At 40.8% G+C, this 288,358-nt stretch overlaps 7 protein-coding genes and 1 long non-coding RNA gene across 12 annotated transcripts in view; 4 read left to right on the top strand and 4 right to left on the bottom strand.

The window, feature by feature from the left end:
• LOC119156034 (kinetochore-associated protein NSL1 homolog) overlaps positions 1–2,784 on the top strand; it is a 17,376-nt gene extending 14,592 nt beyond the window's left edge. The window contains exon 7 of the mRNA XM_037405306.1: positions 2,142–2,784. Within this exon, the coding sequence (XP_037261203.1) occupies positions 2,142–2,327 (186 nt within the window). The 3' untranslated portion in view covers positions 2,328–2,784. The remainder of the gene's footprint in view (positions 1–2,141) is intronic.
• Positions 2,785–32,011: 29,227 nt separating this feature from the next.
• Positions 32,012–40,000, bottom strand: ATF3 (activating transcription factor 3). Its single transcript, XM_037405938.1, has 4 exons — positions 39,827–40,000; positions 35,017–35,260; positions 34,004–34,111; positions 32,012–33,097 (listed from the first exon to the last, which is right to left on the bottom strand). The coding sequence occupies exons 2-4, from the start codon at positions 35,254–35,256 to the stop codon at positions 32,900–32,902; spliced, it is 546 nt and encodes a 181-aa protein (XP_037261835.1). The 5' UTR covers positions 35,257–35,260; positions 39,827–40,000; the 3' UTR covers positions 32,012–32,899.
• Positions 40,001–57,645: 17,645 nt separating this feature from the next.
• LOC119156237 lies at positions 57,646–122,946 on the top strand. The gene is made up of 4 exons (XR_005107028.1): positions 57,646–61,630; positions 102,547–102,664; positions 115,921–116,042; positions 122,892–122,946. It is a non-coding gene; the product is annotated as an uncharacterized LOC119156237 (long non-coding RNA).
• NENF (neudesin neurotrophic factor) lies at positions 120,847–124,491 on the bottom strand. Its single transcript, XM_037405801.1, has 4 exons — positions 124,167–124,491; positions 122,979–123,039; positions 121,713–121,816; positions 120,847–121,083 (listed from the first exon to the last, which is right to left on the bottom strand). Exons 1-4 carry the CDS (start codon positions 124,314–124,316, stop codon positions 120,907–120,909), a joined length of 492 nt encoding a protein of 163 aa, XP_037261698.1. The 5' UTR covers positions 124,317–124,491; the 3' UTR covers positions 120,847–120,906.
• A 2,205-nt stretch (positions 124,492–126,696) lies between these two features.
• On the top strand, positions 126,697–172,061 carry PACC1 (proton activated chloride channel 1). Of its 5 annotated transcripts, none has more exons than XM_037405795.1 (10): positions 126,715–126,990; positions 130,809–130,905; positions 132,469–132,678; positions 134,729–134,883; positions 136,380–136,522; positions 142,714–142,858; positions 146,023–146,124; positions 147,892–147,934; positions 148,638–148,733; positions 172,003–172,061. In XM_037405795.1, exons 1-10 carry the CDS (start codon positions 126,955–126,957, stop codon positions 172,044–172,046), a joined length of 1,071 nt encoding a protein of 356 aa, XP_037261692.1. In that variant the 5' UTR covers positions 126,715–126,954; the 3' UTR covers positions 172,047–172,061. The 5 variants fall into 5 exon arrangements, with proteins under 5 accessions (XP_037261696.1, XP_037261692.1, XP_037261695.1 ...); XM_037405798.1 differs by having other exon boundaries at positions 126,719–126,990; positions 130,746–130,905; XM_037405799.1 differs by lacking the exon at positions 146,023–146,124 and having other exon boundaries at positions 126,697–126,990.
• PPP2R5A (protein phosphatase 2 regulatory subunit B'alpha) lies at positions 151,181–195,705 on the bottom strand. Its single transcript, XM_037405794.1, has 13 exons — positions 195,351–195,705; positions 177,040–177,236; positions 171,738–171,839; positions 166,325–166,417; positions 164,243–164,373; positions 163,973–164,032; positions 162,739–162,847; positions 160,559–160,612; positions 156,543–156,593; positions 155,492–155,611; positions 155,278–155,405; positions 153,213–153,314; positions 151,181–152,413 (listed from the first exon to the last, which is right to left on the bottom strand). The coding sequence occupies exons 1-13, from the start codon at positions 195,499–195,501 to the stop codon at positions 152,281–152,283; spliced, it is 1,431 nt and encodes a 476-aa protein (XP_037261691.1). The 5' UTR covers positions 195,502–195,705; the 3' UTR covers positions 151,181–152,280.
• A 43,056-nt stretch (positions 195,706–238,761) lies between these two features.
• DTL (denticleless E3 ubiquitin protein ligase homolog) lies at positions 238,762–260,925 on the bottom strand. Its single transcript, XM_037405249.1, has 15 exons — positions 260,834–260,925; positions 260,477–260,602; positions 259,505–259,603; positions 259,118–259,179; positions 258,912–259,032; positions 258,372–258,437; positions 257,083–257,198; positions 256,334–256,407; positions 255,303–255,406; positions 254,249–254,353; positions 252,072–252,184; positions 248,302–248,391; positions 246,383–246,521; positions 241,748–242,589; positions 238,762–240,264 (listed from the first exon to the last, which is right to left on the bottom strand). Exons 1-15 carry the CDS (start codon positions 260,877–260,879, stop codon positions 240,196–240,198), a joined length of 2,172 nt encoding a protein of 723 aa, XP_037261146.1. The 5' UTR covers positions 260,880–260,925; the 3' UTR covers positions 238,762–240,195.
• A 247-nt stretch (positions 260,926–261,172) lies between these two features.
• On the top strand, positions 261,173–286,622 carry INTS7 (integrator complex subunit 7). The gene is made up of 20 exons (XM_037405247.1): positions 261,173–261,311; positions 261,525–261,654; positions 262,523–262,669; positions 264,738–264,875; positions 265,379–265,425; positions 265,940–266,139; positions 267,649–267,771; positions 270,213–270,330; positions 271,304–271,438; positions 272,018–272,115; positions 272,762–273,001; positions 273,714–273,851; positions 274,564–274,770; positions 278,354–278,548; positions 279,310–279,413; positions 279,807–279,875; positions 281,028–281,160; positions 282,319–282,417; positions 283,267–283,452; positions 284,389–286,622. The coding sequence occupies exons 1-20, from the start codon at positions 261,221–261,223 to the stop codon at positions 284,674–284,676; spliced, it is 2,886 nt and encodes a 961-aa protein (XP_037261144.1). The 5' UTR covers positions 261,173–261,220; the 3' UTR covers positions 284,677–286,622.
• The last annotated feature ends 1,736 nt before the right edge of the window (positions 286,623–288,358 follow it).

The following is a 288,358-nucleotide window of genomic DNA, read 5'->3' as shown; positions in this document are numbered from 1 at the left end:
CTCACCCTCCCTCTCTGGCTACTCCTTTGACCACCCGGTGAACCAGATCGCAGGGCTCCTCTGCCCTAAACCAAACGCATTTTCTTCTGGATTAGCATTAAGCTTGTCACGTTGGCTGTGGCAGAGACTGAATGCTTGCTGCCTTGTGAGGGGGAAGGCGATGGAGGAGGAGGGTTCGGTGCTGCTTAGTGGCAGTGCTGGCTTAAGTCAGTTCTAAAACTACAGTGTGAGACAGAAATACCCAGTTGAAGGCTTCTTAGGAACTTCAAAACCTCCAAGCGTGAGAGCTCAGTTCGGTTAGCTGTTATACTTGTATGCTCTGATAAATAACAGTGGGTGTTTCAAAAAAAAACGTGAAAGTAACTGATTCTTCCAGAAACTCTAAATACTTCTCAGTATCACAATGTGGTGTAGTTTTCTCGTGTCCCCAGTGCAAACACTGGAGGACAGGAATCCCCTTTCTCTAGTTTTGGATGTTACCTCACACAACAGTGCTTTTGTTGTAGCCAGGGCTCTTGGGGTGTTAGTTGTGCTGCTGCAATTGTGACTGGGTCAGTTGTCCAGCTCTGGAGGTTCGGCACAGGCTCTTCTCTTTCTCAGCATGGAAGGATCTGCCAGCTGTCAGCAGAGGACGAGAGGGACAGTGTGGGGAGTTTTGGGTTTGGTTTTTCCCAGATATCCTCTGAGTCAGCGACTGAGAAAGCCAGGTGCAGGGTACTTCTGGAAAGGAGTAACCCCTGGCTTTTGTGAAATCTTTTCTGGGCCCTGTGCCGTCCTGCAGCCTCTCTGATGTTCCTTCTGAACTTGAGGATCTTTCTCGTGCTGGGAATCTTCATTGCCGGGCATGCAGGTTTTCCCAGATACAGGCAGATCTGGTTGAGTAGGCATTCATTCATAGCAAGAATAATTTGCTAGTCTTGTCCCTGAAAATGGGACAGAGCAATACTCACCCCAAAACCCAACCACATGGGGTTTGGGGCAACAAGAGGCGAGCAGAGCAGAACCAGAGTCAGGGATGGACAGCGTGGCTGGAGTTCGGCTACAATAACAAGTTGGGAGGACTGTACCTGTTTTACTCCATGGGTGTGAGGTGGTGGGAGGCTGCCCAGAGGAGCATTGCCTGAGAGGCTCTCTCTGCTGCCTGCAAAGCCTACACAGGCCTTTTAAGGTATGTGTAGGCTTTGAAGTTTGCTCTGAAGCTTTCCCAGGGAGGTGACATTGAGTGGGTGACTCCTGAGCCCTAGGCCAGCAGTGAGGTGCAGACACCTGCAGGTTTTCCATGGGCTGGCTCTGAACCTCTAGCTCTCTTCTCTTTGGGATGAGAAGTCTTGACAGCAGGGACGCTTGAGACACGCATTATCAAAAAATGTGATGTGTGAGTCTGGCATCCGTCAAAGATGTATGCTGCAGAGCATCTCAAAATTCCCCTGCAGTTAACAGCAGCTTATTCACTGCCAGAGAAGGCTTAGCTCAAAAGCAGCCCAAGCGAGGGATAACCAAGGCAGTGATCAGGCTTTCTGGTAACAAAGTGGAGCTAAGAACAAGCTGGTGTGATGCTCCCTTCCTCCTCGTGAGCTCCTGGGCATCTGAGCAAGTGGCTACAAGCCCTGGCCAGCCTGGAGGAGAGTGGCTGGCACTGGTCACACTGTGCTAGGTGTGCATCTCAGCTGGCACCTGGCCTTTCCCCGCACTGGCTCAGCACAGGGGCTGCCCTTTCCTCACTGGCAAAGCCAGGCGCCAGGTTTTCCCAGCACCTACCTGCAGTCAGTCCTTTCATTTTCTATGCTCTGAGAGTGCAGAGCTGCCCTGCTGTGCTCAGCAGAGGCAGCCCAGGGCTGGAAGAGGCCACCACAGGGATGCAGCCACCCACAGCTACAGCCCTGGGCTGTTGGGGACCCCAAGGACCAGGAGCATCTCCTGGTCTTCAGGGCCACGAAAGCAACCGCAGTGTGGTCAGGGCACAGGCTGTAAAGCACTTGCCCTGTTCCAGCACCCAGGCTGTGTCTGCCTTTCTGTAGCATTTTTCACATTGTAATGAGAAACCACACTGTTTTCTACAGTTATGTGAATACACTCGAGGTAGAAGCACTGAAAGGAATGTTTTGACTATGAGTAGGATTATTTTTTTTTTCTCCTTCCAGGAATATGAGACTCTTGAGCAAGAAAATACCTCCCTGAAAAGAGAAATTGGAAAGCTAACAGATGAAATGAAACACTTGAGTGAAGTGTTGAAGGATCACGAAAAGATCTGTCCACTGTTGCACTGCACCATGAACTTTGTGACCGTCCCAAGGCCCGATGCACTCACCAGCTGCCTGCCAAGATGAGAGCTGTCCTTAGTCGCCTTTAAATGTGATGCATGAAAGTGCCATTAATGGGAGATTTGAAGAACTGTCTACTGATGGTGAAAGTCTTCCATCAGAGGGCTGGGCTTGACCATGCAGCTCTTCTCCCTGTTGAAGTGTTATAGTCTTCTGAATCTCAAGAAAACACCACTATGGAAAAAAAGGCAATTTGAACTGTGACTTCTTATTTGGTAGGATCTTCAAGCCACAGTTTTGTATTCAGAAATGTCAAAGTGCGGTGCAGCCCACCATCGGGCATTGGAATGTAGACAGGGAAAAGTACCGACCTTGAGCTGGGATGCCTTTCTCCCACACGTCCACTGCCAGTAACCCTTTGTCACTTGTCATCCATGTGTATCACATCCTGGCTGCTGTTTTTGTTTGTTTTGTTTTTTTTCTCTAAACAGGTTTGGTTAATAAAAGTGATGTCCCGTCTTTACGATGTTCTCCACCTTCTTCAGTAATTAGTCTTTATAACATCTTTGCTTTTTTCTTTACTGGTCAAATCCAAAGTCTAGTGCTAATCTTCCTGTCAGTTATTTTATTATTTGCTTATCACCTCTTCATTAGTTCCTCCTTTGAAGTGTGTGTAACAAATGAGTTTTCCCAGTCTTTAGTTCTTTAACATCCCCAGTCATCAGCCCTGCTGACATTAGTTCTTGGAGTGCTTTATATCCTAAAATATGGCTTGGCCAGTTTCTAATGCTGATTGTCAACTCTGTGTGGAAGAAAAGCAAGACAAGAGTTTGCTGGTTCTACACATTGCTTTAAAAAGCAGATTTTAAAATTTACGGTTTTAATGCACCTACTGGAAATTAACAATATCGTTCATCTTGCATATTGCTTCTGGTAAATTATGTCTGTGGATAGAACAAATTGCATTTAGCTAGGCAATTTTTTTCTATGTCCACACTGAAGATGTTTGATAACTGCTTGCAAGACAAACATTTTCTTAAACTTTTTTTTTTTCACAATATAATACTAAAATAATAAGGAAGAATTATGACAATGTTAGTGACAAATAAGTAGAAAAATGTGTTTACCTTCTCTGAAGATTCTTGGTAGTGTCAAGCTCTAGAAATGTCAATGCTGTAGCTTGGGATCCAGCAGAGTGTTTTTCTTGCAGTATTTCCCAGTCAAAGAGCATCTTTGGATAATAAAAATCTCCACCCCTTTGCCAAGCACTCACTTCAGCATTCGGATTTTTTTTCAGTTCAACTCATGGGATTAATTTCTCCCCTCATCAGGACTGTAATATTTATCAGCAGAATATGATCTGAAATGTCTGAAATATTATTTTTCTTTTTTAGCTTCTTTAGTAGAATGAGGCATTGCAGATTACAGCTGAGATAGAATTAGGGAAACTGTGTAGTCAACTCTGCCTTCTAAAGAGCCCTTTCATGCCATTGTCTTAAGCTGGAAACTCAAGGTAACAGGCGTGGGCTGTTGGCTTCTTTAAAAGTTTTCATGAGGTTGTCCCCAAGAGAATTTTCTGCATTTGCAGAAGCTATCTACAGCCTAAATGCAGTCTTCACAGTTTATTATGGTCCAGTAAGAACTGAGTCCTCCTACAAAGAAAATCTGGTGCAGTGCCTGCCAAGGAAAATGAAAATTTAGGGACACTTTGGAATACGCATTCTGAATTATGTCCTTGATATGTTTCTGTGTGTCACCCTTAAGAAAGGAAGCTATCTTAAGCATCTTCATTCACCCACCCACATTCCTGCGGGCTCTGGATGCCGCTGTGTAATTTGGGCAGAGTAGAGGTGTAATGGAGAAGGAGGAGCACAGTGGAAATGAACATTCACTCTAGGAAAATTCATTACAGCTCAGGATGGAGGGAGGATGAGAGAGGATGTCTCATATCTCTTAACTAGGTATGTGCAACTGAGCTGAGGTAGCTGAGGTCAGGGCTGGTGCAAAAGAATTGCCTCTTCTATGGAGCCCTGCAGGTCCTCGAAAATGGCAGGAAAGATCAACCACCTTGGCCAAGACAGTCCACTCCAGCAGAATCATTCTAAAGATTTTTGTCCTAAGATACTTGCTTCAAGAAGCAGAGATCTAGTTCCCCATGTAAAATCCTCCTTTTTACACATTTCTTCTTCTAAACATCTCTCTAGAAAGTGGCTTTAGAAACCAGCTTATCATTTCGTAGTCCAAGTTCTATTGTAAGCACTATTCTTGTTCTGTGATGCAAGCTTTAGCCCACTGCTCCTGCATTGGAGCGTATTGGTTTATTAACTGTATAATGTCTATGCAGAGTGTACAGGGGAAGACAGCTGAGTTCACAGCAACATTGTGTGCCAGCAACAGCAACTTAATGTTCAACATTATCCCGCTGTTCCTCAGAAAGGCTGGGAGCTTTGCAGGTGCCCTCACTTATACCAGTTCCTTCCCACAACTGTGGGCTGTAGCTCTAGCCTGTGCATCATTAGTAACAGCGGCCTTTGAACCCTTGAAGGCCTGGGCTGCTCCTTCCTCCTTCATCTATTGCATCACTTCTTCCCAGCACTATTTCCAAAGGGCCTTGGGCATCATTCTTCTGCTTAATAGATTAACTAAGGCATCTCTCACAAACAGTATATTGTGTGACTAATGTCCAAAGGCAGCTGGGAACACTAAGTAAAAGAAGTGAGCAAAATAAGCATCCTATTCCAAATAAACCCGACATTCCGATATATTTATAGAATTAATATCATAGCTGAATCATGGGTTGAAAGGGACAGTGAACTGTTAAAGCACAGACATGTATTTCTAAGCAAATAATATGCATACAGGTTGATTACACTCTTTGCAGGAGCAGTTCATAAGGACACTGATTTACAGAGAATTTCAAAACCAAAAGTATGTTCTGGAGCCTGGGATAATTGTTACATGAATAGGGAACCAGAAAGGAGAACAGAAAGGAAAAGGCCTATTTCTTAAGGAAGCAACAGAAAGTTCTTTTCAAATCCAAACCTCTCCTTTTGCAGCAGGGTATTACAACACCACAAAAAAAGTTTCATCCCTATATATGGCTAAAATACTGCTTGATGTATTCTAGCTTCAGAAAGCTTCCAGTTAGTTTGACTTGTTCGCTAAGATTGTGGTCTGTATTTCACAGATTCACATGATTTTCAGACGCAGGTATATAGGGAAGATTTCTGTGTTCAGATGGTGGTTCATCTGAGGAGTACTGTGAATTGCAGTCTTGTTTGTGGATGCGTAATGTAGATAAGCATTGCCAAGAAAGCTGGATTTTGCCCTTCTTAGGTTCACAATGAAGGTTATAGTTTTTCTAGATTTGGTTAGTGTGGATTTCCTTTTTGTATTTTCTGTGACTCTAATGAAGAAGCAAAATGCGCAGTGCAAACTTACCCAGATAAAAGTATTCATTCTGGGAGCAGACTAGGTCCAAACCAGCTATTTGTCTATTAATTTCTTTCGGTGGTTGTTAGGTCAAATTTAAATTGATCATATTTTGAAAAGATAATTTTAGCCTCCAAAGGTAAAAAAATCAACAGAAAGACAGTCAAGCTTCCCAAAACTGCTAGTGAGAGTATAACAGAGATCAACTATGATACCTCAAGAGAGCTGATCAGAAAGTCTTGCTCTTTCCCACTGATGTTTTACATTCGTGTCTGTGAACATTTATAAGCATCTTCTTATGCTCATCCAGAGTCTTGCTAAAAATATATCTTTTAAAAAATATATTTAAACCAGCCTATTTATAGGCTTTCTGTTCTTTTCCCTGGTACCTTTGACCATCGTCTACTGCTCCTTCTGTAATACCTGGCAATCTCATCTGCATTTGGTATTTGACGTAGCCTTTGTATTCTCTCACTGTTTTACTTCAAATGCCAGTTTTCTTCCTTCTTCCTGTTTCCTTCTGTTCCTATGTAGCCTGGTGATGACAACACTCAGTGTTATCGGTAGTAGAGGTACAAGGCTAATCTGTAGGAGCATATAGAAATTAAACTTCACTGGTTCATCCTGTATATGATTAAAGGCTTTTATGTGAGGCTAATTTTCTCAGTTGAATATTAAGGAAGGTGTCTGTGTAGTCTTTTAGAATGTACTTAAAAGTGACATAACCTTTACTCTAGCCTATAAAACCCATACTGTTTCCTGTCCATAGATGAACGCTTTGTTGCATGGCATTTGGGGTTTCCATCTGTGAATCAGTCTAGAATTTCTGCCTCAGTGAAAGTGATAGATAAAACAACTATTTAAAAAAAAAAATCCCTTTTCTCTTCTTCCCATCAGTGCAGTGATATAATTCCTGTTACAGGAAGGAAGCGTGTCTGATAAGCAGGAGAAGTGGTGGGTTTATTTACTGTTACCAAAACTACTGTTACTCTCTTCGTAAAAGGTTAGGAGTTTTCTGTTTGTAAACCCTGGGTTACTGTCAAGTGGTCACTGCAGAAACATTTTACATGTACGTACAGCATGTGGTGTGGGCACACATCCATAAGGGAGTGAAAGAATTTGGATTAATTCTTTGCAGAAACATGGGGTTTACATTGATTTCATTGGAAGTAGAAACAGTCCTACAGCTGCCTCAGAGGACATGTGGCACCATGCTTACTCACTTGGCTTATCCCAGAACAGCTACAAGGTACCTTGAAATGGGTAATTCTTAATAAAGAAGCCACACTAACAATCATCCTTGGGATTGCATGCTCCTTTTCTGGTACTCATTCAGGTTTATTCCTAGATAGCTCCTATGGAAAAAATCCATAATAAAAGAGCAGGATTTTTTTCTCCCACTGTAGAATTTTTAAACCATGACATCCAATGTAAGGGCTTGACTCTTCTGGAAATAGCTGGCAGAGCTTTTGCAAATAATGTGTTCTCTACTAGTTGTGTGTTTGGTCTGCTGTAAGGGAATCATTATAGTTTCCTTTAGAAGTGGATAAGCTAAACCACAAAGGGCTGTCTTGGTATAGAATGAAAACATTCATTTGAGGAGTAAGGACGGAATGACTATTGTGCTTCAATTTCACAGCTTATCTCTCATCCTGAAACAGCTTCTTCATGTAGCCAGAAAGAAAATGATACCTCTAATAGGTGTGTTTGTTTTAAATCTGCATTAGAAGAGGTTTTATTATATGTGTTTCGCAAGTTCTATAGACTGCCAGTATAGCTTGCTGCACTTAACCAAGTACTGTACAACTAAGTCTACCACAGACCGCTCCCCTCACAAGTCAGTTCTGAATAGATGTCTCCAATCATGTGGAGGAACTTTCTTCTTTAACTGTCTCGTAATAAACTTGTCATGTTTTCATTATTCTAAATTATTACAATATCAAAACTCTTGTGATTCTAAGCAAGGGTAATCTCTCTTGGGGTAAGAAACTAGTAAGATTTGTCTTCCTATTGTAAAGTAAATTTTGAAAATACTACTTTCTTATCTGTCAGGTAAAATAACTGAGGATAAGGAATAAGCAACAAGACTGCTTAAATATTTGATGCAGTGCTATACAAGATACTTCCTCTGGAGACAATGTAAAATAGTGCAAGAATAGTACAAGAGAATGATCTGAAGGAAAATGGCAATAGTTTGTTTTGAAAAGGGAGCTATCAGGCTGAAGAATGCTTTATAAATGGAGGTTCTCAAGGACTGATTGCAGATGACTCTAGTATCTTTGGCAAGTACTTTGGATACAAAAGAACCATTAGTACAGAAGATGACTGAAATACCATGCAAAAGAAACTGCCTGACCTTGCAGAAGAGAATAGAAATGCCATGATAATTAACCACATAATCATCACAGAACAGCCCAGGTTGGAAGGGACCTCGAAAGATCACCCAGTCCAACCTTCTGGGGAAAAGGGAGCCTAGATGAGATTATGTAGCACCCTGTTATGATGCAAAGTATACAGTCACAAACTTGAAGAACTATTAACAAGAATTTTTGTCACAAGGTGGAGACTCATCAATTGGAAATGACAATGGAATGAACAAGCAAAGACATATTAGTCAGTAACATGCTGAGGCACCAGTGCAGTGGAGCAAAAAGGAAGTTAAATAGGAACTCAGATGCATAGCAATGAAGTTATTTCTTTGTATATTTATGTTCTTAAAGAGAGAAACATCAATGTAATTATGCAAGGGCCTGGCAAAACCTCATCTGGAATTCTGCATAAATTTCTGCACAACCATGATGAACACAGATGAACCCAAACTAGTACAGGTGTACATAGAAGGACTACTAGGAAAATTAAGGGAACACGAAATCTGATTTTTGATACTTCATTTTAGACAAATAAAGTCTGAGAAGTGGTAGGATCACTGCCTTATGTAATTACAGCAGAGTAAAGACCATGTAAGGGAAAAACTATCGTATGTAAGAAGTAATGTTAGTACAATAATAAATAGGTTTAATTTGTACATATTTTTGATCTATACAAGTGAATAAGTTTCCACCTGTCAGAAGAAAGATGTTCAGGAATAGCCTTCCAACAGAAGTGGTTTATGTGAGCAGTTTTGTAGGTAGGCATGTATGCATGCAACCTGCTTCATTTTAGGGTGAAGCTTGATTATTTGATGTAAGACCTATTGAGTACACTGGTGATCCAAAATATTTCCTCCTGTCCCATCTCCTTATTCTCTTTGGAGAGGGCTTGCAATCCCTGAATCTCATATCATGATCCAGCTCATTTTGATGGGAGAGCTAACACAGGAGTAAGGTTTTCTCAAAGGCTGAGTCTCTTATGAAACTGAAATCTTTGATAACATCCAGGTAAGGAAAGAGCAGAAAAGAAAGGGATTATTTTTCTTCTAAATGCCTACCATTGAACCATGAATTCCCAGAAAAATCAGAAACTGTTCACAGAGAAACAGAAACAAAATTGAACAGGAATTTAGGGAATTTCCCAGACTGTTTAGTTGTTTACTTTAAAAGCTGAGTTTCTCCAATTTTGCAAACATGCATTTTAGAGAGGATTGCAGGCCATTTTTGTTTCTCTTACACCCTGTCCATTGATTAAATATATAAACAGGATGTCTTTAAGAGCAGAAGGTTTTAAAACAGGATTTGATACTAAGCAAGAGATCTGCTAGTTCCCTTTTAGCTATTTGAGTTTCATCTTTGCTTATCAGAGCTGTTTTAGGGTACAGTAATTTCCAAGTGCACTATTGGGTTGCAAGGTAAATATATCTTTAGAGATGAATATTTTTTCTTTCTTTTTTACTGTAAATGACAATAGTACATAGGCTAGAAATTTCCCTTGTAAATTCTGGTCATCCCATTTGTTTGTTAAGTTCCAGTATGGACTAAGGACCTATTCTGTCAGTGCACTAAGGTTGTGCAGCCTTGCTCGGGCCTTTCTAGGGGTCGGTGGTCCACCAGCTCTGTTTAAAGACTTGATTAATGGCCAAGAGACATCAAATTTGAAAGAGGTTTTTTGATCATACAGGTGAGGAAATTAGCGACAACAATTTATATGTTGGTTATATAAGAACAGAAGTCTCTTTTTCCAAGTGAATAAAATGTTGAGAGAGCTTGCCTCAGCTGGAACCTTTGTCCTGCTCGTACTTCCACAGGGAGCCTTGAACAGTCGGCAAGGTCAGCCCACGCAGAGCAGCTTGCAGCAGGGACAAGATCTAATTGTGGATACAATTCAAGTAGAAGGGTATAAATGGGGATATGGGTGATTGAGAGCTGAAGTTACATGACTACTCAGGGGTTTTATGAGCAATTCTAAGTGACACTCACGTATGAGCATATATGTATTTTTAACATCATGTTAAGAAACTGTGATCAAAACATTTTCCCCACAAATTAGATTATCAGCTTTTTATATCAATTTGATTGATATTTTGCAAAATTCAAAATATTCTGTGTAATCTGTATGAAACCCAATTCCTACAGTTTTCACTAACTGTTTTCCCATAATTTATTTTCTTTACTTTTCCAACAAATGGAGGAAATGGCATACAATTGTAGATAATTAGTTTGAATTCAAGTTGTACCTTTTATAATCATCAGGGAAAATGAAATTATTTTACTTGTTAAATACCAGCTATATACATTCAAAAGAAAAAATGGATGATGTGTTTTCAGTTTCACTTTTACCGTAATATGTGACATCAGATGTATACAGAGACTCTTAGCTGTTATTTTATTGCTCTTACAAACTTGAAGAATACACTATTACAAATGATTACACAAGGATATTGAACTGTTGCATGATTTCTTAATAAAAATCATATTAGTCTATTTGTTTTATACCTAAACAGTAGTGTCTCAAGAGCAGTAATTAATTTAGTGAATGCGTATTAAAAATAAGTGTGAGAAAGCAATAATCTATCACAAGTCTATATGCAGTCTCTACATTTTTTTGCCTACAAACATTCCAATTTCCCTAGTAACAATAATGATGACTTTTTTCTTTTCTTTTTTTTTTTTTCCATTATGCTATGCATTTTCAAATCCTATTTAATGAACAAATGCTCTCCATTTAGGTCTATTGTGCTTTGCAAGGTGTATTGCTGTTGGCCATTTATCAGGTTAAATGTCTCTCTTCCAGCACCATCTGCCCATTTTACCTACTAAGCATATAAGTTCTTCAAAGGCAGAGCATTTGTTGCACTGAGCAGCCAATTCAGAGAAATGATCCAGTACTTTCCTTGTCTTTCCATGCACTGTTACACTTGAACAAAACTCCTCTGCTATTACTCATGCTTTGTCATGCAATAATGACAGCTGTGGGAACATCAGGCTGTATCATGTGGTATGTGGTCTGAAGTTATCGGTTCTGTGTTTCACGGGTTGAGGCTTCCTAATAATTCAGTAATGTTTCCAAAGCCACTTATCTTTTCATCAGCCATATGCCTTGCCCTGACAGCTGATCCCCTGTACACTTCCCTTTTGGTTTTTCTTACCTTCCCTTAAGAATACATTGTATCTGCTCATGCTTGGCTCAGGTTGGGATATTTCAACTGGGATATTATTCAGTTTTCACTTTACTGAATAATCGTTTTCACTTTACTGAAATATTTTCTGAACTACAACATAAGTATGTCAGCGTCATGCACATCTATAGCGCATATTTCCTCAGTTCAGCTCAGCTTCTACTCAGAGCCCCTTCACCCATGAGTTCAGCAAGACTGTCAACAGCCACATGGCACCTGAAAGGCAGATGATGAAACATGGCATCTCACGTACAGTGATGACTATGTGTTAAAAAGATGCATCCAGTCCTTCAGCACATTCAAGAAACTTGGGGCATCCTCACGGTGGTCTGTGTTGGCAGAATCCACTGCTCCGTTAAATGAGTGTAGCCTGAAAGGTTATGCCTTAATGTGAGAAATGAAAAAAGTAATTATCTGCTTCAGGGTTCTTTTTTATTGTTTAGCAGCTAGATTCCTGCATTATATCAGTTCTCTCTAAAACGGTTTTATAGCATGCTATGTTTGCCAGCACAACATTAAATGGTCCCCAGACGCTGTTTTAACTCACTTGTCATGTTTTCTACACTATACCTCACTTTGTAATTACTGCCTCCCATTGCCAATAATTCATGCCCTCCAGAAGGCTCTGTTTAAGACTGAGTAATAAAATACTGAGAGATTAATACTCAGTTGATGACAGATCATTTAATGCAACCCTTACCAAAACTCTCCAGTGTCTAGGAAATTGGCAGGCTATGGTTAATAGTTGCTTTCTGATGTCATTCAATTAGCAACCAAGGGTTAGTTCTCTGAAGTTACTCTCCAGAGTTTAATGGAGCAGATTTCTTTTTAATCTTCAGTCCTCTCAGGGAATTGTATGAGGTGAGTTTAAGTCATGTGTATTTGGCATGAAAGTGGATCTTTTCAGATTTCAAACCAAGACCTGCATTACTGTTTCAGTACTGTAGTTAGTAAATTTAAATATTTCATTTAATCGTGTGCTGATACTCCCAGTGAGGGCACAAGAGCTTTGCATGCATGGATCCATATTCAGGTTCTGAAGTCGCATGTTGCAGGCTAGATTTCCTCAAAATCTTATGGGAAATTGTAAACAGCTGCATATATTGCCAAGCACTTGGATGATTTGCCTTATGATTTCAAAATCGTAGTCCCAACAACTTAACTAATACCATAAAACATCACACCTGTTTCTTTCACTATACCCCACCTTTATGCCATCTTGGCAATACAAAGGAATTTTTAGATTGGTGTGGATGACATCTAATTTACAAGGTGTTTTCAGTAGGGGTGTTCATGTGAGTACATTCCAGCTGAGTCAGAGCACTGATAAACTGGCTCTGGTAAATTCAGCAGCCATAGTTTTTACTGTATGATGTCAATCTGTTCCTCTGCTATTGATTACCAGAAGAGGATATACCCCTGCTTAACGTACGTCAGCTCTCATTCAAGTGCCTTGGTTCCTCTGAAAGGCTGTTGATGCGTTAAGGTAAGACATTGCAACGTGGTCATTTGTGTTTTATTACTGATGGAGTCAAAGACTTTAGGTTTTAAACTTGTGAGAAGTGCTGAAGTGAAACCTGCTCTTCCCCATCCTCCAAGTCAGTGGGATTTGTCATCAGGGACTACCTTTCTGCCAGGGTTTCAAGCTCCTACTCCTGCCAAGGGGTTCAGCTTCTGCTCAGAGTGGGGAGAGAGGAAGGGAAAGGGCAGAGACCTCAGACATCTGGAGGGAAAAATTTGCTTTGTCTCTGAAATCCACCTAGGCTAGAATTTCATGCCGTATTAGTACTGTTTGAGTGTATTTTCAGGATGGCAATGCTGTCTAAAGCAGGTTTTACCTGCTCACCCCCTCTGCCTCTCCCATATTGCTGTCCTCCCTGTGGTGCCAGCACAGTGCTTATGGGCTGTGTAATAAACCGGGTCAGTGAACCATAGCTGGCTGAAAAGTAATCTAGTGTGAAAAAAAAAGAGTCTTTTGAGTGTCAGATGTCTGATCCTGTGCACAGAGTGGCTTGACGAACAGCAGGAATGACACAGCTGAAAGAGGGGAGCTTGCCATGACAGAGAGACAGAAGTAAAGGCAGAGGAATGCCTTGAATTTGTGGGTCGTGCTTGCCCATGAACACTTCATGTCATGAACCCCTTCACCCTCATTTGGCATCCAACATTTGTATACATCAACAGGACAGATTATCTGTCACTTGATAGCTGCATACGTATCTCAGCTGGCTTGTTAACATGCTTTAGTAATAGCTGAACTCTTGGACATTTATAAGCAGTTGTGATGCTATCACTTGTTTCCTGAATTGACCACTTTCATGCAGATGAAGAAGACAAGCTGGTTACTCAGAACTATGTTCTTAATGGTCATCATTTCTCTGGAACTTTATTGATTCAGATGTAATAACCTGAGAAGATTTCTCTCCTTCCCCACTTGCCTTTGGAAATAAACAAGGTAGAGAAATCATTGGAAGAATGTATGACTGATTTCCAAGCTTTTTTGTGATTAGAATGATGACTTCTTTTTGTTTTGTATACGGAGATATTCTTTCTGGTAGTATCTTCATAGGTATTTTGTGAACCCTTGGATGTCTCACCTGTCTTTATTTTTAAAGAAATTCATGCCTTCAAAAGAAGGTATTAAGTTATAAATACTTTTCACCTCTGTTGTGATACTTGCTAAAGCAGTACTAGTTTGGTACTCAGTTAGAGGTTACTCTTCATAATTGTTTTTAGCATTTCAAAACCCTAAACTAGCCTTCGCAGTAGTGCGAGCACAATAGGCACAACACTTCTGAATTCCATGAATCAGGCAGGATAGGCAGCCCATTCATACATCAGTTCACTCTGTAGAAAGGTTTGCCATCACCAATGAAATGGAATAAGGTCATTTGGAACTGAGTGTTTCTTGTAGTTTCCTCATACAGTTTTTACTACAGAAGGAGTTGCATAATATACAGTAGTGGAAAAATAATGTCTTAACACAGCATCTGATGTATGGAAGAGTGGTTCCCAAGCAATAAGGCAGGACTCCCAGGCAAGACATGAGTTTATGACGTGCAGGAATATGCTCCACATGACTCCCGTGGGAGCTGCAAAACACTAACAGCTTTCTCAGGTGAGGTTTAGCTCCCAAAAAGGCCACTCAGAGTACTAAGTATTCTTACTGAACCATGTGTATTTTTCCCCTACATACCCCATATTTTAGTTCTTTCTGATTTTTCCAGTGATAATGTAAAAAAAAAAATAATTAAACCATTTGGCTAGTATCCATTGCTTTAAGACTTGCCCTTCGTACTAGTGGTTAAGATTTTGGAACAATCGCATGAAAAGTGATGCCAGGGAATCCTTCCTAAGTTTACAGCAAACCTGTTAGCTGCTGAACACGTGTTAATCTTGCTGAGTAGGTGTGATCAGTACAATCCACGATTTATGTACCTCTCTAAGAGGACTCCAAGCATTGACTGAAGGAGCCATGAATTAAGTGTTGGCTACAGATTGGACAAGTAACTGTAAAAGTAATATACTAAAAGCCTTAAGATAAATCTGTTTAAAAGAGAAATTGCACGTGATGTAAAATGTTCTGCTTCCAGTTGAGAGAGAATGATTTGGGGTGATGTTTTTCCAAAAGTGCTTAACCATTGTGGTAGTGAGTTTATGTGCTTGCTTTTAAAAAGCAGTTACACATTCCTTTGCTCAGCATTTCAAAGACCATGTGGCTTAAGTTGTAGGGGCCATTCCTGTCGAGATGATCTTGGAGACCTTTGTTACCACCTTCTTGCCAGAAGTTACCAGTTCTGTAGCAGAATCAGCAGATTATTCTTGTCTACTAACGACCAAACTATTCCCTGAGCTGCCTCCCAATCTTTGTACTGGAGTGGCTACAGAGAACTTACATGATTTGCTATACATAGTCTTTTCTGAGTTGCTTACTTTTTAAATCACCGTACATGCTTGCTCTCTGAGTACATGTATAAACCCAAGAGCATACACATGTGGATCAACGTGGTATGCAATAAATGAAATAGCTCTGTATGGGAAGCAATTCAGGTGAATTGATGGGATGGGATGGGAAAGTTAGCCTTGCTACGCGATAGAGCTAATTCTTCAGGTTCTTGTTGTTCAGGGCTACACGGGGACAGTGCTGACAGGGAAACTGTGTGGCTGTGCAGCGTTTTCAGTTACGTGACTCCAGCAGGATCAATGTGCCGCAGTCCTCTTGTGCTATAAGTCAGTGTTTGCTGGAACGGTTGTCCTGTTTGGGAGGTCTGAGCTAGTGCTTCTGCGGGTGCTCTGAGGACACCCATTAAAGGTGTTGGCTCAGGGTTCTTCAGTAGTTGCCTGTAACTGTGGTCCATGGCTCTCATTTGGTGTTTGCATACAGCAGTAGCTGTGGGGCTACAGTTGGAAGTGCTTGGTACTGCACAAATAGCTTTGGTGCCTTATCCACACAGCAGAACAGGCTCAGCGGACACAGACTTTTTCTCTGCTTGTTGCCGCTGTCATCTTCACACTCTGCTCGCATAAAGGCCAGGCTATACCTGAAAGCCATCAGAAAATCCCAGTGACCGTATTTCGTTAGTCATGAAATACAGTCTATAAATTGCCTGCAGGGACTCTCCATCCAGACAACTAGCAGGGTCAGAATTTTCATTTACAGGATCTGGGCTTGCTGAAAGGAGGGGAAGTCCCTGCGCACCGCCGCCTGGGTTCGGCATGCCTGGAAGTGACACGTAGCGCCGCGCCACCGGGGCGCGCCCTCCGCTGCCAGCCCGCTCGCCCGAGAGGTGTCCGGGCGTGGTTTGCCTACGAGCCTCAAGCCCGGCCCCGGGAAGGCACATCCGAACGCTGCCCGAGCCGCCGGGCTGGCGTACCCCGGGGCAGCGGGCGAGCAGCCAAGGCAGCCCCGCGGCCCAAACCCGCCCTCCCCTGAGGCGCTTCTGAGGCGGCCGCGGCCGGCGGCTGCTCCCGCCCGGGGGGTGCCCCGTCCCCTCAGCGGCTCCGAGGGGCCGGGCGGGTGGCGGGAAACGCGCGCGTCTCCACGGGGGCGGGGTGCGCGCTCCCTGAGGGGTGGTGAGGGGAACGCCGCCTCACAGCTGCACGGAGGGGTGCGTGGCGCATGTAAAGCCACATAAAAACCCGATCTATCTGCGTGGAGGGCGGCAGCGTGCCCGCTCCCACAGAGCGTACTCCTGCCCTGCTGCCGCCGCCGCGGTGACGCCGCGCCGTTCCGCCGCCTGAGGGGGCCCTCGGGAGGAGCCTCCCGGCCGCGGTAGCCGGGGCCGCAGTGTCCCCTAGCGGCGAGCCCCCGGCCAGGGCCCGGTGGGCCGCGGAAAGTGAAAGCCTTTCGATGAGAGAACCGAGTTTCGGGATCGGGGTGAAGAACCCGACGCTGACCCAGGTGCGCCGTTCTGGGAGGGAGGCACCCACGAGGCCGCGGCCTCGCCCGCCGGGGGCTGTCAGCCGATGGTGTCCCCGGGCGCCAGGGCGCTCGGCGCTCCTGAGCTGCTGCAAGGCGATCAGTTGCAGGATTTGGGCCAAAGTAACCAAGTTTTTATTGTTAGATTAAAAATAGAACATGTATAAACTGCTCTCCAGCCTACCCGATTCAGTTTATGACTTTTGGGAACACGTTGAGCTTTAATGATCTGATTCTGACAATGCTGCCCGGCCTGTCGAAAGCGGCCGAATCCAGCACTCTTACAAGAGAATAATCATCGTTCTAACAGAAATTCCAGCAGCCTTGGCGTAACTAGACTAAGTATCTGCTTTATGTTGGCTTGCTGTTAAAAAGCCAAACTCCACACAGCTTACTACATGTTTCAAATTAACTAAAATACAAGAATCGCATCAAGATGATGCAAGATAGACTCATAGTTTAACACAAGAAATATGTAAAGACCTTGCACAAGCCATGCATAGTAACTGCATCCTTTTGACACCAGTACTTGTCATTTGCTGACACAGTGCTGGGTTAATCTAAGAAGCAAAACACGTAACATTTCAAAGAATTATGCTGCTTGTTTGGGGGATGGAAGAGGAAACAGAAAGGCTACTTACACTTGCATATTAAGTGTTATTGCACAGTCTTATCTTCAGTCAGTGGGGGAGAAGGAATGGAGCTGCTGTGAATAAAGTGCATTTGAAAGCTTGTTTCACTTCTGCTTGGTGTTGCCTACCAGCCAGCCAGCAAGTATCTGGTTACTGCCTTTGAGCTGTTCAGAGGAGCTGATCCGGGGGATGGTTTGATTGAGAAACACGTACCGGAAATACCACATTTCATAGAAGGAGACAGTGAATAGAAACCTTACATTTGGGCTCTATCTTATTTCTCACTATTTGTACTAGAAATTAAATACCCCACAGCTTTGTGATCCATTGTTGTGCTACTCATAGCATGCTCACAGTTCACGTTGCAGCCCTGGAAGCACTGTGCATATACACAAGTTAAAAGGTCTCTGTAGGAGCTAGGCATTTCTGGGTTTGCGTGATCAAATTACATACAAGAACCAAGCTCCTCATGAGAAGAGTAGTAAAAGACTGGACTGCAAGCACTGGGTTTTGCCTTTTGTTGTATCTGTTGGAATTGGCCATTGATTTCATTCGTGCTGAAGTCTGTATTACTAGGGGCAGAAATCTTCATTGTTCACGTTGCCTATGAAAAGAAATGACTCCAGATTACATTCTTCCCCTCTAATTGTCCATGGCCCCTAATATTTCTGTTTTCACCATCTTCATTCATGTGGGTGGTGACTGGTTTCCTTAGAGAAGTCAAGAAAGATTCAAGGATCTGTCTTTTTCCACAAACTGCATATACTGATCTATGATTTATCAGAAGTGAGGGTATTTCAGGGAAATCCTCTCTTGGAATCATCTTCTGGGAATGTTAACTTCTGAAGTGGCCCTGAAATAATTTTTCTCTCTTATTATATTTTTCTCTTAGATTTTTGTCTGCAGATTATGTTGCTGTTGATCACTGTTCTTATTTGAAAAGCAGATGAATTAATTTTCCTCTGCCTTAAATAGTCTTACAGCTTTTTGGCACAATTTCCCATCTTTACCAGCTCAGGATTGTTGTATCATTCCATTCAATAAGAGCTGCTGGCACATCCCTGTAGGGGATGTTTGCGATCATTTGTTTTATTTTTACTCTGGTAAAATAATCTGTGTTTTACTCTTGAGTAAATGGAGATTCATGAAAGTAGAGCCAAAGAGAATCATCTTATCTTTCTTCATGAAGAAATGTCTACTCTTGAGCTTTTTATGGAAAATAAATCCAGATTTTCAGGGACTGGGAGAATGAAGAACCACCCACTGTAGGAGAAGATCAGGCTCAAGACCATCTAAGGAACGTGAAGGTGTACAAGTCCATGGGACCTGATGAGATGCATCCAAGGGCCCTGAGGGAACTGGCAGACTAAGTTGCTAAGCCACTACTCATCATATATGGGTAGTCATGGCAGCCTGGTGAAGTTCCCACTGACTGGAAGAGGGGAAACAACCCCCATTTTTAAAAAGGGGGGAAAGGAAGAGCCAGGGAACTACAGGCCAGTCAGGCTCACCTTTGTGCCCAGCAAGATCATGGAGCAGATCCTCCTGGAAACTATGCTAAGGCACATGGAAAATAACAGAGCTGATTGGTGACAGCCAACATGGGCTTCACTAAGGGCAAATCATGCCTGACAAATGTGGTGGCCTTCTGCCTTACAGCATTGGTGGCTAAGAGAAGAGCACCTGATGTCATCTACCTGGACTTGTGCAAAGCATTTGACACTGCCCCATGTGACATCCTTGTCTCTAAATCGGAGAGACATGGATTTGGTGGATGGACAACTTGGTGGATAAGGAACAGGCTGGATAGTTGTGCTCCAAGAGTTGTGGTCAACAGCTTGATGTCCAAGTGGAGATTAGTGGTGTTCCTCAGGGCTCGGTTTTGGGACCAGCACTGTTCAACATTGGCGACATGGACAGTGGGATTGAATGCACCCTGAGCAAGTTTGCCAACACCAAACTGTGTAGTGTGGTTGACATGCTGGAAGGAAGGGATGCCACCCAGAGGGACCTTGACAGGCTTGAGAGATGGACCCATGCAAACTTCATGAAGTTCAACAAGGCCAAGTGCAAGGTCCTGCACCTGGGTCAGGGGAATCCTAAGCACAACTCTGGGTTGAGCAGAGAATGGATTGACATCAGCCCTGAGGAGAAGGACTTGGGGTTGTTGTTTGATGAGAAGCTCAACATGACCTGGCGATGTGGGTTTGCAGCCCAGGAAACCAACTGTATCTGGGGCCACATCAAAAGAAGCATGGTCAGCAGGCTGAGGAAGGTGATTCTCCCCATCTGTTCCATTCTGGTGAGTCCCCACCTGGAGTACTGCATTCAGCTGTGGGGCCCCCAGCATAAGAAGGACATGGACCTGTTGGAATGAGCCCAGAGGAGGGCCACAAAGATGATCAGAGGGCTGGAGCACCTCTCATGTGAAGACTGGCTGAGAGAGTTGGGATTGTTTGGCCTGGAGAAGAGGCAGCTCGGGTTAGATCTTCTAGCAGCCTTCCAGTACCTAAAGGGGGCTATGGGAAAGCTGGGGAGGGACTTTTTACAGGGCATGTCATGATAGGACAAGGGGGAATGGTGTTAAACTGGAAGAGGATAGATTTAGATTAGATATAAGGAGGAAATTCTTCACTATGATGCTGGTGAGGCACTGGAAGAGGTTGCCCAGAGAAGCTGTGGAAATGTTCAAGACCAGGTTGGATGGGGCTTTGAGCAACTTGATCTAGTAGAAGGTGTCCTTACCCATGGCACGGGGGTTGGAACTAGATGATCTTTAAGGTTCCCTCTGACCTAAACCATTTTATGACTCTGTGAACCAGCTGGCTCTCTAGCTGTCTGTGTAACAACCTAAAACTTAAAGGCAGGAGAAAGTTTCTGATATGTATTAGTGAGAAAATTACACCTTCCTCTGGGAGATGAACTAAACCATGGACTCTCCAGATTAAAGTCCAGATTGGTCAGAATTTGTTTGAAGGCTGAAGGACATAATTTTGCCTTGATCTGTTTTGTAGCAGACTGATGAAAGATGAGGTAATAGGAAGCTTTCTATATGTTCCAAGGCTTAAGAAGCTGACCTTGAGCACAGCGTGCTGCTTGCTCTTTGTGAAGCCTTACATTACAGCAGCTTATTTGCCCATGTCCGGTGGGAGCAGTTATGTAGTGGTCAGATTTTACTGAAAATTAAAACTGGTATTGTAAAACAATAGCAACAGATTTTTTTAGTGCCAAAAGTTTGAAACTCTTTTGCTCATGAGTTTGGTTTTTTTTGTTTTTTTTTTTTTTTATTAAGGGATTTATTTCTTTTCCTATTTAAAAACAAAACACTTTTTGCTCTTAGTAATAAAATGTTCCAATGAATGAGAACGTGTGGAATACTGTAGATCTCCCAGCAAGTTTCATGGGCTGGGTTTCGCATCCATTTAAAATAACAAAACCACTTTGTGATCAAACCTCCCTAGTCTCCACTCATAATCGGGAATTGTAACAACTCTTTGTACTCTGCCTGTCTCTTTCTAGGCAGAATTTTAGCACTTCAAAGAATGGTCCATTGCTTTGTATTTATCTGCTGTTTGGCAGCATAAGAAAGCAACAAATTCATATGTGGTTTCTAAGCAGTGTTTATTATGATGCATACTAAGACAAGTTTAACAATGACTTAAATCATGGTGTAAGTTTCTCATTGTATGTAAATTATTCCTAAAAGAGGAGTACGTGATAAAATGCAGTAACTTGAGCTAATTCAGCACTCGGCAAGCATGCAAAACAAGTGTAATGGAGATGCTTAAGAGGAAGAAGTGTGCAAAGGTAAGCTATGTATTTGGGGAGAACTGTTTAAACTCTCCTGTTCAGTCATTCATGTCACCACAGGCTAGACATTAGGTGCTTTTGGAATAATTGCCATTAATGATGCACTCAGCCTCTCTGCAGAAGCTACGAAGTGCATACTGAGTGCAGCAGCACTGGAAAGTGTGGCTGAGTTTGAAGGAACTGGTTATGTACTGGGCTGATCTGGAAGTCTGAGGAACTGCAGGAAAGAGAATCAGAAGTGCTGATGGTTTGTGTTTGAGTAGGGAGGTGGGGGCCCTGAGTAGGAAGGGAGACTAGGATGAGGCTAGGACTGAAAAAGAGCTAGAGAGGGACAACTGTAGTTTTCTAACTTCTGTTACTCTCTACTGTAACACTTCCAAGTTCTGCTCATCCAGAAAGACAGAATGAAAAAGAAATGCTTTATTTCCCTCTTGCTTGGCCTTCAGCGTTCTCTGCCAGAAGAAGTTTTGTGACACTCTTGGGATGAGAGAGTATTTGGTTTTCAGTTTAAAACTGTAGCTTGCCTTCTGAGGAGATTAGATACATATAATTGAAAGCTTGGAGGGAAAAACTTACTGTCACAATGCTTGTTACTGCGGCTGCCACTGCCATCTGTATTTTTGCTTTCTCCCGTAAGGTGGATAATACTGTATTCATTTTACACGCCAGTACATGTTACATTTGTGCAGGTTGCTCTCCCCACCACCTATCTCTGAATGGTTTATATTACCTGTAAGCTGATTCTCATCTTACATACTCTGAAGAATAACCGCTAAAGTCAATGATTTGCTTTTCTTAGGCACCAGGATTATAGTTTGTACCACTGTTTAGTCATGTTAAATCTGACCCATAAAGTTTTGGAGATGCACATGCCTACCCTGCTTCTGAATTTAGCTCACTGCACTCTTACTAAGTAAAAGTCTGGAAGGGACAAGAAGAGACCTCCCTCTGAAATTTAATCCAGATCACACGTGTGGTACAATACAGAACAAGAACCACAGAGTCTGCTGCCAGTCCTAGATCTTATAAAAACTAAATGCACCAATAATCACTGATGTTATTTTTAAATGTTTAACATGACTCTCGAAGGCACATACACATTTAACATCTGTATCTTTTAAAAGTGTTATTTATTCTAATATATCACAGCTCTGGCAGTAATATTGTGCTAATTGCTCAGAACAGGCTGAACTTTTGGGGATTATAAATCTAAGTATGACATTTACTGTGCTTTTCTTTTTCTTTTCTTTCTTTTTTTTTTTTTTTTTTAATTTGTACATACTGAATAGTCAACTAACCTGACATCATTGGGAGCTCAGGCTGGTTGATGACTGTCCACTGCACTCCACAAGTGTGGATTTATTACCATGAGTCAGAGAAGTAGAATTACCTTTTCATGAGGCTGGAGTGATCTGTCTTTCCATATAGGATGCTACTATGGTAATGTTGCTTGTGTTACTAGGGTGACCTAAAAACATTAACTGAGTGTTTTACACAGAATTAATTTTAAAGGAAACTGGGCATTACCTTCTGTTTTCTTACTAATGCATATGCTTATCCATACTTAGAAATACTCTTTAGTGCTTGAATTTTAGTTCAAGAACTAAAGCACCTTAATGGTGCTTAAATCCCCGAAAGGATTTAAGCATCATTAAGGCCACCATGACTTCAGCTCTCTGCTGCCTAACCCTAAATTTCTGTTCAGCTGGGCATGCGCAAACATCAGGATTCATCATCTGCATCTTCATTCTGTGTGGTTGCACAGACCCATAGTTCTAGCAATGTGCTCTGAGTGGGAATTTGCCTGCCTGTCTGACCATCAGGATCTAACATGGTGTTCATTCTTTTTGATTGCACACACATTTCACAGATTCATAGAATGGTTTGGATTGGAAGGGACCTTAATGACCATCTAGTTCCAACCCCCCTGCCATGGGCAAGGACACCTTCCACTAGATGAGGTTGCTCAAAGCCCCGTCCAACCTGGCCTTGAACACTTCCATGGAGGGTCACGGAGCTGTGCCATGGGAGCTATGTGTGTATTTAGAAGGCTTACTTAAGGAATTCACACTCAAATGGTTGTTCCATGATGACTATGTACATGGCACATGGCAGAGGCTGGGCTGTGGACGTTGAAATCTCTCTTTAAAACCACAAGGTTCTTTATCAATGCCAGCAGGTTTTTTGGTAGCATGTCTTGTCCAGTCCTTGTGACATTCACATCCTTCTTTTGTTTGCATGCACAGGAGTAGTACACTAATGCTTTACTACTTAAGGAGCAGTCTGGAATGCCAGACATAACTGGATAGCCTCTCAGCAGCTAGGACACCGATTATGTGTCTGTGAGCAGCAGAACTGGAGGCTTGGCAAAGAGAATAGGATCTTATATTACATTCAGTGTCCATGAATGTTCAGAGTGAAGGGATATGTTATGAAATAATTTAATTTTTTTCTACTTCTGCTTGTGACAGGTCAGCTTTTGAAGGGAATCCAGTTTCCAGGATATAATAATTGCATTGCTGTTTTTGAGCTAGTAGTGTCCAGAATGAGCTTCTCTGTGCTTTAGGAAATTGCCACTAAACAACTCTTCCAACAATCATGAATGGTGGTAGGGCACTGTGTAAGCAATTTGGATCATGAGACGATTAAATGCATCTTGAAATGCCTGAAACAAATAAAATGCTCCAAATGTCTTTCAATAATGGCACTGTATTTTTAGGAAGAGATAGAAAATGGTGCTTTGACCATGTTCTATGTCCTTCTTCTCTGATGCACTTATTCCTGTAAGTGGAAAGTATCATTGTTAGTCTGGAATTTAAATATGTGCCATAGTCATTAGACTGGAGTTTCTAGGGGAGAGAAAGATGAGTAACCAAAAAAAGAGGTTAATTCAACCTGCCGTCCTACCTAGCCTCTTACCATTTCCTTTACAATCACGCAAATTTCTTATATGCTCTTTTTGTTGCACAAGTGCCACTCAGACATGGCCTTGGGTATATTGATGCCTTAGGCAAATGTAGGATTTTACCTGCTCTCTCCCATGTCCCTCTGTCTCAGAAAACACTTGTCCTTTAAGTTAGTTCTTTCTCCCAGTGAGCTTTTTGAGGATTGATACTCATCTGTCTGAAATAAATGCCTTTGGTTCCCAGATGCACCCTGGGAATGGGTGCCTGCAGCTCACAGAGCCCTAGGTTCAGCGACACAGTAAAAGGAATCTACTGTTCTTACCTCAGGGTAGAAAGGTGATGGCCTGATTGACTGCACGTGGAGGTCTCCTGTATGGAGGTGCTTGAAGTTAAGAGCTGACACTGCTCAGTAGTAATTTTCTGTCTTGTTTTAGAGATGGTGCTAGAAGTAGTTGTCATCTTGTGCTAGCTGCTTCTGCTGCTGTGGTCACAGTGTCCAGGAGGACCTGAGAAGCTAGAACTGCTTTGGAGAAAAGATAACATTCTTTTGTTCAGTATATTGTTACCTTTCTCTTATCTGTGGTTTCTGCCAAAGTGACCGATTCTGGCCTGAGCAAGATTATTATATTCCCTCTCAAATGTTTTTACAGAATTTTTGCATGTGCTGAAGAGGATTTGGACATGTCTTGCAAAAAAAGACATCAGCTCTCACACTGACTGAAATCATTACCAATCAAAGCATTTATTTTCTCAGTTACGCCCATGACACCTTTTGTAATTTAGATATTTATTTACAATATAATTATTAATTATGAGATGCCTTTGTGCTGCACAGACTTCTAGGTTTATTGCAGACCCTTACAAATCTTTTGGAATCCTAGATGTGTGGATGCCTGTTCATTTGAGTTTGTAACTGTGGTTTTCTTCAGTAAATAGCTCATAAATGAGACTATCTGTGAACTTATGTGCATGAGAGTAAGAATCCTGTGTGCATTATGTGTAGATATTTTGTTAAAATATTCTGTGTGTGTTACATACAGAACTGTGCAAGTTACTGCATATGCAGAGAAGGACAATTGTGATATCTTATTTAAAAATACTTGGTCACACAATTAGAAGATATTTCATCATTCATTTGTAAGATAGCAGAGTTGAACTTCTGCTTGCACTCTCAACAATGGCATTTCCTGCTTTTGAATACATATTTGTGCAGTTTAATATTTGCTTTAACTTCCTGTAGAATAGTTTCCCTTCTTTTTAAGGGAACCATTGTGCTGTGTGCTATAAACCAGCTTCATAACATTCTGTTCATTTGAGTAAGAACTTCTAGAAAGATGGGAAGGCTCAGTGCACAGAGGGTAGGAGGGTCAAAAATGCTTTGAAGAAACTGATAACAGTAACAACAGATAAATGTAAACCAGAGTGCTTCTTGCTGCTTTTTGCTAGATGCAGAGGGGCATGGTATTACTTGAAAAGCAGATAATTTTCTCTTTGGTAGTTAATCTCTCTTCTATTAATTTTAAGTAATTTTTTTCCTTTGAACCTAATATTGGTAACCCTTCAGAATTGTCACTGTAACTGGTTTCTCTAGTCATCTTTTCCTCTGTCCGTGGATGGTTTTACTGTCAGTAGGGGAATGTCATATGGCTAAACCCAGACATCCAAAAATCCTGTTTAAAAAAGACCCCACATGCATAAACAAACAAACCAGAATGTTTATTTCTAAACACGAAATGTTGTCTAATGCATTAAACTTGATCTATTTTCTCTTGGTTTCTGAACTTAGTAAACACAAGTAATATTTCTAAGGCTTTCCCTACAGTCGTGAGGAATGAGGATTCCACCCTATCACATGTTTTTCAGACCTGGGGCTTTAAGAATGTGTGATAAAACCCCAGGGATTAGCTACAAGTGTGGGAGTTACAAGCCTGGTGTGATTCAGTTTCAATGGTTGTAGTAGATCAAGAGGGGAAGTTCTCTCCATGCCAGCATCAGAGGGCTATGACTATCCAAGCCAGGAGAGAAAGGATCCCTGTTTTAGCTGATGAAAAGTAGCTGCACTCTGTTCAGCAGAGGGATTTTGTATACTCAGTTTTCCCCAACTATTTTATCTTGTTCTGGTCTCAACTCTTAACCAAGCAATTGTCAATAGATTGAGAATTTTGACTGCAGTACCTGTTTGGATGAAGTCATCCAAGGCACACATGTTCTTCCGTCACAGAAACACGTGCCTTCTGGGTGTCCAGGAAAACTCTGAGCTATTCTAGTTCTACGTGTGGTAATTCTGCATATAAAATAAATCCTTTGGAGTCAAGTAAATAGCCAAATGCTATCTTTTCCACTTACATTCCAAAATAGCCTTTAACTCTACTGTAACTTAAATTGTATTTGTTTTCCTCAGAGGATTTTTAAATCTTTTTCGGTATATTTGACCCACAGATCATTTACACCCATGGTGTCACTATTGCTGTTAAAGGCAAGAAGTGTAAAACAAATGAACAAAAAAAAATCCCAAAACACCCAAAAAACCAAACTCAAACAAAAAATCCCCCCAAAACCAACTTAAACTCCTAAATGTATTTCTGGGTTTGAGTGGAGTGCCATTTATTACAGGTGTTTTAAACAATTTTCCTTGAATGTTAGTGGTAATCACATGGCAATAAAACTTACCTTTCTGTTCAGTAGCTTTCTAGTAACTCAGCACAGTTTCGAACAAGTTTTGCAAAGACCCACAAAGACTCAGCCTTCAAAAGTAAGGGATTCTGTTTTTCTTAGGATGAAAGAATGGCACCGCTAGCTTTTTAATTGGGAAACTCTGAAAAGAAAATATTTTGTAAATTATATTACAGTTCGGAAATTAAAATGGCAGATAAAATTCAATGCAAGTAAACACAAGGTAATGCATATAGGGAAAATCAGTCCTGGCATCATATATGAAATGTTGAACATGAGTTTACCATTACTACTCAGGAGGGAGATCTGGGTGTTTATGATAGATAGTTGTACTGCAATAGACTTAATGCTTGGCAGTCATCAAAAATGCGAACCTGATTTCTGGAGTTATTGGTAAGGGGACAGTGAACGTCAAGATGCCGCTGTATTACCCCATGGCTTGACCACACTTTAAAACTGTGTGTAGTTATGGTCCCTTTATCTTAAACTACTGGAAAAGTCAGAAAGACTGGGTAACAGAAATGATCAAGGGTGTAAAATGGCTACCAAAACAAACAAACAAACAAATGATGTGACTGGGTATGCTGGAACTCTTTATCCTGCAAAAGAAACAACACAGCAAAGTATAAAATCATGTGACATGCAGAGGATGGATAGGTGTTCACTCTTCCAATTCAAGAATGAGGGGCTGTCAAGTAGGGTTATGGGGAACAGGGTCAAATGAAAACGAGCAATTTTCTTCTAAGTGCTGATAGCCCTGTGGAACTTGCTGCCAGACGTTACTGCAGATGCTGGTACTGTGAATGAGAAACTGGTCAAATACTTGAGACAAAGATCTATGGAAGGCTACTACCTAAAGAAATCATGTCAAGCTTGTGTGACTCATGAACCAAAAATAGTTGGAGTGTGGGAAAGCACCCAGAGGAAGCATACTTGCCCTGTTCTTATTCTTCCTTGCACAGCTGCTTTTGATCACTGCTGTAGAAAGAGAACTGGGCTGGGAGGACCTTTGGTCTGAACTGGTGGAGCTGTTTAGTTGGGGAATGCAGGCAGCTACTCAACAGACGTGCTGACCTGAGGAGCTGAACGATACCCGAGCTGGCTTTAAATGAGCTACCTCAGATGCCAGTAGCAGCCTGTCCTCTGGCTACACAGAGAGCTCATCCACTCAGTGGCATCAATTAGCCATTGCTGAGTTTCTTGCTGTCATCGCTGGGATGTTCCCAGTACTAAGCTTATATAAAAATATTGCTATGCTACCCTGCTATTTGCTGTGTGGGCATACCCATTGTCTAAGTGGGCATGGTGGTGCACCACTTATGTTGGCAGAATCTACAAATATGAAGTGGCTAAATTCTCAAATGCAGAAAAAAAGGATTCCAGCTTTAACTCTGTTTGTTTCTATTTTCTATTTATTCATTTCACAGGTCTGATAATTCTTCTGAGTGTCAGCTCTAGTACACTTAGCTTGGGGTCTGAAAATGATTAGAGTTGGTTGGTTTTGGGGTTTTCTTTTTTGGTTCATGCATCGCTGCCACCAACAGTAAAGATATGCAGCCAGAACTGATGCTGAATCAATAATACTCCAGTGTATTCTCTTAATTGTGATGGCTTTGAAGATCTAATAGCACTGAAAATTAGTAAATAACTATTTTTATCACTGAAGTCAGCAGTTCTGACTCAGGGTTTCCACTAGGGAAATGAACCTTAAATAACAGTATTTTTTAAAAATATAGTCACTCTTTATCTTAACTTTAAAAAGGAATGATGTCTATTATAAAAATGAAAATATTATATTGGTGTCATTACAAACTAATGAAGAATGTTACTAAGTACTTACGTCAATTAATATTCTTGCTCATTTTCATCATGTGATTCTCAGGGTCTCCAGCTGGGGGCACTGGGCAAACACAGAAACATGGCACTGGCCCGCACGAATGAGACTTGCACCTAGTCCAGTACTCTGCTGAAGGTGGGGCAGGGAATCCAACAAAAAAAGGATGTGAGATACAGTTGTCGTTCTGGATTTAGGAATTTTTAAAGATGATGCAGATTCCGTTTCCAAAACTCTTTTGCTACTAAGAAACAATTCTACCGTTGTCTTTTCATTACCCATAAATCATCCTGTTTCTTTTGCAAAACTAAGAATCAGTCATTTTAAAACCATCCCCTCACGCAATAACTTCATTTCTAATAGGCCCAGATAGAAAAGTTGTAAATTTAAATTCATTTTCATTAGACATTTCCAGCCTAGCATAAATCATTGCCTCTACCTACCTTCAATATTGCTATTTATTCATTTACATCAAGGGAAGAGCTAACAAAAAGTAGATACTCCTTTATTAATGTACAGTGTAAAGCCCAGCATGATTTAATGTCTGCATGGGCCTGTACACACACAGATTTAGCAAGACTGAAGGAGAAGATCCAATGTATTATTTTGGTCAAGGAATATCAATTATGCTATTAGAAATGTCATAGATACCAATGGTGGTTTCATGGTTTCAACTCATACCATTTAAAGAAAATATAATAAATTATTGGTTCAGGAACTCATAGCCCTAGTGTTAAGGTTCTCTAAACAGGCCAGGAAGATGATTTATAAATTTACCAAATTAAAGTGAATTAGGTATTCAAAAGTAAAATTTGATAGCAGTTATAGGCGAATGCATGAAAGAGTGAAAATATGGATTGGGACTGCACATCTGTAAATGAATGTACTGATAAGGAAAGTAACCGTTCTACACTGCCAAGCTCATAGTAACCTAGATCTTCCTTCCAGCTGATATTTTTAACTAGGTTTTGCAATAGTCGAATGGATTTCCTGGTCCCTGGAGCTCCTGGCCTTCTATCTGACCCCTGTATTGCAAGTTATGACTGCTGCAAAGGACTGAAGCCAAAAGTTTTTGTCCACATCACCGGCTGTCAAAACACAGCAACTTCTGTCTGGGTGTATATACTTAGTTTTGGAAAGGCAGGATAGAACATTTTGTTCATCTTTCCTCATGCTCCTCCATGCACACACCCGCACACACACAGAGGAAAAAAACCCAAAGCTCTAATCATGCTATACTTTAGTATCTTCCATGTAACCATAGAAAGCAATCTATAAATATTAAAGCTTCACAGCAGCAAAAGCATTAAACCCATTAAGCAATCAGAAAGCTGAAATAACTATCAGCTTGTTGGTTGCAAGGTTAGGAAAGGTTCAGGAGTTCTAATGGCCAGTTCTTTAATCTAAGCCCTAGGCCACCAATAAGGAATTAGCCTCAAATTCACAATCAACCTTGTAATAACAAAACTGTTATTACTTTGACAAGCAGTGTACAGTAGCAATTTCACTTTATGTTTATTGTTGTAAACCTATAAAATGTGTTTGCTTTTTAATTTCTCAGTGTTGTTTTAAGAAAATGCAGTTGTTCTTGGACCTTGAAACTTAGAATGAATTAAATGACACATGAATAATATATATTAATTCTTTTTTATTAAAGTATCAAAACAAACTTGAGAATAGAAAACAAACTGCTTTTAATGCATTTTAAGGGTTCTCCTGAATAAAGTATACTTTTAGAAAACTCATGCAACATACTGTCCCTGTCTAGCTGTTTAAACACTTTTCTTGGGCACAGTCAAATGAACTCGAGTACCATCATTTCGAGAGTAGCGTGCAAGAGCACGCATGCACACACACACATACAAAAGCAGTAGAAAGCAGCTATGACTGCACATATAAAGAAATAAAAATAGATTATCTTCTGACAATAGTAGTGGTACCATATTAACATTTGGCATGCTAAGTAAATAACATCAAGCAACAAAAGCATGACGCCTGCGTCACCAGTGATATGGTTAAAAGCAACCATACAAATTCCCTAAGGGAGACACATGAATTCTGTCATTGTATTCTAGTCTCTGTGGTAACACTTTATAACAGTATAGGGGGCAAACAGTTTTGTCTGCTGGCATTTGATGCGCAAGAGGCAAAGCCAAGGTGTACAATACCAAGATGATGCCTTGGTTTTGTATTTCCACATTACAGAAGTCAAATACCAATGAACACCATTTGACAAGTTTATTGTAACGCACTTCATGTATACCTGTTGTCTGATAAACAGCTGGCCCAATTCCCTGTGGAACTTGCCCTCTAAGCCAGAGAAGTTGCAGCAGAGGCTCCATACTTTGCCTACAGAACATGAACAGAACTCTCACTGAAGTCAATGGAAGCTCTTTCTAACACAGAGAAGCATAATGGCTTCTCAGGACAGAATGAGACCAAGTATGTAACCTTTGTAATACATTCACTTTTCAGATACATGAAGTACATATCTTTTAAAACATGATACAGGACATTACAATATATCCAGACCTTAGGAAAATGTACTAAGTAGTTCTGTTGCAGAATATAACAGTCTTATAAGGATCAGGTATGATATCGGATAGACTCATCTGAGACTTGCAGGGTAAGAAGCTTATGGCTGAGGTATCTTTAAGTTGAACCTTTAGAACAAAAACACAACTTCAACACTGCGTAACTGGTGTAAAATACTGTGTACTCTAAGCTCCGTTCTTATTGTTTGCTTTGGTTAAATTGTGACATTGAATAGCTAAGACACCACTGATGGAGGTACAGAATTTTGGAAGGTATAGTGCCTGCACCCAGTCATTCAAGATGCTCAGTGCCTCATCTGTGGAAAAGATGAAGGATAAGTGTTTTCAGCAGTGGTGTCTCAAATACAACTGGTGAAGTTTAGGAATATATAATATTAAACACCAAGAGATAAAAGTAAAAAGACAGCACAACACTTGTGTTTTCAGTTTTATCTTGCTCACAGTATTTATTAACTCTACTCATTAAGATATTAATGATAAATAAGGTTACTATTTTCTTTTACAAAAAATTGTAAGGATATATTTTATAGGATTAAACAATCTGAGAATTTCACAGAAACATCAGAATTTAAACACTCATAGCTCCAACTGTTTTGTCCAGCAGCTCTTTTACCAGTTCAAAAATACCTAAGGTTAGTATTTAATAAAAAATAAAACCAATTATTCACTACATCAAAACTCTTGCTTTCTTTAGAATCTAAGTAACACTTTTGATTGACTGTAGTTGCCACTCAAATGTAAAATAAAGTAGCTGCAGCCATAACTTTTCCCTCTGAATCACCTGGCAAAAGGAATTCTGACCAGGATGGAACAAGTTTTGCCAGGCTCTTACGCCTGTAAGAGCTATATGCATAAGCAGACACACTGAAGTCCATGGAACATCTTCTGTGAGTGAGGGTTAATAGCATGAATTAAGGCTTGTAGGATTAGATCCTAGATTTTTTTTTTTTTTTTAAGTTTTCATGATCCATGAACTTGGGATTCAGTCCTGCAACTCAGGCAAAACCTGTATTGATATCCCTCCATAGTTAATTTCCTGTTTCCAGCGGGTCCAATTCACCAAGTCACCAAGTGGTGGTACAAGCTGCTCTTCAACAATTCAAGGGAAAATTGTAGTCCCCAAAGGATAGTAGGTGGGGTTCCAGCTCATAAAATACAAGCTTAGCTACATGGATATTTTGCAAGAAATATTTCTTTGTCACACCTACTAGACTCTCCAAATTCAGTCTCTGAGATGAGTCATAGAAAAAACCCACACAAGTGTTGTGGAAAAAAAAAAAAAAAAGACAAAGCTTAGTTGGAACTAAAGGCTTTTTGTGTAGTTTGTGTGTTAGGTTAGAATGCAACATTACATATCAATATATTCTGCCAGAAACCATCCTTCTGGAAACTTCAAAACTTTAAAAATACTCTCAGTCTGATTTCCCAACCAGCAACAAGGAAAAGTAGCGTCCATCCAGCACAGCTGTCTGTACCATGGTGCATCATCAGAAGTCATAGTGTTCTAGCACAAACATTGTGAGTGCAGATACTGTATACTAGCAGAGAGCTAAAACTTCTGAAGCTGTTGTCTGTAACTCCTAGGAACAGCAAGTAGACAGGTGCAAAACCTATATTTGAGGCAGAAGGCTCTTCAGTTTGGTTGAGACCACATCTTCCAAGGGAAAGAATCAATGATAACCCAAAATGACTCTTTCCATTTAAGAAAGCAATCTGCCCTTCCTAACGGCTCTTGACTAATAGAATCCTACACATTCTGTCAGATCCTCCATGGATTCTGGTAGTTGTTAAAAACACTATAAATATTCCCATGTTTGCTGTATCACTTAACCTTGTAATGTGCCTTCTTTGATCTGTTGAATAAAAAGATTCCTTTCATCTTCAGGTGTCCTTCCATTTTGTGCCCGAACTATACAAGTGGGCCTGTGAAGGTTTAGCATGTATATCAAATGCTGCTTCTCATTCTTTAGCTCTTCAATCTGGGCTTTTAATTCTGCATTGATAGTTTCCAGCTTTTCTGATTCCTAGTCAAAGGATAGACACAACTATTAGACTGAGTGCTTCAAATAGTTAATCGCAATGTTTATCTAATAGTTGCAGTCTTTTATTAGTGGGAAAGCATATGACTAGCAGAGAAAGAAATCACATGTCCTTAGTGTCCCATAAAGATGAAACTATACATTCACCAGTCAATAAGAGCCTAAACCCCAGACTGACAGTTACCTTTGCTTTTTAGAGAAGTATAATGAGAGTTGAAAAGCCCAATTCAGACTTTTATTCACTTACAATGACAAGTATCCAAAGCATTATTATTATCTTCTGCAAAATTACTCTGAACTTTTGGGGTCAAAAGTTGACCCAAAATTATCTACGTTTCTTATTAACTCCCTGAAACATCATGTCACATATCTGTAAACCCATGTTAAGCTAACAATGTAAGGACACAGCTTTTTTTTCCTGCCCCTAGATACAGGAATAAAAGACAGGCCTGCTGCTGCTGTAATATAGTTGTACATCATGGCAGAGCGGGTGCAGACCTGACTAGGGCTTTAGGACAGAGAATTCAGGGGTAAGGTACTATGCCACTCATTTCATGAAGTCGTCAGAAATCACTTGTCGGTGTTTGTAGGCTCTTGGCCTCCACAATGCCTATTATATGAAATGAGGCTTTACTTCTTTTTGTGTTCAGTACATATTCAAATTAATATTATCCCCATAGACAAGATCAGTCACTGAAACAGTAATCTTTCGCTCCTACCATGCTTTCACTTTATGCCAGTTTTAACATATAGCGTGTTCATTTTTTTTATATATAACTAATGTTTTGAAGGGTTTACAGAGTTCTGGGTGACATCTTTCTCTATTTCCTACTATGCTGTTTCGATCCTGGCAGGATGACAGATTAAGAACAATTCAAGCCAGCCACTTACTTTCTGCAAACATTCTGTTTTTTCCTTCTTTTTGTTTCGGCACTTTGCAGCAGCAATTTTGTTCCTTTCCCTTCTTCGCTTTTTTCTCTCATCCTCTTCAGGAGAAAACTATCTCATAAAAACAGATACATACAATGCATAAGACATTGTAAATATGCGACCTGATTTTGATAACTTCTGCATTTTTAAAAGCAGCATGGGTAGTGTTGTCAGTGCTCACATCACAAGTTACATAATGTTATTCTGACCTTGCTTACCATACAGTAAAATGGTAGTAACTCCATTAGAATTGTCAATAAAAACCTGACTGGAGTTTGGATGGATGTAATCCATGTGATGGCTCATTTTAGATCAATGGTACTCAAAAACTTGCCAAGTGTCTCCCCAGACTGACTCCACACCTCCATTTCCCAAGGAAAAGAAGGAGCAAGGGACACGGGGGGCAGAGTGGAGGATGCTTCATGAGGCAGTGAGAGCGCAGAGGAGTAAGGGCAGCACCAAAAAGGGGATATTAACCACTCGTTCAGGCTTTGCTTTGTTTCCTGTGGAGGCTCAGACCAAGGTGCAGCTATTTCCCTAACTTAAGCTGTTTCTCCACTTCATAAGGGAAATGTTTTTGATGGAGGCTATAATCTTAAAGTAAAAGCCTAGTGTGGACACAGTAGCCCACACGGGTCCTACTGGACTGTCCTCAGTGAAATAAAATTTCAGAAGTGACTTATTCCAAGTTCAGCCACAAGCAGGCAGGGAAACCAGATTAGCGCTTGCTCTGATCACTGGAAAACATTGTCCACAGACCATAATAAAAAATAAAATATCTAACTATAAGCCTCAATGGAAATGAGAAATACCAGAGGATTTCCCAGAAGCACTTAACAGAAAGCCAAGCAGCAGGCCTAAAGGATCAGTACAGTGGAGAGAGTTGTCTGTAGCTGACATAATTACTGGTCTTGTGATGAAACTTTATTAGAGAATTAATCATTCACACTGAAATGCTATATAAAAAGCCATACCTCTGTTTTCATGATTGATGTTTCAATTGGTCTTTCAGAAACTGTAACTGTGTCCAATGTAGAAGACATCCTGTGGGACTGACGCTTATTCTGAATGGCAAACCTCAGTTCCTCTTTCACCAGTGGGGTTAAATTTGTGAAATCATCAAACCCCAGTGACCCTGCAGGGGACAAAGTGGGAACAATTGCCGAGGCGCTGACTTCTAATGCAGATACCTGGCCTGAGTGTTGGACCATCATTTTGCTGAAAGGTAAAAAGAGATAATAATAATAATCTTTCAACAGCTTTAGAAAGGCAAATAATATCTCCTAGAGGTATATTTCATACTGTGAATACTACTGTATTTCTTGCACTGCTTCAGTTCCCATTCCCCATCTACCCCAATCTCTCACTAGAGACAAGCAGTTAAGAAATTGGTCTCTAGTAAAAACTTCTACTTCATGTTAACTTAAAGTTAGTATTTAAAAATAATAATAGTATTAGCACATCACATTTTCAATATTAAGATTCAGAAAGGCCTAGAAAAAAGTTGTGTGTATGTATGTATACTGACATTTTAAACAGACAATGTGTGGCAAATGAGAATTGAGTGAGTAGGAAGAGAAAGATAATAAGGAACAAAAATCAGAAAGCAAAGAAATATTTTATTATTTAAAGCACAAAAGGTGCTTAAGAGCATCTCCATCCTCAGAGCTATACCACCACAGATTCCATCTTCAAATGGATAGAGCATACCTTTATCTCAGCTATATTTAGGTAAAGCTCAACAAGTTCTACTAGAAGCTGAAGTCTGCTAACCAAAACAGGATCTGTCACAAAATTATCATGGTCAGTTTTACGAGGAGTTGCAGATCTGGTTACAAACTGCTGAAAACCGGTGAACAATAAGAGCTGGCAGAAAGAACGAAGTCTGTACATGCTCTGGGGCTTCAAAGCACAGGCTGAGTTGGAGGGATTGAGTCATGAAAAACGTGAAGCCATTTGTTTCATTACTTTTCTCTTGTAAAACCTGAAACTCTCTTCATGTGCCCTAAACGCAAGGTTTGAAATTCTTAAATATTTATGGTCAGATCTTCTGCTGACACAAAACAGTGTGCCTGAAGAGACTTCAGGCGAATTATGCAAATGGACACCCCATGGAGGAATCTAATTTCTAGTAGCTTTCCTAAGAAAATGAACCTGCCCAACAGTGCTCTCTACTTTCCTCTTTTTATTAATTCTTGTGAATTTTTTAGCCAATTTTTGAGGGAGAGAGGCCCCCTATGTGCTTTGTGAAAATTTCTGACCCCACTGAGGGAGAGAGAGGCAAACTCAGCAACCATCCATCCAAACATCCTGGGCAACCTAGCTAGCTGATGCACACAGCTCCACACAACACAAACCACCTCTCACTGACAAGTGAGATAAGAGATCTGGAAGAAAGCAGAGCACTTTTTGTGCATGGCTCAAGGGACAAAAGGTGCAAATCCATTAGAAAACAGATTGTATTTCTTCCGTTATTCATAAAGTGACTTGAGTTAAATTGGATTTTACCACATTGGTTTTCCAGCTTGCTTTGGTGTATAGGTTTTGGTGGTTTTTGGTAGCTGTATGGATAATTACAGTGTTATCTACTCTTGATTAGAACTGTAATAATTATAGCAAAGTCAATTATAATTAACTTAGTGCAGGTAAGCAAATAGTTGCCTCAGGGTAGCAGTGTGGGTAAGTTAAATTTCCACATGGTCAACCCAGAAGTGCACAGTTCCTTGTACACTACTTCTGTAACCCAGCAAGAAATGTTTGGGGTCATATGACTTCACAAGATGATAGATTTTGCTCAGAGATATCTAAAAATACACTGTAAATCCACATTGGTGCAAATGAGCAAGGTAAATATAAAAATTAGAGGGCAGTGAATTGCCAGTTGGTAGAAAATACCATGTCCAGCTGCAGAGTCTTCCTCAATTCTTCCTCACTCAGTCACCACCAAAGAGACGAACATTTCCCACAGTCTGGGGGTGAAATCCTGAACCCACTGAAATCAAGAGGACTTCTTCTGTTGACCTCAATGGGGCCAGGATTTCACCCATAGTTATTAAAGATGAGGAAATTATTTGGAACAATTTGTTATTCAGAAAGACCTTGGGAAATTTATGTAATTCTCTTCAGAAAGCCCCTGCTCATGAGTCACATTTAAAGTACTGATACGGTTTAATCCTATAATCTCAGAAAGCTAGCAGTTACTCTTTTCCAACAAGTCAGAAACAGCCCTATAATTTCCAGCTGAAGTCCTCCCAGCATTATTTACCATTTAGCGACATTCAACCATTCAACTCATTTAAATAGGCTAATTCCAGATGACACCAAGCCCCTCACTGCTAGCAGAAATTTCAGCTATTTTCACTGAATCAGTCTCCCTGGCTGCCAGCGATAGCTTGATTCAACAAATTCTGTATAATTCAATCAAACAAGAGTCTTAAATTAACAGCAAAACTGTTTTTCCAGCCTACAAAATAATTAATTGAGTTAATGATTTTCAAGCTCTGGTGGTTTATTCAATTATTTTTCAGTTTAGGTGAACTTTTAATTGAGGTCAGCAGCAGCACCAGAGAAAACCAAGAATGTTTGTGCCTGAGAAATTGTGTTAATTGTGGATTTCTACTAGTCTAATAAGTGTACCAACAAAACCCTACTATAATGTCTTCAGGTACTCTCACCCATCTGTCACTAATGTACAAAAGAAAAAAAAAAAAAAGAAAAAGAAAAGAAAAAAGTGGTAGAGTGCCCACAGGGAGGGGGAAGCACAGAGGGGGAAGTGTCCTTGACCGTAGAAACTTGCTTGCTTCCCTGCCTGAACAGCTCACTGACCTTCCAGACATCCTGAAAGGCATCTCTATTTACTCAGACTTTAGGGAAGGAAGGGCCTACCAGGGGGCTGGGGCTCGTCTAAGGATTTCTGCCATGAGCAGAGTCCCATTTTGCACAGCTGTTTGCCACTGGTTTGCTTTCCTGGGGTCAGGCTTCTGGACAGTGTCTAGTAGGGTAGGCTTCCAGTCTGCCACTGGGATCGTCAGGAGTCATCATGATACAAATAACAGAAATAACCAGCCTTATGTCAATGTTACTCAGTAACCTGAATAGAATCCCTTTTCATAACAACAAGGTAGATGTTTTCCAATTTCCGGGGAACCAATCTGCTTTTGGAAACATTTTACAAGAAGGAAACCCAGATTTTGCTATTTAAAAAAAATGCAACAAATTGCCTTCCCTTTTTCCTAATTTTTGTACAAATTATACCTCTGTCTATAAACCATCAATAACACTATCTCATCTTCTCTGGGTTTGTCAAAGCTGTAGGAATAAGAATATCAGGGCTTAAAGCGTGGTTACCTCTGAGCCTTTCAGATACAATCTCTGTTTACTTTGTTAGACCATGCACATGGACCTGGGCTCCAGGCTGCTTTGAGTACTTCTGAAGTTACTGACATTGAAGGTGCTGAACATTTCCCAGACGTGCACCATAGAGGCACAGCTTGTCCCCAGTGTGAGTTAATGCTTCATTACTTTAGCCTTAGTTTTGGAGTTCTCCAAAGAGAACAGCTTTTCTATTAATGGTACCCTCCTAATTCAAGTAAATTCAAACAACTTTATTCATTTGTTCTCCCCCTACTTTTTGTTTGTTCTTTTGCTGGTGGTTCTTTCCATCTACAGTGAACTTTTACATCTCAACTGCTCATATTTTAATTTCAGGACACACTTCCCAGCTGTGCATTTTTTATTATTTAAGGGTATTCTTGTTTAATATTAAAATTGAAAGTGACTACTTTCAGTCTTTTCTTTTTTGCTTAACTGTAGATGGCTGACTGTGCCTCTTGGTTTTATTTCTTCACATGAATTCCTTTTCCTCTGGTGCTGATGCAATAAACCCCGATAACCATTGAGGTTAATCTTAAACAGCATTAAGAGCAATTACAGTTCACAACCTCTGTGCACGCTGGTTGACCTTAAGCTTTCTGCCATCCCACATCATTCCTGAACCATTTTCTGCTGCCCTCCAGCTTCTCAAACGGTGCTACTAGGAGGAAAATCGATTTCCAACAGGAAACCCGTTCTCTGAAACAAGTTTGCTGTTGTGTCACGCCTGACTCGATTAGGCAACAGTTTAGCAACCGATCTTCTTCATGTCAGGACACGGCGACAGAAAGGAAAGTGAATGTCGCTGGCTCACACCGAGAGCTCGCACTCGCGCTGTGTGGGTGTATGTATCTATAGACCTGAGATAACACCGCTGGCGGCAGCGCGGGTCACCCACCGCCTGGGCAGTCCCGCCCCAGCTGCTCAGCCCCCGCCGACCCGCCGGGGTCGCGGTGCCGCCGCGGCTCCTGCACCGCCCGGCGGGGACGCGCCGCGCTCCGGCATCCCCGCGGCCCCGGGGCCGGGCCGTCCCTCCGCCGAGGCCGCCACCGCGCGGTGCCGAGCGGCGCTGCCGGCCCGGGGAGAGCCGGGGCTCGGCGGGCTCCCTCCCGCCGCTCACATCTGGCGGCAGCCCGGGCAGGGGGTTCCCCCGGTGCGAGCGCCGGCAGGGAGCCGCCACCGGCGGGCGAGAGCTCCGGCGGAGGCTCGGCGGGGCCGAGGGCTCTCCCGGGGCTCGGGGGAGACGGCGCACCGCCGCACCCGACTTCGCTCCGGCGGCGGAACTTTTCCCGGCCGCGGCCCGCGGCACCCCCGGCGGGCATCTCCCCTCGGCGGGACAGCCTCCCGCGGGGCTCAGCCCCTCGCCCCGCCGGCACCCAGGGTCTCGGCGTCTCCCCTCCCGCTGCCACCTACCTTCCTCCCGCTGCTGCTGCTGTTGTCCCGGCCGGAGGGAAGGGGCTCCGCGCCCGTCCCGCAGCGCTGCCGTCCCGGTGGCCGTCCCCTCTCCTCCGCTGCCTCCTCCGGGAGAGCAGCTCCCGCCGCTCCCCGCTCCTCTGCCTCTCGCCTCGGTTGCATCACCCCCCTTATATAGCCGAGCAGGCAGCGCTGGTATTTACTCTGGCGGCGAGTCCCGGGCTGATGTCATGCTATTAATAGCCTCCCCGAAAGAGAGGGAGGAGGGAAGCGGAGCCCGCGGCGGTGATGCAAGGCTTCCCCGCCGGCACGGCACGGCACGGCGCGGCGCGGCGCGGCACTGCTCGCTCGGCTCGGCTCGGCACGGCACGGCATGGCACGGCACGGAGCGGAGCGGACCCAGCCGTGCCGGGCGGCATCGCGGGTCCCCCCACCGAGGAGCATCCATCAGCACTCGGACAGACCCCGTCCTCGTTCCCTCTTTCCTTTCCCCCTCCTTTTTTTTTTTTTTAAATTAAGGCTCCGGAGGTTTCTTTCTCTCAGCCTTTTTGCTACTGAGAATAAATCAAAGTCCCTCTCACGACACAAAAAAAAAAGGGGGGGGGTGAAAAAAGAAAAAGAAAAGTAGAGATTGCATAGTTTTCTAAAGAACTTAAAAGTGTGATCTTACTCTACAGGAAAAAATTGTTTAACGTCCCCCTCCACTCCCGTCCGTCCCCCTCCTCCTCCCCCCGCCCTGCGCTGCTTTAGATGACAGCTAAAAGTTCTTTTTAAATGAAGAGAAAGGCTTCAGTTTTTACTCTGAGGAGGAAAGACCCGTTTAATGAAATGATAGAAAGCTAAAAATAATGCGGATTTTTTTTTTAAACTTTTCTTCAAACACAACAGCGCACAATTTCCTTACGATTTCAGGGAAAACCAGAGAGTTCCTACAGGAGAGAGGGAAATATGGTGGTGGCTGTAGTGAAGGGGGTTTTGTTTAGTTCTTTTTTTGTTTCTGTATCTTCCTGGTTTGTTAAGCGACAGAAATTGCCTTCTAACAGCCCCCAAAGTGTTAGAAAATAAAATGTGTCAAAAAAGCATTTACCCAGGAGAGACACAGAAGGCTTACAAAGAGAGATGTACAGTGTTATCCAGTATGATAATATTCCATATGCAATACATACAAACTTGTCACTAAGACAGTCTTCAGGTCTCTGTACTAGGCAAGGAAAGATCAGGACATTTCATGCCTGAGGGTATTCTAACCAAACCAATATAAAATGTACACCCTGGTCAAGTGCTCCAACTGGTTAATTGATTTCATAATGTCCAATGTGGCTGAATTTTGATGGTAGGTGATATCTCTCAGGTGGTATGTTCTGGGATATATTAATTGCTTGGAGCATTTTGTCAAGGATCTCAATTTCTAAGACTTGTTTGAAAGTCCCTCTGTGTCTCTCCTCTCTGTGCATGTGGTTGCCTGGGTATATGTGTATATGCATAAATGTACACATTGGCCACACAGACAGGAGTAGTAATCTTAGCGTTTTAAATGTCCCAGTGCTAGCATCCACTTTGCATACCTAACACTCCTTTTTTTTTACATTTAATTAACAATCTGGTGGGGAAAAGGAAGAATCTGGAGTAGGGACGTGGGCTTTCCTCCTGTGGAAGGTGCGGTGGCTCCCTGTTCTCGAACAATGCAGTGCACTTTGCAGAGGGCAGGAGTGAGCTCCTCTGACCTACCTGGCAGCTCTCTGTTTACAGCTCATGCAAGCTGCAAGCTTTTCTTGTTCACTCACCTATAGATAAATCATTCTCAGCTCTTTCAAAACATGTTTATTGCCTTATCTTTATTAATCTAGGTAAATCAATGTCAAGTATAATGCCAAGCAAAAACTTTGCTCTTCAGAAAGGTCTAGAGCAAGCTTTACATTTCAGCTCAGTGCAGCCTGTGAAGTTCTTTTTACTTCAGAGGCATAATTTTATAATTCATGCTGTGTTCAAGAACAGCTGGCATCGTTTTCCTCAAGCCTAGAAGGAAAAAAATCCCTCTCAAGCAGAGGCCAAATGTGGAAAATTTCTTTCCAAAAGATAATTGGTTGGGAAGTCCTGAGCATGAAGTTATTGTGGAAACATGTTAGCAACATCAGTTTTAGTGGCTATGAACAGGTGCCTGCTGTAATTCTGACAGAGATTTAGCAACTGTGCATCCTTATTTAGCTAGCTGTACCAGAAGTGGGAATTTATTTAACATATTTTCAGCTAAGCAGAGCAATGTCACAGAATAATGAAGGGCGATAAAAAGCAGCTCCCTCCCTTAATGTGGGCAGAAGCACCTTGGAAATCCAAGTGTTATTATCCTGTTGTTAAGAGTCACTGGCATCTACTCAACAGTCACAACACTTTACCAAGTAGGCAGATGATTATTTTGTTTTGAAATCATACTATATTATACAAAACTAAAGCCAAGAGATTTGTTTGCTATACAGTGCTGCTTCACCACTGCTGGTACTATTATTGCCCATAAGCAACAGCCAGTACTAAAAACTGACAGCAAGCCAGTTGCGTTCATTCTTGAACTACTCCTGAAGTGAGCCAGCTCCTCCCTGCAAAGCAAACAGAGAGACTGTTCCTGTGCACATTTAAGATTAGGCCACTGAAACATGTTCTGGCTTGAAATTCTTCAGTGAAAAAAGAAAATGAAACCACAGTGAAAAAGAAACCCAGTTCCACTGTGCAGCATAGGTTTCATCCTATTGCCCTTTAAAACCAAAGCTAACTTGAGCTCAGTAAAGACACAGGATCACCCTCCAGTTTAAAAAAAAAATTAAATTAATAGTTAAGACTATCAGGAAGTTAAAATAAAACCCAGTACAGCCACTAGATGCTCTGATGTTCATTGCCAGTTTCATTTTCTATTTCATAAAATATCTTTCATTTGTCTTCCTCTGAACATTTATTTACCAGTCATTTTCCATTTCATTTCTCTTTCATCACAAACTTCGGGGACAGTCCCCCTGAAACAGCACTCATTTCACAGAGGTGACAGTCACGCCATTATTTCTACTTTTCCTTAAGCCATGTACAGCAGCTTATAACCCAAAGACAAAACATGTTGGGTCCTTCTCCCTCTGCAGAGGTGTTAGACTGAGTACCATCCCATGGCGTGGTCCTTGCAGCCCTTCAGGAGTCTCCAGTGTAAAGAATTCTTTCCTTTACCTTTTCCTGACCAAATCCTGCTTCCACATCCCTTGACACTGCTTCATATGCTGTGGGTATTTGCTTAAAACAAAAATCGGGCTGTCTCCTTGCTAAACAGAGCTATAGACATCATTGTAAAGAGGGACAGACTCCCATACTTACAGCAAAACTTTCTGCTGTCTCCTGTCCTAACATTTATGCAACTGTAGGACATCAGTCAGAGTAACAAAATTAAAATCCCCATTTTCCATCCAGATCCTATGCTGGTTTATGGTCATGCAGTTTTGTTAAACCTATTTGGTTTGGTGGAGATATAATGAGATGTAAATATATAAAATGTGTAGTCATATCTTGAGTAAAACCTGTCTCTCTGTGTGCTTTGCAGTTTTAAGTGTATTAAGTTTTTAAATTCCTGTAACCCTGACAGGTCCAATTTTTCCCTGCAAGGCACAGAGAACATATACAAGAACATACATGAGAAAGAGGTTTCCAGTGGTAAGACTGTGGTAAGACTCCCCTGTTCCCCAAAACATACACTAGTTTTGAGACAATTTTCCCATCTGACTGGACTAACACCAGAGCTGAAACTTGGGACTATTTTTCCAAGATTTATACTGCTACTGCTTGAGCTATGGGAGTAATCTGCAGTATAACTAGCATCAGCCATCTCCAGCCATCCCAGGGCTTTTCAGCTGCCGTCTGGGGACCCTTTAGGCATCTGTGGGCTACTTCCAAGAGTTTCTCTAAAAAGTGATTAAAAAAAGCCCCAAGCCTACAGTAGTGAGGATCACATTCACTCTGGAAAGTTTGGATCTCTACAGGGCTATGATGTCCAAAAATTGAAGGGAGTTAAAAAACTTAAAGAGTCAGAGGACAGACTCTCACAGAGGCTGTATGGCAAACCCTGCTACCATCTTGCATTTAATACCACCCAAGAGCATGAGTATATGTCTTGTGGAAGGAAATAAGTGCAGTATTTTCTTTATTTTATTCTTTTTTTATTCTTACTTCTTTTATTCTTTAACACTGAAGATGAAATTAATTTGTTCCTTGCTTTTCTTTCCTTGGCTTACCTTTCTTTCCTTACTGCCTGTTTCCATTACTACCCCTCTAAATCCATTTATTCTCCATGTATTATCTCCTTTGAATATCCCATTTCCTAGTATCTTTTGTTTTGTTTCAGTAATAACCACCTTTCCCATTTCCTTAAACCAGCAGCTTCTACTTTTGCCATTTCCCTGTTTCTTCTGTTCTCACTTCTCTCTTTTCCCTCCCCGTATCCCTGGATTCCGTCTTCCCCCTTTCTGTTCCCTTTTTCCAGCAATTTTTCTCCCATTGGTCCTTCTGCTCCTGCACAGAAGCTTCCTAAGCTTAAATGAGTCATTTTGATTTTATCTTTCACTTTCTGTCATTTTACTTTTTGTTTCTCTGCTAATAAGATGGAGGCACTGGTAACAAAATTACTGGTGGGTGCAACAAGTCATGTATTTCAGTACCATATTCCAGAGCCCAAAAGTACTACGAACTGCAGTGGAACTTTACTAAATTAAATGTTCCACGATATTATATGGAGTGCTTTGGGAGTGCGGGGTGGAGGGACAAGTTATACAAACATCCCTTCTCTCTAGCTGAGAGGCAGCCCTGACGCTGGGCCAGTCAAGTATATCTTTAGTTCTCTTTTGCTGAAGCCTTTCAAGGATTTTTTATCAGATGGACTTTGTGCACCAGTATAGAAGCCAGATAAACACAACAACCTGTAATTACAAGTTCTGATCTCTTTGGATACATCCAGATAGTAACGAACAAGGAAAAGAGATCCCATATATCTAAGCATCACATCTTAAACTGAACTGAATAAAGCAAACTCACTGGTTCCACCGAACAAGTAAAATGATAGGCCAGACATATTAATTGCTTTCAGGCAAGCATAAATTATATCTCTTTTATGGTGCCTTTATAGTCCCATGCATTTAATGGCAAGAAAAGCTCTGTCATCACAGGTCCTCCCCTTCAACTCCCACTCCCCATCCTTTCTTTCCACCTTGTAAAAGCATGCCAGATTTTGTTTGAGAGCAGTTAGAAATTCACACTGAACTTCATCAATGGCTCTATGTGTAAAAAAATGATCACCAATTAAAGTACTAAGACTTGATCCAACTTTTATTGAAGTCAGTGGAAAGATTCCCACTGACTTCAATGAGCAATAAGTTTAGCCCCCAGGGACTATGAAAAATCAGCATTTAGTCACACTGCTTCTCAGTGTACAAAACTCTCCTCTTGAAATTACTTGAAAGAAATGCTAGAAATTATTCGCTGATGGTGTATGTTTCTCTTAGGTGGACTAAATTAATTATGGTTTGTATTCTCCTAGTCTTCCAGGTAAATAAGGAAGGTGAGAGGAAATGAGTGAGAGAATATGTTTATTTTTACTGTGCCGAGTTAGAAATATTTTGGATATATTATGGAATCATCATGCTGCTGCACACAAATATACACACGGACACATACCCCCCACAAAATTATCTGTTCCCATTGATTGCCCTTGGAACTGTGCATATTTAAAGACTTAAATAACATTACCGACACTTCAAACAGTTCTTCTCATCTGCCTGGCAAATATGTAAATTACAATTTGCCATAATAATTACAAATGCATATTTTTAATTATTAAACATTGATTTCTACATAAATACCATTTCAAATAAAAACAGTGAGTAACACAGATTTGCAATCTACAGAAGATTCAAAACCAAGGCTGCCACTGCAGCTTTCACTCTGCTTATTGTTTGTCCTCCCACCTACTTCACATGTGCCTTGCCATGAAAGGAACACATGAATGATCTTAACTTTCAGACTCTTATCTTTCCTGGCTTATTTTTTTGGCTTTAACTGTACAGTAACTTGCCCAGATAATAAGAACAAAGTATAAGTAAAATGAAACCAATAGATCTGCACACGGTTTTAAAATTAGACTGCCTTAATTGCAAACACAGAAGCATTCCCTGAGCCCAAATCCTGACTGCTCTGTGGGCATGGGAGGCTGCTTATGATGCCACCTCAGCCATGGGGGAAGATGCAGGGTGTCACTGCACCCACCTGGGGTTCCCAAGTGACACCAGTGCAGTGGGGAACACTGCCCACTGTGGGGTAGGGTCCATCTTCTGTCTGGTGACTCCCTGAAGCAAAATGGTTACAGAGAAAGAAAAGTGGACGGCAGGATGCCCCTTGTCCAGGGCATGTCCCTGCTGTAAAGTCAGGCACAACTCAGTTTACTGTCTAACCGGCTCGTAAGTTCATGATAGGACAGCTTGAGTGGGAGAAGTCTAGAGTAAGATTCTCCAGATAGCATGGCCTGTCAGTTTGTGGTTAGATCATTTCTCCTCAGAAAAAGGGGACATGAGTTTCATTCCTCTTAGACAGACGTGAGAATTCAGTTCAGGTCTTTCTCTCCAGACCAAGTGCTCTCGCTGACGGGGTTTTAGTAAGAGACCAGCGCAATCCTGTTCCAAGTTGAGAAGGGAAGTCTGCTGCCATGAATGTCCCAATCACGGTGACACTGAACTCTGCATTGCAGGTTAGATGGTAAGTGGGAGAGATAGGAGCATTCATTTTCACCATGCCCAGCATCCTTCTGTGGAGCTGGGCTTTAGTTCTCTATGCTGGAAACAATAATTCACAAGGCAGATGAGGACAGTGCTGCTCACGGGACTGGGAGTCAGGAAATGAGAGGGCTCCTTATTCACCGTCTTTGTGATTTGGGATAACCTGATGGTCTTCCTTTGGTTCTGTTTCCCAGTCTGTCGAAATGGATAACTGCATCTTACATTCTAGGGTGAAGGAGCTGAGATTCCCAAATGGAAATCATGGATAAGGCTGGTGTATTTTAATATTATATCTAATTTTAATTAGCGCACTAATGGGCCATCAGATCTGGGCCTTTTGTTGATGGATGCTCTCTAGATGCATTATTATCTAGTCTTACTGTTCAATGTGTGTGTCGCAGTAGTATTTAGCAACCCCAGTAAGGATTCTGGGTGTTTTTTTCATAAGAATAATTTTATATTGAGCTCTAAAAAGGATAACAATCCTTCAGCTGTCAAATAGAAGCCCAGATTCAGCACAACAATTAAATACATGGCTGGACAGGCCATGTCCAAAAGCCTCGCCTAACTTAAGAGCTGCTGTTATTGAAAATCTAAAATAGCCTCTCTAAACATTATAACTTATTCCTGTGGAATTATATTTCTTCTAACACGTTTGGGATAAGATCACCTGACAAGGTATAATATTGTGGTCTTTTGTCAAGGTCCTTATTTTAGCAGTTTTCTTATGTGTACGGGCTGATCGATTAATTCATTACAGACCTTTGAAGTTCAGTAATTACTGTTATTTTTCAAAAACAACAAAGGTTTAGAATTTGAGTAGATGCTGACTTATTTCCCACAAAGGGAAAGCGTAGTTCAAGCCTATTTAAATGTATCATTTTTTGCCATAACTGAAAGCTGATCAAAGTAAAACGTGCTTTACCATCCCATTGTAAAGAGACAGATGCCTGTCATGTTCTGGAGAGGAAGTTAGTTTCATTGCTAATGCAGAAATATTTCTTGCCCTTGCATACGCCAAGATGTTCCACATAGTATCAGAAAAATTGTGAAATGTTAAGTCTACTTCAACTGACGTCCATGTTGTGGCACAGGGAGGTATCGGGCAGCCCCCAGCCCAGCCTGGCACTTCATTTTGAGTTTATAGCTGTGCCCAGCACTTCAGAAGGAGTTTTGTTCAAGTTGGTACTGCAGGATCAATCCTACAACTTGTTTGGAAACCATAAATTAGGCTCAGCGTTATGCTTCCTGGCTTTAGTGAGGCTGTATCTGTTAGTACCATTTATACAGTACTTTAACCAGTCAGATAAATCATCAGCTTCGTAGCTGGAGCAGAAACTACAGATATGACAGAGTACCCAAAACCAGCCATGAACTCCCCCCAGATATAAATTGGTGTGAGTGCTTTCATTTCATCACCCAAGGATTTAGCTCAGGGTGGTTTAGCTTGGTATTTTTTGTTGATGATTTATTTTGTGTTCAAAGCATCTGTATGAAGCAGAGAAAATATGTAACCTAACATTTAAATTTGGCAGGTCTTTTTTTGCAGGTGATTTGTGCTTTGTGCAAAAGTGGGGTTTTAGGCTCTGAAGTTTTCTCAACAATTTCCTTACTGGTCTGTACAATCTCTTGAACTCAGGCTGTAAATCAGCCATGTGTAAGGCTAAGAGTGCCTGTAGTGAAAAAAGGCTCTCACAGCAAGTGTGATTTGCACACTGTTTTCTTTGCAGTGTGGGGGTTAAACATGTACTCAAGTTGCTGGGGTTTGGTTTACAATTATTACAGGTCATGATAATTTTTATAAAAATAATAATAAATAATATAAAACTCATTTTTCCATGAATGCTCTGTATCCATGCAGATGTCTAATCACCGTAGGTTTCATCACCAACTTGAATATATGTTTAAACACTACACTTTTCCCCTTGTAAAATGCTCATTGTACATATTTTTACAAGAGGTGTTGTAAAAGTAGCATTCCTGACCGCAGCCCGGCTCCTCGGGAGGTCACCGGCACATCCGTGCAGCTTCTCCCCCGTCATGGGTGTTCCTGCCACAGGGTATTGGTAGGACAGAGCCATGAGCCTCCTCCCTGAACTTATTCCTGTAAAATGTGTAACAGGGGAACTTCAGCATCCTTTGGCTTCCTGACATAATCTATTCTTTGAATCTTATTTATTTGTGAATGTGCCTGCCCCAAATGGGCTGCTTACAAATTCTGGGGAGGTTATAGTCACCCTTCTTCTATTACCTAGTTCGAGGCCTGTCCTTATCTCTCACGGCACCTGCTGCATATCTTCCAGAGCTCAACAGGGTTATTGGGTGAAATTCAGCAGCCCCAGGAGATGAGATGAAATGAGCTAACAGTCATCAACTATTATCATCATGGTGACTTGTTAGCACCCTGATTACCTACCAGTACAGTCATCACCCATTTTCCTAATCCCCTCTTTGGCTGATAAAAGTAGTCTTTGCCCTCAACTCTTGATCTCAGTTCATTTTGGTCCCAATTCTCCTTTCACTTCCCTGTGTGACTTCATGGACCCCACCTTAGCTGCATTTCATTTGCATTAATGAAAAGGGAGTTGAGCTTTGAGTCCAAATTCTCAACCACCTTTGGCCTAACATCCTTTTACACTTATTTGATAAGACACCTAAATATCTTGCAAGGAAGGAGGGGTAAGTGCTCTTTCATGGCTATCCTTCCTTCTACTATGGCATGGATTATTTTAGACTTTACATGTATACCTCATTCTCACTGCAGTCTGTGAGGCCACATTTCCATCGATGTAAGCATTAAACCAGTGGCAGGGTTAGAGCAGGCCCTAATTATATTACAGTTTAATAGGGAAACAGATTATGTCAAGTGGGAGGTCAGTAACGTATTTTTGGAGCACATCTCAAAAGTTCACACAGTACACATCTCTTCCTTTTACTGGAATATTTATAGTTTGTTTGTTTTAAACTGGAAATATCCTTTCTGTGAGCTTCTCCTGAGAGCCGTTCAGGACAAACATGGTGTGCAGAACCTCAACCACAGCCATCAGCCACAGGAGATCCAGACCCTCCTTTTCAGACTCTCCTGTGATGGATTAGGATGGCAGCTTTAGAGTAGACAAACTATAGTAACCTAAAGAAAGTGAATCCCAAGTTTGTTTAAAGAAAACTCTTGCCCAGAGCTATAAACACACTGGCACCCTGATCTTATGTGTTGCAGTCAGCAACCTTCATGCTCCTGTGTACCTCAAAGTTTCATTTCTGCACGGGTACTGAAATACATCTGCTACCCAACTAGGGGCCTTCTTCAGGACTACCTCCAATGGGTTCCTGATACTAAATTCTTCTCCAGCGTGTTTCCTGATCATGCCTATCCTATGCAGTGGGAGTGAGCACCTGCACAGGGTAGACATGCCTGCCTTTCAAAACCCAGGTGTGCCTTTTAGGGCACTTGCTTCAAAGAAGTGAGAACAGGGCTCCATTTCTGCTCTAAAGAAATGCTTGTGTAAAATCTTTGAGCAGCCCTGGGAGTGCAGACCAGAAACGGAGTCTGCTCCTGAGCCGGTTGTCCTCTCTATTTTCTGCATGGCCTCAGCAAGGAGCATGGAGGGTGCTCCTCTCATCATCTATAGCCTGGTAGCTCAGACAACCTCCCAGATCAAAAGAAATATGGGATTAAACCTCATTAGCCAGTGGAACTGAACCTGGCTCTTACATATCCCTACCAAATGCTTAAAGGAAGGAGCACTACCTCATCCTTCCACCAGCATTTGCAAGAAAGGAGTAATGCCTTGCTAAACTAAAAATAAGAGACCAAAGCACAGGCAGAGATCTCAGGTTTGGGGCTCTCGAGAGGACAGAGGTGCCTCCCTACAGCCCAGGGGTCCCTCATCTCCCACTGGGGAGGCTGAGCTGCCCACTGCACACCTTGGTGGCTGATTTGGGAGCCACTTCAAGGGGCTGACATCTTCCAGCTGAGGATCAAGACATGTAAGACAGGGGACCTAGAAGTCAGGTATTGCTGTGACTAGATTTTGGGTGGCTGAGGTTTTAGGCAGTACTGTGCTGGCTCCTGAGCCTCTTCAGTATCTTTACATCATACAGTAAGGACAGCAATTATTAACAAGTCATGAGAAAACAATTTGCTGTGACGATCCAAGCACACCACCACCAGGGATAACTCTCTTTTAGAAAGCAGTGGGAAAATGTTTAGACAGGAGAAAGTCTCCACGCCTCCATAACGACTGATTTTGAACTTGTAATCTGACAGAACTATTGTGTGATCATTTTTATGAGTGATTTAGCAAAGTTCAGTACAACTAGTAAACAAAAAAGCGTATTTCCACCCCAAAGTAAAACATTGTTTTCGTTCAGAGTTTTTCTGGAAACATCAAACTCATGTTGATAGAAAAATGAAATAAATGCTTTAAAAAAAAGGTTCATCTTTTCCTTGAAACAGGTCACCTTACTCTAAAACAACCATATTCATCCCAGCTGATACTCAAAATATTAAAGTAAGGATTTATCTTTCCTAGTAGAAAATACAGCCACCCAGGCAGGTAATTACAGCATTGGAGTGTTTCATTTTGTTAAGCTTGATATAAACTCTTTTTATAAGATACTTTGCCTATGGAATGACAGTAAATCTGTTAACATAAACACCAATGGAATTTTGTTATGTGAATGAGTGGTTACTAGTTTGTTGGGTTGTTGGTTGTTTTTTTTACTCTAAACAAGTGAATGAATTTGGAAATCCTGACCTTGAAACACTTTCACACATGCTTAATTTTAATTGTGCACATAATCCCAGTGAGTCCAGTACTAAACTTATGTTTAAATTTAAGCACACACGTAGGTGTTAGCAGGACTGGGCTTTAATATAACACAAAATCTAACATCTAGGTTTTCAGCATAAAAATTAATACTTTGGTAACTTTAGTTTTCTAGAAGAAGTCATTATATGAAACAAATTATAAAAATGAAGCTGAATCTAACACATATTTAACTGAGAGATATATTATGACATATAATATTTCTAAATATATCTATTACAATACATAATAATTCTAAAAATTACTAAGAGTCATGCGGGGAACATGACACACAACCTCGTGGAAGAAACCCTTAGAGGGAGGGCTACTGAGGGAGGAAAAATCTGGAAAACTCTGTTTCCTCGCAGTATGTCCCCTGGTGCAGGAGCTTCCCATCAGTTAGCAGAACAAAGTCTCAGCTTCAGTATTCATTGACTTCAGTGAGTTTCCTGCAGAGCAAATGTCTCCACAGAGGCACTTAACTGCCCTGCACTACCCCATGGGGAAAACCTGGGAGCCCTCCTCAATCAGCTCTTCTCTTTCCAGCCTGCAGATGTGAAAAGGCCAGCTCACCCCCTGCTGAAGCCACCTGTCTTGCCTTCATGCTGACTTAGCCCTTCTCAGCCTGTAAGCACGTGCTGGGGAGCCACTGCCATCCCAACTAGCAGTATTTGCTGTTCATCCATGGGTTTCCCTCAGTATTTCCTAACAGAGCTCTTGTTCCTGGCAGGTCTGCTCGACTTTACTGTGGTGATGGTCTGACATTAACATCCACGCTGCCAAATCCCTTGGCAGTCATGGAGGAGGTTGCTTGTGGTCTCCTGGTTGTCCTCTGGTGGGATATGGCAACAGCCCATGCTGCTCCATCCAGACTGAGGGAAGACAATGCCTCTGGGGCCTCATCCAGGTAAGGACTGGGATTAAATTATTTTCATTGCTGTTGGCACGGGCATGCACTCCCAGTTCTGTTTTCTGCTGCTAATTCAGAGTAACATGTTATCAGTTACCACCAAGATAGCTATTTTTATTATAGAAATATTGGGCCTTGTTAGAAAATATAAATACTCTGACAACTCAAAAAATTGGTATCAGCTGGCTTTTCTCTAATTCAGAAAACAAGCTAAATCTCGATGGATCTGTTTACTTTTATTTGCTTTCTAAAATCATAATGATTTTCTATAGTGAATAACTGTCTATGAACTTTTTGTTTTGGGAGCTCAGCTTGAAAAACGAGCTAACAGCAAAACCCAACCAACCAGTAAGGGCAAGCAGTACTCACAAGATTTTATCAGTTATTTCCAGCAAATGCCCCTCAGTGCCTATTTTGCTCTGCTATTTTAAGTTAATTTCCAAAGCATCACCAAGGAACAAAGGTTAAATACTTGGAATTTGCACAGGTTGTATGTCACCACAGAATGCTAAATAAATGTTACAATTAAACGGTAGCTGCTCCAAGAAGGAAAGAGTTGGGGGGCACAGGGTGCAGCTGTCCTGAGAGTCATTATAATAAGAAAATTCCTCTGGAGCCAAGTGGGAAAGCAGGAGGCGGAAGGACCATTGGAGAGGTACTGCTTTCAAGACCACTTCTTTAGGGTACTCCAGCTAGGTGTGGAGCTGAGCAGGACTATTTTACAAACATCTCTCTTATGTATTACTCTAAGGAGTAACACAATATACACCTGTAGTACAGGAACCTGCTCTGGTAATAGTGGAGTACATTTTAGCAACCTGAGCTGAGGGTTGAACTTTGGTAGTTAGGGATATTGGTAATTAAAACCAGTGAAAATAGATGTAAATCCAATGGTACAGCACGCTACAGAGGCAAATACTCGTAGTTATAAAACTACAGTCCTGGATGAGCTTACAGCTAATCGGATTAAATGTAAGTGTTAAATTGTGCTATGGGAACTTATTTCTGTTGATGGAGCCTGGATTGTTCTGTTTGTGTTTGGGTTGGGTTCTGCTGGGTGATTTTATCAACATGATAAATACATTCATGCTGGTTATTGTAGTAGCAGTTGCCATCCACAGCTGTCTCCTAGTAAGTAAAAGGTGGACAAACTGAAGGAAGCAGATCTAGAGTCTACCCGTGGTCATGCAGCATGAAAACCATAGCAGAGGAAACAGAACATTTCCCAAGTCTTAACTCTCCTGGCAAATGGGGATTGCTGTCAATACAAGGTGCTGTGGCAAACCTTTCCTCCTCCAGCCTTCCTCAGCCATAAGCAACTTTTTTACCAGTTTTGGTCCTCATCCAGCTCTGAGAGTCAGTGACAATAATTCAACCATGCCAATGGCTGGTCTCAAGTTTTCCTCGTGAAATAAAGAATGGGGGGTGATGCGGAATTTTTTTCTGAATTCTTCGATTATGTCTCCTGGAAAACAAGCTTTCTGCTAACAGTTCTGCTATCGGCACACATTTTCTGTATTTGACCCTCTTTCTCACTTGTATTACTGTGGTATTTTATAGGAAAGTTGTTAACTGGTTATTTACAGTCCTAGTACTCTAGCAAATTGTAGTTAGTTTGCGTTGACATTTCAGAATTAGATTTCTACCTTCGTGGCTAATCCTACAAGAAATTACGTGTCCTCAGCTCTTCAGAAACTAGTGCTCTGAGTGCTCAGCACACTACTGAATAAGGCCTTATCAGAAGGATATCCAGCTGAAGTTGTCAAACTTCTAAATAGAAAGTGCCCCAGTTTCATTCAAAAGCTACTTGTAAACAAACAAACAAAAAAAAACCTCAGAAAAAATTAACCTGTTTCTCAACTAACTTAAAATCCTGAGAAGTCAGTAATTTCTAAAAATTTTGGGGAACACTTGAAACAAGTCATCACTACTAAGATTTTGTTTTATTTTTATAGCTTTTTCTTACGGCTTACACATTTTGTAGCTACCTTTTCTGATATTCATTCAGAACATATTCATTGTAATTCTTCTCTCTACCATTATCACTAGCCTGCAGATAGATATTTTTATTACAGAGAAAAGATATCTCATCCTGGCATCAGCACCCAATTTTGCCTTATCAGTTTTCTTCCTCTGTGGTATACACATACACACAGTTCAAAATATTTGTGAGACGACATCATATTTTTTTTGTTGTTGTTTCATTTTGATCTTGTTTTCCTGGCTGAGAGGACGTGTGTCACTTGCGTTTTGAAATGAACTCTGGTAAATACAGCCACTTCTTGAAAAGATCACTCCTCTCATTCGAGCACGACTTTGCCATAAATATGCAAGTGGGAAGAAAACTATGAAGACTTCTTGTGCAAACTACCCACGGGCTCAGCCTTCTCCCCGTTACGGCACAGTGCTGCTTCTGGATCCTTCTGCGCAGAGCACACGACCTACCTCACAGCCGTACATGACACCGAGTGCCAAAGAAGGATAATTGTATTATAAGACTTTTTAATTCCCCAACTTACTTCAGCTGTTATCAGCAGCTGGTTACTTCAGCTAGCTGATATGCCTCAGTGTCTTGTAAACATTCGCTCTAGTATTGTGCATTACTCATAGTTGGAAAATCACTTTGACTCCTGTAACATAATTATGTTAATGTCAAATGAGTCACAGGGAAACAGAAAACTTGTATCAGAGCTGCACCTTAAGTGCCAGTTTCTGAATGCTCCTGTTGGCATGATAGAAGTAGGTTAGGGGATTTAGGGGGAAAAACAACTTTCATTTAAGGAGTGATGTGAAATTATGATAATGACTCATAAAGAAGCTTGCGTGACAATCAAATTCAGATTCACTGAAACATTAAATTGGTAAGAGAATAGCCTGCCTGATTATTTATAAGAGCGAGAATGAAAAATACTGAATTTTTAAAGAATTACTTTCCCAGGAAAACTTCACAGGTATCTTTTGCATCTAAACAGCTTTTGACATTCATTATTTAGTTCCAACGGCAGTAAGTGATTTATTTAAACTGACATCTTAATTAGATTACATTTCAGAGTCAATCATCTCCGATGTTTTATTAATTCTACTTCTTTCTTGGCTTAGTTAATGCAAGTGATCATTCAGGAAAAAAAAAACAAAACACCAACACCCTTTTAGCTCAATTTTGGATGATACCACAAAAAGCCAGAGGCACTTCAACAAGCTAAAAGTTCTTGTAACGTTATCTTGTCCTAACTTAAAGCAGCCAAAGGGACAGTAAGAGCAGAATCCATTCCAGAGTTAAAAGACATGGGGACATACATCTGCAACACACTGGCTGTCTCAGGGCTAAGCAGCAGCATTTTTTTCCCTGTAATATAGAGGCAAGTTACTCTGGTATTTGCCTACCAGGATTTTACATGCTCAAACACATATCAATATTCCCACATCAGCCTGATGAGTAAGATATACCATCTGAATGTAGATGGAAGCTTTTTTTTTTTTTCCCTTTTCTTTTTTTCTCTCAGATGGCTGGAGCATCGTTCTTGGAACACAAGAGTTTTAGTACTCTTGACAGATCCTACTGCGCTATTCAATAAAAAGGCTCGAAACGAAACAAAAGGCAAAAGCTGAAATGAAAATACTAACCAGACAATTTAAGTCAGGGGAAAAGAACCAACACCCAGGGCAACGTATCAAAAATATTTGTTGATAAGTAACTACATTTATATTAATGTCTTATTTCAGAAGCTTAGGAGACAAGACTTACATTTCCCTGGGAGCTGCAACTCCGAGCATTTCCCCTTCATCTGCTGCCTTCTCATCTCATGCCTTTTCTGACTTTCCACTTATCCTAGAAACTCAGTTAATAAATTAAATCTCACATGCCCCATAAGAAACCAACTGTTGTTACTAAATTGAGTGGGAATATAAGGTCATACCATAGGTGACTAAGTGCACCCTACATTTCCCTGCGAGCCATGATCTAAATATGATGCCACAGCATCATCTCGACCTTATCCTGAGTGAGGGGCTTTATTTCAGAGCACATCCCCGTGCCAGAGATAACCTACTATGGACAACACCTGCAGTTCGATGCCCTCAGCTCTCAGCCGAATGAAAAATGGGCGAGTTTTATCACACCGGCCACGTTCACGGCAAAAAACCTTTATTGTCGTTCTCGGCGCTTCTGTGCTTCAGCTAGAAATATACAGAATATACATTAAGGACTCCGTCCTTCGTCAGCGCCGTTTCGTTGGCGCTGGGTACCTGCGGTTCGCCATACAGCGGCAGCCAGAGGCTGCCCGTGCGATGCTGCTGCCATGGGGCAGGACCCGGCACCGCCCCCGGCCCGCGGCCCAGCCAGGCCGGCGGGGGGCCCGCACCGGCACCGGCCCGCGGAAAACCGCGCTGCCAGCGCGGCCAGCGGCGGCGGGGATCCGCCGAGTACCAGAGCCCCTCACCGCGGGCCCGACCCCTGCCCGGGGCACCGCCTTCCCTCCGCGGGCGACACCCGGGCCGGGCCGCGCCGCGGGACGGCACCAGCTCCCGCCCGCCCGCGCCCCCGGGGTCGGCGCCAGCGCCTGGGGCAGGGGTCGGGCCCCGCGGCGGCGGCACCAGCACCGGGGTCCAGAGCCGGGCGGAGCGCGGGGTCCTGCGCCGCCGACCCCCCCCCCCCCCCCCCCGCCAGCTGCGCCCGTCCGTCAGGGCCGCCCCCCGCCCGGGGGCGGGGCAGGGGGACGCTGCCCCTTTAAGGCAGCGAAGCCCCGCGCGCATTCCAGCGGGCTCCCCCCCAGCGCTCCGCCCGGCGCGTCATCGTTCCGGGAAGCGGATGGTGTCATCCCGTCCTCCCGTGGCGGTTGCCGGCGGAGGGCGGGGACTTGAAACAAAGGAGTAAAAATAGAAGGCGAGGGAGGGAGCTCGGCAGCCGCGGGCGCGTCGGCACTGCCCTGCCCGCCCCGCCGGGTCCGGGCCCGGAACCCGCCCCCCCGCCCCGCGCTGCGCTGCGCCTGCGCACCCCCAGGGTTATTTATAGGCGCTGGCAGCGCTAGGGCTGGTGACGTAACGCGGCGGTTACCGCCTCACGCCTAGCCCGGGCTGCGCGTGCTGCGTCACGTCACGTGCGTGACGGTGTTTACTGCAGGCGCCGGCCGTTGCTGGGCGACCGGGCCGGGCCTCGCCGAGGCGGCGGGGCGGGGTGGGGCCGGGCCGGGCTGGGCTCCCGCCGTGGCTGAGGAGGCTTCGTCCTCCCGGGCCGGGCTCCCCTCATCCCCCGGCCGCAGGGCTCGGGCCGGTAGGCAGAGGTGAGGGAGGCGCCGGCCGGGGGGGAGTGGGGCCTGTCGCCGCCCTGGCTGAGGGGAGGGCGGGCGGGTGGAGAGCCCGGGCCCGGCGCAGCCATGCCCGCCCCGCGGGGCGGGGGGCCGCGGCTGGGGCGCTGATGGCTGCGGGTAGCCGTGCCTCTGAGCCGGCCGGGTTTATGGCTGGCGGAGCGGAGAGGCCGCATTGCGCCGTGCCATCGGTTGGCCTGCATTTGGCATCGGCGGGGCGCTACGGCGCGCTCGGTGCGGTGTGCGGTGCGGGAGGGTACGGCTCCCGCGGGGGCAGCCGGAGCCCGCAGCAGGCCACCGTGCTCCCAGTAAAGCAAAACAGCGCCTTCCCGGGGGGAGGGCTTCTGTGCCCGCTGGAACATGACATCACCACAAATAATTATTGCTTAAGTGTCCCGTCGCGGATGCCATTGATATTACAGTCTTTTTGTTTAACTCCAGCCATGACAGCAGCAGCTTCTATCTAGAATCTCCCAAGGATACTGTTTAACTTATATTCCAGTTGCCAAGTCCATTTCTGTCAAAAACAGCCTTTGTGGCTGTGTACCCTTTCTGTGAAAGCCCAAAGCCTTGGTGTGTTTACACTCCCCTGCAGGAGCTGCCCTTGGCTCTTTGACTTTCTTTGTAAGGTTCCGATCCTCCATCTAAAAAGTCTACACTTCAAAAAATTTCTACATGTAAAAACCCAAGTGTTACAGTGATTGTATGTTTGAAAAGATATTGGGCCATGTGTGCAAGCTTCTAGTAGTGGTGTTTGGTAGTTGAGGCTTACCCACTTGTTACTGTAACTGTTTGGATTTCAGAATTGGGTATTACAAAACTGCTGGGTCCTTTTGATTCCTTCTGTGTGTGGCTTTTCTGAAAAATTGTGCATAGAAGTCAGTAACTGGCTGTCTCCCAAAGCTGTTGTTTTCTGCAGCCACACCAAGCGGCAAACAGGTCTTTAGCTTGGGATGTCATCCTCTCAAATTGAGCTCAAGGAAGATGTGGTGGGTCACGTGAAACAAGGAACTTGAATTACATCATCAGCAAGTAGCTTCTGGTCTGCTAGTGACTGTGAGCAGGTGAAAGACCTGAAAAAATTCGCTAAGAGTTATGCAATAAGTGCTAAGTAAAGGTGTCTATGAGAGAGCTGTGAAGTAAGTTAAAATTGCCCGAAGGCAAAATGAGTGTGCCAGCTTCTGTCCCCATATGGGTCATGGGTCTGCATCTGCATACACAAGCTCTTAAACTCACCTTTTTCTATTGGAAAGATAAAGGTGTTGAACTAAATCTAGCCTAATCTGAACTAATAAGAGACTAATGTGAACTAAATCTGAAATGGGAATGTTTTCATTCCACAGTTCAACCAAGTAGTTCATTTAAAGTTATTGCCAAGTGTTTTTGCATAGTCTTGGCCAAATTTTTGATGGGAAGATTGAAGAAAGTAGAGATTCAGCCCTTCATGTGTGGCAGTGCACTAGAAAAGATAGTTTAATAGTTGTTGATAATTCTAATCCTTGTTTTTCAGTCTTCTGTTGTGGTAACACGGCATATGTTCGCAGAGGTTGCATATCCAGTGTGAAGGGCTTTGTCGTGCAGTGTAATGATAGTGTAGTGCAGTGCAAACTTCAGCTAAATACTGCTGTCACAGAGCATTCCAAGGGAAGATGCTATGGTTAGTGAGGAGTGGTTGTGTCTCTTATTAGACTGAATCATATAGAGGGAGAGAGGAGAGCAGTGGGCAAGCTTTCAGGAATACAAGCCTTTCTTCTTCAGCTGCTTTAAGAAAAAGAAATGTTGGAAACCTATATCAACGAATCTGTGCTGTTCCTAAAATCAGAGTGGTAAAGCTGTTCTTTGTCAAAAACCTGGATTACTTCATTAGCTTCTAGAAATGTAATAGCTGCTGCTTTTCCATTAAGCTGTTTCCGGTTACATGCTACTGTGAACGCACCTGTCAAACAGAATGGTGTTTGGACCAATATACATGTCATTGCACAATTAGTTGCTCTTAAGTTCAACAAAACAGCCCCAGGATATATCGGCAGTTCTGGAGATAACACTGCACCTCTTCTGAAGGGGGCGCTTACAGTCCTTACCTCACCATTACAAGGATGACTGTATGCTGACAAGGAAACAGGCTTCTGAATGAGCTACCAGAATACCATTGCAAAGCTTCCTGTAACTCCAAAAGAAAATCTGTACTGACTTTACATCGCTGCCTGTGATGTACTATCCTACACTAGAACCTCTCTGGAAAAATAATTAAATAATCCCCTCATCCTGGAAAAAGTTCTGTGCTTTGAAATAAAGCTTTCCCAGAATTTTCCATTTGCCCTATGTAGGTTTCAGGTGGTGCTCTGTGTGAAACAACCTTCCTGGAAGTCAGTGAGTACTGAGCAGAATTGGACTATGTGTGAGCCGTGCATAATAAATGCCCTCTACAGCAGAACTGCCATGATCTATGGATCCTACTCATTCCGATCCCAGAATGTGACAAACTTGCTCAATATACTGAATGTCCTCATCGACGTTACTGGGACGAACCTGAAGAGCTACCAGCCATTAGAGTGGCTCTCACAGGCTGAAGGACAGAAATGGCCAGTCAGCAGCTGAAGAATATTTTCACAAAGCAATCCAAGTGGACCGATGGAGTGCCTCCAAAACATATTCCCGGAGCTTCACTTTTTTAACTGGGGTGGATGCTTAAAAACTGTGGTTTCAACAGAAGCATAAATTTGGTACTTAATCTTGTCATTATTCTTCCTTTCAACCCTTTGCTTTCACATAGGCAATAATTAACAACTGTTCTTTAAATTCCATGATGATTAAAGCCCCTCCTCACTTCTAAATGCTAATATTCTTTTCTCTATTAAACATCTAGATTTTTACTGGAATCGGAGTATTTTAATTCTTATTAGACGTTTGAAGGGCCACAGATTTTTAACAACTTAGATCTATTAATCTGATTAAAATATATATTTTTCTATTGCCTTCTGTCTGGAATCCATTTTCAGCACAGACAGAAGGAGGGAAGTTAAGAAAGAGATGTGTATTCCCTAACTCAACAGGGCTCTTTGTTTTCAAGCAATAAAAATAAAGAGGATCTTTTTTGAGTTTCCTTTAATTATGAGCCTGAGGGTAGAAGGAAAAGAGGAGTGATTTTTTTTTTTTTTTTTCTCAGTATGATGTTTGTGATGTAGTTCTGCCTGGAGGAGTTGCTGTTTTGTTGCTAAATTATAACTATCTTTCCTGTGGCTGTAGAGGAGATTTGGCTGTGTTACATTTCTGATTTGTGGTTGTCTTCCTTTTTCTGTGGGAGCTCTCCAAAATGGTAAATGGGAGTTATATCTGTGACTTAAATGTGCTACTTTCTGTCTTTCACAATCTTATGGATTTCCTTTTGGTATGAACCAGAGCTGAGTGTCAAGTCAGTTCTTGCAGTCTGGCTTTTTCATTTTAGAGAAAACATGATGCATTTGAAATGTATTTGAAATACCATTTTCTCATTAGATCGTTAGGTTATGCAAGGTGGAGGATGGCAGTTACCCTTAAAGCGATTTATTACATTGTGGTTGTGAATCTAATGAGGGAAGATGGGATTCAAGAAGGGACATGATAAAAGTTTTTGTAGAAGTGGGTATAGTCTGGGTGATGAAGGGATATGAGAAAATTAATGTTTAAAAAAAAGTTTAAAAATCCCTCAGTGTGTACAGTTCTGCTGTTACTTAGGAGCAGCCCTTGATCAAGCATAGGCACCAAGTCGTATCCTGTAGTTTTCTTCTTCATGGGAGTCTCCTGGTTTTTGAAGCAGCAAAGTCAAGAATGCATGGCTTTTTGAGAAATGAAGAAATTATTTTGTCTTATTCCTTAGGGGGTAACTTCCTTTCTCTGAGCAAGTGTAAACAGAACTGTCAGTGATCCTGAGCATTTTTCTTTTCAGGTAGAAAAAGAGTAGTTAAGATGTGAGCAAGAAACTTAGGAAGTGTGCAGTCTACTGCAGGGAGTTTTAGGTAAGTCATGTAATGCTTTCTGACAAATAGAGATAGCACGTTTTGGACCTCAGAGTAATGTGGTGAGCATTACATTAAGACCGTTTGCCATGTGAATACCTAAGATAAATAGAAATTGCACATTAAAGCCTTTACATGTTTCTTTTGAACTTTTACTACTTTCTGCAGAACAGGTAGCGCAGCATCTGTATGAACTGAAACAACACAGCTATTCATAGAATCTGCTGTAGTCTAATAGTCTCACAAATCAATTTATTCCATTTGTGACATTTGTTACATCATTGAAAATTTGAATAACTTATAAAAAAAAGTCCCTTTTTTTTATTTCTGTCCTCAAATTTTGGTAAGAGCTGAAAGCATTCAGCTCTAACAAATTTTGTGATAGTTACCTGAGAATCAAACTTTGATTCATGTAATAGCTTTTCATTTAATACTAAACTATTTCATAAGTCTATTAATTTCTAATTGATATTTCATCAGCTCGTTTATTCACAAGGTCGGTGCAGGATTGTTTACCTGGTAGTGTTTATATTGAAATTATATCATGCATGAATTAGAGAATTTCTGAATGTTTTGTTGTTGCTACCGCTGTTAGCCAACAGTGTAACTTGAAAGTTTACATTAAACGTGACTCATGAAGCTCAGAAATAGATTAAGCCCTGTTGCTGCATTCTCCATTCTAATTCTTCCTGCCCTCGCCTTCTTCCCCACCCCCAAATCAAAGTTTCCAAGACTGTAGAGTCAAAATGTTTCACATAAATCTTCTTGACGCAGCTCAGGCTCTTTGAAACTTTTGTTCTGTTCTGTTTATTTCTTCCCAAACTTCCTGTCACTTCCTCTGTATCCACTGGATCTTTTTTTGTTTGCTCTGGCCTATCAGCCTTTATCTAGGACTGCCAGTGGACTGGAACTCTGGTTTTCAGCTGATATTAAAAATGTATAACTTTATTAATAAAGTTCATAAAGAAAGAGCTGTAGTATACTGTGAATCACAATGGGAAATGTATTTTGCAAAGCAGGAACAGTTGGGTAAACAAGTTAAAAAAAACACGTTGTTTTCCCGAGGGCTCCTGGTTTTATAGCTGTTGAGGTTCATACGTTCTTTGGGACTTGTCTCTTGCTTTGGAATGCCTTACTGAATGTGTGAAGTTGAAAATGGACTCAATAGATCATGACTACCATTTTGAAACTTCCATAAACAGCAGGGCACTGCGTACTGTGGAACATTTATCTTAAGTGAGCACAATGCTTAAAAATCCTTAATCTATTGCTCATTCAGTTGAATGCACAGCAGAAGCAAAACCATGCATGAACATGTGTGTCAAGGCAATATATTTAAACATTAGCAGAAAAGCACCATGCAGCTTACATTAGAGGAGAGAATTGTTGCTTTGTGAGTATTTAATCTTTCATTTCTTTGACTCATCTGGATGTTTAAATCTCAAAATATTTTTTTATTGAATGATTCTGAGTTGGTATCTTTGTTCTGCCCTACGTTTAGAAGTAGTGCAAGTAAGATAAAGCTGTTTCCCAGGGGGGGGTGATCCTGTCCCTGTTGAGCTCAGTGACAGTTCTTGCAAACTGAAGTGATGCAGGACTGGGTGAGTAGGTTCTTGAACGGGAGAGTTTGCTTCTTCTTGGTTTCCTTTCTTCATGTGGATTGATGTGTGACCAAAAACCACGTGTTTGGCTGCTGAAACACACAATCTACACAATGTTAAAAGTGAAGATAGTTCTAAAATTTGATTCCCTTTCCGTAACTGCTTTTAAGATAATTTTAATGTACTGGTTTTGTTTGTAGTCTACTGCTTCCCCCCCTCTAGTAGCAGGTATGTAAATTGTACTTCTGGTCATTGGTTTGTGTTTGAACTCAGATAACTTCTTACATCTACGTTGTTGTAAGCAAAGACTTTCTAATTAGTTTTTGTCTAATTTTGCATACTTTCTGGAACTGAGAGATTTCCCACAAAAGCTCGGTTCCTCCCAGTAAAATCACTAACTTACTTTTGAAAATACATTTCAGTGATACAGCATGCCTAATTACAAGTTGGTTTTTTTAGCTTTTTAAGTTGATTTCTGTTATAAATAATTAAGTGATTTTTTGAGGATTGAGTTGTATACTGCTTCAATTTTATTCAAGACTCTTACTAAAAACTGATTTAACTTTCACATGATCTATTATTGTTTTATTCACATTTTAGAAAAATGAAAAATTGCAATAATTCATCGTGTTAGCTTATGTCCTAAAAGCCCTTTGTAATCTGGGAAAATAATGTTTTTTAATCTTTGTGCTATACTAAACAGTACTTAAAGTCTAGTTTTGCTTTAACTTCTGTAATTCCAATTGCTTTTAATAACTGTGATTACAGTGTAGTATCCTGCCTGCCTCCTGGGCAGTTATGCCATCTTTAGTGCAATCTTTGTAAGGGCTTGAAAATGCAGATAAAGAAAGCCAGGTTTTATTCTTTTGCTACTTCATCACTGCTATAGAGTTTTGTTGTTTTGAGATTGCTGTTGTGCTTAAATGCTGGAGTTATTTGTCACCCTAAAGAAAGATTCTTCAGCTGCTGAAAATAAAGAGTGCATCTGTAATAAAGGTTATTATGATTAATTTTTGTGCTTGTTGTCAGTTCTTTAAAGAATATAATTTCAAATCTAAAAGGCATATGATTTTTTATGTAATGAGCCCTTAGAATATGTTCCTGTGCCACTGAGATCAGTGATAGTAGGATGAGGTAAGAATTGTTTATTAAAGGTTAAGATTTTTAAGTTTATTGAGAGTTTTATCACTAGTGGATAATATTCTGCACCAAATAAAGTAGAAATTACCACTTATTTCAGAAGGAATTTAGGGTGAGGCTGAATTTGCTGAAAGGTCTGGTTTTACTCAGACTTGGAATATGAGGATTGTCTGTTGACATATGTATTTAAACCAAACTGGTGTGAATACAAACCAGATGTTTCTTGGGAACATTTTTTTATAGTGCATTTGAACTGTAAAACAAAGTGACACTTTTTGTTTTTTTTTTTAAATCAGCATTTCTGATTTTGCATTGAGGAAATGTGTATTCTAAGGTCTGGTAAATCCAGCAAAGTGTTACTTTGCAGATTCTTGTCAGTTACAAATAGCAATCTTGTACAATATTAAATGTTGCAATGAAAATCTAGATACAAAATATAATGGTCATCTGTATAAAAAAAATAATGTTGACATGAAACAAATAAATACTCTTTTAAAATAATTTTCAGCGATTGTTTTAAAGACGAGGTTAAATCTGGATTTCCACATCCTTTCTCACTGGGCACATGAGAGGCTATCAGCAAGTAACTGGCTATGTCTAATGAAGAATCTAGTACTGAAACCCCCTTTGGTATTGTTTACCGGTACCACACCTGGTTCCATTGATTTGGGGGTACCTTGTTATAAAACTTCTACTGTGCTGTTCATTCTCTACCTGTAAACTCACCAAGAGTGACAGTGGAGATAATGTATGGCCCCTTTCTTACAGTCTCTTCTCCCCTCATGAATGTGCTTCACGAGGCTGAGGAAGAGATGGGATGGTGCTGTTTTGAAGCTAATCCCTTCCGTGCAAGAGTGGGTTAGCTGCACCCATAGACTGTGGTGTTGGAATGTGTTAGTGCCATAGGTATTAATTTATATTCTTTCCAGTAACCAGGAGTAAGGGATGTTACTTGGAGTTATTTTTACTTTTTTTCCCACTTGATGTTTCTCAAAGATGAGCTTGACGGTTTCTGGTTTGTTGTAGTGCTCTAGCATTTATAACAAAACATTTTGTGATGATACACTTACTAAAAATAAGCCTATAATTTGGACAATTAATTACTATAAACTGTTCCTGTAATGCGTTGTAGTGTTAACTCTTGATTCATTCAATCATAGGAGTTTTGCTGTTAATATGATTGGGAAGATGACACTCATGGTTTTTGCCTGGTTTGCTAAATACTTGGATCCACAAAAGAGCATTAATTTCTCTCAGAACTGGATTGTAAGTTTATAACAGAATGCAGTAAATTAAAGGAGAGCAGCTGCACAGAGGAAGAAATATTTTCTAACCTTTCCTGAGACTCCTTATTTTTTTTTTCATTGTGTGATACGATATACAGAGAACATGCTGAAAGTCCCTTTTGTCCTTTTTTTGGTATCTTCAGATACCTTTTCTCTAAAGCTTAATGGTTTACGAAGAAGTCCTATAACATCTGACACTGGACATGACCTGAGGTTTTGCGAGTTAATGCTGACAATTGTGTTAGTGAAGCATTGTGTAACATTCAGATATGACAGAATGTCCTTCCTTCTTGTATCTGCTTTCTGACAATTTCCATTTTAGGAATATTAGCTCACTTTCTGATAATACAAGGTACAAGTTGCACAGATGGATGCAGATTGAAACCAACTTCACAGAGATCGGATGGGTCCTTTTCTGAAATACGCTATGGTTGTCTGTACCATCTAGTTGTGCACAGGCAGAAATACCCAAGTTCTGAATAACCTTATGGTAGCCATGTGTCACAGCATAGTGTCTAGTTTGGGTCTTTAATGTGGCACAGTGCTGTTGTGATTCATGTTGGAACTGTGGCTGAGACAATATAGAAGCTCATATTGCATATTATAAACTTAACTTTAAAACTATTTCTAAAACTAGGAAGTTCTGATTTAGAAGAGGATAGAGGCAAAGAGCATGTTGTATAATATGCTTATACTATTCCTTTAAGATAAAGAATAATTCATTGATAATAATATAAACTGGACGTAAAAATGTAGTAATAACTTGACCCTCTACACTGAACTATAGATATGTAAAATGTGGTACAAAAATGCAGTTAGGTATTTAGATGCTTGTATAGCTTTGTCAATATTGTTCAGCTGCACAAAGGATATGTTCATTTAGCAAATGGTTTAGGCTTGCTTGTACTTTTTTTTTTTTCTTTTCTCGGCTGGGTGATGTTAACCCCTTGCAGAAAGGCAAGAGCATCTTAAATAATAATGAGTTTATTGTGCAAATAAGCCATAGGTATTAGTAGATGCCCTAAAAGGTGTCCAACAGTGACAAAGGGTTTCTAGCATTGCTTGCAAAGCCTGGGTATATAAACTCTGACCAACATGAAGCTGAAACAGCTGCCGGATTTACTAGCGGTTAACTTTATTTGTGAGTGCTCAGAAGTCTGGGAATTTGACTAGTCACAGACAATATATCACGTTGGGAACTTCAGTCATCCTTTTTTAGTGTGTACCCAGGGATTTGATACCAGCTCTTTTGGGGTTGGTTTGTTTTTGCATCATGACTTGTTTGATCCAAATGCTACTGAAAGCAGTACGAGTCTCTCCATTGACTTTGATCCCCGGATGACATAATAAGCATGTGTTGATCAATTCTCTGCAGTTCCTAATATACACCCTCACATAAAGGAGGACCGTTAGTGGCCATTGTCACCGTTAGTCAGTTTCCAGTAACATCTCATTTTTATTTTCAGGTTCAAACCCCCAATCCTACACAATATTACAAATAAACCATATAAACAAAAAGTTCTTGTCACATTATTGGGATAGTAGAAGCAACATTTTCTAAACTTGGTACTTTCCGAAAGTCATGCTCATAGGTCCATGTGACATATTACAAAAGTTGCTGATGTCATCGTTTGGTTTTTGAACATGACTTTCAACTTGTAGACAACTGAAGGTTGCTGCAGCCTGTAGGCAGAAGGACACAAAGGGCAGGGTGTTGCGTAGCAAAGTGTAACTGTGACTCAGCTTTTGCTGAAAGTAACACTCATTTCAGTTCTCCTACTTCCTCCTGATTATAAAGAAATGCCCTACAGCACTGGAGCAAAGAAACAGTGCACACTTAATACTTTCAAAATTTACTAGAAATAGCAAACTGCGGAAAAGCAAAGCAGTAACTAGCAGTGTTTCTTTCTTAGCTGTGAAATTTGTGGGAAGTACTCATGCTACAGTGCTATTTCTGGATTTTATGAGCATAATGTCTATTGCTTCTTGTACATAGATGTCATAAAACATTGGACAAAGATGAAAACTTTCTGTTAAGATATCTCCTAATACAATTCAGCTTCGCCATAAAGATACTGACCTGTGATAGCAGCACAAGTATTTCGGGAAAACTTAAGTGAAGTTCTTCCACTGATAGCATGTTTTTCATGCTTGGTATCTCTGGTGTCTATCTCTGACATCAGAGATGGAAAAATCAGTAGCATCAGGACAGGATGGGCACTCATCTCATGCAGACCTTTCTGACCTTTTTTTTAATGTGTATGAGAACTGGTGCTCTTAGATTCCTTGAACAATTCTGTAGTGTAAATAGCATAGTGGTAAATAGGTAGGTTTGTGGGGGTACTTTTCATTAAGTTTGTCTTTTATTTCTTTCTGCTACCATGGACCATGATTTCTACTCTGCCCCTCATACCACAGGAATTCCAAAGCTTCCATGGCAGCATCCCCTACAACTCTTTTCCACATTTGCCCCAAGACCACAGAGTGGAGGTAAATGTAGCACATTTGTTTTAAAAAAAACTTCAGGAGTTACCAGAGAGACACCAACAGGATTATTTTCTTGAATCTTTGTCCCACCTTCTGTTTCTGACAAGAGGAATGCCTGGTCAAGAATCACAGGATTATATAGATTGGAAGGGATCTCTGGAGATTTTATGTAATTCAAACCACTGCTGAAAGTGTGGCCTACTTAGTTTGCTCCAGGCCTTGTCCAGTCAGGTTCTGAGCATTTCCAAGGATAGAAATTCTACATCTTCTCTCAGTAACTTGTTCCAAGGTTCGACTGCTGTCATGGTGGATGATTTCTTAATATTTAATCAAAATTTCCCTTGTTGCAGCTTGTGTCTGTTGCTTCATCTAATGTAGTCCTTTCACTGCACATTTCTGAGAAGAGTTTGATTTTACCTTCTTTACACCTTTCTATTAGGTCGTGGCAGACAGCAATAGGAGTCCTCATGATCTTCTCTTCTTAAAGCTCTGCAATCATGTTTTCCTTAAGAGTGCTGCTTTGGTGCTATTTAACTCTCGTCTGTTAGGTTGAAGGTACACATCTCATTTTTGGACAAGAGAAGGTTTGTTCTGCCTTCAAGGCATTTTTGTAACATTCCCAGAGCAGTAGCTGAAGGATCATTAAAAAGCCTCAAGACTGGAAAATATATTGAGATACGTCAGATATGTGTCTGACCTTTACAATGGGAAGTAAGAAAAAGAGCCAAGGCTTGATGCTTTCCACAAACAAGACTGGTCCTCTTTACAGCTAGACACAATGGCATAACAAAATTGCTTGAAACTCTGTGCACCTACGCATCAACCCTCCCTTCTGGTAATCTCTAGGACCTTTCTGGTGCCACCCCTGCTAGGGATTTGTGTGACAGCGTTGGTTCTATAGAGGAAATTTTTTTTCTTCCGTTGTCTCCCTTGTTATGTATCAAAGTATCCTTCTCACTACTGAAAGGTTTAGCATGTTTAGTAGTTCTTACCTGGGTATTCCTTTCCCTCCTTTGATTCAAATGCCACTACAGATCGAAGTGTAGGGTAGAAACCTCTAATGTCATTTTTCTTTGAGGCAGGCACCCGCATTGGCATTGCGATCTCTACTGATGTTAGAATCAGCATCAGACTGGCAACACCATCCTATTTTTACTCCTGTTGGTATAGCCTCACCTGTGCCAATAAACTGCTTACGCCCACAGCTAAATTCCAGATCTGCTGGAAACGCTGCATGTGGTAGATCCAGGAGCCGTTCTCACACGTTTTCTCTGCTGTTCTCTACCCTTCCTCTCAACTGGATGCATGTTTTCTTGAGGTAGGGGGAACAGAGCAGGATTAAGATAAAAAGCTGGAGATTACTCTAGATTGTGCTCTAGAGAATTGCCTTTACAGGTACCTCTCCCTGCTGCGGGACAAGGGTGGCTGCTGGGGGCTGCAGTTCTGCCAGTTCCGCCCCACAGAGCGTGCTGTATTCAGGCCGTATCTCCAGGAAAGTAAGATGTCAAAATGGTGGCTTTGGCTGTTATTTCTTACTCTGCATCAATGAGAAAGATCTCATCATTCACTGGGAAGCTTTAGGCATTTCTCTCCCTGGAATCACTTTCAGTAGCTCTCCCCAGCAGCTATTAACTACTTCACAGAAGCTCAGTGTTGCAATCAGCTTACTGAGCTGAGCCGCAAGTGACTTCAAAAGCAGAAGAGCTGCTGCTTTGAGATGCTTCTGCTGGAGACTGATATTTGCTACCCTTTTTTTTTCCTCCCAGATGCATTCCCAGTTTGTGAACTGCTAATCTAGACTGCTGGTCCAGATTATTCCAAGAAATGTGTTTGCACAAACAAAGAATAAATAAGCCATAGAGCCAGAGACAGGTGCTTGGAACTTGTAGCAGTAGTCCTCTTAACCATGGCATGGTCTGGGTTGTACCTGATCCTTTCTGTAGGGCGTCCTGCTCTACCAATTTTTTTAAATATGGGTCATTTGACTTAGTCTTTCTATAAAAGCCTTTGCTGTTGTGTGACTGTATGGAGTGTTTGCCACCTTTTTTCTCTTGAGTGAAAGTCCAGCGTAAGTTAGCATTTAGTGGTGGACTTGGGCAGTGTTAGGTTTGCAGTTGGACTCTTATCTTAAAGGTCTTTCCCAACCTATATGATTCTATGATTCTCTCTCTTCCATAATCTCCAAGGACTGTAGTCAGCTCTGTGTCTCGTTTGTGCAGGGTTACCTTCCATATGCAAGCAGCTGTCTTACCAGGTAGCGTTTATAAAACTTAGCATCATGTAGTCTGCCCATAGTATTTTCTCATCATCACAGGATGAGAATCCCGACATAGTCTGCTGCATGAGATGATGTTGATAGTTGCTAAAGGGTTGCAGATGTTTCAATGGGTGGTCTTCAGCTTCTGGTGCTAGGTAAGGTCAAGTCTATTTGGCAATGGTATGATTACTACAAAAGATCTTATTAACTTTTAATAACTCCAAACTAATGTACTTATCACTAGTACCAGGGTGGGGTTTTTTTTGTGTCTCTTTCTATAAGGGCAAAGATCTTCAAAGTTTTATCCAAATTTTTGACATAAAGAAGTACGTATTCCATTGATATTATTTATCTTCAATTTTCATGACTGAGCTTCATAGGCATAAGGGAGAGGGAAGGTGTACAGCCTCAACTGTTTGTTTAACCCTCTGTGTTATTCTAAACTGAAGCCTTAGCATTATCCTCTTTATTCCACATGTAGAAAAAATAAAACGTATCCCTGCCTATCCACAGATACTTTCTAACATGCGTTGCCAGAGCTAAAGTGTCAGCTTATAAATTTTTTAGATTACTATTGCATTACCTAGATTACCTTGTGACTTCTAAGTAGCACATGCAATGTAGCAGGGAAGTGAACCTTTTTTGTAATTCTGCAGACTAATTACTTGGTCACCCATTCGTATCATTGCAGAGCACTGTCACTGTGAGGGCTGATGCAGGTTTGGTAACGTTCATGTCTTCTAAATAGACCATGATTCTCAGGATCCATGAAGTACACTTTGAAAATCATACAAAGAAGAATTACAAACACAAGCAAAGTATCAGTTTTCCTTTTTTAGAATTGCCTGCTCTGTGAGGTCTCTTCTGCCTTTTCTTCCATTTCACCATGTGTTTCTATCAGTAACGTCACATAATGGAATGGGAAACAGGTCAGAATGGTATCTACTCTGGTCAAAAGCACAAAGAAATGCTCATTTCACTCAGTGCCAAGAAAAACCTGGCTCAAGTGCCCAGTAGATGCCTCAGCCAAGAGTGGAGGAGATGTATCTACTCTGGGAACAGGATATGAAAAGGTTAGTAACTGGTTTTCCCTTCCACATAGAATGTGCCTGGCCATGTAATGTACCTCACAATGGAAATTATTGCTGTCTTAGAGAACTGTATACAGAAAAAAGTCAGTATAAGGAAACATTACATTGCTTTTTAAATAGAAATGTGCATCTGTTGAGGGGATGGGCTACTTTTTCTGTAGTAGCAATACTTATTATCTCTTTGATTAATGTTGCTGTTGTCTTCAAGCGTAGGAAAAGAAAGGTATTTAAGTAGGTTGTAGAGCATATTTTTTTTCCGTGCAGTAATGTTGCTGTGTTTCTTTGAGTGACAATTAGATAACAAAGCAAAGTATTGTAGTGACATTTTTACTTACAGATTAAGCTTTTAGAAGGAAATTTTTCTGATGGATCTTCTGTAATTATCTTAGATATTAGTGTTTTTCTTGATTGAAGTCTCATTTCCTGAGGAAAAAGAAATGGGTAATAACTGTAACAGATGAAAAAAATATTTTGTTTACTAACATGTCAGCATGGTTATGTACTGATTCTACATTTAGGAGCTGTTTTTTTTGGTCTGCCTTACCCCATATGCGGATATCAGGGGACAAGAGAGCCAAAAGCTCTTGTCTTCCTCCCTCTGTGCTCTCTGTCTCTTCTCATAGCCACTATAGCCTCCTGCCACTGCGTTCCTCACCCCTGTACACAGTCAGAGCACAGAAGTCATTCAAGTGGAGGGAGCAGTCAGAATGCTTTTGTGTACAGTTATCCAGCAATCTTGTAATAATTTACAAGGATTGTATCAGGAGCACAAATTGGGGAATCTGGAGAATTGCCCTAAGCTGTGCTGATGGTTGTACGTGACCCTGACCCTCACGGAGGAAGGTGCAAGCCACCTGTCTTACACCTGTACCACTGCAGGTGTAAGAACAGTGATGAGTTTGAGTTGATGTGGACCATCTATAGGTATTGAGAGAAATCACACGGTAAGGACAGTCACTGTGAACCTGTCTCCAGACAATGGGCTTTTTTTTTTTTCTGCTATGTAGCTTAGGTCCTCAAGTCAGCTGAAACTGGGACCACAGTGCAAAGTAATGTGGGAGGTAAAATGTCGGTACAGGAAATCCACCCATTTTTGCATGCTAGGCTGAATTCAGGCACATATTTCCTGGATTCTTTTATTGCAGTGGATTTTGCTACTCTCTGAATTATTAGTGGATTGTTTGTATTGGAGACATGGAAGCAATTGTGAATGTCTCTGAAATACCAGTAGCATATACACATTGTAAGCAAGTATCCACACTATGAAGTGGTGGTGTGAGCAACTGATGAGTTGTGTAAATTGACTTTTACTTGTCCTTTAATTTTCCAGTGCCATATCAAGCTAGGGTTTTCTGGTGTGTTGTTTTTCTTTTTTTCTTTTTTTTTTTTTAATGTATAGATAGGATTTAATTTAAGGTCAATATTTAACTTGCAACTTGAGCTAAGATTACAGCAAAACCAAATCTAATACCAAATTTCAAAGAAGCCTGCAGGAGTGGCTGTTAGATCAAAAACTAGTAGTTGATGTGACATGCCAGTCTCATTCACGTATGGGCCTTTTGAAGAATGAAAGTATTAATTCCTATAAACATAAAGGCAAATTCTAGGAAAGCGAGGGCACTTTATCATCCAAGCACATACTCTGAATTGAAGATTACAAGGAAGCATAGTTATAGATTTGATTTGGTAATATTGTGTAAGGATTCAAATTGTATTGCTGCTGTAAAGTTTTCAATTCCATTGTGCTTCCAACTGCCCAAAATAGACCATTTTGCTAGCAATTGCTGAGCTCTGTGCTGCCCTGCCTAGATTGCTACAAGTAAGTATCCCAGCAAAGTATTCTAAAGCTAGAACAGGCATGTCTAGATTACACTGCAGCCAATGTTATGACTGCATTTTTAATTACTGTGCGTTAACATAATTTTTTCCTTTATGAGGATAACTCTTGGAGACACTTTTCTCCTTTGATTTTATTGTTTCTGTTGGTATAAGATGAAAGCCACTCAGACTACAGGAGTGTAGAAGTTCTTTTTCTTAAGAAAAAAATACGTATGCCAGTGTGAATACATCTTACATGAAAAAAAATTGTCAGTTGTACTTCACACTTTTAAAATTCTAAGCAAGGATGTACACAAGAGGTTTCAAAGTCTTTAAACAGGACCTTATGATGCATACATTTTGGACTTTCTAAAAGCAAATATTGTGTTATGGAATTATTTTTACACATATCCAGATTTAGTCATTTGTAGATCAACTATAGATACCGATGTAGATCTGTTTTGTGGTAGAGAAGTAACATAGCAAGCAGTATAGAATATGAAACTGAAATGGGCTAAATTTAATTAATCTTCAGTGTTTGACTTAAATTCGTAAAGGACGTAGTTAAATCCTTAAATTCACTCATACTGAACAAGTAAGAATTAGAAAATTGCTATTTATAGTAGCAAAAAATGGCTTGCTAGAATACTGGGTGACCTGATGTTTTCTAGTCTAAATGCCATTTAATCTAAGTATTATTATCAGTGGCTCAAAAAAAGTTTTCTGTCAAAAATCATTGACTGAAGTAGAGTGTGGTTTGTGAGTAGCCAATTTAAGACCAATATGAACAATCACCAAAACAATTTTTAGATGAGGACAGAAGTTCTGCTTTATAAGAATATTCTTCTGGAAGCTAGCGGTATGCTGAATTTCCATTAGTTTCCCCATGTGGAAGCAATCTTTCATAGCTACACATCTGTACCCGCTGCCACCTTCGTGAATATTGGTTTACTTCTCGAATGCATGCTCTGGGAGGGCCTGTTGGCATAAGTGGAATGTAACTATGCCCTGGAAAAATAGGATTTCAGGGTTCTTGTTTGTTTCCTGTACTGAATGTACAGTGCCTGGTCTTGCATTGCTCTGAATGCTGAGCAGGCATTGCACTCAAAATATTAATCCTGCATAGATAACTCTTCCTCCTGGGTCAGCAGGAATGTTCATGGAAGTGCTCAATGCAGTTCTGCATTTCTGGTTTCAGTTACTGTTGAAATGGCTATCTTTTTTACCTGATAATGTGAATTTTTTACATGAAATCAGGCAATTTGTTCTGTTTGATGTTGTCAGTGTGCCTATACTAATCTATAACTTTATCTCTTCTGCCAAGTTTTGCATAACAATTTATTTGTTTTTTAATGCATAAAATATGGTATTGTTTTAATGTATATATGGATGTGACACTCCATTTAACAGGGGGATATCAGTGGGAGTGCTGTTAGAATAGGCTCAAATGCTCTGTTCTGTATGGTGTGTGCATTATCTGTATTTAAGATAGGTTGGGTACAAATTCCAGATTCTAATCTCTACGTTTTGATGTGCGTATGTATTAATATACCTTAGCATGCAAACCACTGTATTCATATGCGTTCTTTACCAAGCTGGTGTTCTAGATGAGCACAGATTGTAGAGTTTGGTAACACGTAATTTTACGTATGTGTATGAATACATATAAAAATAACATTTATATCTATCTATAACATAAAATCCATTGGAATAGCGGTAATTTTAACTTTTTGATTGGTTGTAAATTAGATTTATTTCTCAGTTTAATATTTGCTGTATGACTTTCTAATCAAGAGTTTTGTCATGCAGAAGAAAACAAGGGAAGTTATTAAAACCTACCTGTCGCAGATAAAATATTTCCTTGTAGTGGATGTTGCCTCATATTGTCATGTGCAAGTGAAACCTTTTTACAGCTGATTGATTATTAGAATTGCAGAGCATATTATAAAAACAACAGTCATTTACAATAAATGTAAATTTAGTTTTCTTTAGTTTTCAGTCTTGTGTTCTGGTAAGACTGTTTGGAAAGAAACCAAATATTGGGATTTTGTATGACTCACTATGGTAGGTAATTCTTAATCTCTGAAGAATATACATTCTGCAGTCCTTGGGAAGTACCCTGTTGATTGTATAGGAGGTATTTGAATTGTTTAATGTATTACTAAACATTGGATTAGCAAATAATGCTTTACCTGAGTGAATTTTGCTTAGAGAGAAATTCCATGCTAGATAAAGTATACCACAAACTTAAAAGTAAATGAGAATGTGTTTTGTTTTTCTCAAGTCTGTGATCTGGAATGACAGCATCGGAGGGAGTTACGCTGTACCAGCAGCTCTTGGTAAAATCCAAACCCCCCACAAAATACATCTAGTTTCGTGTTTTGTTCTGTACTCTGTATGTGAACAAGGTTCATCCATGCTTGCAAGTCTTTTAAAATTATGTTATTATTACTGATGTGGATGTCTAGAAAATGTGTGCTAACTAATGTATACAAACATGCAGAGTGCATATTTCTGATGTTGAAATATTACAGAGTTAATGAAACTGCATGATTTTGCGGTCATGCAAAAATGTAATTGTTCAGAGGCAGTGTTATGAATAATTTTGGTTGGGTTTTGGCACTAAACTTGAAGTTAATCTTGTTTTGAGAAGCAGTGTCTTTTTGGGGAATGAGATATGTGTTAGATTTTGTAAACTTGTTCACAGTATTTCCTCTCACTAACAATCATTCTTATACCATGTGTTCTAAACTAAACAGTCCAGATTCCAGATGAATGTTGATGTCTATAGTACAAACATCTATTTTATCATCCTTTAGTACTGGTGAGTTATTTCCTCGGTTCAACTCTTAGGTTGTCTATGGAAAAATTACCTATCTATGAATTAATCAGGTCCCCTTATCCCCAGTTACTCTGGTTTCAGCACAGTACTTCAGGTTCAATGTGGGTATTTTAAACCAAGCCTTGCTCTGTTAATAGCATTTGAAGTTGCTACTACTCTTTACAGAAATGCTTTAGGTTTTTCATAGGTGAATGTATTTATGAATGTATTCATAGGTTCTTATAAACTAGTTTACCTAATTCAATTTTTTTTATTTGCTAAGTTTTTGCCTTATCTGAGTTATTCCTTCTCCTCTTATAATCCTATATATTTGAAAATTAGCTGTAGATATTTTTGCTAAGTGTATGATAGTGTGACTTTCTTCATGGAAGTCACATCTCATATTTAGTTGCTTAATTCATTGAGCTTGCTTGCTTAAATGCTTTGCTGTATCAGGGTTTAAGGATTTAATCCTTTACAACACTTAAGTATTGCATCACATAGATAAGATTTAAAAAGCCAGTGACCAGGCCAGATAATGCTATCAACTTCTATATTAATCTGACGAGAACTGTGAGTTAATGGTAGTTCTCTCAGGCATGTTTATTTTCCCTCCCTGTTTCATTTCTGGTTTGAGCCTTTGAGAGTTTGGATTTTTCTGAAAGCAGCTGAATACCAGGGTTGTTCTCTGAAGTACATGAAGAAGGCAGATTCAGTGTGTTAAGTTCTGCATAGATTCATATACAAGAATTTAGTTAGAATATATGTTGAAGTGTTGCATTACAGTTGTGAGATTAAATGCACACTATGAAATAAGCTGTCAAATAAGAAACAAATTATACAGTCTCCTTTGTGCAAGGATCTGTCATCCTTATATAAGCATAGATTCAGGTATTTCTCCAAGTCCAAATCCAGTGGGGTTTAACACACCTTTTTTTTTTTTTTTTTCTGCCCTGATATTGGGAAGGCTGTCCAAAGGATTTCCTTGTTGCAATGAGCTTGCTGCCAGGCCTCTGACAGAATTCAGAAAACGTATTCAGCCATGTTTATTAATTCAACAGAATCGTATCAGTAATACTGGCTGAGCAAAGTCTTAACACTCAAGTCATTAACATTTCTCTGACAAAAGCACCTTAATTTTTAATGAAGCCATACTGTTTATTCCAAAACTTCAAGGAATGTCCTCAGTATCATTTTGAAATTTCCAACTGGTAGTGATTATATATGAAAGATCTAGTTTCTGTTAAGTTTATTTGGTTTTACTTCATGTATCTCAGCCCCCTGGAGTGGTCAAGCAACAAAAGTCAGAAGTGCTCACTTAGAACAGAAAAAACAGGGGCTTGCGGTTTTGGGGGAGGGAATAATGAAAGGCAAGGGAAGTTATGGTTGGTGAAATGGATGGAATAAGGATTGATGGAAGGAGGATTCTGGTAGGATTTTTTTTGTTGTCAGAAAATACAATTTTTCAAATGCAAAATCCTTTCTTAAAATGAAAAGCATTCTTGTGATTTTATTGAGAAGCAGATGAGCTGCTCCATTTTATCTCTGTTTTCCGGCCAAGTAAACAAGAGCCTGAGGGAAGCATGGAGATACACCGTTATTTCATTTACTAAAATGTAGCTATTATTTCTTCATTTCCAAGGCCTCCTTGTGCAGAAAGCTTCCACATATGAAGATTGACATTCACTGCTTCACATCTCCCAAGCTGAAAAATATTCCATACAGAAGTCATGTAACATCATGCAGTAAGACACTTGGAGCCAATTTTCACATTGCTCCATATGTGGGGTTTTGTTTTGCCATGGTGGAAAGAACTGTTGCCGTTGGGCTCTGTTTGGATCTGGAAGGCACCTGGAAATACATCGAGCTGCTTGCAGTTTAGTCACTAACTGGGGAGCAGTATACCTCGTGAAGCAGCGTTCTGCTATTCCAGTCCTTTTCCTTTTTTTTTTTTTCCTGATACAAATGGCTTTATGTGGACTGGTGTACTAATAAGTCAGGTCAAACATATTTCATGTGTCACATTATTGTTTACTATTGGAAATTATCCATTTCTGACTTCTTGGGTGAAATGAATAGCATCGTTGAAAAAATGTAAACTGCCTCTGGCTTCATTGTGACGTGCTTGTATGACTGTGATCATGATGACACCTACAGTTTTTTATCGATCTCCAGCAATTTGAGCAAGGAATTCTGAGGTTTGTTAAGATGGGAAATTAAATTATGCCTTTCTTGGTCCATGTAACCAGTTTATCTTTCACACATCTACTGCTTCTTAAGGATGCCTTATTAACTATATGGAGTTTAAAAGTCAGAGCATTATATAATTCCTTCCCGTTTCAGTATTTCAGAGTATGGTGGTAATATACAAACTGTTGATGGAAAATGTACAGTAAGTTAACAGTACAGTTATCCCTTAATGTATATGTTTCCAGGAGTCACAAAAAACAAAACAGTTTATCAGCCTCACGTATAAAATATGTGTATGGTGCAGATGATTAACTGATATGGCTCACAGTTTTTATTACAGTGCTTTGATTTTCTATGACATTTTGTGAGTCAGGGTCCATTAGCTTCATTAAAAACGGTTTAGAGACATACACTGACCATGTCTGTGTTTTAGGAATTGGTATTAAAAATTCAATATTTGGGATTCAAGCTTAGAGGAAGGTGTAGTGGAATGCTGTGATACAGAGGTGTCTTTTGGAAAGAAGCCATTTGTGGTCAGTAAAGATTCTTTTCAAGGTTGTTAACCTTTTTATCCTTAAACTATACTTATATAGCTGCCTAAATTATTTCTGAACTTTCAGTTGGAATATATTCCCCAACCAAAACAATTGTGTAACACAGATGTTACCTTTTGCCCCATAGAGGTGTACCTTTCAGTTATGGCTGAAGTAATCACTGGGTAACTTCTAAGATAGATTCACTGGTTAGAATTTTTCATATGCATCTGTTTGAATATTAATTAGGTTGTTAGGTTTATTATTATTATTATTATTATTATTGCATTTGTCAAACAGACTTTCTGGATGACTGTCCTATCTGTTCGCTTACAGTCTTGCCTAAGGCATGTTGGCTTGACAGCTCTTTCCTTAGAATTTGGAGTGTATTTGTTGTATTCAGCTATTGTTGCTAAAATGTTTAATTCTGTAGTGTAAATGCACTGGAAGGCTATGACAGATGCATAGTTTTATATTAGAAATATTTAAATTTCAGTCTTTATGAATGCATGTTATGTGCAACTGAAGATTATAAAATTATACCTTGTTCTGTTTCATTTTCTCTTGACAGTGCTCATGTATTTTCTTCCTCTCTCATTAGTCTCAGGTTTTGCATCAGAATGGCATGTTCACATTTCAAAAATTTTTCACCAGAGACTTGCATCTTTTTCCAGGATGCTGGTATCTTACCAGAAACTTGTCTGTAGCTCCAGAGAGTGTGTGAGCTAAGACAGCCCATTACAGTTTAAATCTTTCCAAGGTCCATCCATGTTCCTCACTGAAGAACCATGTGATGATGAAGTATTTTGAGGTTAGTGTGAAACTTTAAGGTTGATTTTTTTTCTTTCTTTCTTTTTTTTTTCTTCTGACAAATACCAGGTCCAGATTTGTACAGCCTATCTGCCTCTCAGAAATCTGGCTCAGCTCATCATGTCTGTCTTTTTTTCTGTTATCACAGGTGTAAGAGTATAGGGACTGATTTTTATCATGCAAGATATGATGGAGCGTATCATGTGAATTATGGTAGTATTATGTTGCTTCTCCAAATAAGTGTGCTTTGATGGATAGACTTGAGAAACAGTGATAGAAGCTTCCTGTGGAACACAAGAGGAAAGAAGTACTTAACTAAGTGCCCAAGTCAACAGCGTAATAAAAAAAGAGGCACTTCCATTTCCTTTTCATTTCATTTCCATTTCCATTTCAAATTATCTTTATAAAAGTGAATTCCAAGCTCTGAACAAATGGAGTTTGTGTAGTAAGTGTCACACTGACATTTTGTGCTGTCCATAATGAGATGAAGCCACAGCTTATAGCATTAGCTACATCTACCTGTCCTGTGTTTCGTCTAAATCTACCTGTCCTGGAAGTGTCTTATTGTGAGTCTTTTTTCATGTGGGAAAGGAAATCAGTCTTAATTTTGATACTGTGGGTAGGCTGCCTGTTCTTTCACGTGCATATTGATTGTAAAGAACTCTTATCGGGTTTGCCATGGGTGTGGCCATGGATGATGTTTCTAGAAGGTGTAACATCTGTGGGATGGAAGGGCTTCACCGCCTTGCCTGTGGCAGTAGTGAGGTGGTTACGTTAGTGGTTGATCAGTGTGCACTGTGCATGACACTTTTCCATATCCCTGATCAAAACTTGGTCATTTAGCCAGAATCATTTTTAAGCTGCATAAGTAAGAACGTTTCTGCAGTGTGCATTTTTAAGTTCTCTTCCAATGGACGGTTACTTTGTCCTTTGCTAGGCCTTTCTATTTTAATGGTTGCAGAGGTTAATTGGATGCCTTGTGTTCAGATTTTAATGTTACCTTTATATGGCTGCAGAAAGTGGCTTAGTGATACAACCCTTATATTTGTAAGGCTGAGGATCCTTGGAAGTGTAGGTCAGTTGCAGTATATTAAGGCTCTTCTTCACTCAGAGCCACTAAAATTTTAACATTTTTCACGTTTGTATGCGAATAGTCATATATTGTTAATTGCACAACTTCCAGGTTCCCACCAAAGCCTTGTTATGATGAGCTACTGAGCTGAAAGTAAGAACCTGTGTCCCCATCTTGGGCTCTGTTCCAGGAGCGCTTAGGTACGCAGGGACAGATGCTCCTTCCTCGTACTGTCTGCTGCTTACTTGCAGATGTTACTCAGTTCCTTTAAGTCACAGCACTGGGATGCCAGCAATCCTGATACCTGAGATACTGCTTCATTTCTCCCATAAAGAAATCTGATTTGGCAGGGTATTTTTATTATTTGACTGGAACTTTTTAAGACACCTTAACTTTATGTTTTTCGGCTTTCTGTAAAATACTTCATACGCTGTAAATGAAGATGTATCATCTCAGAATCACGAGTCACATGTTTAATTGCAAATGACTTGAGCTTACTGCATTTTGGTGTCATTCTATGATGTCCTCACCCAAGAAACAGCACATGATTATTTGTAAGTTTGCCATATCTAGGAGGAAATTTGATAAGGCTTTCAGAATCTGCGTTGTAAGGCCAGTAATTGCTGTGATCCAATAAGGGAGCCCTCTGTGGTGGCATCACTCGAGAGAGTAAGCGTGGTGTGACTGTTGCTGGCTTCTCGGATCATGCTGTCTAATGAAAGATTAATGAGGAGATGATGCTTTGTAACAAACATCTAATACTGCCACCAGGTCACAAGTTTGATTTGAACCAATCAATGTAATTCATTCTCCTAAAGGTAGCTAATGATAGCATGTTTATGAGAAATGAAATGGCCTGCAATCTAAGACAGCCTGCTTGTTCTTACTGTGTCAGCTTTAAAGAAACAGTATCAATTTTATAGTGTCATCTAAACCTTGGGAATAAAGTTTAAATTCTGAGGGAAAATGTTAGGAAAACTTTTTAAAAAAATGAAACTCGGGAAAACTGAACTAAGGGGATCCTTATATTAAAAATAAATTAGAATTAAATCTCAATGAAACATAAGGCAGAGGGGGAAGAAAAAAAGTTTCTTTCTCAGAGTTAATAGTGTCTGAAAGAGAAAAGAAAGCTTGATTTTTACCTTGGGGTTTAAGGATCAGACGTACATTAATGTCTGTGTTCTTAATCTTAAGAGCAAGTCACTTGCCTCTGAAAAGCAGGGGGTCAAGTCCTACTGTCATACTGACATACTGACCCATCTGAGGAGAGAGGGAAAGAAACTGGACTGTCATTCTTCTCCTCTTCTTTTACTGACAGAGGGCCAGATAAGTTTTTGATGTAACCTAGATGACTCTTCTGGTTTTTTAGTTATACTAGCTATATTAATTCCTGAAAGCAAGTATAGGACGCAGAGGAGGATATGTATTCAGCTATTTCCCTCAGAGATAATCCTATGCGAGACTGATCAGTCAGAGAATTAGAGGGCAGAATGAGGAAACACAAGGCAAGGGTTTCTTCTGACCTTCGTGCTAAAACCTTTGAGCTAGATCTTGCTTTCTTGCTTCTAAGTAATATTGTGCTGTGAAAGTGTTGGCAATGAGTTACTGTAGCTGCACATGGAATGAGATACCGTAAAATATGAATAATGGAGCTTGACTTTTGAGCTCTCGACTATGAGATTTTCATTTTCCAAACTGCAGAGTGGGAACTTGTACTCTTTTTTTCTTTTTTTCTTTTTTTTAAAAGAGAAAAGTTTAAATTACCTAATGAAAGATTCTAATTTTCATGGCAAAGTAGTATTGCTGTCCTCTAGGTATATATAGGACCATACTGACCTGGCTCCAGTTACTTAGATACAAAATATTTTAAAAAATCATGCCAATTTGTTTCCCAAATGAAAATAGTATTTGCTGAATATTTAGGATACCTGCCTGTGTTATACTTTCTGTCTAGATTGGTAATATCATAAACCTTGTAAATGTTAGCATTATTTCTATTAACAATGTTACATTCCTAGTACCTATAACAAATTGAAATTGTCATTAAAATATCGATTTGTCATTAAAATACCAATACAGATCTAGAAAAGACATTAAAAGCCAGGAGAATTTTCATGCTAACATCATTTTCCAGAAGCACAGGTGCACCAAAACACTCCCTTGCAGTGAGTAAGCAGTCTGGTGAGTAAGCCATTTCTAAAGCACTGAATAGCAATTCTAATAGCAATTTCAGACTTGTATTTTGCCATTTCTACACAGTTGTAAGAAAAGTTGTCATTGGATTACATTTCTCGATGCTTAGCTTTCTACTTTTCATTGTACAGTAGGGGTGAGAACAAATTAATCAGCCTTAGCTGCAATTTGAGCATCTGTGCTTCCGTCACTGAAGCAGTATCTTTTTATTTGATTTCTTCCCCGCTGTATTGATTGCATTTTCCTTGCAGACTGCACTGTGATCAATTGCTATTGTATTTCTTGGATTAACTTGGATTTCTTATCTTTTCTATTTCCATTTCTTGTTTTTTTCTGTTCCAGTAAGTGCTTTAAAGTTTTAAATGTTTAAATAGAACCTCTTTTCCATAAAGCTTGGAATTTGCCAGGATCTCTTCCTAGAAGAGGAGCATGATCTAATGGTCAACACATAGCTGAGAGATGGACATTGCTGTGTTCTTATTCTAGTTGATTTACTTTTGTGGCCTTAGGCAAGTCTCTAACTACCTACCAGGAGAGCTATGAGGATTAATTGAACAGGCAAAGTGCCATGTAATCCTTGACATTATGTCTGAATTCAAGACTACTACATGTTTACTGCCAACCTTGAAAACAAAGTCTGTGATGTTAGTGGGGGAAATCCTATTTTTTCAGTGATCTTGCCTGAAGAATGATAATAAGATTACTGATTCCAGCAATACGAGTTCGTAATTGCATAGACTTTCTTTTCATGATGAAATCAAACGCTGTCATTTCTGTTTCTCCTTGGTAACTGATATTTCTGCTAAATTTTCCTGTAATTCTTAGTGAATAATGGAATTTTATCTGTATTTGTTTAGGATCCATGTTGAAATACATTTTAGAGTTTCTGTTTTCCATGCTCCTGGAATAGAAGGTGGGGAAAAAGAGATATTGGAAGAACAATTTGCTAAAACTGCTGTCTAGAGAAACATAGTAGTACATAATGCTGGTAATTTTAAATTGTAATTATTTACACATGAAGTATGTTGAAAAGGAAATATTCAAAGTAGTGAATTTTGTCACCTTGTTAATAGTTCGATCAGACTTTTCTTTCATAACAGACATTTTTTCTACTTCTTCAGCATTTATCTTTTTATCACTGTGTTGTCTGGGAGCTTGTGTCAGACTTCTCTGTAATTGCTCTATTTTGATTTAATTTTTCTTGAATATTGAATATGAGTGAAAAGACCTTGTATGTAGTATGTTTCACTCAGACTAGCACTTTGTATCCTGAAAATATTTCTCTATCTTTCCTGGCAACATCTCACCCAGAATATCTTAGTGTTATCTGTGCCACACCACAGTGATTGCTCATAGTCATTCCCTGATGCACTAATACACCCTCTTCTTTCTCATCATTTGTTATTTCCAGCTTGTCACAGGAATTCTTACTCCTATATGTATGACCATGCACTTCATCTAATTTCATTCTGTTTCTGTTATTGCAGAGTTACCCGTTCTCCTTTGGTGTGGAATACAGTCTGTCTTTGTACTAACAGCTTATCACTTAATTGCTATGCCAAGGTCACAAGGGAAAACATAACATTAAGTATGTCCAAAGATAACTTGAGAAACTACCCTAACAGTTTCTCTCCAGCCTGATACTTTCAATTGTCTTCTCTTTAGCCAGTGCTATAGAAATAGAAGGGCATATATTCCAATTTTTTTCTGTTAAGTTTATACATGGATCTTAGATTGTATAAATCATACTGACATGTAAAAATGTATCCCCCAACAGTGATCAGAGAAGTCTCAAAGAGGTTCCAGACATTCTTCAGGTATCTGCAAAGCAGCTCCACTCAGACCACTGTGCCAGCACTGAAATTTCCAAAAGAAGGTATCCCCGCAGTTGTTACTTGCTCTGACTCTGTCCCCCTTGTAGCCAGGGCTGTGCTTTGGAGCTACCAGTGGTGGCACGTGTTTTTGAGCATCTTTTACCAGCAGAACAAGCCAGTGTTTGTCAGTAACTGGAATTCGAGTTGTGGGATCCATATGCACATGCTCTTTATTCAGTCAAGTCTTGAATACTGCCAAGGATGGAGACTACACAACCTCTTTGGACAGCCTGCTCCAGTGCTTGGCTGGTGAAAGAGTTTCTCCTTACGTCAAATTGCAGCCTTTCTTGTTCAGATTTGTCCTTTTGTGTCTCATCCTTCTGCCATGCAGTGTTAAGAAGAGCCTGGCTCCATCTTCTTGCTAAGCTCCTCACAGGAACTGAAAAGCTGCCATTAGGTCCTCCCAAAGCCACCTCTTCTCCAGGCTGAACAACCCCACTTCCCTCAGTGTCTTCTCATCCAGCCTTTGCTCTAGCCCCCTGACCATCTTGGTGGCCCTTCAGTGAACTCTGGTTTACTCTGGCCCAAACCTGGGTGCAGTATTCTCAATGCAGTTTAGAAGCATGCTGAGTGAAGGGAGATAATCACTTCTAATGATCTGCTGGCTATGTGCCTGATTGTTCAGCCCAGGATGATGATGTCCTCCTTTGCTGCCAGGACACACTGCTGGCTCATGTTGTTGCTGCTGATGTCCCCAGCTGCCCAGCCAGTTGGTCTCCAGCCCGTACTGCTGCATGGGGTTTTTCCTTCCCAAGTGCAAGACTTCCATTTGTCCTTGTTGAATTTCATAATTTTGTATCAGCCCAACCCTCTAGCGTGTCTGGGGGCCTTTGAATGGGGGCCCTGCTCTTGAGCATATTTTACAGGTCTGCCCAGTTTGGTGTCCTCTGGAAACTTGGTGAGAACACTTCATTGCCTCCTCCAGGTCGCCGGTAGATTTAAAACAGAACAGGTCCCGATAAAGGTCTGTGCTATACTCCACTTGTTACAAGCCTCCAGACTGAGGACAGCCCATTAACCACTACCTTCTGAAAACAGCTATCAAACCAGTTTTTTACCCATTATGTCAATTCATCAGTATCACTTTTTTCTGGTAATTCAGTTATTGCATTAAGTAACATTTTATCATAGAAATGCATTTAAGCCATGATAGTGAGGGACCAGGATAGTCTGGAAAAGCTGCGGGTAATACTACTGCTTTTAAATCTGAACTGATTTCATTTATTTTTAGCTGATCCTGAGCTAAGAAGTGTCTGAAACTGGCTGCTCAGTGGAATGTAGTATAGAGGAACCCAGGCTGGTGCATTATAATGATTTGTAATGATACCTTAAATCTAGTGAGATTCATTAACCCAGGTGAAGAGCTGTGTGAACCATGTTACTTCTGAACTCAGGCTTGCCTGGGAATCATTATAGTCATATTTGTGTGCTGTTGCTTAGGCATGGTGCACTTCAGGTAGCATGGGCATTACTATTTTAAGTTTCTCTGCACCTGTGTCCTGATTTATCTGCAAAGAAGGTGGCCCATCTGGAAACGGAGTTATTGATGATGGGCTGAAAATGGGGTCTCTTAGTAACTAGGTAGTTGAATCTGAGCATATGTCTTTATTCATATTTTCTAAGGCAGCCTCCTGCTTGTATTTTGCATCTGACTTGGCAAATACAAATTAAGTCATTTGGTAAGCTTGTTAACGGATAACATTCACAAATTAAGCAAATGTTTAAATGATCCTATTTACCTTTGTATTGTAGACTAAACAGTGAAGCAAGAACCCCTTTAAAAGCTAGGCCTGGAACATTTTGGTCTTGATTTTGCTTCAGTTGAAACTTTTGGAAAACTTGCCACTAATGTTGATGGAAATAATGTGGGGCATGTTTATAGAATAAAGGCATTATGTTGGCTGATAGTGGTGCAATGTGTGTGAATAAAAGTGGTTTATCTCACTAAATGTTAAGAGGTTTGCCTGAAATCATTTTCAATATCCTTTCTTGTTCTCTATACAGTAAAATATGTAATTAGGATGCATGTTATACAGCAAACTCAGTTTGAAAAATTGATTTTTTTAAAGCTTAAAAGAGGCAGTGACTGAAGTCCTGCCAGGCTCTATTGAATACTCACATGTATTATGTTGTAAACATAATATGATTATACTGTATGTTGTCATAATAATTGGCAGTGGTATTGGAGTCGGTCATTGAGTGCTTTGTTCATGTGGTAATAGATGACAAGGGCTACAACATTTATTGGCAGCACACTTGTTTTCCTTTCTGTTTTTCTTAGTAAATTGGTTTCAAAATAGTTTTGTGGTTTTTTTTTTTTAAACCGACTGTCTTAGGATCCAGATGGCTTTATCTCTTTTTAATGAGATTTGGGACATTCTCCTTTAAAGTGGTGTTCACTCAGTGCTGCTGCAAAGGCCACATTCTTCACTTTTCTTAAAGCATGGCACTGTGGCAGCAGAGATAGGGAAGACTTAGTAATGGTCAACAGCACGGAGGGGTGGATTAGGTGAGATTCATTAGGATCCAGGGCTGAAAAGGCAGCATGAGTCAGGAGAGAACATAAAAACTGAGTCTGGAGGCCAGTGAATAATTTTAGGTTATTGCATAGGAACAGCTTATCCATTGGTCTCCATAGGCTTGATTCTGTAATCCTAACTCATGCAAGCCGTGGGTTCCGGTGGGCTGTCATGGGACAGGAGCTATTCCTTGTGAGTAAGCATGGCAAAACTGCTCTGTTCATTTGCAAAGGTCCTGAAGGGGCAGCCAGGATGGATAACAATTGGGAAAGGGGCATTTTTCCTGCTGAAACTTCAAGACATTTGTTAGTTAGTTGCTGGAGTTTTGCAGGACAAGACCCTCTTAAAATTGTCTCTTTTAAGATCCAGACCATATGTATGGCAGGGTTCTGCAGGATCATGAAAGACAATTTGTGGTGGCTTGGGGCATTCGCTGTAGGCATGCATTTCAGTTTTGATGGAGCAATTTTCACATAATACAAGTTTAACAGCTGACAAAAGTTTGCCTGTACCAGCTTTTCATCTTCCATCAAATCCAGACTGCAAGCCTCAGCTACGTACCTTCAGATTCCTGTGAAATCAGCACCAATGCACGCCCTGTACGTCACCATTCTTTTACCTTGACGTATATCCTTCACTTTTTTGCCAGTTTGAGTCAGCGCTCTCTGATTTCAGTTGCACATGATATAGCCCTGTCCTTGTGTCAGTAATCTTCCATTTCATTTCACGTTTTGTACCACTCTCCATCTCAAAGTCAAGTTGTGTCTGTTTTCATTCTTGATGTTATTCTTCAGTGGCCGATAGTTTTTCAGTAGTCTGCTTTGGATTACTGCCTGCAGAATATGCCACCTGCATCTGTCTCTAGTTCTGCCAGCAGAACAGGAGTTGCAACATAATCAGTTCTACAAGAATGTGTTTTCTTACAAAGCAGACGTAGTTTTATTCTGTTCTGCACTGACATAGACACTTTGGCTTTTTGTTGACCACACAGGTTTTCTGAATTTGCCCAAGTAGTTATATAGAAGGGGGTGGTATTCGGCTGCCGATGCCTTTGTCACTAGTCAGCGTTTAGAAACGCTGTATATCTGTGAGTGAAGAACAGAACAGCACCCTTAGTTGAATCTTCAGAGGGAAATGGAAATTGGTAGAATACTTACCCAAAGATATATTTATTGTGGCCTCTATCACTTCTTTTCCCTTCGAGATGTGTGATCTGTGTGATACGGTGCTGCTCAAACAACAGAGGGGGATTTAGCCCAGTACTGAGTCACTGGGAAAAACGGCATTGATTTGAACCACTAATAGAATTTGGAGTAATATCTTAGTTCTTTAGGGGCCTCCTGTCCAGAGGATGGCCTTCTATAAGTGCATTTAGTTTGTGGGCATCTTTTAAAAATCACCACTCAAGATGGTTTAGTAATTCAAGATTATGTTGAAAAACAAATTAAATAGTTATTAAATATAATATCTCAACAATTTCCACTTAGTCCAAAAATTATCATTGTAATTTTTTTTCAACATTATAAGGTTTTTATTTACCTACCAGGATATTGTCTGGTATCTGATGAAATTGCTGTGGTTTTTCCTCACCAAGATGTGGTGAGGCGTGTGGGGGTGTGTATTCTATTCTCAACTCATGTATAATCATTGCAAACTGCAGATGTTCCAAGTGTTTTTCTCAATATTCTGATTGATAATTATGTGGCTAATCAGCGTTTTAAAACAAAATTTGCACATAAAGAATCTGTTCATCCAATGGGGCCATGCTAACAGGTTCTCTTCCTGCACATGTGCTCTGCACAGTAAGATGTGTTACCTGCCCGGGATCAAAACAGAATCAGAGCAGGAGAGTTTCTGTAGCATACAAAGTAGTTGAAAATTGTTTTTCAAAAGTGCTATGAATTTTTCTTGGTGTACTTTATACCCTGTGAGAGGAAATCTATTCATGCAACAGTGCCCACTGGGGACTGATTTAGTTTGTACTTTAACCATGTAAAAAAAAAATCCCGATGTCTCCACAGTCTTTTGTGACTTTTGTCCACTCTGCTGCTTTAGCAGTCAAGCTTTTTAGAACATGAGGAATCTTGAAGGCACGGCTGTACTTAGCCACACTTTCTCTGTAGGAGAATCTGATAGAAAGTTCTCCCGTGCTAGAGCCAGTAACCAGAAGTTGGGGCTGTTTATATCCTCTACACTGGAAAATTCAGAAGAGGGTAGATTTGACATTCCTGAGATTCTAAGGTAATATGTTTGAAGGCACATGACAACCTAGCCTTAGGAAAATACCCTTTCCAAATGTTTACAGCTTTTTTGTACCTTGTACCAAAGAAGGAAAGGAGCATACAGACACAGATTTTCCTTGATGAGTCATTTTATTCCTTACAATTCTCCCTTTGATAAAATTATTTGCAAAGAGGCTTAAAGCTGTTTTCTTCAAAGTGACACCATTTATTAGAAAACTGAAAGATCATGAGTTAATTTCTGCATCTTGAACATTGATAAAGATAGACCTACCTTGTTTTGGAGGCAATTCAAAGGGCAGATGCACTTTGTAAGCATGAGTGCTGCACCACTTTGCAGTCATGCTAAACTCTTTGTACTTCATAGCACACTACCCCATCAACAAGTACTGTGGAAAATGTTGGCTGTCATCCTTTAAACAGTACAGTTTGTGCATTTCTCTTGATCATCTGTCCCAGAGCAAAGTTCAGTATGTTGAGGAAGTATTGTTTAAGTGCAACTGATCTAAAAATACATCAAAAGGAAAACTACTGTATATGAACAAATTACAGAGAGGCTTTATATAGGCTTGTTGATGTCTGTAAATACATAAAACGAGGAAGCAGAAGCTTATGACATAGTTATTTTTGGAAAAGTGGAAGATGTGACTGTCATTGTTATACCATGCACAGAGCCAAGTAGTTGCTCCTCCAGAAATTGTAAGTGGAATTAAGAACCCCCAAATTAGAAAATTAGGAGTATTTCCATAGTGCTAGGAACTCTCTACTGCAAATCTTGCCTCTGCAAATCAGTGACATATCACATATTAATGTCAACGGAATCAGGCTTAGGATTTTTGCTTTCTGCTCCTCCCTGCCTTTTCTTTAAACCCCTTTTCCTTGCCAGGGAATACCTGCTCTGATGATAAGCCTGAGGATCTGAGAAACTTTGGTGATTTCTGACAGATCTCAACAGAGTATTCCTGAATTAGTGAAGTGGTGTCAGCTCACTTCAGAAGAGAGAATAAAATGTTTACTGTAAGCACGGGGGGGGGGGGGGGGGGGGAAGCTAGAAGGAACTATGAATTCAGTTTTTTGCTCTCTGTATTGTAGGTCATAATTACCCAGTTACCTCTGTATAGAATATTTTGTGTTTAACTGCAGTAGTAAGCATGCTGAGACATGACACTCAAAAAGGTATCTGGACGTGAGGACCTCAAGAACTAAAGATGCCATTGAGAATTCCTGTAGTAGTTTGAGTAATAAATAACTTGTTTAATATGACGTGTTTCCTACCTGAACTTACAGTTACAGCTGGCTTAGTTTATTAAGTGATTCAAATTGTTCTACATTACTATCTTCAGCTTTCATCCTCACAATTTTATTAATCTCAGAAATCTTATTATCATGGATGTATATGTTTATTTCCAAGTCACTGATGGATGATGGTTATTTCCAAATCACAAAAGCCCTGAAGTTTATCTTACAAGTCTCCATTCATTATTACTTTGTTAGATTTTTCAGTTTACAGTCCATTTAACACATTTTATTGATAGTGTTTTGCTAATTTTCATAATGAGAATGTCATACACTATTAAGTCAACTGCTCTCCACAAATATGTTGCAGATATACAGCTACTTTCATAAGCCAAGTAAATGTCTGTCTCACCAAACAGTTCAATAACTTTATTTTACAAGATCTATTTGCCAAAAACCTGAGTTGACTGATATTAATTATATGCCGGTACTTTAATTCTTTATTAATTTTGTAACAGCTTTATTACCTGGAAGTAACGTCAGACTTAACTGTCCATTAGCTCTCTGAGTCATCTTGCTGGCCTTTGTTATTATTGGCACAACATTAGCACTTTTCCAGTCAAATGGAATTTCCCTGGAATGTTTTAATTTATTAAAATAAACATGGTTAGTTTTCAGGTCTTCTTGGTCTTAGTTCTTAGGTGTGGGTTAGATGGATTGGTTGATTTTAAAATGTTTATTTCTAGTACCTGTTGTATAACATCCTGCTTGCTTCCTAAGGGACTGGAAAATAGTTCGACATCATCATGTGACATAAGAACATCTGTCTAAATATGGAACAGAAGTGTTTCTAAAAATTTTTGTGTGCCCTGAATCACTATTAAAAGGTTTATCATTTCTATCTGGCAAAGGGTTAACTGCTAGGACTGTTGTAGTCTTGGCATTTTAATTTTTTTTTTAATTCTTCATGTTACATTGGTCTTATCAGTTGTGGACTTTCTGCTGATGTTTGTAGCTTACTTTATTGATTTCCCCCCCCACCCCACCCTTTGTAACTCATAATTCATATGGATTATTACTGTTTCTCTTCATTGATAATATAGTACTTTTCTATTATGAACTACTGATTACACTTGAGTAGTGAAAAATGATACATTTTTAGCCAAAATTACCCTCTCCTTGACTGTGGACTTACAAATTCTTGGCCATCCTAAGATTTCTTCTTAAGGAAATTCTCACTTTTATTTCAGTCATCATTTTAATTACTCTGCTAGGAGACCAAAGTTGCAAATTACTGACAACTGTAACACAGGTACCTCACTCACAGCTTTATGCCCTCTCCTACCTCCTACGCATTTTGCCCTCTTACTGTGGGTTGGGTGGTGGTGTGGTATTTTTAGCATTTAAATCAAGGGAGTTATTGCACAACATTCACTAATAATGCATCATTCTTTTGCATTGGTGATAATTTCATGTTCTCTGGCTTATTACCTCTTCCAATCTCAATACATAAGGCCTGAAAAATGTCATCTTTTAATATTCTTTGCTACGCTAATTCAATTTCTTTAGGAACTGTTTGAGCATGTTTTGCATTTGCCTTCTTACCAACTTCCTCAGATGTTACTTCTTTACTCCTGCCTCCTCCAGTTTATCTCCAGATCAGGCAGAAGTAACACTTGCACTGTCTTCTTTCTGAGTTTTTCTAAAAGGTAAGGTTACCATGGCAAGTGGTTTTTCATAAAAAGCCCTGTTAAGTCTTCCTAGCTCATGCGCTTGTTTGTCTGTTATTCATCTGACCATACTTACTGTGAGGATAATGCCATCTGTTCCAGAAGCGATGCTGCAAAAAGGAGATCTCAGATATATTTCATCACAACATTGTTTTCTACACAAAATTTTCACCAGCGGTACACCGCCTATCACAGTAGTATAGCAGCAGAAGCCAAAAGTAAACCCTCTTTTTTTTTTTTTTTTTTTTTTTTTTTGTCTTAAACAGCAAGCCCTCCTTTTAATTTTGTGCATCTTGTGTCTGTGACTCAGACTCTTGCATATCTGGAGGGTGTGTCAGCTTTTTATTCCAACCTAGTGTGTGTTTTTCTTTCTTGTTTTAGAATACTATGTGGTAAATCCAATGGGATAACGTGAAGGGTGTTGAGGGAGCTACAGCATCCAGGTGATATGCTAGTGATGTGAAAGGCGGCTCTCCAGGAGTACAGCACACTGCATACTTTGCAGCGAGTGTTCAAATTTGGTCAGCATTCAGAAACTAACTATCTGAAGGTGATAAACAAAAAATGTGGCTTGGACGTACCTCCTTGCTTTAGTATTTTAAATCAAATGCCTTCCAAAGACAGGGCCCTTAATGCAATTCTCCCCTCTGACTTCCTGTTTCCTCCCTAAAATAATATAATAGTCACTGTAGGTTCTGCTGTCTGCAGCAGGTACTCTCAGCAAAAACTGTTTCCTTGATACACATATGCTGCAGTTAAACTGTTTTAAAAATTATTTTAGTAATACTTCTGCTTAAACCTGCCAATTAGCACCGACCAGAGAGGAAACTGGAAGTAAGGAATTGTTTCTTTCAGTGCATTTTCCTATCTGAGGACAGAATACTGAGAAGATGATGACCAGAGAGGAAGAGACAGCTGACCTAATTCAACTGCACCTCTTCTTTCATGGGCATTGCGGTCTGCTGTGTACTGAGGAAGGAGAGGAACAGCAAACAAGCAGAATTAGAATGTACAAAGAATTTTAAATGCAGGCTTTTCTTTTACTAATTCCTAGCTGTTTTGTACTCTGCTAAAACGGTCATCATCTTAAACAGATTTCATGTGGTATTTTCTAGTGATAAGAGATTCAAAACCTAATGGTTTCCGAGTGTCACACATTTAACCTGTGGTCTTGGTATGATTTGTCCAGATCATGTTGCTAAAAAAATCTTTAGATCTCATAAGTACATAAGAACATTTACTTCCTTCCTGAATGAAGATCATAGAAGTACTTTCTGTAAAAAAGCCAGTACAGTCCTACTGTAGTAGCAGCGCTCTATTTGACATGATAAATGCAGAAGAAACTAAGAAAGAGTCATAGTGGCTAAGCCACACAGCCTTTCTGAATCTAGACTTGTTTGGATGTTTTGAAAGGGAAAATGAAAATGTCACATGGTTGCTGATTACATAGTGACTGAATTGTTTCAAACTACGTGTTCTTTGGGTGATCGTCTGCAGCTGGGAAATCCCCAGCATGTGACTGGTACAGCTGTGTTTGATAGCGTGATTTAAGCTTTACTGCAGACCTGAGTATTTCATCGCATTACATCTATACCTGTGGTTGTCTGCCTGCTGCAGCATTCAAGTAACTGCCAAATGTTCCACACACGTCTTTCAGAATTTGTGTCAGCGTTTGAACATCCCAGCTGCTTGAACTGTGCTAGTCTTTTGCTGATAAAGCAATGGGGAAACACAGTCCCAAGTGCAGTGAAGAAGAGAATTTCTCTTTAAGGGTGAACATAGTAGCTTTAAACCAGCTGCACTTCTGCCACACTGCCAAAGGACATAAATAAATGGTTAGGAAAAAGGGGAAGCTTGGACTTCTGCTTTTCTTCAAGCTATTTTTGTGCTTATCCATCCCTATCTTGTTCCTATGTTTCTTTGCCCTGTGGCATCTTGTCAGCGACTGAGATGGTGTGTTGTTTGGGATGGGAGCTCTTTGTTACTTATTGGTACAGTGCCAAGGATAGTTAAGACCCAATCTCTTACGGGATTTGTAAGATATATTTTTTTGTAATACAAATCTGTGATTTCACCTAATAGTTTGTTGGTTGACTCATTTTGACCTACTGCACTGTCTAAAGAAGTGTCAGGCACTGGGTCATGCAAACTGTCACCATATTCATGTGGGAAAAGGGAGATGCTGTACTGTGGCTTTGAAGTAACCCCTTGGAGGGTTGCAGAACAGCTCTCTAGCTACATGGTTGGAAATCTGGGTCATTAACAATTGCAAAGCATCACTGTGGTAACTTCACCTGGTTAGTAGTCAACTGTTTTCACGATTCTGCTGCTCCTTGGAGATTGTCTAACACACTGTGAGCTCCACTGTCTCTCCCAGATGCAAACTCATAGTGCAGCCTGGTAGCAGGCAGCAAGCTCCGTGACATTCCAAGAAATTCTCTCTTCTGGGTTTTAGGGTGCCAGTTATATGGTCCCTAGAATACTATGATCTCTGACCAGAGCGAGCTACAAAGAAATTACTCATCTGATTTAGAAAGAAAAAAACCAACAACAGTGAAGCACCAGCTTACAATGTCTTTTATATTGTGAGAAAAATGCCTGGTTTTCACTGTTTGCAAAATATTTGCAGGGTGGTGTTCCTTGAAAATACATTTAGCCTTTGCTTCTCAGATTTATCATATGCTTAGTTATATGTATGATATCCTGGTAGATTCACAGTGGAGCTCTGATCTTTCTTCCCTATCCTAGCTCTGCTGGTTGGAGTTGGATTATAATGGGTGCTGCTTCAATCTCCTGTCAATCTTTACATAACATTTAAAATACATTTTCCTCTTGATGTGTATCACCTTATGTTTCTAGAGACCAAGTAGGGCTTTTCCTTGATAATTAATTGTTCTAAATGCCTAATGGGGTGAGCTATTGCTAGTAGGTGCTTGGAGAGAATTTTGGTGTTTGTGTTTAAATTTTTGCCTGCAATTTATCACATGTTGTAGTGAAGAGATCTGTGGTGCAATACTGTGGCGTGTTAACCTTACCTTTCCCTAATTCAAAGCATAAACTGTGTTGACCAAATCTAACATTTGTGCTCAGGGTGTTTGTTATCAGCTTTGCATTGTAAGTGACGGCAAGAAAAGTTAGTTGTATAAATAAGTGTCACTTTTAAGTACAGAACTAGATTCTCTATCTGCAGGGTTGGTACATTATTCATATGATGTTGTTTCCTTTTATAATATTTTTTTTTTAAATTATGCCTTTGTGAAGCCTCTAGGACCTAGAGTTTTAGGTATTCTAGGTATTCGCGACCTTCACTCATTTCGTAACAAAGAGCAACCTATGCCTTAGGTGGTACAGTTAATTAGTCAAAGGATAGCAAGAGAGGACACAAATGTTTGATAGAGCACGTAGTAAGGATTAGAACAACAGCAAAAAAAATCATGAGATGAGCTATTATTATTCCCCCAGTTGTTGGTTCCTGATTTCCATATGTTATATATATTTCTGTGTATTGTGTTTGAGGAAGTAGTCAGATGAAAGGTCACAACTGTTTTATGAAAGTGGGTGAATCATATACTGATGCACTATGTATAGGCAGTGTATGCTTAATGCATTTGGACTGTCCATTCCTTCATTAGCTTGCCATCTGTTCTACTGTGGGAACCTGACTTACAGGGGATGAATTGGGCAGAAAATTGGTTAAATAGCAATGTTGTTGCAATATAGCTTTATGGACTTGAATGGGAAATTATATAGGTCATGTAAATTGCATACTCATTACAAATTTAGGCCGCATCCCCAAAATCTGTGATAGGGAATTCAGATGAGTAGGTATTTGCTTGACAAATGCAGGGTGCAGGGAGCATGCCCATCGCTTTGGTCATGAGGTGGAGAATGTGCTCCCTTCACAGACCTTGTGATCATATGCAAGTGTCGTAGCTTAAGGACATGTTGCCTCCCCAGATGAACGTTAAAATACAGTGAAGTTGAGGTTGAGGGCAGGGTCTCTGGGATAGCTCAGGGGACCCAGAGCAGCCGTTTTGCTCTTGCTTTCCAATTATTGGCACTGGAGGTGGGAAAACTCCCACAGCTGGAGCTTGAGGAGGACCAAGAAGGAAAATCACGTGGCACAGATGAAAATGTGGAGTAAAATAATCACCAAAGATTGTAATCAGGATGGTGGAAGAGTCCAGGTTAGTTTTGTTTTTTTCTTTAAGGTTGTCCAGGGCAAAGTTGACACATTGTTAAATGCCACATCTGCTCAGTCATTTGGCTAATGTGCCTGCTTCTTTGTTACCACCAAATTATGTAACGTGGGATTTAGCCAGCCTCACATGCTTCACCACTGTGGTAGATCACTTGACAGTATGAGGAACATAATATGATAATTAGGGAATCTTGTCTTTCTTCTTCCCCCCCCCCCCCCCCCTTCCCGAATAGACAGTTTTAGCTTGTGGGAAGGTATCATGCTAGCAGTTCTGGGAAGCAACACTTTCTCTTTATCCTCTGAACAGAAACCATACCTACGGTTACACGGCAGATTTTTCTCATGCTGGCATGACTGTTCTCACATGGAAATGCAACCTTTAGGGCTGAAAAAGCAGATCAGGGCAGCCCATTGTTACTACACCTTCTTGCTAAGGCTAGCAAAACTTTAAAACAGAAGGATTCCCTGTAACTTCAGCCAGAGCAGACAAGAGTCCAGGTTATCAATACTGATGCAAACGTGAAGCCCCATCTGCTAAAGGTACTATCTTTTACTTGAGACAAGGAACATCATTCTCGTAAGTCATATAGTACGAAACTTTAAAACTGGCTAATACAGCCCCAGGCACAACTGTGATGTAGGAAGGGGTCTGCATGTGCATTAAGCAATCCCGTGGCTACATCACTACGGACTGAAGTAGGGGGAAACAGTCCTGTTAGCAATACTGGTAAATCTGCTGTAAAGTACGTGGAAACCCAATCCACATTTAGGATCCTGTCTAGGAAAGTACGACTGAACTTCTGTGTAGTACTCAGCAACTGAAAGCTAAGCAATTTCATTGATACATTTCTGGACTGAGGCCTTGGGTTTCTTCTAATGACAAGTATAATTGCAGCTTCTCTGCTCTGACCTTTAGTTGGCTTAATGTAGGCATCCAAGCTTGAAAGTTATACATTGTACAAAGGGAGTTCAAGTTTGGTTTTCTCTTACTACACCTACAAGTGGAATGCCAGTCTGATGTGCTCAGAAATGAAAATAAACACTGAGCAGAACAAGTAGAAGCACTGTTGGACACAAGGGTTCAGTATAACTTGGGCACCATAACTTCATTCTTATAATGCCATCTTGAAGATTTTTTTACAGCAGAAATAAATCTAAATAAATTATTTTTCAGCCTTTCCTCTTCACAAATTTCGTAACGTTTACAGTGCATGCCTTTGGAATTACCCTACAACATACTTACTGACTATTGCTTCATTCCAGCAGCCACTGTGTTTTCTGCAGTTAAAAGGAGGTTTTAAAACCTGATTTGGAATATGAACTAACAAAACTGGGAGAGAGAGAGAGCATCTTGTAAAGTGTCTGTAATTACTTACCTTCAAATATGAGGGCATTATCGAATACAGGATCTTAAAAGTGATTTTATTCCCTCTTGACAGGCATGGAGCTTATCTCTTTTTGAGATCAAAACTTATAATATTCAAGGGGAAAAAATCAGGACTACTGATTCCCCTTTAATTTGTTTTTACAATTATTTGTATAAATTCTCTTCTTCTGTGACCAGTTTAAGCTGTTTGTTTCATATGCAATTGTATCCAAGGGCAAGATGCAGCTGGGTTAAAGATACGTGTTTGTGTATGTGCTTGAATATTCCATTGTTAACTAGTGAGGTGGTTTCCTGGAATCAGGAGGTTTTACTGATGTCCTTTATTTTATGTAATTTGATGTTGAAGAAATTACATTGTATTTTAAAAGATAGTCAAGCATGTCAGCAATTCTGGAAAAAAAAAAGTAAGCGTAGGCTTCTTGGATATTTGAACAATTTGCACTAATGGGCAATACTAAATAGTCTGGGGGGGAACACATACAAAGAAGAAAAGGAGCTGAGTTTGGGAACTAAAACAGAAAAACCACAGAGTGAATAGGAAGCATATTTTGGATAAGAGTAAAGAAAAGCTGAGCAAGAGCTCTTGGGGCAGCACCCTGCTTGACCAGCTGGGGGCACTTCTGGCTATCTCGTTTGTTTAATTCTTGAACAGCTGGGAAAGATCTGACCCTGTAAAAGGGGCTTGTTAGTTTCATCTTGAAAGTATAGCTGGTAAATTGGAGAGGGAGGGGAGAAAAACCACGACTAAAGTCAGTTTTTGTTTCTGCCTTCTCTGTGGGAGGTTTCTACCCCTTCAGCTAGATTGCAAGTACTCAAATAGGTCGGGTACCTGCATTTGTCACAGCTGAGAGGCTGAAACTGCGGTGAGGAGCACAGCCTGGAAACAATGTCAGGTCTCCTAAAAATGGTCTGGCATTGATGAAAGTTTCTGTGCTCTCAGCGGCAGAGGTGCTACAGGAAAGTCTCAGTCCTCCCCTGGCTCCTTCCCCCTGTGCCCCCATTATGGCAAAGGCTAATCCAGCAACCTTTGCAGCTGTCCCATAACTGATGGGGTAGAAAGTCCAGTGAGCAAGGTGGAAGTGGGTAACAGGCATGAGAGGATGGAGGAATGCCTTGAAATTACAAATTAATACTAGTTATTAAAATGACCAGTTAAAAATAATTATTATTTGTAAGCTTGATAATAATTAAACCAGTTACTATCTGAGAGTTAAATCCTATACGAGTATCTTCTAACTGGAAAGACCACCTGAGTGTGTCTAGGTGCTCAGGTTAAAATGTTAAGAGCTGTATAGTTCAGCTGGTGCCGAAGCCAAATGTGCTTCAGCAGCGGTTAATGCTCAGGTTCTGCCTCCAGCAGAGCTCTGGTTTCCCAGACGCTTCTTTCTCACAGTAGTGTCATCCTCTTGCTGTTCATTCTTGCTTGCTGCCCACCTCTACCTACATAGCCGCTCATGTCAGTGTAATGGTTTGCATGACTGCGCAGTGAATTAGATCAGGAAACTAATTCCGTTTTTAAATATTTTTTTTTTTTTTTTGGGGGGGGGGGGGGGGGGGTAGGGGAGGGTTATTTTCTTCAATGCAGTTCAATGTGTGCCCGTACCAGCAGTTGTCCTGGCACAAATAAGGTTGTGGTGCACGGTGGGAGTAAGTGGGAGGGAACAAGGTCTTAAAGCCAGCACTGTTGCTGAAAGAGATGTTTGTGAAAATACACCTTGTTTTGGTGCAGAGCAGCAGGAAAGAGGGTGTAACTAACTCTTCCGGGAATTGCTGGGTTATGTGTGGTCATTTTGCTCAGAACAGAGACCTCACTCTGAGTGTCTGTGGACCCCCATTCAGATCCCTCTTTTCTGTAGCAGGCTGAAAGAAATCCCATTGCTTCTAAAGTCTGGAAGAGCATGCTGTGCGAGACTGGAATGATTGTAAATTTATTCCCTGATAGGAAGAAGAAAACCCAATCAACCTGAAATTTTCTGCATGATGCTGTTGTTCTTTGGTGCAGTCATCTCACTGGCCTTTTCTCCATTGTGCCCTGGGCACTGCTGCCTCAGGAGATGCTACAAGTGGCTCGTCATGCTGCACAGATATGCGTCCTTTCCAAGTATTCACCTCAAATCTGGCATTCCTTGTGCTGTAAGTCCCTCCTGGACTGCAGTGGCGGCACAGCCAGCCTGTTCACTCCTTTCCTGTGTATCTCGCAACTGCCCCTGAACTGTAGTTCCCTCAGGTACAGAGGTTCTTTGCCTTCCTTTTTCCAGGTGTAATATAGTAAGATTTTTGCTCTTTATCTGGTGCTTTCTACGTACAGTTCTCACAGCTAGGTAGGCACCTTCTCATATCTTACACAACAAAGTAGACAGAGTTGATTGTAGCAGCTTGACCAAGATCACAGCCTGGTCTCTCTCAGAGGGTGGAATAGTTAAGTAGTTACTGCCCAAGTCATCTGCATATCAACAACCGACCTCCTTCTGGCAACTTGATTCGCTTATTTTTGTGTGTGCATATTATGTTTCTATGGTATGTATTTTTCATTAATATGGCCTAATTGGGCCATTAAATAGTAAAAGCTAACCAAATTCTTCTGTATGTCTGCATGCATCTCTCAGTGCATACCTTGGGACCAGGCTCACGTGGATCACTTCTCTTGTTCCAATCCTAAGTTCTTCTTGTCCTGTTATTGCTAAAGTACACAGTGCTGTCCTGATGCAATGTATATACCTGCTAAAGCCCTTTGATATCGTGGGGCTCACTTACCTGGGCCTGAAGGGGCTCATCTCAGAGTCAGAAACTGAGAGGAGCCTATACATTGAAGTCAGGGGCTTGATTCAGAAACCTAAATGGGATAAGAGTTTTGTTGTATGACACAATGGGAAGATAATGGTGTTGAAGAATAAAGAACAATATCCCCTGACATTATCTTTGTTATATAAACTCGTTGATCCCATCAATTCTGTGCATAGTCTGTTAACAGGGCAGCTACTTGAAGCTTTTTTCCAGTTTTTACTCAGTTCTTGGTTGGGCAGCTTCCCCATCAGGATCGATGCCATTTTGCTTGAGTAAGAGGACCGGTAAAAAGGAGAAAGCATTTTGGAGTTTGTAGCGGTGTTAAGTCTGTAAAACTTCTTAAGCCCCAGCCAGCCGGAGAAGCTAAGACACCGAATCGGCTCTGCCAGGCACCTGCAAGCATGCTCACACCCAGGGTTGTCATTGCTGCGGTCCTGTGTATGTCCCCGTAAATCAGCAATGTGCCGGCTTTCTCTCCTCCTGGCTTTAGCGCTCGCCTGCAGGTCGTTCTGTTTCTGCGCGGGGGTGAAACCGTGTGTCTTCGGCGGCAAGTGCAGTTTCCCGGCGGTTGCGTTATGCTGCCCTCTAGTGGTAAGATACTCTGGTCGCAGCCTTCTCTCAAAAGCAGGGCGCTCTGCGGCGCCTCTCTCGCTGCCTCGTTCACACGTTAATGCTGTTCTGGAAGAACCGTCTTGCTTTGGAAAGGTTGTCTAAAAGTAACAAAAACACTTAGGAAGTTCTTAACAGAGGAACTTTGTAACAAAGTTGATGTGAACTGAGAATGGGACTTTGACAACATGATTCAGTTTCAGCTTTAGTTTTTAGGTTTCCGTTGGCTGCCTCAGCCATTCTTCTGTGGTGTTCTTTGAACTCAAATGGAAGAATATTTGTGGGAAAAGTACAAAATACCAAGTCAAGGGGTTTGAGTTATCACTCCACTTCAACTGTAAAGTGTTGGTGAAACTTTGGATGTCATTTTCCCCTACCATTTTCTGTGTGGAGAGTGGGGTGACAACAATAACTACTTCATCACGGTGTTTGAGGATTGTTGATGGAGACAAGGTCCTCAGTGCAAAGAATATGTAGTGTAAAAAACAGTAATACATGGCCTGTTTCAATAGGACTCGGGATCTTTGAGAGAATCCTGTCTCAGGAGTGGTATTTTTTCATAAGCTTGCAAAAAATCAGGGAGAGTTCTTACTATATGTAGATCATAATTTGTAGGTTTTTTGGTTTTCAGTGAATTCTTGCCTAGTATCACAGACTCTGAAGCAGATGGAGGCCAGGGGAAAAAACCCCACAACAACAACAATGAAAATGAAACAACCCCCCCCACCACCAGATTTAAGTTGTTTATTTTTCTTTTCTTTATTGTTCATGTAGGCATATTAGAATATGTTTTGTTAGCATGTTTAGACCTACAATGATTAAATCATTGATTAATTATGATTTAACCTCTAAATTAAAAAGAATAGGTAATTATTTTGAGATAACTAGAAAGTAATAATAATTTCAAGTTACTGTCTGGTATCCATCTAACTGTAATGATATACAGGTGAAAATTCCACCAATTATCCTGCTGATAATTAAAACCTCTTCTTCTAGCAGAAGAAAATTCACATGCATTTTTCTGTACTCTTCCACAGGCATAAGTATAGGAAGAAAGGAAGTTCATAATTAGCATCACCTCCAGCCAGTGTCGCTTTTTTCTGCCCATGCAGCAGTAATCTGGGGGACTTTAGATCTCCAGAGTACAGCAATTAGGTAAGACCTAATGGTTTTCATAAGTCCAGATTGATGAGAAGGTGTGTCTCCATTTTTGGAGGCCACTGTTCAGGACTTGGCAGATAGATGTATCCTCTACTTAGGTCATTCAAGTGAGGCAAGTGGACAGTTCATTTAACACTGATCAAAGCTAATTTGAGGGGTGGCAGATGTATGCTAGATGGGTTGTACCTCAGTGTGTTTTGAAGTGTTGCTCTAAAGGCATCAGTGAAGGATTTCCTGTGAAGGGAACAGCAGTAATGTAAGTTCCATGACTTGTCAGACAAACCACGTTCTGTGCCTGTGCCCTGTACCAAATTGCTATTTGCTTGGGTGCCTTGCTTTGTATGTAGTAGCTTTCTCACATGCGGGCTTTTAAGACACTGAAGTGTTGCTTTGTCTTTAATATATGTATGGTTCACCACCTCTATGGTCCACCACCACTTAAGGCCCTGAAGTTAGCTAACATTAGTTCAACTCAGCATCCCTCCCCCAAGTGGTCAAGGACCGGCGGTTGCTGACAACTGACTTGCTACTGCTAATGAGGGTTGAGATGAAGCTGTACCTCACAGATCAGTGCCATGGACCTCCATGTGCATAAATTAATTGTGGATAATTGTTTGATCACTTACAAACACAGGACATAATATTGAAACTAAATAGTCCTCACATACAGAGTCATCAGGGAGAATATAAACTCCTCAGTTAAGTGTTCTCGATTGCCTGGGGGGAGGCGGGATTTGCAGGTTAGGTGTGTGCTACCTGGGTACCAAGATAGATCCCTCAAGTGAGACAAAATGAACAACTCTGCCTTACAGCAAGTACAAGATACATCATGGTTTAAAAAAGGTTTCAAACTGAAAAATAGGTCTACTGCAACATCTAATAATTCTCCAAATGTTATCTACTCTGCCTGGCTTAGATACCTCCCTTAAAAACACTAGAAGAGGAGCAATGCTTTGATAAAATATTTAAAGAACTAGATCCTCATCCAAAGATTATTGGCAAAGAGGCTTCTTTTGATTTTCAGAACCTGAGAACCTGATTTCAGCTTTTGATTTCTATTGGGACAGCCCTGTTGTTTCAGCGGAGTCTGTCTGGCTTTCCAGTGACATCACACCTGGTTTGAAATCATAAGGGAAAGCTGTTCGCCCGTTTTTCAGTCACAGTAGGGTCTATCCAGAAGTCTATGAATATATAGATTTATGGTCTTTCTGAAAGTAGTTCTAATTATGTTAGCAATTGATATCAACCCCTGTGGGCATTCGGTAGTCAAGAAATCTTTTATGTTATTTCATTCAATTAAAGTTGATATTAAAGGTATACTAAACAATTCTTAGTAAGCAGTGGGAAGTGCCGCCTTGTGGACATTTCTTCTTTTACTTTCTCTCTTTTTTGTTTGTTTTTTTTTGTTTGTGGGGTTTATTTGGTTAGTTGGGTTGGGTTGGGTTTTTGGGGTAGTGTTTTTGTAGCAGCACGGTTGAAAAAACATTGCAAGGAAGTGCACAGTAGAGTGAAATATTTTGTCAGAGAGCACAGTACAAGACTTAAACCTTCTGTTTTTTTGGTGTGTTTTGTTGGGCTTTTTTTGTGGTTTTTTTTTTTAATATTAGGAATAACTATTGCAGCTTGATACATTGTTTGGCTTATGTGTGATGGATTTTCCATACATGTGTGGTAAGAAAGGAACAAATTCCTTCTCAGACTGGGTATGTAATTTTTTTTCATAAGTAGCATAGCCTGCTAGTTTTGGGTCATCACATGATACTATCTGTTTTTACTCTATTGGCTGCATAGTTTTCTCTTTAGAAGCTGGGAAATTTGCTTATAGCCCTTAACTGTATCCCTAACACCTCATCCTACATTGTTTTAAGTGAAGTCAGCAACTGGCTGCCTTCAATTCTTCACTAAGTATAGAAAAATTAACCCATTCCTTACTCTCTTACAAGAACTTTTCCTACAGATCTTTCAAATTTTTAAGGGTCAAGCCCATTAAAAAATGAATTATTTACTATGTAGCAGTGACAAAGTTGATTTCTGCAGATGAATTACTTCTAAATTAATATTACTTATACTCTGTCAAAAAGTTTCCTTCTATTTATTCATCCTCTCTTCAGATTTTTGAGTTTATATGCCCTTTTGTGCTGATTTATGTTTCCAGATGTGCTGTCTTTCTATATACAAGAAGTAATTTAGATGTGACAGTAAAGACAGAGAATTTCTTTATAACAAACACTGTAGATACTACTAATTAATACTTTTAATAATCTGTTTCTCCCTGCTTAAACCACATAATACCAGGATTTACCACTGATTCTCTGGAATTTTATATCAGTAGTGACCGGGAAGTCTATTTACTATGCAAATAAAAATAAGTAGTACAAATAGTGTTAAGGTTAGGGAAAATATTTGACTAGAAGATAGTAGATGTGAAAAGTACATGTCTGAATAGCAAGCAATTAGAATGGGTTGACACAAACCGTTATAGCTCCATGGAAGTTAATAAACCTATACCAATTTATATGAATCAATAGTAAAAATAATGAAGTTAAGAATAAAAAGGGGGAACTACGGATGGGACTTGGAACACGCAATGATGAAGTTGCAGGAAAAGCACACAGCAGAGATGACAGCAGTGCTTCAGCCACTGGAATATTTTTTTCTTTGGTTCTGTATGTCAGGTAGTTGGCTCATAAATGTTTTTTTATACGTGGAAGAATGTGGACTAGGTAAGAATGTAGTTGAGTTTGTCTCTAGCTTAAAAAATACACTTAAATGGTCCAGCCGCTGGATGTCTCTCTTGTTCTGCTTACATGAATGGGGACTGGCCTTTCAGAGTGAAAAACCTGCATCTGGGGAAGATAAATGGGTCAGTATGGAAAGCCAGCTGCCCAGTGCTGCCCAGCTGACTGAAACGATATGACACCAGTCCAACTGTCAACACGATAGACTATAAGTATGAGATGTAAGCAAGATTAACAATTGAGAAATGCATTCTTCTTCCATTACAAAAGCATTTCTTACCAGCGCCATTCTTCTCAGTTGTGCTCTGCACATCTGTATTAAATAACCTGCTGCCAATAATTGAATATTATTTAAGAAAATAAGTTACAAATCAGTAGTGCCTTTCTCAATAATTACAGTATGTAAGCAAATACGATATTAGGCTGGATAGTGGAAATGCACCAGGTGAATTTTCTTTTTCCCTGCCAGGGGTTTCTGGCTCAGGTCAGTTGCAGTTGGTAATAACTTAAGCTAGACAAGAACCCGATTTCCCTTTTCTAGAAGAGTCTGCACCTTCTATTTATTTCTCTGCTCTCAAACAGAATTGAGAGACACGCATTTAGAACTTCCCAGGAAATCCTGTTCTGGAAAAGTAAACATTAGGAGAGACCTGTGTGAGCTGAGGGCACAGAACCAGGTACTTTGTTTTGCTCAGCTGCATTGCTTAAGCAATGGAAATCTTTCTGCAAGCAAATTATCAGCTCTTGTTTGTTTGAGGCATCAAAAATAAATGAATGCAGGAGAATGCTTAAGAAATCCTTTTGTGGTTAAGAACTTTGAGGTCTCTGACTTGTGTAGAGTTTTGTACTGCTTTGTAGCACACATTTCAGTGATGTGAAATACAGGGGAGAACAGAGTGAAGCCTCAGGCACTGATTTCAGAACCTGTGAAGGTGCGTGCTGAGAGTTTAGGGTTTCAGCAGTTTAGCTAGGATAATAGGGTTAGGAAGGCACGTAATAGAGATCTTTAAGTTTCATGGTAATGTGATGACTAGGTAATTTTTTCCATTCTTCAATTCTCCACGCTATTTTCAGGAAGAGTTTCATGTGTATATTGTGAGATAGTATGTTTCCTTATATTCATCCTATTTATTTGTTTAATTCTTTAAGTTAAAAACCAACTTAGATTACAAATTCTGAATGCTAGTAGTCTGCTATCTTTCAGAATTTTGCGGGATTTTTTTTTTCTGTATCTCTCAGTATATACGAAAGAAGTTACGTAACTTTCACTGTAATGGTGGGCCAATATTTGAGCTCATTTAGTTTATTTCTGTCCAGAATGTTAATGTGAAGTGATACATTTTTGTGTACATTCTTCATAATCAGAGTGGGATTAAACTGAGGTCCTGTTTCCCTGAATGTAGCAGGAAAAAAAGACAATAGGAAACAGCTTCTTTGGCAGTAACTCAAGTCTCTTTCCAATCAGTGCTGCACTCAGAAAACTCTTGCTCCCTGTTTTTCTCCCTTGATGGGGATTCAGGATCATTCTACAAAGTATTTCACTGTTTTAAGGGTTTTTTTGCCTGCATCTGTAACATTTCTGACTAGGTCACTTAGACCATTTTGCAAAATTTAGGTATACCTTTGTGTTCGCATCCACATGGCTCAGATCTTTTTTTTTGCCTGGCTTGTGACTGGTGCTTGGGAGGTTATCTGTTTGTCTGCATCTTCTGTTTGCCCACAGTTACATTTTAGAACCATTTTCCTCTCTAGGACTGCAAACTGGTTTCATTCTGCTCATGTTTCCTGTCGGTTTTCTCTGTAGCCATTAAGGAAAACAGGCAGGGAAAGTATGCCTCCTGCTTCTTTGTAAAGGGTGGGGGTTTGAGCCAACCTATTAATGTGTTTTGAAATGTGCTGTTACCAATTCTTTTGAGCTTCACTTCTTTTTAAAGGACCTGAATGGCATTTGGTTGTCCAAGAAGTTTTGCTCTCTCTTATCTTGGACAGTGAAATTTAAAGAACATCAGAAGTGTTGCCTAACAGTCTAAACTAAGCCTTAAACAAGGGGATGTGCTTATTGCCATGTTTTTGAAGTCCAGGGCAAACAAACCTGCATTTTGCTATACTGAATATTTTAAGGCCTCTACTCCTTCTGGATTTTAGCTTTTCCAGGTTAGTATTGGGAAAGATCTTTGCCTAATCCTGATTATAAAAACAATAATGAGAAGTGGTTATTTAGTGCAAGAGCCAGATTGTATGGTTGTTATCTTTGACTAGCAGTGAAACCCCTGGAGAGTTATTTAATTTTGTAAATTAGCATGCAGTTAGAAAAGGAGTTTCACTTTTAGTATTTTAGGGGATATTTGGATTTTTTTTTACCAGCAAAATCAAGAATAAGCATCATCACAAAGTACGGTTTCTTTATAAGCTTTCAGCTAGATTTAGTGATTGCTTCAAAGTTCATTATTAATTATCCTATATTGTGCCTTGCAACAATATTTGTCCCAGTGTTGTCAGAGCTCCCTGTAGTGTGGAACTATTAAAACTCTGCAAAAGGACACATGGAGGGAAAAAGGGATAATAATGTACGCAGATGAGTGCGGTACAGAGCTCTGAAGATCCAGTGTATTTTTAGTCAAAAGCAAATGGCTGTCTAATTCAGGAATTATGGAAGAAGAGTGGATCTGTAATTATGTTCATAATTAGAGAGGTCCTTTTTTGGCGTTTAATCCAAATAATGTAAAATGTTGGTTTCTGAGCACCATAGAAAACATCAAAGCCGATAATGTAGGAGGTTGTTGTGGTCCAGGGAAAGGAGGGGGGACTGAATTCTATAGCAGTGAAAATCAGCATTGCTCAGTTGGAGCTCTTTATTGTTATTGATGTACACTAGTTGAAAATTGGTTTATGACTTCAAGTTGCATAGAAACAAAGTAAACCAAAGGAACTGTTATGAAAGCATCCATCTAGGAAAACATTGGGGGAAGAAAAATACAGTGAAAACAGCACTCGTTCTAAATTAAATTTCTCTTAAATTTAATAAAGTTTCCTAGTGGGGAGTTCCTGGAAAATGTGGACTGAAATGTGAAGCAAACTTTGATTGCTCTTTTAGCTGCCTTGACAGTGTATTTACAAGAACTAAATTTCTTTTTTTTTTTTCCCCTTTATTTCTAAAGAAGCTTTCTAGAGAAAAATACCCATGCCTCATAACCTCCTTAAGAAACATTTGCTATGATTGTTTCCAAAGGAACAGCTTAATAGTTCCATAAATATCAAAGTTAATAGGCCTCTAAAAAGAAGGAAAATTGCCTGTAGGTGATTTCTACTTCTGCAGAAATAGTTTGTCTAAACTTTCTCTCAAGGCCTGTTACCTATTACTGCATACTTTGCTGTCCTGTTTTTAGCTGGTTTAAATCAACATGGGTAGAGCAATACTTAAATAAAATGTACTTGAGGGTAAAACACGGTCTAACAAATAATATAAAAAATAAACAATATTAAGCATAGCTTGTGACTATAAGGAGATCAGAAACAGTCTAATGGTGACACACTTTTTTTTGAAAATGCAAGAGCTGTGCCATATCACCATAAAGCCATACTTACAGCTTTGAAGGAAAGATAAAATCTTTTTAAAAGTGTCTTCCAGAAAAGAGTCTGAGAAAAAAATTGGGTTTTTTTTCTTGTATTGAGTTGCTGTTCGGTAGGAAGTAGGAGCTGCTTCTCTCTCTCTCTTTTTTTTTTTTTTTTTTTTTTTAACAGCCCTTTCCCCCTTGATTTTAATTTTAATGGTGTTAAGGCACCTAAAATTCTTGATAAGCAGCTTTTACTACTAGATATAAAATGATTATTTTCTGTGTAAACTTGGTAATGTGTGTAAGTCTCATAATGATCATACTTAGAAATCAAGAGCTCTTGCCTCCCCTTAGAGGTGCAGGAAAACCCAGCTGCTGGCAAATTAATTTATATTGTGCTTTACTGACCTTCCATGTAATATTGTGTTGTACTGGGGGTACTTATCATTATTAGACAGCTCACAGAATCATGCTTATGAAAAGACATGGGAAGTATGAGAAGAGATTGCTAGAAAATTGGGTCTTCCTGTTAGGGTTTCATAACAGGCTTTGAGCCCTGGTGGACTTGCAGCTGCTGGAGCCTTAAACCAGTCTAAATGCAGTAGAGCTGATTTTACAGAAGGCAGCAGGAGACTGAAACAAGGCTGAGCAGTGCTGGTTTGTGACAAGGGAACGATCTGAAGGCTGCTGGTACGCTCCCCATTGTGGCTGAGCTGGTTCCACCCAGGAAGGTGAACTGTGATATTGTGTGGGATTATCTGCATCCCCTTCGGGGTGCCCATTATATGGAAACTAAGAGGCCCTTGCCCTACTCTTCTTTATTGTTTCTGGTTTTGCTAATTTCATATTATGTGTAGACAGCTGTTTATTATGTTAGATATTTGTATTTCACATTCCTCAAGTCTCCTAAATTCTTTGTCAGTGGGGAAGAAACATTCATGAAGTTTATCCACTGGCAAGTTTTAGAAGTCTAAAGTTTTACGTAGGAGCTTTTATCAAAATCTTTTTTTTTTTGAAAGCTAATTCTAGAAGTGTATTGTTACTAGTGACACCGCTGTAAGACTGGGTCCCTCTGGAAAGTGTATGCCTCCTTAGAAAAGATGATTAAATCTGGTAGTCTTGATTTAAGAGTGAGCTGTTAATCCCTCAGCTGCTGTTTTTTTAACAAATCCATCCCTGATGCTCCATTGCAGGTTGTAGTGTACAATAAGGAAAAACATTTTTTCTCTTTCAGGCAACAAGTAAGCCTCTCCCCTTTCCCTCTGTTCAACTGCAGTTGAACAAAAAGCATCGTAGAAACACAGAGGTAGAAACAGAATTCAACTTGTATTTCTTATAATCACTAGGTACCATATAAAATAAAACTTAATCCACAACACTTTTGTCTTTAAAATGTGTGTATCTTCTTTCCCGACTATCCTATTCTGAAAGAATGAGGCAGGAATGAACCACGCAGTTAGGCTGGCTCTGGTCTTCTCTTGCTCTGCTGTGGCTGTAGCATCAAAATTTCTATTACCTCTCTCTCGCTTGATCTTGGGGGTCCTTCTCTACTCTTACTCGCCTTCTTCCACTGATCACTCCGTCCTCCTTGTGCCACTCTTCCCTTTTCTTGATTCTTCAACAGCATTTCAGTTTGCTCCACATTGGCAGGCCTGGACCTAGTGTATATTTTGCTCTGTCTGATGGGGGAAGTTGAAATTTAGCATCCCTTGGATTTTTCCGGGTGTTGTGTAATTGAATTGTCCAGAGTGTTAATCATCATTTGATTATTCTGACATTCTTGATGAAAAAGTAAGTACATTAAAATCATAATGTAATTACCGAATTTGCTTATAGCATGAATGTATTTCTTCTCAGTGACACTGAAATTATTTACTACTCCAAATATTTGTATATTTTTTTGACAGATATGCAGTGGGCTATGAGTAATTTTAAGGTGGCACAGTTTACTCCATGCAGCTTAAAAGGAAGGATTTCCCCCCCCCCCCTTTTGACCCATCACATTTTATTATTAATGGACATATTTGAATTGTCAGCTTTCCCAAAGCCTTGGTGTATGGGCTGGAATGATCAGATTAATTGTTTAAGCATGTCGTTGCTAACTAGGAGTACTGAACACACCCTTGTTCTTGCTTTATCTTTTCTGTAGCAGTTCTTCTGTTTGTTTCATTGTTTATTTTTTTATTCATCCTGTTAGTTGAAACATAAGAATTTCAAGCCAAAATTCCATACCCTGTAATGTGGGCATGCAGGCTTCCAGGAACTGTGTGGGCTAGGAAGAGACTTTTGACATTGGAGGCAGGATGCTAAGGCAGCTCAGCTGGCAGGTTAATGATGATTGTCATGAATATTACATGATAGAACCAAACCAAAACTCCCAGAGAGACACTTATGCACAAATCTTACATAGCAACACAACCAGCTCAGACAGCTGGTTCTCTCTAGGCTTTCTTGAAAGAAGACAGTGCTGAGGCATATTAGGATGAGTGTTATAAACCGGAAAGCCAATTTGTGATGCACTGTTTGAAAGTTAGAGGTCTTAATGATTTATAGCTTGAAGCAGAAATGCGTTTTCTGAAGTAGATAAATAACAGGTAAATTACATCTGTGCTCCTCACTTGTATTGTTTCAGAATATTCTTGAGCTTTGTGCTTGCTAAAAATGTGTACAAGGGGTGAGCCTTACTGTTACAGCTCATACCAGCTCTCTGGTGTGCAGCTATAGTCCCACTTCTTCCTCTGAAGTTCCTCTAATCCCTTCTTTGCTTTTTTTTCCTCTCTCAAAAGGCCACATTGCAGGGCACGAAATAATAAACTGCAGTTGGGTTTGTTTCTTTTTTGTGATTTGGCCCCAGACAGGATAAGAACTTGCTGTTTGCAGAGCTGCTCCTTCAGCTCCAGTTGTGCAAAGCTAGCTCCTGCTACATGGGAAAATTGCTCCAGCACATGCAAAAAAATTAAAATTCAGGAAGCTTGGACATAACTTTTTGAAGTAACGCCAACATAGATCTGGGATGATTTCCTTAAAGCACTGCAGTCATGCTCAGTTTCTAAAAGGATATCTAAATGTGAGACATGCTGTATGGCCTAGAGAGTAATTTTTGTTACGCTTCATAAATTGGGGTCAGATTCTGGCACATAACTTCCTTGACTTTTCTGGTTATGTACATTTATACTGACTTAATATGTGGTTCGGTGACTTTCAGACACCGAAAGGAATGAGCTGAAATAACAGAGTAGGTTTTCTCAGATAACTGCATGTAGGCATGATCCATTTTGTGGTGTTATTCTGAGTATAAAAAGATAAAGTAAATTAAACTATTTTTAGGTGCTATGAGTCAGTCTAAATGAGTTGGTGGAAAAATATAAATGAAAGGACGGTCCAGTCAGAGGAAGTTATGGAGAGTAATGCTTTTATATAAACATTCTGCAGAATTCATTTGCCTTTCCAAACCCTGTCTGTAAATCAAGAAGTGCTTTCCAGTGGCTCATGGTGTCATATGGCGCTAGCTGTCTTTGTTTTCAGTTCAATTGCATTAAAAACAGAATATATGTTTTTTAAAGTAGAATTTGAAAAGTATTCATCTAAATAATTGATGTGGTTATTCCAGTGATATTACATGACTATGAATAGTGTGCACAATCAGAAATAGGAAGTGGCCAGCAGGTTCCCAGCTGTGAAGAAAACAGTTCAGTGAGATGATTTTTCAGCTAGTATCAGGACAACCCCTGATTTATTTCTGTTGTTAAATCAAACAGCCTAGCGGAATGTGCATAATTTTTTTAAGGGTAACATAAACCAGATACGTTTAAAAGACTTAGTTTGACCAGCTTGTATTTGTGGTTTTCACAGTACCATGAGGAATTTACATGCATACTCGCTGACAGGGCTTGCAGTAAGTTGAGCTACAGTATTGTGGAATAGTAGTTTGTAACTATTTCCCTATGTATTTAAGTTTCCCATAAATATATATTACTCTGTGAAGCAAGTACAGCTAACAGAATTATTCAGATAAAGTCTTGCTTAAGATTTTACTCTTTTTCAAGCTGAAAAGCTCCTTTAGGTGCTTAGGGAAGTTCAGGTTAATGTGTCTGCAAAGGCTACAACAGTTGTTCTGGGATTAGAGGGTCATTTCTTCCTTACTTGGAATAGCTGTTTTCTCAGAAACTAGCTAAGCGTAGTGGATGAAAAGTTTACCTCGAGCTTCCAGCAGCCCCCTCATTCTGCACATTTTGAATGTATCATTACAACTCGTGACGTTGTTGGGAAACACCTTTTATACAATGTCTTCAAGTGGCTGAGCCAGAAATACTGTTGGGGTCATCATGGTTTCTACCAGTATTTCAAAAAATAAATGACCAATGGACATATAGGCAAATTCCAAGCGATGGCAGGCTTGGATGGACATGGGTAAGATATGGGCACTTCAGCTGAAAGATGAAACACCACAAAGCGATACCTCTTTGGAGCAAGGAAAAGCTAGAGCTTCAGAAGGTAGCATTCTTGGTATTACAGCCATCTTAGGGTCCCACCAGGGCAGTGAACATTACTGTCTTCAAATGGCTTAAAGTCCCAATAGGGATGAAAGACAAAGGGAATTCAAAGGAAGCATCGGCTCATTTAACAGCCAGGAAACTTAGCATTAAGGACTGCAAAGTTGTAGTGGAGCTGAGAATTGCACCTTCGTTTCTGTGTCCCTGGTCAGCTCTTCAGCAGCAAAACTCCAACCCTCTTTCTTAAACTAGAATGGGCATCGTTTAAAGACAAAATGAGAAAAATTGCTAAGTTAGGGACTGAAGAGCAGCAGCGTGATTTTCTATGAATCCAGGCACCTGCAAGGTATCAAAGCCAAAGGCATCAGTATTTTTGGGAAGTGAGACTGAAGGTGTCAAGAAAGGAGCCAGCAGTCACAAACTGTTTAGTTCATGCTGATTTTCCCAGAACTGTAGCCAAGGAGGATGTCACACTTTTCTGTTCTCAAGTTCAACCTTATCTCTGAGTGCATCTGCAAGTTTCATCTCTTTGGAAACCATGCTCTCCCGTAAGTTATTTATAATCTCCTGCTGCTTCTCGTAAGTAGTATTTCGCTCACCTTCCTTCTCTCTGCCTTGGGTGGTTATATTCCACTGCTAGGCTGCTGCTTTGCACATAATCCTTTCAGCAGCCTGTTTTCTTCCAGCTCCAAGACATCCTAAACTCAGAGGAGATCATTCAGAGAAATGGGAAGGAAGTATTTACTCTTGGCAGCAGCAGTTTAGGACATATGTAATATTTAATGTGTAGAATCATAGAGGCTCAGCACATACTCAAACTTCCCTACTAAGCGTAGTGTTCTTAAGATCCTTTCAGCTTTACTAAAATTGATAGGTTGGTCTTTTGCATGTTAATACTGAGAGCTTTTCAGATATCCCTACAAGCTGCCATCATCATTTCATTTCTGTCTACCATTTTTGTTGTGTCAGATCAAAACTGCAGGGCATTATCTCTGCCCTGTACGTGGAATAGAAAATGTTTTGGAAAGACTGTAGGACTGTTGCCTTTGTCTAAATTGCTAGACCTGTCTGCGGTGTATCTCAGACACACATGTATGTTTGTCTTTCTGTAACATGAAAATACATCACAAATGCCTTGAAATTCCTACTGTCAAAAAGTATTGCATAACTATTTTAAAATACAGAGCATGCTTAAACAATAAATAAGGAAAAAACAGTGATATTCTTGAGATACTTTGACGCATAATGTAGGACACAGACATGTTACCTAAGAATTTAAACATGTCATCCTTTCAGTTAACACTTTTGCCCTAAGTATACTTAGATCTAATGCACAGCTGCACAGTTCTGCAGTTCAGAAGGAACACTTTGCTTTTTGTGGAGCATGATTTATTCTTTTTAATGAGCTTTTACCTTGCTCAAACATAAAAATTAATAAAGGGTTAAAGGTAACGAATAAATTTGAGTTACCTGGGCTTCATCTGAGATCATTATCAAAACAGCACTGCAATGTAAAAGAAATGGTATGTAGCCGCAGCCTCCAACAAGAAGAGTAGCCTCCTAGGATACTCTTGATTTGCCACAGCTATTTTGAACCAGTTATCGGTTTAATCTGTAAAGTTATCCTGCAGGCAGTTAATTGCTTGGTAACGAAGCTCTGCATATACAACACAGCTGGTGTTAGTACCTCTGCAAAGGAGCACAGAACAAGGCACAGGGAATTTTCACTTCCATTATCATCTATCTGCCCAAACTGGCTGGAACAACTGCTACCTGTAAGTTTTGGGTTTTTTTCTTCTTTCAAAGATTCTGTCATCTACAGAAGAAGGGTGCAAGGCTTTGAGTTCAGCTCTGCATTCAAACGTTCCTACAACTTTAGGCCTCTTTGGATTCAGTTCATGCATTTGATTCTTTGTAATCGGTCTAAATCTCTAATCTCTAAAGCCCAAGCAGACATGCCAAGAAGTGGACTCAGATTTTCACAATGCAAGGGTTAGATCCAAGCCTCTGCTCTATCTGCTGCTTTTGCACAATATGAGACAGCTTTCAGCAAAATCTGGAAGGTAAAACAATAGACATTGGGACATTGATTCTTTTCCTTTTTCAGAGAGGTTTCTTTAAGTTGAGGAAGATTATGTCATGTTTTCATTTTTCTCGGATGGCTTATCTCCAAGATGGCTTGCACCCAGATTCTTCTAAACATTTCAGTTCTCAGAAGGATAATGGCTCATGTCAGAAGGATAAAGGCTCATGTCAAAAAGTACTGCAGAATACTGTAATCTGAACATTCATTCACAGTGCAGAATTTCTGATGGCAACAACTACAAATAACCTATGGAAACAGTAATAGGAATTGTTTATTCAAGAATACTTCCTGTGGCTCTGGAGTTCATCCAGGTGCACAAGCTTTGTTTTTCACAGAATGTTAACCTCTGTTCCTGTTACTTTGGATTTCTTGTCAACAGATAACCCAAGCCAAGAAGATCTAAGCGTAAGTTTTGTAAACAAGTAAATTAGGACTCACACCTCTACTGAACGGGAAGAAAAAACCTGAAAAAGAAGGCATCATGTAAAGACCAACAGATGGGTAAGGGTACAAGTTTACATTGCTCATTGACCATATCTGTCAGAAGCAAAAATAGGAAGCACTGTCTGTTATCAGACCTGCATGCACTGCTCTGCCAAATTACCTTACCAGTATGAGTTGTCCCAATAGCACACTAAGATACATTCTCGTTTCTCATCTGTTCTGTTTTGAGGATTAGGAGTTTTTTTGGTCATGCCAAAATCAAAATCATGCCTATGCTATTAGAGTACTCCTGGCAGTGATGTGCACCTATCACACACATAGTTCTTTGGGACTCTGATTGAATAGAGAGAAAAAAGACCCCACCTTTTGATACAGCACTGATTTTTCTGTCAAAGCAGTCAAGACACATTCTATGTTATCACTATCTGAATCAGCATTTGCAGATAGGGCTCTGAGTGAAGTAATTATTACAAATCTGGAAGTTAAGCGGTTTTTTGTTTTAATCAAAGCATTCACAGACAAGATGGATTTTCTTTGAAAACAGCCATTCTGTACACCATGTAAACAGCTTTCATGTATAGGCTCATGTGTGTTTTACTTTATCTGAATATTGTTTATGGTGCATTTGTCATGAAGTTGCATGGCTTGTGTATTGTTTCCTGTATAGACAGAAAAGCATTAAGCAAAAGCATAAATGGATAATGGATAACAAAGTGTATGATTTTCATCACTTACGTCAGTTTTGGGATTTCAGGATACCACTGAGAATATCCGGTGTTCATCTGAAAATACCCAAATACTAATCAGAGCTACTTAACACATCTCACTGATGTGCAGCTGAATCTACTGAATGGCAGCTTTTTCCACTCACAAAAAGCAGTCAGAAGTGGGGTTTTTTTTACTTTTTTTTTCCTGTCGTTTTAACCAGATCAGCTGAAAAATTAGTGTTGGACTTTTCATATCTCTTCCATTTTCTCTTGAGCAGATGCAAATTACATTGAACATGTTTCAGATAAGTATATTTAGCTATAGAAGAGACAGAATATATTTGTAAAAGTCAGCTAAACCATTTTTTTTCTTGCTTTCCTGCACCATCAATTGAGTTTTACATGTTCTTTGGAGTCTTGCAAGGGAAAACTGCAGCAATTAAATGCCTTTCCAAACTATCATTTGTTGAATATATAGCCCAATTGTGGTTTTGAAACAAAAGTTAAAGTGATTTACAAACTGTGTTAAGACTTCTCCCATTCCAGAACACTGCACCTAAATTGATAAGCATCCTCTTTCAATTTTTACGGAAATGTGAAAGTCTGGCAAGTGTGACAAGTGCAGTCTGAAACATGATCCTACACAGACTCCTGTTATGAATTCACAGCAGGTATCATCAGACCACCAAAAGTACTAGCCTAGACTGCAGTTCTCAAAGAGGCACGACGCCTTTTCTGCATAAGAAAACTAATACAGAAACTTAAATCAACAAAACACTTGTATTTTGGCAAAAGGCCACAATAAGAATGGTGTCCATATACACACTGCAGTTAGGAAAGAAATATCCTCATTTTAAGTCTAATCCTAAATTCTTGGAAAAATCTCAGCCACTCAGTCTGCAGGATTCACAGTCCCTGCATTCTGACAGGTGGTCTTGTTTAGGTTAGGATGCAATAGGTAGTAACTGTGACTAACAGCTGCTAACACACCTTATACGTTCTTAGTAGGATTTCGCTTAACTACGTCTCTACAACTGTAAAAATAAAGATAGTATTTTGATTGGCATTTCATAAGTCCTTTAATGAATTTTGGTGGTTTGTATTATTAGTCCTATTGATCCCATTCTTAATCAGAGAAGTCCTTCTTAAAGTATGGAAGACAGACTCTATCCTGTCACAAAATTTAGTTACACGTATTAGTATCAAAGTCAGTGACTACTGAAAAGTGCCAGGTGGGAAACACCAACTTGGGTTATGCATCTTCTAAGCGATGAGCCCACCTGATAATTCTTAACATTTGAAGAGAAAACTATTATTAAATACCAAAGTAAAGTAATTCTTGCTGCAGCAATTCACTAAAACCTCAGACCTTGCAAACACCCATGTTAAGTTAGAAAGATACAGATTAAAAGCAGCACAGCAAAAATAATAACATTCGCAATGTTATCTGGAAGCAGCAAGTAAATTGAAAAGAAATTCTTCACTCTCCAAAGGAGGTACGGAGTAGTAGGAAGGCTACAATAGGGCTTTACACAGCTTGCTTGGTTTTGGTGCAATTTATAGATAGTGAGGGCACCTGTTTTACTGGAATAATACAGAGGTCAGGGAAATGCAGCTGACTGGAAAAACAAGGATAGCATACAATTTGCTTGTTTGGAGTGCAATGTATAGATAGTGGGGACACCTGTCTGGAATAGTACAGAGGTCAGGGAAATGCAACTTACTGAACAAAGCCACCATAGCAGACAGTTTGCTTTTAAGCAAAATAAATTTCAGGCTGTTGGCAAGTAACAGCCTTAGACATAAAATAGTGTCATTAAATTAACACTAAAAGAAATACTGTGGTACTCTCAATTTTTAAAAAGTAGTCAGTGAAAACTTTTTAAGAATGATATGCCCACGTGAAGTCTTATTATCGTAACACTGTTCTATTGAGTGAGAACCTCAACTGAAATAGCCTAGAAAGAGATTAAATGTGAGTCCTTCAGTTCCCAAACTGAAATAAAAACAAAAAGGAAATGTTTGGGATTCTAAAATGCACTCAGTTGTGATAAACTTGTCTTTCATAACAGAAAGGAAGCACTGGAGCATGCCTCTTCTGTTCACAGGCACAAGTGAGGGCAGGTTGGATTTACAAGGCTCACACTGCAAGAGTGGGGTTTCTATCACCATTTCCTGTTGCAACAGGAGGGCTTCTTCACTGAAACTAACCTGAAATTTAGTACAGAGAAACAGTTACCTGCTTTGAGATCAGCAAAGGTGACCTTCATAGTGCAAACAGGAAAACCAGGGAGAGAATAGTAACACTAAACTACTCAGCAGTGATGAGTTACAATCCAGCTACAAGGTTTTGGAAATGCAGCTGCAGATGCTGATCCCAGATGAAGCCAAGACTATTACAATAATCACAGTAGCACAGCTACTGAAGTTGCCCTGTAAGGAAGCATGCAAGGAAGGGGAGAGAAGGGGAAAAAACAGTAGGCATTGGAAAAGTAGTTGTGAAATGTTGGCAAAAGAACAACCACTGTTACCACCCAACCCACATGCATTCCCATAAAGATGGCAGGTAGGCAGATTACCATACCCCTGGGCAGGCAGCTTCAAGCAGACAACTCCTAGCTGCTGTTGGTATCTAATCAACAGGTCAGCAGTAATAATAAAACCCAAAAAATAATTCTCTGAAGCAATATTATTTTCTTAGATGCTAAATTTTTTATTCCACCCCATAGCATCATTCAGCAGGGGGGTGGGGCATGGAGTCCCTCCTGCAAATTAAGAGGTCTAATCGCAAGACACAGAACAAGTTTAGAATAAAACCTGTAACATTGTGAAAGAAAGGATAAATAAATAGAAGCAGGTTTTCCAGGTATTCAACTGACAGGCAGCTGTCTCCTGACAAGCATAAAGTGGAGATTCAGCTAATAAAAAAAAAAAATAAATAATCTCTTTCCTTCAAACAAAGTGGCCAAAATGCTGAAGAAACAGGACAAAATACAGATTTGTACTTTTATTGTATCTGTATTATTAATACAGAACTGGGAGCAGCTGCTCAGTTTCTACGCATTAATTCAATCTGTCACAGTGGCAGATAAATCCACATACGTTACAATTTACATCGTACTTAAGGCAGTGGAAGTCTGTGGTTAGCAGCAGTTTGTATAGCACATGCCTTTACGGTCCTCTTGTTGCTGAAAGACTGCCAGAGAAACCCAGTAAAGGGGGTCTGCTTTCACCCTACTGGACCTGCAGTTTTACATTAGGTTAAAAAAATTGGAACATATTAATGCACGCTTCATTGCAACAGCAATGGTGAAGCCAGAGTAAAAACAAAGAAAAACTACAGAAATTAAAAATGAGAGCTAAAATTGTCAATATACAGATGCTAACTATCTACAGGATACTAAAGTACTATAATAAACTTGTGATGTAAGAGCATGTAGTAAACCGAGTTATCTTTTCCTCTTTTTGTCAGAGAAAAAGTGGGGGAAGCTAGAAGGAAATCATCATAATCTAATACAGATGACATCTTTGATAGTTATTAAAAAAAATTTCAAGTGTCGTTGACTCAAAACTACCATAATAGCCTTACTTAAAATGTCACAGTAGTTCTCATGGGGGAAAAAAGATTTTTCTTGGTTTACAGCTGTAGGCTTTGCATAAATATTCCACAGTAACTGCATTTTAAGACTTTGAGTGGTTTTATATCCAGTATTCTCAAACCTATCAAATATTAAATTCCATACATTTTAAAAAATGTAAGCCTCCATTATACCTGTTTGTACATGTGATACCTACGCTCACTTGAAGCACAGAAAATTGATGTTGCCTCGTCCAGGTAATGCATTCACACTTTTCTAAGGAGTGGGAAACAACTTGGGATTTACAAAAAGACCAGTCATGTTTCAACTATTAAAAACTTGCTTTTCTAAGGAAGGTAATTTTACATTACACACCTGTAAATTGAGAAATCCAGGCAGAAAGAACTTTCATGTGAAAAAATGCCCATAATTCAAGCCAACAGCTCAAGTGTATGATGCTAATACAGATCTGTTTCCGCTAAGCTATCTGTGTTCAACACACATGTATTTTCCAAACAGAAAACTGACTCATGATAGCTAATCGTCGTCACGAACTCCAGAAAACAGGCAATCAAATCAAAATCTAACGTTTTATTGTGCCTCTCCCCGGGCATTTTCTAGGTACAAAAATGTTCCTCAAAACTCATCTTTAATGTTGAAATGTGGCTGATCTTCAGGTTTAAAGTCTAGATTGGGGCTGCCATCCTCATTGAGAATTCGTCGAGAAGTATAGCCAACAATTGGATATTTGGCCTTATAAACATTATTGAAGATATCATCCAGGGACTTCAGTTCCTCTTCTGTGAGTCCTGTCTAAATGATATATGGAAATGAAAGTCCTGTCTCAAAGAAATAAAAATACAGATATTTACATGCATTTTTCTTTTTTATTACTATAAACCTCAGGGTCAGCTTTTGGGTTTACTCAGCACAGCGTGATTAAAAAATTGATAGTATAACCTGTAATTTTATTATTTTCATTCAAATTCAGCCTTGTTAGAACTTTAATATACTCAGGTCAAACAAATCATTAATCTCCCTTCATTTTCCCTGCATAAGTAAATCGCACCTCCTACAAGCAACAGCCCACTGCCAGAGTTAGCATCCACTGCCACGTCAGTGACGTAGGATACACTAAATCAAGTGACAAAAAGTGATGTACTCTCTTTGGAATCATCTTTTTAAACACCAGGTCATTTCCCCTTTACATGCTTACATAAGCTGTATTGATTCCATAAATCAAAAGTTTCCTCTTTAAGGCTGTCAGCACTGCATCTTTCATGAGCAGTAAATGCATATCCATTTTGTGTATTTAAAGACTATTAATGCATTTTTGTTTTAAAGATATGGATCAAATTAATACAAGTAATACAATCATTCACCATCTTGCAAAAGAATAAAACTTTGCAAAACAGAGTTAAACTAATAGTTCATTTTCTTACTATGTCATGTGTAAGATCTGCCGGATCCAGAGACATCTTTGCAACTCCTCTTGTTGAGTCTTTTCCAACCAAAGCATTGTATGGGGCTCCTCTTCCATAAAATTCTGTCAGATTTTTTTTTTAAAAAAAAAAGAAATCCAGTGATGATCTGGCAATGTACAGGGTATGTTCAGCTTCTACTTTTCACCAGCCTGTTAACACTTGTCAGTGAACTGAAAGCAGTAACTCAAGTCTTAAGACTCTTCTTTGCAAAATGGACTTCTGATTTGCTACTTTTTGATAATATATCCCAGTCCTTTTAGAAAAACAAAACCAAGGGTGGGGATATACAACACAACTGTTGAGTTCCTATACTGCAGTCTTAAAATTTACCTATTATTTAGGGAGCTATGCTTTACATTCTCCTGAGAGGCTTGTAGGCTCCAGAATTTGCAGCGGCAAGCCTTGTCTTAACATGATTTGAAGATCAGCCAACATATATGTCCAGACAAGCTACATTAACAAGCTTAGTACCAACAAAGCAACAAGCCATTAGTTTGCTTATGACGACATTAAGGCAAATGTCCAGGACCCCCCCATGGTCCCTTTTTTACAGCAATCTGGATTAAGTAGCAGGAGTTCAAATTAAAGCATCTGTAGTTCTTAGGGAAGGTACAAACAGCAAATACAGCAATAAATGGTTTAGGTGTAAATGATGAGACAAGAAGCCTCATGAAATAAAATTTTATAGGAAAAAAAAAATACTGAGCCCCTCGCCTTCCTTTCAAAACCAATGTCAACTCTTCAAGAGTTTTGACCAAGCCACTGGGCAGCACAGGTAAGCAAACACCAGCACAAAAGGAAAAGATGTAGCTGCAGCAATGCTGATGTTGTGTAGTGCAATATGGGTGCATCCAAGTTAACTCTGACCTGGTCAGTTCACGTACTGGTGCAATCGAATGCTGTAGTACCAGCGTCCACGTGGCCTGACCCCACATCTGGCAGGGACTTGGGGGTCTGGGCAGGCGTCTTGAGCACTCAAGCTAACTAGACTACATTGGCTTGTCTGCCTGTGTCTACCGTAGTCTCAAACCAGTGTAAGTTCTAGACAAAACCTTAGTGGGGGAGGTATCAGAGGAGGAAAAATTATTTTTTTAAGGAAGGAAAAAGTAACTTCTTTTTGTTGCAATTGAACTGCAGGCTTCTAATACGTTGGGGCTATTCAAAAACAGATGACTGAGTAACAGCATGGAAACAAAGCAGACAGTAGAGAAGCAGCAAACTCACCTTTTCCAGAAGTGACATCAAATACTACTCCCTTCACCGCCAGGTAAATGGGCTGTCCTTCCTGAAAGGCAAGCCATCAATATATCCTCAACACTTGAGCACAGGCAACAAGCAGCTAGTTCTAGCTATGAAATCCATAAGCACTCAGGACTCAAAGAAGAGAAATTCTCTGTTGTAGGTTTTCTCTTGCTTACGTGTGTACACAAGCGTACACCTCATTTCTCTTGAAATTTCTTACTTGTGCTTTAAACTGTCCCTGAGATTCTTTTTGTGGATTTAAGCATATGCAATGAGAGAATCTTTGTAATCTAAATGTCACAATCGTAGGAGACGTGTCCCTCTTGCAAGTCAGCTCATCTGCTAGAAGATGATCAACTGCATCTTTTTATTCCTAATGCAGATGGGTATTGCCCATGATAAAAGGGCGTATGGCCAACAGCATTCTTTATTTGATTAAGACAACAACCAATAAATACATAAATGCACGCAAATCTGATCTGCTGACATCTGATCTATTTAATAAGCCAGTGTTTCTGCTTTGTCTTTTTATGTGCAAGATGTATTTTTAGTCATGTGCTGGTTAGTTTCTTGAAAGTCTCTAGAGAAGACCCTGAGAAGGCCAGCCAGCAAGTTTTTCCAAAAAGAAGACCGATGTGTATCACTATAGGACTTTATGATTCTGACTGTGAAATTCTGCTGAGATCTCTGCGTCACAGAAAGCTAAACATTCAAGCTGAAATGGCTTTATTTTTGTCATCTTGTAGGGCAGAAAAAAGGGTCTAAATACATAGCTGAATCAATTATTGAGAGATAATTACTTTGGCTCCAACTGATGGTAATCAGAAATTCACTGGCATGAGTACCTTATCAAGCAGGCAACAAATAAAACAGGAACGTGCTTCTAATGGTCTGTACCCAACTCCAACAGCCCCAAACCAGCAGGACAAACGAACAGCAGGCTAGCAACACACGGCTGCCAACAAGCTTCTCACGAGTGCCTACGCAGCAAGTTACCCCGCAGTTACCGGGAGGGAGGGAATCGCACGGCGGCGGCGCAGGGGAGACCCGAGCCTTAGCGTGGCTGCAGGGAAGGCGGCGGCGCCAGGCGCCCCACGGGCCGCGGCCCAGCCCGGCTGGAGGAACCGCCCGGGGACCCCCGGGGAGGCCCAGCCTCCCGCCCGGCCCTACCTGCTGCCCGTCGTATCTGGCCAGCTCGGGCTCGGTGAAGAGCCGCACGGGGGCCTCGGCCGGCGGCCTGAAGCGCAGCTCCCGCTCGGCCGCGGCCGGCAGAACGCCCAGCAGGGCGGCCAGCAGCACCCGCGCCGCGCCCGCCGCCATGCCACCGGGGCGGGGGGGCCGGGACCCTCCTCTGGGCGGCGGGAGCGGGTCCCTGCCGCCGGTAGTGGCCGTACGTGGGTGGGAAGGGCTCAAGCACGGCGCATGTGCGCGGGGAGCTGCCCCGCAGCAGCGAGCGGCGGTGGGGGCTCTGCGCGGTGCGGGGTGCGCCGGCACCGCAACAGGCCGCTGCTCGTAAGGCCTCCGTTTCCACCCCACCCCCCCCGAAGTTTCTCTGCCTGCTGTTTTAGGTGTTCATGCACAAAATCAGTACGCGTGTGGCAGGCATCGTCTTTATGACTGGAAAAAAAATAATGACAAAGCCCAAGGGAGGAGAGAATAAATAGGAAATTTTCAGATGACATCATTTCCCCACGCTGTAAATACAGAGCAGGGAAACATTCAGGGCTGGCAAAAGAATAGGCAGTTTGGAGTTTGTAATTCTATATAGAAATAAGAAAATTAAAAACTTCTGACAGTTGATATACGTATATCACACCCCTCACCACAGCGAGGCGAGTGAGGGCTGAGGGGGTTGATGCTGCAGCACCCAGCAACCTTACTGGCCGCCCTGCTGTAACTGCTGGGTACGGCTGCTCCTGCTGCAGTGTCCTGTGAAGGCTGAACAGAGAAGGATCTGGACAGCAAACAGGAGATAGAAATGGGTCTGATCTTTGCTTTAAGGATTGTATATAAAGTCTTCTGGTATAAAATCCATATGTCCTCCTCAGAGGAGACCTGTTCCGTGTTGCCTGAGGTAACGCCCTTTTCCAGAGGCTATCCAAAGGCAGTACTGGACACTGGTACAAGCAGAGCTGAACTAGCTAATCCAAAGCATCATCGCCATATTTCTTTTCTGGATGACAAAACCAGCACAAGATGAGAAGCACAGGGGAGTGAGGACATGTATGGCGTGCAGGAGAGAGCACAGTACGGGAGTGACAACCAACGGGCCACATCCCCGTGCGAGGAGTCAGGCCAAGCCTCCAGAGCCAGCGCATGGGGAAGGCAAACTGTTGTGACCATCTGGGAGCTGACTGCTATCTGCTGTGGTAGGCTGAGTATTGGTCCTGTTAGGGTGAAGGTTTATAAGGTTGTTACCGTGATTCTCCTTAAGCAGTGAAGTTTGCCTACACTGCCTAAACGATAGCCGCGCTTCAGAATGGGCTTTGTCTGCTGGCTGGCTGTCACGTCCATTTGCTGACTGTGCACGCCGCAAGACAGATACGAAATGTCAAGCAGAAAAGAGACCTTTAGTAAGGCTTTGGACAAAACTGCTTGTGAACGCGCCCATTACGTGCAAGAGCGAGCTCTGGCATTTGCCTGGTTGCTCTGCCTGCAAGTAAGCTGCGTGGCTCGCTGCAGAGACCCATGCTGCTAGGAAATAAGCAAAAGTCTAATTTGTCAGTTTGGTTCAATCACATTATAGATCTAACTTTTACCCTGAAATAATTATTTATTATTGTCTCCCCAGGGGAGGGCTGCAAGTGGTGAATCCTAGCTGACATCTGTCTGAAGTGTTAGTGGTTTGGGGGTGAGTTAGAGCCTGCCTTTGAATCACAGACATCTGGAAAATAAATAACAAGAATTAAAATACTTCCTTTCTGAAAGGGGAAGCTGTATATTAGGATAGTTGTCAAAGGACTTCAAGCCTTGGTTATTAACTTATGAGGTGTGGGTCTTGGGCATAGGGAAATGATGTACTGAGCAGGGACTACAGCGTTGCGTCTCTGCAGGAAGTGTTGTGCATGCTTTTTCTTGATGGTGATGATGAAACATTAACAATTACTTCCATGCTGGGAAAGAAAAATAGCTGTGTAGGTATTTGTGGACGGATGGCTCATGAGTCAGCTCTTCTGTGGTTTTGGCTTTGGCTTCTCAAGAGTGCCCCGTTCTGCCAGCACAGCGCGGGTGGGTCTTCGCAGGAGCCCTGCACAAGTTATGTCCGGTTGCCAAGGAGGTCTGTTGTTTTGGTGTTCTGTTAACAGCTTTGGGCAGCCAAAAATAATTTTTAAAAAGTAATATTGTGTGCATCTTGGAGAGAGCTGGCAGAGTGGTTTTAGATTGCTTGTCCGATCTAGTTCATTCTTGCATAGGAGAGTTTGTGAAGTGTGTGGTGTAGAAAAGACTTTTCCCGTCGCTACAAGGTGCACTTCTGTGTGCTTAGTAGAGGGAAACGTTCCTGTAACGTTCACAAGAAAGCCGCTGCGCCGGGCGGCGTCCCGCGGGAGCGCTCGGCGGGGACGGCGGAGCCGGCTCGGGGAGCTGGAACCAGACCCGGCCCCGCTGGCGCTGCGAGCCTGACGGCGTCTGCGCCGTGCCCTGCAGCCCGGACGCGGAGAGCCGGGGCGGCTGCCGGCGCGGTAAGGGCCCCGGGCTGCCCCCGCTGGGGGGGGCGCGGGCCGGCACCGACGGGCGCCCGGAGCCGTTACCGCCGCTGCGCTGGACTACGCCTCCCAGCAGCCCCCGCGCCGCTGTGGCGAGGCCGGGGCGGGAAGCGGCCGGCGGGCGGGTGGGGGGTCCCGGCGCCTGCGTGGCCCTGCCCGGGCTAGGGCGGCTCGGCCGCGGCGTCGCCGTCCGTCCCGTGCGGTGCGGCTGGGCAGCCTCCCGGCCCCCGCGGCGGCCGCTCCCCGCCGATGCCATGCTAAGACCAGAGGTCTCCGCATCCTACCAGGAGGTAGGGGGGCAGGGCTAGTGGGCGGCGGGGCCCAGCTCGCCGGGGGGGGCCGGGGCAGACCCCGGCGGTTCGTGCCCGGCCCCGGGGCTTGGGTCGCCGCTCGCCGAGCGGTTACGCGACGCGCTGTCGGCGTGAGCTCAGCTCGGCTCCGGTCTCTGCCGCTGCGGGGGCGGGGAGCCCTGGCGGGGCGGGGGGCTGCGCACGGTGCCCTCCGCAGCGTCGCTCGGCCGGGCCCCGCCGTGAGGCGTGTGCCCTCACCTGCCCCGCGCCCCCCAGCCCCCCTCCGCAGCTGGGGAACCGGCACCTCGGGGTGCAGCCGCGCTCGCCGGAGAGAAACGGGTGGTTTGGGTGGGCCGCAGTTCACGTTTTACCTTTCAACGTGGTTCAGATAATGGGCGGCAGCTCCTTCGGGTGTCCGGGCTGGGTGCGGCCGGCCGGGGCTCCGGAGCCAGGCGCTGCGGGTGCCGCAGCCGAGGGCCGCGTTATCGTCCTGCCGAGAGCCCGAGGCAGCGCCTGGTTTGGATATCACTGTACAGGCTCCGGCAGCCGGAATTCCTTGCTCGTTTCTCTCTCTCCCGAGCTAGAGATAGAAGCTATTTGTGCCAAGTTCGGCAGCGGTGGAGACTTGCAACAGGGAGCTCTTGATTGCGTCCTGCAGGCAAAAGTAATGCAGATGCTTGCCTCCCTCTGTGTATGATGTATAGTTCGGGGCTCTGTTTTAATATGTTCAATTTAATTTAGTACTGTCTGTTTAGTTTCTGCTTCTGGTTTCTATGCCGGGCTAGAAGGTATTGGAAGGTGATGAATCAGTGGACCCGCAAAAGGCCTGTATGGACAAGTTCCCCTTTTATTTAAGAGGGTTTTATCCACTAGGAAGGTTTTATCCCATGATTATCAGGATGAAATTAACTCGTGTAAGAGCTTGTATGTAGGAGAGGTACTTGAGAGAGTTAATGAAGTCACATTGTTGTCTGAACTATGGACTTGACTATGCATGTTACATTTCTGCCTTGTGTATCAGGCACCACTGGCACTGCTCTGTACATTTGGAATTGTCCCAGACTCTGTGGTACAAGTCTAGGTGGTGTGTATGTGTAGTAGTTGTGTTTCTATCCCTTCTCCAGCACCTGAGCCAGTCTGTGATGCTCCTGCCCCTAGCAGGGATGTTCAGATGTCTGGAAATGCCTTTTCTGAGCTTCCGTTTGTCCAGTGCTTTTCCATGTGTAGGACTGAAAAGGAACTACCCACTCACAGGCAGGCTCCTGCAGTTATTTCTCACTCAGCTGTACGTGCTGAGCTCAGAGGAATGCTGAACAAAGGTCTGTTTCATGCACTTATGGCTCTTGACATCCTGTCCTATCTCTGCATCCTATTACAAGCTTCACTGCCCTGCAGATTTGTGTTCTCTCTGCATCAGCACCATGTTTCACTTCTTTATCAAAAGTAAGATGTAGGAAGAACTGGCCTGCGAGGGTGAACACTGTTGGCATACTCCAGGTTCGCTGTTGTCATTTGCCTTGATTCTGTCAAGTATGAAGAAACCAGAATCATCTGTCATGCAGTAATGCTGTGCTGGCTTTCCAGTTCTTAGAAGACTGTAGCTCAATACGTCTCAGAGTTGTTGGATTTATAGGTCTGTGCTTTGTAGAGTCAGTTTGCTGTATGCTCAGAACAGGGTAACTGAGCCATGAACAGTGCTAGGCTTTCAGTGGCCTCAGTGGGTTTATGCAGCTTCACCTCTTGTCAGGTCAGGTGTTCAAGATTTGCAGTGAAATTAGTTTGTTTTAGGGGGTCTTAGACATCAGCTCAATCTACGCACTGCACCTGAGGCAATGTTAGCACTCCTGCTTTTGACTAGCTGTCCTTCACTGGTTCTGTGTGCGAAAAGCTTACGAAACTCTGCCTTGTGATCAGAGATAAGAAAACATAGTTGGATATCATTTGGGTTTTTTTTCCCCCTGTTGTTTCTAAGGAATGCTGAAAGGTGTTATTTTCTGTTTCTTCTATGTATTGGAGTCCAAGAGTAGGTTCTCTTAAGAGGATAAGAAATGTTGCATATTGTGTTCTTGTTTAAACTTATGTTGGGATCTCCTTGCTATCAGGAATAGAATTCATTTACCTCAGGTGTTACATCTACACAATGAGGTGCCTGTATCTGGGGAACTGTGGCTGAACCAGAGAGGTGTGGGAGTCAGCTGAGAAACTGCAGTGACTTTATAACTGCCGTTAAACTTTTTGGATCAGCTCTGGTATAAGGACTTTGCGTAAGTATAATATGAATTGGCTTCTTAGCTGATTCGGCTTAACCAGTCCAAAAGGTTCGGTGAATACTGTTCTTGTGTCAGAATAGGTTTTTTTGGGTCAGGTAAACAAATAGAACTGGTGTGTTTCTACAGAAAGGAGCAGAGTGTTAATTTTACCTTATTTTATGGAGATAATTGAAAAAAAATCTTTGGTTGGAGCCTGCAAATGAACCTGTTAGTTACCTGTTCACTCCATGCCTCGCCTGTGGGAAATCATGCTTTATGTATGTGTAAAGTGTTTAAAAAAACCTGGGTAGCTACTTTCAACTTGCTGTACATGGTGGAAATGGATACAGAAATACAGCAGGAGGTGATGGAGACTTTATGTAAGGTTTCGAAGACATTAAATGAGTGGACTCTTCCCTAATAAGTGCAAATAAAGATCTGTTAATGGTGTAATGATTATTTCAATACTGAATTAAAGTTGGGTGAAATAAAAGCACTTCCTTATGGATGCATGCACGTTACTGTTGAGCAAGTTGGGGTGTAAAGTTTAATAGCATTTAGTGTGGCTGCTGCATTAACAGTGCCCCCGTTTTCCTTGAAATAGGAGCAAAACTGATCTTCCTTACCTAATTAGGTAGGTGATGCTGAGTGTTTGGCTTGGACAGTTACTGTGTGACACATGATGTGCTGCAAGCTTATGCCCCAGTTTGCCTTGCTGTAATTGGTATGTCAGTCACTGCCACGAAAGAAATTTGGAAAACATACAGGATATACTTAGCTATATATGTCTAATGCTTCATGATCTCATGTGATGCCTAGCTGATGTGACAAGCTTTGGACCTTGACGGAAGTGTCTTGGCAGTTTGGGCCCGAGCTCTGAATAGCAAAACAAGAAAACATCTGGTCTCTGTTGCTGTTTTAGAAACACTGGAAGACTAATTAGTTGCATAACCACTAATATATAATAATATGTACAGTGAGCTCAAATAAGTACCAGAAATGTAGGGATGTTTGACTGTTGTCTTGTAATGACCCACCTACCTGTGTGTCTGAGACTGCATTTGAGTTACTTGCCCTAATACCTGCCAAAATGCAGCTCACTCTTTTTGCACCTCTTTATTAAGAAGTGCTAATGGTCTGTTTGCTGGTGCGTGCTGTGGTTTGTTTAGGCCTAGAAACATGTTCTTGAGTGACAGAATGAAGTTTCTGCTTATTTCAGAGGGCATTGTCCTAATTGGGGGTTCAAAGTAAGCTGAAGCAGCCAAGGAAACAATTACTTTGATCTTGAAAGAAAAGGAGATGTTATTGTTGAAGCAGCAGGGTAGAAGTAGGTTAAATTTAATATGCCGTCTTTCTGCACGTGCAAGTCACTTAATTTTTAGCTATAGGTCTACATAAATGTAGCTCTTGTCTTGCGAACAAGTGGAACAGATGTTGGGTGCTCTTGGACTGGGGGCATGTTTTTGTGTGTTTGGTTAGTTGGAGCCTCTTTTATTTGTACCATAGAAATTCCAGCAATTGCAAGTTGAGAGCATGTTTGGAAATTGAACCACTGTTTTAACTACACAGCTGAGTGAAGATGTGGAGCGAGTATCTGAAAATCCAACAGATGAGAGAGGAGGAGAGATGGAAGTTCATGAAGATGCCAGCTCTGTTATTTTACCAGGTGACAACTATTGACCCAGAAATTACCAATTTTAAGTGCCTAATAAGCTGCTGCTGTGTGTGGGTTTGGTTGTGTTTTTATCTTAATTACACTTCTGAAAGCAACCAAGGATTGAGATGAGAACATTGCTTTGTCATGAACTGTGCTCAATCAAAGAAGATTGAGCACATCTAGTTCTGAGCCAGCTTAGTATGTCGTCTCCCTTTGTGTTGTATCTTACCTGCTTTGCAGTGTCTGTGATGGCAGTGGATTGCAAGCAAAGTCTGTGCCAGATCTACATGAGCAAGATGCAATATTGAATCGATGTGCTGTTAAACAGATTTTAGTTGGACTGTTCAGTCCTGCTTCTGAAGGGTGCAGGGCAGTGTTAAATGGGCTTATTGCAGCTCAGATGCAGGCGTTAAGGTAAGCCAGCCTGAAATGAGTATCACCTAAATGTTTTGCAGCTGTTCAAGACGTAGTTGTTTCAGCAGTGCAATTTTATGCATATTAATGCCCTAACTTCTTTGGCTGCCATTTCCTGGCATGTAACTTGGTAACACGTGTGTGACCATGGACCTTTGTAAGAGGTTATGTGTTCAAGAGGATTTATTAAAAGGCTAGTGTTTGTTGTGCTAAGGAACAAACACCAAACCATGCCATTACAGTTGAAGGGCAGTGTGTGGCATGGCCTGAAAGGGCCTGACATTAACTTACACCACACAGAAGAGTAGTCGTAAAATATGCCTACTTACTTCCTTTCATTTGTTGGGTTTTATATGTTCTTTTGTGCGTTCAGCTATGTATCGCTTACGATCAAAACATGACTTGTAACTCCAGTACATGAACTTTTTCCTTACAAGTATCGCCAAAAGAAATGGCGAATCCAGGGAGTATGGGGAAAGCAGTGTCTGTGTACAAGCGAGACTAGTGTGAAGATCTTCAGAGAATAAGCTTTGAAGGCAAGGAGACTGTGAGAGGTTTGGGTCGGTCTTTTTCTAGCTGTAATTGGAAGAATCCTTTTGTGAGACTTTATGTAGTATGCACAAGGAATTATGAATTAGACTCCAAAAATGAGAGGGTAAGAAATATCTAGTGACTTCTACCATGGTGGAGATCCAATGCAGATAGCTGTGGAAGAGTGTTAGAATATTAATCCTCTCTGCTGATGCATATGCTGAGTGTATAAGAATTACTTCAGACTAGGAGGGGGAAAGGGAGTTGTTTTTTCCAGGAGGAAGGACTGACCATCAACAGACTTCTTTTTTTTCTCATGAACTTTGAACTTTGTTTCTGAGTTGTCTTTGAAAATAAACCTTATTTCCTGCCTGCAGTGTCTTTAAGCAAGTGCCAAATTCAATACGTGAAAAATAAGCACAATGTTTGGAGGATTATGTCCCATGCTTGAGAAGGAAGTATCTACCTGACTGATCGTAAAAATCAGCAATAGTTGTGGTTTTTTAAATCAAGCAGAGTTTGAGGCATACTTTCCTCTCAAGCGATTGATCTTTAAATGAATACTACATACATTCAGTCCAAATGCCTGTATTTTAAAGTCCTAATCCATATTCTGTTTGGTTCCAGATAGTGAACTGGGTACCACTGCCCCTTCTTTGCGTTTCAGCAAGACCTGCCTAAAGAATGTTTTTTCAGTAATTCTCCTGTTTATTTATCTGCTGCTTATGGCTGTTGCTGTGTTCCTTGTCTACCAAACCATCAGTGACTTCAGGGAGAAGCTCAAGCACCCAGTGATGTCTGTCTCTTACAAGGAAGTGTCCTTGTATGATGCACCTGGTAAGAGTGGTAACAAAAAAAATGGGTTAAATTGTTCGCATTTATCTTAAATGGCTTAAAATTTTTAGTGTTGATTCTCCAGGGCCCAAAGTGTATATAATGCTTTGACCCACATCTTTCACTTCTTTTTTTTAATCGATGTTGTGTTGCCTTTGCGTAGAAATGTTAATAGTGTACAGGAGATCTTGGGAACTTTCACGCCAGTACCGTGAATAACAGTAGCTGTGGAGCATTAGGTAAGATTTCATGGATAAAAAATGTTTGCAGAGTCTAGAATGAGTCCTCTTTTAGGGAAAGAAGATAATTCCTTATGGAAATACTCCCAAACTGTATTGTTCAAACAGGGTAGCACATAGGATGGCTATCATGACCTCAGTGCTGCACTGGACTGTCAGTAAGGAAGGTGAATTTCTCAAACCAACCACAGAGTAACCACAGTGCCACTTTCTGCTTCTGTTCTGTATTGTTTACAACTTGGTATTACATCAGTAGGCAATGAAAATGGGATGTGACTGCAGGGAACGATGTTGGCATGAAAATGCAGCGTGGCATCAGAAAACTGTGTTGCAGTTTGCGGGCGGGATTACGCCACGGAAGCATTTTTTAATAGGGAGTTCTATTATTATTTTTTCAATTATCCAGTAACCATTCATAAATAGAGCTGCAGTAGCAAATGCATCTCCAACAGTCATAGGTCGGTTTTCAATTTAAAAATAATACTTTGTTTGAAGTGTTACCACATTTTACAAATAACTACTCCAGTAATTGTGGCTGAAAGGTGAGTGTTTCAAGTTGTTGCCATATTCCTGTAGTTGTTTTTCTGTGTGGCCAGTTAGCCTCAGCTCTATAAGTAGGACCTTGCATTTGGACCACGTGGATCTGACTGTAAAAGCAGGCTTCCTTCCCCACCCCCCCCCGCCCCCCCCTTTTTTTTTCCCCCCTCCACATGAGCCTTTCATACAGCAACAGGAAGAAAATGTCATTTAAAGAAGCAGAAGAACATACATATAAATCCAAAAGTATTTTCAGGGATGCCTGCCAGATCAGAGAACCTAAATTAATGTAGCCCTTTACTTCATCATGCTATTAAAGTGATGAGATGGCAAGCTGTAAGTGTGGAGCACTGAGGAAAGGGATAAAGCATTTTTAGACTGATATATGCTGACTGCTTTGACATCTTGCATTTTGGTGGACAGATCATCTCAGCTGTGAGTTGATCGTATCTAATAACTTAAATCTTGCTTTTTTTGGTAGTTGGTCTAGATCATCTTCAAGCAAGCTTGTTTCCAATAATAAATGTGCCGTAACAACATTTTTTGTTTTGGGCCTTGTATTTTGCTAGCCACTTATAGCTGAGGTGACTGAGGTTCTTCTAATGCGTGCTGTTGGTCTGAAAGGGTAGATTTATGGTATATATGAATTTCCATACAAGTGACAGTAGTAGCCTGCCTAGCCAATGATATAAGTAGTAAGGGATGGTAACAGCTAGTACTGTTTGGCTTTGATTTTTATCATGACATTGTATTCAGTGAACAGAAGATGCTAGATGTTCTGAAGAGCATCTTTTCCCTTTTATTAGATCACCCAGTGATCTCTGATCTGTCATGTATAGTACGTACATTATTTTCAATTAAAATTCGGTACATTAAATGATAATATCTGAAGACACTCCCATGCTGAAGCACTACATATCCCATTTGGCTTCTGTAGTGTCCTAACAGTTTAAATTAATTTCATTTGTGGTGAGAGGGACTGATGTATTAGCTGCTGGCTTATGGGAAGACTAGGGAAACTTAGCAGCTTCTGTAAACCTTGAATTGTTACAGAGTGTGAACCCGGATTGTTTTTCAGTGCATCACGAGGGTTCCGCCCTGATGCAGCTGGCACTTTTGCCCTGCTCCACAAAAATGCTGAAGTGCGTTGGTTTAATTTGATTATTTTGCTTGATCTTGAGGATAGCTCAGTATCCTGTGGGATTAAGTCCCAGAAGGAAAATCCATCTACTTGGGAAAGAAATTGGCTCTCTTTAATGTTTCTTCTCCCCAAACAGGTATTGCCTTTTACCCAGGCAAGGCTCAGCTGCTTAGCTGCAAGCATCATTACTATGATCACATTCTGCCTCTGATAAATCCAGGTCAGCCGGGAGACATTGAATGCACCACTCAGAGAATCAACTACACAGATCCTTTTACTAATCAAACGATGGTAATAATAATAACAGCATAGAACAAAGCTTACTCAGTGGGGGTTTCCTGCTTGTAATGGTATTTGAAAATAAAAATATTTATGAAGTGCTGTAAAAAAATCCTTGCTTCTAGCCATCTGTCCTTTTGTTTTCAGAAATGTAAAAGAACCCAGTCAGTGTGTATATGTGTTGTGGAAGATCAGCTGTCACGTGGGTGCGTGCAGCATGAAAACCTGAGTGGGACAAAATAAGTAATTTTTTTACAATGAAACTCTCACTTCATTTCTCTCCTAAATGAGCTGGCAAGCATACCCCTTGATATAGTAAATCTAGCTTTGATTGAAAGCAGTATCAGTTATTTCATTAAAGCAGGATAGGATATCTCTTTTTGTATGTTTGCTGAGAATTACATGCTATTTTTGTTACACTTGGAAGAATCTTAACTGGGCACAAAGCATTTCATTATGCTGAAACGCTGTGAGCCAGTAAGATGGGTACATTGAATGATAGTCTGTCTTAAATTGCCCATAAAAATGCAAATAATCTAGCTTCTGTATAAATAAATGTTGAAAAAATAAAGTATTAAATACAGTCATTTGTATCTAAAGTGATTGCTTAGATTGTTTTTAAGGAAACTAAACATTAACGTACAAACTATCTAGGTACTATTTCGTCAAGCTTTTTTCCTCTTCATGTTTTGCCTTTTGTCTAGCTACCATTTATTTCTGGAAAGCAGCTCCTTGGTATATTTGAAAGTGATATCCTAGGTACAAGTCTAATTTAATTGCTGCCACTAATATACTCTTTTTGTGTGTTTTAACCAAGTAAGAACCCACATTTTATGTTGCGTGGTAGCTTCATTTGGAAGCTTGCTGATCTGATAGTCTCTAGTCTGAGGTGGAATGGAGAGCCACCGAGGCAGGGGCCTCTGAACCGCGTAGAACCCTGTTCAGATTGGCTGAGTCCTTGTTGCAAGCAGCAGCTTGCTGTTCAGTACGACGCTTGCACTACTTCCAAGTTGTATTCTGCCTGCTGGCATTTTTTGTTGGTGTGGGGTTTTTTCCTTTCGGCAGCTTACTTCAGGTGCTGGGGGCTGTGAAAATGTTCCTCTTTCTCAAGGAGAAGCCTGAAGTTCTCCGCATCAGACTCCACATTAACTTGTTTCATGTCAAGACCTGAAAGCTCCTAGACTTTAATGCTCAAAACAGTTTTGATTGTCCTGCAGCGTGCAGATTGCAGGGCCTTGACTGGTCATTCCACATAAACCCAAAGGACCATGATAGAATTAAAGCAGATTTCTTAGCAAAACACTAAATCTTGATGTAAAGGCTTTATTTTTAAACTAAAAGAAGGGATTCAGTTGGTGTTTATTTGATGTTTTAATAGACGTGTACTTAGTAGCAGCCAAGAAAGTCTTGGTGGGTGTTAGATTTCTATACAGTTGACAGATGGCAAATTCATGACTAGGAAGTGAAGGTTCCTTTGCTACTCTCACCATCTCTCTGTTTGCTTACAGAAGTATGCTTTGGTTGTTCAAGGCCCTCGTGATGTGAAGAAAAAGGAACTGGTGTTTTTGCAGTTTCATTTAAATGGAACAGACCAAGACTTTAGTGCTATTGACTACCTTTTGTTTTCTTCTTTCCAAGAGTTCATCAACAGGTATGTAAAGTGATGAAGCTACAACAATACTAATGAAAGCATGGCTTTTTTAGTGAAAATCAGATAGGCTTTTATGTTCTCTCTTTTTTAAATATATTTTTTTTAATGTTTGGGTTGCACTGATGCTCCCTCATGTCTTAGGTTACTAATCTTACTTTTTAGAAAATGAACTGAGGATTTTTTTCAGTGGCAAAAGCTACCCTTCAGCTATGCTTCAGCCATTTGTTGCTGCACTTTTAAAAGTTTGAGGTTTGTGCTGGTTTTCCGCTGTCTGCTGCTGTGGGTGATCAGGAAGCGTGCTGTCCTGGTCAGCGTGCTCAGGAAGTGCACTGAGAACACTAATGTTTCTGTACCTTTATTTTCTTTTAAAGCAATTACTGTAAAGATTGGATCCTCAGATTGATTTGTTGTGATTTGGTTGAAAGATTAACTGTATTTCTTCGTATTACTAGCTTTATGTAAGATTCTACAGAATCATGTAATTTTATAGGTGGGGTTTTCAAAATTGCTTTGTATTGGTTTGACATTGGTGCCATTGGAGCAACTGATCAACTTCATAATTTTAACAAGAGTGGAACTGAGTCTGTCTTAAACTTTCTTGAAATCCCCACCTTTTTCCCTCCTTGTGAGAATACATTCCATACCTAACTGTTTCATTTTTGCTTTAATTTAAATTCCAGTTCTGTTCTCCCTGTGATTCAGATTAAAAGCTAGACAAAAGATACCAGGCACAGTGAGACCACAGAAAGCCTTCATTTGGGGATAGTCAGATAAATGCTCAGTGAAAAAGGGGCAGCAGTTTGAAGGCCATATGCAGAACAAAATTAGATGAGGGAGGGGAAGAGAAATAACAGATTTTATCGTAACAAAGCATTCTTGGAACCTTGGGCATGATCATACTGGTGCTTTTCAGATTGAACAAAGACTGCAAGTGTTCAGTCACAGTATCTCTGGATGGCCAAAGACCAGTTATCTTTTTTACCGAACATTTCTACTTCAGTGAAGGAGAGAGCGTAAGTCACTAAGTACTTCCTGTAACTACTAAAACACCTCATAAAATGCTACTGTTCTGGGTATTTTAGGCATCGATATTTTAGAGTGAGAAAAAAACAGTTAAGAGTTTTTACTCTTAAAGTTACTAAGCATAGTGATGTAGAAGGTGTTACTTGTTCCTTCTGTATTGTTTTTTCTCGGGTTTTGTGGCTTGTGCTGTGGTTAGTGGGATGTACGGTGGGACTGATTCCAGCAAGGTGCACAGCTGTTTCTATACTGCAAGACACAAGCGCTGCCTGAGCCCACCCCTTGTGAGACAGAGCAGAAGGCAGTTGTGTTGCATCTGGCTCCCAGCTCTTTGCGGAATGAACCAGCTTACCATGACACAGCTTGGTCTACGCATGCTCAAGTCTCGGCAGCCGGATTTCTGTGCTTATTGTATCAATTTGCAGATAAGCCATTTAAAAGAGCTGTTTCTTCCCAAGTTAAAACACGTATGTCCTACTTAAGTGGGCGGTATTTCTGCAAGCGAGCCACAAGTCTGCGTGCTGCTGTCCCAGACGCTTGTGCCACACGTTGTGCAAAGGCAGGTTAGATACGCGAAACGGCAGTAAGCAGCATTGCAAAGGTCCTAGCTTCAAGACTTGTGTTCGTGCCAGCGCAGGCGAATCAGTAAGACTCACCTGTAAGTTGCCTGGAAGAAACATGGATCACAACCTCCTGCCTCCAGGTTTGCCAGGTCAGACTGGTTATATGGCATAATCAATCTCCAAAGAGATGGGGAAGTGTCACGTTGTTCCTAGAGAAGCTGCCTTGTCTCAGTTTTGGCAGGCACCAGAACTAAAGCTGGGAGGGTGAAGGCTGAGCCTGGGTTATGTCTGGAGTAAAGTGAAAAGGTAGGAAAAGGTGGTGTCTGTTTGGGGATGCATCCTTTGTGCCCATTTGCGGCAGGCAGTAGGAATGCAAGTTAAAACTAACCCTGGTAACAGGAAAATTGGCAAAGGCATGTAGGCCTTTAAACTCAGTAAATGATCTGCATGTCCAGGTGTAATACAGTAAGAGAACCAGTTGTGTGCAAGAGGCCAGTAGTGTCTTTTATAGCGCTCCCCAAGCTCGACACAAGTTGCCTGCTTGTCTTGCTTAGCATTGTGTATTGCTGTCCTGGTGTCCTGGGGCACGAACTGGACAGGCTAAGGGCAGGTTGAAAGTGTCTGGTTTTTCCTGACTATGAATTGTGTGTGAAACCGTGTGCTTGTGTGGACTGTGCTTGCTCTGTCCAACTTCCAGCAGAAGAGAAAACAGAAATTATTTCTGGTTCATCAGTGGATGCTAAATATAGTTAAATGGGAAGTCTGAACCAAGATATCTGTAGGAACTGTTGTGTTTCTGTATGGCCTCTAAAAATCTTCCAATTACTAGCCATTGTTAACTGCTTTTCCTGACAGAGTGTCTCACACTGGTTATAAGAGCGTATGTATTAACACTGAATCCAGCAGTTCATGTGAAGCGTTATCAGATGCTGAGATACATGCTAGAACCCAGCAGAGATCGTAATGACCTTGACATCTTTTTGCTGTGGCTGCAAACAGGTTGGGTTGGGTTGCGCAGGCAGGCTGCTGTAAAATGTATGTGGAGGGTATTCGTCGCCTTCAATCACAATCCAAACCCGACCCCCTGAAATCGGTGATAAGAGTCCTGCTGGATCTACACCACAGTTTCTGTGTGGATGGTACTACAGGCAGCTCACTTTTGCTTTAAATAGCAGTAATTGTGTCAGTGAAGGCTGCTGCAGGCGTCGGCCATACGCAGTAATAAAAATGGCATCCAAGAGACTTGTATCTTTATGGGTTTTTTTTGAGGCACAGCAAGTGCTGAGGACTCAAGTAAGGTCCAGTTGTTTGTGTCAAGGGTTTTATTCTCTGCAGCTTTTGTTTTAAAATTGCATCAACAGACTACGTGAAACTGGCACTGCTTGCTAGTTTTGTTCTGGCCTTCGTGGAACACTGCTGAACTGTGTGCTGTTGTTGGTTCCTGAGTTGGAAGGATACTGCCACTGGCTTTTTTTTTTTCTGTTTTTTTGAGACAGCGGCAGCTACTGTCTCTACCATATTAATCGGAGGGAAAGAAATAATGAAACCCTTGCAAATTACCAAAAAAGTGTAGCTAAAAATACAAGTTCCTTTCCTGAGCTGTCATTAGTGTAATACATGGCTTTAAAAAAAATCCTCTGAACATATTACTGACGAAACTATTGTTAGCGCAGCATGTAAAATAACTTCTGGTCATGTGAAATGATGACTACCAGTCTGATCAGATCAGATATTACTTAAGGGTCTAAACAGAGCTCTGTGTTCACATCTCTGGTCTGGATTGCTGCGTGCAGAGGAATAAATCATAACACAGAGGGGTTGAGACTTTTGGTAGCACACCGTCTGACCCTTTATTGGATCCCCTGGCTGTCTGAGTTTTCCCATCTAGGGAAAAGCAAAGGCAGTGAACTTGAATTGGGTTTGACCCATCTCTGGGTTTGGCTCATGCTGTTGCGTTGGGTTCTGCTGGAGCCTAAGCTGCCTCTGGCTCTTGTGGTGGTAAAAGGCTCCACTGCAGCGCTACAGCTCGATCCGCAGTTAGGTTAGCAACGCCCACAGCTGGGACAAATACGGTCTCTCGTGGTCTGACGCTGACCAGTCTGTGCTGGGCCAGTTAGTACTAACTCCCTGCCAGCAGCCTGAACTGGCAATGGTTATCAGAGTGCTGGCAGAGAGGAGACCAGGGCTTTGTCGCTTACAGTGGCTTCTTGTGCTTCTCTTTCTCTGCTGTGAGGTAGGAATTTTTACGTGGTCTTGAGGTACCATTAATATCCTGGGAGAGCCTGGTGCAGAGTATTCCAGGAATCTTACCATACATCTAAAGGACAGCGTAACAGATAGAAGAACTTACCGAACAAGAAAAAAAAAAAAAGTGCAGCCTCTGCAGATTGTCTGTCTTGGGGGGGTGTAAGGGGAATTAAAAACAAACTTGCCTGGAGAATTATTGTTCAATTTAAAATCCCTTGCCTGTCTTGCATTCACTTAGTTGCGTGTGATTTTTAAGCTGCATTATTTGCCTTTGTGCAAAGCTTGTGCCTCTCTGCTCTGCTCACCATGCAACCCTTCCTCCCCCGCCCCCCTTTTTTTTTTACCCTCGACTCTATGGCAGTGGCTCTGGATTATGGGCACATGCAAGGAGATGCTTTCTCAGATCACTTCTCCGCAGTTTCTCCTAAGATATTATTAATGTTTCTTTCTCAAGCCTACAATTACTGTTGAAGGCCAAGTATACTACTGCTGTCTGCGTACCGTCTAAGTTGTGGCTGTAGTGTTCAGCTCTGTGTCATAACTTCCTGCCTCAATTTTCCATGTTGGTTTGGAAAGCTTTTCTAGGATGCTGTATTTAGTTAGGCATTAGGCATAGGACCGGCTGGCAGAGTGCTAATTATGTATGTTCTCTTGAGTGGCAAAGCACCGTGCCCTTCTGTGCTGTTCTATCAGCTGCTGCTGTACCCACATACCGTAGGGGGAAGCCGTCATCGTCACATTAGGTCTCCCTGTGTCACTGGTTTGTACTGTGAGGAGTAGTTGGCAGTGGGCTTTGTTACTGTGCTTTGCCCATGTCTTCCTTGTGGGATTAGGTGCACCGCTGTCCTTTTGGGATCACTAAACAAGCACCTCTTGATATCAATAGATAAAGATATTCCTAACCGGTTAAAACACTCTTGGAATAGCTTCTGTTGTGATGGGTAGCTAAGCGCGTTAGTTTTTCTTTTCAAGAAGTGCTTCTCCTTTCTGTTTGTATGCACAGTAGTTCAGTGTTTGAGCTCATCACCTGAAGCCCTGACGTAAAGAGCAAGGGCTTTGCTAGGATTTGCCTTCCTACGAACGTGTGCGTACTACCTGAGCCTGAGCAGGCAGCACAGTACAGAGTAGCCATCAGTATGATATTCTTTTTAGCAGCGCATGCTTTTTCTGCCTTGTAGACAAAGCATCTTGGTTTGCAGGAAGAAAAGGAGCTGTGATTCTGAAGACTAAGGAGAAAGACAGGAAAAGTGCAAATCCAGTCAGTGCTGGTACAGGACAAATCTTCCTGATTGGTCTGTTCTTTGGGACAAGAGCTGGCTTCTTCAGCTCTGTTTTTCTTCTTTACATCTTTCTCCTGAAAGACCAAAATACCTTAATCTCTCAACAGACATGCGCGCCCTCTGTCATACAAGCAGAGTGTACTCTTTCCTTCACCTAGGAAGATGGATTTAATCCGAGTCAAAACCCTTTCCCTTGTGTCTCAAGGACCAGCACACCCTGATGTATCTCTGCAACCTGAAATCTATCTTCAGTAGAAATTAGCAGGCTGTGCTTTAATGATTCGTGATTTATCACAGTCATTTACCCCTTCATTTCAAATGAAACCTTGTTGAAAAAGCAGCTGCAGGGCCAGGTTTATTTCACAGAGATGATGTGAAAGTGGCTAAAATCACAGTGCTGAGTGGCTCCCAAGGGGGTGATTCACTGTGTCTTGTGCAGCTGTTCAAGGATGGAGACCAGATATGCCTTGGAGGTACCTCTACCACTTGCAGCATGAAGGGGTGTTGGAAGCCTTAAAGTGGCTTACGGTCACAGCATTGAAGACCAAAGCAATTCTGCTGTTCCGGGGCCACAAATATCTGATCATGTATTGGGAAAACAGCCATGTTATTGCAGGTGGGAGTCTTACACCAAAGGTATAGCGTTTCCAAAATAACAGGAATGCACTGAATGTGAATTTCAAAGCATTTTAAGTATGTCTATATTGCAACCAGTTTATTTGTATCCCATAATGAGGTGAAGCAGCCTGCCCTGCTTCTAGGCTGTTCCTTCCATCTCTTGCTGTCTAGCGTTATGGCGAGCTGTTTCCTGGGGTCCTGGCTCGGCTCCTTTCTGCCCAGAGATGACAGCCAGGCAGAACTCTAGGGTGGCAGGGCACCAGGTAAGTCATCTTCGGTTAAGAGCACAAGAGTTAAAATGTCACTACTCACAATGTGCTAGATATGCTGAATTTTAGTAGTTGAAACATAAAAGGAATTGTGAATACATTTTTAAGTGCCTGCAGGTCTGACATTCTCCTGCCTACAGGGTTCAGATGCCGCTCTGAGTTTGGCTGGTAAAGTAATGGTCTCTTTCCTTTAGTCCAGAAAAAGCAGAATTCATGAAGGACTGTGAAAGTTCATACTCTAGCTGGAAGTTTTCTGGAGGCTTTCGAACTTGGGTCAAGATGTCCTTGGTGAAAACAAAAGAAGAAGATGGTAGTGAAACTGTTGAATTCAAACAAGAGGTAAAAAAAAAAAAAAAAAAAAGTGTTACGGGACCTTTTAGTTTTATTAAGAACTAGTTACTGCCATGGTTTAACAGAACCAGTTCTTGGGGCAGATAGCAATGTGAGTTGGAAGAAGGGGGGGGAAGTTAGGTGAAACATCAGGAGCTTTTTTTTTTTTGTTTCATTGCATCCATCACACCACGTGCCAGTGAGCAGTTTTGGCTGTACAGTTACTTGCATTCTTTCTTAACATGAAGCAGTTCAGTAGAAGTGCAACCGTCTTGATGTGCTTGGTTGTTGGTATGGTACGGAGACACACGTCAGGAAAACATCTCTAATGGGAAGGTCAGAAAATCCAGGCCTTGAATGTGTTGTAAGTGACACCTGTAGTCTGAGGTAAGGGTCCGGAGAGACCAACACAGAAATAATAACACAGCTGCATTTAGTTCAAGGTGGGGAACAGCTGGCAAAGGAATTGTCTAAATAATACTGCTTTCTAATACTGGCTGTTACTTAGATTACCACAAGGGCTGATATTAGGATGAAGAAATAAATGTGAGCCTTGTATCCTCTATAGCATTCTGATGTCTGCTTTTTGTTTGGGTTTGGGCTTTTTAGCTGTTGAGTATCCGTAGAAAAATGGAGTAACTTCTTGCATCATTTAAAACTAGAAAACAGGCAGGTGGAAGATGCAAACTTTGCTAGAGATGAAGTGAGTTTGACTTTCACTCCTGTTCTGTTTACAGTAATGGACAGGAAAATAGTTGTGTTTTGAATTTATCTTTCTCCCAGTGTTGGCTGGAGAGGAAGTGTCTCAGCGGTAGTGAGAAATGAGAATTTTAAGAGCAGTTCTTGTCCAGAGAGCATATCTGTCAGGGACTACACTTTCTTAGTCCATGGTACACTTGGAAAGAGCACTTTGTGGAGATCAAAATGAAGCAGAAACTTCAGTTCTCCTATCTTTAATTCTCACAGGGCATTAAAGTGGCAAAGCCTTAAGGGAAAAGCAAAGCTGTGACTGTGAGGTGAGTCCCCTTCTGCTCCACTTTGAGGACAGGAGGCAAACGCCAGTCACACAAGTCCCAAACTAGGGAGAGGAAAGAATGCATCAGGCAGCTGCTGCCACGTTAGCACTAACAGCAGTTGTTTGTCTGTCCTTCATCACCTACGGCTCTGTATCACTTGCGAGTTGGTACTTACCAAGTGTAGGATTTTTGAAAGTCCTTTGTGTGCCCGAGTCTAATGTGTGTCAAAGTGGAAACAAAAGGCTGACTCAGAACCACAAAAATCTGAACTTTTTGTGACTAAAGATCTGTTTAATCCAACAGTTATGGACTGATTATCTGGGTAGGCGAACACTGTGTTGGGGGTTTTGGGGTTTTTGTTTGGTTTTGGGGTTAGTTGGTTTGCTTTTAATGTTTCAGATCCCTATTAATAATACAGTAGAAGTTGAAATAACTCAGACGTAAGTTGCAGTTGCTTTGTTTGACAGTACAGCATTTGCTAGATTGCATAAGGAAGTCCATTAGCTTTTCAAATCTAAACCTGGGAGATGGCAGACCAGCAAGATGGATATAAATATTAGGTCAGATAGCACAGTCGGTTCATTTGCTAACTAGCCCTGTAGTCATGGCTTTGTCTTTTCTTCCGTTCCCAGTGCCTTAGTTTAGTTTTATGTGCTGTTTGTTTCCTGGTGTGCAGTTTTCGTGAGTGACTGGCCGGGGTGATGGTACGCTGCACTAAGTAAATGAGCTGTAGAAGCGTAGGGTAAGTCAGTCTGCAGCAAAGGTGTTTGACCAGAAAACAGGAGGTGGTTGAAGCTCCCATATACTCTGAATGGACATACATCGTGTTCTAGCTCCTGCTTCTCTGTGTTCACAGCCTAACATCTGGTCAGGGCAGGGCGTGTGGAGAAGACTAACAAATCTTGAAGTATGTGTAAATAAACTAAGGGAGGGTAGATGGGAGGTTTTTGTGGCAGGTCATCTCCCTCATACAGTGAAAAAGCTTGTAAGAAGGTGAAAGCTGATTGTTGAGGGACTTCCAGTTCAGCCTTCCTTTACCTGGAACAACTCAAAATCCAGAAAGGGCAGTTTCTTCCATCTGTCTCACGTTCCTGTCACAACCCTGAAATGAAGTTACAGTACTGCTGGATTCATTACTTCCAGTCCAGTATTAAACTAATGTAGGAAGAGCAGCAGTACTCTCTTGGGCACACACCAAGATGTAAATACTGCTTTGAGGACTGGAGAAGGGAGAGGTCCTTCCGTCACCTGCTCAGCTGTAACGCGCCACGGTGCCTTGCTGTTAGGGAACTGTCTGGCTCTTGAGCAGCTCGTGTTGTCCCCTAGCAAGCGGGGTGGGGGGCAGTGCAATCGGTGTTATTGCCTGTGTACAAACCCCTGTAGCTCCCCTCTGGGTGGGGGTGTCTGTGCTGCAAGAAAACTTAAATGTTTTTTGGAGGCCTAACGCTTTCGTGACTGTAGTTCCTAAGACTATGGTTTCATGTGGCTGTGACGTCAGTCTGGTATCCTCAGCTGTACCCTGGTGGAACTGTGCTAAAGCTCTCTGCCGCTGTCCTGGTTTTGGCTGGGATAGAGGTAACTGTCAGTGCTAGTTCAAATGGTAACCTAGTTAATGGGCAGCACCTGGGAAGTATGGTTTTAATTGTTAAGAGCTAGGCTTCTCTCCCGTTTTCATTCTGTACTTGCTGGCATCTTCTAGTTTATTCTACAACTGATTGTCCAAAAAAGAGTCTTCCTGCCACCATTGCGTAGCTCTCTGGTAAATAAAAAGTAATTTAGCATTCATTCATGAGAACTTTTCAAATGCTGTATCACTCCAAGTAAATAATTTTTGTAAATTAATTTTCCCTCCTTGAAAGGGGAAACTATATAATAAAATAAAGACCCTGGCTACCACTGTAAAAATGGTATCGCAGTGTTTTACCAAGTGAGAAATAGGGAAAAAAAACCCCAAACCAAACGAAAGAGATGGAGGAAACCTCCCTTTCCATATTTTGGGAGCCTACTGCTTCAGGTAGAGGAATACTGAATTGGAAGTCCCTCAACAGGCAGCTATTTTCACCTTCTTACAAGCCTCTTCTGTTGCACAGAAGACTCATTACTTTCTTCCGTGGTGTAACTTGCACATTTGTGGGTTTTTTTCCCTCATGTCCCCAGACCAGTGTGGTCAACTATATCGACCGGAGAACTAACCCAAGTGACCAGCTGTTTTTTGTGGTATTCGAATGGAAAGATCCTTTTATACAGACTGTTCAAGACGTGAGTAACATGCTAGTTCCTTTTTGAATCGTTGTCTGACTGTACCTGCTCATGGTTTGTGTGTGCAGATGCCTGTGCTACCTCACTCCAAGCAGAAATTCAGAGGAAGAGTGAGGTTACGTCTGAAACTTCAGCCTATGCTCCCCCTTGTATCCCGTAACGCATATTCTGCAGAGGTCAAGACCATCTGACGCCTTCCCTTGGCTTGGTGGCACCCAGCATTCTGTTTGCAGCTAGAGGTACATGTAGCTAAAAAAAAACCACGTGACCCCTGTGGTCTAGCAAAGTGTAGCTTCAGGTCAAGTCTGAACTTTTTGCTTAAATAAGTTGCTTGGCTACACTGGATTTAATGATTTTTCTTTTTTATTATTTCACAAGCAAGAAACCTAGGCTTAAATCAGAACAATAAAAATAGCCTAGTGTATTTTTTATCCATTACTAGCACAGAATTTGGTACTGCATTCAAATGCACAAAAAGCATTCCAAAATTTAGCTCGATGTGCTGCAGCCAGAGGTGATGATGTGCCAGACAAGACCATGATCAGTCCCCCGCGGTGATTAAGAGGTGTGCGCTGCAGGTACGTGCTTTAAGCACGAGCTAGATCTTGTTTCCCCAGTGTTCCAAGGGCAGGTCAGATACACTTGCCCTCCCCAGGAAAACGTGGAATGGCAAAGTGTGCAGAGACAATGTGTTTAAAATTTTGCATTTAGAATGGCCCTACCTGACAGCCAAAGTCCATTGCCGGTAAAATCCGCAGAGTTCTTGTTTTCTTGCCCAAAACCAGAGCGCGAAGGCAAACTGCGTAGGGCAGGAGGTGGTAGCTGGTTCTTGGCACTCCGGCTCTCATGTCCGTGCTGGGGCCGGGCACCCTCCTCAGTGCCAGCGCCTCCTCGGCCTTGCGAGCCTGCTCCTGTTCCTGGCTCCTCTCTGCTGGATGGGGTTCACGCCTCCGCCACCTTCCAGCCAAAACCCGCCCCCGAGCCAGTGGTCTGGGGTGCTCGTTCCCTCTTGGCGAAGAGGCTGTAGTTCACGAGCAGGGGCAGCCAGTGGCAGCTTTCAGGAGGATTAACGAACACAGAGTGCTGGTTTACGACCTTCCAGCTTGGCTGGTGACCCAGTGACACCGCGCTCGTGCTGACAGTCCGAGCTGCAGACTCGGTGGCAGGTCCCAAAGCTGTGTGTGACTTCGCTGCTGCCTAAGCCTAGCTCTGCTTGCTTCATCCGAGATCCTAGAAGTCATCCCTGTGCCTAGAGGTGCGAGGGGAATTGCAAAGCATAAATAAACTTTAACTACTGTGGAACCAAATGTAGTTAAAAATAGAAATACAAAGTACTTGCTGTAAGTCTGCAGAAACAGTTGCTGCTGTCAAAAGCTGCTTTAGCATTACCGTGCTGTCGCGTTAAAGCTTTCCAGTAGTTGTCTCTTCTAGCTTTGTCTTCTGGGAGATAGTCTTTAATGTGACTGCTTATTTTTGTTCATCTTTAAGCAATACAGTAAATTTAATCTATAATCTCTAAAATTAGCCATTTAACTGTCTCTCTGAAGTCTTCGATAATTCAGTGCCCTGAATTAGTTTAAAAGGAATTTAGCAGCAAATCAGAAAACCATGGTGCAAGGCAGATGTGTGGAGAAGGCACTGCAGGCAGCCCTGGCAGCGTCAAGGAAAATGCTGCAAAACAGTTTGAAAAATTGAATTGTTTGTTATCGAATAGGTATCATACATGATGAGTCAGATAAGGGAAATAATATTTTTAATCTCTTTCAGATTATCACAGCAAATCCCTGGAACATGATTGCTCTTCTTTGTGGTATCTTTTTGGCTCTCTTTAAGGCCGCAGACTTTGCTAAGTTAAGTGTTAAGTGGATGATCAAAATCCGCAAGAGACATCTGAAGAGGAGTCGTCAAGTAATGAACCACATAAACTGAGACTAAGACTGCCATTTATTCATAGCAGAAGGGATAGAAAATAACTGGATTAAACTTCAATCAGCAATTAAAAGATGCAAAACAGGTATGTTTTCTTCCAGAAAAATGATGGCTGGAGAACAGCTTAGTGAACTGGCTTTTGAACTTCAGAAAGGAGCTAACTCTAGGACAGGTCTAACAAACTCATGCTTTTCTATTCCACATTTAACAAGCTTACCTCTATATGGGGGGAGCAGGGGGAAGGGAGAGAATTCACTCGTGTTCAGAAAGTGAACTTCGTAGTAGTCAAGGTCTAAAAAAACAGACAGTGTTTGACTGCATCTCGGAACAGGAAACCATTTAACTTCTGCATGAGCCCTGACCTGCATCTGCTACTCTGAACAGTTACTTCCTTGACTGTGTTTAGCAGACAGTAAAGCACTCAACAAAACAGTCCGGCCTCCCCTCTCCGAAGTATGTGTTAAAACAAAATACACTGGAATTCTAGTATATGTCATTGTTGATTTAAAGTATAGTGACTTTAATATTAAAAAAACTCTTCAAATAAGATATTGTGTATGTTCTTTGACGCTGCCTACTCTCAGATTCAGGTGGAGCTTTACAGGAGGTAGTCCAGGCAGGAGTATTTCTGCAAGAGGATACAGTGAAAACCAAAAATCCATACCTGGGCATCCGAGCTGGTAATAGATTTTAAACTCTGTCTTGGGCTGTTGCTCATGTCTCTTTCCCCCAGTCTTTGCTAAGGAAGTGACAAACAGTCTTTCATCAGCCTGGCATTTAAATGGGATTCTCTGTTCTACAGAGAGTGCGCACTAACTCTGCTGGGGTGGCACAGTCATCGTCTTCCTTATAAGCCCCTTATTAGCCTAGATGCCCGACTCTGACTTGTGGAGCCTACAGGGCAGCGGCACACCACCGTGTGCTTGCTCTGAAGGCGTTGCTGCAGGGAAAGGAGCGTACCAAGTCACATTTTGCTTCTTCCATCCTGTACTAACAGAGTATTAATGTAATAGTAAGCATATCAAAAGTACCCCTTCGTTGGTTTTTTGCCTTCCAAGGAAGCACTTCAGAACAAAATCTACTACTTTCAGCTGATTTCCTGAGCAAGTCAAGGCACTGCATGGACCAAACAGCCTTAAACAAGGGAGGAACAACTTGCTGTAGTAAGAAAACCAAAAAAGCAGCCCTGGCCGCAGGCATGCAGGCAGCATACAGCTGCTCCCGTGTCCAGCCAGGGGGGAGGGCAGGAGGTCACAGCTTACCAGTCACTTGTGGTTACTGCTCCTGCCTCTTCCCCAGGCCGTGCTGCTGCTTCAGACGGTTCCTCATCTGAGCAGTGCAGCCCCAGCTAGCCTGATCACGCTCTTCTGGGAAAAAAATGTTCAGCTGCAGGAACAGGCGGTGTTCAGTCAGCACTTCGTGTTCAGTATCTTGCAGTGATGACTTGAACAAGGTGAGCAGGGCCAGGACTGTACCAGCCTCAGGTGCGGTAGGGTAGCGCAGCACAAAGGCAATGGGATTAAACCAGAGGGGAGTAGCAGCACCTGCACTGTTGAAGCAAACACTGTGACAGCTACTTCATCCCTAGGTGCTGGTAGGGGGGGGAAGGGGACAGAGCTCCAGGAGGGGGAATAAAACCTCCTATGCTTAGACCATCTGTGTCAAGAAAACCCCTGTTGGTGTTGCTACATCAGAGCCTATGCTGTAGGAAAGCACTGCACCGACCTCCCTGACCAGCTTGTGTTCCTTTGCTTTCCCAAACACGCTGCTGAGGGCCTGTGCTACGGGTCAGACAGACAGCTGAGCTTGCCCGGCTCCTCACTGTCAAAGAAACACCAAGTGTTCCTGTAACAAATACTATTACAGCAGCTATTTCTTGGATTTTACAAAAATGTTTAGAAACAATTTGATCAGGTATTGATGCATCCCACTGCCTTTTCTGTTCTTTGTTTGCTAATGAGGTCAGAGAAGCCCCAGCCACGCGGTGACTAGGACATATGGTTAAATAAAGGATGAGCCCCTTTCTGCAGTATTTTTCTGTACTTTTAAAAAATAAATTCCCATAGTAGTAAAGTTCAGTCACTACATCTCAGCTATCAAGATTTTCTGTTTTATAAGGAAATGTTACTGGAACAGGCCAGCTGATTCCAGCCAAGAAACCTTTCTTTTATATACCTACTTATAGGAGTTATTCTATTAGCAAGCGTTACACACTTTGAAACGGCCTCTTACAAGCTACTCTATTTTTGTTATTTACTTTTGATGTCCGTATTTGTAAAATTTTGAACAATATATAACAATTAAAAAATGCCAGTAGCTGTTGTTTGTACTACTGCAAGATAAGTTAAGATTCCCCGTGTTTGTATGAACTTCTTTTAGACTGCAGGACAGCTGAAGATACTTCACATCTCAACTTCAGGGTTTTATTCTATGGAAAAAAAGGCACTGAAGTACTAAACTGAGGTAAACTCTGTCCACAGGACAGTTATCTCCTGCCCTGAGCTGGTAAAGTGCACCCTTGCAGGCCCCAGGGTGTTTAACATCTGGCTTCAGGATTTCAAAGCAGCACCATGAAAAGTAAAGGATTTGTTCCCCCCCCCAAATTTTGGGTAGCCACCCACCACGACAGAGTCTACAGCTGATTATATAGTCTTTTTATATAAACACTGACATGCAGAAAATAGCAACTAACTAGTTTTGATCACACATGACTATGGGAAGTATAAACCTCTTTAGGCAGCATTATTCCTGTTTTCCGTGGAACACAACTACTTAAGAGACAAAAATGAAGTTAACGATAGAAGTGTAGCAAAGTCAACTCGCAAAGTGCAGTAGCTTTTTCCCCTGAAAACTGAGTAACGTCAGTAAACCAGCCAAGCAGTGGGTAGGAACAGCCCAGGACACCTGCCTCAGCTGTCCTCACCACCACCACCACCGCAGAGCGGGACAAAGCCATCCACCCTACTCACCAAAACAGAACCCCAGCAGCCTGTGCCTCAGCCACATCGGCCACTCAGCAAAAAGCCACAGGTTACTCGGGGATTTGTGCAGTTAGCAGGTTGTTCGTAGAAGCCATTCTAATCCTCCTGGTCTTTATAAACACAAAGATGTGATATACAGCACTAAATACAAACATAAAGACTTTATTGAATGCTGCTCAATTCCCCAAAGATCTTTCATTACAAAAGTTCTCCACACAACTGCAATTAAAGAGACTGGAATGGTACTCTGATAAAAGATGTGAAAAATACTTGATCAAGCAAACAGACAAGACTTCTATTGTCAGCTTTCCACCTTTAAGAAGCAGGCTGCATTGTCTTTAAAGAAAACAAGGAACTATTTACTGACATCCTTTCCTCCTTACTTAAAAAAACAACAGCGCTATTTTGGTCTCATTTTTCAGTCCATGAGATGCTAAAACTAATGCAAAAACATCCAGGATAGTCTCTCGGAGACCTGCACTACTCTGCAGGGAGTCCTTGGGCTGCTGAGGAGCATCATTGATGGGCTCTCCAGAGGAAGCTCCATCCTCAGCTGTAGCAGGAGGAAATCTCTACCTAGCCCAGGGCCAAGAGGCAGCGAGAATGGGGTAGAGGCACTCGCCACACGGTGGGTCAGACACATGGACCACCCCAACCTGTTCAAGCTGACTTTCTCTCCCTCCTTTGCCTCATTCTAATGTAAGCATTAACAAATCTAAATCTGAATCCAATCAGGAATTCAAGGACAGCACCGTATCCCAGTTCCTTTCAGTGCTGTAAGGGGCACATACTGAGTATCTCAAGTTACGGGTAACGTACCTTGGTTTTATTTGAGAAAATACAGCACAACTAGAAGCCTTTTCTATCATCTTAACCAAAGTATGCATCGATGTGAAAAGCACATATAAAACAAGGAAAAAAGTGTACATAGCAAACTATACCACCTATGTGCAACACAATCAAAAATTCAAGTCATAATTCTCACCACTCCCGTAATTATTTCACTCATTAAGGATAATTCAGTTCTATGAAACATTGGAAGTGACAGTATCAATAATTAGACAAATTTACAATATGCTGTGGTAATGACATCACTTAACTGCTGTATTTAAATTCAAACCTTTACATTTGCCGGAGAAAAAAATTGGCTGTTTCTGTTATACTGATGAGGTTTCTTTTGCAAATCATTATATATTTCAAAAGGGTACAAAAAAGTATGTCTGCCGAGTACAGGTGGTCATTTCTTTTATTTGGCACTTGTATTGTGTGCATTTAGCACATTGTGAGTGCTGTTCTGCTTTTCTGCCATAGCCTTCTTAAGCTTTAACTCCTCTAGCTTTCTCCACAACTCTTCACGTTCCAATTCTTTCTTTTTCTCTCTGTAGAAAAGAGTGAAGTATCAATTTCAGATGTGTTTTAAGCACAATGTGGAGACTCAGTTACTTAACAACCATGATTTACATCGAGTAATTCCTCTTTTAAGTTTTTCTCCAAAGCTAGTTACAGAGGCAGGTAGTTTCCTCTGTTAAAAAACGAGCATACAAATTGGGAATGGTTAGTGGTAAAACTGTAACTTTGCTCCAGCAAACTCAGACAATGGCTGCAGCGTGGCTTTGCACAGATGACTGCAAGTCTAAGGAGGCTCTTTATCACATGCAGACACATCAAGGCAACTAAGCATCTTTGGGGGAGAAAAGCACAACGACTGAGAGGAGACTTGGCACGTGGTCTCAGCTGGCCTGGGAGAACCTACGCCTGCCTCCCTTATCCCACCTGTACTGCTCAGTAGGTTAGAATGAGAGAGGTTTTAGCTGAGCTGTGAAGTGTTCTCCAGCTCAGCTCTCTTCACACAACACGCCCTGAAGCAGCGGTCAGCACCAGGAGGCCCTTCATGGCAGCAGCTGATCCTGGTTTTACCACACAGGAGAGGGCGAGCTGCCTGCCCAGGCAGGATGGATGGGAGCTGGGGCCTTCCTGCCCCCTCCCCGGGCTCCCGCTCCCACCACACCACAGACACACACCTGGGCAGGTGGCTCCGCTCAAGTGACACCCAGCAGCAAGTATCTGATGAGCAGTTCCACCAGAGAACCCCACAGCCACAATTAAGTTTTGTTTCTTTTCAGCTGGTACATTTTGGGTATGTATTCATCAACATGCATTTGGGGGAAGAATCAGTACCTTTGCCTTTCTGCTTTATACGAGCTTGTAAGTTCATCAAAAAGCTTGCCATTCATTTCCATCAGGGTTTTCAGCACGTTATATACCAGTGCCACAATAGTGCTAGAAAAGAAAGAACACAACCATTAGAATTAAGACACAACATTAATTTCAGTGAACAAGCGTTCATTCTCTTTTTTTGGACTCTGAGCTTAATCAAGATACAACTGTAAGGCCAGTGAGTTTGACACAAAATCCTTTACTATAATTTCCTCTGTGAATTAATAAAAACCGTATCTAAACATTTTTTGAAATGGCTCTTTAACCATAAATTCCTGACTTTTGTAATGGCATAGGATATAATTATTAGTACTGTGGCTGTACTATAAAGCCATTCAATTACGTTAACGTTTAACAAACGTGAGTTTTAAACAACAATTTTGTAATACTTGAGTAATGAAATACGGGAGTCCAGAAAAATAAAACTTCTGGCTAACAGCTTCAAGCCAGGGCAGAAGAATGCAGCAGAGGAACCACAGGTGCATGGTTTAATACAGCTACTAAAAGCTCTACCAGAACGTTTTTGGGCAGCAGGTAGCGTTGCTGCATGTGCCCCGTTAGAGAACATCAGGTGATGGTTTCCGGTACCTTCGTTTCTTTAGGAAACTGAAGAGCTTGAGCAACACTAGCTGTGTCTTACATGGCTGGCTCTGTTTCTACATTAGGCACCGCTATTCTTTTTGTGAAAGCATTCCTATTTCAGTAAGTTAACTTATACATTGTAGCGTTTATCTCCTTTAAACACACTCTTCATAATTATATGAAGAAATGCAAAAACAGCAATCAAATGAAACATTAAGAAAGTGCCTATCATGAAGCTGATGACTAATCAAAAAAGTAGGTAAACTGTCTTTGCCCTCACTAGCAGTTCACCTTCACAAAGCAGTACTGGTTGTAAGGCTGCAGAGCAGGGGTGCCATGCAGTCTTGTGACCTTGGAAAAGGAGGGAAAGAAAAAAAAAATCTTAAGGTGGTAACAGAAGGGCCAGGTTTGCCTTTTCAGTACGCTCTGTTCTGGCCCTAGGAAACCTCCCAGCTATTCAGAGGGCTTACGCTCAAACTGCACAGTACCCGCAGCCTGTCTGCACACTTTCTTCTTTTGAACAGTGGCTTTCACGTGGTTTGAAGACAAAAGCTTATTCAGGGTTTTGGTTTTCCAAGAGGAAAAGCTTGATTTTGAGCAAGTTAAGTCTGGGTCGGACAGCCAGATGGATGTAAGTGCGTCTGCCCTCCAAAGCAGATTAAAACCAAAGGGTCAGACTTTCTTCCCCAAACTTCCTTGCCCTCAAGGTATACAATTATCCTGTGTCTTTCACTTCATAAAGAGCAACTTCTGCCTGCAGCTAGGGAAAGAGCAACATCCTTCAGATTTGTTGAGGTCCCAAGTATATTAATGCTCCAAGAACTAGTTCTCCAAAATTTATATTGTCTTAGCTGATACATTTGCAACTAGAAACACCACCTAGATAAAGTAATTTCAGAGCCTCTAAGAGCTTGAAACGGGACATCTGATGCACTTCAGAGTTGTGGGAGGCTCCTGCCTACCCTGGCTTTTGCCTCTACAAGCTTTACATTCTGCAGATAGACTTGCAACTCAGTTTGAGATGCTGGACACAAGCAAATTCTGCAATAACTACTTATGAAGACACTGACAGAATTTTGTTCATCTAAAGTAGTAAAGGACAGCAAAGCATAAGTACAGCAAAAGCATCCCCTGGAAATTGTTTTGGTCTCAGTAGCATCAATTTGGATTTTTAACGCACGCACAGGATCAAACGTGATTACAGTATGAAGACCATCATGCAGTTTCCTCATACTTTTTCAATAAATTCCAGGTCTCAATCATAACAATGCAGAGCAGTGAAAGCATGATGCAGCTTAAAACTATGTCAATTTTAGCACCCTTAAATCAGATTAAAACAATGAAATTAAGTAAAAATGAAGTCACATTTACAAACTTACAATCCAGGCTTGAAACCATGGACAATTTATTTATGGTACTATAGATAAAGTTAAACATTACATACGGATTCCAGTGTTCTTTGGAGATCTTGTATAAACTGGCAAACATGATTGGTAGAATTTTATCAATGTTCTCCTCAATCAGGCTAAGAATATATTCATTATTCCAGAAATACAAAGCTCTTTCTGCAACCTGAAACACAACGTTTAGGGGTCAGCAGCCAAAGAATTACTACGAATTTTTTTAACATTGGTGGTGGTTTTCTTTAATATTCTTACCTGAAAATGTGAACTTGATACACACTTGGATATTTGCTTAAATAAAGGCTCTTCTATTTTTTTGAATTGTGTTGGTTCTATTACATCTAAGATTTCTTCAATTTCACCTAAAAACATGACCTGTTTGTGTAAAAGAAATATATCAAAAAGTATGAGAATGTTTTATATCGCCACTGTAAACAAACGAGACACAGCTTATACATTAGTCATGAATCCCACAAAGAACACTGTATGTCATTACATTGCATTAGACATCCACATTTTTTTGCAGCCTGGAAGAAGTCAGGGAGTTTTGGATTTCTTCTTTTGTGTAACTGCTCTAAACACTTCACAGAACTGCTCCTGCAGAATATGGTTTTTTACTGTTAAGAAGAATGCTAGAGCTTTTTAATTCTTCAGGAATGGCTGCAGCAATTACCATTATGCAAGATCTCCAAAGTAGCTTTTGAAGTGATAAACAGTTAACTCCCGTTTTAAATTACAACCAGCAGAACACTGGGTAGGTGGCAGAGAAAAATTTACCACCACTCACAAATGGGGTCAACAGTATTAAAGGGACCCCACTTTTAAAGAGCTGTCGGGTGGGATCTGGGGGCATAAATCAAACTCCTGATTTTTAAACTCTTTTTAACTACATCAAAGAAACCAGAAAAAAAAAAGAATTTTCCAAGCCATTTAAAGTTATTTTTATACTTTGGAAAAAGAACGTATGTATGCTTTACCAGGCGCAGATGCTGAGCTTGTGTCACACTGTAGATAACTACCTCCAGCCTGGCCTATACTAAAATACTTTTCACCTCAGAAAATAGTGTTTCTATACAGTACCTTAATTGAATACAACTTTCAATATGGTTTTAACATAGTAATGCCGTAGGAAGAACAGACATACAAAACGACTGCACTGAGTTGCACCACAAAGATGAGCGCCCCAAGAAGCTTGAACTGCAAGTTTTTTGCAAGATCTCTTGAACAGCACAGCTGAGGTACAGCACGTGAACCTGCCACACCACATGTCACATCACAGCAGACATCAAAAACAGACAAGACCAACCTCTTTCTGACTGCAAGTTTTTGGCCAAAATTTGAGCAGTCCTCTGATTACCTATATTGAAAACACAAACAAATTAAAGCAGAACAAGTTTCTATTACATATTTGATAAGACTAAAAAAGTACTAGTTTTGCTTTTCTTTATCCAGAGGTTCAATGAAAACTGAATACAGCTAAATGTAGTTCCACTGAAAATAAACTGTGCTGTCTCATTTAAATACTTATCTTGTTTAGGTCAGCAGAATAATTTAGACCCTCACAAGTCTTTGCTTACTGTTCACACTCCGCTCCCATCCCAGTACATGGATGAATTGATAGGATGCTGATAACAATTTGATTTTGTAGCTAGATTTCCCAGAATATGTCTTTCTACTTATCCACACTTCGGGGAGCACCTGTCTCAGCATCAAGGTTTGAAGCCTGAAAGCAAGCGATACAGGCTGACTGCACAAATGGCTGTACAGGGGAGCCGTGGCCTCTACCACTTTCTCTTAAATTCTAGAATTTGAAATGTCAAAGACTGGAAACTTAAAAAGAAAAATGAAGGGAAAATATATTCCAGTATCTACATTGGAAACTGCCTTACACAAGGACTGGGGAAAAAAAACCTTCAGGAAGCTTAATTAGAAAGTATGCTCCTCAGGAGGAAAGGGGGGAACACAACAAACAAAGGCTGGAGGCCTGTTTCCTAGAAACAAACATCTGACATGGCATCTAAATTACAAAATTAATGCTGGCTAAAAAAAAAAAAAAAGCTGTAACTATGTTTTAGAAGCAAAAACATTCTCCAAGCCTTGTAACTTTCATTTTGAGGAAAGGACCTCTATTTTTATGAAAAAAAAGCACCTAACTGATCACACCCAACTGCAGAACTTAGTCAACTATTTGAACAGAATAGTTCTATTCAACTTCCATGTTTGGTTTCTGCCATGTTATTTTTTCCCCCCCAGCTTCCCAACTGTCTTATTCACAACTATGTGTACTATCAGAAGTGACTTTCCAAAGAAAAAGTTAATATGATTTTAAGTGCCCACAAGTCTGTATCCTAGGATACTCACATATCCTGCCACTACAAAACTGAACGTCACTTCAAATGACACTGAGCAAATGCAGAAACCTCAGGCAGCTGGTAAAGGCCTATGCTCAAATCTATGGAAACAAAGCAGGTTACAAGGGAAGAACAGATTCCTTACCGCGCCTTGTCCGTACAGTTCTGCCGAGCAGGCTGAAATACCAACACCAGCACCTGACACCTGCTGAAGGAGCAGGGCCCTGGCCAGCTTTGTCGCCTGGCCCGCAGAGGCTGAGCTCCCTCCCCAAACTGCTCGGCTGCTGCTGACCTGGCCTCCTTGCTGCCTCCGCGGACAGAGAAGAGGAGCTGGGGCAGATGGCACAGTGAGGGGGGAGGAGAAACTTTGTGCTCCTCCATTTCACTGCAATTACCTGACCTGGCAGTCCTTTGCACCCTTGCTTCTCTCCACTATCAATGAGTCAAACTTGCGTTAAATAATTACACTTGCTTCTCTAGATTCATAATTTAGTCTGTGTAAGTACACTTTAAATCTAGGGCCATTTTCTGTTAATTAGCTCATGACTAACTCCGTTATGTACTGTTGAGATTTTGTATTTTGAAAGAACAAACCAAATGTTTAGAGGTGCAATAGCTTACGCTGCCGACACCTTCCCTTCCCCCAGAACAATGCAAGTAAGCAAAAAAATTTCAGACAGGCACATTTGCTGAAGAAAAGCTGTGAGAACCTAGCACACACCCCTAACTGGGGCATGCATTTGGTGGTCTTGAAAACATAAAACTGATTCAGCTGGAAGAGTCCAACTTCCAGCACTTGTAAGGGTGCTGAGTACATTACACGTTCTCAACTTGATAAAGAAATAATCTGTTCTAACAGTGCAGACCTCAACAAGATACCTATTCTTTGCTCCTCAGAAAGAATATCAGTTTCCATCTTGTCTGTGCTTTCATATGAAAGAGCTGATACATGTACATTGATGTGCAAAGATTTTATTCAAAGAAATACTCAACATGAAGCAGATCTGAAATCTTGCTGCTTTTACTATACGAAACACTTAAGATAAATCCAAGCTACAAAATTCCCATACTTACTACATACTGACTTACAACAGCAGGTAGCTGCTAGAAAACTTATCTTGCATACAAGGACTGCATTTTTAGCCTGATTTCTTCAATGTAAAGGCCACTGCACTTAGCAGGGTTAGGTAACAAACCCTTCTTGTCAGCTCTGCAAACATCACAGGACTGACCTAAGGCAGACTACCATAGTTACAAGAGCTCAGATTGAATGTCCTCTAAATTGACCCTGAGTGACAATTCCTGCCAGAAAAATAACAGTAAGGTACTCGTGAAGAGCGCCTTCTGATGGAGTTCTTAAAATATTACTTGACCTAAAGCCAAAAAAAAATTTCAAATGCTATCTCATCAGTTGCCCCAAACTTTAACATTTATTTTTCAAGCGTCTCAGAAAGTTTCTTAAAGCTTCACTTCTTACTTTTTACTCCTTTATAAAGCAAATTTTACCATACGCTCAGAGTAATGACCAAAGCACGTACAGGCAATGACTCTGCACTGAGTTCTTCTACCTTCTCCATTCCGAATTCATCTTTACTGATGACGAGACAACCAGAACTGTATATACTATAGTCCAGATGAAGTCTCGGAATTGCACTATGTCACTCCCACTTCAAAAACCCTGCCTTCTTTACTTCAAAGTTTGGGTTTGGATCCAGCATCATAGTTCTGTAAATTCATATCCGGAAGTTCTAACTTTGTCATGTTGTTACTTCACTCAATCACTTGCAGGGCTCTATGCAACATTACACGTTTTCTGTTCACTTGTCAGCTTTAACTGTCAAAATGCCTAGGTGGTTTTATCACTTGGCTAAAGGAATAAGGCCTAAGCAGTTCCTTTCTCCTCGCCCTATCCCAACAAAATAAGCTTATTGACCGATGTAGCTGTCAACACTGCAGTTCAGGGGGAAAGAAGATGCTTCAAGCAGACAAAGCAAGTTTACAGACGGTCAGGCCAACCACCTTCCACCATCTACAGAGAAACTGGTCTTCTACAAGGAACATCAATACTTAAGCTGTGCAGAAAACAAGCTTCCACTGAAAGACTGGTAAAGATCCATATTGTTTCTACAAAGCTGTTTATCTGCTTTCTTTATAGAAAAAATTAGGTTTTGTGTAAGCTCTTCATTTTTTTTGTCACAAAAAAGTATAAACTATTATAAATATCAGCAAACCGTAACAGAAAGATTTCTGATTGTCCAGCTAAAACCAGCTCCTGTTCTAGCTAGCCTGACATGAATCTCTGTCCCCATGAGCCACTGCACTGCCCTGAGCCTGCATTCTTCTTTATGGGCATTGCCAAAGCCCTTGCACGAAGCACTGCAACCCCCTTTTTTAGCTGAGCTGTCAATATGTATCATGGGAGATTCAGTCAGGCAAAAGCCACTGATGCCTGAAGCACCTGTATCATAGCTGCCAAGAGGCACCCCAGTAAATTAAGAGACAGAACAGAAACATCACATTTGGAATTTCAGAGTTCTTCCTGTCTAAATAAAGTGTTGTTATTCTTTCCAACTTTTATTTTGGGATTGTTTATTCCCTAAAATATTTCAGCTTTATGCAGTGGCTAGGCACAAGCCATCAGCACCAAAAATACTAAAATGTTAGTTCTTAGCAGGAAGGAATACATGTTGTTACACACTTTCTCGCATGAGGTAATTTGCATGGTATCAGTGGTTCAAACTGTTACTTAAATTTGTGCTCTATCTTGGTCACAGATTAAGAGATAACTGCCCTTTCAAACCCAGAATTTTCTTAACAACTGTTCTGGATTTAAATTAATTTTTCCCAAAAAATACCTATGGATCATTAATCAAGACAGCACAGATAGCACTGCTATACAATTCTAACAAGTTACACTGAAATATTCACTTGAAATTAAAAATAGAAAAACATTCAGCTGAAGAACACTTACAGGCTCTGTTAAAGTTGTATCTTTTTCCAGGAACTGTACAACACAATAGGCGAGCTAGAATGTAAGTCATATGACTATTTAGTTTAAACAGACATTGTTTAGACATTGCAGCATAACTAAATATCACAATTTATAATGGAAGCACTTCAGATTGGGGGGGTGGGGTGGAGGGAACCCAACCCAAAACACCCCTAACACAGCCATTTCAAATTCTTCCAAACTAAACAAAACTGTAATTAAAGCAGCAAGATATACAGGCCTGCTCTATCTTATAAAAACTTCCTGTATATCAAAAATCATCTTTTTTTTCATCCTAGAAGAAAATTGCTTTTAAACTTGACAAAGTTTAAAATCAAGAGATCAGGCAACATCTGTCCAGCTGAGTGTCCTGTCCCCAGCAACGGCCAACAACAAATGCCCGTGGAAGAGTGTATGAAGTGGGGGAAGTATAATGTGATTAAATCACCAGCATGCTCTCCCAGACTAGTGATTTCCGTCCAGGGATCTTCTCAGGCCAAAATGTAACATTATACGGTCTATAATTACTTATTGTTTAGTTACTTAGGACATAGTTAACTAACTGAACAACCATACCTCTGCCCAGTACAGAAACCATACAATAATATTATTACTAAAGTAGTTACATTCCTAGATTCCATTAAGACTGATTTTAAGAAGTCACACTATTTTTCTTCTCACACTATAAAGCCAAGACAAAAATAATGTACATTTCAATACTTGGAATGCTTGAATACAAGCGTCCTCTTTCCATTGTTGTTGTTGTTTTTTTTTAATCTGTCATCCCAAAGCAGATAATTACAAAGCTGCTAATTGCAATGGGTCTAATTTATTTCTTTTACCCTTAGGCTAAGGATGCATATGTGTAGATTAAAAAAAAAAAAAAAGTCACACATTAATCTCATAAAATCCCATTATATATATGTTGTACAGTAATGCTTTATTGTTCAAAGACACAAAGACTCAAACTGAATTCAGCTTTAAGACTTCCAACTTTTAAGAGTAGGCTAAACTTGTGCTGTAAGAGCAGCCAGGCCTCTCCGGATCGCAAAGCAGATACAGTGTGGGTTTACACCTGCCGGTTAGTGTGAAACCAGAAACACAGACTGCTGAAACTGCATGTGGCACTAGTGGTTTATGGAGCGACAGATGAGTAGCCTGGTCAGCAAACCAAATGCTACTTCCAGGTACACAGTACAGCCGAATTAACAGGACCTTTTCAGGTACCGATGAACCACATTGAACGTATCATCCAGAAAAAAGGATATCTTGCTGTACTGACCTACCAGAGACACCTTTGGCAAGTGACCAGTCCCTTTCGTATCACTGACATGACCACAGAGCAGCCTATTGCATAGCAATAAACCACAAAGACAAGTGATCTAATTAAGTTAAAACTTTATATGAGAACTAGGAATTAACTGAGCTTTTGACTTGATCCTGCTTGTAGACTAGTCATAATGATTTCACTTTAATTAGAAACGCATTTCCGTGTATCTTTAGTCTCTAAGGAGCTGTATTAGTGAGCTAAGTTAACAAAGCAAGTTTTTAATTAGCCACAGCAGAATTACTTGCAAGTCTGCATCAAATGTAGTCAATACTCAAGTGCCATATGTCTAGAAAGTATATACATTATTCCTCAAATAAAATGCTGAATGTGCAACGTGTAAGAATGGAAGTCAAATTAAGAACTGCAGCATTCTGACAGCTACTATACATATCTGCCATTTGTATCCAACATTCTCCACCCTTCCCCATCACTAGTATGGTTTTAGAAATAAAAAAACCACACTTCTGGAGAGTACCTGGCCATACTCAAGGTTCCTTTATGCACAGCACTTAGGTTACATAAAGGAAGTGATTAACAGCACAAGGTCCTAAGATTAAATGAAGCTTAAAGTGTGACAAGACTAGCAAGCAAAAAAGCTTCTCACTTAGGTGACATGACTTCAATGCACTGTTATATTCTTTTACTTTTAATATGTGCTAATTATCTCAAAATTAACATTTAGACATCAGATCTGTAAGATCTTTAAAGCAGGAGTGACTGAATTTGCAAATGTTTTGGAATATTGATATTACGGCGCATACTGCTTCAAGTTTCATTAGTTTCAAATGCAAATACAAAAACCCCCACCACTTAAAAATAGGCAAAAGCTTACCTGTGCATGAAACAAAGCTAATCCCTTTGCAGTATGCATGGGAATCAGAACTTTCATAAGGAACTGTTTGTGTTCTGCTTTCAGTGGCAGTGCAAAACCATTGATAATACTGAAAACATGAATAAGCAGGGTTTATTTTTATTAAAAAATATTTTTTCCTAGCAAGACAAGAATTTCTCTAAATTCAAGAGACATTCAATTCAGTTTCTAAAACTGTTTTCATAAAATAGCTCTATACATGCACAACCTTTAAAGTGTTGGTATAAGAGTTTAGACTCTTGGCAGGAATACCAGAGAACCATAGTAGATGGCCTGAAGTATTTTTATCATGACTTCCCTTAAAGTAGAATCATCTACAGGAAGTCTTGCTGTCTAATTGTAAAGCTTAGACACATGCATCAGGAAGCTGATCCATTTCATCCACAATCACTAGCAACTTGCAGAGAAAAAAAATAGATGGCATGTAATTTTGAACTATTTTAACAGCAGTTTGTTTCTGTAGGGAAAGGTTGTTCAACAGTCTCAAAACAAATGTTCAAAGTTATTAATTTATCTCACTGATTCAGTAATCTTGTTTTTAAGAGCTGATGAGTCGTACAGACAAAAGTCCTTCAGGAAGAGGCTGGGGTTTTTTCCTCCCCTCTACATTTTAGATAAGTCTGAGAAAATAATGCTATCCCTTTGACTTGATTTTCATGAAAATTGGTTCCACAATAGTTTCATAGTGTTTGGATTTTCAGTTAAGACCAGTAATATTTATAAAATCTTCTATTGTGAAATGTATGTGACAGTTTTGGAAAACCAGGAAAATACTACCACAAAAAAGTTAAAAATTAAAATTAGTGAAATAACGTCATAAAAGATAACCAAAACACCCAAGCACTTACAAGGCTTTCCTGAATAGAATTTAAAGAAAACCAGCCTAATGAAGATTAAAGCATTTCATTCAGCATGAGGGCATAAGTTAACACTCATTTTCTGAATCAAATAAGTCATCTATCAGATATAAGATAAGCAAGAGTAGGTATTACTGACAAACAAGGACCTTTGAGAAATATTTTGCCAGTCATCTTTAAAACTTGCACCGAATTGGTATTCATATGGTAACCCAGGCAGTTATTAGATTATATCAGTGACTGCACGTCATCACTCATTTCTTTTCCCCTCCATTCCCAAAGCAAGAAAGCTAAAGCAAGCACCCACAATAACATTTTTTCTGTCAGATCAAACTTACCTTCCTAATATCTCGAGAAGTTCAGCAACACCATTGAAGTGCTCTGTTTCATATATAAACCTGTTACAAAAAAAAAAAAAGACAACCCTCAGAAATCAAAACAGAGGATTACAGATCCCAAAGAAATAACCTGTAATAAGCTTTAAATATTTGAAAGCCAGATCACAGATCAAACCCAGTTTTTTTTATTTCAAGAATAAATCACTGCAGACCCAGACCATATAGGCAAGATAAATTATTCCTCAACCTAGTCACACACACAGAGCATACCTGAGGAAAATGTTGTTAATCTGTTTCCTGATGAATGCTCTTAAACCAAGGAATTTTCCATAAATTCTATGAAGAACGGTCTTCAGGAAATCACGTTCTCGAGGGTCTTCACTATCAAAGAGCTCCAATAACTTTAAAAATTAAATTGAAATTTATTACTTTTGAAAGACTTAGTTTGTTGTGTTACTAACCAATTCAAATTTTATCTTTAATCTACAAGTTTAAATCAGAAAAATTAGAATCAGTTTAGCCAAAAATTTTATTTGGATGTCAACATTGTATTTTCAAAATTGGATTTTAAATAAAGCTGATAACTTAAAAAAAACCCCACAAAACAGCCGCTTCATTCCCTTCAAATGTCTGTGTGCAATAGATAAAGCCATTCCAACAACTATTACAATAACAAAATAAGAATGAGATTATCAAACCTTTAGCTAAGTGATTTACACTTGGTCTTTAAGAAATTAGAATGAATCAAAGCTGTGTCAGATATCTACAATTTCTTAATTAAAAACTTGTACTGCTCATCCCAAAAAAGCTACTTGTGTCTTGAAGGTTAAGCAAAAGCATTCCTTTACAAGAAATTTCACTAAAATTAATGATTTTATATGGAGGAGGTCTTAAATTAAGCATAAGATATGTAATAATAACTGACTCTCTGCTAATATAGACTAAATGCCACAATAAGCTAGCAAGATTTTCCACACATTTTTTTCCTTGTAGAAAGTTTTCCAAGGATACAGAAAACACCCTACTCACCTGAAGACATCAAAAGATATTCCAACCCCACTGGACCATGATTTTAGTAGTTTTTTTCCCTGCACATCCAATTGAGAGCGTATTCAGAAATGCTAACTGTGCTAAACAAGTCAGTAACTTTGCTCAAGCAGTCGCTACAGCTCCTGCTCAGTCCAGGTCTGTAAGCTTAGGTACGTCTACACCAAAGAGCATATGGGACGGGAAAGAGCTGTTCAGGAACTCGTTCAGGCTCATTTCATTTTTATATTTAGAAGGAATTTCTCAGGGTCACTACTCCACTTTCTTTCCACATATAGCTAGCTGTTCATTGCATTGTCTTTCTCGTACTGGAGAGGAAGATCAAGTGAAATGTCAGGAATTGAAACTCTGCAACGTGGCACTTAAGAACCATGGGTCAATTAGTAAATTTGGTACCCACAGCCAATAGTTCAGCAGCAGCTTCAGGCCTGAATTTTGTTGGAAAAATAGAATAAAACAGAGAAGAAGGAAACACCTATAAACAAGAACAGTAAAACCAAAGAAGTGGAAATTAAATGCAGTCACTGAAGGTGGGGAGGGAAAACATCCAGCTATGTTTTTCCTTTTCATTGCTGCACTGTGATAGCCTGCCAGCACTTGCTCTTCAAATACTGAGCTTTTCCTTGACAAACAAGTGTTTTGACATGGTAAAAAACTGAGTTAACCTTGGACAAAAATTGTTATGGTGTCCTACAGCCTAATTCCTTGAGAAGTTATATTTAATATGGTATCTCACTTCACTTTCTTGCTCATAGTTATTTTGCATGGTGAAGCACGATTTTCCTATGTGCTTTCTTACTAGATTTTCCTTCTGTGTTTAACACACAATAGTAAAGAGAATGACCCTGTCCAGTCACGTTAGCAGATGTTGGAACATGTTTCATGTACAATAAGTACAGGAACTTTTTACAGGAAAAAGTTCGCTTTAAGTTTTCCCATGATAAATCTATGAAAAAATAAAAGCATTACAAAAGTTTAATTAGCACATTTGACTGATCTGAAGTTACTGACTGGAAGTTACAAATCATTAAAAACACAAATTGTACTTAAAAATGACAAATATTTTGCGTTGCAAAGCACTGAGGTTGATAGTGGAAAACAGTGTTTCTGAAGTTACTAATTACATATAGCCTGACTGGTGTGATGTGCTATTTATTTAGTGTTTGGCAGAAATCACTGTTAGAACGACTAAAATTTAACCCTGTGTCAACATGAAAGCTTTAATACTCTCCTTAGCTGTACAGTCCATCTGTTAAGCTTGAGGGCTGATCTTTAAATCTGGAGGTGGGAAAACTCTCTACTTACCTGCTGTACAAATTTCTGGTCAATATATCGCTTTGCAATGCTAGGCTGAAAATCCGGGCTCTCCAAAAACCTCAGGAAAAATTCATACACCAACTACAAACATTGAAATGAAAAATCTGAAGTTACTATATACACCATAACAGATCTCAGCCCTGCCACCACCACAAAGTCAGTGGGACTATTTACATGCTTAAAGGAAGCCTAACACATCACTGCTTAATCACAGCCTCTTCTGGAATTTACTGGAAGAATTACAGTAATATCAAGAACACTAACTCCCAGAAGAGTCACAGCTTAATACATAATCTACTGAAAGTATCACTTAGACAAAAAACAAATTCTAAGTATTATATATATTCACATTTCCTGCTATATTAAGAATTTATTATGTAGAAATAAGTTACCAAACACTTCTCAGCACTGAAGGTAAAGTGCTCTAACATCATATAATTCTTTAAACAGATGAAGAAAAATCTGCTAAGTGCTCCTGAAATTAAGTTTCAGTTGCAAATTCTAAATGTGAAAAGTCGTATTAAAAAGCTGAACGAATACACAGAAACTTGAGTTTCACTTAACATTAGGTTTCTATATCCTGGATGCTCAAGTCAAACAACAGGACCCTCTGCAGATTTATCTTCAGCATCCCTTATATTTTGTAGTATATTATTTCTATTGAGTTCAAGTCCCCATTCGTTATGATCCTGCAACACCCACAGATAGAAAAACAGACAGCAGATAGAGCTAGCAAGGGCCTGAGGTAGCTGAGAGGCATGAAGAAGCCAGAGCACAAAGCCCCATATTTTGGGGCTCATGTGAAGTCCAAGACACAAAATACTGTACTTCCATAACAAAGGCAGACCTATAAAATACATGTAAGGCATCTCTTAATTAAGACAGAATTGACAGGAAAGATGTCATATGTTTAGATACATTTGGGGCTGCTTACGTTCTCAACACCTATTTCTTAACGTCATGTTAGATAAACAACTGATTAGTAATAATACTAAAATGCAATTTAGATACATAAAGACATCACTGACAGGAGTTCTAAATAAAACCCACACAGAGCTGTGGTCACACTCTAAGGCATGTATTTCAACTATTACCACTAAGAGTACTTATTAAACTGAGAGCCAACACCTAATTCATAATTACAATTATGAAGTCCACTTGAGACAAGTGCTTGACAATAAGTACTTTTTATCTAGAACATTTGAGATGACAGTTACTTATGCATAGCCTCAAGGAGGGTATGCTGTATCTGCAAAGCTGAAGCTTACAAACCCAAGCTCCCCTTCGGTCTTTTTCCCCTCTGACAGACTGTAACAAGAGCTTTTCATATCAGCAGTTTAAACATATACAAATTTCTTTTAACAGAACTGTATTAAAACCCAAGCTTCCCTGTACAGCCTTAATTTTTCATCTTGTGGATAAACACAATAGCACACAATTGCACAATAGACAACACAGGACAGAATTTATAAAAACCTGGTAATAGACAATCTAATAGAATCTTTAATATTACCACACTCAATTCTTCATCTTAGAAAGGTATCAACCATGGCTGTTTAATATCTTCATCAATGACATAAACAGTGGAATCTAGTGTATCCTCAGCGAATCTGCAGATGCCACCAAGCTGAGTAGTGCAGTTGACACGCCTGAGGGTTGGGATGCCATCCAGCGGGACCCTGACAGGCTTGAGAGATGGGCCCATGCAAATGTCATGAAGTTCAACAAGGCCAAGTGCAAGGTCCTGCACCTGGGTCAAGGCAATTCCAAGCACAACTCTGGGCTGGGCAGAGAATGGATTGACATCAGCCCTGAGGAGAAGGACTCAGGGTTGTTGGTTTACTAGGAAGCCCAACATGACCTGGCGATGGGGGCTTGCAGCCCAGAAAGCCAACTGTATCCTGGGCTGCATCAAAAGAAGTGTGGCCAGCAGGCTGAGGGAGACAACCCTGCCGCTCTGCTCTGGTGAGACCGACCCCAAAGCAGCCAGCTCTGGAGTCCTCAGTACAGGAAAGATCTGTTAGAGCAAGTCCAGAGGAAGGCCACAGAAACCATCAGAGGGAGGGAACACATCTCCTGTGAGGACAGGCTGAGAGTTAAGGTTGCTCAGCCTGGAGAGAGGGCTCTGAGGACACCTTATTGTGGCCTTTCAGTACTTAAAGAGGGCTTAGAATAAAGGTGGGGGAGGACTTTTTAGCAGTGCCTGTACCGAAAGGACAAGGGGTAATGGTTTTAAACTAAAGGAGGGCAGAATCAGGCTAGATGTAAGAATTTTTTTACAATGAGGGTGGTGAAACACTGGAACAGCCCAGGCAGGTGGTAGGTGCCCCATCCCTGCAAATATATTCAAGGCCAGGCTAGACAGGGCTTTGAGAAGTCTGATCTAGTTGAAGATGTCCCTGCTTATTGCAGGGTAGTTGGACTAGGTGATCTTTAATGGTCCCTTCTGACCCAAGCCATTCCATGCTCTACTGATCTTTTTCAAGCCAGAAACTACATACATTTGTTAGTGGTTTGTATTGAAATGGGAAATATATGGCTGGAGGGAGGTTATTAGCACAGCTTCATAGGATTAATTTTGGAATTATATGTCATTAAATATTTCTGTAATAAGTTCCTGTATTAAGTATTTCTCTATGTGACAACAACAAAGAATAGTCATGTGTGATAACTGCTTAGATGATCATGGTATTAGAAGCTACCACCAGGGCCAGAGGGGAGAGAAGAAAAAGAAAAAAGCATGGCAGGTTATCAATAAGAACAAATTGATCCTAAAGGCCTGGAGTAATAACTACAGGACGAAACTCAAGGATTGCCAAGTTACAGTTCAGGATCCAAGAAAAAGCATCTTTTAAGCATTTACAAGCCTTTAAACTGAGAAAGGGTTAACTGTAGGATGATAAGATCCATCTACACAATGAAGCCTTGGAAGTGACAGATGAAATCCTGGGATACTCCAGGAAGATACTGACAGTACAGAGATGCACAGTCCTACACACACTTGAGGAAATTTATTCAAACTTGAAAGGATTCAGAAAAAGAGCCACTAGAATTGTCATGGGATAGAGCATCTTTTACAAATGAAGACTGAATTATCTTTTGTTTTTCCTAAGGGACAGAAAGAGGAAGGACTATTATGGCTTCTTTCCATAAACAGATATGGGGACTGCAATAAACTTCAAGCAGAAGAACTAAGTTAAAGCATAATTCTGTAATGTCTTGGTACAAACTGTCCAAGACTAAGTTTAGGGTATCAATTAGGATCAAACCCAAAGTACATCTCATCTATAAAATACAGCAAGTTAATATGAATGCAAGATTCTCAATATATGATGACAAATCCATCAGTTGCATGTCTCATTTCTAATATAGGGAAAGTCTGTATTAGTAACCACTTGAATGCTTGATATAAACACATGTAATTCTAGAACCATGACTGCTGCTTTTGTTCTTAAAGAACTTTCAGAAATACAAAACTTAGTGCTCAATAGTCCAGTATCTGAACTGTACTGCAGGGAAGTTTTGTGCACTAAAGGAGTATATACGCAGTTCTGATGCTTACAGAATTGTCTAGCTTCCTGATAATGAGCACCACTGCTCCTAGATCATGTACAGCTGGTAAAAGGTAACAAATAACTTTGGAAATCTTTGGAAGCCTTGGAAAATCCATGAAGCTTTCTCCAAGGCATTTCAGGAAGCAAGCTGTAATCTCCATTTCTGGATAGTCAACCTCTCCCTTCTCCTGTATGCTAATGTTTGCAAACTTAAGAAGCATAACAGCAACAGAGGAACAAGATGAGGAACAACAACAGGGGAACAAGAATGCATCCTAGCCACAACAGACACTGGCTGCTCATACCTTACAAAAAAAAAAAAAAGTTACCAAACTCTGTCTTCTACTAGCCAGTAGCAGATGCACTGTAAAAGAAAGGAGAGGAAGACACAAACTGTTTCCATTGTGCTGCAATGAGCAATCTATTCCAAGAACAGGATGAACAACTGATGCAGGAGAGGGAAATCCACAATGAATTATCAGACAGCCTGGCCAGAACTCAATTTGGAAAAAGGTAAAGGAAAAAGCTGAAAATAAAATTTCGAATAGTACCACAGGCTATGAACCTCTTTCAATTTCTCTTAGACAAGCCTAAAGCTTGTGAACTGGCTGCAGAAACCACATCTTTTTTTATAAAAAGAACTATAGGTTACTTATGACATAAAGTGAACTGAGCTGACATTTACAAATTTTACTGCTGAGAGACAGAGAACATTTTGCAGATGATGCCACTTCTGACTATAACAGACATTTGCATCGGCCTTACACCCTCCCACCCCAACAAAATCAAGACTCTCATCTAGTTCAGTTTAGCCAATTCTCCTATGAATTAGAATCAGGCATAGATAAGTAAGATCATTATTATCACAGCCTTTAATCTGCGCAGGTTTTTTTTTTTGTGGTAACTCGTTTCTCATGTCAAGTATTATCCTGAACATGTACTTTTTATAGCCAGTATTAGAAGTCCATTTTTTAAATAAGAGCATTCATAGATACCTTAAAACTGTATTATTATAGGGACAGAATAGTACTTTAACTCTCTTGAGAAGGGAGAGAATGGTATGCAGATGTGTGTAGCTATTAATCTTCTACCTGCTGCTAGGTTTTGCTACATAACTTATTTAACAGATATTACTTAAATAAATTCAGCAACAAACTACCTGAGATATGAACTTGGATGACTACAAGGGATTTAGGTTGGTTCAACTTTTAACAGTTAACTGAAAGAAAATAAAAGAAGTTCAGCAGACTGCAAGTCAATCACGTGATTGATACAGCAAAGCTATAAAAATCACGAGATTGGCACAGGAGTGCAACAATAGAATAACTAACCAACTGTTACCAAACAACAACGCCTATATTGTAAAGTTTTTGCACGAAGGGAGGGAAGAGGGTAGAAAGAATGAGGAGATATCTATTTCTTGCTCAAAAGACAAATTAAGGGTATTAGTCCACTTTTTTATTAGTTACAAGAAACCTAACTGTTAACATCCACTTATAGTTTATTGAAATCACAGAAAAAAGTTGCTCAAGTGCAGAAAACAAACCTCTTACGAACATAATTACCTAAAATATCTGGATATTTTTAAGACATACATAGACCACACTTAAACAGTGCAGTCACTGTTAAAAAAAAAAAAAAAAGGTATTTAAGCAACTTGGAAGACTTACATTCTGCCATATTTATACATGTTAAGAAAAGCACCACTTTTTTCCCCTTTCAAGTATAGAAACTTCATTGTATTACAAAAGCAATTTTGACAGTCTTAGCAAAGGCACAAAATGACTCAAGTATCCATTCACAGTCCTTGACTTACAAGAAGGCTTGAAAATAAAGGAATCACATACCTGTATGTGGGGCCATGAGGCTTCAAGAGTTGGTTCATCTTCTTCTGGATCAAAATCTGGGTTATCACTAGGTGGAAGTGTTCTGAAAATATTAGAACTAATCTGCAAGAGAGAAGAAAATTGTTTCATTGTATCACTTTTTATTCTTCCACAGATCATCCTCAGCAAGGTACTGCTTTTATCCTAAAACTGCATGAAACAAAACCATTTAAAAAAAAAAAAAAAAGTACTATGATACATTGATTTTATTCTTTATTTTTTTCAGAACTGCTAAATCCAGACAGTCAAAAGTCTGAAACAGGCCTATGAAAACAGTAAGAAAGTAACTTCTGTCTCAACTGTTTTATAAGTTTGTAGCTAGACACGATCTTATTTAATATTTTTCTCGGAAACCATAAAAGTTCAAAGAAAATTTCAGTTTCTTCTTAATAAAGACCAATTTTTAACTAAGTGACACTGAGAACTGAGGTTTTATATAAAACAACAAATACAGTATGACTAACCAATTATGATTTAAACAGAGCTCTCTTCACGTGCAAGGTAGACAATTCCAAAAATACACCTTAGAGTTCTTTGCTTTAATTAATTTAAAGGTATTTCTCACTTTCAAGTAAGAACTAACGATCTGTGTACAATTTTTCACCTTTCATAATTTCAAAGTGTTTCAAGGTTTTGGAAAGTCAGAAACACTTAACAATTGTAACTTTTTGATTTAACACAGTAACTTTGAAAAAAGAAAAACAACCCAACCCAAAATAGCTACCGAGTTACTTTAAGTATGATATAGCCATATGAAATCAATTTCAAAAGCACAAGTGTAAAAAGGTTTCTTCAAGGATTTTTGACGTATAAAGAAGTCTGGATAGAAGACCCATCTTTCAGATGACATTTATTTTTCTTTTGACATCTCTTCTGCCAGATGTAACATACTGGATTTAAAATATCTTTAACATGAACAAAAGAGAACAAAGTTAATTTAGTTTCTGCGTTTTCTACTAGTTTTTCAGGAACATATTTAGCCCAGTTTTTCCAGTCATCTTTCAAACTCTTTCATCTTTTCAATCAAATCTGTTTCAAATAGCTGCTAACCACACAAGCCTACTAAACACAAAAGAAAATATCTGACAGTTTGCAGCAAATGCTACTGTACAGCTTCCATGGAGTCTCCAAGGTGTTTGAAGAATCTTGCAAAAGGACTTTAAAAGATACTGAAGTCACCCAGCTGGCTCTGCATAGACGAATCAGCTGCCTCATTAGACAAGATGTAGTAAAGCAGAGTAGAAGGGCAATAATGTTCTGTATGGATGGGCACTACATCAGTCTCCTAGCTTTCTGTACAGCAGAAAAAAACCCCTAAAACAGTACAGCTATCCTTTAATTTTGTAAACACAAGGGACTTGGGATTCTGGAGCACAAGAAAATCTGGCTGGGGGGTGGGGCAAGGAGGCATTTGGAGAGGAGGGGGAAATAGGAGTTTGAGGAAATGTGAATTTTAACCAAGCCCGAAAACCAAGACTACAATCCTGGTTCTGTTATTTGGTATTGTCTACTCTTAATAAGTAATCAACAAAAGCATCCAACATACAGATCAGTCCCCTACAGAGACCTCCCTACCTCTGCTTACAAGTCTTCTGGTAATGTCTCTCAAAAACACATCCTTTATTTCTAGATGCATCTTGATAAACCCAACCAGTCAACACTTTAGCACAGAACCTCAGAGTACAGAATGCAAGTTTCAAGCCCAAAACAAAGGCACTACCTACTGAACATACTTCTGTAGCAGAAACAAAGAGCAAACCTCTCAGCCAGATCTTTAGTAAACTAATTTTATGATTTTCAGAGTATTCAGTACTTCTACTAGCATTATCAGTCTCCTGAGAACATATGAAATTTAAAAATGGTACACAGTTTATTCTATGTGCTTGTGCTAGCCTGTCTCCCTAAAGAAATAGCTCATTTACTTCATTATGTTTGAAATACTTCCGCTTTCTGTCTCATTTGCTTCTTTCTAATGTCTTGCCAATAGTATTGATCAAAACCTGTGATTTGGATTAAACTCCCCATTGTTCTTCTGTGAGCAAATTCTTCTTTACATCCTCTCATATTATTAAAAACATCCCCTTTCCTTCATAAGAGGGGCCTTATCACAAAACTGTGATTTAAGAAATACAAATCATAAAAGGCTTTTACAGCTGGATAGGTTTCCAGAGAAACCCAGCATTAGCTTTCGAAATTACATCTCAAAGTTTTGTGAAAGTGACATCTGAAAATGTGCCAGTTAATGTATTAAGATACAGCAATTATATTTTATTAAAAAAAAAAAAGAGAAAAAAAAAAAAAAAAGAAAAAAGTCATCCCTTATTGTCTGTCCACTTCCCAAGGAGCTAAGCGTTTGGAGAGATAGTAGATTCAATTTCAATTTGTGGGCATGCAGACGGGGTACCCAATGTTTTTTTGAATTCTGAATTCACAGCTTGTGCAAGCTGCTAGGACAATCTCATTTATGTTGGATTTTTAGGTGCTGGTGGGGAACGAGGGGAGGCTGGCAGGCACAAAGAGATGGAGGAGTTATGTTTACTGGAGTGACATTTCTGCTATGCTCCCAAACCTGACAAAAGCTAGAGCCTTCTAAGTTCCCAGGAAGTTTTAAAACTTCAAATGTTCACAATGTCAAACCCTAATTTTCTACTACTTTCAGAGTTCTTTCAATTGAGAATTTCCAAACAGAGAAGATACTAGTTTTAGATGACCTGGAAAGGAGGTGCACAGGCCACTGTGCTATCCCTGCAAAACTACTTGTAAGCAAAATTCTCCCTCAGTTCTTAATTCAAAGGCTTTGGCAAAGAAGTTAGAGGAAAATCAGGTTGCCTGTGGCACCAAAAAGATAACCTACAGCAGACATCCTGCACATCTGCCTAAACAAAGATATTTTTTTAATGATCTTGTTCCATCCTTGGTGGCTTGAAAAAACACTGGTATCATTTCAACCAGTGCTCCCTACCTCGGGATCCAAGCAGAACAGGGACAACTACACAAGCCATTGTGTGGTACTGGCCCAGGAGCTATCACGGTAACAGAGACCATGTGAAGGGAAGGAACACTAGGAGACTTCCTCACCTGCACAGACTTTGCCTATGCACTGGCCAGGAACAACATATTTTTCCTCTTGATATCTGTAAGGGATTGTTGACTTTGCCTCCCCAAGACTCGGGCGACTCCAAGGAAACTGGGCTGCTTCCTCTGCAAGCTGGAGGAAAGGTGTCCCAGGCCTAGGAAAAGACAAGGGACTTTGGAAAGAATTTGGCTCCGCTTCTGCCACTGATGCTACTCTGGCTTTTTTCAGGGAATTTTTGGAGTCTGTTCATCCTTTACTACCAGTCAGATGATTACTGGGTTTCATTAAGGCTGATTACTACTTTTTCATCCCAAAAATTCTATCCTTCAAACTCTGCAAAAAAATTAATGATTTTTCTTTTAATGTAGTAACACTGAACAGTCTAAAAATTAAAAAAAATATATATATAAATAAGTATTATATCTCATAGAAGTTTTGCTACAAAGAAAGGCCTCAAGTCTGACACACGTGTTGTTTGGAGGGAGAGATCCATCCAGAGTTCTTTCTGAAAGCTGGTACTTGGTCCTAATTCACAGCAAAGACCTTTTCTGCTGCCAGTTGCCAGGGAGACTAGAAATACCATTCAGGCTTGGAGGGATCTTTTGTCTCAAGCTCTGAAAAAAGCTCTCACTGAGCATTTAAGGCCTTCATTTTCTGTCATTTTAGGGTAGAAAAGGAGATGGAAATTTGTTATGGAAGGAAAACCAAGCATCCGCAGAGCCCAATCATTTGCACAACAACAATAACCTCAAAAGAACAGCTCAACACTACCTTATCTCCAAGAAAAGAAAACAACTCCAATATAAAAGAAAATCTCCCTTCAACAAGTAGAATAGGCTAGTTAGTATACTCTTTCTTCTAGTAAGAGGCTATAGAGGGCACACAGAGTAAGAAAATACTGCAAAGATTCAGGGCTCGCTGCCACCAGCAGGAAAAAAAATAAATAAAGCACCCACACAAAGAAGAGGTGGACATACTCTGTCCTTTATTTTCTTGTGTAAAAAACATTTAGGACAAAAACACAAAAAAACCCAAACTGTACAAAAAGCCTCAGCGTCCTAGATCTTTTGTAAAACTTAACAAACATCTGGTGGAACAGCCAAAATAATTAAAAGGGTTTCAATAATCCTAGCCGTTCAGTATAATGGCAGAATTTCTACGCTTACTCATATTAAAGATCTGATCTTCCTTCTATATCAGCTGCTTGCAGAAAAAATAATAAAAAACCCAAACCCAAACCCAAAAAACCCCAAACAAAACTTGAAGAAAAAATAGCTTGCCCTGTATAGAAAACTGCAAAAGTAATAGAGCATATGTTTGAACTGGTCTGTTTATGTTCCTGATAGTTACTTTTAAAGTCAGCATTGTGCCTAAGGAAACTTATCCAGAGTTTGGAGAACCATTAGCCTAAATGCACAGGCACTGAACACATGCTTTTTACACTTCCATTTTCTAGAAAAAACAATTTGAAAATATTTCAGATTATTGTCAAATGTCCTTCATTTGCAGTCCCTGTATATGGAGTACAGGCATATCTAAAACATCCCTTAGGCAGCATTTGAAAATGCATATAAAAAACCTGGGAAAGTCAGCAGATAACAACCACAAATATTTTGTTGCTTATTCAACAAGCCATTAGTAGAAACTGCACAGTACAAGTCAATCCGTGGTTTACAACTCAAGTATAACGCGCTACTCTAGTATAGCTCCCCAAGGCCAAAACAGTAACAAACAGCCATATGAAGTATTTACAAAAGTAGAGTTGCCTTCTTACGCTGATAAATCTTTCTGTTGACATTTGTACCTGCAAGAATCTTTACCAGAAAACTTTAGCTCATCACTCCACTGCCATTCTTAAATAAAGACAGGCAGCACTGAAATAGTGCCATTTTCTAAAAGAGAACAACTTCAAAGCTTACCCAGACTGCAAGCATCTGCAATTTACCATTTTTCATTGTAATTAACCTGAACGCATCATATTTCAGCTAATAATTAAGTTAGAAGTTGTTTGTTTTTACAAGCCTTTCTAAGCAACCTTGTAAGCCAAGTTATCATTAACTAATTGTATTATACTGTATAAGCAGAAAAACCAACAGCAATTCCGAGTTAGATGCCATCAGAGTCATAAACTGATTAGTTTAAGATGTTTTATTAAAATTCAAAATATAACAAGAGCATTCTACTTACCATTTTCACTATGTCAGCATAAGCTGATTCAACAATCACTCCACGATTTGTTGAAACATATTCAACCAGTTCATTCAGTGTTGCTCTCTTAATTTCTTTGCTTTTCAGGTCTGAAACAGAGTCCATGAAGTCAAAGAGTACACAACACTGTTGCAACTTCTGACAAAAAAGATCTTGCTGTTCATTGAAGGTGGCATCTATAAAAGAAAAAAAACAAACAAAACAACTTAAGTCTATAGACACAAAGTCAGAATTCTAAATCTGTTTTGTTGACTAAAATTTGCTTAACTGTCAGGTATTTATTATGGGGAATAGTATGCTCTATAGTCAGCAATCAAAACTGAAAATATCTGTTTAAGTATGTTAGAATTGATGACCTGCTATTCACAACTTGTATTTCATACAAGTAGTAACAGATAAACATATGGCAATAAATACATTTATGGAAAACAAGTTCCTGAGTTAACTTTGTTTGATATACACAGACATTAATAAATACCAGCTCTCCCTCACCAGAAGTCATACACAGAAGCAGTGCATCATACTAACCTTTCATTCATCCGATTTGTCTCATTCTGTTCCCTAATCCTTTATTACATAACCTGCTTAAAAGCTGTAAAATCTGCTTTGAAGAAACCCTGTCTTTTTACCCCAATGCAAAATACTTCACATACTTTTGACATCATGTGATGTATGTTTCTCTTAAGAATCAATTCCAATATTTCAAAAGGATTAATCCTGAATTTTCATGCTTCGGTCTATATAATTTGCTACAATCTTAGTCATGTAAGGTTTTCCAGCTTTTTTGGCCTATTAAGACAAAGCGTTTGGCTATGACTTGCCATTTTCATTTTAGAGTGCAGAGACTGTAAGCTGATAAGCAAAATTCCTCCATTAGTATTTCACATTAGCCCTAAAAAGATGGATTAAGAACGGTACATTTCAAAAATTTAATACATCCTTAAAATATTTTAACTGTTTAAAAGTTGCATGATCACAACAAAAGCAGCCAAGGTTTTAACTGAAAAATTGGTTTAACGTGCCTTTCATTCATATTGTTAATTGTTTGTTGGGGTTCTAAGCCACTCCAGGAACATAGCATCACCTCCTCTATCAGTCAATTGGCATTTCACTCATTCTGGTGAAAAACTTATTTCCAATTTTATCTGCCAATAAGGAATGCTCTCCCCCTGAAGAATTTTCAAGACCTGTCTATAGCCAGACTACTAATCCCTTAGCTTCATTGATTCACTGTAGTATTCATATTAGCACTGCTAGTTTCATAAGGAAATGATCAAGACAAGAAAAAGGCAACTGCCTTGTAACACTGAGTATGGAAAATCTTAAGAGTCTCACTTTAAAATTTGAACAAATTACAAAAATTTTTCATGCTTCTCTGTTAAGATTATTCTAATTAAACTTCATTTTAAGTTTGTAAGTTTAATAACTCAAACACTCTTTGATAATACCAGTTCCTCAAGTTTCTTACCAAAACACCTTCCATTTAGTGGCTGGAACAAGTCAACAGTGGTATTATTCAGTAATTATCTGATAGAATTCTTTTGTTTCCATAAGCAAAAAGTAATTGCTAAAATGGACTGAAACATCTCCACTATAATCCCAACTGCTCCCTCTGCCTTGAAAGTTCAAACACCAGAATATTATATTGTATTCCCTTTCCCCATCTGACAGTTATGAACCTATTAACTGAACATAACAACTTGAGTAAGCTTTTGAAAAAGCTAGCGATTACTAGTCCCTCATAAAGAACAATTCATACTTTTGAATGTTAATTCTGCAATTTTAACCATTTCTCTTTTGAATAAAAGTCTTGCAAGACACTTATTTCGCTCAGATAACTACAAAGACATGAATTGTTACACTGCAAGATAATGAACATCAGCTGTAAAAACATTTGTAAGTTACGTAACATTTCAGCTTAGATCTTCTAACGTTCTACAGTGGATTGCATGAGTAAGTACTGTATCATAGCAACAAAGCATAACAGTGACATGCTGAGGATAAAATCCAAAAAGCCTAATTTAAGGAACCGACACAGGGAGGACAGCTTTCCTTGCCACTAGCCCCAAGCTGACAGCCAGACCCAAACAGCAGTCAAACCTACTCTTATTTTTCCTCACAACAAACTTAACCATACTCCAAGTTACAAAAGCCCAGCAGGGAGGCACAGCTAATGCAGTGTATTTAGTTGATGTTACACAAAATGAAGTATCACTAACCAAATTTTACGTAAAGTTTCAGAAACCAGAAGACAGCATCTGAATACTCCTAACAGTGGTTAAAACTAGACTAAAGACCTAAGTTTAAAAGCAACTAACAGGAATCCAGACAAAAATCAAATCACTTATTACCTTCCCTAGAATATCAAAGCAATCCCTGCATTAGCCACTTTTAGTTAAGACATCAGAGTAACACAGACTGCTAATGCAATGGACTGGTGATACATGGCAGGAGAGGTACAATCTGATCTATCTCAATTAGACATTTTCTCAAATGAAAAACCTGCCCATTCATTTGTTTGGTTAGTGTTACTTAAAGAAAAACTGAGAAAGTATTTTCTTCTACACATACACCCATTTTCCATACTTATAAGGGGAATCATAAAATAAAGACATCTGCAAGAGACAAAAATCATGTGCAACTATGGTAATAAATAAGGTCACAAGAAAGCCAGTTCTGTTGGATCAGCATTACCTGTCTTCATGTGCTCAATCCCTGCTTGACACATGGCACATTTATCCCAGCAATGTTACAAGAGGTACCATGGGAACCACCAAGTGATTTGGGAAGGTTTTTGTATTGGGCAAGTGTTCTTAACTTTTTAAAGCCTTGTCTTTAACTATCTTTAACTATGCTAGCACAACAGAAACTAGATAACTCTACACCACAATAAAATCTTATTGCAATAGTTTATTCCGGTTCTATAAATAAAATAAACTGTGCCACCATAATTGTATCAACAGCAGAGCTTTTAGCTTTAGTAGTTTAACAAACTGTAACATGATTTTTAAACCAGTTTCAGTTTAATATCTATCAAGATTTACACCATACATCTGAAATTCAAGATAACTGCTTTTCTTCAAATGCCCTAAATACATTAAGGACCATAGAAGATAATATAGGTTCAAAGCAGACAGCAGATGCCTTAATAAAATAACCCTGTTGACAGGCTGTATTGGGGGGGCAGTGGGAGAATAAAAAATGAAGCCCGAATTCTATTACCAGCCTGTCCCTGAATTGCTCATGTTGTTGAAAAAGACACTGTAGGAAGAAAAGGAGGAAAGGAAACAAAACACTTGGAAGCCTAAAGCAGAAAAAAAGGAACAAAGGCATTTAATCCTGTTTAGAAGAGTGTCAAGACACATTAAACCACACCCCAGAAAATGGTCTACACACCATCTGATCCAGGTGATCAAAATGCAATTGCCTCAATTTTATTTTCTAGAGGCTTCTCAACAGAAGCACAATTTAGGAAATTCTTTCAACCCACTGATACATTCTTTGAAATGTTGGTTGCAACTTGATCTGAGGTCCTTGGGAAGGTAGAAATGAGATTTAGGGCAGCCACAGAAAGCAGATTCTTAATCAGGTACGATGGTAGGAAATCCTAAAACCAAAAGCTTCCATCCAACACCAAAAGGATTATTGTAAATTATGATCCACTTTAACCATGACTTTTTCTAAATATATTTATTGCCTCTGGCCATTTCCACAACAGACGGCAAAATGTTTGTAACTGTTGAAAATAGTTCTTTCATTGTTGCACTTCACGAAACTGAAATTCTCAACAGACTATTTCCACTATTTACAAAATCCTCATCATTACAGACAGTAGCCACAGTATCAAAGGATAAAAAGTTACAAACAAGTTGTCTTGAAAGTTCCTCCTGAGCAGAAGTTATTAAACATTAAAACTGCATGATTGTACAGATTTGTCTCCAAAACAAATGCTTTTGAATTGTAAGATCATCAATCCAAGTCCAAGCATGGAACGCTGAGTTAAAAGATTATTTTTTTCAGGGACAGCCCAAACAAAATACAGATAAGAGACCGTTCACCATCACAGAACCACCTCACTAGCATGTAACTGGAGAGACATAACACCACACATGGGGGACCATGACGACATCTTCCCACAGTATATTTATCTCATATGTTTACAAGCCTTTCTCCTGGAAGGAAAAGATAGATACTTCTCCTTTCCAAACAGAATTGTTCACCCAAGACCTTCTGTACAAAGCCAGAGAACCTAACATAATCCTTGCTTCAGTGGCAGGAACCACAAGCGTCTTAAGTCCACAAAAACTCCTCTCTCAACTATACTAAATTGGAAGTTCAAAAAACATACTTTCCCTGCCAATACAAAATAAACCCTCTCAGACATTTGCAAGAAGTTTCCAACATTACTTTTTTGTAATATGTATTCCTACTTTTTCCTGGAAAAGCTACCCTAGGAAGATGCAGAAGCCAGAGAAACAACCATGAAGTTCTCCTTTGACAGCTTCTTAAAGCAGTTCATACACAACCCTTTCAAACACAGAGGACAATGAAATTATGGAATCTCCTTACAGTAAACTGAACTTGGTGGGCAATCTTATGCTTCTACATAATTCCCTGACAAACTGAAATACAGACAAGGACTAATGATCGTGCCATAGTTATGTCACTTTTACTGTGTTAAGTTTAGCATTTACTCTCCATCATCCAGTTAGATTTATTGTGGTATATGCAGCTGTACTCAATGTTGGAGATCTGCTAGAGCAGAATGAAGCCCTAACACTGACATGGAGAGAGAAGCACATGTACTGTAAGACATCAGTGTTTTGTTATGTTAGGGTTTTTATGTATTTCCTTACATCAATAAATTATCAAGTCTGTGGTACAGCCTGCTCTTCTCAAAAGGTACTGTGAAGTCTGGAAAGGGGTTAGTCTGGTAAACTCTGCCCTAGCCTACATAAATCAGGCATAGGGAGTCCTGTCTAACCTAAATTTAAGACTTATTTTTGTCCTCTCTGTGTGTGTGTGCGCATTATTGTTGTGATCTCTCTGGGTGTCAGTGCTTATAGGCATGGTAAAGCACTGTTAGGAACTGGAGTTTTGATACAATTGATGTTACAACAGGAGACAAAGTGCAATTCCAGGTTTGCAGAGGTCTACATATGCAGCTGGACAGGCAACGAAATAGTTGTCTGACAGGGAAAAGGAGAGAGGTCCGTCTCTCTCCCTGCTACCCCCTTGCCATTTATTTCTCCTTTCCCCTCCTCTGCTTCCAGTCACATCTATCCCTCAACACTGGCTCTGGAACTTGTCAGACTCTTCTGTGAGCTGCTTTAACTCAATAACATGGCCATATTAGTGAGGTTAAACGGCTTCTGGAGGGGCCCGATGTGCATCAGCACTAGCACAAGATCAGTGATAGGAGCAGAAACTCCTTTCAGCTGTAGTGAGCTGTTAAGTTAGTTCACCATCTCCTTTGGAGCCAAACCAACCAACTATAGAAGTAAGAGATGTGTAAGTAGGATTTTTCAGTTGTTATCTACTTTTTTGAATAATACATTTCAGGGAGTTTGTTGGGGGGGCAGGAGGGTGGATGGGCATTGTGTGTGTGTTTTGTTTTGTTTGTCTTTTGGTTTTTTGTCTTTTTTGTTTTGTTGTTTGGGTTTTGTCTTTTGGGTTTTGTTTGTTGTTTTGCGTTTTTTTGTTGTTTGTTTTTTTAAATAGCTTTAAACTCCTTTTAAAAGAAAATGTAACCCCTGTATAAAATCTCACCGTATAAATGACCATACTGGTAGTCTATAACATATGCTGGTAACTGCACACCTGTAAGAGAAGCTCCCACAATTCCAGCTTTTAGTAGCTCAACAGCCCAACTGAAACTAGTGGAGCTACTCAGATGAGCACTCACACAGTGCCTTAGGTATCCAAGGAATCCTGTCAACGGTATTATCAGGTTTTCCACACAGAAAAACTTTGCCACCCTAAGGAGTAAGTACCATTTCTTAATAGACTAGGGTTGCAGGTTTTCCCTCTGCCCCCTTCACTCAGAGTTCAAACAGAATTTATTTCCAGATTACCTGTTACCCCAAAGTCTACAGCTGTTGCTGGAACTCTGGAAAGGGCTGAGTAAGTTCCTCTGCGTGTTTTCAGTAAACAGAGCTCCAACTTTCCAGGTCAGATAAGGGAATCAGAAAGAACATAACGTATCTTTAAAATCTGACCATCTCCCTATGCAGTAGTAGTTTTATTCACTAGAGAAGGTTTGGAAGACCACAAAGTAGAACAGTATTCTCAAACATCATGCTACAAGGAAATTCATACTACATACAGGAGATAACCAAAACAAAGACTTGGCACAGAATTAAAGGTACAGAAGGCATGTTGGTCAATCACATCTAGGATCCTATGCTCATGCTAACACTTAAGCTCTTCTTTTCAGAAATCAAAAGGACTGCAAAGGAGCAATTGAGATAAGCTAAGATTCTGCCGTACTTCCACTTAAAGGTAAACTATTCCACAGATGGTCATCAGGCAGGCCTTGTGCCAAGAGATCTGCATAAAAAAATACTTCAAAAAATACACTGTGACACTACTTGTTCAACTGTCTCTATAGCACATTCTATCCAAGTTAATACATACCTTTCTCCAAGCAGTTAAGCAAAGTCAAATTAAAACTGCCAAAAACCACCAACTTGCTAAAAATGGTACTGCCATCCAAGTAAGTCTCCATTTTCTTTTTAATTAGCCAAGAAATCACAAGTTTTGCTCATTAGAATATTCTGCATTTAAGATTAATTCTGTGATACATGTCAGGGAGGAAAAAAAATTAAAACAAATCACATTAAGTAAAACTAGTCGAGGACAACAATCATGAATGACCTTTAATCACAGACAGCACTGAAGTTTCCAAAGTTGGTTACAAAGTCTAGGCTATAGATAAGTTTAAAGTTGTTTACTAAAAGTACTCCTGGAAAGCTAACTTCCATCCAATAACAGATACTGTTTGTTCAGATCACCTCATCTGCCACTCCACATGGTCAGCAGTTGACCTTAACAAATCAGTCCAGAAAATCTGAAAAGCCTGTGCTGATCTAACACCACCTGTCACAAATTCTGTGACTTGACTCCTTGCAGTGATGGTAATCCGCAAGCGTCTTCTCTAGATTGTTTCTACCATCTTCCAAGCCTTCTTATAATCTCATGTAGTTGAGTCTCCAGCTATTATCATGTTAAATCCCTTGATTTTAATGAAGTTTTGACTCAAGATACTTCAGGCAGTAAGAAAGTACCCTGTTGAACTGCTCTCATATTAATAGCCCTATTTCCTACTGTCTAACTACAGAAAACAGCATGCAGTCAGATGTAAAAATTAGTAGAAATTATTCTCTTGGTCCTCAAAAAGTTAGATAATTAAGATAGACTCTAGTAAGCAGGTCTGCCACAATTCACCTCATTTCCACCACACTTTCTCAAAAAGGAGAATTAAAGCACCATTGATTCCTTAAACAAAAAACTCAAACCTAACAACCACTGGAATGGAAACATAAAACACCCTGAAGTCAATCTTAACAAAATGTGCACTCACTTTCCTCAAGAACACGCCACCAGTTCAGAATCTAACTGTAATTCAGCTCCATGCAACAACAAAAAAAATGCAGGGAAAAAAAATATAGTCAGACGACCTGACACAGTTGAATCAATGCTGCTTTGAAAAGTGCTGAGAAGTTGAGCAATTTACATATGCTTAACATATGCAAGTTTTGTTCAGCGATACTATATTACAAGAGGCAAAGAAGCTTCACTTATTACACAGCTGAAGTACATGTTTTCAAAAAGCAATTACGCTACTCCTCTTGTATTTGAACCAAGCTTTCTTCCACCAGTAAGCCAACTATTATGTTCCCCAATAGCATTCATTTATGGTTTTGGCATACACAGCTACTGTATTTGCTGTCTTCATTTAAAAACCATCAAGCAGTTTTAATGACTGATCATATGCCAGGATGGGCCTATCCTGAATATAACTGGAGGCTCTAAGCCCTTAGCATTCTCTCTTGTATGCAAGACATGAGACCGAATAATGGTTTCACTGGCTTGACGAAGGTGTAATAGCTCATGATTATTAAGTAATTGTGATCTTAAAATAATTCAAAATAGGGTCTCTGCTTCTTTAAGCTAGACAGTGCTAAACTTAAGGGTGATAAATCCTATCATAGAATTAACATGCACAGCCAGGTCATTAAACTGGGAAGAGGGGAGAATAATTGATTTCTGGAATGAGAAGTTGTTTTTTGTAAGATGTGAATATGGGATAGATGGCAACCTTTAAGTTACAATACAAGTGATAAAAGGCATGAAAATCAAAACTGCTTTCCCCAAACAGAAAATAGAACTCCTAAATAGCTTCTATTACAATGAAACACAATTGTTATGGTAAAATATAAATGCTTTCTCAAGAAGTCCTCCTAACAAAAGGACAAATAAAGGTCAAGGTAAAGCTGGGTATATAAACACATCCTCTCCTTTAAATCTACTCTGGTTACCTGTATTAGCCACAAGCTGAAAGCACACCACAGAGAGGAGGGCACACAACAACTTGTTACTCTCAGTAACTCATGTGCCCGAAAAATTAACCACCAGCAACACCAAAGAGACTCTATAGAAGGGAGACTACAGACATCTAAGACAGTCACAAAAAAAGATCAGAAAGGACAATCAGTATGATGCTGCTTTTTCCTGATACACAACTTTTAAATACATTTTTTCCCTAAACACAAGCATTTGTCCTTAAGAAATACTATTTATTGAAGTATAAGAGTTCAATACAATTTTGGATCTTCACATGTAATTTTGAAGATGTAAAACGACCCCTCAAGTTGTGACAAGGCAAACTTAAGTTTCACATCTACCCTGCTAAGAATTAAAGTAAGAATAACCTAACCAGCTCTGCTCCCTGTTTACACCCACCCACCCCCAACTGCTGTAGTACTCTGTACGTACATTACCAGGGATAGACAGCCTGAAAAGCAGGTGACACAGTTGTGTGCCACACAGACTCAGTAAAAACTTAAGCTTGATACCCATTACAGAGTACTGTATTAAAAACATTCTCTCTGCACAGGAACATAAACCACTTTGCTTGACCAGAAGACCAAAACAAACTGATATGCACTTTTTAAGCTTGAAAGGGTAGAAACTGTATTTACAACTTGAGTAAGTTCCCTTTTTATTAACTCAACTGCAAAACTCCTGTCTGACTGAATTCTAGTATTTTATAATTAGTAAGTGTTGACAATGAAGTATGCTATAAGTGGATCTGGTGTGTGTGGTTTTTTTTTTAATCTATTAACTTGGTATTCTTCCCCAATCAAATTCACACTTTATCAAAGTATAAACATCCAGTTTAACATAACACTAGAAAACACAAGTCAACATTACAAATCGTTTTGTTTGTATTTTCCCAGAAACGAAGAAACACCGATTTAATTTTCACATAGCAAAATTAGTGCTGAGTGCATATAAAAATACCTTTCATTTTGAAACCCCGGCGTAGCTGTTAGACATTACTTCAATAGAAGTACAGAAACTCATTTGCAGGTTAATTTAAACACTTGGCTATTTTAAATGCATAGAGGGGAGTAATTTAATAGGAAGTCTGTGCCAGAGGAAATGTGCAAATCTAGCTTTTCAAAACTCAAGGAAAAACCTCCTCTTCCCTGGAATCCCTGTGTAAGTCTGGGTGGAAGTTACAGGTATTGGATTAATTCCTCAGATAAATATACACTTTACCAATTGGCTAAACCAGTGTTTCTTAATTTTCAAGGTTTTCTCAGACAAATAAGATAATGAGATACTTTATAATGGTAAGTGTCACACCAGGAAGAACTAAGATTAAATTGGACTAAAACACAGGTGAAATCCTGCTTCTGCTGCATTCAGTGACTTAACTCCCACTGACTTAAATGGGAATAGATCACCCTGAGCAGATGAACATTCAAGCACTTGCAAGACCTCTTCACCCACTTCACTTAAATTAAGCATTTCGCCTCAAATAAAAGACTGAGCTACTTTTTTCACTAATTTTAACCATACTCTAACAGTTTCGTTCTTTCTATCAACAACTAAAAACATCAAGTCTTTAGTAATGAGGGATCCTACACTTCATTATATTCCCATTTGGCAAAATCTCTTGGCTATTTTTACACTCAATTTACACCATTTTGATGTACTGAGTTTATTTTGCTCCTGCTTCTTACTCTTAAGGGAAAATACACAGAAATATAAATTACCAAACTTTGTCCTTCCTGATTGTACTGTGGGACCCAGCCTATGCCCCTCATGTGTGTTCTGACATTTGCATCTTGATTTTTCATCTCAAAATAACGACTGTTTTCCTACAGAATCAAAAAAATGCTGAAATGCACAAATTTCACATGTGTAATACAAACCCAAAGTTCAATTCTTATCATTTGTTGCTGTTACACACATGTGGAACCAAAATTTATGCTGCTTAACAAGACTACAGTCTTACACGTATGCCATATTTTAAGTAAGCATGAAATTTTAATGAAAAACATCATACACTTTTCAAAAGCTTTACTCAGTTACACTAAATTGGAACTTTTTTTTAAACCCATTTTATTCCTCTACACTTTCCCATAGAATTTTACTTGGGAAGAACTCAATAAAAATAAAAGCTGTGCTTTTATTTTGAAAAGGACCAACCATTTACAGAAACAAAGTAACCTATTAAATCACTTCTAAAAGTTCACTTGTTTATGCAGTGATGCACCCTGCTAATTCTCAAATACAGCAATAGCAGAAATTAAGCTGTTTCCCCCTTCATATTCAGACAAATTGCTGTGACTTCTTATTCCTGCTCTTCAGATCAGTCTTCCTGGCCCATGCTATACTGTTCTCTACACTTGCTCACCCCACCTTCTCTTTCAGTTCTTCTGAGAAAATCTATGGTGCTGCATTTACCTCCGTTATCCACAGCATGTCAACTCTCTTAAGTGTGTGATGGTCTCAGATATAAGCTTTTAATCAGTATTTTGAAAAAGGAAACTTATATAATATATTGAAAGTTTTCCTGTTATGGTAGGGAGTACCTTTAATGCCTTTAATAGTCAAAGGTTTAAAAATCACTTGCTGGAATTAGAACCTCTTCCTTTTGTAGCACTATTTTTGAATATACACATACATAGTTGTTCTTGTTACTCATATCTTGACCTCCCAGCTCCACAGCAAAATTCATATTTCTCTTCCGAACCCTATCATATTAATGGGGCTCACAAAACCTACCAATTTCACTAAAGCTTCGTTTGGTAAGATAGTGAGAAACAATGGCAAAGACACTTGAGATGAGAACAAGATAGTAACCTTTTCCCAGTGGTAGCTGGGCAACACAGTAGCACAAATTATTATTTTTTTTTTTTTAACCTATAGCCTCTTCCCTTCCCCAAATTCACAGCAGCAATACATGCCACTGCTTTAGCAGGTTACAGGTCACCTAGAATTCTAATCAGACTGCTGCCTATTCCCATAGCCTCCATACCCTCAAAATACTAATGCCTAGCATCCTGCACCTACATTTCACCAGCCTCTCAGCTTCACTTCCCACCCCCCTCCCATGGCCCCCCAAACATACAGTAGCCAGAAGCAGTAGTACTAAATACAATGACTGAAAGTTAATTTCACACTCTAATCATAGTCCCCGCAGTTACGTTCTCCTCATTGTTAAATTCTGCAGTAGACCGACACCTGATGAGCCAACTCCTCTGCAATCGATTCCTGACGTACAGAACAAAAACCCTAAGCCCACGAAGTTTCAGGAAGATCATGGGAAGTTCAACAACCATGATCACAATAAAAAACTATGAATTAACTAGAAGAGAGCGTGATAAATATTTCCAGAAAGCTTCACAGCCAACAGGAGTGTTGAGTCTCTGAATACTGAGCTTACTGCAGCTACTGGAGGGGAGCTAGCTTCTGCCCTCTATTCACACTTAAGCTTCTCTAAGCAGCCCACCATTTCCATACTATCCCCTCACCTGTTAATACAGTTCTGGGTTTTTGCTTCTAGAAAAATACACATTTTCCATACATAGCTGCCATGCTTATAGCAGTACTACAGACAAGAACCAAAGAAAAGCCATGCATAGTAGCCTCACAGAGCATAATAGATCCAGAAGTATCTATAAAGAATAGCGTAGTAGATGCTGAACCATCAGTCTTGCTACTGAGCATGTCTTAGAATCTGGACCAAATCAGATCCCTTTTCATTAAGAACTATGTGCTAAGTTCCAAAGTACAGCAAACATCAGACCTCAGGACAGCTTTTGGTGTTTTGTTTTGTTTTTTAATATTGTTACTATACAATTTAGTTTTCCTCTAGTCTTAGAAGCAGTTTGAACTGTTTTTGCTGAAACTAAGAAAATTAGCCTGAGGAACAGTTCCAAATAAAACTGCCCATACTTGGCATGGAAAACTTCAGTCCAAACAGTTTAGCAATGCTGTAAGCAGCCGAGAATAAGGTCTGGCGAAGGAAAATTGTAGGCAACCTTAACTACGATGAGCTCTGCCTTTAAGTCAAAAGTATATACTATGAAATAGGCATCCTGTAGACAACATACTTCAATGGCCGTGAACTCAGCAAAACTTAACAGAAACTAGTTAAGTGACTCTCCGATAAAAACCAATGATTCAGACATTAAAAAGAAGCTGTCACTGTCAGTCCAGTTTCTAGCAGAGCATTTTGCCAATGAAGTCTTATAAACAGATGTTATTTACTACCTTGATCTAGTTCGTCTGTGGTTCCAACCTCCAAAATCCACATGCTGCCATAAATATAATTTTAGACTGCTAGATTAAAACAAAAGTCAGGACTACAATGGCATAGAATTTGAATTTTATACCTGTCCCAGTGGAATTGTCTTTTTTTCATAAGAATGCAACACCTATCCCTTCTATGCTTAAACAGAATATTAATCTGTCCAGAACTGTTAGTATGACACCTTCTCAAAAGCACTGGATGATTTTTAGATAGATAGATGTTAAAAAGAATAATCTGTAGATTGAAATAATCTTTTGATCAGATAGCCTGGAGCAATAAGCAATCCCATTTATATTTCCTACAGTAACTAACATTAAATTCAGCACCTGCAAAACTAATATCTGACTAAACTAGAAAGCAACTAATATGGAAAAGAAATCTGATACTAAGCTGGCACACAGAAGATGTGAAAGATTTAAATAGAAAAGTTCATGTGAAGACTGTCAATAGGCTCTATATTTAGGAGTAGCTCTTGATGCAAGTATATTCCAAGACCAAAAATTCAAGTCTAAGGATAAAAAAAGGTCAATTTATTAAGAATTAAAGACTAAATATTCCACTCCATAAACTAGAAGCAGCTCCTTAATATAGAAAAAAAATAAAACAGCTCATTTTCAAGGAACTACATTAAAATATTTAAAAAATTCTTAAGAGCATTTTTTAGCTATTACAAGTTCGTTATTTCTCAAAATCTGTAACTTTACTAAACAAAAGTTTTGACTACTTTATAGTATGCCCTACTGAGATTATACATAAGAGTTAAATCTAGATAAACCTTAATTCCTCACAGAACATCTTCATTCTTAACTGAAATAAAGATTATCTCTCAAGGAAAAAACTCACCCAAAAAGACTGCAATTGCAAGGGGTGTTGAATACCAAAAGTACAGGATGGGGGACTACACAAGAAGAAACAATAATGAATCATGAGGGACTGAAAAAAAAGAAGTGCAGATCTGAGACAGAAAACTGTCATTTCACTTACAAATATTTATTAAGGCTGTAGTAAAAGTAAACCATTTTAAAATTTTGAAGGACACTTTCCTTTGGGGAGCAAACGGAACTTAATATAAAGAAGATAACTCCTCTCAGCTTTTTTTAACTCCACTTATTTTTGTCACTCTGAAGCACATATTATATGACTCAAAACATTCAAAGTTTGAAGTTTGAACTGACCCTGACAGATTTAATAATGTTTAAAATTGTACCCATAAGCAAGCTTATTACGTCTTCCTGTAATATTTCCAGAAAAGCTTAGCTTGAACACAGCACCTGGTTTTCAGTCAAACCCAAGCTCTCTCTCTCAAGGCTTTTAAATAAAAAAAATACTATTGCTAACACCTGTATTAGACCCCATATTTGAATGTTGAAACTACACACTGGAAGGTCTTTTAAAAAAATGTCTTACTCCAGTGTACTTCACCAGCCCTACAGAGATCATTATAACCCTGGCTAACCCATGGCTGAAAGATTTTGGACCCACTCTCCATTTGTTCTGCTGTAAGGGCCAAAGTTTTCTCTGTGGGGAGACAGTTTAATTTAGAAGCGAATACTAAAAAACTTATTTTCATATATTTGTTCTCTGAGCATGATAGAGAAAATAAGCCTGCAGTGACATACAGCTCCCAAATGGATATTCACTATTGAGAAGATCACAGAAAAGCATCAGAAAACGTTTATTCATTCCCACTGCACTTGATGTATTTGGTATACAGAAAAAAAACCCTGTATTTGCTTTACAACCTGACAAATCATATTAACTGTACTAAATAAAAGCAACAAGTTGTGGTTTCTAATCACCATTTTCCACCTGCATTTTTACATGATTCTTCAATCAAAAATGACAGAAACAAGTATGCATACTTTTAGTGTAATGAGTCAGATCAGGTTCCAAAGTCAAGCTGTATCTCTCTTTTCAAAAATGAAGGTAACTGCATGTGCTATTGCAATCTGACTTGCTATCAAGACAAAATTACCACTTCTTAAGACGTTAAAAATAGCACTTCCTTTGCCAGATTTCTTTAATCTGACTCTCAGAATTGTTCATGAAGTGATAAAATCCTGCTGTTAACCAGCAAGTTATTTTGGCTGCAGAATTTTCAAAGGATTTGTATTATGTAAACTATAAAGTAACAAAATTAAAAGGAGAGGGAGAAAAAAAAGAAGTATCTTCAACTTCTAAGAGGTTTAAGAAGCTTTTTTTTTTTGTCTTCTTTTAAATACAGTCATTGGGTCTTCAGTATTTCTTATTCAATTTTTAAATAATACAGTAAAATGGACACTCATCCTGAATAACAAACCCATAGGAAACCTCCTAACCTAACTGAAGAACATATTACTAATTTATGTATCCTGACATTAGTCAGGTGTTACTGAGCTTTTATCTAAAAATGATAAATAGCATCACACACAAAAATAAGCTGAATGTTAATGAAAACACACAGTCTTGCTGCCCCTTCTCTTAGTCTCACTCCCCCAAGAAAACCTCTAAAAAGAAAAGTACCTGCTATTTGAGGCTGTTACCTACTAGTAGTTACAGATATATTTCTCCTCCTAGCAGTGATACAATATACAGCCAAATTAAGGAAATCTGGTAATACACAGCAACAGTACAATTAACTGCAGAAATATGTACTTTTCGGATGATCTGTCTACAGCCTTTCAAACAACACAACTATGAAAGCATGTTACACAATCTGGTCTGGCCATTTCAGTGGCAAAACAACCAACAGTCCCTAGATAAAAGAAAAAAACCCACAACACTATCTACCCAAGATGGTATGTTTTAAAGTGGGTGGGTAATTTTTATTTTTCTTCTGGAACATCACTCCTTCCAGTAAAATAGACGTAAGCATTTTAAGCCATCTGACAAACCTATTGGGGAAGTTTTAAAATACTGTTTATACTTATTTTAGAATATTTTTTCTTAGAAATAAAGAAACAAGACATTAACTATAAACAAGATGAAATATGATACAGCAGCGTAACACCAAATGGCATTTTCAGCTATAAAACACTACTTTTCTCCCAATACAGGCTTCAAACACCTCAGATTTATCTATTTATTTGAAGGTACCTGGAAAAGCAAAAAGTGTTCATCTGATTTCGTAAGTGTATGCTGAGCACCCTTAGGCATCAGTATAATGACTGTACTTTCCTTTTTCAGCCTCTCCCTGAGAATGCTGGCTACTACTCTGTAGGTGATGCTACACTGGCAGCATCACAACTATTACTGAATTCTACATTAACTTCAAGAATAAGCAAAGCATTTTCGAAGATGCATGCAATTAGAACAAAAAGTTTTACAAAATGATACATTTACAGAGAGAGCAAATACTTTCTTTCTGGAAGCTTTTTTGGTTTAGGGGGCAGGGGAGGTTCTAGAGAGGAAGGAAGAGAGGGAGCCTCAAGCAGGTGGAGACAAATGAACCTATGTCCACAGCTACATTCAGGACAAACCTAACATCACAAATCCAACAGAGAAAACATGCAGAAAAGTACTGCGAAACTTTCTGCTAACTGCCTACTTGAGATTCTTGTCCATAATTATGTTTTGAAGCAGGTTCAGAGGGCAAGTCTTTTAAATTTAAACCACAAGCATATAGATAGATGTTATTTTCCTTTAAGAAATTAAGGCAATTCAAACTACTATAAAACTCTGCATAACTGAAGAAATTCCTCTGATAGTTTATGGCCTCAAATTTCCAAACATCTGAGCTGCTGATGCCACACAAAATTTCTCTGTAAAAAGCTGTAAAACTGCACTCACAAAACTGTAAGACTTAATCATTCAGAGTTAAAAATTTAATATTAAAGTCCCAGCTCAGCAAAGAATGTAAACTTGGACATTTTGCTGATTTAAGTTGGAATTACTCCCTGCATAAAGTATGTATGTTTAACCGTTTGCTGGATCAGAACTCAAACTTTCTGAAGTCTGCCACCTATGTGTGATATTTACCAAGTGCTTATACAAGGTCTCAAGTGTGGTTTTATAAAAATAACATCTGAAAAAATATACTGTCTAAACAGCATGTGAACAGCAGAAAACTAATCTTGGTTTCACACAAATTATTCCAGTTATGAATCCCTTAAATCGAACTAGCGTACCAAGACAGGACACAGAGAAAAGAAAGTCCAGAACAAGCACCAAGAACACCCTTGCTGTTGTTAAAAGTAACACCCAAAGTCACTGCAACAAACACGCTAAAAAAATGACCCCCTTGTTACTCTCCTGCCTAAGCTTATTTGCCCTTTATAACATTTCTGCTAACTACCAGTTTTGTGGTTCACGTACATCTGCCACTCAAGAGCAGGAAAAAAAAAAAAAAGTATCTTTAAATACTACAGACATGACTTTATCCCCCCCCCCCAATTAACTATCTAGGAATACTTTTAAGTTCCCTGTATTTCGTTCAGATTTTGGGTATTTGCTGCACATCACCATAATTTTTTTTACACCATCATATGATGCCGCCTCATAAACCTTAAGACTTTAACAGCAGTGGAAGTAAAACTGATGTGCTGGGTCATGTTAAGGTAATATCTCTCCCTTATTTTTCAGGTCACTGTCAAATAAGTTAGTAACAACTTTATGTTCTCTACTTAAACTTTTTTTTTAGGTTTTAGAAGAAGAAATATAGAAAAAATTATTTTGATGTTCAAAGGTATTAGTTTTCGTTTCATTTTCATAATCTAATGAAGCGAGTCTTTTCAGACTTCGGTTCCAGTACACAGGATAAAACCTTCACTATCCGTTTTTATGTCAGCAATGCCAGCATCTACAATTTTCATTCAGTTGCGAGCATTCGCGTACAGTGTTATGCAGGAGGTCTCTGGGGCAACTCCTGATCATTGAAATAAAATAGGCAAAACGTCATTCAAACACTGTTCAGAAGTGATGGGAAGGAGCCAAGAAGCCAAACGCAAACTCTCTCCGGTAACTCAGGATATTATGCCACAGGCAGGGAGTTCCTCTTTGCAAAGTCCCCCCGTGGGAGGAGCCACCACTCGCTCCTCGGTTTTACTGCTCAATTCCCTGAACTTACCGCCTGCATTTTCCACAGTTAAGCCCTCAAAAAGCACACCTGCCCGCTCAACACTTACTCCTGAATTACCCAGAAAATGGGTGGCAAGTTAGCGGAATCAGTCTCCGGGACAGTAAGCGACAAGCGGCCCGTCCAACACTCGGTTACGTGCGCGGAGGCAGCGAACCCCTCCGCACACAGAACTACTGCAGCGTCCCTACCTGGAAAGCACCGGCAGCTCAGGAGGAGGGGCACGGCTAAAGGGCAGAGGGTGCGGGGGAAGGGGACAAGCCAGGCCAGGCGGCGACAGGGCAGCGCGGGGCAGGCAAGCGGTGTCAGAAGAGGCAGCCCCAGGCGGCCGAGGTCATCGGCACCTGTAGCCGGAGGGCTGAGGTGTGCGAGGGCAGGGAGGGGGGAAGGACGACAGACGGGTACCTTTGAGCTGGGGCAGCGGCGAGAGCTCCACCTGGCTGCTCTGACTGCGGAACTGCGAGGAGCCCTGGGAGCGCTTCTGCCTCTGAGCCTTGCGCACCGATTTCCGTGTGAAGCCATCCACTTTCTCCGCGGCAGAGATGGCCGCCGACATGGCTGGGCGGTGAGGCGGCGCGGGGGGACGTCGCTCTCCAGAAGCATATATTAAAGCGGAGGGAGAAGCGGGCGGGCAAAAAAAGGGCTTAAAAAAAAAAAACCAACCACTAACCCCCCCAAAAAAACCAAACCCCAAACCAAGTCTTCCCTGCCGCCAGGCCCGCCCGCGTACACCACACGAACGGGGAGCGGGTAGGAGAGGGCTGGCGTCCTAGCGGCGTGCGGGGCGGCGGTGCCGGCGCGGGTGCCGGGGAGGCTCCTCGCTCCCGGCTGCGGCCGGGGTCCTCCGTTCCTGCTTCCCCCGGCGTTTCCTCTCCGCGCGGAGCCGGCGGCCGGCGAGGGAGAGGAAAAGGGGGAGGAGGAAAGGGGAAAACAAACAAACAAACCCAACCAACTTTGCCCGGCGGGGCGGGCGGGCGCCAAACTTTCCCGCGGCGCGGGGGAGACCGAGCTCCCGGTCACCTCAGAGCAGGCGCGACGCGAACCGCCGCGGCCCGGGCTCGGCGGCGCCGCTGCCCCGCTCCCGCCTCGCTCGCTCCGCGCCCCCCTCAGCCGGGCTCTCCTGCGCCAGCCCGCGCCGAGCTCGCTGTCATCGGCCGGACTCGCCCCTGGGCCGAGCTCGCCGGGGAGGCGGCTTCCACTCCCCGCGCCCCAGCCGCTCGCTTCCACACGCCCCTTCTCCGCCTTCAACTGCCGCCGGGCGCTTCCCGCGCCTCCGCCGTCATCCTGCCCCCTCCCGCTCCCCGCCGGGGGCCGCTACGAGTGTCTCCGCCCGCCACAGCCCCGGAGCCGGCGGGCGACCGGCCGCGCAACTTGGCGAAGCGAGTAGAGTTGAGGGGAGGAAGAAGGGGAAAGGGGCGGGGCAGGGGCGACCGCGAAAGGGGCAAAAAGGGGCGAGATGAGCGGCCGTTGCTGGCGGCTCTGAGTGATTGACGGCTCAGGGCAGCCAATGAAAAGAGAAGATCGTGGAACTTCACCACCACCCCCTTCCTCGCGCAGAGGCTTGGGGAGGACGCGGGAGCTGGGACGCGCACGGGGGACGGCGCGATTGACAGCTGGCTTCTCCAACTGAGAGGAGGGGAATGGAGGTGGGCGGGGTTTCCTGGCCGACGCGCAAGGCGAAGGAAGGGGAAGGGGTGGGGCGGGCGCCGGCCAATCCGTGCTGGGGGGCGGGCGCGGCGCCGCAGAGGGAAGCGGCCGGCGGCAGAGCGGGGCTGTTGGGCGCGCGGCGTTGCCGTTACGGTGGCGCCCCGTTACCGAGTCGCTACCGGCCGCAGCGGTCGCCCCGGGCAGCGAAGGCCTTTTCTCCTCGTGCAGCCCGGGCCCGCTCGCTGTCGCTTCTGTGGGACACAGCGAGCCGTCATAGGGACCGGCGGGGGCAGGAGTGCAACCGGGACTCCGGGCCGGGGCCCTGGGCCCTGGTCCCGCCGCGGGCGCCCTGCCTCACCCCACCTGAGTCGGGATTGTGAGGGGGGGGGAACGCGAAAAGGTGGAGAAGGTGCGTGGAGGGAGGGCGACTGGGGGCCCGTCCCGCCGCCCGGTGCACGCCTCTGCCCGTGGGGCCCCCCGTGGGCCGGGGTCCCGGCGCCGGTGTCCCCTGCGGGCTGCGAGGCAGGGCGGGGGCTGGCCTGGCCGTACTGGAGCTGCTAGAGCAGCAGTCGTGCCCGGTGCTTCTAGCAGGAGCTGGGGGTGCTGCTCACAGGGGAAACTGCCGAGAGGGTGTTCAACCATGAGCGCAGCGTGCCAGCGGGCTCCGTGCCGTCTGCGAAGTGCTTGTGACTTGTTTTTCCCCATCCTGCCAGCACCTCCACGTTTTTGCTCTTCCTTACATCTCCGGATGAATTTGGCCCTTGCGGGGCTGGGTTACCATGGTGTTTGCTTTCTCACACTGAGTCACAGTCTCGTTTTGCAGGCTGAAGGCACAAAACTGCCTGAAACAAGCACGTGCTTAACTTTCAAGGAGTGATTATTTACGGAGTAACTGATTCTTCTGTTTCATACAAGTTACACGGCTCAGGCTGAAGTTAGGCTATGAGAAATGAGAGCATATGAAAACCGTGACTGTGCATGCAGTACATGGCTGTGTTCAAGTCTGACTTTTGCTTGGTCCCATTTCCATGTTCAAACAGCCTCCCCTTTTGAACTGCAAAAATACAGAATGCCTTAGCTTGTAGTCATCCACGTAGAGATAAGTTTTATGCACATCAGCACATTTCTTAGTACATAATTTTAGAACCAATTCAGCAGATTACTGTAGTATTTTAAATACACGCTCAAGTTTCAGTAGCTATGGTAGGACATAAATACTGCAAGGTAACTTGTTTGTTAAATGCCTTCATGAGTTAGTCTATATGTATAAACCATAAATCAAAAGTCAAGTGTACATTATAGTTTTATGTGAGTGTTGAACTTTGGAAGCCTGTTCAATAGAAACTGTTGTCTGTATTTCCTCCTGTCATTCTTTTCCTTTTTTCTTTCCTCTGTTAACACAATCTCTACTAACTTTTTAATGTATCATTACTTGTGCACCTCCTGCCTTTTTTGGTTTTTGTGAAATAATCTTTGGTGTTTGGTAATACAGAGAGGGAAAGTACTCTTAAGAGCATTCTTTTCCATATACTTCTGATTCAATTCTGGACACAACATATCTAGAAATTAGAGGGGACAAGTGTTATTTTTCTTGTAGGTGTGTAGACTTTTTATTTCATTTTTTTTAATGTATTACAAAATGCATTTTACTGGCAAAATGACAGTCTTTAGGCACTCAGTCTTTAAACCACCAGCTCATGTATTTATTGCAGTAAAGGAAATCCTTGCATTCCTTCCCTGGTTGATTTGCATTTCACTTTGTGACCCGCAGATGCTACTGGGAGAGCGCTAAGGCCCATACCCTGTATTGGTGTGTTCCTCAGTTCCTGCCTGCCCTCCAACAGCTGTCATTTTCTTCTGCACCCATTTTTAGAAACTGACACTGATGTGTCATTGTGTCCTGTATACTGTTTAATTGGCAACTCAAGCCTTGCTGCCCGTTCCCAGTGTAAAAGTCTACCTTAAAGTTTCATCAATTAAATATTTTGGAATTTGTTAACGAAAAGTCTTACGTAAGTTCTAAGTAATGTAAAGATATTTTTCTAACATTTAAAATATTTTCTTCAAGGTTACTAGGCTTTGGAATGGCTTCTGTGCGGTTTAAAAACTATACTGTAAAAATCTGTTGGCAGTTGAAATTCATGTTGCAAAGCCCTTAGTAAATAGTAATTGTAGTCTCGCAATGATGGGATTTTTGTATCAATTGCATTGGAAAATATTTTCAGACCGTACCTTTGTGTATCACTCATAAAAGAAACATGGGTGAAATCTGAGTCAGGCAAACAAAAAGAAACTTTTATTCTCTCAAATAAATCAAAATTATTTTTAGCTGTTGAGTTTTCTTTTCACTTTCCGATATAACTCCTCTGTTTCAGAAAAGAATCATCATCAGCAATGTAGACCAGCTACAGTTTCCCAGGCTGGAATGGTAATGTTTGAATTAATGTACACTTGAAGTCAGTGGAATTACATGGGTGTATGAAACCGTTGGAACATACAGGCCTGTGGGACTGGGGTATTTGGAGAAAAAAATGAAAGTGAGAGCTCTGACTGGCAGTCTGAAATAGCTGCGTTTGAGAAGGCTGAAGATTGCCCTTCCCCGCTTTCTGCACATACTGCTTCCTACACAGCTGTCGGAGCTGCTCTGAGTCAGCTTCCGAACCCCCTGGTTTTTAGAGTGTGTGTATATTTAAAGGCACACAGCAATGGTGCCAAGTTTTAAGCTGATGGCTCCACATCCAATTCATAAAAGTCTGAGGTGTCCACAGAGAATGTTGTGAATAGTAATTTTATGCCAAGCTATTCCCACTCCTAAATCAGAGCCCTCAATATGCACTGAAGCATTGATTCTGCAAAACCGCACGCGTGCCTCTAACTTGACTTGGAAGAAAGCTCATTATCATTCATGCTCATTATTCAAAATGGAGAAGCAACATTCTGGAACAGATTTAACTAAAAGTCACATTTGCAGTTCTTTTCATTCAATCACAGAGATCTATTTCCTGCACCTTCTTAGCATCTTTTTACCCAGGAGCGAGACCTTTGGTAAAGTGAATGAGAACATGATATATCATTAACTTGCAGAATCCTGACCAACTTGGCTTGGAAGCGTGGTTCTTCAAGAACAAGGTTGCTGCCAGGTTTTGGCTGCAGGGAGTTGCCTGGTTGCCGGCAGGCACAGAGTTAACTGTAGCTCTGCTTTCCCATTCTTCTGTACAGATGCTTAGAGGCCAACCTACAAGAAATCTAGCTCTTCTCAGAGACAGTGGGAGGAATATTTTAGTAAAGAGGATGATGCCCTAAGTGGGTGAACCCTCAGCCAGGAAGGTTTGTGGAGAAAGGTTATGAAAACTTGCGTCTATTTCCTTCTAAACATGAAAATTTTTAAGGAAAAGCCTGTTGGCTGCAGCCATGCTTGTGTTTACTACTGCATCACCCCATTAGTTTGTCAGGGTATTTCAACTAACTTAAAATACTTTCTGGGCTAAGGCTGTGCTCTTTCAAGTATGCATGGAATTACATTTAAGCATGTGGGTTGTCCCAGTAAAACCAAGTGAGCTATTCACATACTTCAGGTTAAACTGTGTGCTTACATGTTCTATGGCCTTCAGTGGCTAGTTGCTCTCTAGCAGAAGTGTCCCTGAGTCTTCTGCTTGGTAAATCTTTAAATAATACAGCATTGGCTATCTCGGGAACCATCTGTTGCCTTCCTCCCAGAGCAGGATTTGAAATTCTGGGATTGGAACTCAGAGGTTAGTTGGCAAGACCTGCTTTGTAAGGGCCCCGAGTTCAGTTTCCTTCAGCATACCTATGAATACGTCATTGCAGTCTTTCCAGGCAAAACTATGCGTGTGGGTATGTGCAAGCAATGGATTGTTAAAACTAGCTCTGATTCATGTTGTTATTTTAAAAACCTTTTAATTAAATCCTCTGTCAGACAATCCAGCCTGATTGTATTGCAAATAAAATTGTATTTTAAGAAGTTTGTACACACAGACGCGCACATGTACACGTATACTGATTATTGTAAGTGACAGTCCAATGAAAATGTATCCCAATTTAACTCCTTAATTCTGCCTATGTCTTGAACTGTCATTTTGGGTGGAAACAGTGCTGCCTGAGAACTCAACAGCCGTCTTTCTGGCTCAGTAAGATGCAAAGCATCCCTTAGGGATATCAGTTTACAAGTAAGCTTTCAAAGTCAGTTAGCATATTTGCCATAATGACATTTCCTTAGCAAAAAGCCATGGATTATGAGAATATGTGTATTTATTAATCTGTTCTCTATGCTGAAGATTTGTTTGCATTTCATATATAAGATGGGGAAATAACTTCAGCAAGAGAGGCGGATTCACAGTATTTTTTAATATGACAAATGGCACCTGTATTCACCGAAATGCAAAAAAACCCCACCAACCCCGACAACCACCCACCACTGCCAACAACAAAAAGCACGGTAGCCTTTCCACTGTCACTTTCTAAATGCTTTTGTCTGTGGCGAACCAGACCTTTGCAAATGCCAACAAGCACTAACCTCAGCTTTTACAGTCTTCTGTAAAGATTGTTCAACATGGCATTTAGAAAAGGGAACCACTTCTGTTACAAAATGTTTGCATGTAGAAGTGAACACCTGGAAGCTTGAGTTCTTTCAGACATAATTCCTAATGCTCAGTGAAGGGAATTAAACAAACAAACAGCAAGGTTTATTCTGTCAGCTTCTCAGCAGGCTAACAAGAATTACTGCATGTTAAGAATCAGCTGCTCTTGGAAACTTAATGAATGTAGCAGCCAAAAAAGTACAAAACGTGGCCAAGACATGTAAACCAAATAAATAGGCTGTAGCGAAAAGAAATGAAGGGCATTGGGAAATCTCTCTGTAAATCCAAGGTGGGAAGGGTTCGCTGTAGCAGGGTTTCTGAGCACTTTGATGGTATAGAATACTTCATGTAAGGAATTGGGTTCGCATCTTGAACTGTAATTCTATTCCCTTGTAATTCTGTTCTCCTTGGAGAATAATAGCAGAAAAGTATTTTTATATTTTCATCTGTCTCTGCTGTGATTTAGCAACTGGAACTAAGGAGCCAAGCCAGCCGCACAGCCAGTTCTCTGCAGCACGCTAGCAAGTGGGCTGGCACTGGTCGCCTGCAGATCTGCCCTCTCTAACCACGCTCGGTTTCTAACCATGCCTTTTCAGGGGCATTGTTTAAACCTTTTTTGTAAAACCAGAATGACTGCTACTAGTAAGGAAGAGTCAAAAATATTGATTAATTATAATCAATCCTTCTACTCCCTGGTTTATGAATGAAAGCAAGTTACACACGCTTGTAAATACTACTCATTTGTCGTATAGGTTACAAAGCTTTTGTGTGCAGTTGTTTCACATTTTCCATTTTTTCTCAACTATTTTCATAGCTGCAAGAGACTTAAAAGAGACATCTGTGGTTCTTATGTAATAACATGGCTCCCAGAGCTCGATCTTTGGGAAAAAAATTTCAAAGCAAGACTCGAGATAAAGTCATAAGTGTGGTTAAACACACAGAAGAGATTGACGCGAGCTTTAGAGAGATGTAAATAAAGTTTATAGTAATTTAGTTATTTGTCTTTTTGTCTGTAACATCCAGAAAGATTTTTTTTTGCCAGCAGATGAAATAAATGGTCTTACTGAGATTTCAGAAGTATGTACTCCCTGTTAGGGCTTGTCTACCTCAGAGAAATGTACTGCCTTTCCTATAGCGACAGGGCCATAGTGGTCAAATCAAAGCAGCACCGTAGTGCCTGTGATTTTTCCTTATGCAGATGTGCTCTTAGTCATGATGGGGAAGGCAGCGGTGCTTGTTTCTGCCACAGTGAAATGTGACATTATAGCAAAAGCTGTTTCTCACAGGTCACCATCTAGAGCAGGGTCCCAGTGTTTCCCAGCTTTTGCTGAGGGATGGAGCACCTTCGGTGACCTGACTTGCTCTCCTTCCAGCAGATCTGACACCACAGTTACTAAGCACAGACCGTGCAGCAAGCTCACTTAATCCTACCCAGCAAACACATGAGCCACAGTTTGCGTTTCAGTCTGTAAATTGTTCTTTTGTTTTGCAGGCTTTACTGAACACAGTTTTATTTCATGTGACTGTGCTATTTATGGAGGAGTAAATATTGCCGGGGGTCTATTTAAAAAGGCCAATGACCTGAATTTTTTTCCATTTGAATTATCTCCAAGAGTCAGACTTGTTTAACAACTGAGGTTTTTCCCCTTGTTGCTGTAGACTGCAATCATTTCTAACATCTTAGATCAACACCAACTAAAAAGACATGGATTTTGAGAGAAATAAAACTCATGTAGTATGAATGTGATTAGACAGTCTGTGACCTTGCCATTTTTGGGAGAGATGAATTCCATCCTGAATTACCAGTTATCAATGTAGCATGTTTTTGACTTCTGAATATTAGCTTTTTCACACTATTGTGGTAATTTGATTTTGTAACTCTTGGTTTGTTCCTTTTATTATTATTTTTTTTTTACAAAACCAATTATCAAGTGTGTTTCCACATATTATAAATAAATAAATAAACCATGTTTTCAGAAAGGGAAGATTTAAACAGAGCAAATGTTCTTGCTGTTCTTGCAATCTGAATAGCAGTATTGCTTTACTATTTAAGAAGCAGAAAGTTAAACATCACTGGGAAAACAGTGCTACATTTTCACTTTCAATAAAGAGCTTTGTGAATGCAAACAGGTAGCCAAATGTCAGGAATATTAAATACATTTGAGTGTTCTTAAAAGATGAGCCAACTGTATTTTTTTTAATGTATAACATATTTTAACAGTGTAAAATGAGTTGATCACAGTAATTACAATGGGCTCCAACCTGAAATTTTGCTGTAGACATCTTTACCCAGTCCTAGAAAAGCATAAAAAGATACAATTTTTGTGCTGAATGCCATTCAATTAATATTCTAATGTTTGTGGGATTTACCATGTTGTTACAAGGTGCCATGGCTTTGGTGCAATTCAGAAGTCACAACTCTCTTCTCCCCTGGAGAGATGGAGCAGGTGGATGGGATGGAATTCTCTCAGGCTGGTCTTACTACCAAAGCCATCTTCTCACCTGATTGCATTTCTTCAAAATTTCATCTCTACTGGGGAAGGGGCGTACTGGGCAACACTTAGATAATTCAATACTCTGATAATATGTGTGATGAACACATCTTCAGGGTTATTCTGGCTTGAACCACACTACAACATGCAGTAGCCACGCTATAGAAGCCATCCATGCACAAGTCTTACCAGTCCTGTTTAGCTTTCAGGAAAACACTGAGAAGCAGAACTTCAAGTCCTGTTGATGTCTTAGGAGAGAAAGTTAGTTCAAGGTGTTGAGAAAAATATTCCACATAGCTAGTCAAACTAATATACGTTTGCATTGACATTTCTTCAAATGAAACAAAACTGAATCCTTGGAAAAGATGTTTTACAGAGAATAAAGCCTTTTTTGAAAGTTTTCTGCCCAAGCCCATCACTTATTACTTCATCCTTCTCATTTTTAGTGTCCCTTTTCAAACATCAGAGTTTACCAGCAGGTTATTTCACACTTTAAGATGAAATCATCTTCCTTTAGTAAAAATTGTGAAATGAACTGCTGTCAGTGACTCCTACAGCCTCCATTAACATGAGCCATACAAGTGTTGTTTCGTTCTCAGTTGTAACATATGTTTTCAGTTCTTGTTTGTATTACTGAACAAGAGCTTTCAGATTCTAACTCAAACCATCTTTCCAGATTAAATTAGCTGAAGCCTTAATTAGACAGCACTGATCAGAACGGATTGCAATGACTACATATGCTACTCTGGTCTCTCCATTAAAAAACTGCCAGCTTTTAAAGAAAGAAAAAAATCAGATTATTTTCTGTCTTAATAGACCTCAGAACTGTCTGAGGTGAAGCAGAACAATTATAGTATAACCAAGCACCTGCTGTAATTCATTTCTAGATTATTTCTTACTAATGAGTTAAAACATAAGGCAGACCTTCAAGGAAAAATAGGCTAAACTATTTGGTGATGTATGTCCTCATACAGGGGTGTATCTCAGGTTCCTCTTCCATTTTTCTCCTTCTGTAAAAACTGGTGGCCTGATTCTTCTCTACTGTAGTTTTTGGAGACCACTGAACTGCTAAAGTCATCAAAGTTCAGTGACAGAAAATGTACTACCTTATGTCATTAAGAATGAACTCAAATAAGCCTGAAGGCCAGATTTTCTAATTAAAAATGTAAATATCAGTTTTCTGAAATTAAAATTTATTTTTAAATATTAAAATGTCCTTAAAACATAACATTGAAGTGGGTATCTGGGAAGTAAGGCTGCCCATTTTACAGAACAGGCAGGCAGCAGAAGTACAAGGTGATCTGCGGGTAAAGCTCAATACTGTTCTAAGAGGACTGGTTCTAAAGGCAACTTAGATCCTGATCTCCCTGCCACAGTTGAGAACATTGAATATATACTGGGATAGGACTGGACTAAGGCTACATATATACAAACTTAAGTATATATATTGTGCATATATATCTATATATTCTGGAATACGTGTTCTTTGTATCAGGACACCTCTGTCTCTTTGAGTACTCTTGACCTGGGTTAGACATCTTGCTGACCAGCATCCAGCTCCATTGCTATTGCCTGTCTGACTGCTTCTAGTGTCCTACTGCTGTATTATGTTAAATGACAAATTTTTATTCGATGTTACACGATGTGTTATATTCTAGTTATTCTGTTAAGGTTAAAGTGAGTTCAAGACAGTCCCTTGACTTGACAGATTAAAAGGGCCTGCAATGTTCCTTTGCACTGTGCCACTCCAGCAGCTCTTTGCTGAGTTATCTGCCTAATAATTGGAGAGTCTGGCGTCAAGTGTCCCAGATCCACAAAATCCTTAACCTCAAAAATATCTGACAGAGGCATTTGCTGCATCCTTCTGCAAGTTAATGAAATTATCCATAAGAATTCCATCCCACCATGGATGGGGTATCACATTCCCAGCATTTCTGTAGCTGTTGCCTGTTGATGCTCACTCCTTACATTGTGCCCAGCTGAACCACACAGTGCATCCTTGGTCCCCCAGTTGCCTTCAGCATCTTGTGTTATTTCTTGTCTGGGAAGCTGCTGCCGCCATCTCCCCTCCCTTTTCACCTGGGTGGTGTTCTGCTCTCCCATCACTGCCACTGGCTGCAGCTAGGATGGTTTCTGGCCCCAGATGGAAAATGAATCTGTCCTGAACTCTCTCTGCCCAGAGCTGGCACAAGTCCTGCAGAATTTATCAGCCTGCTCCACGCCTCTCCTGTGTTACAGGCATTCGGCAGTTGGGAACCAGTGCAACCAAATGTAGCATTGTGTCTGGATCTACTCTGCTTGTCTTAAGATAATGATTTACAGGGTTTTCTTAAGAAAAATAAATGCAATTGACTTTTCCATAGGATGCATGATGCTGTCACTACATGCACTGCCCACTCCCTACCCCACTGCTTGTGGAAGCTTCCTTCTTCTGGGGAGCCACCACTGGGGGCTTTGAAGTAGCTTAGAAATATGAAATAGGAGAGAATTTCATGGCTGATAAACTAATGCAGTCAAGGAAAACCATAACTGGATTTGGAGATGGATTGCTTTGTAGGTTGAAGATATTTCCCATGCATTTGTCACAAATAGTATCAATACACCTAAGGTGATACCTAATAAACAGTGTATGAAATTTAAGGCAGAAAAATATTAGGTGTTCTTTCAACATAAGCCTTGGTAAAACAGGATCTTCACTGAGCACAAAATTCTCAGTCCTGTTATGACTTCAGCAGTTTGATTTCAAAAAATAGACATTGTTGAACAGACCTTTTTACTCGTCTTTAGCCCAAGAATAATTGATCTAACTTGGATTTCTTGGCTTTTGCTGAGCATCACATAGTAAGTTTGCTAAGTGAGAGGATCATTTCTGTAAGTGCTGTTGCCATTCCCTGAATTTCTTGTGTAGTGTGTTTTTATTCTATCCATGTCAACATCCATACTGGGCCATGTGTCAGGTGCTGCGCTGTGAAACCTACACCTGCTTTTCCACTGTGCAAATTGAAGGGCTCAGAAAAAGAGGAGGGTATAGTTAAAAGATGCCTTCCAGTTTTGTTCCATACAGGCATAGTCAACTATTTTTCTAGATCACTCTAATAGAAGATATAGATAGAAGATGGGTTCTTTCTTATGACAATTGTGCTAATACTGCATTTCCAAAATAATGTAGACAAATTGAAATGATAACCGTATATTTAGATATCTGTGGTTGGAAATGATCCATTCATCCCTCCATATATATATATTCTACAACAAAAAATGTTTTCTGTCTTCAGCAGTTTTTACCACAGAGGTTTCAGAGGATGTATAAGTTCAGGGCTTTTTACTTTAAAAGTGTCTTCACTGTAGTCCAGTGTTGAATGTACAGTTGTCTACATTATAATTACTTAAACACTACAAAACTGTTGTCACTTAAATGTCCTTAGTATGTGTTTGCCCTGTTCAACAGAGCAGTGGGGATTTCAAGCACATTTCTTTCTGCAATTTTAATATTACCATTGACTACCTTTTTTGTAGGAAAAAAAAGGGTGAAATTTCAAAATCATTGTTACCGAAATCATACTTAAATATCTGTGTTAATTGACTTAGCTGGTCAGCTGCTGTTTATGAGATTAAAGTAAGCTCAGTCCTGCACTGTCTTAGAAAAAACCTGGAAGCATCCCTTTTAAACAACATTTAAACTCTATTTGATCAGAGGCATGTGGGGTGGCCAGCATGTTCTACACATCTTATGAATTTTAGACAATGTTATTATGAACGTCGTATTTTTAATGTGGAACAGGCCGTTTGCTGACTGGGTCTCTACGACATACTTGTCAAAGTGATGAAGAGCCATTAACTTCAATGGCTGTACCAGATAAAGAGGAAAGTTCTCAAACAGGAAGAAGGAACAGGAATTAAAAGAATGGCAGTTCCAGAGGGACTCACAGGGGGAACAAAGGGGAAGATTTATGAAGTCCTTCAAAGGTTTTGAATGGGAAGGAAAAGCAATTTTTTGAAGCAGGAGAAAAGAGGATTTAGCTATAAGAACCTACAAAGTCAAAGAAAGGCACCTCAGTTTTGAGGAGATGCAGTGAGATGCAAGAAGCTTTTAGACAGGCTAGAGGATGCCTGACCTATTGCTGAACAACACTGTGGAAACTGAGGCTTGGGAAGTTCATTATTTTGTACATAATTGTATACTTATTTTGTGAGCTAAGTGCAGAGACACTTGGTTTAGAGTTCAGTACAAAGTCTGCAGGGCCGTGGACCCTGCTTTGCACAAACACCCAGAGACTTACACACAGCCTGATCCCACCCAGCTGTAGGCACCTACCTGAAGCACCTAAATGTTAAGCCTGATAACCACGCTCTCTTTAGTCAGTGGAACGAGATAGGCACTCTGTAGTGGAAAGTCACATCTGAGGTGGGCTGACTTGCTCTCTGGAGGCTGCCTGTCTCTCTGCACTGACTACAGAACTAGCTTGCCCTGACCGTCAGCCTGTGTAGGTGCTGGATATGATTTACCGAGGCCTTTGGTGTCTAAAGCCAAAAACATCAAAGCTGGAGCTATAGCAAAGATTAACGAAGATCACGAGGAACCTGAGACTATAACTATATGAGTAAATTAAACAGCATAGTGGCTGTCCCTACATACTGAGATTCTCCCATCTCTCTTGCAATGTTATTGGAACAGCTCCTGCCCCAGGCTGACCTTCCCCAGCCCCCAGTATGCAATGCACACGTGGTGCCCTGGTTTTGAGTGTAAAAGCATTTTGTTAGTGGCAAAAACTGGTTTCCAAAAACTTTCATTTATCAGAATGGAAGTATACATAACCTACAAAACACTTCAAAATCAGCTCACAGTCATTTGCCTGATACGTTTGCACAGCCTACAATTGCTCCTTGGCCAAGTCACTGTGTTACCGCAACCTGCAAAACCCGCATGTGCTTTCCTTCTCTTTGTCCAGCTGTTCTCCATTTAGGAAGGGATGCTTCCCAGGCATGGGCTCTTTGCTTCTCATGCCTTAGCAAGTGGGTGCCACAAGCCAGCCACTTCATGGTTTCCAGGAGTAGTACTGTGGATCTGAAGAAACTTGGAAGCCTGGGCAGATGACGAGGAGAGACTGTCAGCAGCACTTGGAGGAGTGGGGTTATTTAATTTATAACTAGATTATTAGAATGTTCTGTTCATCTGTGTAATAGTAAGTATGTTATTTAAAGTATTTTTCTTTTGCTAGGTAATGCAAAGCAAAACTAGTTTTCCTTCATTTATTTATTTTCTCCCCTTGTTCTTTTATGACCAACGTAATTACTAATAATTGTTTTGGGCCATTTTCTTAGTTCCATTAAGTTAAATAAGTTCATCACCTTCATTGAAGATATACTGATTGACATTAGTTGAAGATCTGGCAATTTCTTCAGTATTTTCTTAATAGGTTTCTTTTTTTTTTTCTTTCCCCAACCTATTTTTTTTTTGTATTAAATTCACTGTTTTCATTGACCACTGATCTCTTTTAACTGCAAACAATCTGTCACTGTAGGAACTGTAGCACTATGTGATTTAGTGTTGCTTTTAGCTCTGCAGACCAGAGTTGAAATTCTTTGTATTACTTTCATAGGCTGTGTCGTGCTGGGTGTCTTTAATCAGATTGCATGCTGCTATCATTTTGCTGTGTCTGAACGTCAATTAGGCCTTTAGAGGAGTAAATAGTTTTAATAAATTTAAGTAAATTTTAGTAACCTGGTAAGAAAAGGGATCTTTTATGGATCAGATAACTGAAACAGTAGGAGCTAGTTTCCAATGCACAAGCATATGCTGGTTTTCTTGAATGCTGTTTGGTGAAGGTTTGTGGTTCTGTGAGAAAGGGCAGAAAAAAACAGAGAAACTGAGATAGGGCAGTAAGAAAGTGATCACTGCAGCCACAGAAGTACTAATAGCCTGTGCACTGTTAGGAATAATTAAAAAAAGAAAGAGGACCTTTGGGCAGAATGCTAGCTATAAAAGGGATTGGATTTGTGAGCAAAGCCTGTCTCTCCTACTGCTGGATTCCTTTTGCATTCAAAGAATAAAAAGGATTGGATTTGTGAGCAAAGCCCATGTCTCCTACTGCTGGATTCCTTTTGCATTCAGAGACAGGATTTTTTTTTTCTTCTTTATAAATAAACAGAACTGAATAAACTAATATTGGTTCCAATTTCTTCTTCTACAGAAGGTAAATTGTACGTTCCCAATTCTAGTTAGGAAACGCTTAAAAGAGGCAGCATGCTATTCTCATGGTTTCTATCTTTCTTTCCTCCTCAACCAGTCTCACCCAACTGGGTGGTTCTGGACTTTCCCAAGGGCACAGACCACATCTTCTGTGGTGTGCTGCTTCCCTGGTGATTAGGGTAGTTCTCTGTAGAAGATGCTGGTGGGGATGGGGAAGGCAAGGAAATACAGCTTTTTATGATGCTTTCAAAGTTTGAAGATGGCATTGCCAGCTGGCTGCAGGCTGGTGCTAGTATGCTCACCATCTTTCTGCTCCCTTCAGTGATAGGGATGAGTGGATTCCTAAGGTACTTGTTCAGCTTCACAAGAGAAAACACTGGAAAACTCTTACACTCTTCATTTTTCATTCGTTGCTCCATGTAAGTTAGAGGCCTATAAAGTTCTAGTTTAACGTGAAATTTCAAATAATAATAAATCAGTAGTATTTTGGGGTTTTTTTAATGAGGCTTTCAGAATGGTAATCTACAGATTATGTGAACATCAGAAGTTATATTAGAATAGTATAATGTCAGTATATATGTCAGTGTGATGCACTTGAAACTACTAGACATTAAAATATTGGCTTCTTGACAACACTTCATTGCAAACTTCATCTCTGTTGCTGTGACCTTTAACAAAGATCTTTCTTCTTTAGATTAATTGAAGGAAAGAAACAACAAGCTGCACAGCAAAACTAATGGGACCTGGTTTCCTATGACAGGTGTCTGATGTCCTACAGCACCTTACTAACCACAGATGTCCCCCATGAGTCCTTGTGACCTCCCCAGTGCCCCAGTGCTCCTGTGGGCAGGACACAGGCAGTGCCATGGCTGGCTCTGAGGTCAGCTGCACCTTGACCAGCTAAAAACCCCACGGCTGTTGAGTTTTCATAGCAATCTTTTCTCACGCTGGAGTAACTGCTGTGGTTTTCCCACCACAACCCATGAGCAGATTTGCACAACATTCAGGAGAGCTTTTATCTTGAAGACCCCTGCCCTTATGTCAAATGTGGTTAAAGTTGGCCAACAGACTCAGGATTTGTTGTAAGGGTACATCTGACAGACATAATAACAGATGGTGTGACGGCAGCAGTCCCATTTCCTTGAGAAAGCAGACAAAGATGTAGCTGCCATCAGGTTTTTGTGGGAGTGATAAAATGACGTCCATTTTAAATACTAGCACATCAGTCAGTGTGAGGCTGGAGGTGGCAGCCAGGGAGACTTTGAGGAATGTAGTGCTGGGGCACAACTGGCCATTGCTGCCCCCATCAGCCCCACAGGGCCCTAGACCTTCAGCCTGACCCTCCTGTATGCTCAACGTATGCCCAGCCCTAGCCGCCAGGACTGCCCTAGAACCAAGTTGCTGCATAGGGCCTATCCCTCAAGTGTGCAAGACCTGGCCACCATGACTGACCTTGAACCAAGATGCTCCGTGGGGCCTGTCCCTTGGCTTCACAGGGTCTGCCCCCATGGTTCTCTTGGAACTCCAGGGTCATATGTGAGGCAACCCCCAGCTCTGCTGGCCTCTGTAACACTCCTTTTCTATCCCCCAGACTCTTCCATGGGGGCCAGGAGAGGCCATTGGTCAGATGTGGATAATCTTTACTGTGTACCCAAGAGAGATTGACTTCTCAGCACTAATAACATCCTGACTCTCAAGGGTAGTCTCTGACTGGGTCACCCCCTCTGTGGAGAACGACAACCCTCTGCTCCAGGATGAGGTAGGGTCGTGGTTTTCAAAACAAAAAGGAATTACCAGTGGTGGGTCACTATTCGGCTGCTTCGCTGTAGTGCTGTTTCTGGTCTGAGAATAGAAGAAAATGAGCATGAGATACAAACCATGCATATTGTATGGGGAAAAAATGTATTTTGTTTGCAAAACAAACTTACAAAACTTGCTACTTTATTTAAACAGTTAATTTAATCTATTAGTTAACAAATAGGTTTTTCAAATTTGCCATTGCAGTTCCTTCAGTCATTACAAATTCCTTTGACTCCTATTTGTCAGGTAAAGTGTTTGATTTGTAATGTACATTATTTTATTACCACCATGAATTTCACAGAAGTCTTCTCTAGCATAATTTATTTTTAATGAGCTAGTAGGGCTTTTTTATTCTTGTGGTCAAAGAATTGCAAAAATATAACTGCACATGCTTCTTGTCAAGATGAAATTGCCAGCTAAATGGGATTATACCTTTCACACGAGGAAAGGAGACACCACTCCTCCGAAAAGACTTGTTTCAAGGAATCTGTGCTCTTAAGTCAGACCTGCTAGTTATTTTAAACAAATGCAGCTGATTTAGGAAGATACATATGCAGGGTACCCAAGATAACCCTAGTTTATGGACTTGCTTTATTTCCACTATATGGTATTGCCAAATAGTTGTAAGACTAGTGGTATTTGGTGAAGTTTCTAAATTACTGAGCTACATGACTATGTAAGAATCAATATAATTTTTCAGACCTGACTTATGGGACATGGATGCTTGAATTTGGCTCTTACAATTCCATATTGTAAAGAGTGGTCTACATATCCCATGATCAGCCTTATCTGCATAGTATTATACAGCTACCTATGCAAAACTAGATGCAGATACTTAATCATAATTATCCGTTTATCTTTGAATGATGTTTTTGCTAACTCAGAGTGTACTTGCAGTGTGGAACTTCTAGAAGAATCTTTTAGGGAAGCCCCAATATATGGGGTAATTTTGATGAAAAAATCCACCCTTTTTTTCTTTCTCCTGCTTCCTCTCCATGGGCAGTAAGGAGATACATCTTTCACTGCTTGCTGCTGCCAGTGCTGCTCAGGACCAAACACAGCCAGTAGTAGTGTTCCCACAATCTTGTAGCAGGAGCCAGAAGTTAGTCTTACAAAATATTTTTAAGGAAGGAAAATTGCAAAATAATTAACTTTTAGATTCCTGTCATCACGTCTGGGCAACACAGAAGTTAAGAACTGATAGCTCATAGAAACTGTCTGCTTGAATACTTATCTATGCCAATCAGTAAGAGCTTGCATCACATCTCTTTTGAAAAGGCACTAGTACCTTCAGAGTGAACCATCACTAGTGGTGAACTACTAGGATGAGCAGAAATGGGATTTTAGAAATGAGAACTGGATGGTATTTTTAGCTGTTAAGTCAGTTTGCTCAAAGTCCAGAAAATTTAAATGAAGATAGAAACTCACTATGATTCATAGTGTGTGGCCAGCATTAGTTCCTCATGTTCTAACAAGGAGCTGCAGTGTTTAATATTAGATCCGTTTTTATAAGAGAAGACTAAAGCAGCTGGACGATGGTGCTGTTGTGTAGTTTTCACTGAATACCACTGCCCTTATTTGAGTATTTTTGTGGCTTGAAAGAGTGGTGTGAGCTCATGTACATGTTTTTTCCTTGCTTTTTTGATGGCTTATGTTACCACCTTCCACTGTTTTCCTTTTGCTTTTACAGTGACCCATTTTTCTTTATCATCTATTTTATTTTATGATAGAAGTCCCTCTGGAAAGCAGTTGGCCTTGCTTTTGTGATACGTCATCCCAGAGTGTTACTTCAGCGGTTGAAAAGAAGTGAGAATTTCAAAACCTCATGGCTGCAAACAGGTTTCAAATAAAAAAACCAAAGTCCTTGGGCTGTGCTCACTGGCTTAATGTACAATAACTGTACAGGGAAAAAATGGATGTGATTTCAGGGCCCAGACTAAATACAGAAGAAGGTAGTGCTCCTACCCATAGTGGTGAAAGCACTCCATAATGCTGAATCCTGATGTCTTCTCACTATTGGTAATGGTGTGTAGAGAGCACTCCTTATTGAGTGCTTGCTTCTATGTTGGCTCAAGTAGGAGAATTTAGGATCCAAACTGGCCCCTTTTAAAGACCTGGCATATTAGTTTCGCAGGAAGCCTGTGTCTGATGGTGGGGTTCTGGGATGCAGAACTCACCTAAGGCTGCCAAGGACCCCTTGCCCAGGGCAGTTTTGCTACGAGGGCTTGAGAGTCTGTGCTTCTACAGCAGCCATGAAACTCCTGCACATGGTTATTTTTATCTGTATTCCAGAATAGCTGCAGGCCCATTCCTCTGGATGCTGGGTAAACCCACACAAACACAGGAACTATTCCAAGTAAGATACATATATCAGACCTCAATACTCATATCAATCAACACACATGACTGCACGGATTCATACAAACTAATCTTGGGCAGGTAAAATGCCTGAATTAGGGATCTATGCTCCCTCTGCAGTCAGTGGAGAAAGGCAGTTGACAGATGTGCTGAAGTTGCGTTCTTGCAGCCTCTCAGTGAGCAGGGGATGATTAGGGATCAATGCTTAAAAGGCTTGATGTTTGGAGTCATATGGAGTTAGAGTTTCCACCTCTGAAAGATGCAGTAAAAAGAGAGGGAGAAAGGTAACTGTGTCACCTTGGATGAAAGGCTATTTCGCTTGCATTGTGCAGGCTGTGTATGCACAGTCATGCTAATGGCAACCAGGAATTTCACTGGAAAATGAGGTGAGAACCAATATAGGTAGGACAAATGGGCACATGATTGTATGAGAGGCTTCCTAAAGTCATGGTCAGATGGAGGCAAAGGAAAAGATGATATGCCAGATAAATATGTGGTCTGGGTTATTCAGCCGACATCACATCTGAGTGAAAAATTGTCTTTTTGTTGCTGCTGTCTCCTGGGTTTGACTGGTAATAACTGGAAAATGGGTGGAGAGCAGCTGAGTAATGGGGATGGGAAGACAACCTGGGGAAAGACCAATAAGGGATGGCCAGTTTGGGACAGTATAAAAAGATTAAAGTGCAGGTCTGAGTTCTGAAGCCAGGGAGTGAGGGCAGGAAGCCTCCCATTGCTGCTTGTGCTGGGACTGCTGGGGCAGCTGGGGAGGCTAAACTTTGTTGTACAGGCAGCACACCTTAGCCCACCTGTGAGATCGCTAGGGCAGGGGAGCAGCTATAGAGCATTACCAGGGAGACCAACAGGACCTCGACATGTCTTGGTTTCTGCTACAAATATGGGCAAATATATATCACACCTGTTTTGAATTACCAGAGCATCCAAAATGTTTGCAAAACTGTTGCTAACAATTGTGTTAACTCAAAATAGCAAACTTGATAATTGCTGATATTGTAGGTAGACTATGTGTTTTGGTTATAGTTTTGGTACAGTTTGTTCTACTCAGATTTGAAAGGATGCTTTTTTTAACAAACTAGAGAACAAATGGGTACTATGTAAACATAAGAATGAAGCAACTGGTTCATAGATTTGGAAGTTAACTTCTGCTGCTCAAGACTGTTATTGATTTTTTGTGTTCTTAAATATTTCCTCTCTTTACTTGGGCTTCTCTGCCGTGGGTGTTGAGGTCCACTGTGGCTGAGTGATTTATGGGGTCCAATGGCTTTAGACAGGGGATCATCACTGGCTGAACTTTCTGAAAGCTCAGGCTCTTTGCATCTTTCACTGGACCAGCCTTAATGAATAATGTAGGCTATCTCCATTTTTTATATTCCTTAATTTGAAACTCTGAATAATGTTCCCCGAGCCTCATTTCTGAGCAGTCGTTTATTTCAGTGACCTGGGACTACAATGACATTCTGTTGGACATTCAAATTACATTCAGATGAAGTAGTTTTCATATCCACCTTAACATTTTACCACCTAACCTCCTAAATCCCAAATGCAACTTGTCAAGGTGAGGTGAATCATTTCCATATCATGTATTTACCCTCCTAATGAATTTCTGTGAGTACATCCAAGGTAAGGCTTCCCTCTACATTGCCAGGTTGCGTTAAATAGTCTAATTAAAATTTCCCCTGCTCAAGGATGAGCAGAAACCCTATATAGCACTTGGGTGCTATTTGGACCCTCAAAATCATGTTCCTTTGCAGCTTAAATAATATCTAGGATTTGCAAAGAGTGGTGGATTTAATTCCTAAGTCCTTGAGGTCTGTTTGTGAGTCAACGTATTTACAAAGAAAAGCAGGCTGGTGTCAGCAGCGGCTGGTAGAGACCAGCCACATTCAGACAGTAAGTTCACTCACAAACATAAGCAAGGTTCTCTTAGTTTGTGGTTTCTTCTAATTCACACGCTAGTTACTTTTTAAAACTCAGCATTCCTTGCAGCAAGACAATTTTGTTTTAGAATCAATCCTGGTCTCTCTGACCATTATCATAAATAACAATTTGAACCATTGGTTATCTGCAGCTGGGAGGGCGAAAGAAGCCCCCAAATAGAGAGCCTTATGGTGCCAACAGCTCAGGAAGATGCATTGCAGACCCCCTGGCCATGCACTGTGCTTTAAGGCATGGTATGCCTCTAAATATCAAAAAGTGCAGGTTCCTCTGTAAATGGCTTTGGCAAGACACTGTCTCGAGGCCCATGCACTGCAGACTTTTCTCTCTTCATGTACAATAAGAAGAAAAGGTGAAATTGCTGAAAGATTAAGCCTTTTGCTCTGTGACTTGCTTATTTCAGTTTCCAGACATCTCTGAGTTAGGAAATGAGTCAGATGCTTAATACTTACTCATCTGCTCTGCAGTTTCTGCTGTCTTAATCATTTCAGTTGTAGCTGGGAGTGTTACCTTCTTCAAAATAAAGGCTTGAAAGATGAGCTACTAATTGCAGTCTTCACTCCCATGATTACAAACCAGCAGTAGGTACAAGGCTGGCAGCCATATGAAAGCCTGGGATGGAGTACTTTCCTGCGGTGTATAGAGGGATCCCCCAAGTATTTAGTCCGTAAGGAGAGTTACAAGAGATGCAGTTAGTAATACAGGGACATCCAACCACAGAGCTGTAGCCCAAGGCCTCCTAGTGCCTCTGCACATGGATGGACTCCGAGCCCTGCCAGCTTCTCTGCTCACAGGGCTCAGAGACACCAGAGCCACTCCACCAAAGTGCTCCAGTGCATCACATTCTGTGATTTGTCTCTTCCTAAACAAAAGTGGAAAAAAAATTTCCTTTTCTGGTCCTTTAATGGTCTCTAATTTGAACAAGCAGTTTCTCTCATTCCATGATGTCCCTTGCAGCCTAGTCCCACTCACGTGAGAGTGGAAAGAGCTTCACAGCGGCAACTACCTATGAAATGTTTTCTAAGCCTGCAAATATCTGTGGCAGCCATTGCTATGGTATCTGAATACCTCAGGAAACCATTGCCGCAACCTCTAACTGCTGGTGCTTGCCTAGACATAGGTTTAGAAAGTGTGGTATATTCTGGGGCTATCCGAAATTTGAGGTGACTTGCAACGCCACCTGACTCGCTCATGTCATCTTCCTTCTTTATGCAGCAGTTTAGTAGCTCGGTATCTTGTTTGCCTTTGTTATCAAAGCAGCATGGTAGAGGTACAGGCTTTTCTACAGAGATTTCACATTCACCCACGACTGCTAGTTCTGTAATTGTTCCTTTGATAACAAGTGCTGGCCTTGTTTGCTGTTTCTGTCACTGTCACATAACTGTACTAGTCATCACTTATCATTGGACTACTGCCCTTTCCATATGTGGGGTTTTTCGGTAACCATTAGACTTTGTCACTGCACATCCCTGTATGATTTTTTATTTTGCTTTTTTTTTCATAGCAGCAACTAATGCTCCTGGGGAAATACAGGAGCTGTGGTTTGAACCCAGCATGCAAAAATAAGTTGTCCCTGCCTCAGTTAAACAGATTACAGTGTAAATAAATAAAATAAGAGCCGCCGATCAGAGAAAGTTAAGCCATTTCTGTACTACTGCATTTCTGACGCTACTAGCATTTAGCGTCCCTCTCAGAATTGTTGGCAGGATCAAGACACTATGAGAGTGTGAGTGCTGGTTCCAGACAGGCTGAGAAAAAGGGGGGAATATAAATTCATCCATTAGCCAAAGAATTTCTCTTGATTGCGTATGTACGCAGACTGTAACCCAAGTATCACACCATCAAGTCCTATCCACTTACCTACTTCATTAGTTCAAAGATTGTGGTGCTTTTAATCTCTGTGATCTGGGTCATCGCAGGATTCAGGCTAATGTTTGAGTCAATACGGGGCTTCGGTTTCCTCGTCCTACCACTGCATGTTTTGCAGTCTGTCTGTTCTCACTTGAGTCGAGTAAATGTGAAGGAAGTCAGATTCTGAAGCTTGGCTTTTTTTTTTTTCTTTAATAGACACATCAATCAGGTTCTTTCCTTGGTTTGTCACTAGGTTGTTTAAATGACTGACATGAAGCAATCAAGTATCAAAACCCTGCCGTACTCAGCGCTGTGCAGCCCTTTGCTTCCCCAGCTCCCAGAGGTATAAGCTTGAAAGTGTTTCAGGCAAAAGTGAGTTTTCTTGGCTGGGCTTGTGGATTATTTCCCTGAGCAATGTTTTACAGCAGCCTGGTACGTACCCCATCTGTAAGGAGGACGTCAGTGAGGTGCAGGTGGCTCTCCAATGCCCTTCTTATGCTTTCCCTCTGAAAATCCAACTGCTCCTGCAGCTGGCACAACCAGCAGAGACATAATCCTCATGTTTACCAGTCCAAAGAGTTGCAGGACATCTTCCTGGACATTCAGGCTGTAGTTAACATAAATAGACAGTTCTTCATACTCATTTTTAATAGGTGAGCCGGGGCTCTCAGATGCCTCTTCAAACTACCGGTGTCTGCTGTGGCACGAAGACATGTACTCAGATGTAGTGGCAGTCTTCAAGTGGAAGATTCGCCCTCATTTTGCCTCCACCTTGTGATTGCCTCAGAAAAGGGTGAGTTAATGTGTGTACAGGGGCTGAGGGGATGCTGACTCCCTTCAGGAAACGTGGAGGAGTTATTCCAGTAGTGAACTCCCATGGTCGGGAGTAATTATGTTGCTGCTACTAGACAAGCAGTAGGGAAGATATATGTACATATGTAGGTACCTTATCCAGTTTTGTGGGGTGGGTGTTAGTTTTTAATTCAAATATCTGATACTTCTAAATGTGCAAAAGCCTCAGAGAGAACGTGTGTGGGGAAAAATAAGGTCTGTACTTAGGGAAACCTCTTTGCAATGGAAAATAGGCTGGTGAGGCAGTCTGATGAAGAAAAATTATACCTCTCTCAAATTGTATTCATTCCGTATCATCCTATATGAAAATGCAGGAATAAGTAAGTAACAGTATTGCCTAACACCCACCTGTCCTGCTGGAATAACTGGGCTCGTATTGGCCTTCTGCTGCAGCTGGTTTGTTAACTCATCTGATAGGAAAGAAGAGGAAGTGACTGTTGGAAGGAAAACTGGAATTTGGATGATCATACCTGTAGGTTTGATCTGCAAGTGTTGCAAGAGGACTGGAAGGAGTCCAGCCTGGAATCAAACCTGGGAAGAGGTTTGAGAGCTGCGGAAGCACACATCCCCAAAGAAAAATCCCGGAAGAAGTGATGGAGAAATAAGTAAGTTCAAGTAAAGGTGACTTTAGTTAGGACTTATAACTAATTGACAGTGGGGTTTTATTAACAAGAATGTGATTTTTCTGTTGATATATGTCTATATATAGCCAGTGAAAACTGCAGTCTGCATACAGAGCTATAAAAAATATACGCCAGTATACCTTGTTTTGCTGTGTGTAACTGGACTAAACCGTACCAGTATAATTGCTGCTGTGCCAGAAAGGCATTATGCTGCTCTGTGTTAGCATAATTAAAGTAGCAGAACTGGTAAGCATAGATGAATCCTTGAAGACCTTGGAATCTTGTTTGGAGTCAGGCAGAACTGCTGGTCTCATTTATGTTGCATTGCTTTTTAAAAATATTTTTCTGTTTTGGTTTTTGCACAGAAATATTTCCTTATTGCCATATAATCCCTCTCAGAATACTGTATGCACTTAACCGTGTAGTATGCTGGTTTGCTTTTGAAAGGTTTCTTTTTTGATGTGTGGGGCTGCTGAAGCTTTGAAGAGAAATCCTGAATCACTTTTTTAATGAGGTGTGGAAAGCGAACTGTGGGAATAAGTGGACTTGGCTGGACTGTAACTTCCCTAGATCCCCTGGGAGTTTGAGTGTCTGAGGGATGCAGGAGTTTGATGTCAAGAATATCCCAGAAACATGAAGTCACCGAAGGAAATACTGATCATCATCATCTGCATCCTAAACCCTAGCAGCTCCTGAGATTTCAAGCATTTTCATTGTACCCCTTACTTCAAAGGAAGTGTGCCTGAAGTGAGTAGTTAGATGATTCACAATAAAGTCCATAAATATTGTAAGGCAGTAAAAATATGTTCTAAAACAATTAATAACATTAACATTAATAACCTGTCTGAAATACTGTAACTTCAGCAAAATGTATGGGGTAGATTCTGACTTCCCTTATCCTTTGAGAAAGGCGGAAGCAACCGTTCTAAATACCAGGGAAAAGAATAGCCATGGATCGTCACGCCTCAGCCCTTGGGAAAGATAAGCTAGATCCAGAAAGTACGAGAGGCATTTCTACATACGTCAGTGCAGAGCGGGGACATTTCTCTGAAGCAGTTGAAATACTTTATCTGTTTAGTGGGAGTTATAGCAACAGTAATCAACGAGATATTGGCTAACAAACTTGGGAAGTAATCTGGATGATTTTAGATGGAGAAAAAAAAAATCCTTGGGAGCTCGTATGTATATGTGCAACCATCTTTCTTTGAAAAGAATGAGAAATGTTTTTTTTTTCTGTGGTCCAAACACTGCTAAACCCAAATGGACTCTTTCTTTGCTCAAACTAAAAGTATCCTGCTTCTCTAAGCAAGAATATTTGAATTCTGCCTGGGAGGCGCGGTACGGCTTTGCATGCTCGGTGTCTGCTGAGTGTGCAGCTGGATACCTGTGAAATGCTGGGTGACCACAGGCTCATTTCCATGTACACTACAGCATTCCTTTGGGAGGAGAGGCTCTTAATAGGTCTGTTCATAATGGATGTGTAAGCATGCAAGCTTTATTACCTGCCCCTGCCAACTCACCAGGAAAGTATGCCATTCCTGCACTGATGGGTATGTAACCAGGGCTGTCTAATTATCACGTGGCTGTGCTGCCAGAAACGATGCCTGGCTCTGTCCTTGGGCTTTTCACTGATATACACAAAGCAGGAGCCTCTTGCTTCTCTGACTTAATACTGGTATTATTGCAGCCGCTGCAGAAAGGGAAGGGCAGGCTGGGAAAGAGTTGGGCTCTCTGCTTACGAAGAGAGGAGATGCTGATTTTAGTGCAAATCTGTCACTTACAAAGTCTGTGCCTGCAATGTGTATGGCATTTGAGATATAATTCTAAAAAAATTTTAAAGGACTTTCTGCAAACACTGTCCATTATAATAGTTGAAATGGTAGGATTTAGACACAGAAGGTTTTTCTCTGCCTCTTCACATGCTTGCAAACTAACGCTCTGACGCAGACCCACAGTGTTGCCATTTCAGCGCTCTGCAAAAGAAGTCTGATTACAGAAATGCTATTACAAGCTTGAGAGGCAAAAAAAAATAGAGCAAAAGAAAGTTGAGGGATTAAGAAGGAAAAGAGAGTGCAAACTCCAGCCAAACCAAAGCCACAGGAAATGGAGTCTGAATGTAAGAGCAGGATCTAGACAGAAAGGGATTTGGCAGGGGAGAAACTGTTGCAAGAACTTCAAGGAGAAATATAAAGTCCAGTTCTGTAAAACTGTGCTTGTGATGAGTCCTTATCCCTGCAAACGAACCCATTTGCATGACACTACTATAATTTGTAGGTCTTAGTAGTATTAGTAAGATCTTAGAAAAACACCGTATGTTAAAAAATAAGGGTGGCAACACTGAAATGAGAACAAAAGGTAGGAGCAAGGTAACGTATAGGGAGGAGGGATTGCTTGCTTTGAGTTCTCTTTCGCGGAGCAGCAAGGCTCGTATCCACAGAGACAGGTAGCAACTGTTCTTTTCCAAATGGGTAGGGTGTTTGTTGGGAAAACAGTGCCTCTGGTTGTGACAAAAAGGGGTATGTTTCACATATGCTTATTTGCCAGTTCTTCTGTTTCTGTCAGGATACTCCTTGTGATGCTGGATTCCTTCCCAGCCTCCTGTAGATTTTGGAAAGCCTCCCATTCAGCTGCCATGTAGAAGGCTTTGAACTTAAAATGGGAAAGGCTAAAATGCACCCAGCACTGGGGGGGGACCCTCAGTACCCTCTCCCCATTTCTTTCTTCCCCATCAGGACCACCAGGAAGCTGGCAGGCACCATCCTGGGACTAGCAGCGCTGGCAGCAAGGAAAAGGCAGGGTTTGCAGCATGAGGTAGAAACTTTTGAAGATGGAGGCTTGGATGTTTAATTGGAAGCCAGTGCTTGATTAGTTTTTAGGATGGAATTAAATCTCTTTGTGGAAAGGGAGGCACTTGCCCACAGGAGGGGTTTAGCTGTGCAGGGTCTGATGAAGACACCTGTCCCAGAGCCATAAAAGCGTGTGGAAAGGCTGCAGAAAGACATACTCCATTACTGTGGAAAAACAGGTAATGTTAGGATTTCTTTGTGAAAAATTAACAAAGTACTTTCCCTTCAAGGAACAGACACACGGATGAGGAAAATGCCATCTGTGCATCAGCTCCCCTCTGATTCTAAATGTGTCTTAAGTCGGGAGAAACAGAATCGCAAACTATTTAGCTGATAAGCACAAGCAATTAATTTAGCTGGGGCATACAGTAGGTAAGTCTTATACCAGCGAGAGTTATGTGCAGCTAAATCTGGCTCATGAAACAAACATAACTTTGGGCAGCTACTCAGCAAAGCCCTATCCTGCCTCATCCTGCTTGGAAGCATCATTGTGGCACTGATGTGTAACGTATTTAGTTGTTGATAAGTCTGATGCTTGCGTATAGGGTCTGAACTAGAAAGATAAAGAGATACCCTGGGATTAATATTAATATTTCCCTCAATATCCTTGATACACCCAGTGCTGTGTTTACCTATCACAGCACATTTGAGATCCCCTTCTCGCTGGCATGAGGAGCTGCAGAAAGTTGTTGGTGTGAGAGAGCACGACAACCCACTTTCTTAACTTCCTTCCTTCCTCTTGCATAAAGCTGTGGTCACCAGCACAGAATTAAAAATAACGCATCCTTCTCTGTTGTGCTTCTTTTTAAAGCCTCCCCTGGCACAACAAAATTAAGCTGCTGTTCTGCTGGAAAGACCCTCGCGGCTGCATGGGCACTGCAGAGCTGCAGAAAATGGTGCGAAGTGCTCCCATATGTACCTCTCACAGTTTGCCTTGGGATCCAGGTTAGAACACCAGATTTCAGTAGTGATGTAAAAACGTATCCCATCAGCTTATGGGGATTTCTTGCAACTTCCAAAGTGGCTGCTCTGTAACAAAGGGTATCTCACTCATGAAGGGTTTGAGCCACACAGTAAATTTAGACGTCACAGGGCTGACCACTGCATTGTTGGTGGGTTTGTGGGATTTAAAATATCCAAGATAAGAGTTTTGTCCCTCTACAAAATACATTGTGGAGAGAAATATCTGAGTGAACAAATGGGGCAATTTAAGAATAGTCACTTTTCCAGATGTTATACAAATATAGCTACCCACCCTTTTTTCCCCTCAAGTGTATTTGAGAAATAAATTCTTTCAGTTTTATTTAAAAATCAGCTTGGTTCTCCGGGTCAAAAAAATGCCTTGTTATTAAGATTCTAGACCTTGCACAGAGATAATGAGCTAATTTATGGATGGGAGGTACTGATCTTTAAAAACACATCCTTAAGAACATATAAAGTTTACTGGTCCAAGCCTAGCTTAGGGAAATACGCTTTAATCTGTCTTTTCCTTCAATAATTAGAAAAAAAAAGAGTAGATTTTAGGCTTTTGAAGTGTTTTATTGTCTTCCTTGATAACACCCAGTGGACCCTCTCTGAATATCTGAATGAGGGAAGCTTATTGCATAGCTTGGGCAGTCCCAATGTGTTGTCCTGTTCACATCTCCCATCGGTTCATACATGTTCCTGGAAGAACACACATGATCCTGGCCAGACAATGTACCACTGAGCTGACAAACAAAAAGCTATCCAGGAGATTCATGGACGTGCCTTTCACTGTGCACCTTGAGGACGTGTCTTGCTCCATATCCTTTAGGAAATGTTTAGGTACTTGTTCTACCTCACCCACCCGGGGGAAGCAATCTGGCATAGTGCAGGGATGCTAAAGCAACTCAGAAAAGGAATACCAAATTCAATAAAGTAATCAAATCCAGCAGATTATCTGGGATTTTTCTTTTCCTCTGAGATCTCCTCTGCTGATCGCTTGTGTTTGTGTAGGTATACAGTTTCCAGGAGAAGGAAAAACCCTCCACTGAAGAGGTTTCTGAAAGAGAACAGTAGACAAAATAATTCACCGGGAGCAGTCATCATTACAGTAGCAATGTAGCTGTGCTTTAGCTTACTGGTATTTGACTTTCAATAACACGCTTGGGCCAGGCCCTGATCACTGTAAGGATATCCTTCTGCTACACCTGACTGGGAATTGTCTGAGTCAGCAGCATTGATTATGCTTTATATAAACGCAGTAATACCACCCGATATGTCATGAGGGGGAGGATGATTTATTGAAGTAAATGATGCACCAGGAATGTTTTGATGTTATTATGCAGAGAGGAGAGCCAAGCTGCTGCTGCCTCTGGACATACCCTTTGTGTGTCAGAAATGCCCTTTGCTCTCCCAGCACATCTGCCCAGAAGACAGCCATCACACCGGAGGCCAGCTAACCTCACCCGCTCTCAAGGCTTTGCCTTAAAAACCACTAGTCACGTGGGAGGTTTGAATCATCGTATTGGGAAAAGTGCATAATTAAGGACTTTCTAAAGCATGCAGTGTATCTGTTTCAAACTACAAAGCATTTGAAAGATCAGTGGTCAGGGATTTATGAAATTCTTTATTGTGTCAGTGACCACTTAGATACTAAATATCAATGGATTGTTTTTCTCTATCACAGGAAGAACATTTGTTTTTATCCAGAGCCAAAACCTGAAGTCATTATTCATTTTATTACTTGGGCAAAATTCTCATTAAAGACTTACGTGTTTGGTTCAAGGCTCAATATTTCAAAGGAGAATGTATTTAGAATAGAAAACAGAAGGAAGAGCTTTGTAAACATCCAAATGTCTCTTTAAATTCATTCTACAAACACGTTAAGTCCGTAACAATGCAAACAGAGAAAGTTAATTCAGCCATAATTCCCACCCTTCTTCCGTGCCAAGAGATGGATGTGTTTACTCCTTGTGAAGATCGCTTTGTTTACACTCTCCCAAGCTACCCTTAGCACCTCCCTTCTTACCACTTTCGTTAGAGGTGAGCCTGCTAGGCGCTTTACCAGCCTGCTGTGATGCTTATCACCTTGGCATCCGAAAAGATCTTGGATAGGCTGTAAGTGAAAACAACTAGAGCGGTAGAGCCTTTCAAGTGTGCTGTCAGTGAACAAATGATGTGGTCACTGAGGGAGCCTAAAATGAAAATAAACAGCATACAGATTTAAAATTGGCCTGAGGCCCCCCAGGGAAATATTGAAGGAGAATAGTGCAAGCCTATCAGCAGGCATCGCTGGTGTGTACTGGGCATACATATTCTTGCTGAACTCAATTAGAGAAGTCATATCTGTATAAACACAAGGTACTAGATGATGCTGCAGGTATGTTTTCAAGTTTCATTGGATACTTTTAAAATATGGAAATGGCTTACCTGTAATATATTATACTTTCATCAATCCTTAACTAGACTCGACAGTTCCTTAGTGACATATTTGTCTTCAGTTTTGGTACACATATGGATGACTATTAAAAATCTAGTAATGTATGTAAGGAGAACTGGAAATGATTGTAATTTGCTTTGTTTTTTCTGGAGTCTTAAAACTTGCTTCTGCACACTGAGGTTACAGTGGTTCTATGCTTGTGCAGTGGCAAGCTATTGGATTTCGGAGGTCAGTTTTCAGTTTCCTCATGTAAATTTTACCACCTTCCATCCTGTAACACATTTTCCCTCTTCATCCATACACCAAAGCATAAGAATGACATTCTATGAATTCTTAAAATTAATGAACAGGAGCAGTTCCACTTAGTGTTGAGAGCAAACACAGAGAATGGTTTTCTTAAGTATCCAAACCAGCATGAGGATGAAGCAGCCTAATTCACCTTCCCTCAATACAGTTTTAAGATTTTGAATTCACATCGTCCAATATGATCTATTGCCCGATAGCACAGAAAGCTGTTTTATTATTCCGTGGTGTATTCCCCCTAGTCAAAACATCATTACCTGAAATGACACTCTTGGCTGTTCAACCAGAGATAAATGTATATAAATACTAATTTAACTTCAACTGCAGGGTGAATCTGAGCAGATCTCAAACACTGGTGCACAGATGTGAGGCAGATTCATCATTCAAATACAACATGCATTCGTTAGGTAACCTCCTACTCAGAACCGTGTAAAGGCCATCAGCTATGATCAGATAAGATTTTTTCTTCTCTCATGTTCACCAAATAGTTGTTATGCATATGGACAGTTGATTTGCCCATCATTTATTAACCTAGACAACACTTGCATATTTCAGGGATTCCAAAATAAGTCTTTTCCATGTGATATGCGATAAATGGGTAGCAGAGAGATTAATGGTCTTCAATACATGATTGCCATATTTAACATGCACCACGCATGGAATATTTAATGCCCTTTTACTCGCTTTTTTAAGTCGCAAAGGGAAGTGCTCAGGGCTGCTGAAATGCCAGATTATTTTTTTTAAATTGCCTGTAATGCATAATTCTGTCTCTTTGTACATCTGTTAGCACAGTCTCCAACTGCTAGTTTTTGGCAAGTGATTGGACCTATTTGCAACATCCAGGTGCATGGACAGGGATTTTCCCACTAGAGCCAAGATGAGCCTTTCGGGAATGGGGCACATGTTGCTGGGGCTGCAGAACTGCTGCGTGACAGTGCCAGGCTCCCAGCTTGGCTTGGCCTGGGAGAGCAGCGTCAGTGGCAAGTGGTAGACTTGTGGATGCAGAAAAAGCAGCCTAGTCCAGCGCCGTCCCACCTCAGCTGGGTCCACACCACTGTGCACAGGTAGCCACCCTATAGTTCCTAAGGGTGCTGTGCTTGGCCTTCTGCTCTCTGTCCTTGTTGCTGCCCAGATGTGCGTAGCCTGTGCAAGCACCACCAGCCTGGCCAGGAGAAAACATGGCCAGCGTGCTCGGTCACTGACTGTACCCGAGGTGCTTTTGCAAGCTTGCAGGAGAGATAGTAAGTGAATTTGGTTTCCAGGGCAGCCTCTAGGTCACACGTAATAGGTCACCCTTAACGAATGGCGTTGACATGGAACTGGAACGGTGGTGACTGAATGAAATTTAGCTCTCTCCTATTTGAGCAATGGAATTTATTCCCAGCTCTGACCTTGTGCAAACTCTGTTGCCATATTTATCACATGGAAACAATGACCGTGGCCACGGCTGGCAGCGTGGGCAAGAGGCCTCGTCCATGGGAGCAGCTCCCAGCCTGGTCTGGACACCAAGGAACCAAAACACACCCGGTGGTGCTGGGGGAAGGAGGGACAAGCATGTCCTCTGCTGCCCCACCTGCATCTGAGGATGTAGCAAAAGGCTGCCCAACCCAAACAGCACACGGGGAATGGAGCTGCACAGGACACCGGGCTCTCCTGCTCCCCGGTGTTTCCCTTCTGCCATCCCCTGGGAGCCTCTGGGTGCAGGAGGGCACTACCCACAGCTTCTCTGCCAGGAAGGGGTGAGGGGGACTGGCCTGAAGTGCCACTCTTGCCAGCAGTGACACTGCAGTTGAAGGTGACAGGCCAAGGGGCTGCAGCCTTCCTTTCACCCTCACACATGAAATCAACAGCTGCATCTCTGAGAGACGGGTTTGTGGCGAGAGATGCTGTGCGCGCTCCACCAGCTTCTCAGGAGGCCAGAAGGAAGGGGGATTTCTGCATGAAAAAAAATCTTTGCTTTGAATCCATACCTCCTCTTGTGCTGGCAGGAGCTCCTTAGCTGCTTGTACAGAAACTGCCTGTCCTGCGCTCCCTTCTCTCCTGTGTGCCCTGCTCTGCCGGGAATGTACTTTGCCAGAAACAGCGACTGACCTCCTCGAGCATACAGGAAGCATCACACTAAAAAAAGGAAAGCAGATCGTGTGAACAGAGCTAAACTTCCCACAAGGTGTAGTTTTCTCCCTTTGTTACTTTTAAATGCAAATATATAATGACAACAAGATATAGAGGAGGGATAAGAGAGCAGGAGAGAGAGCCCTTGGGACCCGTCTGCTTTGCATTCGGGTATCCTGAGCCTGGAGAGACATTTGTGCTAAAGGTTATTTTGAAGTAGTTCAAAGGGGAGGCTTATTCTTGCCTAAGGATTTTTGTTAATCAGCTGTGATGCACCTCAAATCATTCACCTCTTTGGGCTTTATCTGGAATAAGCCTGTGATTTTCCAAGCCACCGCGCTGGAGGAAAGAAACCTCCTATTTTGGCCCAAGCATAGGTTTTGGTAATAGCAGTGAGAATAAAAGCAAAGCCCAACACGCAGGCACACCAGCGCTCACACGGCTGCTTGGCAACCCGCAGGGACCATGCCGGAGCCAGATGGCCTCCCGGGAACACTGGGACAGGATTTGCTGTGAACCAGGGCTGTGGGGAGGGATTCCCTGGCCCAAGCCTGCTTTTTTGGGTGGCTTGTGGCAGCATCACGAGAACATGCAAAGGGCAAGAAGGTTGTTTCAGTGATTAAGCACTTGTTCATTTGGACCGTACCACTTTTTCAGGGTAGCTTCAGCAAACCTGAACCGGTATAATAAAATGTCCACCATGAAGAAATCATACTGTGAAGCAAACTCCTTTTTATTGCCTTAAGATGTTATTTGGATTAAATATTATTTAAAGGCCCTACCGTAGTTATCCTTCCCTGGGTTTCGCCTCCCCTCACCCACAGTGAGATGCCAGAAAGAAGGAGAGTTCACCATGAAGCATTTTTTGGCATCCCCATCTCTAAGACAAGAAGCCTGCTGCTACATTAACTCTTTGGATCTGGGGGGGGCAACATACTTTCTCATCATTCCACCAGTTACCCTGGAGCTCCATAGATGTCCCTCTACACGGTGATTTTAAAGGATTTTGCAAGTGGGAGATGCCACCAGCATCATTACAAAGGAGGAGAAACAAGGACAAAAATGTCAAATAACCTGCAGAGGACTTGCTGCCAGCAAGAACAGGGTTCAGCTCAAGCCTCTTGTCCTGTGGGCATCCACAGGTATATGGTCACCCCACTGCCCCGGCTCCTCGGGCTGTGCCTGGCACGAAGTGGTAGACGGGGTTCGAGCTGGTGCATCTGATGAGTCACCTGCAGGCTTGCTAAGCAAAAATCATTATCTGTGGTAAGTCTGAACGCAGAACTTATCTTCCTGCTCTATGTGATAGATGCAGGAATGTAAGAGGCTACCAACAAATTGCAACCATGGTACAGGAAAATTTTGTGGTACACTACGGCCCATTGAGCAAACGTTTTCTGTTTCTGTGGGGGTTTCAGTTTTTCTGTTTGAAGGTGGGGCTGGGTGCTGCTGCCAACTGCACTTGGTAGCTGGCTGCTTGCATTGTGATTGTGTCAAAACCGCCCAGAGAAAGTAGAATTGCAGCTGAGATACAGCTGAGCAAGATTAAACTGCTCTTTTTGTTTGCACTGTTTATCTTTTCCCTTGCCAGTGCACTTCCCTGCATTCCTCTGGTGTGCTTTAGAACAAGTTAGCCTTTTGAAATGATTCTTCCAGCACACAGAGAAACCACCTCAGGCAGTCATCAAAAAGCCAGGCTTAATTTAAGTGAGGCATACTGGCAAGAAAGAACAAAGGTGAAGCTTTGTGCCTGAAAAAGTGTGAAGCTGACTGTTGCAGTCTGCTGCAAAAGAGATTTTATTTAGAAACCCCCACACAAAAATAGTCATGTGAAATACTGTAGAAGACATTAAAACTCTACTAGCAGCACTTTCTTGCTAATGATGTGGTACAAACGGTTTGAGGCTTAAATCAGACAAGAATAATATAAGAAAATTTATCTAGTGCTTTTCTGTCTTTGCACTGGCTTCACACAGCACTGTCTTCATCACTTTTCTTGGCATCAATTCCTTCTCGATAGCATGGGCCTTCTACTTCCCCCGTGTTCTGGCCCTTCAAAACACTTTCATAAGAAGTACTGTAGGTCACTCATATTTAAAGGTGAATATTGATTGTGGAGGTATAAAAAATACATTGGTACTTACAGTTCAGCTGGGAAAATATGCTTCTAAGGTGTCATTATTTTGCCATGATAGGATGCTGCAGAGACTTACACATTAGTGTTTGCTGCAGAGACTTACACATTAGTGTTTGATTTACCACAGCGTGAGTTCAGTGGTGGAAAATAAGCAACATACAAGTGCATCAACACAGGGCACTGAGAAAGTAGGAAATATTTTCATACATTGATCTGTCTGATGATTTGATAAATCAATAAGTTTGGCCTTTAAAATAATATAGGAGAGTTTCAGCAGCTTTGGTTTGAAGACGCCAGTCTTTTCTGAGGTGAGATTTTTGTTCTCATTATCTCGACCTTCATAGTTTCCTTCAGTGAAAACAGGTTCCAGTTTGATGATGACAACGCCTAGAGTGAACACCAGGCCAGAACGGCAGGTGACAGCAGTGGAAACCCAGCTATAGTTACTCTAGGAACTGCCATCAGTGGTACCTGGGCTTACAAAGACCCTATGAGGAAATGATCGCTCCGTGTGCTGTACCTGTTCGGAAATAAGCGTATGGAAAGTAAACAGCTTTGGTCCTGCCAGGTTTGGTTGGGAGTGCTTCCCCTTTCAACAGCTATTCAAATGCCAATCTATTTTTAGCATTCCAAATATTTTTACAGCACAGTTTTGGCAGGTACTTTCATACCATAATTTGGAAGGACTAAGTTAAGGTTTTGCTTTTACTTTTTAAAATGAAACCGGAGGCATAATGCAATGCCCTCTTCAGCCAAGAGCCTCCCAATGAGTGTGATTTGCCTTGTAGAGGGATAGAGAGCAGGTACAAATTAGAATCTAATTCACCTGAAATACAGTGAGCAGCACCCTCCCTTAGTGTAAATGAGCAGAGCTGTGGTGTTGGTGGAGCTTGGCTTATTTACACCTGCGAGAGTCTGGCTCTTTGTCTGTGTAGCTCACGTCAGCTGTGGCTGGCAGGTCCCATAACAGCCTCATCCTCTGCTCCTACAGAGAGCCTTTCTGCTGGCCATCCCATGAGATGTGTCTTGTAGACCCAGAGCTAACCCATCAGGGGAGTGCTTTCCCCTTTTGCCTGACCTAATTCCTAGCAGGTCACCTTGGTGTGAAAAATTGCTTGTCTGTGCAGGGCCAGATCCCAGTTTTGGCTCCCTGCAATTACCTCTGCTCCACTTAATGAGTCAGGCTCACTGGTGCCAAAGGTCCTTGGAAGACAAAGTCCTGCTTTCTAACATTGCTGCAGAGCCTGCCTGGAAGCTGAGGGGATGAAGGCTCTTCAGGGTTTCAGGCATTCCTGAAGATGAGTGGGAAGGTGGGAAACAAAAGCTCTGATTTCTGATCCCGTCACATCCTGCTCACATTGCGGTGGCTGAGGCTCTCCTACTTTGTTCAATGGTAAAGCTATCATTTATTTTTTATTTTTTTTAATTCACCAGGGTGCAACATGAAACAGAGGTGATTTGCATTGCAAGCTGTCAGGGGGCTGCCCATCAGCATGATGGATGTGTTGTGCCTTGGCTGCTGTCAGTTGATATCGCAGGAGCGACTGTGATGGTTTATTTGTGCTGTATTGCACCACCCCAACCCAAAATGGGAGACTCTGCTCTGGTGTTGACAAGTTTGGCGAGCCACAGTGACTTGATGGTAACTCTTATGCCTGGTCAATGTCAGACTGAATTAATCTTGCTATGGTAGTGGGGTTTGCAGCAGCCGAGTGTTGCTGAGCAATAAAAAAATGGCAGATGTCAGAGCAGAGAGGGCTTTTCTACAAAGCATAAATCATTATCAGGGTTATAGCATACTTTGTAAATACACTGAGAAGTTGAAGCAAAGCTAAAATACCGCTATGCAACCGGAGGTGTTCAGGAAACCACTGCGTGCTCTAGCTTCGTAAAATTAAATAGCTGTGTTAATCTTCAGCAGCTGGTTAATCTGCAGCAGCCGATGAGCCACTTTGTTTATAATAGGCAAAGGCAGCCTGCAAAGGGCTTCAGTTAGATGCAGAAATCATATTGTCAACAAGAATAATACTCCATTAGTAAGTGCTGGAGCCCTGGCCAGGAACAGCACATCTTCAAGATTACGCCCTTATGATCAGAAGGATAATCTATTGATAATCCATTTTTTTAGGAAGAATAACTGGAAAAGCAGTCTGTGAGCAGCTGAGACAGCATTCTGCTGGGTGCCGGTGGTGAAAGGATGTATTATCACAGTCCTCATTACTTAATCATTGAGTGGAATACACAAAAATAGCCAGGAAAGTTGTAGGCTGGGCTGAATAGGTTGAAAGGTTGTGGGAACATGTTCTGGCACACCCTTGTGCTGTGGTGAGACACACGACGAGGGGGAAGGGGAGGGAATGTTTTGGCGGGCCTGGGCAAAGGGGAATATACTCTGGTTTCCATATAAACTCTCTTCTGTCTTTCACTCAGGGTCATTTTGCTTCCTGGAGCAGAAATAACTTCCATTAGTCATTTAGGGTAACACTTTTCTAATGCATATAATGTGGAAACATCTCAGCTGTAAATCTATGGCCCTGTTCAAACGCGGGGAAAGAGCATTAGTATATTATACACAATAAAGTATTTGTAAATTCAAATTTCAGAGGAACTTTGGTCAGCTGAAAAATAAACCAAATACAGGATTACAACACAACAAATGAGCCAGGCAGGGAGCCTGCCTGTGGCTCTTAATTAAACCACCACCACTGCAAGAAAAACCCAAGGCCCATCACTGGAGCAGGCAGGAGAGCAGGTACCCCAAGGAAATTAGGATAAAAGCCGCTTGGTTGGCTACCTGTGATATATATGAAGAAAAACCCCATAAACCCCAGCCATTGTGCCACAGTTAATATCAAGTTAGCCACCTTGCTGCCAGACCAGCCAAGACATGAATACTAATGCTGCCCTCAGCTGCCGTAGAAATTGTCTCTTTGCATAAGAGCAACGAAGACCTTTTGTCCTTAACTTGTTTGTGCCGGGACTAAGTCAGGAGCTCCAGCTGCATCTGCAATCAGACAAGCTCTGCTTAGCGGCACTGAACTCGCAGCATTGTGTTTAAAACTCACTCTCACCCACCTCCCAGGGAGCAAATGACAAAGGAGGCTGCACACACATGCTTTGGTAGGGGTGGCCCCAAGGTGGTGTCCCTGCTGGGCGCTTGGCAAGCAGATAAAAGTGCAGCCAGAACATGCTTTTGTGAGTACTTGGGCTGTGTGAGCGCAGGGGGGGGACCTGCAGGCCCTCCCCGAGGGGCAGCGATGGGGGTGGGAGGTGGCGGGAGACCACACGGGTGATGCTCAGAGCAGCAGAGGTGCGGGCACACGGGCACAGCCTGACAGACCCTCTGGGGCTGTGGTGCCTGCCAGAGGTACCCCCAGTTACCGTGGGCAGGTGTGGAGGGGGAAAGGGGAGCAGCAGGATTTTGTGCCGATGGGGAGGCGAGCAGCAGTCCGTCTCGCTCACCAGGAAGGCGAGGGCACTGTCACCGGGCAGCGGCAGCAGCTCCTTCAGCCTTGGATGGGCAGCAGCATGTCAGCGGCCAAACCGCAGGCTGAGTTACTGCTGGAGGTGTGCTCAGTGTCACTGTTCTCTACCTGATATTGCCAAGACAAGAAAATTAAGACATTAATTTTTGTGGAGGAAAGTTTTCCCGCTGCCTTCATGCTTGAGAACATCCTTGGGTTTATTTTATGCTACTCACTCAGCAGCCTGGCATCACTTTCTTGAAGGATCGCCTACATGCTGGAGTTACTGCAGAGCTGTTACTTCAGAATAGCCATTTCTGAACAACCCTGTGCAAAAAAGGCTTATTCTGAAACAAGAAAACCTTATTCTGGTTGATCTTAATACTCTGTCAAAACTGACTTCTTTCCAAGAGTGGATTAGGTTAAATCAGATCAGGTGGAAGAAGATTGCCCACACACAGAAGGGTCAGGAACAGCCCTCAAACTCGCACTCTCTCCTGATTGGGGTGAATTGGCAGGCATGGAGGAAAAAAACTTAGAATATGTAGGTAGGAGTCTGATACGGAGGTGCAGCACTGGCCTCCCAAGCCTTATTCTTTCTTCTAAGTATGTAACAATTGGGTGAAGATTAGTTTCTCCTGTCGGTGCACCTCTTAGCCAAGGTACTTTGGTTTTTTTAGTTTTATGTGGAGTATTTTTTCCCCTGCTGCCTTCCACAGACATCAGGTTTCTCTTTATTGCTCCATTCCTGTTTCTTAAAACAATTGCACGTGTACAAACAGCTGATTCCTCACAACGCAACGCTTCCCATTTTCACACAGCCACCTTGCTGTCAGCTACCTGCAGCAAACCAGTGTGCTCAAGCAAATCAGAGCTCATTGCACTTATGTCAGTCACATGTTCTTTTCACAAATCTAGTAGGTCTCTTGACCTCACAGTATATATGCTGTCACTTCCTCCATCAGTAAATCCTTGAAAATCAGCAGAACAAAAATAATGGTGACACTGAATAATTCAGTAATACACTCCAACAATATCTGCTAAACTGTCAACACAGCCTACTTTGCTGTTGCTGCAGCGTACGGTGGAACTGGCTTTACAGTCCTATGGGCTATTATTAGTCTGGTTTTTGGAGACTTAACACCTTTTGCAAGAACAGGAATAGAACAATAAACTGAGGTTTTTATCATAATGATGTTACAACAAGAAGGATGAAACCCCAACCAAACAAGACTATACTGATATTTTGCCACAGTTATAGGTAATTCAATGTGAGAATATTCAATCAGTTCTACTAGGTCAGCTTAGTCTTGGCTGCTTGGGTATGTATCCATCTCCTCCTCTGCCATGCTCACAAAAATACGATATGAGAGCACACTTATAATACAACCAGGAGTTACATAATTTATGACTCAAATAAAAAAATCCAGGCATGGTACAGAAGTGGATGGTTGAAGATACTTTACCTAATGATTCTGCCATTCCTCTTTAGACAAGGGGGGAGAAGTAAAACATAAAGCTGAGTCCTTGAGGTGAAGGAAAGAGACCGCGTGGCTTTGTATTAATATGAGTGGAGCTACTCCTGTGACACCTTAAAGTGAAGGAATGCACTTCCTTAGCTGTTTTACTCAAGCTTGAGAAATATTTTGGGTTTTGTACATAGAATCTCTTTAGATCATGAAAGAGGACAACAAGAGGTGGTTCAGTCTCATGTCTGGGCTTCCTAAATACTGGATGAAAGATCTATAGTCGTCGAACTATGTTTAATCCAGACCAAAAAGTGAATAATCTGAGCTAACAGGGAAAAGGCAAAACTAAACAAATGAAAAATGTCAGTCAGTCAGTCTTTTTGCAGTATTTCACCTCTAGAATAATTTATGTACAACTGTAGTGGACCTGTTATCACTTGAAGCCTTTAAATCAAGACTGAACAACTTCAAAAATAAGAATTTCTGTAGCTTAAACACAATTGAAGATAACATGTCGAAATTATTAAGACAGGGTATTTGGACTTCATTATACATAATGCTGTCTGATCTTTATGTCTAGTTGCACAAGCCTGGAGCAATGGGTCTTCCTGTTGTAATCTAGCTGTACTTTTAGTCCATGGAATTTTTCCATAATGCACAGATTAAGATGGAAAGTCACTTACTCTGATTAAAAAAAATATATAATTCAGTTTAAGACTTAAAAATGAAAGGTAATCCTTGATTATAATTTTGCTGTTGCCCTTTGCATTCATGCTGTCCTCATATCGTTGTGCGTATTTCTATAAAAAATTGACATCAAATGTTTCTTCTGAAGTTATTTTAGAAGAAATTACGCATGGGCTCCTTCATGTTTGCTTTATCCTCGTCCGTGCTTTCCGTCATATTTGGCATTTTGTGCAGTGCAGATGGACAGCAATCGGTTACAGTCAAAGCTGTGCTTCGAAGGACAACACGTGGACCCTGTATAGTAGCAGAATATATTTTGTTTATTGTAGACTGGGCCATACACAAATCAGACAGGAAAAAATGCAAGCTGTTGGGTTCTGGTTTTCTGCGTACAGAAGCAAGGTGATAATTTCCACTCACTTGGAAAGCTTTTTAGGTCAGCTTCAGGAAGGAAAGAATGACATTTAATTGTAATGGACCTGGAGATGAACGCTGTTTCCCATTTACTGCCAAACCCATATTAGTTATGAGAAGACCTTGAGGAACTTTGTTAAGAGGCATTCTGGTGCAAGGCCTCCACGTAAACCCTTGAATATGGTGATGCCTCTAGCCAGGTACAAAATGCTTTTGGCAAATCCTGGCTGGAGAGCATCTATTTCTAAGCAAAACTTGTTAAGATAATATATACCATGTACACATAGCACCTAGAATACTTTTTCAATGCCAAAATAGTGTGTTTTTCTTGAACCTGTGTAGGTCAATTTTCAGGGTGGTGTGGGCACCCAAAGGTAAGATGGACCATTCAGGAAATTTCAGCCATATTCAATGGCTGCAGAAACAACGGTGCCAGAGGGAGACTTTAGCATTCCCTGACCTGCAAGAAGCTACTGACTCTACACATTGAGAGAGGGTTTGACAGAACAGTCCCCTCAGTGGCAATGCTGTCCCATACCCTCACTTCTGTCCCCTCAAAGGTTTTGGTATAACCAGCTGCTGCATTGGGGAACTCGGGCAATTACGTTTTTGGTTTTCTTTGTAGTTAGCTTCCCCAAGGGATTCGTAAGTCCAGAAGAAATGCCTGCCAAGGCTTGCTGACCACGCATCCATACAGATCCTGGGAGTGCCTCTGCAGTTTGGCCAAGCCAGTTCAGCACAAGTCACTGTCAAACTGCTGTTACACTGAACTGGTTGCTGACTGCTGGTAGCTGAGCAGTGAGAGGCCTAACTTCCACCAAAGCAGCAGTAACAGTCATTGGAAGTAGTGCCATCGTGAACTGCTGTGGTCATCCCCAAATCCCACCTGGTAATTAGAGTATAAACACTGAGGACAGGGACAAGACATCAGTAAGCAGTATCATCTGCATGGAAAAAACTGCAGGATACATAAGGTGGGATTTACATAAACACATAGGATTTGAGAATAATATCTCAAAAGGCTTAATTTGATTACAAAACATGGAGCACAGTGTTTCTGTAAATCCTTTAGAAGGAAAGGTAATTCAAAGGTATAGTTTGCTGGCTCAAAACAAGAGCTCAGTTCTTTGAACACTTAGTTCAGCAAGTGTCTCAGGTAAAGAACAGCACTGGTCACCTTAAACCACTTGACCTGTGATTTGTGTCAGCAATTCTGTGCTTTTACAATCCTGATTCTATGATAATAAGGTCAAGGCAGGTGCACGTAGAATCTAAGTTTCAGTTAATTCTCCTAGGCTCTGATTCAGGTTGATGTCAGCTTAAGGTGAAATAAATTATGCCTGGTGATCTGTCCTGGTTTCAGCTGAGATAAGAGTTAATTTTCTTAGTGGCTAGTGCAGTGCTGTGTTTTGGATTTGGTGTGAGAATAAGGTTATATAGCACACTGATGTTTTCAGGTGTTGCTAGGTAATGTTTATACTAAATCAAGGACTTTTCAGTTTCTCAGGTCCTGCCAGGAAGAGGGCTGGCCCAAAGGAGCCAAAGGGATATTCCACACCATAGAACATCATGATGAGTATATAGACTGGGGGAAGGAGGAAGGATGCGACGTTCAGTGTGATGGCATTTTGTCTTCCCAAGTGACTGTTACATGTGATGGAGCCCTGCTTTCCTGGGGATGGCTGAACACCCGCTTGCTGATGGGAAGCGGTGAATGAATTCATGTTTTGCTTTGCTTGCGTGCGTGGCTTTTGCTGTACCTATTAAACTAGTTTTATCTCAACCCACAAGTTTTCTAACTTCTACCCTTCCAGTTCTCTCCTCCATCCCACTGTGGGTGGGCAGAGTGAGCGAGCAGCTGTGGTGCTCAGTTGCCAGCTGGGGTTAAACCACAACAGTCAATAAAACAAGTTGTTCCACTAAACAAGCACTGTTTGAAAGAAGAAAACCTCACATCCCTACGCAACATTATTCATCCAGGTGGTAACCCACTAGTGTAAATCATCTCTAGGTAGCCATTTACAAGATACAGGAGATAATGGTTTGGCTGCAAAACATTTCTGGAAGAGGAAAATATTGTGAAAGAAGTGGAGGAACATAAAATCCTATTGTTGAAATGATGAAGTGGCTGTAGGCAAGGTGGGTTGTACCCTACACGGTTGATCAGATAATTAAAATTAAGACAGAATCCAATCCCAAATCTACTTATTTTAGGTTATATTTCTACTACTTCCATTTACCTCAATATTGAGAAGCAGGTTAAAATTAAACTAAGATTTTTTTATATTCCTGTTTTGCCCAAGATACTACATCTGTTCAGATAATCACTTTCTAAAAATCTTTTTCATTTTTTTAAGCAAGAAATCTTAAAAAATGCCTGAAGCACCAAATTACCTTTCCCACTTCCCTAATGGCATCTTCTCAAAACTCATGGGATGATGGCCTGCAAAACTGCAGTAAATGATGACCAGTAAACGGCAGAAAGTTGTTCTGGCCCCTATACATAATTGAGTGCTCCTGCTAAAAGATGCAACTTGAAGATGACTTTTCTTTTTTTAAAAAAGCACACTGCACATTTACTTTTGCTCTGTAGCTGTAAGACACCTTTCACAAAAGCCAGTTTCTCTCATATCCTTTATTTCCTTGCAAAATACAATCTACAACATAAAATACAAACCAGCATGTTTTCCTCTAATCCCTTTCAGCTACCATACTATTCAATGCTACTGTAAAGTAGGTGTGAAAATTTCAGATGGAAAACATCAGTTAGTTGGATCACATCCTCTTCAAATACCTCCATTCTTTTGCAGTAGAAAAACTTCATAGTGATTCAGAAGTTTGGTTTTGTTGGTGGTTTGTTTTGTTGGTTTTTTTTTTAAAGTTCATAGGAACTATTATGCCAGCAAACAGAGTAAATGCTCCAACCTAAGATGAGGATCTTCTAGTAGCTCCCCCTGGAGAAAGTATGACTGAGGAGTTAATATCATTAGCAGGACAGTGATCTTATTTCAGTGACCTCATTCTATTAGCATCAGTGATGACTTACAATGGCAAAGCATTTAATATTAATATGTAAACTCTGTCAAGTGTTTCCTAATATGTCAAATGCCCTTTCCCCAATTTGAAAGCTATTATTTTATAGATACTGTATTATAAAAGTGTTATGATATTATAAGCAGTTATTAATGCCTTTGCTACAGGTGGACCTGTAAGAGGTGACCAAGCAACCAGCTGTTATGGGATGCCTATCTCTGATAGATCAAATTAATTTTTCTAACGCACCTTGCCTGTATTTTGTTTCAGAGAACTGACAAGCTATTGGCCTCAACAGCTGTAGTGATAATGGTTCAAGAGCCAGGTAAGTCTGTAAATACAGCCGTTTTCAGACTGAGAGAAGAAAGGGGATGGGAAGAGGAGTACAGGCATTACATACTTGATTATACTTTGTTTCCTCTTAGACAATAATCACCATCAGGTTGACACAGGGTGTTGAAAAGTCTTTTATATTTACTTAACACATTCATAACTTCCCTGCTGGAAGTGGGTAGTCATCGAGCTCCTAGAGGAATAACTGTAGAAATGCCATTCAGCACAAAGGGGCTCAGATCTACCTCCAGTAAGTTTCTTTACACACATTCCAACACTTGCTTTTCAGGAGGGTGTAATGATTTACACATTATTTTTAAGTAGAGGAAGTTTCAATGGCAGATTAGTAACATAAACTGACAAGCTGTATGTGCCTATCAACAACGCACAGCAAAGCTGTTGCTGTCTTTGGACCGTAACAGTTGCCATGCAAAAAATACTCCATTTTTCTTTACAAAATAATCCATCATCCAAAGTCAGTAAGAAAACACGTTAAGTAACATGTATTTTTCCTGCACTCGGCTGACTTCAACTGTTAAAAGCTTTAAAAACAGAAGACTAAAATGCCAAGTTTATGAATGTCTTATAACCAACTGTAATCCCGGTGCGTTGTTGTCGGCCTTGCTACATCTGGTTTTGATATCACAGTGTCAACATCCATCAGGTGCAACCGCTGCATGCTGCTTCAGTCATTCTGTGGCTTTCTGTGGAAATAAGTGCAAATCTTCCTCATGGAAACTGAAGTGATTGCAGCCTAGGAAGAGAAAAAAAATATATCTAAACCCAACAAGAAATATTTCTAGGTTACCAGTTCATGTGCTGCAGGAGTCTTAAAGTCTCCCCTCCATCGTTGCTCCAGTTTGTTTAGCTTCCCAACTAAGATAGTAAATGAAAGGTTCTTTACTATAATCTGTTTGGCTCGCAGATAAGAGGCTTACTACCTACAGGAAACACTGGCTAAAACCTAGGGTCGTCTTACTGCCATAAGCACCCTGGCTGCAGTTTCAGCTTCCCTACAGCAGATAAGAGCACTACAGATTTCCAAGATGTAGCAGATCAACAAAGGCTGCTGGTATTCTAGGCACCTCCTCAGGCTTTGAGTACAACACAGGAGCATCCTGAAATCCGAACTAGAGCACACTGGACAGGAAAGGTAATTGTTCTACAGTAATCTCTCTGCAGGGAGACCTTTCTGTCTTGTGTTTAAACACGTACAGCATAAAGCACACGTAGTTGTAGGTTTCCTGCAACCACAGTATGAAGAGTTCAGCTGCTGTGTGTAACTTAAGGAGGGGTGGCTTGCCCATTTCGTGTCTGATAGATAGTGCTGGAAGAGGTGAAATGAGATACCAAAATAAGTCTTAATGATGGCAACAACTTGTAGCATCAGATAGTCAAATGAGATAAAACTAAAATCCAATGACTGAAAACTTACCTAACATTTACTGAAATAAGGCTCAGTCAAAGACACTGTAGGACTTGGGAGTCCAGTTTCAGACACGAATGCAGTGTGGTTTGTTTTAAAAAAAGTAATTATGGTATCTCAGTTTGCATGTTAAACCCTCATGCCAACTTTTTAAACTGCTTTATAAGCTTAACTTTCAGATCCTAGGATGAGCTCTGTGCCAGGCTTCTTGTACATCAAAAGTAGGATTATTTAGGTCAGATCCTGCCCTCTGACTCTTTACAGTTCCTTTGTTTCCTGCTAGTTTTCAACTGAAGGAACCGAAGGCATTATTTACTCCCACAGTTTTAACATGGGTAACAAATTCTTTTGCTACCTGGGCTAGAATAGAATTTAGCTCTTTCTTCCAATGCTAAAGTGGCTTTCCAGTAACGTAAACAGGCAGATGTGACGGTGAATACACAAACAGTAGATCTGCCAGGAAAGGTGCTGTCACTATCACGCTTCCCAGAGTAGAGCTGCATTTCAGATGATGGCTACATCCTTTGAACATCCAGCTGGGGACTGCAAGGATCTCGGAGCTCCTGTGTGCCCCAAGTCCCTTTAAAATGAGGGACACCACCATCCTAAAAGTTCTGTTCTGGCACAGAGGGGATTAGCCGATAACAGCATTAATGTAGCTGGCTTATTAGGCCTGGAATCATCCCTTTTGTCCATAATCAAAGGGATCAGATAACTCTTTGAATGCCTGAGCAGGCATGAACAAACAAGGGGTGAGTGGCAGCTAGGGATAACTTCTTTCATGACCACTGTCACTGGCCGTCCTACTTACAGTTTTGGGTGAGGTGGCCACTGCTGCAGCCTCCTGTCGTTTGGCACTGGGGCTGCGGGCTGACAGGGGGCTGTTTGACGTGCTCTGGCTGCCAGGTCTGCCAGTCCGTAGCTTCTCTCCCAAAGCAGACAACCAGTTTTTTCTTTCAGGTGAACTATTCTCTTTATCAACTACCTCAGCATCTTTCCCACATGGAGGTCTGAAAAGATTGGGGGGGGTCTGAACACCCGATGGATTAATATGAAAGGAAGGCTCTTTAGGGCTGCGGCTAGAGCCTTCGTGGTCGTTACCCAAGTTAGCCAGGCTGAGAGAGACTTCATCACAAGCTTTTTGGTCTGCAGCCAAGTGACATAAGTTCAGCTTGGATTTCTTAGCTGCGTGGTCCAGTTCAGTCACACAGCTACAGGCCTGCAGACACTTCTGCCCCGCACTGTCTTCCTTGCTGCAGTCAAGCCTTCTCTTGGCACGCTTTTCAGCCTGTGAGTGTGGGGCTTTAGGAGGGCAGGTGGCTTCCAGAAGACCTTGGGTGACTTCTGCCAGGGCTTTTCTAGGAGAAGGAGCATTCTTCCCCACTTCTGGAGAAGAGTACGGAGTCCTTGTAACCCAATGTTTAATAGAGGAAGGGATCAGTTTGGGAGAAGCGCAGGGGCTGGCCCCACACTGCTTGGCTGGGGTGCAGGCTGCAGCCACCTGGGCTTTGAGAGTGACCGTCGGAGTGTTTGTAGACAGGGGAAGGTCTCCGGAATAAATGGGAGCACAGGCAGCCAGCCGTGGCGAGGAAATGCACAGGCTGCCCACTGTGAAGGCCTTGGCAGGAGTGCTCTGTGGGCTGGCTGGCGGTCCTGGTAGGGAAGAAACAAGTAGCTTGATGAGGAACACAGAACTCTGGATTAAAGGCAGCCCTTTTACAAACACCCCTTCCAATAAGGAGATGAATTCAGCACTGATCCTGATTCTCAGATTGCATAAATCCCTCTAATTTCGGTTAAACCGGTACATAGTTTATATAGGTAAAATCCTATATCATTGATAAGTGCATACACAGTACCTTTGTGTAACATCTGATATCTATCCGTTCTGTAACAAGCACCCTTACGTGAGCTACAGCCAAGGGGGACAGACAAAACAGATCTTGACTCCTCCAAGTTTGTCTAGCCTTGCTGGAAGCCTTGCAGTGGCTCGGTCTGAACAGCTCTGTACTGACATACTGCCCGAGAGAAAGGCTGGTCCTCACCTGCACTACCATCTTTAACAGCTGCATAACTTACTGTAAGCAGGTCCCACAGCTAATTGCAATACCATGGAAGCCTTACGCTATAATGCCCTACCATATGAGTCATGCTCCTAGTCAGGCATTAATAGTTGCATATTTTAAAGATTAAAAAAAAGACTGAGAACAGGAAAGGACATACTTTCATTCTCTTGTCTTTTTGCTGGAGTATTTTCTGCGATGCCATATTAGTATGAAGATGGTTGTTATTTACCACACCCAGGGAAGTGTGAGAAATTCTTCACCTCCTGAACAAGGACTTAAATTCTGAAGAAAATAGAATCTGTCACTGTGGTAATTAATTTCTTTAAAACAAATGATTCCCAAGCAGATATTTCACAGTGGCTTTTGAGCTCACTAGCTGATATGTAACCCCCCCTACTTTTAAAAAAGACGTTCGGCATACCCAGCTTCTTAAAACAGTACTCATAGGTAGGGGCATAAGGACCTCATTACTAACAGTGGGAATCATATATAGCAAAAATCTTGGTCTGCAGCAGTATTAGAGGGTTTCTTTTTATTTTTTCTTTTTTGATTTCTGGCACCCTCCAATGGCAAATACATTGGCAGGTTTGTTAGATGCCTGCTTCCTCATTCATCTGACTTGCAGTGATGCAATTAAATAGGATAGCACCTTGGTTACTCTATGCATTTCCACTGCTGAGCACAAGAGCTCTAAACATTTTCTATATAGCAGGGGTTTAATCTGAACTCCTAATTCTCAGCATTAGTACTGTATTATAAAGCACTTCATTAGGACAATAAGTCTAGTGTGAATAACTTACCGTTTTCTTTAGGATGCTGGCCTGTCACACAAATAACATGTTGAGTGAGCACCTACATGCCTGATCATATACCATACTAAGCCTCTTTCAGTTCTTCCTTTTACTGTATTGTCTAGTATCCAAAATACAAGTAGTGGTGCATCACTCAAAATTAAATAGGATCCTGTAATAACAGAACCCACTACAAATCACTCTAACACACAAAACAGAGTTAAACGCTCCTTTCCTGATAAAATATGCTACTTCATAACAACTTGCTTCAATCTGGACTAAGAGAAAGTAACTGCCAAGATTGGTTCTCCTTTACTTTAATGAGCATTACAAGACAATAGTATCTCAGCTGGGCAGTTAGTTGCACTTAAAAATCTAAGCTCCTAGAGGCAGAAGAGAAGTAGCAAGGTCAGTTCTTGATCCCTAATGACCATCTACAAATTCACACAGCAGAAATATTGCATGACTCGCTGGGTATGAGCCCTCTCAATCCCAAACCGGTCGGAAAGTTATGCTGTGGGGACACTGGATAAGAGAAAAAAAGCTATCCTGAAAGTTGGATGGGTGTTATGGCCAGAAGCAAACCCAAACTGGATAAACATCCCCAAACATGAGATAAAGAACAGGAAATCAGGCTTTCTGGTAAGACTGCATGCATTATTCAGGCTTCTACTAAGCCAGTTCCCAGCTGTTTCCATTTTTCCTGCCATTGCACATAGTAGAACACTGTAAATACCTGCAGTCAACCTGCATAACACCAGAGTAGGTTCTTTCAAATGTTTGCTGCCCTCTCTGCTACAAATCTTCTAGAGTGATATTATCGGTCTCCAGATTTAAGAGTCACAAATTGTCCATGCTCCAGAATTTTTGTTACACAAAAGCAGAGAAAGTCGTGCAATTTAAGGAAACCACAAAAATAATTTCCAAAGAAAAAGGAAACCGTGCTTGCTCTACTTGATGATATAGGTCAACAGTCAATACACAACCTCAATCCCACAATTTGTTCCAGAAGATAAATGGGTGGGGAACTACCTAGATCTCACCCCAGCAGGTCTGAAATAGTACTTAGCTTGCCAGCTCTGAATCAGTGCTGCCGATAACTCCTGTATTCTAACAGCACGTGCTTTGTGTTCAAGAGCTAAGGTCAGCAGGAAGCCTGCTGTTGTGTTTGCAGTGTCTGTGTACTTCCTCTTCCCTCCTGTGTTACTTTAACGCAAGAGCAAGGAGAAGTTAAATTAATTTTCAGGTATAATTGCCAAAGCTAACTTGTAAAGTGTAAAGCTACTTTAGGTTTCAGGCTTCTGCACTAGAACTATGCTTACTTCTCTTTTGCTGAAACTAGTACACAAAGAGATTTTTGAGCCCCCCCTGAAGCAAAGCATGTGCACACACAAACCATTTACCGGCTATGGAATGGACCTGGCACTCTCCCTGCTATTGTCTTGCAAACTTCCTGCAAGGCTGTTACTCACTGGCAAAAGGTTAGAGGTAATGTTATCCCATTAGTGGGATTTGGAGACCTTCAGCCTTTATTAGTGTTAGCCAAGGTGAAATTCATTTGGAGGGTGGCTAGAAAACATAGGTGGAACACAGGAAGTCACACCAGCAGCTGCTGGGAGGCTGTTGTATTCTTAGTTTCAGAGCTACTCTACAGAGAAGCTCATCTTACTTCACTTTTTGGGGGCGTTATTCTCCTTTCACCTACTCTACTGTAACAACACACGAGTTTCAGACAAGTCAAAGTAGTGCTGTGATTCAGGGCTCCTTTCTTCTGGTCTAGGGTGCCGTCCAGTGAGTAGCTTCTCTGCAGAGCCCAGATCCGCACGCTGCATAGCTTGTCTGACTGCCTAGGCTTTGTAGAAAGGTATTGCATTTGTTAACTAGCCTTAATACGTGAATAGATGAATGCTGCTGATAAATTCTGGAACATTATGATCACATGATGATTGTCTACATGCATTTCTGAAGTACTATCACTTAGTGGCTTTTGTCTGAAGAGATAGTACCATTGTATGAAGCTGAAGAAAGAGATGCAATATTGATAGCAATATTGCAATATTGATAGCAATATTGCAATATTGAAATCTGTGTGGAATTCAACTACTGGCCAGGAGGAAACAGTTCAGAGTTCCAAGGCTGTATATGTGCCATCAGACCTTTACTGGGTAAACTAGCAAACTGGAAAAAGCATGTGATCTTACTGCTCTCAGTTATTATTTGGTATTAAAAAAAAGCATGACTTGTTGCCACAGTGCATGCACACATGACATCTCCTTTGGTTGTTCAGTTATTGGACCCTGCTGATACCCGCTGAAGATCTGGCTGCCCAACAAGCTGTATTAATGAATATTTGCTTTGCAGTCGGGTCATACGGACTTCAGCATACTTGTAAGCTATTTCAGCCAGCTTGTCTCCTTGGTGGCATTAGTATTTACAAGTAGAAGTGTTTGTCTGGCTATATGAATAATTGCCTAATATTAACAAAATAGAAGACTAGCAAGACAAGCCAAAGGCTTTTGCTGGTGCAGAGAGAAGCCAAAATTCAGAAGCTATGTTGCAGAGCAAGATATCTCAGCTCAAAAGCCTTACCTGCTCCATGTTGTTCTTCTGGTTTCTTCTGAGTGACCCAGCCCACCAAGTTGATTTTGCTGAATGCTGACTTCTCCTCCTCAGGACGACGTCGTAAGCGCCAGATCCTCACAGTGTTGTCATCAGAGCACGTGGCAATCTACAGTACAAATTAGTTTGTTGGAGTAACCAGGGCACATCCTATGGACCACTGGACACGTGAACTAGAACAGCTACACCCAACACACCAAGCCAATACAAATGAGGGCAAAGCCTGGTTCAGGGAGTGCGAGATTTGCCCATAAAACAAACAAAACAACACAGCTCTGTTTCATTACTGTATCAGACAGCAGAATTTGCTTTAAACCAGGCAAAGCTGCCACCTTCGTGGCTTCCTGCTAGAGAAATCTCAGTCACTAGTAACCATTTGCCTTGTATAGCTCTGCAACAATCTGCTCGGGAAGGGCCAAGGCATATTCTGAGATTTCAACCACCCAGCAGACAAAAGCAGCCACGCTGCACCTGCATTTAGGTCTGCCTCTGCTACTCGGGACCTTTTCTGCTTGGGAACAAACATTTCCAGCACACTGAGAAGGTGACGTTGGAAGGTCATTATACTAGCCTTAAACACTATCTCTTCAGTCAGATGTCAGCAGTATCTGGCAGAGAAACCAACTCTGCTAGAAACATCGGTCTAGATTTCCACCGCAGCATCAGACGCTCCCAAAGCATCCATGGAATCTCAGCTGAAGAAGCAGCAGAACCCACGTAGCCCACATTTTATGGCTCTCTTTGGACAGATTAGCTGGTGACTCACATGGGAATTAGCAGTAAGAAAAAGGAAATGCTGTGGCCAAAGTTCATAGTAATCTGAAAGGGAATGTGCCTCTACTCTGACCTCTGTGACACCAATATTGTCCCTACAGAAGGAAATTTTGTCTCTCAAGTCACTCCAAGCAGCTTTCTGATGTATCTTAGCAGCACATTTTCCACTTTTCCTCATGCTTCAGCACCTGTACAATGGCTGACTATTCCTTACCTGTGTCAGTTATGATTTTAAAGTCTGTATTGGTCTGCATTTACAACGCATCCTGATCAAGACGCTGGGCTACCTCTAAGCAACAGATTTCATCTAAAGTGCTGATTCTTATATTTTTGTGCATCTTATACAACTAGAACAATTCCTCCTGTTTGCCTCCCACCCTACCACATTGCAACACTTTTCTGAAGACCCAGTGCTATAGTGCAAGCTAGGGAAAGTGGCTGACTTAATACTGTGGGGTGAAAGAAACTCTGGCTATTATTAGGACACTGTGTAGGATTTTTCAGGGTTATTTCTCATTTTGGGCTAGGGCAGTCATTCAAACCGATGTCCTACTGCAGTTCTCTTCCTTTTGGTGATACTTGGTACATAATTACTGACCCTTTTCACTGTAGTTTTTGGGTGTACACAGCATATATGTCATCAGACTTTGAAAGAAGGTCACAATGAAAAGAGTCCACATGTTTCTTAACAGGCATTCAAAACTTCTTGCAGCTCTACAAAACTAGCAGATGCATCAGTGGTCAGAAAGGTAAGGGAGCTGTATGTATGGAACCACAAAACAAGCTTTTGGCTTATGAAAGCCCTGATTAAATGGTTTTACAGTTCTGTCTTTTAAAGGTAGCGTCACAAGCTCTCATCAGGAGAGGTCTTTGTTCATTTGCAATTTCCTAGGTCTTATCAAATAGCTCAGATTATTTGAAAATAATGAAAAAATTCTAATACATGGCACTCATGTGACAAGCCTGGTTCACCACCCCTCTAAATGAACATTTTTAGAAATTGTTGACTAAAAATTTCCACCCAAATAAACAAATATTGCTGCAATTTTGAAAAGCAGATGTTGCCACATCACATCTATTGTTGCACTGGAAAGACAATTTTCCAGAAAACAAACCTTAGTGAAGTCTGAAGGACACCAAGCAATGGAGGTAACTTCTTGAGAGTGACCAGTGAGTATCCATGGAGGAAGGCTGGGCTCAGAAACCTTAAAAATTCCATAAAAAAAACAAGTATACAATCAGAAGCCCCACAGCCTAATATACATCGTTAAGAAAAGATCCCATAGCCCACCCACGAAGCATGCAAATCTTTGCATCTTTCCTATACGAGATGGATAAATCAAATGCTCTCAGACTGTCTTGAGGCAACAGCTGATGGAGCCCTAGGAGTCAGTTCATGTTTCATGTCTAGAAGTTAAGCAGCTGGTCAGCAATGAGAGGTACTGACTTGCCTGGATCCTGCTACACACAGGATTTCTGCCTCCAGCTGTCAGCCCAAAACACAACCCAAGCGTTTTATTATATTAAGTACCTCTACCTGTTCTAGGTAAGATGCTTAAAAGTTTGGGAAACTCATACTTTGAATCAGGACAGGAAAATATATTCTGCTGCCATTTTACAAATGTCCCAATCACAGGTCAATGGTTTATTAAAAAAATGAAACCGCTACCAACAAAATCCTATAGATGAACTCCAGTGGCTTCAGAACTGGCATTTGTGTGACTGCCAAGTGCCTGTACCTCCTCCAACCAACCAGCTGGACCAGAGACCCTCTTAAGAGCTTATAAAATAGCTCCCCTAAATCACTCATGCTCATGAAACTGATCTCCATTTCTCTTACACCCTTCATAAAAATCTTTCTCCTGTTCTACATTATTACTATTAATCATCGATTACAGCTCATGTAAGTGACACATACAGCTGAAGCTAGCATTAAGTGGCCTAAGGAAGAAAACACACACGCGCACACACACACACACACACACACAGATTATACCCAAGTTTTGCACGCTTTCATCAGGCAATCCTTTCTGGAGCCATGAGTCACCGTTATTGATGTGACATTGTAAGGGGGATTTATCAAGGGGATTTGCATAAATGACTAAGTGAATGAACAGATTCTTTACTGTGTGGGAAAAGGAGTAGACATTACATGTAGATTTCAAAGGAAGATGCAAGACTTTGCGGAAGGTTTCTGATTTACACACAATTTTTTCTCTTTGGATCACCTCCTACAACAGCCTGCAAACCCACAATTGAATATACAGCTTCAGATCTTAAAGCTGTTCTGATAAAAGCAGGTGCATCTTAACAGAACACTTTTTTTTTTTTTAACCTGTCATAGCAGAGGCAATCACTTGACTTAATATCCACTAAAAGTCTTGGTCAGGGTATTCCCTTGTCTGCCAAAATAGGCAATACCATGGGAACTAAATCCTTATTTAGGGAATAAACAACAGGAGATCTTGGTGTAGAGAACACCTTCATTTACATTTAATAGCAGTCTTGCTATACACTCATAACAGACACAATAGCGGTCCAGTAGCCACAGATTGCTGAAAGGAGAGCAGAGGAAGAGAACTATTCTTGCCGGGACATATTGGTTTTACACTGTACTAGTGTAAATTACACCAACTACACCCAGCTTGTATTATTGTGTACTAAAGGACGATGCATAATTATAGCTGTGTCCTCTGTGTTTGGCAGAAGCCAGCCAGCCAGCCTGCACATGTGACATCAGGATTAGCCACAGCACATGCTGCTTTTTGCCTGATTTGACAGGATGTTGGTGGGGAAGTTAGAGCAATTGTGGGCAGGTTAAAAAGAGAAACCTAGGAAATGAGACTTTATTAGTTACTCTACTCACTGAAACAGCTGTTGTATCCATCGTCAGGATTCAGCATAAAACACTGTATATAGTTTTGTGCACCATATGATACAGAAGCACTTCAATTCCAATGCTGGGACAGACTAAAGGGTAACTTGTTATGGTCACCTTGGAGTGGTCCGTCCCAAAGGATTCAAAGGACAATGGAAGTTCAAGTCTATAAAGGATGTTTTTTTATTACCAGGATAGTATCATCTCAGCCAGAGACCATCTTTGTTGAGAGAAACATCTCTGCTCTCTGACTTTTATCATCTTAGGGTTGTTCAAGAGTCAGTTCATCAATCAACGGACTAGTAATTAAAAAAACCCAAAACAACAAAACAATAAAGCCAGTGTTCATTGCCTGGAGGTGATTTATATATGGAAACAGACTGAAACAGCATCCTCATCAGCAATAACTTCTAGCCACGGTGCTCCTTGGGAACTGCTGACCCAAACACAACTTAGCACTGCTGCAAAAGTTTCTCAAAGAAATCATCTGGATAGACAAGGTCTTGCTCTGCCTTTCATTCCTTGACAAGGTCTTCCTCTGCTTTTCATTCGTCTTTAGATATAGAAAGCTAGCGTTCTTCATGCAGTTCTTTCCAACATTACCTGTTAATTGCTCATGCAATATTTAACCATATTTTTTTCACAACACAGTAAATCCTTATCCCAGGAAAAGATATGTATGTTTCACAGTCAGTTAAATCTGCCAAGACTTGAAACAAATTAAGAAGCCTCTGGATATGACAGATCTCAAGAGACAGTTTTGCTGTAAGTCCCACTTTCTAACACGACTATGGAATTAAAATAAAAGTAATCATCTGATGATTTACTTAATAAATATGCAATATGATCTGTCGCTCATATGTGATAGCAACAGAAGCCTTCCGTACACGAATGCATTTTAAACGTGCTTAAATGCTTTAGCTTTGAGATGTAATGATATCCTTAAATGCTCTCAACCCAGTCCCAGTGTGTGTTCCAAGTATCAAAACACACGAATGCAGGATGCAGAACTCAAGTTTGCACAGGTATTTTTGCTGAACTCGCACAGAACGTGAGGAAGGTTAAAATAACACCACTTGGCATGGGAGTAGCCATGGTACCGCACTCCTGCTACTACTGAGTAAGCAACATAGCTGCTTACAAGTGTTCTCCAAATCAAAGAGACTACATGCTCAAACTACGACCTCAGCAGACTGACCCTCTGCTCTGAAGGGTTTGTACGTTACTTTCAAACTCAGCGCGAAAGGGGTAAACAAGTCAGCATTCCTTAAAAATTACCCCAAACCTGAAACAGGCAGTCACCTGTGGTTTCTGTCTATTCTACTTCAGTAAGAAGCCCGCTCTGGTCCCATACGGCTGTCGAGTATGGAGAACAGAACTTGAAGCATGCCTTATTCTGAGGTCCCTGCTATCAACTTGGTGACATTTGCATTTCCTACACGTCACCCTCTCTCACCCTCTCAGCTGTCAGATGGTACTTCGGAATTTTGCTGAAGGCTCTGGCTGAGCCCTTGCTGTAACACAAACGCTTTAACTACTGTAAATTAAGCATGGGAAACAGCTATGTCTGAAGGAAGAGCTGGAAAAAAGGGAGGTGGGGGAAAGACTGCCCTTTAAAACAATTAAATTGTTAGGTTTCTGCTAATGTGCTCCATTGCTAAATATGAACCAAGAACTGTCTGTCTACTTGTCACAGCTGGCTGAATCAACAGGCTTGAAGGAGGATTTTAATGCCCATTAAAACCAGATTAAGATCAGCAACTTGCAATAAGCAGCGGTGATGAGAGGTATTGATGGCGGGAGGTTAGCTCTGTTTTACATTAAAGTTACATCTAGCCTTGACAGCAACAAACACAGTCTGGGCACAACATGCCAGGAGCTAACCCCACGCTGCTTATGAGTGGGAGTGGAAGGCAGGGAGTGTCCTACGTGAACATGAAAAGCAAATGAAATGAGAGAGCGGAGCAGCTCCAGGTTGCACACTTGGGTCTCCACCAGTTGCCTCACCTTCCAGATGTACGCGTTGCCGTCACTCGAGCCACTGACCAGGAACTGGTTGTCTGGGCTGGTGCTGGATTTGATGTAAAAGGTTGAATTCTGGTGCCCGCTGAAAACAGCCACTGTGAAGAGAAAAGAAAAAAAAGGAAAATAAAAGACCCACTCAACGTGCTGTAGAGTCAGTTGCGTAAGGAGGGCTGATCTTACAGGCTTTTCCTGCCTGGCCACATATCCTCTGGAGAAAGTAGTTGCACTGCTCCCTCGCTCTGGGGCTCCAGCAGCAGGAACTTTTTGTTATTCCACTGGAGCCCTTCAGGCTTCCCAAACAAAGCAGCAGTTCTCTCCACAGCATTAGGAAGCGGTGGCAGCTTTATTAAAGCTTTGGCTTGACCCATATCTCAAGCAGGCAGAGACATCGCCTGGGCTGCCCCACTGCTCTGGTTAAGGCTCCTTGTCTCTTCCTCCCTCAGCCGCCATCACCAGCCCCACTACATCAACAAAGGCAGTCTTGCAGAAAATATAGAGAGGGCTTTCTTCCACCCAGGTGGCAACAAGGGCACTTGCTGCTTCTTCCTCCTGCTGCCGACATCTTTATTTTGCCAACAAAACTTGCATCATGTCAACCATGCTCACCGGCTGCTTGTATTTAAAGCCTCAGCAGCATTTGCTAAAGTCTTGAAATCCTCGCCTCGAATGGCTGCCATTACCCCTGTTGTGAGGACCTGAAGAGCTGGCAGCTGACACAGGGGCTGAGCGTGGATCTCGAGCACTCAGACACACCACATCCCATCCCCTCATCGGGGCAGAAAGGACCAATTTGCCGATGCAGAACCAGGTAGGACTGGCAGCCCCTCTACCAGCCCTGCTTTAATTGCGGTTTTGGCAAAGGAAGCAACCCACAGACCACGTGGCTGCCTTCGGTGGTTTTTGAAAAGTTGTAAGACCCCAAAACATCCCTCGATTTTCACCCACAGCTCTCTCAGCACAGCAGTTACCAGACAGCAAGTCTCTTCCTAAGCCAGACCTACCAGCAAGTCGTGTTACAGCGAGGATTTCCGTACATCCCCCTGCAAACTAAAGCTGCCTCAATACTAGCTAAGAGCAGCCACGATCAGGAGAAAAGCCGGTGAGCGAGGAGAGAGGCACCAACCCGCGGGCAGGCGCTGCCCTCTGCGGGAACAGCGGCACACCGAGAAGCCACACGGGTTTCATCCAGCTGGATGAATTCAGATGCTTGCTGGGTTTTATCAGCTACACACGTTAGGCAAGAGCTCCATGAGGAGGCCGAGGGTGGGATGCCCTGTGCTTTGGAGAGAGCCCACTCCTGCGGGGGGGACAGGCTGGTGAGTGTATTTCCACAGCTTAGCAGTGGCACCCGGGGTTTACCTCAACAACTGATCTATTAATATTTACTACTTGGACCATTTCTCGACTCTGGAAGCGTTCCCACCCACCAGACTGCCTTCTTGAAAAGGCAGACAGAAGGACACATTGTTCATTTAATTTCAGTTAAGTGAGAGACTGAGAAAGGGCAGTGGAACTAAATCATGTGTCTGCCTGGCTGGAATGCATCCAGCAAGTTTTGCCGCTTCCTAAGAAGCAGCCACTGGCTGATGGCAAAGCAGCTTGGTGCACCAGGTCACAGGTGCAGAGCCAAAGGAATCTAAAAAGCTGAAGCATCTCCAAAATATGCTGGGGATACTTTCTGCCAGAAACTGCAGCAGGAGCCAAATTTAAAAGACACCTTAACATACCTTAATACAACACATGAAGTGATCACTTTACATGGATTCATATCTAAGAGTTTGAATAAAATCAGTGACTGCCAGTAAGCAGAAGATTCAAACTTGCTTCAGGTGGGTAGCAGTGGGACACTAGCCATTCCTCACCAGATAACTAGAGTCAACGTGCAAACCAGCATTAGTATCTGTCTAGAAAAAACAGTATCTGCACTTTCATAAGTTTTTATGCTATTAATTTTAAGTGGATGGCTTAACACAAAATATGAACACCCCTTGTTACAGGTGCCTTCTCTCCCGAGTAAGCTTTAGACAAAAGCGCATGGAATAGGTTTCCTAAGTGTTCAAGAGGTCTCTGTCTCTCTAGGTCATAGGGAGAAACTTGCCTTTCTATGCTCTGTAACATCTATATTTTTTGCGGTTATTTCCACTGATTATCGTGCTTACCCGGAGTGGTCCTTAAACTTGCCATGTTGAACATGTAGATACTGTCATCAGTGCAGTTAGCAAACAGATTAGCACCAGTGGAATCCAAAACCAGGCTAGAATATCCTATAGAAAAAGAGAAAAGTTCTTAAAAAAATGTTTTGGAAAATAGGCATTCTCAAAGAAATGCCTAGAGAGGCAAATTTGGAAAGGATCTCTATCATGTATGAGATTGTCATTGGAAAGGTTTGTTTGACAGAGCACTTGCTGGAGAGGAAAGTTTCTAGACTAACATCTACATTTTGTCATGAGGGTTCAGGGTGATATTTAGAGAGGAATCTCACTTTCAGAGCAGGCAGGCGATATATTATTTGATAATTTCAAATGGATAACAGAACAACCAATTGTAGAAGCAGAGAATAAAAATAAAAACCCTCATGCTTTGGTAGAATAAGCCATTCTCTGATTTGCTAGTGATTTAGGTTCAAGAAAAATCTTCCCCTGCAAGCAAATTATTGCACAACCAGCTCCTCATGTTCTTGGAACTGACACCAATCATTAATACATCAAGATAATTCATTAGACAAGTCATCAGGAATTACTGTGTTACATCAAAACATTGTAAGGCATTAAGATACAAAGAAGCCCAGAGCAACATGAATAAGAGCACTATTGTTTTTGGTAACAAACAGCTTCAAGTATTGCTCGACTCTGCAAGGTTATAATGTAAAAATCCCACCCGGTCTGTTGTCTTTGCAAGATATAATGCAAAGAAAGAGTTCCATCTGATTTCTACTCATGCATCAAAACAACTAGCTAAATTCTACCTCAATAGCTCTACTATTCCCTCATCTCCATTTCTGAAAATGCACTGCTGAAGCTAATCCAAGCTTTTATCATCAATGCAGTGACACCAAGTGGGGCACTTCCACTCTTCAACTTGGTATTAGCAATCAAAATACCCTGCTGAGCTTGTCATTTTGATCAATAATTGGCTAAAAGGGTAAGAGACGGCACTGTCAGTACTTCTTAAACTCACTTTGCACTTTAACGAATACGTCCTCCAATAACTTACCAAGTTTGCGAGTGCTAGTCCCAGGGTAGCAAAAAGACTTGAAAGGCACCGGGTCCTGACGGTAAGCGGCATAGTTCTTGCGCAAGTCCCATACTTTGATCACACTGAAATAGAAAAAGACAAGCATCTTCAACTGCAAAATTTCTTTTGCAATGCTGACAGGGCCTTCTAAGAGCATGGGAAGACAGGTTGCTTGTTACTGAGGAGCATCCAGTGCCAAGAACCAAAACTAAGCAGGCGTAGAGCAGAGACGTGCTGAAAGCAAAACAATTGCTCTGAGTATGGATGAGGAAGCAGCACTACCTTCTGTAACTAACACAAGATCAACAAGAGCCTGCAAGCCAACTTGCTTCAACTAGGAAAAGGAAATATAAGGATGCCTTTATACTCCTGACTCTTAGTTTTATAAATGAAGTCCAAGGTTTTTCTTGCTCCCCAGGAGCAAGTGTCTCTCACAAGCCATAGGCAATAGTCAATCGTATCTGCCTCAGAAAGGCTCTGACCGCATGGAGCCTGCTAAGGTATCAAGTCCTGAGAGGCTAATCTCCATGCTAATCAATGAGACAGTCTGCCCAAGCTCCAAGATGCTGCAATGGATCTGGCACCTAAAAGAATGCATCTTTTGTCACTTAAGGCAACATTTTCTCAAGCATGCCTACACATATCCAGACACCAACCACCCACTTGCATCCCAAAGCGGCTAACTGTCTAACAATAGTTTGTTTATGTGTGGTCCCGTAGGTCCATGAGAATAGAGAGAGATTATAAATTCTGCCCTGTAGCTAAGACAATAAAATGAGCATTTACCACATACACACAATTTGTCTCAGCGCTGCAATCTCCAGTAAGGAAAAGAAGTGGCATTCAGCTTTGCCAATGCAAGCTGGCAGCATAGATCTGCTGATTCTACCTAATAGTAACTCTAGCCTTGTAGGCCACAAAGCGATCTTAGAAAAAAATCTCCCAAGCTTTTTGTGCCACTAAGAAGAACACACAGAACAGACAGAAAAGCAGGCATCCTCCCTCCTTACCCATCAACAGCTCCTGCAGAGATAAGAGTATGCTCATCCTGAAGCAGCACCACAGTTACACTCTGCTGGAAGTCCTTAAAAAGAAAAGAAAAAAAAGAACTTTATTTTCTTTCCAGGTCAGCAAGATCTTGCTGCTTTGTTCAAGGCCAAGTGAATACTAAGAAGACCTTCTCCTAGCCAGACCGGAGCATCTGGAAATACCAGATACAATGGACACAACAATCCTTCAATACTCCAACTTGCCACTGAGTGTTAAGTGTTTGGGCAGCAGTTTTAGATTACGCATTTCAGGTCAGAGATAAGAGAGCTGCCTTCATCACAAGGTTTAATAGATTAAATAAGACCAGGTCTTACTCCAGTAAGGCAGTAACTCACATGGTCAAATGGGAAGGGGGGGGGGGGGAGGCAGGGAATGGACAGAGAAATAAAATTACAACCGTCTCTATCACTCCCCTCAAACAAGGAATGCTGCCCACTCCTTTCCTCTTTGGCAAAAAAAGTATTTTCACATGGCATTTGCAAAAAGAAGGCTTTGATGGTACATGGGTTGTTGCTGACAATTAAACAACGTGTAAAGTCAGCCACAGCAAGTGACCATGACACAAAAACCTACCGCTGCAAAGATAAATGGAAGCATTTACTACATTCAAACCAAGTATTTTTCATAATAATTACTTAGGAAGACTTCTGTGAAAAACGTTGTCCTTCAGAAGAGAGGCCTACATTTCCTTTGTTCCCCAGACACGTACCACCAAGGGAGCAAGCCCTCGCAGGTTCTGCCTCTTTTTCTTTGGTTTGGAAGGAGTCTGCTTGTCAACCACATTGTGTGCTCCACTGATTTGATTCACCTGCCTATAAAATCCATCTGAAAGAAATCAAAGACATCTCAATTAGTAGTTTCTATGCAATTTTGCTACCACTTTACTAAAACAGGCGTCAGCTTGGAATAAGTCCTAAAAACTGGTTCAGACTAACCTTTAAAATCACAGAAGTATTCTGAAGACAAAAATTGTTAGTTATATATGAAACTGATAAGCACACAGTAGCAAACAGGAGCATACATTGAAAAAAATTAGAGGTCAGCTTAACTGTGGACATTGAAACTAAAACTGGTCTAGGCAGGCTGCCTTTGGAAACCTTCACCCCTTGGTCTAGTCTTCAGCATGCATCATGGTCTGGATCATTCAACCCACCTCATCCCAAGCAGAACTGCACTCACAGGAAGGTTTCCAGTGATTTTCCACTCTGTTTTAGAATTTTCTATTTAGCCTTTTGTCTGCTACTTCTTGCTTTATGAAACTTAGTGCTTTACCAGAGTTAATTGACTATTCTACTTTTTTCCTATACCTTCCACTTCAATCACATGGAGCCTCCCTTTTTCCCCCAGTTTGCCAGTTTGAAGAGCCAGTGAACCTGGGACAGATGGAAGAATGAGACATGTTCTGGCTGTGCAGGCCAGGAAACTGCTGGGACAGAGCAGGGAACTGGGAAGAAGTATAAGGGCATGACCTGACCAGGGAAGGAAAAACTCCAGGAAACAGAGGAGCAGAATGAGCTCACCCTGCATTTAGTAGGTGCTCCCGCAGTATATTCACTCACTCCCAGTACTCACAAGCCCCTTTGTTCCTGCACTTTCTGCCTTCCTACTCTGGTAGGAGCCTTCCCAGCTTTTCTTCATCCCTCTGGATGGCTCTGACCTAAGCACTCTCACCCAGCCCATCTACCTCCATGCTCTCCCACCCACACAGGGATGTATTCTGTACCTCCCTATCTCCTTACCAATACACAGGGTATTAGCAGGCCAGCATATATATCATGCTGCAAATCTGAGACTGTTACCAAGTGGGAAAATGTATTATACATAGAAGAAACACCTATTCCATCCTCTTACTGTACTAAAGGCATACCCTAATCTGACAATCCTCTTCTTATCGAAGTGTTGCCTATATTGTAATCGAAAGCATTAGTCCAACAAGTACATCTGAGTATTTACATGAGATACAGAGCTTTTTCAATACATATCTGAAAGTTTAGTTACCTTTCTTGTTGCATCTGGTATCCCAAACCATGATGTTTCCATCTCTGCCTCCAGTACAGAAGACAGCTGAGAAAGAGAAAGCGTGTATTAACTTCTGAAAGTGTTAATTAACTGGATGCAGTACAACGCCACCTATGTGCCTCTGGCTCTTCTACCCCAACACTTGGGATGCCAGTCCTAGAAATACAAAAATCAGGCCATTGTTCTGCCATGGTTTTTTACTACTTTCCTTACTCTTCCTGTCCTTTTTTTTTACTACTACTCTAGAGAAACCTGCTTATGAAAAGAGTATTTTCACACTTACATATGAAAGTAGGGATCATATCTTAACCTTGCCCAAGATCAGAAATGTGCAGATGTTAGCATCAGGTCACCGTGAAGTTCAAACAAGTTAGTTTTGCTTTACTGGCTGGGTTGCTGCTCAGTCAGTCTGTGCTACTTGTAACTGTCAGCTTCCAAAGCCCTTTCTTAGCCCCAAAAGTACCGATGTGCCAAGGGGAAAGAAGGAAAAAACAGACAGCAGGGAAGATCAACATTTACCTTTCTCAAATCTAGAAAAAGCAACTGACTTGAGGCTACACTGGTGACCTTTGCATATGCCAAGAAGCTCGCCGGCTCTCACATCCCACACCTTGGCTGTCTGATCTCCTGAGGCAGTGACCTTCACAGGAAAAAATAAAAAGCTTTAAACTGCACACAGTTGCCAAAGCATTAAAAATAAAGTGAGATGGTAAAAGATTGCTTACAATCCTGTGTTCCCCTGGTACCCAGGCAAGGTCAAATACAGCATTTGAGTGAGCTTGCCATTCTAGCAAGAAAACAAAAGCTCAGATTAGTTCAGTGCATTGCAGCATGGTATTTTGCAGAAGACTAAAGAACATTAGACAATGAAATCAGAAAACTTGTCAACAGCTTGCCTTAGGCATGAAAACCAGCACAGAAAACCTCACCCATTACTGCTGTTCAAAGAGCACACTCACACTGCTGCTTTGTAAAGGAGACTCAGCAAAATATGTGAAAGGATTTAAGTACTTCCCACGTTTATGTTTAAACCTTGTAAAAAGCTTTCTTTGACTCCAGTAAATCACATACTTGTCACACCGAATAAGGATCACATTCTATAAAACATTTACCCTTAAAGATGAGTTTGCTGGTAGTATGAGCTTCCGTATCATACAGTCTAACAAATCCTTCTTCATTTGCAACTGCCAGTACGTGCTCCAGATTCGGGGCTGAAAAGAAATTAAAACATATTTGTGTATTATTTAGCTGATTCATAATCATACTCCTGCTCTTTGCGAAGGGCCACAGGCACTTTAGATAGGGTACACAGCAAACGGATAGCTGTGAAATAAACCGTATTTATAGAGCAATTTAAATATTCAACATACTGGCAAACATTTTTCCGAGACGTTCCATTTGGAAACTAAGACACATGAGCAATCGCATGGCTTCAGAAGCAACTTTTGAGATAAATGTCTCTTTCACCAGCTGTAATAGTTCTCAAGTTATAGTCCTGTGTATTGAAACTACCTATCGTCTACAACTTCCAGCACTTCCTATGGATCTGAACTGGAAAAGCAGGAAGCTGCTTTGGAGAAACGTGTAAGCTCACACCAGAAATAGAGTGCTACATATGGAAGAGTTTTGCCCTGAAGGTCCAGGAGCTGCCATGCCTACTTCACCCTTTATGTATTTATCAGGGGGAAATGCGGTGTAACGGCCTGGTGACAGCCATCCACGTCTTTTGATTTCTACATACCATTCTCCATCCTGTTAGATCTTATATTTTTCGCACAAAGCCCATTTTTTCAACTGTGTAGCCTACCCCTGTCACGAAGAGGACATAGCTTCACACAGACAAAGCTGAAACAACAAACGCTTTGTAGTTACTTCTTTAAGGGAATACTTCCCAGCAGTATACCTAGGAGCACCATGACACAATTTATATCACGTCTAGGTGCAAGCACACTATTACCGGCTTCCTTTAAGGCAAGACACTCTGAAACCAAATCCTGACACATATTTAAACAAAGAAAAAAAACAACCAAACAAAAAGCTGACAGCTCCGGCCCCTGAAAGGGCCCTTGGGAAGGTGACCTTACCTGCCGAGAAGGTGCAGCCGAAAGGGGGGACCGGCATCCCCGTTTCCCCGTAGGACAGGTGGTCATCTTCTCGGCTGCACTGGTAGCTATCCAAGAGATGCTGCAGGGAAAGCGGCGGGGACCGAACTGCAACGAGACAGGCGGACCGTGAGCGCACCGGACAGCCCAGGTTCAGATGCGGGGAGCCCCGCGGGCCCCGCAGCGGGTGCGGAGATACCCGAGCCACCCGCTCCGCCGCCGGGGAGGTCTAACCCGGGAGCTCCGAGACCCACGGTTCGGCAGCGGGCAGCCCGGGCTGGCGCCGCCCGGGGAGGGGCGGGAGGAGGCGGCGGCGGGCCGGGGGGTCGCGGTACTCACGGGGCGGCGGGGCCGAGGCGCGGCGGAGCAGCGCGCAGCACAGCATGGCTGGGAACCACCGGCGAGCGCGGACCCGGCTCGTGGTGCCAACTCCCGCCACCGACCGACCCGCCAAAAGCGCCTCGGCCTCCCATTGGGCAGCATGCGCCCGCCGCGCCGCATCCTCTTCCTCTGATTGGGTGGCGCGGAGGGGCAGGGCCTCCAGGGCAGGCCTTGTCGGGCGGTTCTGCGGGCTGCAGCCGCCGCGGCTGGGGTGGTAGGTGGTGCGCGCGCCTCGGCGTCGCGCCTGCGCACGGGTGGGAGCGGCGGCGGGGCGGGGCGGGGCTGGGGTGGCGGGAGGGTGACCGCGCATGCGCGGCGGTTGTCCGCGGCGCTGAGGGGGCCGCTATGGCTGCCAGCGCCAAGTCCTTCCTGGCTGATGCGGGCTACGGCGAGCAGGAGCTGGACGCCAATTCCGCCCTCATGGAGCTGGACAAAGGTGGGGCCGCGCGGGCTCGGGGCTGCCGCCGGGCTGGGAGCGGGAGTGGGGCTGCCTGACCCCCGGGTCGCCGGCGCGCTGTGGGGGTGGCCCGGCCCCGCCGTCGGTCCCCGCGGCTGGGGGCTTCGTCCGTCCCGCTTCCCGCGGGCGCCGTGGTGGGGCGGGTTGTGGAGGAGCGCCGGTGTCGACAGTCATTGCTGTTGTCTCGTTTAGGCCTCAGGTCTGGCAAACTCGGGGAGCAGTGTGAAGCCGTCGTTCGTTTTCCCAGGCTCTTCCAGAAATACCCTTTCCCTATTCTCATAAATTCAGCTTTCCTGAAGCTAGCAGATGTTTTTAGAGTGGGGTAAGTAACATCAGTCAGTTCCCATCCGTTCCAATTTCTGATCCATAGTCATGCGTTGTGTCTTGGAGCGCTGCTGTGTTGGAGCCTGGGCAGTCATGGAGTGGTTTTGCTCTCCTGGTAGTACCACGGTGGTACTTACTCAGTGGAGGACAAGTTGTGTTCGACTGAAGCTTGCTGTCCTCGTCTCTAGTGGGCTTGAGTGGCTGTGAGTGATGAAGGACACGTGGTTCCTTCCCATCTGTCCAGATTTGAGGATTCACTTGCTGACAGGTGTAAACTGTGCTTCGTAGGCATGTTCAATGTCATCATTAATTAACAGATGAATGATCACACGTAAATTCCATCTCCAAGGAATGTTAATAACAAAGCCTGAAGTATAGCTTTTTCAAGTGCCTGATGTCTAAATGATGCATGTGATGGAACTGGAGCTACTTTGTAACAGCTTACAAAACTTACCTGTTGCTGTTGTGGAGTCTTCACTGTTAGCTCCAGGAGGGAAAAGAAAGTCATTCACAGCTGGCAATGGTAACTAGACTTTTCTATGTTAGTCCTGGATGTGTTTATCTAGTGGAATTAGATCCCGAAGTGTGCACAAAACGGGTACCTGCTGACACTCTTCCTCACCGGTGTCAGCAGTTCATTTCCCTGGAATTGGGCCTAAATTGGATGCTACCTGTACTAGATAATTAAATGATAGCGTGTTAATAGTCTCTCTTTTTACTATATCTACTTGAATATAATGTTTCTAAAGCATAAGCCTTGTCTTGTTTTAGTTTACCCCTGGAAGTTTTTTACAAATAACTTTGTTTACAGTGTTTGAATTTTTATTATAAAGCAGCCTGATAAAGAAATGTGTGTCTTCCAACAGAAACAACTTCCTGAGGCTGTGTGTGCTGAAAGTTACTCAGCAGAGTGAGAAGCACTTAGAGAAGATCCTGAATGTGGATGAGTTTGTCAAAAGAGTTTTCTCAGTAATTCATAGCAATGATCCAGTTGCTCGAGCTATTACACTTAGGTATGTATTATATAAATGAACCTAATATACTTCACATTTCTAGCTAATTATTAGTATGGTAGTCTGGAATAACAAAATCTGCATCCACCACGAATGAAATGTAGGAGGCATCTTATACATTGCTTATAGAGTTAAAAGCAAAGACGTTGGTCTTTAGAGGGAGGGAATGATAAGGGTCTGTGATCAGAAGAACACGGTTATTAACCATTTGTGATGGTGAGAATTTTGTGGATGGCTCCAGGCAAAACAGAATTTGCAGTGTTGAAATTTTTTGTACTCAAGGAGGAAAACGAACCTGTTGTATGCATAACCCAGACAGTAGCTATATGCAATACATCCTGTGTTGCCTATGATATATTTAAATCGGGACCAAAAGGGAAATGCTTCCTTATGTGTCAAAATAATTTATGTGGAATTGTAACTGAGACTTATTTATGTGAACCTTGTTATGCTTGCACCTAGATCTTTCATTTATTGTTGCCCTAGAAGTTTACTGCTTGTTGGTCTCTGATCAATAACTTCTAAGGAAGTGCCATTGTATTATTGATTGCTTTGGACTTCCTGGGAATCAAATGGAAAAACAAAAAAAATTAAGCTATCTTTAATACCACTGTTTGGCTGCTTTTGTGTCTGTCTCTCTAATGCTATCCAACATGATCTTCTTAACTGCTTCTTCCAACTCCTGTGCAAGTGAATTTAAATGTGAAGAGAGCACTTTTCCCCTTTGTATTCTTCTTTTCTATCCACCTGGAACTGTTCCTGATTTCACTACTAAAAGATGGGAGACAGTAACAGGGGTTTGCTTGATTAGCTTACATATCCATTTTTTTCACCTTTTGATAGTCTATTTGAGTTTATACTTCCATGCTCTGGTGTCTCAGTTCTTTAGATTCAGTATATCTACATGTTTTCTGGTACCTTCACTTCAGTATTCTAACATAAGATAACAATTGTTGACTGGTATTGAGGGCTATCTTTACAGACTGCTAAAAATCCCAGGAATATGTTAATTTTGAAAAAATAATTAAATTACTGATCAGAGGTTGCATTAAGTAAAAAGTTAAAATCGCTGTTGATTCAGCAGTTTCAGGTGAAATTCTTCAGCTGATTTTGGTTTTGTCCTTCTTAAGTAGTGTCAGTAAGAAAGAACATGCTGAAAGAAAGATCTGCTAAAAACCCCTTTGTGCCTGTGAAACTTTATTGATAGTGCTCTGTGTAAATATTGGTATAGAACTCTTGCTAAAATTACCATCAGTGCAAATCCTGCATTCATTGTTCTATTAATTGGATTATGCTAAATATGTCTGAAAAGTATCTTGGAGATACCCTTAGCAAATAGATTGATTTTTCTCCTTTTTTTAACAGTTACACAAAATGCATTGCACTATTTCCAGTAATAACCTTATTTCACATCAGCAAAAGGTCTTTGAAACAAATGATGAAAGTCAGGTATTTGTTTGCTTGATCATGGTACCACTCTAGAAACTGCTTTCGTAGCATGTGGTTAAAATTTATGACTGTTCAAACATTTGTCACTCACTTCTGCAGTCTTAAGTGGAAAGAGGGCTAGAAAAGATGGAAACAGTTCTCTAAACCTTGTTCTTTTTACCCTCCTAGACTACCACATATATCTGAATTTATATCACGTGATATATCACACTTAATGTGTGTCTGAAAATAGCCGTCAGTATACTTTCATGTTAAATCTGTTGTACTGATATCAGAGCTTGAATGTAAAAGCATCTGAAAAATACTTGTTCCTGATGCAGTAGTGCACTCTTAATTTTGTAAGAATCCTTGGTAAGTTTATTGCTGTGCCCATTTCAAACTAAAAGGAGTCAAAATGTAATATTTTTTTTTAATTAAACTACTGACATAAGCCACATGACAAGACTTCTTATCTTTTATTTATATGCCTATTTTTAGCATTTGTTTGTAATATGTGAAAAAGCACGTATTTATAGAAAAATAGTCTTCTAACCAGTGCTTCTACACTTCTGTTTAGTTTCATCTTGCATTTCTTCATGATCGTTGTTCTTCCTGATTTTGCTGTGATTTGTTTCTGTAGGATGTTGGGCAGCATGGCATCTATTATTCCAGAAAGGAAGAATGCACATCACAGTATTCGTCAGAGTTTGGATTCCCATGATAATGTGGAAGTTGAAGCTGCTATATTTGCTGCTGCCAACTTCTCTGCACAATCAAAGTAAGATGTAATTTTTTTTCAGTTTTTTACATTACAGAGATTAGAAACCCTGTTGCCACTGGCACTCAAAAACCTTAATTATTCCTTCTGTAGTGCTACCCATGTCATTTATAGCAGAACATTTAATTGCATGCAGTAACAGTATTGTGAGGAAATCTGAATACAGGTTTTAACAGATTTTTTTTTTTTTATTCCTAAATAGTAATGGAAAGCTCGTATATATGGGAATGCAAAGTGGAATAGCAGTTTTAATCAAGGATTATTTTACAGAAACTGTTAGGGAACAAAATGTAGGGCTGCTTGTCACCGACACATTTTTGAAAGCTTCCATTTTATTGTACAATCACGCCTACATGCAGGGGCTCTAAAACAACAGGTCTTGGCAAGCACTCTTTAGTGAAAGTTTTTGTTGTTAAGACACAATGTTTGGTAGTACAGTTGATTTTTATTTTTACTTACTTTTTTTATTTTTCATTTCACCTCATACTTTGTCTTCTCTACAGGGATTTTGCTGCCGGAATATGTAATAAAATCAGTGAGATGATTCAAGGTACATATGTATAATAAATGATAAAAGGGAAAAGCTCTAATTTCTCTTGAGAATTCTTTGTTAGCCATATGTAAAGATTGTATATCGGAATGCTGTTGCCCTTATCCTCCAATGATTCCAGTTTTTAAATTAAATTAGCTAACCAATAATCTAACATCTGGCTCTTGTGTCCTATTGAAAATGAAGTTCTCAAAACACCCGTTTAGTAAAGAATAAAACTTTATCTATAGTATGATGAATAAACTTGCACAGATTATCACAGGTTGCTTCAGATGAGTTAGTGTGCATTACTTGCAATAAAGCAAGGAGCAACCTTCTCAGAGAACCACGGAAGTGCTTGATAGCGCTTTCATTATGCTGCTACTTAGTAGATGAGTTATCTGAAGCTGATGCAGGTGTCTGCACAACCTACATTCAGCAGTGGTAGCAATGCAGATGTATTTTGTGCCTCAGTATTGCCAAAAGCCAGTACAAAGGACTAACGTTCCACCTGTGTTTCTCTTCCTTGTTGCAGGTTTGGCCACTCCTGTGGACTTGAAATTGAAGTTGATCCCTATTCTGCAGCATATGCATCATGATGCTAGCCTGGCCTCCAGCTCCCGGCAGCTGCTTCAGCAGCTGGTAACATCATATCCCTCTACCAAGATGGTCATCGTTACTCTGCACACTTTTACTCTTCTTGCTGCTTCTTCTTTGGTTGACATTCCTAAACAGGTAGTTCTTCCTGATTCATTCCCTCAACTTAAAATCCAAGGGGTTTTATAAGCGTACTTTGCACTTTTATCTGATGCTGAAAATAAATTGTAATGGATATGCTAGGATGGGTTCTGTATGTGCTAGAGAAAACACCCTGAGAACTGTTGCTGCTGGCGTATTTCTTTGCCCTATCTGGTCCTGTTTTCCAGGTGGCCTCATCAAACACCAGAACCTTTCTTTACAGATCATAACCTTTCTATCTTTAAATCAACTGGAATTAAAATGAACGACAATCAGTTGGTATTTAGGAAAGCAAACACCCTGACTTTTTCTGCAAACATTTCATTTTACCTGTAGAACCTAGGCTTCTCTTCTCAATACTGTAATTTTCTTGGGTTTTGAGTGTCTTTTGCCTTCCTTGCATGCAAGCAAATGAATATTTCAATAGTGTAGAGTGCATTTAAAAATGTATTTCTTGAAGAACTCTGAGGAATTTCAATCTGTTCCTATAATTTAAGACTATGAACCAAGTTGTGGGAAAGCAGTGATGGAAAAATACAATGCTTTTATGTTCTGATAATGCGATTTGTGGATCTGATTTATATAGCAGGTCTGAACACGGTGACATTTGAGATTCATCCAACTAACCCTTCTAAAGTAGTCATGAAAATCTACCTCCTTTCTTTCAATTCTGTACAACTATAGAAGGCTGATGTCCGTTACTGTTAGACTAATAGCATTGATCTGCCTGAAATGTTTCTTGTATGGCTGATTTCTGTATTTCAGGAGATGCTTTTGATAATACTGATTCTATGCCAACTGAAATAGCATTAGAACACTTGATGTGATTTTTGTTTTTAATGATGATAACCAATGTGATTTAGGCTGTCTTTCTGCAACACAACAGCCAATGCTGCTTAAAAGTGATGTAGCCAGCATAGGCATGGAGAGCAAAATCATGGCCAGCATGTTCATGCTTTCATGTGCTGGCTGTTCTATCTCTGTAAATTTGCAGGCAATGAACACAGCAAAAGAAGTGCAATTAAGTATCACTTAAGTTGAAAGAAATGGTTTGGGGGGGGTGGGCAGGGATATTTTCTGCTTGGGTTTTTGGCATGTCGGTTTTGCAATGTTAACTGCAGATCATGCAGACACGCAAATTAGCATCGAATGCCCAGAAGACTTGCTAGTAGCAGAATCATGACAGTATAAGGTGTTTACTGAGCTTCTCAGGGATGTTTTATATTTCTGCGAGTGCTGAAATAGCTCTCAAGGCTTCTCAGGGGTGTAGGGTGATGTAGAGAAGGATGTGTGAACAAGCAGTGCAGGATGGTAGAAATCGGCTGTCAAACTGTTTTAGCTTGCCATAGCATCAGAGCCTAAGTAGAACTTTTTCCTGTGGCAAGCAATCAGACAGAAAGTCAAATTGGTTTTGGCTGAGTATGCTCAAGACTTCTTCACAAATACTTTTGAAAATACTTCCTTCTGGTAGCATCTTTCTTAAACAATGAATTTACTTTGTTGCAGATCCAGCTGTTGTTGCAATACTTGAAGAATGACCCCAGGAAGGCTGTGAAGAGGCTTGCAATCCAAGATTTAAAGTTGTTGGCCAACAAGACACCACATACATGGAGCAGAGAAAATATTCAGGTTTATAAATTTCTTTAAGGTTTATTATGAAACTTTGCAATTAGTTTAATTTTTTTTTTTCAGAACAATTTTGGAGATAAAGGAAGGAAGAGCGTACATCTCCATATCCTAAAGTCAGGTTACTCTGGATATAGAGTTCATAGAATCATAAAATATCTTGAACTGGTTGAGTTGACCTATAAGGATCAAAGCTGAGGTATTATAACTGAGGAAAAGCTTGTGTAGTACTGTACGGAAATAATTTTTCCGTCTCACAAACGCATCTAAGATAATAGACGTGAGAGCTGAATATTTACACGAATCTTATAAATACTGGGTATATATTAATACCTTCATGTAAAAGGGAGAGTCTCTGTGCTATTTGTTAAAGCATGTCATCCAGCAAGGTATACTTGAAAGGACAAATGTAATTCTGACTTCATTTCTTAGGATTAGTAGCTCATTTTCAGTAGTATCCTTGTGGTTCCTATTGTATGAATGAGACCCTAGAAGCTGTTTATAGTGCATCTGTGTTATCTGGGGAAACAGTTGTTACAGTGTAGATAGTATTGCTTCTTTCTTTTAGTCAGTTACATACGAACATTTTTTTCTCCTTGTCTTTTTTTCTGGTAGAAATGACAATAGTAAATAACTTCAGGTTAGATTAATGGGAAAGTAAATATTTCAAGAACTTAATGGCACAGGCTTATAGCTCTACTTTTTTCTGGGTCTTTTTTTTCTCTGTTTTTACTACTCTTGAAAGCTACTCTTGATACATATGCGGTTGGATCTTAAGGCAGCTGGGAGGAAAAACTATGTGCGTTTTTGTTAATAACCATGTGAGAAATAAAGCATGTTTTGCTTTGTCTCCAGTTGTCAAATAAGATTATTTGAAGTGTGCAGAGGTTTTGTTTTAGTGTCTTAAGGTAGGTGTCCTGATGGTTGAAATGCATGTGAAAAGCTTTCATTGTTGTCAGACTAAACCAGTGACTGAGTTACAGCAAAATTGATGGACTGAAGCTTGTTAGTGCTTGCTGCATGGCGTGCAGAAGTGATAGTTTTTTCTGACTTCTGAAATATAAAGCCATTATTTTGAGTAGGGCAACTCTTTTCCATATGTTTAAATAACTTGGTAATGGTTATACAACAGGGACTAGAACAGACCCTCATTTTCTCATAGAAAAACCTGCTTGTATCTTTTTACCAACAAGAGTAGCAGTGGTGTTAATGTCTTCAGCATTTTGGGTTGGTCTGTGTAGGTCAGGTAGGAGAGGCTTGGTCTTTGTATTGTGGAGACTTCACTGATTTCTAGACACTAGCTTTAGAAGCTGTTGCTGTTGACACAGCAATCCTGCTGATTGTGAAGGTAACAAGCAGTCTGCGGCCCATCCTGCTAATTCTTTTGTGCTTCTGGCATTCTTCATAGTTACTGTTTCAAGTATGCTGTGTGAGTGGTGATCTAATAGCACTGGAGTAAAATACCAGTTTCTTGGGAGACATCAAGACTCATTTTCAACTCTAATCATTGTAACTTCTTCTGTCTGTTGATGCCATACTATTCAGTGGGTTAGCAGAATACTACAATGGTATGAATTACAAATTTAGTTAGGATTTAACACTTGCACCATATAAGAACATATATATGCCTGGTAAGAACACTATTTGGGCTTTTTATTAGTTCTGTGGAACTAATTCTATGTCATTGCTTTTCTTTATTGAGTTACTGGATGTTATCATTCAGCCTTGGTACTCTCTGGGGCAGGACATACTTATGTTTTCCATTTGTGCCTCATGCTGACTAAAAAAGCCTCCAAAACCAGTGAATGGCTACATTGTGGACAGTGTTGGCATAATGCATCTGAGAACAACATGTGTTTTAAAAATTATTCTGATCTCTGTGTGATAAGGCCTGAGGAGATCTGGCAAAAAAGCCACAAAAGCATGACAGGAGCTCTACTATAAACACGTTAAAAAATGAAATACGCTTCAAGATGTTTATCAAGAAACTTAAGCTGTATTCTGTAGGACACCAGGATTGTTACAGGAAATGACACTTTAAACTTCACTCTTGAGATATATACTTACATAGATCCCTGCGGGTTGTTATAAGGCAAAGTAATCAGTAAATATTGACTTACTTAAGACTGGGGAACTGTCTTAAAATCTTTTGCAATATTTGATCAGTGAGACCCAATAATATTTTTGCTACTGATTTTTAATTAATAGATGACTTCTAATCGGTGTTTCCTAGTATATGAGACCCACTCTCTTTTCTGCAAGCCATGTCCTCTGTCTTCTAAAACAGATGCTTCAGCACGTGACTTCTGACTTTTGATTTCAGTATAATATTTTCTGTGGGAAAATCTTGACTCTCACAACTTTTAATAGAGAAGTGCAACTATTAATACAGATAGCTCATGGGACTTCCTTTCCTTTGTATCTTTTGTCCTGCTAATCTTTAGGCACTCTGTGAATCTGCTCTTCACACTCCTTATGACAGCTTGAAACTGGGCATGCTGTCTGTTCTTTCCACGTTATCGGGGACCATTGCCATTAAACAGTACTTCAGCAGTGCTCCAGGTAAGAAAGCCAGATTAAGTGACTACCTTTGGCATTTCTAATGGGTTGGCTATCTACTGATAACTGGTTTCATCTAAACACTTTGTAGCATATTTTTAAACTTACTTTTGAACTTCAGAACACTAACTGAGGGTCAGACTGTGTTCATCTTATATAAACTTAAAATGGGATACTGTATACCCACGAATATTCATGGTCTAAAATTTTGTTCTGGATTTTGTGGGTAAAGAGCTATATGAAAGGGTTTTTTACCTTTGGGTCTTCAACTTTTTTTTCATTTTATGAAGAAATGTAATACCTCTCAAATAGCTGACCTGCATTCTACTTAAGGTGCTTTGAAACCATGGTTTTGCATAGTTTTTGAGTAGCATGGAGACTTAATGGTGCAAGAGTAGGCTGGTATGTTACTGTGGCACAGTGAAGCTATGCTACCCTTTGTGGGAATGACCTGCTGTGGTAGCAGGTGAACCTTTCTGCCTTGTGACTATATTCTGGAGAAATAGAGTTGGCATTTTAAAGTCGTTCAAGGTATCTTGTTCTTAAAATGATGATCATACTTTTATTTTTTCTTCTTCAAAGCCCAGCTACTTGGGCTGCAGAGTTGGAGAAAAAAAGTACATCCTCTTCAGTCATTCTGGCATGTCTTAATGATTAATAGGCTCACCAGCTTTTTTTAAGCAGATGCAATATTTCTGAGTCCCTGAAACATTAGCCTTCAGACCCAGATATTCTTTCTCGCGTATGTCTAATTTGTATAATGTTCAAGAAGGGAGGGAGAGCCTCTGTTTGAGTGTGGGGAGAAAGAGAGAAAGGTATGTTTTCATCCTACCCTTAAAAAATATGGGGGAAAAAAATCCTAAATCAATATAGGTTTGTTGTTTTGGTGGGTTTTTTAATGAATATGCTTGAAAAGATCTGTGGTTTAATTCTGGATTGTGATATTTTATGTCCTGTTTGCCCTGTCTTTACTTAGGAACGACAGCTACAACCGTGAGATCGCTTGATTTAGTAAAACTAGCACAGGAGTGCTGTTATCATAATAACCGTGGCATTGCAGCTCATGGCGTGAGAATTTTGACCAATATATCAGCCTCCTGCCAGGAAAAAGGTAAATGAAAGCAATGACAATGAAATGTGTCTGTTTAGTCAGGCTTATGCACTTAACGCCCATTAACTGGTCTTGTCTGTGAACCTGTCTGTAAATCTATCTGATCCTTGATGCTGGTTAGGGGGAATGGGGACTATAACCTAGTAGAAAATATTTGGTATGATTTTGTGAATAGCTGGGAAGATTCCATCTTAATCTAATTTAAAGAAAAGTACTGGGCGCAATAGAACTTGTGCTCAATAAATGCTTGTCTTACCTTTGCTGTAAGACTAATGAATTGATGTCAACATTTTAAAAAATATCTTTGCACAAAGTCTGTTGCAAAAGAATGTGGACTAAGACTTGTAAATGTCCTGTTAGACTTATGCATGCTCTATAAATGTCATGGTGTGACTGCTGAATATAGTTACCCAAGACATGGCATGGCAGAATTGTTTCTAAATCAAAATAAGGTAAGGCAGAAGTATTAGGAAGATACTTATCTGTCATGACTGCAACACCAGTGCAAGCATTACAGTGTTTATGTTCAGAAAACATAACAGGGAACTAACTTACTCTGCTTTTCTTTTCTTTTCTTAGATCTTCTGCCTTTGGAGCAAGATGCAGTTTTTGGCTTAGAAGCTCTTCTTGTTCTTTGTAGTCAAGATGACAGTCCAGGAGCTCAGGCAACCTTGAAGGTGACATTACTGTTGCTTTCCCCTAGCACAGCTTAAGTTACAGTAATAGCTTGTATAACAAAGGCTAGCATGCACCACATGGTGGAAGCATAACATACTGGAAGGAAACAAAGATTTTTTTCGATGTTTTGCCTGTAATCAGGGCTCAGATTGGTAGAACAACTGAGCACAGCTATAGTGCAATTCGTGGCAGCTCTAGAGTAAGTTGACTGCTTGGGGCGGGGAGAAAGGGGGAAAGCATTCCTGTGAGAGGAACAGCTATAGGGATGGAGGTGCCTCTGGAGGACAAAGAATTTTGGAGATGGGTATGCAATGTATGTGGTTACAATGTTTGTATAAACTATTATTTTTATTTTCCCACTTCATAAGCAGTTACCAGTAGTTTTATCTAGTTATTTACCTGTAAAGGCTGGTTGTATGAGAAAGAAGATTATTGTTCTTGAATTTGTGATGTGTTTTTGCACTGTGAGCTCAGGGACAGAGGCTTGGGCTCTTAGAAAAATCTCATCTTTTGTAGAGTATATGGTTCTGAAAATACCAGATCTTCTATATTTCTGCAGTCATACTTGCAGATCAGTGTGTTTGGTTTTTTGTATTTTTAAGTAGACATTGTGCTTACTGTACCTGTTGATTGTGTGAATTGCAGATCACGTTAACTTGTATGGTGAAGCTGGTGAAGTGCCGTCCTCACCTGAGTCAGTCAGTAGTTGAATCCCTGCTGACTCAGTTGCACAGTGCCCAGGACACTGCTAGGATTCTCATGTGCCACTGTTTAGCAGCTATTGCCATGCAGCTGCCTGTCTTAGCAGATGGGATGCTGGGAGACCTAATGGACCTCTACAAATTAATTGGACGATCTGCCACAGATAAGAAACAGGAACTCTTGGTAAGACCTCCTGGTGAATAGCTCTTGATGGGTGAGGTCCATATAAACTACTGTGGATGGATTTTATTTAAAAAGGCAGCTAAGCCGTTTGTTATGTCCAAGTTGATGTGCCAGTCTATAGTAACTGTTTTCAGTTTTACTTCAACTTCTATTTCTGTCAGTGTTCAATGTGAAGTAGCTCACAGATGGAGCAGAACTACGCAGTGTATTCCATTATATTTTCCAGCAGATGGCACTGCTTAGACAAACCTAGCTACTGAAATTGGGGGATCTGTAAAATAATGGTTATAGAAAACCAAAATAGCATTTTGCTCAATTTACATATAGTACTTGGATGCCCATGACTTCTACTATACTGTGAGAGATAAAAATGCTTTTTTGACATCCATTTGAAAATGTATTTTAATTTTAAGAAAGAAATTACAAACTTCATCTCAATTTATTTGGAGCATTTGAATTACCTCAGTTAAAAGCCACAGTAAAGAGTCTTTAAGTGACAGATGACTTTCATTTACAAGAAATACTTGGGTTGCCATAACAACTTGAAAGATAGAAGTCTGAGAAAAGTTCCTCAGTTAAAATGCATATGTAGTTTGGAGTCCAAAATCAGTCAAATAATTTCTGGTAGTTTAGGAAACAGCTGGCTTTTTTTTTTTCTTGTTTTGTTTAGTTCCTGATCTATAACCTTCTTCACCCCTCCACTCTTCCTTAGGTTTCTCTTGCCACGGTGATATTTGTTTCCAGTCAGAAAGCTTTATCTTCAGAAATCAAAACTGTTATAAAACAACAGCTTGAGAATTCTTCCAATGGATGGACAGCCTACAGGATAGCCAGACAGGCTTCCAGAATGGTAAGTGAAAATACCTGGAGGAAAATGGTTTGATGTGGTTGGGCAGATGCTAGTGATTTCTTGGATTTAGAAAAAGAAAATAAGGAAAATAGTAGGATTGGGGATGAGGAAATGAATGTGGGGTCAAAAAAAATAATTTCCGTCTTAATTTCCTGGAATGCTGATTCAGATATATATGCCATTTAGGGTAGTCATCCCATCAGGTTAGTTTTTCACTTGTCTTTTTGAAGTATTTGAGAAGAATGTAATGACCTGGTACTTCCTTGAGCACATGCCTAATCTGCATTGTGTGGCTGCTCTTTAGGAGGTGATATAGGCCATCCTGATGTCTGCTTCTCCAATGTGAGGGAAGGAGAAGACACAGTTTCCCTTTTCCCTTCAGTAAAGTCACAGCTGGGGTCAGAATTATGTAGAAACCCTAGTATGAGATGCTGGGATAAAAGTAAATTTTGATATTTGTTTCTCCTTTTGTTGAACTATTTTGTGTAAATAAATACTACGTTTTATACAGGCTGATGCTTCCATAAAATAAACATTTGTGCTTCTATTTATTGTTAGGAATGTCATGATCAAATAACTGGAAGTTTCAGTAATTCTATTTATAAAGTAAGGGTAGTTTTGGAGATGTTACTGTTTTCTTATTTGTATTTGTTTCATAGAAATCCACAGCCTTCTTTCATGTCTCCTCTTGGAAACACTCTTGTCATTACAGGGCAACCATGACATGGCCAGAGAACTGTATCAAAGCCTGCTGACTCAAGTAGCTTCAGAACACTTCTACTTCTGGCTGAACAGCTTGAAGGAGTTCTCCCATGCAGAACAGTGTCTGACAGGTTTGCAGGAGGACAACTACAGCTCAGCACTTTCTTGCATTGCTGAAGCTTTAAAATCCTATCACAAAGGAATAGCATCGCTGACGGTTAGCACAGATCTTCTACTTTAGTGATGATGTTTCTGTATACATATATATATATATGCAAGTCTTTTTGGTTTCTCTTCTTAAACCTCTGACAAGTTTTTAAAGACATCAGACATCTGCCAGACTCTCTTTCTGAGAGGACTGCAGGGAAGAGTTAGTTGTAACACACTGCATCTTCAGAGGGAAGATCCTGTAGCTCAGCTAAGTGTGATTAGCTAGACTTATCTTTTTTTTTCCCCCCACTTCTTCTTCACCCCCCACTTCCTGCCTTGATCAAATCATATGATATGTGACAGATCTTTTAAAAAGTTACAGTACTTAAAATTTTCCACTCCTTGTCTTGGCTGAATAAATACTATTGTAATAATAGGACATCATTCTTGAGATGTGGAGAAGGGTTTAATTGCCTTCCTCCCTCTTGCTGAGTTCATGTTGACTTGTATTTGATAATGTGATCCTATAGAATCCTAACAACGCTCAACACCAGTTTAGTGGGAGGAGAGAGGACAATTCAGTCTCATCAAATCAACAGAGTTCAAATGGTACCTGCTTTTATGCAAATACTTTCTGCTTTTCTGAAGTGGTGAAAATGCCAAGAAGCTGTGTGATGTCTGTGAATGTAAACAAAAAAAGCATTAATGAATACAGACCTTCAGTTCTTACTGTTAAGTGGCTCCTTAACAAAAGACGATCTGGCTTCACACAGCGCTTGCTTTCATGTTTTAGTTTGCATGAAGAAACCTTTACATACAGTTTTTTGTATGTCTTTTGAATGAAGCTGCTCTCCCCCTGCCCAGCACTGGAACTGTCAGTGTTGTAACAATTTTGATATTAATGTTTAATAAAGTTCAGATATTACTGTTTATTAATAAAACTATCCCTGAATAATAAGCAGGAAGGATGTAAATTTTACACCTTTGTCCTTTGAGAGAAAGCTCCATTGTTCCTGAAGTATGTCTTTAACTTGTTGACTGAGTGAATAAGGCTTTTAATTCAGTATTTCAAGATTTCTCCAATGTCTAGAAGACATTGAGGGGGGACCTCATCTAATTAGATGTTCATATTTAATACAGGCAGGAAAATAAGCTCTTTAAATAGGTCATTCTGTGATTCAGTAATTTAGTTAGCCTTTCCCTAGAGTTCAGGGTTTTTTTCTGTTGAAGGATTCCAGTCATCTCCTTGGCTGACTTCACTTCCTGCATGTTGCACATAGGTATTGCACCCAGAAAAACACTTCCTTGTGAGTTGTTGTGGTCCAGAGTAGTAAGTACAGGTTTCAGAGGGCTAGAAAAGAGGAAACTGAGTGTTACTGCTGGCTGTTGCTGACTTGTTGCACTGCTCTGGACAAATTCCTAACCATGCTGCAGTGTATCAGTTGTGAAAGGAGCCAGTCACTGATTGTATCTACAGAACACAGCATCTTGAAGGAGTGAAGTGACATAACATGCACATGATAGTTTTACTGCTATAGACTTCTTCTGTCTCTCCCCTATGACTTTGCTGCTGCTGTTTTAGTGTAGAGCATGACTCAGCACTGTCGGTTCCAGACACCATTAGTGCATATCATGAACCCTGTGTAGCTTGTCTGCTTTGTAGCAGGAAGACGCTTTGCTGGTAAATCTGTTGCAGATATTTGGTCAGCCCAGTTTAGCAATGATGAAATATTTACAGTGTCTGATCTTGTCAGAAAATTTCTCAATTCCTTCTTGATATGCATGCAACTGTCTTGCATTGCTATATGCAAGATGCTCTTTCATGTGAGCTAGTCTGCTTGAGGAAAAAAATCCCATTACTTTATGGATGAAGGGTGTTGGGGGGATGGCAGGGACTTATCATAGAGCATATTGGCCACAGTCCCCATCTGTCTCACTGAGTACTTATTTGTATAGTTTTTGAATAGGACCTGCTCTTTCTGGCGCAGAACATGCATCTTGTTGAAAGCATTGTGTTTGTTTTTCACTGCTGGTAATCTAGAGAAGATGCAGAACTTGAACAAAGCATTAACATAATCATTGATTAAGTAGCACTAACTCCAAATATGTTGATAACAAGTGGCGGTGGTTGAAGGACTTGGCTGAGCCAAAGAACTCTGTCATTTTCAAAAAAGAATTGTAACTCATTTATTGCCCATGGCTATATGGGTAGCAGATAAGGTAAATTGCAGTATTAATGAGGCAAGCTTGTATTTCCATTTACAAGAATGGAGTCCAATTTGTGCTACTAAAAATGTCTGGATTTTCTGATACAAGTACTGGTACTTTACTCTCAATAAAAGCGTGTAGTCTCTGTAGAGCAATTACTGTGCAGCGAGATCTCTTCTACAGAGGGTTTTCTGAAACCACCCTTGCAGAATAAACTGAACTATTTCCATTCAAAAGGGATTTTTTAATGCTCTTGGAGAAATGAAAATGAAGTGATAGATAAGAGAGGCTAAATGGCTCAAGAGAAGAAATAGTCTTATTTCTTTGGCTGAAATCTAGTTTAGTGGTTGCAGTTGGCTGATGTTTTCTCATTTTAGTGAGTAGTGGGCCAGTTCTCAGTGGTTGGGATGTTTTGTGAGGAACTAGTTTGCTGCTTTCCTGCCAGCAGAAGTGGTTCTTACTAAGGTTTTGGGATAGATTGTAACAACTTGCTTCCAGAAGTAATCTTTTCTGGTGAGGAATAAAAAGCACTGGTGGAAGGTATGTGTGAGTTTAACATCCATTCTGTGAGTAAGAGAAGGTTCCAGTTCTTTGTTTTGCAGGTGGCTTTTTCCCCCCTAAAGGAAAAAAGTGTACTCTTCTCAAAATCCAGCAGTATAAGAAAAGATAGTAATAAGAATAAAAGGATTTTTTTGCCTTAAGTAGTATCAAATCTCAAGCGCTCCAGCTTACTCCCTCCTGGGTGTCCTAAGCTGTCACAGGTGCTTCTACAAGTCAGATAAGCTCCCAAAGTCTTAGGGAACAAAGTTTCACAGAACCATATATGCTAAATAATAGCATGTCTACCATTATGGAGTTCTCTTATTTATTGTTGCTAGTTGTCACTGAACTGTGTCTAGTCTTCATCAAATGTGAGGTTCAGTGCCTTCCTAATGTTCCTGTCTATTTCACAGTTAAAAAAAACCAAACCAAAGGTTGTATTACCCCTTCTGCTTGCTGCAGGTAACTTAGGCAATTCTTTCTTTTCTGGCTGATGCAGGGAATCACTTTTTCAGTCCTTTGTTTCAGGTTGCCTTACAATTCGGTGTGCTTTCCTGTAGTAAGGACTGTCTGGACTAATGTAATTTGAAGTCTAAGGCCTGGCCTTGGAGGAAGAGGAAATAGGTGCCCTAATAAATAGCATTTTAACAGCTTGTCACATTTGTTACAAGGGTGATTGCTTGCTTGAAATACAGCTTAGTAATTAGCTGACTTCTGTGTTGTTTATATTCAGTATGATTTAAATTAAGCAAATCTACTAAATGTAGCCTTAAAAAAAGCAGCTTTCAGAATTGAACTGAAGGGTTCTGTTGTCTCGTGAGACAGTTCAGTGACATTGTAAAGTTACTTTATCATGTTTGCTTTCAACCTAGATTGCCAGCATTCCTATTACTGTGTTTCAGGCTGCTAGTACACCACTTAATCCTCTGAGCTTCCAGTGTGGGTTTGTGAAACTCAGGATTGACCTTCTGCAAGCTTTTTCTCAACTTATTTGTACCTGCAACAGCCTAAAAACGAGTCCACCACCAGCTATTGCCACAACAATTGCTATGACATCAGGAAATGATCTCCAAAGGTGTGGACGCATCTCTAACCAGGCATGTATTCTTGTTCCACTCTTGTGCAGTTACATTATGGCTCTGGTGTGAATGTTGCTTCTCAGCAAACATATCTGATGAAAGAAAAGTGGTAGTAAATAGTTTTGCTAGATAGTGGGCCTTGGCTTTCACCTGTCGCTATAAAAAAAGTCTGCCTGTAGCAGGCCATATTTTGAAGTTGAGCATGTATGTACGTTTTCTCACACATTGATGCACACAGCTCCCAAGGACATGCATGCAGTTAAGCCACTCAGTACACTCAAACTTGCAAGACCTTTCACACCTTGATTCGAAACACCTCGGATACTGTGATTACACTTTAGGATCATAATGCAACTTCTTTTGATAAGTGTTGGCAACTCACTTGATACCATACAGAACACCAAAGCAGTCTGCTTCTAAAATGCATGTACCCTTCAAGAAGGAATCAGTGGGTAGTCTTTCAAAGACAGAGCAGTTTGATTGACCAGTAGGAGTTGGAGGAGGTTGGTGGTTGTTTTGTTTTGCTTTATTTTTAACCCAAAGAGGATATGTTGGTGGTACATTACAGGAAAAATATCTGTTTGATGTGTGGACAATAAAAATCACCAAAGGAACAGGCTATCTGTGTGAAGAAGCAAGAAATTTATATGTTTTGCCAGAGTATGTTGTCTTACTCCTTCAGTGTTGTATGTTTAATGTTTTAATGTGGTTTTCTGGATGTGTGGGGCTTTGATTTTGTTTTGATTTGATTTTTTTGACTAGTAACATTGCCTCTGTAGATGAAACACTCAATGGAGGAATTCCGAAACCTGGCTACGCGGTATGGAGATCTGTATCAGTCATCTTTTGATGCAGACTCAGCAACTCTAAGGAACGTAGAACTGTATCCTTTTAAAATCTTAGAAATGGTCCACTTCCCTTCTCATGTGACCAGCATGAAGCTTAGTAATCCTTTTTTCTACAAAGACTGGCACAAAGTCATCTTGAAATTAGTAATGTAAAAATTAGGTACCAGTTGCTTAAAACCTATTTGGAAATAAACATTGCCATACTATTGTCAGGAATTACTTTATGAAACAAATTACGACACAAAAATTGCAACAGCATAAAACTTGGGATTTTCATGGCTTTTGCTCTGCATTTACTGAAGGAGTAATGACTGCAGGATTACTTCACAAAAGCTAGAGAAATAAGGAAAAGTGCCAGTAAATATACTGCATGTCTTGGTTTAGGTGCCAGTTTTGTAAATCTTCCAACTCCTTAGTATTAAGATCAGACAACAGCAGAGCTGCTTGTTAATTTCACATGCAATAGAAGCTCTGATTTTGGATCCAGAATCTGCAAGGTATGTTTGATAATTAACTTTCTACTCCTTTGCTATTTTTTTCTGAATTCTTGGGGCTTTAAGCCTAGGAATTTGAAGAATGTTGAGAAAGCTTCTCAGTGGACTCTTCTAATTCTACTCTGGGCAGGCTTGAGGACCTGTTGCTGCTGTGCTATACCTGGCAGGCTAGGAACTGTGTTTTGAGTTCTGTATTTTATACAGATTTTGCTCTTGAGAGCACTATACAGAACTTATCTTAAATATAGGCTTATATTAAAAGAAAAAAAACACTTTTAATCTCCTCTTTAGCTACCTGTTTTAACTTATGTCATTGTGTGTTAGCTCCTATACCTACTGTCTGCACTTGTAAGCACAGATTATTTTCCTTCAGGGTCCTGAAAATATATGCACTAAATTAGTTTAATCTCCTAATGTAAATCCATTGCCTCTGGCTCTTTTTAACAGTGAAGGTATACCCACTAGAAAATCACATTGAAGTACTTATGGATTGAATCAATCACTCTTTAAAACTGCCAGGCTGAGATTAAATGGAAGATAATGTGGATAAACAGATTTTTAAATGTATGATTTTTATAACTAAAAGTACAAGCAAACATCTGAAGTGACTGTCCTCATGAATTAGACATTGTTTAGAAGGTGTATTAATCATACTTGTAAAAAGTATGAAGCCATGGATTTCAAAACATGGGATCCCTAGGAGATGGAATTGTATTCGAAGCCTGAGATTATAAACTTCCAGAATTAGTTTTAACTCTGGCTGGCGTTCTTGCTTTTTCTTGAGTTGTGAGACTTTAAAAAACTTTATAAACATTGCAGGCTTAAATAAAAGCCAGTGGAATTAAACACTGCAGGCTTAAGTAAAAGCTAGGGGAATTAAGACCTGTAACTGCTTCAAGTGAGAGAAGGTGGGGACAGAAAGCAGTGGGTAAGCTGTAGTTAAGTAAAGGTTTAAATGTAAAGGGCAAGTCTTATAGTGGAAAGATAATAAGGGAACAGAGGAAATGGTTTGACAGTTCATTTGTAATGGATTTCAGGTTGTAACAAAGGGTGATCTTGTTGGACCCATTCGGGTGTGAGAGCCTCCTAGGTCACGGTGAGGAAAGTACGTTAGACAGGATGAAAACTTGTTTTGTTTTGGGTTTTTTTCTTTAGTTTCCAGGAATATAGCTCAAATGGAACAGCACATGTTGAGAGTGAATATGAAAGAAGAATGATGTCTGTATTTAATCATGTACTGGAAGAAGTGGAATCCCTCAACAGGAAGTATGCTCCTGTGTCTTACTTGGCAAGTAGCAGTTTTAAATGTATAATTCTGTAGACTAAGTTTCCAAAGACATGGCAACTCAGTATATTTGTGGTGGTCAAGAAACTGAAGAGTGCACTTGATTAATTAACGTAACCTCTTGCTGGCACAAAGCATCTCTATGAAGACTCACTGCTTCAAAAATACTTCAAAAAAGGTTCTGCAAAGACATTTGTAACCGTACAGATTAAAAATAGTGTTTTAAAAATTCTGATACTAAGAATATAGCAGATGCTGGTAAGATACCTAAAAGGAATTGTTGTCCTACCACACACAGCACTGGAGGGTCCAGCACTAGCCTAGCTTTGGTTGGTGAGTCGTTGGCAGTTCATGCTGTGTTTTGTGAGTATAGCGTTCCCCTTATCAGTGCAGGTCATCAGAGAACACAATGTAAAGTGTGCTGTATGCAAACAGTGAGCTGTAAGTGATAACTTAACGCCTTTACAGGGCTGGTATGGTTTCTTCTTTTACTGTTGGTGAACATCATAAAACTGAAGTGCATGTTGATGGGAATGAGGTACTTAATTTGTCACGGCTGGCATCTATTTGCCTTCTTTCTGAATTCAACAGTCCTTACCAATTCCAAATAGAATAGAAGAATGAGTAACGTAAAATATAGCGAAGGTAAACCCTGTAAACTTGGTTATCACCGGCTCCGTATCAGTGCAGCTTGGTGACTTCAGTAGCACTCCCTTTGCTCATCTGAGCCAGAAGGATGGTGTAGTGCAGTAGGGAAGAGACTTAAAACTTAATTATCGCACTGCATTAAGTTGTGGTAGATGCCGGTCTTGTTCGCTTGGAGAATTGTTTATTTCAGAATTTGTGTGTGAGGGTTTTGTGTATGAGCATTTCAAGCAGATCCTGCTCTGCTGACCATAACGCTAGGACTGAAATTATTTGGATTTTTTCTTTTTCTTGGCCTCCTTGTTCTTTCCAGAGCAGAATAACTTCTTCATGAAGGGCAGAATATAAATAGGCTGAATGTAGTCATCATAGCGGCTGTTGCTCTATGACTGTATCAGTATATTTCTGCACTTCTAGTGGAAACTATTACAGTTTCAATAGCATGAGTAAATGTCTTTTTCCTATGCTATGAATGATGATTTTTTTTCTCTACTATTCTGGTTCTGTTTCTTACAGCATACAGCTTGTCTGTGCGATGCTGTCATTGCATTGTTGAAGGTACCCCTTTCATTTCAGAGATACTTTTTTCAAAAGCTGCAATCTACAAGCATTAAGGTAAGTGTACTGCTCAAATGTGGCCTAAAATTACTCTTTATAGAGTCTTTACTTCATGACAAAAGTCTTACTGAAGGCACAAAGTTTCAGCATTTCTACTGAAGATACTTAAACGCAAATAGCATCTGGGTTTATCTGTTAAGAAAAACTTCAATAATATGTACATGTAGTCATTAAGAACTACTAGGCTGTGACTTAGGCAAGTAGGATTCAGTTCTTTGATTGCAAAGCCTTAATGATAAAATCTAACTGGAGTTTTTGTTGATTCTGAGAATGCAAAGCTAAATAACATTCTAGTCCTGGGAAGGCAACTTCTATATATTTGTATTTATTTTTTTTCCTTTTAAAAAAGCAACGTTTACTATCTTGGAAGGAAATTGTGGTATTCAGCTGACTAAGATTGGCTGTATGTGACCTTTAGTGGTTGCATGTTGTTGGGTTTTTGGGGGCTTTTTTTGTGGTTGTTTTGTTTTTTACTTAAGTGCTCCTTTTTCTTTTTCTAGGAAAAATGAAAGCCTTGGAATTTTTAATGTTTACTTTGTGCATTTTACTACCTTGTTTGACTTAATATAGTTACCTGTGACTATTTTGTAGTAGATTTTCTGCTTCTTTTGAAGAAGTGCAATTAATGAAACTGATATAAAGACCACATCTGGTATTGCTGATGATGCTTATTAATCATTATAGTTACGAGTCTCAAATATATGTCTTGTGTTTCCATTTGCTGGTTTCCCGACCAAAACCTCCTTGGAATTTTTTCTATAAGAAGCTGTTTCGTTTCAGCCTTGAATCACATTTGCTTTTCTGGAGGCATGAAATTACTTTTCGGTCTGTTTTCTTGTGTTTCAGCTTGCTCTATCCCCATCTCCAAGGAACCCTGCAGAACCTATTGCAGTACAGAACAATCAGCAGTTGGCCCTAAAGGTGGAAGGAGTGGTTCAGCATGGGTCTAAACCAGGCCTTTTCCGTAAAATCCAATCTGTCTGTCTAAATGTCTCTTCAGTGCTGCAGAGCAAATCTGGACAAGACTATAAGGTATGGATAGAACAGAGCCAGGCTTTAAGCTTTCTTTGCTGTGTTTTCCTGCTCTTTTGTTTGGCTCTGGTTAGTGGAACTTTCAGGTAGAAATGAATGGGTGGTTCTGTAATATCACTCTTGATAGTTCACAAAAACTGGCCAGAGCCAGGCATAGTGCACGGAAGGGATCTGGGATTTTGAAGTCTGCTGTGTGCTGATACCTTTTTAGTAACAGCTTTTCTTGCAAACAAAAGAGGCTTTGTGATGTTTAGAGCAAGTCATTAGGAATATGCTTGAGATCAGGAAAATTGAACCTACGTATATATCGTGTGAAACTCCACAGGGGAAAAAAAGGCAGGAGTAGATTATTCTCTGCCACATAGTTTCTAGAACTTTTTGATCTGCATTTTAAATTGTTTTTGTTTGCTTCTTCATGGGAATCGGGGGGATGGGCTTTCCAAATTAAATATTAGAACCTGAACTTTAGACATGCAATCTTTGATAAAACTGTTGACTTAAATTTTTATGTATTTCCTCAGGTGCTAATGTATGACATATAGTGAAAGGCCTGTTTTGGTGGTGTTTGGGGTTGGTCTTTTTGTTTTTGTTGTTTGGGGTTTGCTTTTTCTTTTGAGGAGGAAAAGGAAAAAGTCATTTGCTTCTAAGAGAACAGGGCTAGGAAGTGTGTAATGTTTGTCTGACTCCTTACTCTGGGAAACTAGAACCTCGAGGAGAAAAAGACTTGCTAGCTACCTTGCTTCTGTGAATAGATATAAAAAAACCCCATTCATTGATGAAAAAGCATGTCAAGCTGGCTCAATTGTGCACGTGCATTGGCTTAGGAAAATTGAGGATAAATGTTTCTCTTTCTCTTTTCTCCTTCAAATGGAGAACAGAAAACTTATTTTAACACGTTTATATAAAATGGCATTTTAACCTTCCATGTGTTCTCAGATTCCTATTGACAACATGACCAATGAAATGGAGCAGAGGGTGGAACCACACAACGACTACTTCAGCACTCAGTTTCTGTTAAACTTTGTGATACTTGGCACCCACAACATCACAGTAGAGTCCTCTGTAATAGATTCAAATGGTATTGTCTGGAAAACTGGGCCTAAAACAACTATTTTGGTTAAATCTCTTGAGGATCCATACTCCCAGCAGGTTCGTCTTCAGCAACAGCAAGGACAGCCACCATCACAGCAGCAACAGCAAAGAACAGCATACTCACGGTTTTAATTCCCAGAAATGACTCTATCCTGGTCAATGGTATTATAGTTTTTTCTTGGACACTCTTGGTTTTTTGAAAGGCCTACAATTTTAATCTTCTCCTAGAAAGTCTTGGATGCCAATTTGTTGCTTTTTAAATTATCTGGGGTAGGTAAACTTGGAATTTGATTCAGCAGAAGCAACTCTGTTCAAATTTAGAGTTGTGCTTTTCATATAAGAATTTATATCTGATCACTTCTGTTTACAAACCAAACCCATTGCAGCAGGCTCTGCAAACTTTGATAGCAGGGGACAGGAAGAACTCTTTGATTAGTACTTTCTCTGCTTTCTTTTGTTGAAGCATATAAGTTCTAATGTTAGGCCTACAGAGCATCAGTAAACACTTTGGCTAGTTATACAGAACTGAGTGTGATACCAAGTCTGTGTCTTTTAATGTAAAGTAATTGGCAGGAATTTCCAGGGATTTTTTTTTCTGACATTTAATAGCAATTTCCAGTATTTGGCTGGTGTATGTGTATTATTACAATTCATCAGCACTACTTAATGCATGCATCTGAAAAATAAAAAAAGTTGCAGCTCATTTCTCATACCCAGTCATTGTGGAGGGAGGAGACTGCCTGAGGAGTTGCTGTCTAGGGAGTCTTAAAATTGAGGCAGAATTTTACAGGTGGGAACAATTAACTGTTTCTCAGGTGATATAGAGAAGATTACTGTGGTGTTTTTAAATCTTCATGCATCTGTATTCCCGAAGGCTTTGGTTTTGTTGGGTTTTCTGTTTGCTTTTTTAAGAGGGAAGTTAACTTGCAAGTTACCATTTTTTTTAAAAACTCCTTTGTCTTCTAAAAAGAAATTTCATATACCAAAGCTTTGTAATCTTGTGTACTCTTTGACCAATTTAGTAATCTTAGTTGTTACTTTTACAGGATAACTTGAAGGAGAATTTTACCAATACTAGAAATTGATTCAGAATAACTTTGGAAATATGCTGCTTCATACATAGTTTCCTTGCTTTCTTTGAGGTGCAAAGGGCTGGACTCTGCCTGTGTCTGGACTCCCAGACAATAGATCACATAACATGTACTTCACCTGGTCCTCATAAATAATCTCTGCTTATCACTCTGCAGGAAAGTAGGGCCCACTTGCTTGGGGAGGAGGAAGGGTGGCACTTCTTACAGACTTCAGTTTGTAAATGGTTTAATCCCTTTCATTGGAGCAGAAAATTTCATTGTTTTCTCGGTGAGTTCTGAAGATACTATTACTTCAAATTGCTTTCACTGCAGAAGCTGACTAGAGCTTGCAGATTCTGCTTGCGTTATATGCAGGGAATATAACAAATTGTCGTAAGCCTAGGTTTCTTTGGCATAGCTGGATAAAGAATAATTTTCACTGTGTTTTCCCATAATAGTTGCTTAAGCAATCAACTTTCATATTCTTGGCTGGACACTAACAACAAAAAGAAGTGATTATGATAGATTTCATAATATCTTGGTCAGGCTATAATCCTAAGCAGAAAAGATGATTGGGATGCGAAGTAGAAAAAGAAGATTCAAAAAACTGGTGAAAGATTCACCAGCATACTACTTAAATCTGATTTTTATTTTGTACAGGAGACAAACTACCACTCCCCTTCACGCTGTCTGAGGAAAGTGGTAGTTTCTGTTCCCACTTTCATGTTTATATACTTAGGTTTGCGTGTGTATATGTACATAGAGCTATGTATGCATACATGTATCTATAGCTGCGTATAATTATATAGTCTAGAAAGAGATGATTGAGCCAGTGTTGTGTATGCTGTTTGTCGGACTGAAGATCTGAACCCTTTGTGGTTGGTTGGGTTTTTTCATTAAATTTTTAGATCAGTGCCTTAACCACAAAAACCTCCTTATTGTATGCAAAAAAGAAAAAGACTAAGAGGTCAAACATTTTTTTTATTTTTTTTTTTTTTTTATCCTGCATAGTGAATGTGTTTCTTGCTGTTATTGACCAATATGTTGCTGGAAACCTGTGATGGCAGCGTTCCAAAACAACTCTGAAATGAAACAAAATTTCCACACTGGGGAGCAGACTTCTTTCCTAAATCTGCTGATGCTCACAGTGCAGAGCTAAACATATGAGAAACCTAGTAGAAAAAACACTTATGCAGGGAAAGCCTGACCTGGCCTGAGGCTTACTTGTCTGTGAGCCAGTAAGATTAACCCTGAATCAGTTGAAAACAATTGTTCCTTCTCCAAACAACTTTGTTCACCTCATCTGAGAGGCCACTAGAACTCCAGGAATGTGTATCAGTTTTGGAGCCTGGCAAATAGTAACTGAGGTCTGAAATTCTGGATGCTAGGTATGGGAGACCACAGGGTGAGGGTAAAAGTCTTCTGGAGAATGGCAAGTCATATTTCTTGGAAATTAGCTTGTATAGGAGGGTGGCTTACTGTGCAAGTATCTGGATTTCTGACAGAAGGATTGCTCATGCTGGCTCATCTGTACGTTAGTTATGTGCATGCTGATCAGGACAGACCCTGGACCTGTTACTGAATGTCCTTTTATGTAAGCACAGTGTTTTATGTGGTGTTTGTAGTGAGGTTATTCTTTGGGTGTTTGGGTTTTTTTCAAACATTGTGTATGTTTTTTCCTAATACACTTGGAGAACAGGAACCAAGACTTTTCATAGAAATCAATGACTCTGAATACCCAAAGAAAAGTGAGGGTGTTACGGTTACAGCTCCAACAGCAGCTTTCTGTACATTGCTATTAGCAGTGAATGTGATCCTTGATTATTAGTAGAAGCAGAGATTGAATCTTTGGATATCTTGCTTGAATCCTGCATTCCGTTTGTGGTGCTCGTACTTGAAGATGTGCAACAAAGAATCTAGAAAGTACTTCTATGATATGGACATAAGTTAAATCCCCTTAGTGTTTCCAATAAACAAAGCAGTAACTTGATCAGTATGCATAGCTGCATGCTGATAATGGAAGACAATTCAGATCTTGTTCGCTTACTGGCAAAAGAAAGAAAATATTCAGTGGCTAGACATTGGTCTTGAAGCTGCTGCTAAGAATTCAAACAACAAAAAGGCTTATGCAGGCAGCTACATCGTTGTCTAGTCTTAGTAATAAAGATACGCTTTCATCTAGCTTTGATAAATTCTTGGGCTGGGAAGGGTGGAGATGATAAAATTAAGACGGCAGGAGGTATTCGTAATAGTGCAGTTCTGCATTAAGCCAGTATAATTGCTGCTTAGGCTGTAGAATTTAACCCGGCTTATCCATGGATGATGTAGCCAGTTACTCTCGGAAGTACTTAACATTCACATTCTTGTGAACCTGTGCTCAGACATACTATGAAGTGTCATTTCTAGATTCCTGGCTAATCTCTTGCTCCAGGCAATACAGAATTCAAATGGGTAGGGAAGGCATTTCCCCTGTCAAATTCTGCCTTCCTCTGGAGTTTAGTGTAATCTTCTGCTAAGGTTATTTAAGTGTGTTTCTTAAGTGATTCACTGCAGTTGCGCTCGTCATGGATATTCATGGAATCTTAGACTTCCCTTCCCATTTTTGTTTCCTTGGATGTCCAGTCATTTTACCTGAGGACTGAAAAGCCTTAATTTAGCTACTTTTTGTGTTTGATAGTGGATATATGTATATCTTTGACTTTCTGTGAAAATGTACAGGAATTGTCTAGAGGCAAGTTCATGGT

Source organism: Falco rusticolus, chromosome 12, assembly GCF_015220075.1.
Source record: "Falco rusticolus isolate bFalRus1 chromosome 12, bFalRus1.pri, whole genome shotgun sequence".
NCBI lineage: Eukaryota > Metazoa > Chordata > Aves > Falconiformes > Falconidae > Falco > Falco rusticolus.
The sequence above is the reverse complement of the archived record's forward strand: the minus strand, read 5'-3'. Positions and strand labels throughout refer to the sequence as shown.

Coding starts and splice junctions, on each gene's coding strand:
- ATF3 (XM_037405938.1), bottom strand. CDS start 35,256: ATGATGGTCCAACACTCAGGCCAGGTATCTGCATTAGAAGTCAGCGCC. Junction 34,112..35,016: donor CATCAATCATGAAAACAGAG/GTATGGCTTTTT, acceptor TTTATGAGATAG/TTTTCTCCTGAAGAGGATGA. Junction 33,098..34,003: donor AAACAGAATGTTTGCAGAAA/GTAAGTGGCTGG, acceptor TCCTTTGACTAG/GAATCAGAAAAGCTGGAAAC.
- NENF (XM_037405801.1), bottom strand. CDS start 124,316: ATGGCGGCGGGCGCGGCGCGGGTGCTGCTGGCCGCCCTGCTGGGCGTT. Junction 121,817..122,978: donor TGATGTCACTTCTGGAAAAG/GTGAGTTTGCTG, acceptor AAAATCTGACAG/AATTTTATGGAAGAGGAGCC. Junction 121,084..121,712: donor CAGATCTTACACATGACATA/GTAAGAAAATGA, acceptor TATATCATTTAG/ACAGGACTCACAGAAGAGGA.
- PPP2R5A (XM_037405794.1), bottom strand. CDS start 195,501: ATGTCGGCGGCCATCTCTGCCGCGGAGAAAGTGGATGGCTTCACACGG. Junction 177,237..195,350: donor GCCGCTGCCCCAGCTCAAAG/GTACCCGTCTGT, acceptor TTTCTTTTATAG/ATGCCACCTTCAATGAACAG. Junction 155,406..155,491: donor TATCAAGTTCACATTTTCAG/GTAAGAATATTA, acceptor GTTGTGTTTCAG/GTTGCAGAAAGAGCTTTGTA.
- INTS7 (XM_037405247.1), top strand. CDS start 261,221: ATGGCTGCCAGCGCCAAGTCCTTCCTGGCTGATGCGGGCTACGGCGAG. Junction 271,439..272,017: donor AGCCTCCTGCCAGGAAAAAG/GTAAATGAAAGC, acceptor TTCTTTTCTTAG/ATCTTCTGCCTTTGGAGCAA. Junction 273,852..274,563: donor CCAGACAGGCTTCCAGAATG/GTAAGTGAAAAT, acceptor TTGTCATTACAG/GGCAACCATGACATGGCCAG.
- PACC1 (XM_037405800.1), top strand. CDS start 127,382: ATGGGCGGCAGCTCCTTCGGGTGTCCGGGCTGGGTGCGGCCGGCCGGG. Junction 127,617..130,800: donor GTTCGGCAGCGGTGGAGACT/TGCAACAGGGAG, acceptor CCACTGTTTTAA/CTACACAGCTGAGTGAAGAT. Junction 132,679..134,728: donor GTCCTTGTATGATGCACCTG/GTAAGAGTGGTA, acceptor CTCCCCAAACAG/GTATTGCCTTTTACCCAGGC.
- DTL (XM_037405249.1), bottom strand. CDS start 260,879: ATGCTGTGCTGCGCGCTGCTCCGCCGCGCCTCGGCCCCGCCGCCCC. Junction 257,199..258,371: donor TACCAGATGCAACAAGAAAG/GTAACTAAACTT, acceptor GATTTCTTTCAG/ATGGATTTTATAGGCAGGTG. Junction 256,408..257,082: donor GAGGGCTTGCTCCCTTGGTG/GTACGTGTCTGG, acceptor TTTCTTTTTAAG/GACTTCCAGCAGAGTGTAAC.